This window comes from Rattus norvegicus, chromosome 4 (assembly GCF_021556685.1).
Source record: "Rattus norvegicus strain SHRSP/BbbUtx chromosome 4, alternate assembly SHRSP_T2T, whole genome shotgun sequence".
NCBI lineage: Eukaryota > Metazoa > Chordata > Mammalia > Rodentia > Muridae > Rattus > Rattus norvegicus.
In genome coordinates this window covers 58,709,119-58,947,500 of record NC_141537.1, presented here as the reverse complement: position 1 = coordinate 58,947,500, position 238,382 = coordinate 58,709,119, and the positions used below count along the sequence as shown (strand labels likewise).

Genomic DNA, 238,382 nt, shown 5'->3' with positions numbered 1-238,382 from the left:
CACTTGCCTCCATCTCCCAAGTGCTAGGATTATAGGACCTCCAGCCCAACTAGCATCAACATTGTTGTTATTGTTGTTGCTGTTGTGCTACGGATAGAATGGAGCCTCACATTTGCTAAGCCCAGCCTCCTAACCTCTGACCCTCAACCCCAATTAATATTATTTTTGCATGACAATTTGGTGATGTCGGGATTGTGTTTCTTCTCTTTAAACTAGCAACTTAATTTTGATAGAACTATATAGAATATAGAAATATGCACACACACATTGTGGTAAGGATTAAGTTAAAAGGCTAAAAGATAGGATTCCAAAGGTTTTAAAATCAGCATCTATTTGAGACCAAAGAGAACAATTTTATTAAACTCCAAAGTCAAGGCCTAATCTGACCATTAAAACAAAGGGTAGAATTTAGGAGAAATCATGCATCTAAAACAGCCTGAAGTGTACAGAAATGGGACTGGAGGACTGAGTTGTACTGAATCCTTCCAGAGGATTATTCGATGGTCACAAAGGTGATGCAGATGTTTCTTGGAAAGGAAAGCTAATCCTGAGATCGGGTGACAAGACGCAGGTTACAAATCAGTATGTGTGGGCCAGTGAAATTGCTCTACACACAAAGCCACTTGCTACCCCGCCTGACAGCTTGAGTTTGATCCCTGGAACTCACACTGTGGAAGGAGAGAATCAACTCTTCCAAGTTGACCTCTGACCTCCACACACATACTGTGGTGCCTGCACACTCCCCATAAACCAGTAAGAAAAAAAGAAGAAATTCAAACATATGTGTGGGTTGAATGTCTTGATGAATATCCGTAGTCCATCCAAGCACTTCAGAGATGGAGGCTGAATTATCAGAAGTTCAAGGCCAGAATCAGCTACATAACAAGTTTGAGACCAGCCTGGGCCATGCAAGAATGTTTCAAGAAATATAAAATGGTAAATAAATAAAGTATGGGGGTGGGGGCTGTCCCTTAGTGACAGAATGTGTCATGGCACGAGCAAGGATAGCCTTGATCCCTAGCACAAAGATTTCTTTGGAAAGTTAGCTAGTAGTGGTGGCACATGCTTGTAGTCCCAACATTCAGAGGTACAGGTAAGGGACCACCACAAGTTTAAGGCCATTCTCATACACGTAGTGAGTTCCAGGCCAACCAGGAATATATAGGGAGATCCTATCTCAAAACATAAACATTCTTTTTTTTTTTTTTTTTTTTTTTGGTTCTTTTTTTCGGAGCTGGGGACCGAACCCAGGGCCTTGCGCTTCCTAGGTAAGCGCTCTACCACTGAGCTAAATCCCCAGCCCCAAAACATAAACATTCTTAAATGTGACTAGATTCCCACTTTGCCTGTCGTATACCTACAAACCTTAAACATTATATATTCTGGTGTAAAACTTGGTGTAGGGTCTGTCCAGGCTTAGGGCTTGTTGGACACGGTGGCACATGTCTATAATCTCAGCACTTGGGAGGCTGAGGCAGGAAGATGACACATCAAGCCAGCTTTGACTACACAAGCAAGTCTGGTCAACTGAGCATTATCTAGTGAGACCCCGACTGAAAACCCAGACCAAAACCAAAAGAGGAGTTGGTAACTTCACTTGGAGCATGTGTTATAGTATGTGTAGTGTGTAGTCCTGTGTAACAGTAAATCAAGAACAAGGAATGCTACACGGAGTTACAGGATGGCCTCCCAGAGACCTTCCATCCCCACCTTGCCCTAAGCTACAAGTTAGAAAAGGTGGTCCTGTGTCCCTGAGTCTGGGTGTGGGATCCCCTGAGCACTGTTACTGGCAGGAGATACTGGTGCCCCTCTCCACTCCTGAGGGCTCTTCCCTAGGGAGGGGCTGCCCCCGAAGTCCAGGCAGCACCTTATCCATGGCTTACCTTGAAGATGGTGTTGTCTCCATCCTGGCTGGGACCGTGCCTTGTAGCATGGCGCCAGGGGATATAGAAGAGTTTCTTTTCCCCGTTGACCCACTGGAGCCCTGGGTACTGGCAGCTGTTCACCTGGGCCACCAGCCAGGGCTTCAGCCTCACACGGCGGGGTGGTGTGGGAATCCCTGGGGCTGACTGGTTCATGGCAAAGGGCTCTGTGGGAGAAAGCAAAGCACAGCTCTGCAAATTGATAGCAAGATTCCCCGTGCCCTGGGTGGAGAGGCTGTGTGACCGAGCTCCCCAGTCCATCTAGGTGTCTGAGGTCAAGGCTTCCTCAGTTTCTTGTCACAGTTCACTCAACCTGTGATTTCTGTTAGGGGAGAAGGAAACCTCTGTGCTAATGGATGCTGTGGGCACATTCATACGATGGACCACCCCTTCTTGAACGCAATCAGTACCCAGCTACTGCTTCACTAGAAAAGTGTCCAGGTGTCTTATTGCCTGGGTCAAGCCACCCATCTCTGTGAAGTCAAAGCTAGCTCACCAGGCATGGAGGTGGGCTAGCAGGGGTGACAAGTACTTCTCTGGGGTTGGCTATTCCACCATGCCTTATCTGTTCCTGAATCTGCTCAGTTTTTCCCTCTGCAGCTTAACCAACTGCTTATCCCTGAAACTGCCCTTCCCCCTCCCTAACACATCCTCTAAACTAGACTCCTGTCTCAGGCTTCCAACACAAGCCAGCCTTAGACAGGAGCAGATCGTGTGAGAGGGGCTAGGGATGGGTTCATTTGCAGGACTTAGAGTTTTGGGCCTTTCAATCAATTAGTTCTAGTGTTTCTTCTCAGTTCTCTCAGGAATGAAGCTTTCTTCCCCCATAACCTCTTTATAGAAATCCCACTAATCCAGTGACACCGGGTGCCCAGCTTACATGGTGCCACCCTGAAGCCGGCAATGGCCGTGTGTCTGGTTCCTGCTCCTTCCCTCACATCCATTCAGTGCTCCTGTTTACAGACCTGTGCCACACAGGGTGGCAGGAAGTGCCGACCAAGGTCTAACAGTTTCCTGTTAAGGTTTGGTTTTCTAATGCTAAATACTGACCTGGTTCCCCCCCCCCCCAGAGGGGAGGAGATTCTTATGCTGCTGCCCCAAGTGATGCTATGTAGCCTTGCCCCCCACCGCCCAAGTTGTCCCCGATTGGTGAATAAAGATGCCTACAGTTAGAACTGGGCAGAAGGGAGGTAGGCAGAGTTTTGGCTCCCAGGCTGGGGGTCTGAGAAGGACCACGAGGGAGAAGAGAGAGAAGGTGGAGGGAGGAGAACATGCCAAGGGGTAGGTGAGTCGTGGAAACACGGCCATGAGGGCTGGCCAATTGGAGCAGCCAGGATGGAGCGTGGTGGGGTTCCTGATGGGGAAGTAGACATATATATATATAGACATATATAGACATATGATATATATATATCATGAAGGGTAGATATCTGCCCAGCTCCGGTACATTAAAGATTGTTATAAATTTAAGTTGAGGGTCTTACATCTGGGAACTGAATATTCAAAGGCAAGATCCCCAGCAGCAGTTTCCCATTGGAGGTAAACACGGTGGCAGGCCACAGGCTCTGTCTCACTAGAATTAGGTCCACAGGACCCATGAAATGCTGGTGCCCTTCCCTCTACTTGCTCCTTCTCCTCCTGACAGAACCTACAACAAGACTAGGGCGCCCTCTTCTTCCTTCCCCGGAAGCTCTCTCCTTCCCTTGCCCATGTTCTTGACTTGAACTCTTGGACTGGAGTGGGGGTGGGGGAGTCAGAGACAGAGAAAAGGGAGGCCACTGTGCTAGCAGCTCCGAGGAAGACAGCCTCTCATTCAGCAGGTTAAAGAACAAAACTGAGCATGCTTACTTGGGTTTTGCAGCATGGAGCCTCAGTTTCCCCTGCAATTCCCCACCTAGCATCTTTTAGGTTGTGGCTACTACATGCCACATCCAGGCTAGCAGAGCGTCTACAGACTGCAGAGCAGTGCATACCCCAGCTGCCTGAGACCCACGGAGAGTAGCACCAGCTCTGGACAGAGAGGGTGGAAAGGCTCCCAGCCCTGCCCCCAAGCTTAAGAAGAGGTGGCTTAGTTCCTCTTTCCACACCAGCCTCCACCCTGACCGAAGGGAAATGAAAGTGGCCCTGCTAGGACAACTCAGAAATCTGACTCACTCACGGGGCTGACTTGTGGTCTGATGGAGGGAGGGGCACAGAGAAAACCCAGTCTCACAAACCCACCCCAACCCCATCCTCTACATCACTTGGTCTCCCAAGCCTACTGATGACACCTATGTCGTTAGAGCGCCCAAGCAGCTTTGATCTTAGATTGGAGGGTGGTGTTGACCAGCAGCCAGCAGTTCTGACCATAGGAAGATGGACACAAGGATAGGCAAGTTACCCTGAACACACACTTGGCTGGCTGCGGGCCTGACACACACACACACACACACACACACACACACACACACACACACACACACAGAGAGAGAGAGAGAGAGAGAGAGAGAGAGAGAGTGTGTGTGTGTGTGTGTGTGTGTGTGTGTGTGTGTCAGGCCCGCAGCCAGCCAAGAGTAGCATGGACAGGAAGAGCAGAAAGAAAGCTCACTGCCCTGCTCTGTACTTCAGGGACCAAGAGGGAGTCAAGGACCATTGTCCCTTTCTGTCTCAGCTTGATAATGATGAGTTAAATTCGGAGAAAGGTTTGGAAATTGTTGCTCTGGCCTCAGTGTTACGAAGTGGCAGTCCCTTCCGATGGAGTAGTGACATAGAGAATGGACCCCCACAGCAAGTCAGGCTGCAACCAGGCCGTGCATTCATCTGGAGGCAGAAGGCTCTGCCTGCAGCTGGATCTGCAGAAGCTTCCCCTGAGCAGGACCAAATTCAGCATCCACCTCACAGAAGCTCCCTCCTGCCCAAAGAAAGGCTTAGAGATCTGAGTCAGATCCTAGGCCTGCCAGTTCTCAATTGCAGTGTCTAAACATGGCTGCTCTTTTCTGCATCTAGAGGTTTGGAGTAAGATCAAGCAACACCCAGACTGAGATGTCTGGCTATGAGCCCTATAAAGGAGAAATGAACAGAGCCCCCACCATCTTCCATGTCAAAATGGGCATGGACTGCTAAAGACCTCAGGAAGCATTCCACATGTGAAGAGGCACAGAAGGAACCCTTGAATCCCGGCTGGGATGGAGAATCCCCACCGCTCACCCCAGGGTCAAGAAATCCCAGGAGAGGCTGCCTGGCCAGTCAGATCACTGAGAACTCTGGAGGGCTGGTGTGGAAATGCTGCCTTAATGGAGGTAATAGTAGCAGAGCTTCAACCCACCCTCCACCCCCATTCCTGTCTCTCGGAGTCGTCTGGTTCTAAGCCCTACACCCAGATAAGGCAGCGGCAAAGGGTTACCTGCACTAGGCATGAGCATAAATCCCGCCCTCTCCAGGTGAGCGACACGCCCGGGGCCCTGCCCCTTCGGAGCGCACACAGGCTGAGATTCTGGGGCAGCAGGTGCGGCAGGAAGAACCCTCTCTCGGCTTCCTCCCAGGGGCAGGTTGGGGGAAGGCCAGAGCGCAAGGGAAAGCCCCGAAGGACTTTTAGTTAATAGGAGTAGTCTCCTACCTACCTCTTCCCTAGTCTTTAGCCAGGAGCTTAGGGAGTAGGGACCGATACTATCACAGGTCCTCATGCGAGGGCCTTCATCCAGCCTTGCTCGGCCCGGCCCACATCCTTTCTGGTCCTGTTCACTTATCCCCAATTTGGAGTTCAGGCCAGGCCGATCCCTGCAGACTCCACCCGGGATATAACGCCGGCGGGGATGGTGGCGGTGTAGTAGTGGCATAGTAGTGGTGGCAGCTGGGTCAGCCCCTGGAGTCACCGCAAGGAACTGGCTTAGTATCCGTCCCTGGTCCGCTCCTCTGGCCGGCGACCTGTCCTCCCTGCTATGCCAGGAGGAGGCCAGGAAAACCTCCCACTTACACCCCTGCTACTGGGTACCCGCTCTGGGTCCTCTGGGGGTTCGAGAAACACCTAGGGTCTGGGAGACATCTGTACCGAGGTCGGATGCTAGCCTGGGACATCTCTCCGTCTGCGTCCGGCCAAACTACAAACACTTTCCCTTCACGTACAGATTCTTAGTTGTTTCCTTCTTAAGTTCAGGGGCAGGCCGTCAAGCATTACGCACCCCCTGCCCCGATTCTTCCCGACTGCTAAGAAAATTGGCGTCCCTTTTGAGCCACAAGCCAAGGAGCGTCGCCTCTGTTTGACATCGTCTCCCCTCAAACTCTATTCCCACAGATTCCTGTCCTGTCCTTGGGAGGGATGACTGCTTGAAACCTCAACCTCTTTAGTAGAAAAAGTGAGGTGTGGCCGGGAAGGAGGGACGAGCTGTGCGCCAAAAGGGTCGGGGTCCGATCCTCGCTCCTCACTGGTCCTGTTCAGACTACGACAAGGCACTTCGCATCCTTGACCCCGGCGAGGAGCAGGGAGGATGTCCACTGGGCCCTCGGGACTTTCCCCGCGCATGCGGAACGATGGCGGCCGGAGCGCAGCACTCCGAGCTGGCCCGGCGTGGAGCGCTTTGGAGACGTTCGCGCTGGCCCGGCGCTGCCTGCGACAATCGCCCACCACGGAGAAGTGGGATCCCGACCCCGCCGGCTCTGCTGGCAGGTGCCCCGGGCGCACAGGTCGCCGTGGGTCGGAGCGGTGGCTTGGCAGTAGCCCGGGACGGCTCCCACCGCCCTCGGGGCACGGGGCCCAACACAGCCCACAGCCCCGGGACCTACCTGTCTGCGGTGCGCCCGCGGGGAGCCTGGAGCCCCGGCCTGGCGCTGCGGCCGAGCTGAGCTCTCGCCGAGCTGCGCCGCCTGCGGGTCGCCCGGCCCTCCCCGCACTTCCGCATCGCGCCGCCCCCGCCCCGGGCAGCGCCCCGCCCCGCCTGCCTCGCCCCCTCGCCACCACCCCGCGCCCCCTGCACCGAGCCGTCCACCGCCCATCGCGAGGAGGCCCGGGGCCTCCGCGAGACCGCAGACCGCTCGGGGCCCCTCGTCGGGTTCCTTTGGGAGTCCGGAGATACAGAGTCACCCATCACTCAGTCCCCAGACACCCTGTCCCCACCTAGTCCGTGCCTGCCTGGAGCTGGAAATCCGCTGCGCACCGGCGTCAATGGAGCCACACTCCAGGGCATTTTGAGGCGACCGAGAGCTCCCTTTCATCTTATCTTGGGCCACTCTGTCTCCTCAGCCTTAACACTAGCCCTCCAGATGGTTCCAACTCACCATGTGACTGCCAAGCCCACCTCTTCTTTCACCCCTACCTTCGCCCATGGTTTGGGTTTGCACTTTGAGCGGGTTCCCTCCACCACCACCACTACCATCCCCGGTTCCGTAAACAGGCCTTGCTGTCGATGCTGGCCTCAACCTTCACACATCCTGTTCATGTAGGAACATTATTCACTGATTCCCACTCTGCAACTTTTGGGTCAGCATCAGATTATTTGATAGTCTAAGTGGTTTTTTCAGGAAGGTCTGCTCCTTGAGTCAGCTTCTGGTTTGGTATTATTTGTTGGTTTGGGGCGGGGTGGATATCAAGAGGCAACTTCCAGAGTCTTTCCAACTGACTTCCCCATGTGATTTTAATGTCTAATTCCCACTGAAATTCAGCTTAGTCGGGGGCCTGTCCTGTCTTGCATGGTTCATGATATATAGTGATTCTCATTTTACCTTGCACATGCTAGGCAAGTGCTCCGCCATTAGGTATTTATCTGTTCTGCCCTATCATAATTGTAAAGGGTTATTGTGATTTTTTTTGTTGGATTTTAACTTTTTTTTTTTTTGGATTTTAATTTTTTTTTTTTTTTTTGGTTCTTTTTTTCGGAGCTGGGGACCGAACCCAGGGCCTTGCGCTTCCTAGGCAAGCGCTCTACCACTGAGCTAAATCCCCAGCCCCGGATTTTAACTTTTTTAAGGGAAAAATTGTGTTGCCTGTGCTGGTCTCCAACTATTAGAATCAAACAATTTTCCTGACTCAGATGCCTTGAGTAGCTGAGATTTGCTGTAATATCATAGGCAGCTTAACTAAAGATTATATATATATGTATATATATAATTTTTACCATCTTCATTATTTTTAGTGATTTAATTTTTATGTATATGAGTATTTTGTCTGCATGTATGTGCATCGTGAACATGCAGACCAGAAGAGAGCGTTGGATCCTCTGGAACTGAAGTTCCAGACTGTTGTGAGCAGGACATGTGGCTGCTGAGAACTGAACCCACGTCCTCTGCAAGAACAGCAGGTGCTCTTAACCACTGAGCCATCTCTCCACTCCTAGAGATATTTTTAATAAATAAACATTCTGAATGAATTGCTAAATAAAAATTTTATTATTTATTTTGCGTGTATATCTATGGGTGTACACATGCATGTGTAGGTCAGAGGACAACTTGTAGGAGTCAGTTCTCTCCTTCATATGCCTGGCTCAGGGGTTGAACTGAGGTTGTCAGGCTTGTCAACCATCTTGCTAGCCCCCCATTATTTCACTTTAGATAGTAAGTAAAATATATACATTGTAGATATGCTGTTTACCCTCTGCATTTTATAGCCTTGGGTTGCTATTAATTTAGTTGTATTAATTATAATTTTGCCTTCTTCCTTCACCTCTGCTGCCTTTCTGCTTTCCAGGGATGTTTGGATTAGACGTCAGTGAGTGACAAGGATTCAGCAGGTTTGTTTTGTTTTTCTTTCTCTCTGTATATCTCCCCCTCCTCTCATTGTAGCCTGAATATAAAATGGAAATATATTATTTGTATCTGCTGAGTACATCACCCTCTCACATGTGCTAGGCACTCTACCACTGAGCCTCACCTCCTTCTGTTTCTTTTTTTTTTTTTTTAATTTAAACCATGGGTGGATCCAGTCATGGTGGTGTATGTCTATACCGGGGCAACTGAGGCCTAAGCATGTTATAGGATAAATGGGGCTCTGAAGAGATTCCACTCCATTCGGATCCTGTCTTCCCTGCCAAGGAGCCCCTTAGCCAAGAACTGCCCTGAGCCAGAGACGTGTTTCTGGAGGAAGGGAAGGGTTGGTGCTCATTCAGTGAACAGAACTCCAGCTATTCCAAGAACGAAGGGGTCCTCTAGACTCCTGTGCACTGTCACGAGCAAAGGGGAAGTGAGGCCCCACTCTGATGCTTAAAATTAATCTCAGTTCCCCTTGCTCATTCAGGGCCCCGACAGGGTTTAGAAAGACTCCATAGTCCTAGGAGGCCATCAAGAGGCCCAGTGACTCCCCCACCAGTGACATGACCCTGTCACACATGAGCTTGTGATAAGAAGCACTTTTGTCGGCTTTGGGCAAAGCCGAGGTATGAGTAAAGGCACAGAGGGAGTTAAAGGAAGCCATGCCATCAGGGGGAACTGAAAGAAACCCAGTGTAAATGACAGTGACTTAAGCAGAAGCCAAGCACACTCTAGTCATCTCGAGGCCAGCCCACTTTAGATAGGGCCTGAGAAACTCCAACTGCCTTTGCTGCCCAACCCCGTTGTCTCTGGCCTGGGCTTTGCAGGTTCTCTGGGTTGGCCTGTTTATCTGGGAACTTGTGACACCTCAGGCTGTGAATGGAATCTGGCATCAAATCCCAGGAATTGAGACATACGTGAGCTTTCCCTCAGTGATGTGAGATGGTCCCATCCCTGTCACTTACGGAGGATGTCAGATGCTCATCAAAGCACCCGCCAGGATGGAGGGATAAACAATCTATTCATCCCAAACTCACTGTGCTGGAGCTTCCAGTCTGTAGGATGGGACAATTAGGCTCAACCCCTATCTGGTAGTAGGACTGGGTGAGCTTTGAGGGTCGCCACACAGGCAGCTTTGCCTGAATGTCAGTAGAGAACTCAGGCCTGAGGTAGCTGCACTCCATTCAGATCCAATGTGACTCTCTGGCTTGGAACTTTCCAGTAGCTTTATGACCTGTGCTATGGACACTGCAGTCAGCTTCCTCTCTGTTTCTTACTGCTGCCTCCAACAGCCTTCTGAGGTACGATTTGGAAGTCCCCCACTCAGCTAGGACTGTCACATGGGCTTCTTGGACCTCAGGTCCTCACCTTTGCCAACCCACACTCAGTCTCTCTTCCCACAACCTGGGGCTGAGGAAGCTGAGCAGACACCCATTGCCATCCCGGGCACCGGCTCTCTGCTTCTCTGTCTCACTAAAAAAAGAAAAGCTACTTCCCTTTCTCTTGCTGGTCACCTCTCCTCTCCGTGATGTCCTGAGTGGACTCCATTTTGACTTTATTCCTTTGTTTGGGTCTTGATCAAGCTGGCCCTAAGCCTTCAGAAATGCCCCTCCCCGCAAACCCAAACTCCAGCATTTCCTGACATCTTGTACCTTCTCCCTATTTAAACCCCAGACCTAGGGGTTTCACTAGGGCCTGCCTTTCTGCCTTTCTCATCATTGCCTTCAAACAGCTGAGGTGCAGATGTCTCACTTTCCTTGGGATTCATCTCTATCGCACTGCCTTGGGTCTGCCTTAGTGTTAGCGTCCTCTCCACCTTTGGCCTGGTTAGAAAGGTGGCCGGACTCTGCTGGGTTAGATGGCCACACCTCCCACACTCCCTGAATTTGGGTTTAGAATCTTCTAAACTCAGCAGAAACATTGCCCCAAACAACTTCCCTCCCCATTGCTGGACTCTGTCCTTGAAGGGCCAGGGCCTGCCCGTTGCCACCAGTCTAGCCTAGCACTGTGGCTCACAAAGTGGGCATTTGGCAAGGAGGAAAAGGAAAAAGAAATCTGACTGTAAACTTGGACTTTGGGGATTCTGGCAGTGTTCTTGGGTTGTCCCCACAAGAACCAGCTGAGGGTCTCCTCAGAGTGAAAAAGCAAAGAACCCAGGAGCTAAAGGCCCCGAGGAGGCTCACAGGCCAAGACCCACTCCTTTCTTGCTTACAAGGAAGAGGAGGGTGCCAGGCCTCACTAGAGTGGAGCTAGAGTTGAGTTCTTTGAAGGCCAGTGTCCTGCATCCTCGGTGATTTCTACAGTTCTCCAAGCTAAGACCCTAATGCCCAGCCAATCTGTGGTGTTGGGAACACTGGAGCCATGAAGGAGCTGAAGGGTCCAGAGACTATGGAGACCTTCTGCCCATGTGGCTGCTCCCTGTTTCCCAGGTCTCTCTTCCTCACTGGCACTTCCAAAGCCACAGAGAGGCTAACAGGCCTTGATGCTTGGCCAGGAACCATCTCTTGGTGATGGAGGTACAGGGAGGACGGGAGGAAGAGGCACACGCTCAGGCCTCTTCCAGGAGCTTCTGTATCAGCCCAGAACTCTACAGAGCTTTGCCGTGCTGTAGCAGATTCTAGGAGTGCCCAGGACTAGGCACAGGGACCTGGGCAAGCATCCTGAATCCACTCGGGGTCTTGGCAAGCCTACTCCATCCTGGGTACCTGATGCAGTTCTGAGGTTCAGGGTGAGCAGAGCAACAGCATAGAAGGGAGGACCCTGGCACACAACAGCCACTGAGCCACCCAACGTGGGCGTGATACAGCCGCTCTCCCCCCACCCCCTCACTGGGGGAGGGGCGAGGAGGACCACTGATGTAATCAGATGCTGGGTCATCTGATTGAAGTCAACTGAACCTCCAGTGACATTTTATCACTTTGGAGTCAGACAGATAAAAGATCACACTGAGCTCTCGATATATGCAGACACGTTAAGCACATCTGACATCTTAATGTGTTCACTGCAGTCAGTCACTAGGTGGTGGAGGTTACTTGTGCCCCCACTTACCGAAGAGGTAATCTGAGTTCCTTGCTAATTAACTCCACGAATTTTGACACCCTCCCCAGCTTATGTCTATGTGTAGGGGGTTACATTTTATTTATGTATGTATTTTAAACTAATCTGGTGATCTTTTTGAACCTAACAGTAGATTTTATTTTATTTATTTGAGGGATGGGGATGTCTCATCTGTAGCCAGATCTAGCTATGTAGACCAGATTAACCTCAATTTCACAGAAATTTGCCTCCCTCTACCTCCTGAATGTTGGGATTAAAGGCATGCGCCACTACTCGGATTATTTGTTTGTTTGTTTGTTTGTTTTAGAAAGGGTTTCTCTACATGGCCTTGGCTATCCTGAAACTATTGTAAACCTCACTGGCTTTGAACTCATCATGATCTGCCTGCCTCTGCCTTCTGAGCACTAGGATTAAAGGCGTGCACCTAGCCAGAATTTTAAACTTTATTTACTGTTATTGTGTGTTGAATATGCATATGTGTGTGCGAGTGTGCATATGAGTGTGTGTGCATGTGGGTGTGAATGTGGGTAAATGTGAGTGTGTGTATGTGAATGAGAGTGTGGGTGTATATGAGTGTGTGTATGAGTGTGTTTATGAGTGTGTGCATGTTATGTGTATGTGTATGTGTGTATGTGGGTTTGTGGGTAAGTGTGAGTGTGTATGAGTGTGTGTGTATGTGGGTGTTAGTGTGTGTTGAAGTGTGTGAATGGGGTTGTGAGTGTGTATGAGTGTGTATGTGTGTATGAGTGTGTGTATGAGTGTGTGTGAATGAGGGTGTGAGTGTGTATGAGTGTGTGTATGTGGGTAAGTGTGAGTGTGTGTATGAGTGTGTGTGAATGAGGGTGTGAGTGTTATGAATGTGTGTGAATGAGGGTGCAAGTGTGTATGAGTGTGTCTATGTGGGTGTGAGTATGTGTATGAGTGTGTGTGAATGAGAGTGAATGAGAGTGTGAGTGTGTATGAGTGTGTGTATGTGAGTAAGTGTGAGTGTGTGTATGAGTGTGTGTGAATAAGGGTGTGAGTGTTATGAGTGTGTGTGAATGGGGGTGTGAGTGTGTATGAGTGTGTGTATGTGAGTAAGTGTGAGTATGTGTATGAGTATGTGTGAATGATGATGTGAGTGTGTATGAGTGTGTGTATGAGTGTGTGTGAATGGGGTGTGAGTGTGTATGAGTGTGTGTATGTGAGTGTGTGTGTATGAGTGTGTGTGAATGAGGGTGTGAGTGTGTATGAGTGTGTGTGTGTAATATGTACATGGGAACTATAGGTGTGCTAAGGTACTCTTGTCAGACGACATCTTTTAGGACCTAGCTCTCTTCTTGCAGCATGGAGGATTCCAGGCATCTTACTCAGGTCCCACTCGCTGCACAAGTGTATGCTGGGATTTCTAGCTCAGGTCCTCACGCTTGTGCAGCAAGTATTTTTACCTCCTGATGTCCTTCGATATACTCCCCCCCCCCTTCTTATGGTGTTAGGGACAAAAACCCAGGGCCTATTACTGGCTAGACACCCCTGAGCTCAATCTCCTACCCCACCCTGTGCATTCTCCTTACTGCCCGTGATGACCGCTGCTTGTAGAAATGGTACCCAGACCTCTGTCCTTATCTCCCAATGTCAAGATGTCCTCTCTGAGATCATGCCTCTGAGATCAAGTCTCCCCCTCTAGTATTGTGGATCAAACCCAGAGCCTTATGTGTGATAGGCAAGCACTCTACCACTAAGCTAAACCTTTGGCCCGCAAAGTGTTCCCCTCCATAGTTGTATTAAGGACCCTCCAATGACTTCAACTTAACTAATTACGTGTGCAGTGACCCTCTCTCCAAAGATGGTCACGCTCTGAAGCACTAGAGGTTAGAACTTCAACAGATGAATTTGGGGAACTGGGGCACAAACCAACCTATGACAACATTTCACACATCCTGCTCTCACTGAACCTGAGGCCATATTTCATTCTCATGCACAGAGCAGGTGTCTGCTTTCTCTTCACCTGAACGCTCTGAAAGAGGAGGTAGTTACCGCGGGCGCAGAGCAACCAGGAAATGAAACACTGGGATCTAAAGTCAATGCACTAAAGCCAACACACACTCAGTGTCTTCTGTCACGCAGACGGGTGATGCTCGCTGCTTGGCGTTAGCTTTGGTTCAGTCTCTCTGCATCTCAGAGTTCTCATGCAAAGTGGACGTGATACACTGTCAGCAACAAAACACATTGCTTGGGATGAAGGCTGGCTGGCCCAGGGCCTTGCACGCAGGGCATGTGGCAGGAATAAACACAACTGCACTCACTCCATGGGGCAGGTCCCACGTTCTGTTGGTTCTCAGCTGCTTTAGTGACCACCCATCCTGGCTGTCCTAGTCAGTGTTCTAGTGCAGTAAAGAGACACCATGAGCACTGGGGCTGGCTTACAGTTAAGAGTTTAGTCCACTGTTATCATACCAGAAAGAATGGCAGCGTCCAGGCAGACAGACACGGTGGTGGAGAGGTAGTCGAGAGTTCTACATCTTGACCAGTGTGCAGCAGGAAGGGAGAGACCCTGCATCTAAGACCTCAAAGTCCCTCCCACCCTCAGTGACACATTTCCTCTAAAAGGCCACACCCACTCCAACAAGGCCACACCTACTCCAACACGGCCACACCTACTCCAACAAGGCCACACCTACTCCAACGAGGCCACACCTACTAATAGTGCCCCTCCCTGTGGGCCTATGGGGCCTATTCAAACCACTATGCTGGCCATATGCCCAGAGCAGGTGGAACCCAGAGTGTAGATGCCTCCTGACCCCCAGGACAGACAGGCTGCCCCTGAGATGCCCCCAATTTTTCCTTTCCTTTCCCTTCCCTCAGCCATATGTCTCTCTCTGTGTGTATGTGTAATATATACATGTGTGTGCATATAATATATATATGTATATATACATATATATATATATATATATATGAGAGAGAGAGAGAGTGTGTGAGTGCAGAGTGAGCCAGCTGTGCAGCTTCCTTGCCCACGTTTGGACCCTAATATTCTGTGTGCATCAGAGGTGGCTTCGTGCCCTTGAGATGCTTGAGGCAAGCCAGCTGCCTTAGCTAGAAAGAGACCCTTGAGAAACCAAGGAAGTACAAAGAGTGTGCCAGGGAGCGTGGGCTTGGCTGGTCTCAGAGGCATGGTCAGAAGTGACGGGAGCAGTCCTGTGTCTTCACTGAGATGTTCCTCTTAAACTCTCTCTCTCTCTCTCTCTCTCTCTCTCTCTCTCTCTCTCTCTCTCTCTCAGAACTGTAGTTGAATTTGACTGTAAGTAAACTAAAAATAAAAGTTTCATGTATCCCAGGCTGGCTCAAACCTGTCTGTTTCTGGGTGCTAAGAATGGAGATTGGTATCACCATCCGTGGCTCGGGGCTGGCAAACCCAGGTCTTCATGCGAGTAGGGCAAACGCACAACTGAGCTGGTACAGCCTCATCCCTAAAGATGGAATTGGAAGAAATTTAAGTCAGGCAATATTTAAGTACACACTTGTACTTCCAGCATTTGGGAGATAAAGGCCAAAACCAAAGCCAAGGTTTGGCTGCATGAGACCGTGCCTCAAAAAGAAAAGGAAAAGGAGAAGGAAGAGGAAGGAGGAGGAGGTGGGAAGTTTAAAAAGATGAAAATAATTCTACCTGGCTTCTCTGTATTAGGCCCCAACTTGCCTCCCCATGACTCCCTCCTCCAGGATTCCCAGGACTCTTGAATGCTCAGCTTTAGCCAAGCTGAGGTCTTAGAAGGACATGGGTGACATTGAACAGAGGTTAGCTTTGTAAAGGGGACATCCACAAAGGCATGACCAGGGAAACAAAAGGCATTTTGGAGATGCCACCAGTGTGAGACAGCCCTCCCTCAGAAAGGCTGCCCTCGGGAGCTGGGCTACACCAGGTGTGGGCAGAAGAAAGGATCCCCAAGTGCTCCCTTCTTTTGAGTTCCTAACTCTCGCCAGACCTTGAACCCACAGAGCACCTTGTCATACAGGCCAGGTGATTACCTGTTTTGAGTAAGAGTAAGGCAGGAAAGGTCATAGGGCAGCACAGGAAGGGGTGTCAGATAGAGAAGCTGAAACTACATAGGGAGACCCCCTTAAGACCCATGGCTACCCCAAGTTTCACCCCACCAAAGCCAAAGATGCCAGCTTTTTGCAGGCTAGGAGTCCCTGACTGGATGATAAGGTTGTGAGTGGGTGAAAAGCTGCTGATTGTCGAAGGCTCTAAGAACCAGATGAGTAGTTTCCCAGGATTCCCAGCCTTTCAGGTCATCAGGGACACTTTTCTGAGGACTCACTTCTGGGTCACATATAAATTGTGGACACGAGAAGGGATCAGGGTGGAATGGGGACCAGGACACCTGCATCAGTTGCTTATCTGTTTCTATGACCCAGTATGGGGCGATTCGAAGGCATAGTTGGTCATGGTGGGGAAGGTGTAGCGGTTTCAAGTGACTACGATCTCACTGCATCTGCAGGCAGGGGGCAGAGAGAAATGAATGCCTGTGCGCCCTCATTGCCCGTTTTTATTTAGTCTGGGAACCCAGCACATGGGATGATGCCCCCACATTTGGGGCAGATCTTCCCTCCTTAGTTAAGCCTCTCCGGAAACACCGCCATACAAACATCTGGAGATATGCTTCTAAATCCAATCAATTTAACAATAAAGATGGGCCACCACAGTACCCCTGCTGGACCCTGCGGAACCTGCAAGCCCTTCCTGGACACCTCCCCAAAGGATGGGTCCCTGAGAATTGCCTTCTTCATCTGGGCTACTCAGGGATACAGACTGAGTTTCTGGGACACAGTTGGGTGTCAGCTCCTCAGGAGATGGGAGGGACAGCTGTGTGCAGAACTATTGATCCGTGGTTAGAGTGGTGCGCATGTGCAAGGCAGCGGCTGAATTCCTTCGTGCACGCGCCCCCTGCTGGGAAGAGCTGGGAATGACCAGAAGTATTTTCAGGTTGCCATGGAGACAGAGCTGGTTGGCAGCGCGTCTGACTGAGACTGACTTGTCTCCTGCCCGTGGTGGGATAGAGATGGAACTGGCACAGTGATGGCACCACCACAAGCCCTGGTCTGCTTGTAAGTCACACCTCTAAACCCATCTTCAAGGGTTTGAAACTTTGAGGTCTGAGGGACAACCCTATGACTGAGGAACGGAATGGGAGGCAGAAGGCCTACGTCTGGTCTACTCAAGAGTCTCTCAGACATTGCACCTTTTCCTCTACCTTGACCTGGCGGGTAGCAACTTTGGTTACAAGGTTTAGGATTCCAGGAAGCCAAATACCACTGAAATGAGGGGTAGGGGCTTAGGTGAGGGTTAAAAGACAGAGCTCTGATGAGTAAAGAATTCAGGCCTTCAACAGCCCCTTAATCTCAACGCACAGACCCCGTGGTCTGCCCTACGTTTCGTGGCCCGTCCTCTAGGGGGCCCCAGCTAGATCCTGTATTTTATGCCTTCGCAAAGGAGGAGCTCTGCTCCTACAACCTTATTGGTGCAAAACCCTTAATGGACAGCTCAGGGGCTCTTTCTGGTAGATGTTTCAGTGCAGGATAGCAGGCAGTAGTGGTGGTCACCAGGGGACCCTGACAGCAGCCATGCCACACATATTTCTAAGGGCATTGACTCCTACAGTCTGGAGTGATTGATTAGTGAGTGTGAGGCCCTACCGATCTCATCAAAGCTACAGCCCTGCATTACTAATGTGAGAATCTTAGTGTCTCAGGTCTATTTCCTGAGGACCTTTGGCCCAAGGATAGCTTGCCTAGTGGAGACAAGAAGGACTTAAAGTATACTGTCGTCCCAGGGAAGTCACTGAGAGGATAATGTGACCCAATGCGGGTATGTTTAAGGCTTGGTCTCCAGGTAACGGTGTGAAGAGGTGCCACTTTAAGGACAAGGCCTGAGCTGGAGGAAGTATTAATTGATGGTGTCCTCTAATGAGCACATCTACACCACAGCCCCTTCCACTCGCCAGCCCCGTGGTGCATGACTATAACCCCGTGCTCTGAAGGCAGAGGCAGCAGGCTTGAGGCAAGCCAGAGTCTAGCCCTGCCTCCACAGTGAGGTGAGCTCATCAAGAGAGTCGGAACATCCCGCTTAGATGAGGAAAAGGGCAAGGCTTTCACCACTTCTGTCAGTAGAAGTCTTAGTTAGGGAGGAAAAGATAAAACACTCCTTGTCTGCAGATAATGCAACTGTCTGTATTAAATATGAGACATTAAAAAAAAAACTAGGGGGCTGGAGAGATGGCTCAGCGGTTAAGAGCACCCGACTACTCTTCCAGAGGTCCTGAGTTCAATTCCCAGCAACCACATGGTGGCTCACAACCATCTGTAAAGAGATCCGATGCCCCCTTCTGGTGTATCTGAAGACAGCTACAGTGTACTCATATATAATAAATGAATAAATCTTAAAAAAAAAAAAAAAAACTAGGGCTGGAGAGATGGCTCAGTGGTTAAGAGCACTGATTGCTCTTCCAGAGGTCCTGAGTTCAATTCCCAGCAACCACATGGTGGCTCACAACCATTTGTAATGGGGTCCGATGCCTTCTGGTGTGCATGAAGACAGCTACAGTGTACTCACATACATCTTAAAAAAAAAAAACCCAAAAAACAAAAACTAGAACCGTAACTGCTCACAAGGCAGGATAGAAAGGCCAGGAAAATCATGTGGAAATGAGAGGGGCATGAAGATTCCCACCCCAGGAATCCGAGGAAGCCTTTGCCAGCAGCAGGGGGAAATTCTGATACAATTAGCTACTACTTAAGGCTGTCTCCCTCCCCCAGCCATGAGCCTACCATTTTCTACGAATTTTACCGAAACTTCCCATTTACATGGAAAGGATGTGTTTGAAACCCCTTAAATAACCCTCGTGGCTTCTGGCTTTACCTTATCAGGTCACAGTTCCAGCACGCCATCGCTTGTCTTTTATTCTGTGAGAAAGAGAGGGGAAGATGGTTTAGCTACCTTCTGAGATGTAGCTTGAGAGGGAGTTAATAATGTAGCTTGGGAGGGAGTTAATAACGTAGGTGGCCAATGCTAAGACGGCTAACTATTTTAGTAGTGCATTCAAGTTGCCTTAGAGTTAAAATCTGAACTGTTAGGTGAATATGGCTTTTTATTTTGTCATAATCACAGTGAAAAATGCAATTCTAGATGCACTAGCCTATTCCAGGCACTCCATAGCACCACCCGGTGGTCACTCAGTGGCATAGCCCAGATACAGAACATATCCTCCAACACCAGAAGTCCCACTGAGTCACCCAGTTGGCATTGGAGAGTCGGAAGAGTGGGGCCTGAGGGCTGAGAACCGGAGAGTGGAGGGAAAAGATGAAAGTCGGCAGACAGCCACATTTCCGCCCCTCCAGTCCCCTCCTCTAACCACTTAGCTGCTAACAGATTTAAATTCCAATGAGTCTCTGGTGCCCAGTCCCCAGGAAAAGAAATAGTGAGATGAACCACCAAGTCTGACACCGGAGTTTAATCCCCAGGACCCATGTGATCAAAGGAGAAAACTGATCTCTAAAAGTTCTCTGACCTCCACATGTACAACATGGTGCATACTATCCCCACCAATAAATAAATATTTTAAAAGAGGTGCAAGAGGGCTGGAGAGATTACTCAGTGGTTGAGAGCACTGACTGCTCTTCCAGAGGTCCTGAGTTCAATTCCCAGCAACTACATGGTGGCTCACAACCATCTATAATGGGATCTGATGCCCTCTTCTGGTGTCTGAAGAGAGTGACAGTGTACTCATACAAATAAAAAATAAGTAAATAAACTTAAAAAAAACGGGGAAAAGAAGAGGAAGAGGACAGAAGAGGAAGAAGAGGACAGACAAACATTCAGAGAGACAGACAGGAGACTAGGTGGGCAGTTGCCTGGCTTCCTGGTCTGGTGAAGCTCTCTCCTTTGCTTTTAGAGTGGAAGGCTTGGAGACCACTGCCAGCTCTACAATATGCCCACCCACCAGGGCTGGCTATAATGTAACTTTCAGCAAAACTATATTGTTCTCTCACAGAAACAAGCAAAACAAAACAAGCAAAAACCCCAAACAAACAAACAAACAAACAAACAAAAAATAACTCGGCACACTCCTAAGATCCCAGTAGGTTCTAGGTGACAAAGAAATGCGGTCCTAAATGTATTGTCCTGTGAGCAGTGACTGTCAGGGGCTCAGACTGACTTTCCCACTTCAGCAGACATCCTGACGCTTGACACTGTCCCTGGAGTCCAAGACAGTGGACCTAAAGCTTGCACTGGTTAAGAGAAGCTGGAAGCTCAGCCATAAAGAGAGAGCTCTATGATAAACTCCAGCTGAGCGCCTTGAGTTCTCCAGCTGTTTCTGCGGGATATGCCTGAGTTGATGATGTGTCCTCTCTATTCGAATTTGTTCTTGGAAGCCTCACCCGAGGGGACACTCTGCTCTACCCCAGACCCTTCCTATGAGGAACTCCAGCTGATAGCCTCAACAGGACTCCCCACCCCCACCCCCACCCCCACCCCCATCCCCCATCCCCGCACCCCCATCCCCCCATCCCATCCCCGATGATCTCTTCTGGGTGTTTGTTCTTCTATCTATTGGTCTATCTACGTAGTTACTAAACTTACTCATTCAAAATGGGGAAAAAAAAGGGGCTATTCTAGACCGTTTTCTGGACTGCACAGCACATAATTGGCATAGTTGGTTGGCTCTCTGAGATGCTGTTTCTCATAAAAAAATGAAAGAGGACTTCCAGGATAGTGGTAAGGCAGGTTGTACTGGTGGAGTGATGGTGTCCATGACACCCAGCGTCCAGCGCATCAACTGCTGGGATAACAAGGGAACTGTGTCTTGTGCTTCTGCAACCCTGCAGTGACGGAGTCAACATGTAGAGACTTTGGAATCTCTGTGCACTTTCTTTTTTGCTTTTTCTTGTCTACGAAGGCTGTTCATTGATCAAGGTCACTGCCATCTCCACAGGCTTTTGCTAGAATGTATATACTTCCTCTGTATATGAGACCACAAGGGGAGACAAGAAAACAGGGGAAGGTGCAAAAATCCAAGCCATGAAGAGATTTACCTGAGACCTGCATAAGGGGGGAAATAAAATATACCTATAAGTGCAAATAAACTTTTTTTTTTTAAAAAAAAAGACAAGAGTTCTAAAAGTCAATAAAATCTTCACAATTAACTAACTTTTGGTTGCATTTGTCCCAAAGGGATTAAATCAATGGATCGGAAATGCCCTATAAGGGCACATGAACAATTTAAGGTCTGAATGTCATGCATGCTATATTGGTAAGTTGTAGTGTGTTGTTTGAGCTCTCTGGGATGTTGGCTATGGAAACAGGGTTGTGCCGCTCCCCACAATACCTAGTTTCTAACCCAAGTATGTTTATGTCAAGTGTCTTCCGAGGGTCCTGTCAGAGAATGGGCTGTCCCACCTGTAACTTGATTGGGAGGAAAGAGAAAGCAAAATGCCAGAGTTAAAACACTGTACCTAGGGGTGACCCATTGCCAACAGAGTTTCCTTACCACTGTTTGTCTCATGGCATAGAGGTGCCTGCTCTGGGGACGAGAGCCTGAACATGCAGCTGTGTGAAGTCCATCCATCAAGGCAAGCTTGGTCGGGAACTCCTGATGACTGCCCTGACTTCCCCAGCGGTTTCTGCCGGGTGTTGGTAAGCCTCTGATTGGATGATGCTTCTACTTGTCATTTGTTCTTATGCTTGGAAGCTTCAGGTGGGGGGTGGGGGGGAGAGATGCTCTACCTGCTTGAGACTCTATCAGCTGCTGCCTCAGCAGGGATTGCCCAGTACATTTCTTTTTTCTTTTTTCCTTTTTTTCTTTTCTTTTTTTTCGGAGCTGGGGATCGAACCCAGGGCCTTGCGCTTCCTAGGCAAGCGCTCTACCACTGAGCTAAATCCCTAACCCCGCCCAGTACATTTCTGCCAGATGATTTGAGTACCCGGTTTTATATTTTGCTCTTTCCCTCTAAGTCATGTATTAATATACTTGACACACTTACTTATTCAAAACCGGAAGACTCTATTGTAGATCATTCTCAGGACCACACAGACAGCTACCTTAGACAGATGAGGCACTGACACCAACCAGGGGATGTGTGCTTGTGCTTTCTGCCCTGCTGCTGTGCAGAGATGGTCTGTGTGACTGTACGATCAGTGGCCGGTCTCCACCTCAACCTGTCTGACTCACCGTCCTTGCCTCTTTCGCTCCTTGTATCAGAGACTCTGTTCCCTGGGATCACATTCCGAAATAAATTTGCTTGTAGGACTTTGTCTTAGTCTCTGTCTTCAGAGGACTCCTTCAGAGGGTAAAACAATCCTTGCAAGAGGTTCTTTATTTACTTAAAAACAGACTCAAAACAGCCCTGGTTGGCTTACAAATTGCTGTGGGAACCAGCCTGCCCGAAACTCAGAGATCCACCTATCTCTGCCTTCCAAGTTCTGGGATCAAAGATGCATGTCACCAGTCTAGTTTGACAGAATACTTTTATATTCCCATTTCACAGAGGAGGAACCTGAGAAGAGAAGTTTTAGCATCCAAGGTCACTTGGAAGGTAAGGAGCAGGGGTTCTTCTGTGAGGAAGGGGTCAGGGATGGAGTGCTAGGGACCTGACATCGAATCTTGATTCTGTGGTTTATACGAAATAGGACTTTGAATGGCTTACCCAGGATGTCTCAGATGGTTCATGGGTGAAAGAGGGGCATCGACAGCCCACCCTGCATGGTTGAAGTACAGATTAGAGACCATGAGTAAAGTGACACAGGCCAGGAATCATTAAGATGGCTGCCCCTTCCAGGTGTGTGTGTGTGTGTGTGTGTGTGTGGGTGTGTGTGTGTGTGTATTTGTGGCAGGGTTTCTCTGTGTAGCTCTGGTTGTCTTGGAACTCAGTTTGTAGACCAGGCTGACCTCAAACTCAGAGGTCTGACAGCCTCTGCCTCCAGAGTGCTGAATTAAAGGTATACACCACCACGGCCTGGTTAGGAATAATATCTTCAATCCACACAAAAGTTTCTGAGGAAGGCAATTAGAACTTAGGGCCAAAGATGAGAAATTGGCTATTGTGGGCTGGTGGGATAGGTCAGCCGGGTAAAGTGCTTATGTGAAAAGACTGATGATCTAAGTTAGGTCCGCAGTGGAGGGAGAAAACCGATTCCTGAAATCACCCTCTTAGGTTCACATACATGCTGTAGTACTGTGGCATGCGCATGTCCAAACACCCCCAACCTGCCTCCCACACCTAAGAAATACGTCTCAGAAAGAGACAGAAACCAGTCACTGAAGGTGATGTCCCTTGTCTGAGATCACACAGAATTAAGCAAAAGACCAGACCCAGTATGAGGCCTGGCATCCTTGTTCCTGACTGGTCTGCCACCCTAACCCCATCACTCTTGAACCAGGAGACAGAAACAATTTTCCTACTGGAGATGTGGCTCGGTAGAAAGAGAGCTTCCTTGCATGCATGAAGCCCTGGGTTCCATCTGGAACACAAAATGTAATCTTCATGGTTGTAAGTTTCTGTGATCTTAGCACTCAGGAGGCAGGAGAGTCAGAAGTTCAAGTTTGCCCTTGGCTACGTATGGAGTTTGAGGTCAGCCCAGACTAGACATTTGTCTCGAGGATTTTCTTTCCATTTTTTTTTCTTTCCTTCTCTGTCTCTGTCTCTGTGTCTCTCTGTGTTTCTGTGTCTGTCTCTCTTTCTCTCTCTCTGTCTCTGTCTGTTTCTGTCTCTCTCTCTCTCTCTCTCTCTCTCTCTCTCTCTCTCTCTCTCTCTCTCTCTCTCATTACTTCTGAAGTTGGACAAGAACTGCTAGTTTCTAGTTCTGTTGGCCTCCATTGACTCTGGCTTTTCCTTTGCTGCGTGACCCTAGCTCCAAGTCAGGTCGCAGAGGCAAGGTTTAGTCACAGTCTCCCTTCCCCCTGTTGCAAACTGCTTAGCCCCAGGAGGGGCCCACACATCTGTGAAGAGACCCTGCCCTCTTTTACTCAAGTCTTGACTCCTGAGGGAAACCTTCAGTTCCTGCCCTGCCCCAGCTGGGGGAGGGTGACTTCACATTCCAGGTCTTCAAGGCCAAGGCAGGGACTTCTTTGGCTGGATTTACAGCTCCACCCTCCGTGTCCCTCTGCCTGTGGACATGGGGCCCCATCCTGCCTTCCCAGCTGCACAGAGTTGTTTCCCAGTCCCAGGCTCAGCAGACAGTTTTCTGTATTTCCTCACTTTGGGCTCCTCCCCCTGAAGTAAGCTCAGGGCTTCCTCCTGGGGCTGAGCCCTGAGGTCCCCCTGAGTTCTGACTCCAGGGAAGGAGCTCATCCAGCCAAAGAAGGGAGGCCTAGGAATTTGGCCTGGGTCTGGGGTAGAAGTGGTGTGTGGGCTCCAGAAAAGATATGTAGAAGAGAGGGTACTTTTAATTGACACTGACTTTATTTGTTATTGAGTTCTTACCGTCTGACAACCACTCCTCCGGCGTGTGTGTGTGTGTGTGTGTGTGTGTGTGTGTGTGTGTGTGTGTGTGTGTGTGTGTTTTATTCAGGATCTCACTCATGTATCCCAGGCTGGTCTCAAACCTGCTCTGTAGCCTATGATGATGGCCCTGAATCTTCAGATCTTCTTCAACAGGGAAAGCTGGGACTGTGGGTGTATGCCACCACACCAGTTTACACCCGGGCTTCTTGTATTTCAGCCCCCTAGATTCTTAATTTAGGTGACTTCGCTTGCTGCTGTTCACTGTACTGTTCTAAAGTGGATGCTGGTTTCACTGCTTATAAACAGGAAAACAGAGGCCCCGAGGGAAGTCAGGGGTTATTTATTTATTGGGGGAGGGGAGTAGAAGGGATTAGAGTGGAATAGAGGTTGGAAGGGAAACAGTTATAAGAGCCCAAGAGAGGCCATAAGAGAGAGAGGAGAGTGAGCAGCCACGTGGGTGCTAGGAACGGAACTGGAGTCCTCTACAAAAGTAGCTATTGCTCTTAAGAGCCAAACCGTATCTCCAGCCCTTGTAGAAGGTTTTCAACTCAGCTCAGTCTTATGTTTCCATAACCCTATGAGGTGGAAGAAAAGTCACTGGGACCCCCTAGAGGATGAGCTGCCCAAAAGGGCAGGGGCATGGATGGTCCTGGCCACCCGCCCCCCCCCTCCCACCAACTTCCTGCAGAGCTTAGAACACAACTATGGGTCAGGATCCTCAGGGGCACCGGGGGGGGGGGGGTGAGAAGTCCCAGGTGGGGTAGGGGAGCTGGCACCAAGGGGCGGAGAACCGCCGAGCCCTCCCTGAACAAAGACTGGGTGGGCGGCGGCTTGAGTCTCCGCACCCCGCCTCCCGCAGCGCCTCAGAGCACAGACTTACCGCGAGGCGGGTCGAGCGAGCATGGCGGGGGCTCGGGCGGCGCTGCTACTGCTGCTGCTGCTCCTGCACCTCTGGAACCTGGCGCTGGCCGCGCGGGGTGAGTCGGGGCGTCCTGGGTGTGCCCCAACTTCTCGCTCAGCCCAGCAGACCGTCGGACCGGGCCGGACCAACTTCTCCAGCACCGCCTGGGCTGCGTGTCCCCGGGCGGCCTTGGTGCCCTCTCTTCGTCCTCCCCGTCGGTGGGCGAGCAGGGTGGGGTCAGGGCGGCCAGACAAGGGTTGCTGAACTGGGCCAGGTCCTCCTGCGGTCCCTGCCAAGGAGTCTTGAGCAGCGGTGAAGCAGAGACAATCCTGGCATCTGGGTATCTGAAGTTAATTATTTGTATTGAGGAGAGGGGGAGGGGGAGCGCTGTCTGTGGGAACTGACTTCGTCCTCTCAGGCTCCAAGTCTTGGGGCTTGCACGAATGAATGGTCTTTGCAGGAGCAGGTAGGAGGAGGGTGATGGGGAACCCGAAGACAGTTTCTGGGGAGTAACCAGGTTCGTACCCCTTCCAAGATTTTTTTTTTCCCAGATTTTCCAGGAAAAGGACTGAGCCTGTTTTCAGCTGGGGATCCCAGAGGACACTCCGACCGACTCCTCTGACCCCCTCTGTTGGGCCTGCTTAAGCAAAACCGGAGGAGCTAGTTGGGTGCTGGGGAGTAGGGTAGCTAGAGGAGGTCACACTTGGGTGAGGGGTTTCAGATACTGAGACCCTGTCCACGAGCGTCATCCTTGTGCATGGAAGTTGGGTGGAAGGGCCATGTCAAGAAAAGGCGATTTTTGGGGACAAGGTGAGAACAGGCTGGGTGGGAAGCTGGTGGTGTGAAGGCTAGGACCTGTGGTGGGGAGAGATGGAAATCTGTTGTGACAGATGAAATCTTAACTTGCTGCTCGGCAGCTTGTGCTGTGTGAGAGGAGCAAACTGAAATAGGGGGCTTTCTCTTCAGCTTCTGTGAAGACAGCAGGGGGAGTGGGAGGTTGAGGGTGGGGGGATGGACAGACAACCTAGGGAAACCAGAGATTGGTAAGAACTAAGAGGGATACAGAGTAGTGCTGAGCTGCAGATTTTTGCCTTGAGTAACTGAATTGGGGTGGCATTCACTGAGCCGTGGAAATTGGGCTGGGATGCCCCCCTCTTCGTGATGGCAGTACAAAGGAAAGAGTAGGTGACATCTCCCTGCCTCCAGGCCTAGTGCCCCTGGGAGAAAGACTTTCAGTCACTCCATCTTGTCCTGATTGAGTCGCCACTGTGGGAAAGAAAGGCCAGCCATCTCCTTCAGCCCCTTTCTTGGTCACCACCTCCGGGAAGCCTCCCACTCCCTAGATGTCTGTGGAAAGCGCCCTCACCTCTACCTTCCTGACTTGGGAGTGGACACAGGGGAAGGGGAGGCCCCACCCCAGGCCTAAGCTCAGCGGCACAGGCTTCCTTGATGGACTTAATGGCATCTAGCGCCAGGGACAGGCTGTCTTCACTGAGGCCAGCGCACCACAGCTGGGTTCTGCCTTCCAGAGTCCATTCCATCCAACATGCAGGTTCCTGGCTTCTGCCACATGCCCATAAGCAACGGGGTGGGTGGGACAAGTACCTTTCCCCAAGGCAGTTCCTTTACTGACAGGCATAGATGAGTGGACACGCGTGTCCGTACACACACCAGTTTGCTCCCACATCCTCATCTTCGTATCAGCATGTGCTGTCTCTTGTTTCTAGCATAACATCTCAGGTCTCCGAGCTATCTCTGACCCACAGTGGATGGATGGTCTGAGCACCCCACCTCCATGACTAAAGATCCCCACAGTTAGAGCCAGCTGCAGGGGCGCCTGGGTTGGGATACTGCCATGTCCCCTTTGGGAAATTGGTGTAGGCTACTTCAGTGCTCTCAGGGCTTCTGCCTCCTCTCATTTCTGTGTTGTCATGGTCATGGTATTCCTGCCTTCAGCACCCCTTCATAGACCATGTCTCCTCCCCTGGAGCAGTAGGTGGAGAGGACAGAGCACAGGATGACCCTTGACCCCTGGATGTTTCAGAGGACAGAACCTTACCAGCCTCTGCCTACAGGCCAAGCTGGGTTCTTGTGCCCTTCAGGTGGAGAGGTCTCCAAAGGGCAGCCTAGACTTGCTGATGTCCTTGAGTCTCAGCAGCAGGCCCCCTCCCACTCCTTGGTCCCTTGTGAGACCCAACAGCAGCAGTTATGCCCCCTGGAGGAGAGGCTGGAACGGCTGGAGGCAGACGTGACTTACCTCAGAAAGCAGGTACTGTCGGGACAGGGGTGGGGGAGGGTGGGCTTTGTATATGGGAGAGGTAGAGGGGCTTGAGCTTGGAGGCTCTAAAGACACTAAAATAGAGGTGTTCATTGTTTGTTTTGTTTGAGACAAGGTCTCTCTACATACATAGCCCTGTCTGTCCTGGAATTTACTATGTAGACCAAGCTAGCCTTGAACTCAGAGATCCCCCTACCCCTGTCCCAAGTTCTGGAATTAAAGGCACTGCACCAACCTTCGTTGCTATTTTATTTTTAAGATTTATTTTTCTTTTATGTGTATGGGTGTGTGTGTGTGTGTGTGTGTGTGTGTGTGTGTGTGTGTATGCATAACATGTGTGTGCCCTGCTGCTTTTCGAGGCCAGAAGAGGGTGTTGAGGCTCTTGGAACTGGAGTTGCAGACTGTTACTAACCACCTTGTGGGTGCTGGGAAGGAGACCAGGTCCTCTAAAGGAGCAGTTGAACTCGACCACCAAGCCCTTGTTCTATCTGCTTATTGTTCCAATGGTGCTTGAGAGTGAACCCAGGTCCTCAAATGCTAGGCAAGGACTGTACCACTAAGTATATCTCCCCAGCCCTTAGAATTTTGTTGTGAAAACACAGAGAGGCTCTTATGCAGAGCCTCCAGGTTTACATAGTCTTTCGTGGACTTGGCAAAGAGAATGGAATAGCGCCAAGCATAGGGCACAACTAGGAAAGAGTATGGCCCGGTAATAAACGTATTTAAAAGCCAGGCAGAAGAATGCATGCCTGTAATACCAGCACCTGAAAGACTGAGGCAGGAGGATTGACATGAGTTTAAGATCAGACAAGTAACCAGCAGCCAGGGTTTACTCCCTACTCTAAATTACTCTGTAATTATTGGAGCCTGGAACAAGTCCTGAAATTCTATGGTCAAGGAATAGTCTTATCGTCTCTAAAACATGCTGACCACAGGGCGCCCACCTCTGCTCAGAAACCCTTCTTATCCTGCCTCAGTTTCTGTCTCAATCCATGTGAAAACTGTCCATGAAGGAAGCTGAGCTGAGCCTTCCACCCTGCCCCCCTTGCTTTCCTCAGAACAGGGACCTGCAAGCCAGGCTGCTGCAGCTGGAGTCCTGCAAGTGCTGCTCAACCTCCCCCCAGTGCTGGGGGCCAGGTCACCCCTGTCCTGAAGGAGCTCGCTGGGAGCCTGATGCCTGCACGGCCTGCGTGTGCCGTGATGGGACCACGCACTGTGGCCCCCAGCCCAACCTGCCCCACTGCCGTGGTCAGTATCCTCCCATCCCCCCACCATGCCTATTTGGGGGCCAGGAGAAGGCTCTAGGGTCTCTAGTGACATCACTGTCTCCAACTCAGGCTGCAGCCACAATGGGCAGTCTTATGGTCATGGGGAGACCTTCTCCCCAGATGCTTGTACCACCTGCCGCTGTCTGGTGAGTGCTTGAGACCCACCTGGATATCCTACATCTGCCGCTGTCACCTGTCTGCCTCTTTCTAACCACCTGTCACTGACACGCTGTACTATCTGTGTTGTGGAGTCTATCTGCCCATTCTGCCGAGACTTTTGTCTATGACCTTGGGATTCCAACAGGTTCTATTTTCCGGAGCTCAGTCTCCACAAACTTGTTGGGCTCCAAAGCTTTTTCATGGGATTGTACCAGAAGGAGGGATGCTTAAGAGGCCTCCATGCTCAGGGACAGAGGTGGGAAGACACGAGGCAGGAGTCCATCTAACAAGGCCAGAAGAGACCGGATACTGCAGTCATCAGTCCGGATTTCCTTCTGTAGGCTGTGGGGCTACTGAAGTCCAAAAGAGCTGAAGTGCGGCATGCTTAAAAAAGAGTGTTAGGAACAGCGGCCTGGTATGGAATAGAAACAGAGACCAGTTGGGAGGCTGCTTTAGCTCTTGCCGAAGCACAGGGCCAGAGAGGCAGTGGGGGGCTGCAAGCAGGGTCTGTTTCACAGAACGGGTGATCTACCTGTGGGATCTACTCATCATTCAATCCCGTGGAATAACAATCAGACTAGGGAAGCTGGAAGGCATGGATGTCAGTGACTTGCAGAGAGCTGGGTGAGGGAAGGTGGTGGCTCTGAGAGGGCTTTTTGTTTGAGTCAGAGTCTCATTATCTAGCCCTGGCTGGCCTAGAACTTACTGTGACCTCAAACTCACAGATGTCTTCCTGCCTCTGTCTCCCGAGTTCATTTCTTAGTTAGGTTTTGCAAAATCTGAATTTCAAATAACATGCAATTTTTTAAAAATTTATTAAGTATACCCACATAATAATTGGGACTTTTTTTTTTTATACTATCTCATGCTACTGATACTGGCCTTGAAATTCAGATCCTCCGGTCTCTACCTTCCAAATGCTGGCATCCTAAGTGTCCACCACCTCGGTTTTTTTGTTTGTTTGTTTGTTTTGTTTTGTTTTGTTTTGTTTTGTTTACTTCTTGAGATATGATCTCACACGGTAGCCTGAATCTTACTGGGTAGACGGGTAAGAGAATTAGGGTCTAGCCTCTGCCACTGTTAATGCCCCCGTTGCTCTGCATTACCCAGACCCGGCCATGCCTCTGGTCATCTGGGTCTGGAACCTGCTAGACTTCTAAGGTCTGCAGAATACCCTGCCATGGACGGTAGGGGAGTTCAAGGGAGGGCTTGGTGTCTGCTCTGAAGGCAGGAGCTGTGCAGTGCCAGGGGCCTTCCTGCTCTGAGCTCAACTGTCTGGAGAGCTTCACCCCGCCTGGAGAATGCTGCCCCATCTGCCGGCCAGGTGACCTCCTGTTCTTTCCCCCTTATCTCCTCAGCCTCAGTGGGGCCACATCTACCTGAGGGGATGCATTCCCTGTGCTCTCTCGTGACCCCCTGTCATCCTTCCAGGCTGTGAGTACGAGGGGCAGCTTCACCAGGAAGGGACCAGCTTCCTGTCCACTTCCAACCCATGCCTCCAGTGTTCTTGCCTGGTGAGTTGCTGCAGCCTCTGCCCAGGCCCACTTTCCTGGATCCTCTCTGCCCCATCCTGCCATGTCAGTCAAGGTTAGCCTTCTGAGCCCCGTGCCATTGAGGCTTCTCCCTCCATCCCTACTGGACACCTGCCCACCTTGAACCCACTGGAGGTCACACCCAGGGGTGTTAAGGACATTGTCCATTGTAGAGGAGCCTGGTTCGGTGTGTGCCTGTGAAGTGCCAGCCAAGCCCCTGCCCCAACCCAGTCCTGAGACCTGGACACTGCTGCCCAGTCTGCCAAGGTGAGATCCCACGACCCTTCCATTTCTATGTTCATTGATTTAATGTGTATGGGTTTATATTGCATGCTGGTGCACCGTGTGTTGCCATGCCTGTGGAGCTACGTGCCGAGGATCGAACTCGTGTCCTCTGGAAGAGAAGTCAGTGGTCTTAAACACTGAGTCATCCTTCTAGTCCCAGTGACACTTTTTTTTTTATAGCGTCCCCAGCAGGCTGTCACTATTTCTACTCCAGAGCCCTCCCTTCCAGACTGATGTTTGATTGGTGGGCGAGCAATGCTAGCCCAGCAGCACATTCTGGAGCTACAGAGCCTGAATTCAAAACTCCCCGCTGTCTCATAGTCAGTTCCATGACTCTAGGTCATTGTGCCTTGGTTTCTCCACTTGTAGGGTGCATGGGATATACCTTCAGGTGTTGTACAATCAATGGCTATCATCTGCTCTGGGTGCCCAGACCCAGAACCCTCCCTCAGGGATTACCACTAGATGGTGCCCCTGAGTCACATCCACACTATAAAGGCACAGCCAAGAGGCAGAAGCAGGGACCAGGTACTGCAGAACCTAAGGGGAAGGAGACCAAGTCCTACAGAAGGAAGGCATTCCAGGGAGATCCTGGCTGAAGTGGCACTGGATAAAGAACAGTTAGCTTTGGCGGGGGTGGGGGGCGGCATAAATGAGGCAGGAGTGTTTGGGAAGAGGATTGCATGTTCAAAGACTTGGATTGGCCTGCGGGTCCATGTGTTACGAAGGTCCTATCATAGGTAGGACTGGCCAATGCTTAGTGGGAGAAGTGAGGAGCAGTCACCACAGTGGGGCGAGTGGGTGCTGTGCTGTGTAGGACCGCATGGAAGAACAGGCTGAGGAGCCGTGAGGACCTTACCCTGCCTGGAGCATTGAGGGTCCCTGAGAGTCAGAGGTAGGAGCGTGAGAGGAGCATGAAGAGGAAGGCAAGATGAGGCCCAAGATAATCCCCGTTAGGCCTGCTCTCTATCCCTAGCCTCCGGCTGCACAGAAGGTCACTCTCACAGGGACCATGGCCAAGAGTGGACCACTCCTGGAGACCCCTGCCGCATCTGCCAGTGCCTGGTGAGTCCTGGGGCTGCCGTTAGACTGCCCCTCACCCTGCCCCTGCCACCAGACCTGCTGGATTCTTCATTTCATTCCATGGGCCACATCTGCGGGTACTGAAAGGAGACAGGGATACAGTCGATTGCTTTGTGAGTTCTGTGAGTGCGCAACCTGCCGGGCTCGCCCGTTTGCCCACTCTATTCAGCAGGCTGGTAATCTTGGCTCACAAATTCATGGATTTGTGGAGAGCCAAAAGGACAGGAGACCCTGGGTGACCAGAACTCCAGGGAGTGAGGACTACAGTCAGGCTATCCACTCTCGTAACACTGGATCCCTTAAGATGTGACTGGCCAGAACTGTTATGGGCTACATGTGGTGGCAAATGCCTTTGATCTCAGCATTTAGGAGGCAGAGATAAGAAATTCATGAATTTGTGGCTAGCCTGAGCTGCATAGTAAACCCCCCCCATAAAAAGGTATATTCTGAATGTGGTTATACATGTCTAATGCCAAAGCAGGAAGACCATGAATATGAGGACAGTATGGGTTACAAAGTGAGACCTTGTCACGCCATCTTCCCTCAAAACAAACAAAAGAGGCATTAGGATAAAAAGGAACCAAAAACATCTTACTAATATTCTGTGTCTGTTGCATGTGGAAATAATATTTCATGTGTGATAGATAAATTACAATGCTAAGTTTGAACTTTCTGTTTCCTCTTCCGCTTCAAAAGTTGACCTTGAAAAACATTTACAGGGCTTACGTGTGTTGCAGTAAGATACAAGATACCCCGCAGTGCCATGCGGCCCCATGGGTCCCGGCTCTGGGTGGGATAAAAGGTTTAGGCACAACATGTGTGGCCTGTGTTATCTCATCCTTCAGCAGCCTAGCCGTAGGACTGCCTGCCTGGGGTGGTGTTCACCTAGGCCTTGACGTGTGAGTGCAGAGGGGGACGCAGGGAAGGATATAGGGTAGTGGAACCGGCTTCTGAGATAGACAGCACCCCCTACTCTCAACCTCACAAGCCTATGAGCAGAGGACTGCTATTGCCTTTTGTTTTCAGATAGGTAAACTGAGTCACAGATAGCTAAGTAACATGCTAGGCTGTACCTCTGTGCTAGTTTCCCGAGGCTTCTGTAACTAAGGACCACAGAGTAAGTGGCTTGAAATAATACGAACACAGGCCACGGTTCTGGAAGTCAGAAGTTACCCAAGGGCCGGGAGGTTTGGTTAGCTTAGAGAGAGGCTGTGCCTTCCTGACTACTGGGCATTGTCAGCATTCTTTGACTTCTGTAGCATCCACATATTTTTTTTTTCACATTTTTTAAGGTTTTATTTTCATGTTTTATTTATAGATTTTTTTTTTTTTTGGTTCTTTTTTTCGGAGCTGGGGACCGAACCCAGGGCCTTGCGCTTCCTAGGTAAGCGCTCTACCACTGAGCTAAATCCCCAGCCCCTAGATTTTTTTTTTTTGAAAGACAGAACCTCACTATATATACCAGACTGGTCTTGACCTCACAGAGATCTGCCTGCCTTTGTCTCCCAAGTGTTGGAGTTAAAGCTGTGTGCCACTACGGCTGGCCTCGATTTTCTTATTCTCTTTTTGTAAATGTACTTCTTACATTAAAAAAAAAAAGATTTATTTATTTAATGTGAGTACACCATCGCTGTCTTCAGACGCACCAGAAGAGAGCATCGGATCTCTTTACAGATGGTTGTGAGCCACCATGTGGTTGCTGGGAACTGAACTCAGGGCCTCCGAACCCTGAGCCATCTCTCCAGTGCCTTTCTTTTCTTTTTTAAAATTAGGTAAATATCCGTGTGTCTGAGTGTGGGTTTGTGCATGTGAGTGCATTTCCCGGTGACAACTGGATCTCTGGAGCTGGAGCTCCAGGTGGCTGGGTCTGCCTGCTCCCTCTGCATTAGCAGTAAAGCACTCTTTTTTTTTTTTTTTTTTTTTTTTGGTTCTTTTTTTTTTCCGGAGCTGGGGACGGAACCCAGGGCCCTGCGCTTCCTAGGTAAGCGCTCAACCACTGAGCTAAATCCCCAGCCCCGCAGTAAAGCACTCTTAACTGCAGAGCCATCCCTCTAGCATCGGAATCTGAGTTCATCTTGTGACACTCTCCGTGCGAGTGTGTCTGAACCTGACTTTCTCATAGGAACACTAAGTCATGCTGGATTAGGAGGACAACCTACTCCAGTGATACCCCACTAACCTACTGTATCGTCAACACTGTTTTCAAAAGAGATCACATTCCGAGGCACCAGAGGCAGCCGTTTCAACCTACAAATCTGGAGGGGTGTATTTCATTCCATACAAACACCCAGGGAGTGTATGGCTGGGAGTCTAATGTCATTTCTCTCTCTTGGCTGAACTCTGGGGGTCGGGGGGGTCTCTCCTTTGCCTACCCTTGCCAGGAGGGGCACATCCAGTGCCGCCAGCAGGAGTGTGCCAGTCTTTGTCCATACCCTGCCAGGCCCCTTCCGGGTACCTGCTGCCCAGTGTGTGACGGTGAGTCGGGAGTGGGATAGAGTCTCTAGAGAGGCCCGATGTGCTCGGGGCTGGCAGTGAGTTTCCCCTGATGAGAATCAGAGTACCTTTCTCCAACAGGCTGTTTCCTAAATGGGCGGGAGCACAGCAGTGGGGAGCCCGTGGGCTCCCAGGACCCCTGCTCCAGCTGCCACTGTGCTGTGAGTATGGCTGTCTGGCAGGGAGGGCCTGGCTTCAGGACCTGCCTGCTTCCTGCTGACTGGGCCCTGTTGGCAGAATGGGAGTGTCCAGTGTGAGCCTCTGCCCTGCCCGCCTGCACCCTGCAGATATCCGGGCAGGATCCCCGGGCAATGCTGCCCTGTCTGTGATGGTGAGTGGGGGCAGGGTCACCATTCACCATTCGGGGGCAGGCACCAACTAGGGACAGACTCTGGATGGTGGTGAGCTCTTCTTGCCTTGCGCCCACACCCCTAACCCATAGTTGAGTCCTTACCTAGCCTAGGCACACACATAGATCTCTGTGGTGGCCTAAAGGACATGCCTAAGCGATCTTCCTCAAGATGGGGATATATGGGTCGGCGTGGCAAGATGCTTCCTGCTTAGCCACTAGTCCTGTCCCCCAGTCCCCTGTCCTCCTGTCCAGGCTGTAAATACCAGGGACATGAATATCGGAGCCAGGAGACCTTTACCCTCCAAGAGAATGGCCGCTGCCTTCGGTGCACCTGCCAGGTAAGCGAGCCCACCTTCCGCTCAGCTCTGTGTCACTCCTTAAAGGCTTCTCACTTAGCCTTCTTCCTAGGCTGGTGAAGTATCCTGTGAGGAACAGGACTGCCCGGTCACCCCCTGTGTCCACACTGCCTCCGGCCCCCAGCTCTGCTCAGGTGTGTGTGTCTATGATGGGGAGCAGCTGCTAAGGGTACTCATTTCCATGGGGTGGGGTTCGGGGGAGAGCTCAACTCCAGAAAGGATGGTCTATTAGGCATTTCGGAGTTTGAGTAGAGGCTATGAAGCGGGGCGCCGGTGGGCTGGGAAGGACAAGGATGGATGAAGGTATTTAGGTTGCCATGGTGACAGATCTCCTTGCTGCAGCCTGTGTGCTCAATGGTGAGGAGTTTGCTGAGGGGATCCAGTGGGAGCCAGATGACCAGCCCTGTACTACCTGTTCCTGCCAAGACGGAGTGCCTGTGTGCAGGGCTGCACTTTGCTCTCCAGTACCCTGCCAACATCCTACCCAGCCGCCCGGTGAGCGCCCAGCCAGATCCTGTCTTCTCTGGCTTTGACCAGCCCACCCTGACCAGCCTGCCCCACCTAGGTGCCTGCTGCCCCAGCTGTGAGAGCTGCACCTACCACGGCCTAGTGTATTCTAATGGGCAGAACTTCACAGATGTGGACAGCCCTTGTCAGACCTGCTACTGTGAGGTACGTTCCCAGGCTCACAGCTGCCCCGCAGAGCCCCTCCTGGGCCCTTCCCATAGCCTCTTCCCTGCTCCCAGGATGGGACTGTGAGGTGTTCGGTGATCAACTGTCCTTCCCTGACCTGTGCCAAGCCCCAGAATGGACCAGGCCAGTGCTGCCCCAAGTGCCCAGGTATGCACTTATTGTGTCTGACCGGCCTTGGGGCCCAGACCCTGTTGTCACACAGCCCAGTGGGACCTACAGATATCTTCCAAAGCAATGGCTTTTGTAAGTGTTTTTGGTCCCACACAAATAAAACCCTCTCTGGAACTCACAAGGACATGGGGGGAGGAAAATAAGGATTTGCTTTCCTTTCGTGTTAGGGGACCACCCTTCCCTGTCACCCTACATATCCTCTCAGATGCTCTCACCCATGAACTCAAGTAACACAGGTTGCTGCAATGGGGGGTATGATGGGGCAGTACAGTCCCGGTGGGCATGGTGATGTGTCCTAGGCACTCACGTGTGTAAGCTTTTTTTTCTCAGCACCCTCAGAGACACACATTCACCTCCATCTTTTCCACAGCTGTGAGAGTGATACACACTGCTACACACAGCCCCCTTTCTTTTTTTATCGGTTGGAGACAAACCGGTGGCTCTGGATTCTGGGAGCCTCAGAGAAGCTGCAGGTGACACCTAGCACTGTCAATCTCTGCCTGAACCCCTGTCTCCACTGTTCGCCACCCAGACTGCATCCTGGAGGCACAGATGTTTGTAGATGGGGAGCGCTTTCCTCATCCAAGAGACCCCTGCCAGGAGTGCCTGTGTCAGGAAGGCCAGACTCACTGCCAGCTCCGAGCCTGCCACAGCGCCCCCTGTGGTCACCCTCTGCCAAGCACCTGCTGCAGGAATGACTGCAAAGGTGAGGTGGCTGGGCTGGAACGGGTGTATCTGGCGTGGAGGACTCCCCCACAGGTAGTTACCCCTGGGGACAGCGGCCCATAGCTGCCCCCTCTTCAGGCTGTGCCTTTGGCGGGAAAGAGTACCTCAACGGAGCAGACTTCCCGCATCCCACTGATCCGTGTCGCATGTGTCGCTGTCTGGTGAGTGTGGGACCCGGAGGAAAGGGGAGCCGCATAAGGGGTGGGAGATGGGTATGGGGTGGGGACCACTTCGCACTAACCCCGACTTGGCTTCATTGGTCTGTCCTTTCTCAGAGCGGCAATGTACAATGCCTGGCGCGTCGCTGTCCGCCACTGGCCTGTCCGCAGCCAGTCCTCACTCCGGGAGACTGCTGCCCTCAGTGCCCCGGTAGGCACCGCTCCCTCAGCTACCCCTCCCCTCTGCTCCTCTCGTCTCGCTTGACCTGCCCCATCCTTTTCCTCAGATGCCCCTGCTGGCTGCCCACAGTCAGGGAATACGGTCCTTGTCCGCCACCAGGAGCACTTTTTCCAACCGGGAGACCCCTGCAGCCGCTGCCTCTGCCTGGACGGCTCCGTGTCCTGCCAGCGACTGCCCTGTCCTCCTGCTCCCTGTGCCCACCCGCACCAGGGCGCCTGTTGCCCCTCTTGCGACGGTACCTCCTTTGTGGCACCCTGGGTGGCAATTCCCCTCTTTTTGCCGTCTCCCAGCCTTAATACCCTGCTCCCCACTTACAGATGCGCCTTCCCAGGGGTCCTCCTCTTCTACCTAGTACTTTAGTAAGAACGGAAGAAAAAAGGCCCACTAACACGGTCTGGCCACCAGCCACCATGATGGCTGTCACTCCCCTTCCCCCTAGGCTGCCTGTATCATGGGAAGGAGTTTGCCAATGGAGAACGATTTCCATCACCTAGTGTCACGTGCCACGTGTGCCTCTGCTGGGAAGGCAGCGTCAACTGCGAGCCCAGGGCTTGTGCCCCTGCACAGTGCCCATTTCCCACCAGGGAAGATTGCTGTCCTGCCTGTGATAGTGAGTGGGGAACTGGGGAAAAACACGACTGTGACACACTGCTGGGGCTAGGAGAGGTGCTGATGAGAGAGCCAGGTCAGCCTCCTCTTCAGGGCCCAAAAGTAGATCAAAATAGTAAAATAAGTTTTACAGTAAGAAAAAGGGAGTGGCGGTGACACACACCTTTAATTCTAGCACTCGGGAGGCAGAGACAGGCAGATCTCGGAGTTCAAGCCCAGCCTGGACTGTACCATAGAGACTTCCAGGACAGTCAGGGCTATACAGAGAAACACTGTTTCAAAAAACAAAAACAACAAAATGTCCTGCCCTGATGCCTGAATTTTCTCCTGTCCTCAAATAATTTGGGTGTGTGAACATGGGCAAATTACCGAATCCCATCAGACCTAGCTTTTAGCCCCGTAGAAAAGCTCCCCACTCCGTGTCACTCAGGTATTATCTTAGCCATCTTTATTTTCTGAGACAGGGTCTCATTTAGCCCCTGTTGGCCTCCAACTCGCCATCTAGTGGAGGATGCCATGTGTCCTGTCCTCCTTCCTCTCCTCTCCCAAACGCTGGATCACAGGCTTCTGTCAGCAAACCCAACTTATTTCAGTATCTTCTACCAAATGTAATTTTATTTATTTAGTGACTTTCCTCAAATGAACATGCCAACTTAAATGTATTCAGGGTGGCGATCAGAGGACAACTGTCAGGAATCAGTTCTCTTTGCTACCATGTGTTGCTGGGGATCGAACTCAGATTATCAGACATGTTGGCAATGCCTCTACCCACTGAGCCATCTCATTAGCCCCCTAGGTGGATTAGATGAAAAAAGTTAGACTTGTCAAGAATAGAGGATTACCATTACAGGGAATACAATTAAAGCACAACACTGCTACATTCTACCTGGTTGCAGTGGCCCAGGCCTGCAATTCTAGCATTGGGGCAGTCTAGACAGCAAGATCAAGAGTTCAAGGCCAGTCTCAGTGATATGAGATTCTGCTCCAAAGAAAAATCTAGGGGGCTGGAGAGATGACGTAGTGGCTAACAGCACTGACTGCTGCTCTTCCAGAGGACCCAGGTTTGATTCCCAGCACCACACAGCTATCCATAACTCCAGTATCTGATACCCTCACCTAGACATACATGCAAGCAAAACACCAATGCTCATAAAATAAAAATATGAATAAACTTTAAAAAATATATCTAGTATATCTGTGTATGTGCATTAGATTTTGAACTCTTTAATTTGATGCGCAGGAGTGTTCTTTATGTGTATGCGTGTGTAAAAATCCAAGCACTATCACTCTTTTTCGGGTTTTTTTTGTCTGTTTGTTTTTTGTTTTTGTTTTTGTTTTGTTTTTTTTTTTTTTTGAGACAAAGTCTCTTACCAAACCTGGAGCTAAACTAACAGCCAGCAAGCCCCTGCCACCTTCTGGTCTCTGTTTCCACTAAGCTGGGCTGTAGCTGTGCGGACAGTCCTGTTTGGCTTTTTACTTGGGTATTGGGAGCTGAATTCAGGTCCTAGTGCTTACTGCAAATATATTCTTAGCCACTAAGCTGCCACCTCTCTTACCTCCCGTCCACTGTGTAGCTAAGGCTGGCCTTGAACTCATGATCATCCTGTCTCCATTTCACAAGTGCCGGGATTTTCGGTGTGTGCCATTATACCCTGTTCACCTGGTTGGGTTTTTATTTTGTTGTTGTTATTGTTTGTGTTTTTAGATTTATTATTTTAGTTTGTCTGTATGAGAGTTTTGGCAGCATGTATGTCTGTGCACCATGTGTGGTGCCCAATGCCCTCAGAGGTCAGAATTGGCTATCAGATTCCCTGGAACTTGAGTTTCAGATGCTCCTGAGTCACCATGTTGGTGCTGAGAATTGAACTCTGGGTCACCTGCAAGAGTAACAAGTGCTTTTAACTACTGAGCCACTTTTTTATAAAGGGGACACAAGAGAGTGTCATAGAGGGGTGCAGGGCAGACTAACCCCTTTAATCAACCTGGCTTTGACCGGGAACAGGCTACCTTTGAGCCAGCACCACTGTATTCCTAACTCTAGTCTGGGAGAATTGGTGCCTTCCAGCAGTGGCCCATTGAGCATTTGTGTGGGCAGAGCCTTGTGGATTTTCCCTATAGATGGACACTTGGAACTCTTGCAGGGTAGAGGGGGGAAAAGCCTGCCCTGTGGCCTGTCCAAACCCCAACCCACTAAGTCTCCTTTATTAGAGCCTGGATCCATCTCTAGAGTCTGGATCCATTTACTAGAGCTCTAGACCCCCCCAAGACAAGCCCAGGGAATGACTGCTTTCTTCTCTCCTTTCTGCCCTCCTCTCTGGTTCCTCCTCTAATAGGCTGTGAGTATTTGGGGGTATCCTATCTGAACAGCCAGGAGTTCCCAGACCCCCGGGAAGCCTGCAACCTGTGCACCTGCCTTGGAGGCTTTGTGACTTGCACCCGCCGGCCCTGCGAGCCTCCAGCCTGCAGCCACCCACTCATCTTACCGAAGCACTGCTGTCCAACCTGCCAGGGTAGGAGGGCACTCCCCCTGACCCCCTCACTCCTGCCAGGCTAGACAGCAGTGGGCAGGAAGTTTATATTACCAAGGAGCCCCATCAACTCAACCCTGAGATACACATGCACATGCGTGTGCGCGCGTGTACACACACGCACTCTCTCTCTCTCTCTCTCTCTCTCTCTCTCTCTCTCTCTAACCCACCCCCAGAATTCCTGCTCTGCCCTCTTCTCTGTCCCCGTTGTCCCTGGTTTCACCCCATCCATTGGTCTTTTGCATTCTAAACTTCCTTACTCTTTTTTCTTTTTGGTTCTTTTTTTTTCGGAGCTGGGGACCGAACCCAGGGCCTTGCGCTTCCTAGGTAAGCGCTCTACCACTGAGCTAAATCCCCAGCCTAAACTTCCTTACTCTTAAACTGTCTTTGCTGCCTTCTTAAAATGTCACCCCCCCCCCGAAAACCATCCAGTGGCTCCCGTTACCCTTGAGTCATCTACCAGGAGGGGCAGCTTCTCCTGTCCATCCCTCTCTGACCCCCCATCTGGGTCACAGATCCAGCATGCCTGTGCTGCCCTGTCCTCTCCCATGAAGGCAGGATGTGAAACTTGGCCTTTCACCCCATTTCCCATCCACTGTCTTCCAGCCACTTCCTACATGCAAATCTCTGCAAACTCCTGTAGCCTGGGTGATATTATCCCTCCTGCTCCTCCCCTCCAGTCCTCCTCCTCTGCCATACTATCTCTAGCTAGACTGTGTGGGGTTTTTTGGTGGGGGGAGAAGGGCCTCAACATGGCGTGTGTGTGTGAGTGTGTATGTGTGTGAGTGTGTATGTGTTTATCCAAGTTGCAGGGGAAGGCTCTGGTGATGGTGGTCCTCCCATTGCACTATCCATTTTGCCAGGATGCCTGTACCACGGAATCACCGCTGCCCTCGGAGAGACCCTTCCTGATCCTCTTGACCCCACCTGCTCCCTCTGCACCTGTGAGGTGAGCTGAATCTCTTGGCATCTTCCCACCCTTTTTCTTCCTCTCTGGCCTGGAAAGAGTTGTCTGCACCTAGGCTGCAATGAACACATTTTGCTTGTGACATCTGGTGGGACAAGGTTGTGGTCAGGTCTCTGGCCAGGGGAGAGGGCTGGATAAACTCAGTTGGGTGCCTGCCATGCTGGCAGCACAGCCTGACTTGAAGGTGACTGGGACATCCAAGTAACAGTGTGATCTCTCCCTCAGGAAGGTTCTATGCGCTGTCACAAGAAACCATGTCCTCCGGCTCTCTGCACACACCCTTCTCCAGGCCCCTGTTTCTGCCCTGTGTGTCGCAGTGAGCATGGTTTGCCACTACCTTCTGTGTGCTGGGCACCTGTGCTCTTCCCCTGTCTCCTTCTGCCAGGTCTGAGGTGGGGCAGGGTGGTACAGACTCCCTTCTCACAGGAAATGTGTCTCCCCTAGGCTGCCTCTTTCAGGGCCAGGAGCACCAAGACGGGGAGGAGTTCGAGGGACCTGAGGGCAGCTGTGAGCGCTGCCGCTGTCTGGTATGTAGACGCAAGGCTGGGTAAGGGTGGCCTATGCTTCTGGGTCCGAGTCTCCATGGCAAACCTGACCCTGCATCTCCTGCCTGCAGGCTGGCCAGGTCAGCTGTATGAGGCTCCAGTGCCCGCCTCTGCCCTGCTTGCTTCAGGCCACAGAACCAGGCACCTGTTGTCCTCGATGCACAGGTATACCCAGCCCTGTACTCACACTGAAGCCCCTGGCTCTATAGCCCCCCTGCTGCCTCTCTTGCCTCAGTTCTTGGCTGTCCCCCTAAGCAGCATTCAGCCTTTCCTCCCCCAGAGCAACACACAGTTCGTGGGTTGGCCAGATTCCTCTCCGTGCTGTCTCCCTATTTCCCAGTCATAATCATCATCATTAGTAACAATTATTGAGCACCGTATTAGACAGTGTACTAGACCCTGAGCTAAGCAAAACACACACACACACACACACACACACACACTTTAAGGAGCACCATTATCTTATCTATATATTTTATACTCCAACCTATTTTTATTACATTTATTCATTTATTTTTGTTGGGGAGCACATCACAGCCTGCATGTGGAAATCAGAAGAAAATGGGAGTCCTTTATCTTCCTTCACCACCTGAGTCCCGGGGGGTCCAACTCGGGTGGTCCAGTTTGGTGTCCAGTGCATTTTCAGGCTAAGGTGTCTCTCTGGTCCCCTTCCTCCCATGAGAAAAAGGAGGCAGAGGTGACATAATTTGCCTGGCCCCTCAGGTTGCAGGTATCGGGGTCAAGATGCACATACGTGCTGGCCAGTGACTGGAGAACCTCAGCCTCTCTTGGCCAGCCTGCTGCCTCTCACCACCCTGTGTAGTTAATCCAGAACTGGTTCAGCATCTCTTGCGCTGTAAACAAGGCAGGACAGATATAATTCCCATTAAATACAGGAGAAGCCTGAGGCACACGGTAGTGATAAGACCATTCATTCATTCCACGTCTACCTACTACATGCCTGCTGTGTACCTGTGTTGCATGGTGGGTTCCATAGATACTGTCTGCTGCCTGCAGCCTTGATCAAACACGCAAGTGGCTCCTTACACTTCCACGGACATGAGTTCTGCCCTAGTTCATACCACATCCCTGCAGAGCTCCCTCTTGGTGCCCGCATGTCCATGTGCTGACCACAGGTGGGGTTGGGGATGCAGAAGCTCAGATCTCAAACTCAAAGCTTATACCTGCCTACCTGGGACACAGGCTGTCGCGTTCGTGGGGAGGAGCATCCTGAAGGTAGTAGCTGGGTGCCGGCGGACAGCCCCTGTTCCTCCTGCATGTGTCACAAGGGCATTGTCACTTGTGCCCAAGTCCAGTGTGTCAGCGCCTGCATCTGGCCCCAGCAGGGGCCCAGTGACTGCTGCCCTTCATGCTCTGGTACTAGGAACCTGGGGTCTGGGAGGTGGGGTGGGGGGTGGTGGGTGAGGAGCCCTGGGTGGGGGATGAGCAGCCACACCTTCCTGCCTTTTTGCTGAGCTGGGTGGCAGGGGTGGATGTGAGGGGGCTCCAGGAGAAGTGGCCTTCAGCCTTGTACACTCCTCAGTCCCAGAGTAGGGAGCAGGAGCTGGAGGGGGGAGGAACCCCCCTCCCAGCATTGCTGAGGGCTCTTTGTTCTGTTCTTGTCTTACCTCAAGGCTGTGAGCATGAGGGCAGAAAGTACGAACCCGGGGAGAGCTTCCAACCTGGGGACGACCCATGTGAAGTGTGCATCTGCGAGGTAGGAGAGGGCAGGATGTGGAACTGGAAGTTTGGGTTCCAAACTTCATGGAGCAGGACTGTGGGGTATCAGAATGTGTCTCTGGGCCCAGGACTGAGGCTGAGCTTGGTCAGTGGGAGCAGACCTGGATCTAGACAGAGGACAGGTCTGACTGGGGAGGCTGGGTCTGGACCCCTGGATGGGGATCTGGTGCCAAGGAGCAGCTCGGCTTCCATGACCTTGGACTCACCTCTGCTCGTTCTTGTTGCAGCTGAAGGGCAAGGGGCCTCCCAGCCTGCACTGTCGCCGGCGCCAGTGCCCCAGTCTGGTGGGCTGCCCACCAAGCCAGCTACTTCCTCCTGGCCCCCAGCACTGCTGCCCTGCCTGTGCCCGTGAGTCCCAGGCTGTGGGATAAACCAGGAGGGCGGGGCTGCCCCTCTGAGAAATGCTTGTAGAGTCAGCTAGCCCTCCTCCCACGGCCCTCTCCTGACTCACACAGACAGTTCTGGAAGCTTCTGCCTAAGTTGGCAAAGCTGGGGGTCGGGGGAGCTGGCCTCTGCAGCCCATGCGTGCAGGTCGTGGAACATCCTGGCTGGGAGGTGGCACGGCAAGGTGGCAATTATCTTCTGGCTCTGAGGGAGCTGTGAGGCAAAGGGACATTGGGGGGAGGGGATAGAGAGAGCCCATTCTGTTTCTTTTCTGTGAATAAGAATTTGTAAAGAGGGCTGGAGAGATGGCTCAGTGGTTAAGAGCACTAACTGCTCTTCCAGAGGTCCTGAGTTCAAATCCCAGCAACCACATGGTGGCTCACAACCATCTGTAATGGGATCTGATGCCCTCTTCTGGTGTGTTTGAAGACAGCTACAGTGTATAATAAATAAATCTAAAAAATTTTTTATAAAGATGTAGAGCAGGCTGTAGTGGCGCATGCCTTTAATTCCAGCACTCAGGAGGCAGAGGCAGGTGGATCTTTGAGTTCTAGGCTAGCCTGGACCACACAGAGAAATTACAATTTCTCAAAAAAAATTATAAAAGTATGTAGGGGTAAAGAGAGTTGTATTTTTATTATAAATATTGTAAAATAGCCAACTGTTTCCGTGATTGAAGACTTGGGAGTTTGCTCAACCCAGCCATCCTTCTTCGTGCAGAAGCCAGGTGTTGTCAGTGAAGTCAGTGAAACACAGCTTCCTAGACGTGGTGGCTCACCTTTGCTGGCACACTCACGTGTTCCTCCACACAGGCAGGGTTCTCTGCTGGGGATTGTCTGCCCCTCTGCATTCTTACAGTTCTTACTGTAAAGACATAGTCTGCGATATCCTACAGTTTCACCCCAGCCATGTTTCAGCTAGAGCTCAGGAGTATTCAGTACATTTGTAATGTAAAAACCACCACGGCCCTCCATCAGGACGATCTATCCGATCTATCCTTAGAGCACTTGCTAGAATGAACCGCAAGGGGTAAGAAGACACTTCCGTTATTAAGCACCTACTGCATGCCACATGCTACTTGGTGTGTCTCATCCCATTTTCACAGCGACCCAGTCGGGTGCGCGGTTTACACATGAAAAACGAGACTCCGAGATGTAAATTAATTTGTCCATTGGTGGGTGGGACCATGGCTAGAACCTGGGCTGCTTCGTTACTTCCCCCTTTGGGAGACTCTATGAAGGGAAGTGACAACAGACCAGGCAGCCTGGCGTGCTCCATGATGTGTGAGTGCATGCTGTCTGTTTCCAGCCCCACCTCCCTCAGCATCATAGCCAAGTTCTCCCAAGAGGCTAAAGATGCTGACTTTGGCAGGACATATACTAAAATCGGGCAGTAGAGGACAGATATCTTTGCTATGGAGGTGCAAGAATGACATGCAAATTCATGAGTCATTCACATTGAGCTAACTTTCAAAAATAGTTCCTAAATTTTCAGGTTCTGGGGATGTTTGGCTGTCTAAGACAGAATTCTGAGGACAGAGCTGGGACTGTGGCTCCTGTCCCCTGACCCCCTTACCCCACACTGGGTTCCTGCTTTCACAGAGGCACTGAGTAACTGCACAGAGGACCTGCTGGGGTCTGAGCTGGTGCCACCAGACCCCTGCTACACCTGCCAGTGTCAGGTGAGTCCTCCTGCCATGGCCACCCTCAGAGTCCTCCAGCCCCTTCTCCTGCTCTGTGAGCTGAGGTTGAGCCCCTTCCCCTCAGCAGCTCCTGAGCTCCTGTTCACTGACATTTGTCCTGAGTGTCGTCTCCTGCCTATACCCTAATCCCAACTCTGTCCCCACAACCCCACGAAGTCTGCTGCTCTCTCCATGTTGTGTTCATTACATGGTCACAATAGGATCTGACATGGCTCTGTACTCACCGGGCCTGTCCTGCGCTCAGCTGTCCCCTGTGGGAGCACCACACAACCCCTGGGAGCTGCTGCCCCGTGTGTAAAGGTAAGTGGTCAGACTTGGTCTCCCCATCAGAGAGAAGCCCAGGATGGAGGAGGGAAGGGATTGCATTTGTGGGTGCCCTGAGTTTGTCTGCAGTTAGAATGTTTCTCTTTGTGGAAATAGAGGAGCTATTCACATGGGTGGAGAGAGATCCACGAGGGAGAAGGAATAGGGACCAAGCCCTGCATTCTCAGGCCTGAGGATTTTTCAGGGGCCTTGAAGACCCCAGGCTCACTGTAGACACTGCACTTTGTGGGTGGGAGTCGGCCCAGTGGAGGGGTCGAGGGACTGGCATTTCGGGTCTCTAGGACTCCATAAGCAACCAGCCTGAGTGCAAGGCCTAATACCCACCAGACACCAGGCTTTCTGGATGCTTGCTGAAGAAATTAGCACCCTTGGGTGCTGGTGGAACCAGACAATGGCTTCTAAGTGGGGAGAGTGCTTCAGGAAGGACACCCATTCCTCTTCCACAGACCATGTGGCGGAGGCTCTTGGCAGGAGAGTTGGACATGGAGAGCCCGAAGGACCCCAGCAACATCCATGACCTGCACCTATCATGTAACCCGGGGACAAGTGGGTAGGAAAAGGGAGGTAGGACTAACATCCACCAGCAATGGGGGCCACGTGAGCAGCAGCTGCATTGTGCTGGGCATGGGGTTGAGGCCTGGGCTCCATGCCCACCTGTGCTGTTGGGCGTTCCTATGGGCCAAACGAGCTGTGGAAGAGGCACTGCCTAAGACCCTACTCAGAAGGCCACAGAAATTACAGGTCATGGCCTCTTCTGTCGTAGGGTTTCTTTTGCTGTGAGGAGACAACACCTTGACTGTGGCAACTGTTATAACAGAAAATAATCAGGGCCGGCTTACAGGTTCAGAGGTTTAGGCCATTATCATCGTGGCAGGAAGCACAGGGCCGTGCAGGCAGACATGGTGCTGGAGAAGGAACTGAGAGTTCTGCATCTGAATCCACAGGCAGCAGGGAGAGAGAGAGACACTGGGCCTGGCTTGAGCTTGTAAAAGCTCAAAGCCCCACCCCCCCACCCCGTGGCACACTTCCTCCAGCAAGCCACACCTCTAATAATGCCACTCCCTGTCATTCTGTGGTAGGCCATTTTCACTCAAACTACCACAGCCTGGCTCCTTCGGGAAACCCCTAAACAATGGTATCTGTCTTTAGCAGGGTCGTGGGGAGCTCTCCTGTCCTTATGGTTAAAAGTGCCTAAAGCTGGCACAGGCTTTGAGCAGTGCCAAGTCGAGGGATGGGTTGATGGAGGAAGGGTAACATAGGTAAGTCCCTCTGTCTGCCCCACAAGAACACCCAACAGTGCAGGTGGGAATGAAGCCAGGCCTCCACTCCTTGTCCAGCAGAACAATGTCCCCATCACTCACATGGCCCATATTTGTGGGTGGATGCTAGACCCGCCTTCCTTTGCCCACCGTTCCTCAGATCATGTGTGGCAGGTACAGGTTATGCTAATGTTGCTGGGGTCCCGCCAACCCATCACTCTCCTGCTGAGATCCTCCACCACACAGTCTAAGAAGGAGAACTGGATGTCTGTCCAGAAACACTGCTATGTTTGACAGTGTTTGAGTAGGGCACTGAATCTGTGTCATTTCTCCTCAGACCCTACCGGATCATGCTCGCACCAGGGTCGCTGGGTGGCCTCTGGAGAACACTGGATAGTGGACGCCTGCACCAGCTGTGCCTGTGTGGCTGGTACTGTGCACTGCCAGAGCCAGCGCTGCAGGAACCTCTCATGTGGCCGGGTGAGTGCTTTGGTTCAAGGTGGTAGGACCAAGGCACACAAGCCACTGCTATCCCAGAGTGATGAGAAGGGGCTTGGGCTTCTCTTGCCTTCCATGAACCAGGAAGCCAGGGCTGATGCTGTTCCTGGAGTGACCACCAGGGGGTGAACCTGGGTTTAAGGGATCAGAGAGACCACAGGGGCGAGGGGTGGGGTGAAGTGCTGAGACTTGACGGGAGAGTGTTCTGTGACTGACTGTGTTTGGGTCTGAGGCCAGGATGAGGTCCCTGCCCTGAGTCCCGGCAGCTGCTGTCCCCGCTGTTTGCCCGGGCCGGCTTCCTGCATGGCCTTCGGAGACCCCCATTACCGCACCTTCGATGGCCGCCTGCTGCACTTCCAGGGCAGCTGCAGCTACGTGCTGGCCAAGGACTGCCACAGCGAGGACTTCAGGTATGAACCCCTTTTCCTTCTCCCTGACACCTAAACCTGGCACCTCTGACCTCTGGCACCTGGGCCCTTCCTCCTCATAGTGTGCACGTGACTAATGATGACCGGGGCCGGAGGGGTGTGGCCTGGACCCAAGAGGTAGCGGTGCTGTTGGGAACCGTGGCTGTGAGGCTGCTGCAAGGCAGGACAGTCATGGTGAGCCAAGGACCCAGGGAAGGTCAGTCCTACCCAGTTCACATGTCTGACCCGACATGGTCCCTCCCTCCCCCTATCCCCTCTTTTCCAGGTGGACCAGCACACGGTGACCTTGCCCTTCCTTCGGGAGCCACTGCTGTACATTGAGCTTCGTGGTCACACCGTGATCCTGCATGCCCAGCCTGGGCTTCAGGTGTGGCCAGAGGGCAAAACAGGGTGGTCCTGGAGCCTTAACACTTCTAAGGCTTCCGTAACTTCCAAGTCAGGTGTCTGCTCCTGCCTGGTGGGAGGAGGAGGCAGGAGTGGGAGAGCGTAGGGGACATCCTTAAAAAGAACTCAGCTGGAGAGATGGTTAAGAGCACCCAACTGCTCTTCCAGAGGTCATGAGTTCAATTCCCAGCAACCACATGGTGGCTCACAACCATCTGTAAAGAGATCCGATGCCCTCTTCTGGTGTGTCTGAAGACAGCTACAGTGTACTTATATATAATGATAAATAAATAAATAAATAAATAAATAAATGAATGAATGAAGGAAGGAAGGAAGGAAGAAAGAAAGAAAAAAAGAAAGAAAGAAAGAAAGAAAGAAAGAAAGAAAGAAAGAAAGAAAGAAAGAAAAAAGAACTCGGCAGGGTTGGGGATTTAGCTCAGTGGTAGAGCGCTTGCCTAGCAAGCCCAAGGCCCTGGGTTCGGCCCTCAGCTGGGGGGGGGGGGGGCACGACTCAGCATCAGAGACCTTCGTACTCAGTCATCCATAACCTGAGATTGGGGTCCAAAGTCGGTAGGGATCAGGAGGTAGTCAAGGTGTTCTGGGTGGTCTCTGAGGACCCTCCCGACTCCCATGTGGACAAGTAACAATCTCTTGCTGGCAGCCAGAGCCATAACTTACAAACCCACGCTGTGTGCACTTGATCCAAACTCTAATGGCATTGTACCTTCCTTAAGGCCCCAAGACAGTGGTTCTCAGGAGGTGGGTTTGTTCCACCTGGAGCCCAGTTGAAAGATGCCCAGGAGCAGTGGGCAGCTCTCCCTGCAGCAGTGGGCAGCTCTCCCTGCAGCAGTGGGCAGCTCTCCCTGCAGCAGTGGGCAGCTCTCCCTGCAGCAGTGGGCAGCTCTCCCTGCAGCAGTGGGCAGCTCTCCCTGCAGCAGTGGGCAGCTCTCCGTGCCATCAGTCTTTGGTCAGCTGTGTAGCAGGGTATACAGGGAAGTGGCCCTTCAATGAGCAGTGTGTACCTGTCCATCCCACAGCAGGGGGACTATCAAATTATCGAGTGAACTCTTTTGGGTCTCTGTCCTCCCCCCTCTGCACAGGTGCTGTGGGACGGGCAATCCCAGGTGGAGGTGAGAGTTCCCAGCTCCTACCGGGGCCAGACCTGTGGCCTCTGTGGGAACTTCAATGGCTTTGCCCAGGACGATCTGCAGGGTCCGGATGGGAGGCTCCTGCCCACAGAGGCTGCATTTGGGAACAGCTGGAAGGTGAGTAGCTTGAGAGGAAGAATTTGCAACAGCCTAGAGGACTGGGGACAGGCCCCTGCTACAGGACCCAAGACGGGCTTCTGCATTATCGTAGATGCCAGTGGCTTAAAGCCTCCCTTAATTAATGGAAGAGGCTGGGTGGTAACCATGTCACCTGACTCCCTACAGCATACTCTGTCACTTGCTGGCTGTGGAACCTTGAACAAGTCCTTTATCTGGTCTAGCCTTAGTTTATTTGTAAAGAGAAGACAAGATGAACATAGATGGTTCTTTTCTTTGCTGTCTTACTGGTTTGATTTTGGGAGTCCAGCTAGGAAGCCCATACTGGGCTCCTACCTGATACCTTCTTATCCCAACTTCCCGAGAACCAGGATCACACCTCGATGGGCACTTTTGCTTCTGTTTTGTTTTGAGACAGAGTCTCACATAACCCAGACTGTCCTTTTTTTTTTTCTTTCTTTCTTTTTTAAAAGATTTATTTATTTATTTCATGTATGCGAGTACACTGTAGCTGTCTTCAGACACACCAGAAGAGGGCATCAGATCCCATTACAAATGGGTGTGAGCCACCATGTGGTTGCTGGGAATTGAACTCAGGACCTCTGGAAGAGCAGCCAGTTCTCTTAACCACTGAGCCATCTCACCAGCCCCCAGACTGTCCTTGAATTCTCTATGTAGCCAAGAATAGCATTGAACCCCTAGCCCTCCTGCCTGTCCCCAAGTGCTGAGATTACAGGAGTGCGCCACCATTTCCAGTCTGTCATGCAGGGCAGAGTATCAAACAGAGGCCGGGCTTTGTGCAGTAGACAAGCACTCTTCCAACTGTGCTGCATCCCGCAGCCCAGCCTGTGCTGTCCTTGAAGCGACAGCTTTGATTCCTTTGCTTTTCCTTTTCTGACACAAAGTCTCACCATGTTGTCTAGATATATCTAGCCCAGGATCCTCCTGCCCCAGCCTTCTAATGCTGGGATCATGGTGTACCAGTATGCCTTTGCCCTTAAAATTAGCATATATTATTTATACATAGTAATTTATTTCATTTTGATATTTTTATACATGTATATAATGTATTTTGTTCAAGACCCCCCTAGTCACCTTTTCTTGGTCTCCCCATTAATCCCCTTCCTCTTCTGAGCTGGCCCGCACCTCTACTTCCTGTAGTGGGACTTTGTCTACTGGAGCATGACACGTCCTGATCGAAGGCAGATTTTGCCAGCCATGTTTTCACATCATGGTTGCTCTCTCTGTGTAGGTCCCCAAGGGGCTGGGGCCTGGCCGGCCATGTTCTGCAGGCCGAGAGGTGGACCCCTGCCGGGCAGCAGGCTACCGTGCCAGACGTGAGGCCAATGCCCGGTGCGGGATCCTGAAGTCTTCACCGTTCAGTCGCTGCCATGCTGTGGTGCCACCAGAACCCTTCTTTGCCGCCTGTGTGTATGACCTGTGTGCTTGTGGGCCAGGCTCCTCAGCTGATACCTGTCTCTGTGATGCCCTTGAAGCCTATGCTAGCCACTGTCGCCAGGCTGGGGTGACTCCTGTCTGGAGGGGCCCTACACTCTGTGGTAAGGGGGTGATACCACATTGATGGAGGGCATTGTAGGGAAAGGAGGGGCAGCCCAAAAGACTCAAGTCTGGACAGAGAGGGCACAGGGAAGCTATAAAGTATGGAGTAACAGCTAGAAGGGTGTGGGGGACCTCTGTGACATTGCTTTCCTCTCTGCCTACAGTGGTGGGCTGCCCTGTGGAACGTGGCTTTGTGTTTGATGAGTGTGGACCGCCTTGTCCCCGTACCTGTTTCAACCAGCACATACCCCTAGGGGAGCTGGCAGCCCACTGCGTGAGGCCCTGTGTTCCAGGCTGCCAGTGTCCTGCAGGCCTGGTGGAGCATGAAGGCCATTGCATCTCACCTGAGGCCTGCCCACCAGTCCTGCTTACTGGAGGCTAGCCAGCTCGCATGCTGTCCACTCCCAGTCAGGAGCAGCCTCTGGGTCCACCCTGAGTTAAGAACACCCTCATCGGTTGGGGATTTAGCTCAGTGGTAGAGCGCTTGCCTAGCAAGCACAAGGCCCTGGGTTCACTCCCCAGCTCCGAAAAAAAAAAAAAAAAAAAAAAAAGAACATCCTCATCCAGGACTTATCTGGCCAGAAGTTATCCCTTGGTAAGCAGCAACCTCCAGGCCATAGCTGCTGAGTCTGCTGGGCTCAGGCAATGGGGTCCTAGGTCTGCTCTCCAGCCGTCCACAGTGTCAAAACACAAGAATAAACTACACTTGCCCATGACTTCCTCGTGTGTGTACTTCTTCCTGGCACTCATGTCGGTGGCTGGGCTGCTGAGAATTTGGGGCCCAGAGACTCCTTAACCCATCCTTATGTCTGTATCCCCGGGCTGCCCCAACTGGCCACTTCCTGGTGCTGCCTCAGACTTTGAAATGGAGAGGATAACCCAGGTGCTTTGGTCTCTGCCCTGTGCTCAGTCTGTGTGGTAGGCGTGGCCTGCGACTCTTACCTGAGACCCTTTGTGGATCTGTATGGGACCTTGCAGGGGCTGAAGAGCCACTGAGAAGAAGTATAAATCATGCCCAGCCTTCTTCTTTCTTTCTTCTGGGTTTGTTGACCTGAATGCTTCCATATCTTCTTGGTTACTCTAAGAACTGGTGATGGCACAGGACTGCACGCCTAAACAGAGGCAAGAGAAGTCCAGCTTATGTGCGGCATTTGTACATATGCACCAGAACCCTTAGAGACACATGTGCATACACATCTGTGTACGTTCACAGCCATAGCAGCAGACAGACAGACATACAGACAACGTACCAAGATGTCATTGTGGGGAAAGATTTTTGGAATAGAAAAGGCCCAGATTTTGAGTTTTCTTTGCCATACATGAGCTATGTGGCCTCAAGAGTTTTAGGAATCTTGTTGGGCAGTGGTGGCACACGCCTTTAATCCCAGTACTCCGGAAGCAGAGGCAGGAGGATCTTTGTGTTCAAGGCCAGTCTGGTGTACAGATTGAGTTCCAGGACAGCCCAGAGAAACCCTGTCTTGAAAAACAAACAAACAAACAAAAAAAAATAGAAAAAAGTTTTAGAAATCTTGGTTCTAAGATCAGGGGACTCTATTGTCACTAATGATCCTAATGTAAGGTAAATGAGGGCCTAATTGCCCCAGGAGAGACACCCCTAAGCCCTTCATGACTTACTTAGGCAACAGAGTATTGAATTGAATTGGAGGCCACCCCCCACCCCCCCACTTTCCAGCTCAGCCTTCTTTCAAAGAGAGAGGCCATTTTCATTTGGGGGCCAGAGAATACTGTCTGCACCGCCCTCTCCTGCTGGGGTGCCAGGTACAAGCAGGCCAAGCTGCTCAGGACCAGAGGGAATGGGCCGTGAAGAGTCCAGGGTGTCTTAGCTAGCTCTCCATTGCTTTGATTTAAAAATGAAAATGTTTGAAATGAATTGACTCTCAGTCCTGGAGGCTTCCACCCGAGAGTGGCTTGCCGTGTTGCTTCAGGCCTTTGGTGAGGCAGTGGATGGCACCGGTGGGGATTACTGGCTGGAGCAAACTTCTTACATTATGAACCACGAGACAGAGTCAGGACCGCACAGTCTACTTTGACTGTAACCTAAGGTCTGTCTGTCTCTCTGTCTCTATCTCTGTCTCTCTCTCTTTCTTGTTTTTTTTTTTTTTAATTTTTTAAAGATTTATTTTTTTTATTATATGTCAGTACAGTGTAGCTGTCTTCAGACACACCAGAAGAGGGCATCAGATCCCATTACAGATGGTTGTGAGCCACCATGTGGTTGCTGGGAATTGAACTCAGGACCTCTGGAAGAGTAGTCAGTGCTCTTAACCGCTGAGCCATCTCTCCAGCCCTCTTCCTTGTTTTTGTTTTAGGGTGTTTGTTTTGTGTATTTTCTGTGTAACTCTGGCTTTCCTGGAATTCTGTAGACCAGACTGGCCTCAAAAACACAGAGATCCACCTGCTTCCCAAATGCTGGGGTTAAAGGCATGCGCCACCATCACCCGGAGACCTAAGGATTACTGGAACAGTTCATTCCTTAAAAGATTATGGCATTTCCCAATAGTGTCAGCCTGGGGACCAGGCCTGGGTTTGTGGGGAATAGTTGACATTTCAGCTGTAGAGACTTCCATCTGTTTTGGTTCTTTTCCTTACTACGGTCTGCATATGTACACGAGCAGCAACAGCATACATGCATGTGTACATGAGTGCAGGGGCAGCGGGCATCCTGCATAGAAGGGGAACAGGTAGGACGACCCTGAACAATGTTCAGCAGGTGGGCAGAGACTGTACCACTGCTGGACTCCCACTATTTGCTCCCTCTCGCTGCTTACACCCACCTCGAACCGATTGTCCCTGGACCATGACTTTCCAGAGTGTGTTTGCCATGTCCCTCCAAGTGAGGGGAACAGAAACTCCCTCACGGCGTGCAAATGAGGACGGTCCCAGCGCCTACCACGTGGAGCTGTGAGGAGGAATCCCATGCAGAGAGAGGTGTGCGGGGGCAGACACATGTCATGCTGCCAGGAGCTGCCGCTGTCACCACGACCCATGCAAAGCATACTTGCATGGTGACCATTTAACACAGCTGGAAAATTCTCGTAAGCCAGGATGTATTCATGTGATGGTCAGTTCTAATGCTCAACTTGACACATCTGGGAATCATCTGGGAAGAGCATCCCAGTGAGGCTTGATCAGGGTGCCCTGTGCCATGTCTGTGAGGTATTATCTTGATTGCTTTACTCGGTGTGGGAAGACACAGCAGACCATAGACTGCACTGCTCCCTCAGACTCTATGAAGGTAGAGAAAACTGGGTACTAAGAGCATGTATTTCTTTTCTTTGCTCTTGGCTTCAGAGGTGATAATGACTGTTGTCTTAAGCTCCTGCCACTATGACCTCCCCACACTGATTGCTGTAACCTGGAATTGGGAGCTAAACCAAACACTTTCCCCCCCTAAATTGGTCTTTTACAAAAAAGATGTGTGTGTTTGTGTGTGTGTGTGTGTCTGTGTGTGTGTGTGTGTCTGTGTCTGTGTGTGTGTGTGTCTGTGTGTGTGTGTCTGTATCTCTGTGTGTCTGTGTCTGTGTGTGTGTGTCTGTGTGTGTGTGTGTCTGTGTCTCTGTGTGTGTGTGTCTGTGTGTGTGTCTGTATCTCTGTGTGTGTGTGTCTGTATGTGTGTGTGTCTGTGTGTGTGTGTCTGTGTCTGTCTGTGTGTGTGTGTCTGTTTCTGTATCTGTGTCTGTGTGTGTGTGTCTGTGTGTGTCTGTGTCTATGTCTGTGTCTGTGTGTCTGTGTGTCTCTGTGTGCGTGTGTGTGTCTGTGTGTGTGTGTGTGTGTCTGTGTCTGTATGTGTCTGTGTCTGTGTCTGTGTGTGTGCGTGTCTGTGTGTGTGTGTCTGTGTCTGTGTGTGTGTGTCTGTATGTGTGTGTCTGTGTGTGTGTGTCTGTTTCTGTATCTGTGTCTGTGTCTCTGTGTGTGTGTGTGTGTCTGTGTCTGTGTCTGTGTGTGTGTGTCTGTGTGTGTGTGTTTGTCTCTGTGTGTCTGTGTCTGTGTCTCTCTGTGTGTGTGTGTGTCTGTGTCTGTGTGTCTCTGTGTGTGTGTGTCTGTATCTGTGTCTGTATCTGTGTCTGTGTCTCTGTGTCTGTGTGTCTGTGTCTGTGTCTGTGTCTGTGTCTGTGTCTGTGTGTCTCTGTGTGTCTGTGTCTGTATCTGTGTCTGTGTCTGTGTGTGTGTGTGTCTGCGTCTCTGTGTGTGTGTCTGTGTGTGTGTGTGTCTGTGTCTCTGTGTGTGTGTGTGTGTCTGTGTCTCTGTGTCTGTGTGTGTGTGTGTCTGCGTCTCTGTGTGTGTGTCTGTGTGTGTGTGTGTCTGTGTCTCTGTGTGTGTATATGTGTGTGTGTGTGTCTGCCTGCATACACGTAAGGGCCTGATGAGTGTGCCTGATGCCCACAGAGACTGGAGAGGATGCAGGATCCCTTGGGATTGGTTTTACAGATGGATGTGAGCTTCCATGTGGGGACCTGACCTGTTTCCTCTGAAAAGACAGCAATGGTAGCTGCTGAGTCACCTCCACAGGACCACATTGCTTTTGTCAGGCCATTCTACCACAGCGACATTAATAACACCACGACGATGCCCATGCAAGACAAATACTCATTAGGGTCATAAACAGGAACATACACCGAGGTCGCTGGTGTCCGGCTCTGCCTTCCTCCTCTAGTCCATGAAACCTGTCCCAGAGCAACCCTAGTGTCTCGGGAGGCTCATGCACAGCCCTGCTCAGGTGTCAGGGCCCTGCATTATTGAGATCAGAGCCTTTGTCCCCTGTTCCCGTCCTCTACCTCCCTTGAGGCCTCTGTAGCAGATGCAGATATTGAGGAAGGAGGGGACATCTGACCTGTTCTCTTCTCCATGGCACAGCCAAGCACTCCTGGGCACCCAAGACTCCCCTGCAGCCACAAGCAAGCCTTGACCCTGTACCAACTTCTCTTCCAGCGCCCTGCAGATCTAGACCAGCTCCAAGATGCTTTACAGCAGGTAAGGAAATCCGAGTGCTGCTTCCAGGGCAGCGGACAGGGCCTGACTCCACTCTTGATCCCCACTCCAGGTTCATGAGGGCTGGGACTGTCCCCCAGGGCTGGAGCTACCTATGATCCTGCTGGAGATGGAGGGGAGCCAGTGGGCCCAGGAGAAGGTAGGGGCTGGCACAGAGGGAAGCAGATGCAGAAGGTAGAGTGGATCTCTCATGTTCTCATTTCCCATCCTCCTGCAGCTTCTCTGGGACTTGGAGCTGCTGGCTGGGGTAGGGCTAGGCCTCTTCTGGCCCCCCTTGGCCAGGTTCTGCAGCCAGAGGGACCAGACTCAGTATGCATGGAGCCAGTGCAGCCAGTCCTTGGGCAGGAGTGTGGATGGAGACTTTGAGCAGCTGGTGAGTGGGCCAAGTAGAGAGAGGTTCGGGGTGACACTGAGGAAGTCCTGGAGCGAGAAGTGGAAGGTGCATGGGCCTTAAGGACTTACCGGTTCAAATTTCTGTTTCCTGTGGACTCTATACTTCTGATTGCCTAGATATAAATGTGGGTGATGATAGATCCTTCTAGATTTTTTTTCAAAGGCTTTTGAGAGAACCACTGTACTCACTGGAACAAAAGGGCTTCTACTATACCCAGCAAACACCATGTTTTCCTAACTTAAAGACTGAACAGTTGACAACTAGCTGGTGAAATGAAATGGGGGTCATATGCAAGTCTTCCCATGTGGCTACCCAGAGGGAAGAATGCCACCTGGCAGATTCAGGAGGGCAAAGGCGCTGGTGCCCAGCATAGCCCTGAGCCAGAGATTCAGAGAGGCCTTCGCCATGGACTCCCCTCAAGCTGGACTATCCTTTGGAGAGGTTACTGGTCCCAAAGCAGAACTGTCACTGAGATCAGGACATGTGCTTCTCAGGCTGAGGTATCCTTGGTAGAAACAAAGGTAGGATAGTAGTTAGTACTGTCAGCCTTGAGGAAGAGGTGCCACAGAGGGCATGAATGCCGGGAGGCAGGAAACATGGGGGTCGGCTGGGAGTTTCCTTCCTCACTGGAGCAATGTTACCATGTGGGTCTGAGCTCACTTGATCCTTGCAGAGTTCCAAGTTGTGCCCTTCACCCCAGGCTGGGGAAGCCCACAGTGAGAGCCATCAGCTCCTAAAAGGGTGAGTCTTGTTCCCCAGGGATTCTACATTCTCAATACTGCCTCACAGTGACAGAGAACATACTTCCCATCATGGTCCCCCAGTGTCCCTCCTCCTGCCTCCAATTCCTGGATCTGCTGGGTACCAAGTTAGGGGTGGCTTCCTGGATTCAGAGTTAGGCAGTATGGGGGGACTGGGGAGACTAGTGGAGCTGGCTAGGCTATCTCCCCACTGCGGCTGCTAAACTCCTGCAGGAGGCTGGCTATAGATTCTTCATCCACCTCAGATCTGGATGAAGCTGGGAGTGATGGAGCTCCAAGGCTGGAGGGCCCCATTATACCTGCCAAAAGTGCACCTACTACACCAACAGGAGAGGGGCAAGAAGCCAGTGGAGCAGGGGCTCCTGGAGTCGGTAAGCCAGACGAGACCGGGAGGCGGGGACACCTTCATCCCAGGTCATTCTTCATCTCACAGCTTTTCAGTGGGCGTCAGAGTCAGCCGGCAGCAAATGGGCTTTTAAATACATCCGTGTTTATTTATTTTTATTTTTTGAGACAGGGTCTTTCTGTATAGGTCATCTTTTTTTTTTCTTCTTTTTTTCGGAGCTGGGGACCGAACCCAGGGCCTTGCACTTGCCAGGCAAGCGCTCTACCACTGAGCTAAATCCCCAACCCCTGTATAGGTCATCTTAACCTTGCTGTATAGACCAGCCTGGTCTTGAACTCACAATCCTCCTGCCTCAGCCTCATGAGTACTAGGATTACAGGTGTACCACTATGCTCAACGGAAGTAGGTTTTGTTGCTAATTTCCCTATTGGCATCAGCATGTCCAGTGGGATTCTGGACTGAATTTGATAGGAGCAGCAGGAAGAACCAGCAGGGATATCTGTCCCAAAGAAGCTGCAAGATACCCAAGGAAGAAGAACAGAATAGCAACCATAGACTATCCGTTTGCCACCCTTAGGTTAAGCACAGGGGCTATCCAGACACACTGGAGGGCTGGATCTAGTCTCTAAGATCACAACCTTGTGAGAGGACTAAGACTTGAAGTAGGCTTGGTGGGAAGGATGCTCTGGCCTTCCCTTCCCCCACCTCCTGCCTGCTGCGAAGGGAATTGATTCTCAAATTGTGTTAAACAATGCACTTATCAAAAGCTATATACTTCCAATTGTTTTATCACTTGAATGAAAGAGTGCTAATTGTCCCTTTTTATGATTGGCAGAATTTTTACAAGTATATTGGGTACAAATTACACTTAATTACCTGGCTTGGAGTGGGGGTATTACTCACTAATAAGACCAGGTTCAGCAGGAAGAAGGGAAGAGATTGTTTTCCCACTTTTTGATAATGATTTCGAAAGCCTGAGAATTTTATACAACTCCTTTGTTCAAAAAGCCCCTTGGAAGGTGCATGTATTTCCATAGAAAACAAACCCCTGTGGTTACCGGTGAGAGTATTCCGCCTCTTTTCCCTGCAAGAGAAAGACATGACACTCTGCAAAGGAGCTCGATTTAGGAGCTATGAAACACCACAGGCCCTTCATCCAGCTCTGACTGAAGGATGTGTGTATGTATGATGAAGCAGAGCCGCTCTCCCTTCCACAGCTGCAGGGAGCAGCGGCGGCGATCCCTCTTTTAGATTTCTTTTGTTAATTGTGAAGACTTGGCAGTTTTCAAGCCAGGCTCTGGCTTAAATTTTCATCATGAACTTCTTTGGAGTTTGTCGTCAGAAACAAACAGCTTGGTAGGACTTTCATAACAGAGAGAAAGTAGGGCCCATGCAGGGGGATTCTTCTGTGGTCCTGAACCTCCGTACCGGATAAAGTGTGTGTGTGGGGGGGGATGGGGGGTGTCGTTATGCCATAGGATCTCAGCAAATGGGCCCTTCCTGTGCTGTGCTTGGGGGAGGAAGTGTGCGGGTTCCTTAGAGAGGTCTCTTCGGGCTAAGAAGTCGGGGTTGGCCATTGCAGACACAAGTGACACACAGCATGCAGCACATGGTACGCAGTGCATGCTAAGGTGGTGGGAACGAAGGTGCAGGAATTGTGATAACTTGAAACACAAGCACCTCAGGACTCCCCCTTTAGGGCCCACCCAGGCATCCTCATTTTTATTGTTTTGTTTTGTTGGTTTTGTTTTGTTTTGTTTTGTTTTGTTTTTTGAGACAGGGTTTCTCTGTGTAGCCCTGGCAAGCCTGGAACTCACTCTGTAGACCAGGCTGTCCGAAAACTCACAGAGATCTGCCCGCCTCTGTGCTGGAATTAAAGGTGTGCGCCACCATTGCTCCGTTTCAAGCATCTTTTCCCTAATTTGGGTGTAACGTGTGTACGATGCCGATGCGTAGACATCGGTCATTGTCTTTTCACCCCCAGGTTGCTTACAGCCCACCAGCAACAGTAGCTTCAAGGAGCCAGGAAACTCAGAACTTAAGGTGAAAGGGTCAAAGGATCATGGGCAAGGTCCCTTCAAAGGGGCATCAGGGGTGGAGTCTGTCTGGGAGAGGCAGTGATATGATATGGAACCCACTCGGGAAGAGCGGTCCCGTCACAGGGCTCCCTCACAAAGTTTTTGGGCCCAAAATGTTTTTCCTTCCTAGGACCCAGGCAAGATGGAAAAGAGGAGTCAAGAAGAACCAAACATTCAGAGTTCCTGTGGACAGACACTTGGAAGCACAGTGGAGGGAAAGCTGGGCCAGGAAGCTGGCCTGGCTTCCCTGAAGTTGTCAGCTCTCCAAGACGCCTCCAAGGAGCTAGGCTCTGGCCTGAGCCAGGAGAGAGCACAACCTCAGACACCGCTCACTCCTCAGGATCACCCAGAGAAGACAACACAGGGTCAATGTGGGCAGTCACCTCAGGGTTATAAAGGAGAGTCAGTTCAGGGACAAGACAAAGGGGTTCCTCAGAGTCAATGTGAAAGGAAGCAAGCTCAACAGGGCCAGGAATTAAAAATCCCTCGGTTTGGGGAAGGCACTAATTCAGTAGTATGGGGGGAAGTTCAGGGAGAATCCACAGTATGGCGCCAGGAAGAGGGCAACCTTCAGGGCCGTTCCAGCGACTTCTGCAAACTCCCAGAAAAGCAGATCCCTCAGCCCGTGGAAAAGAGGATAGCAGGTCCCCAGGGTAGTAGCACCCAGCTGACAGAGGCAGCAGCCACCCAGGAAGGGGAGTGGGCTCCTCTCCCTGCGGTACCTTCCAACCCGCCACAGCTCCAAAGCCCAGAAGGCAGGATACTTGCCACCGAGGCTGAGGAGCGCCAGTCAAGGCTTCCCAGTGCTCACAGGGAGCAGAGAGGCCTTAGGAACCCCAAACCCTCCAAGGTCGCGTGGTCCGCACCCCGGAGCAGAGAGGAGGTGCTGGCCAGCCCAGGGCAGGAGGTTCTGCAGCGACTGCTGGAGCTGAACGGCGCGGCCAGGCTGCGGCGGCGCAGGGACCGCGAGCAGCAGCGGCTCCGGGTGCGTCCCAGGGCCCGGCCTGCCAGAAGTGGTGGTGGAGGGGGCGGGAGGGTTGCCCAGGCGGGACCCGGCTGAGTTCTGCCTCCCCAGGTCTTGGAACGACTCCGCATCTTTGCCAACCACCATCGCCGGGTTCACCCGCTGGGGCTCCCTCCCAGAGTGACTCAGATGTCACCACAGGTAAAGCGAGATGGGGTGGGAAGTGGGGAGGCGGCATGGCCACCACGGCTGTGTCCCCTGAGGGGATGAGGAGGACCGCAGACAGCTGCTTCTAGCAGAGCTCAGCCGGAGAGGGGCGGGTGCGGGGCGGCCCCTTTTTGGCCACACCTGCCCGCTCAGAGCTCATGCCACCTAGGAGGATGTAGCAGGACGGCAGCGCATCTTGCGGGAACTGCTAGAACAAGTGCATCGAGGCAGGACTTTGCAGCTGCGGGCACTCGGGGTCAGGTAAGGGGCAGACAGGGAATGGTAGTTGCCCCTTTACCCTGACATTTGACTGACAAGCCACTGTCTTCCTAGGAACACCCAGAACTTCCAGGAGCTACTGTCTCCTGGCACGAAGGAGCCTTCTCCTGGAGAATAGCTTCCATCCTACCCAGCCTGCCCGCTCACTTGCTGGGTCTCCATGGAGATATGAAGCTGATGGTTAAGGAAAAGGCTAAAGGGTGACCTTAAGTGTGAGATAGTTTTAGGAAGGCTCACAGGCTGGAGAGATGGCTCAGCGGTTAAGAGCCCCGACTGCTCTTCCAGAGGTCCTGAGTTCAATTCCCAGCAACCACAGTGGTGGCTCACAACCATTTGTAAAGAGATCTGATGCCCTCTTCTGGTGTACTTATATATAACAAATGAATAAATCTTTAAAAAAAAAAAAAGGCTCAGAGGGAAGCATTAAGGCCAGGGAGAACAAAAATAGACTAGCATACGCGCGCGCACACACACACACACACACACACACACACACACACACGAGTAATGAAGCTCCACCAGGAATCCTCTTATTTCTTCTTTTGGTTCCTAAGTCACTGCCAGGCCCAAGCTCAGAGGGCCAGATCTCGGGGATCCAGGAATGCAAAGGCACCATTCTTACGGAAGAATGACTCAATTCGGCACATCTTGCAGGAAACCATTTCTTGCTTTGCTGGAGGACCTGGGAAAAGATGTCAGATACTAGGAATGGGTTTCTGAGGAGGAGGGCTCAGAGCACAGGACTCTCCCACATAGCCCTAGGACTCTGCCTGTGTCATATCTACCTTGCATAAATAAATTAAAAGGACTTTTTTGAGAAGTGGGGACTACAGGATAATACGTTTGGGTGCTGGATCACTGGGCTCAGCTGTCTGCCATGATCATTCGGTTCTAAGATGTTCCACCAGGCCCTTTGGCATTTAGAAGATGGACCACTGCACTCTCTCTTCAGGGCCACCATGTTTGTCACAGGGACAAACTCTGAAGATATGAGACTTTCCTTCTTCCTCTACCTCACTTCCTCTGGCTTCTGTTGGGAAGCCGGCTCCCCTTACTGTCACCTCAGAGGAAAATGAGGGCGCTGTGTTGCTCCCAACCACCCACCTTTTCTGCACATGCTCAGGCAGTGGGACACACTCCCTACAACTTCTGACTCGTAGGTAGTGAGTAAATGGATACTTTTGAGCCCAGATTACCCAATGACACATTCAGCCTTGTTATTTTTCCCCACACTTTTGAAAAGCCACTGGGCTTCTCCGGCTCTGGGTCCTAGCTGATGACCTAACCTTCAGCCTCACAGAGAAAAACAGGTACTCGCCTTCCTGCTGGTGCCACCCCTACCCTCTGGCCCACCTTCCCACTCTCTTCAGGGAAAATTCCATTCTTAGCTCCGACCTAACTCCTGAAGGCCATGCTTCTACACACAGTGACCTCAGTGACATCGTGAACCTACTATGGCCATCACAGACCTGTCGTCTTCTAATCTTACAAGCAAATCCGTGGGTTGTTATTGCTTGTCCTCCCTGTCACGTTTAAACCAAGAAGTTCCTCCAAGTCTTGTCCAAAACATCCTTGATTTCAGTTCCAATCCTAATCACGTCTTGCCAGATAACACAAATACCTAATTCGCCAGCCTCGAAGCTTCAGTCTCTAATCCATTCTCACTCGCCTGCTTGAATCTTCACTAGCTTCCTCTCAAATTAGGGTAGAACCCTTCCCATACCATTTAGCTCTCAGCCTTAAAAGCCTGAGACAGGCCTTTGCTGACAATGCCCCTGCCTCCCTGACCACCACCACTCCATTTCACAGAGCTTGTCTCTACCAGGTCTATCTCCTTGCCCACAACCTGGCCTTCCCCTAAAATGTCTCCCCTCCAGCACAGGGCAGGAGGAGCTCCATGTTTGTGAGAGGACTCATGTATGGGAGGTTGGGGCTCACCCAGCTGCCAGCCATATGTGAAGTTGGTGGTGATGGGGAACAGGTAACGCGTCTCTGGCAGGTCCAGTTTTCGGGTGTTGAGATACTGGTAGCGCCCCTGCAAGTCATGGGAGATGCCTTCATACAGCAGGGCTTTGGTGTCAGGTGGAACTGGGTACATTTCTGACAGAAAAAGAGGTTCTGGAGTAGGGCTGGGGGCTTTAGACGGGGCTGTTTTGGAGACAGGTGGTAGTGAGACTGGGACCTTAGGCAGCATGGTAGGCAGTTTGAAGGGCAGACGGGATGCAGCCTTAGCCTTCTGCTTGGCCTTCACCAGAGTCCCGTACTTGCGCTGCCATTCGTAACGCAACATCATCTCTTTGAGATACTCTTCCTTCCAGAAGTTTTGCCGCACCGTGTCCATGTTAAGCTGCCTCGACATGGTGGCAAAGGAATGAGCAGTATCAAGGTTTAGCTAGTACTGAGTGGGCATAGCAAGTGGACAGTGGACAGCTGCCCTGGGATGGTCACCAGGCAACCAAGCCTCACCTCACACAGGGCCAGTGTGGTGGTTTGAATATGCTTGGCCCAGGGAGTGGCACTATTAGGAGGTATGGCCTTGTTTGAGTGGGAGATGTGTCACTGTGGGTAGGCTTTGTGACTTTCTTCCTAGCCACATAAGAGACAGTCTGCCCCTGGCTTCCTTTGGACAAAGAGGTAGAACTTGCACTTCCTCCTGTGCCATGCCTGCCCGGACGCTGCCATGCTCCTGCCTGGATGATAATGGACTGAACCTCTGAACCTGTAAGCCAGGTCCAATTAAATGTCCTTATAAGAGTTGCCTTGGTCACGGTGTCTATTCACAGCAATGGAATCCTAAGTAAGACAGTCAGGATTCTGCCTGCCATTGCCTTCAGCAGAGTCCCATGTCACCCTTTCTGAGGAAGCCTAGAAGGGCTCACTAACTAAACATCTTGATTCCCCAGGTACCATCATGATACCCTGTAGGCCCCAGGCTCTATCTAGATCAGTGGTTCTCAACCTTTCCAACACTGAGACCCTTTAATGTAGTTCCTCATGTTGTGGTGAACCCCAACCATAAAATTATTGCTGTTGCTACTTTATGACTGTACTTTTCCTCCTCATCAACTAAATATCTGAGTTCTCTGATGGTCTTAGGGGACCCCCACAGGTTGAGAACGCTGATCTAGAATGACGATCCAATGCAACTGCTTCTGTCCCTTGGATGGGGCCCCTCCCAGCACCATGAAGACTGAGGAGAAGCAGCAAAGGTAGAGAGACTGGGATCGAACTTTGTCCTCCATCCCGGAAGCCAGTCTCTGACCCAGGTGGCCCGTCCTTGAATTACACCCCGACCCCCAATTCTCCTTTACCTTGCTCTTGGTAGCATCTCCATATCTGCAAGTCTAATGTCCCCCAACACTGCAAGCCTCACGTACCCATACCAGCACCCACTCGGAGAGAATATTCCTTTAATGTTAACAATGATACTGCTCAATGGCATAGGTAGTGGAGAGATGGTTGGCCTTTCTTTCCCTACCCAGCCTGGACCTGAACATCAGAACCCCAACAGCTTAGGAACCACTCAGTGAAGAGGAAGGGAGGGGCTGGAAACCAAGGCTTGAAACTTAAATAGAGGGTGGCAAACTGGGAGAGGCCTGGAAGCGAGAGAAGGGTTAAGGGCTGAGCAGCCCTAGCGCAGGTCTTCAGCAGTGAACATGCCCTTGGCCCTGCGCAGGATGGAGTCTTTGGCTGCGTCGTAGGGATGCTCCTTGGACGGGATCTCCAGGACGGCTGGAATGGACCTCTGGTGGGCATCGAGGGCGTGCCGAACCATCTCTGCGATGTACTGGTTGATGAGAATGATGCCGATGTCATCCCTGTTTAGAAACTGCCTGTTGGGGGAGAAGAGCAGGGAATGACAGTGACTGCATGCATAAGGCCTTCAACCTTATCTCTCCTTGGATGAACCAATTGCACTCAGGAGCTCAGAACCACACTGATCAGGGTTGGAGTCCACACATTTGCTCATGGAGGGAACTGGTAATGAAGACCAGGATCCATGTCAGTGTGTTCTATATGCTGCCTCCGTGGAAGAGAGGCAGAGGCGAGGAAATTGGGTATGAGCACCTTTGTATCTGTGTAAGAGTCTAGAAACACAAAAAACCTTAACAAAACGAAACCAAGAGAAAGAAATAAAGGAGGAAGGGAAGGGAAGGGAAGGAAGGAAGGAAGGAAGGAAGGAAGGAAGGAAGGAAGGAAAGACAAAAAAGAAAAAAGACCAAGACCAGCCTAGTCCGCAGAGGTAATTCCAGGAGAGCTGGGGCTACACAAACCCTGTCTCATAAAACAAAACAACAAAACCTTTTTCTTATTATTGATAGTGGTTGAAATCAAGAAAAATGCAAGGATGGAGTAGCAGAGTGATTCCTTAATGTATATCTTTTGATTTTTACTGAATGTTTAGAGCTAGGGTCGAGGAGACCACTGAAGGCCTACAGTTCTATGCTGATTAAGGGGATGGACCAGGAGGACATCTGCTATGAGCCAAAGGCAAGATGGAAAGAGGAAACTCAGCAGTGAACGAATCACTATTTCCAGACAGAGACTGTCATTCTGGCCTTCCTCTCATGTGATCACCTCCACACACAGACATGCATGCCCCTTCAACCATGTATTTACTCATTAGAAATAATTTACTGGGCACCAACTTTGTGCCAAGCATGGAACAGATTTGGTTTTAGGATTCCTTCCTGTTGGAAACATGGTAAATTCTTAGAAGTAAGATCTGTCCTCCAGTGACAACGGAGGTCACACTACTGGTTCCTTAGAGATCAGTCTCCCAGGACACAGCCTGCCACATTCCAGGCTGTGGGAACTAGTCTCAGCCGGCATCCCTGGACTCTGCTATTGAGGGAAAACAGGTGAGGGCAGTTTATTCCTGAGATTTGCATAGTAGTTCTAGAAGAGGAGTGAGAGGAAAAAATAGGGAGTTGGCACCCACAATTCTAGTCAACAGGGCACTTTTTGGCTTAAAAGCAATGCCTGCACCCACTTTTTGAAACTATGACCCAGGGCATGAAGTGAGGAGTTGAAGTAAAAGGTCTTTGTGGAAGGTCATACTTCCCAGAAGTTTTGCCCATTGTCAAAAGACAAATGGAAACCCCAAGGCAGACTGCAAGGAACTGTATACACAGAGTAGGTAATAGCTTAAGAAAGGCACAGGTAAAGGTGTGAGCTATGCAAGCCTGGTTATTTGAGTTCTATCCTCAAAGCCCATGGAAAGAAAACCGACTCCACAAAGTTGTCTTCTGACCTCCATGTGTGCACGCCTACCCACGGACACAAACACAAACTCCATAATTAAAGAGTTGACCTGGGTTCTGCCTTTTATGGCTGGTGTGTCTTCGGGTCTGTGCCCTAACCTATTCGCCCTTTATTTTTTCACTAGTAAGTGGGAATGACCACTACCTTACAGGACAATTGTGAGCCTCTAAAATAAATGAAGCGTACACACACACACACACACACACACACACACACACACACACACACGCCCACTGACTGCCCGGACCTACATTGGAGGTGGGAATGACCACTACCTTACAGGACAATTGTGAGCGTACACACACACACACACACACACACACACACACACACACAGGACAATTGTGAGCGTACACACACACACACACACACACACACACACAGGACAATTGTGAGCGTACACACACACACACACAGGACAATTGTGAGCGTACACACACACACACGCGCGCGCCCACTGACTGCCCGGACCTACATTGGAGGTGGTTTGTTTAGGACACAGTCGAAAAGACTGTAAGGTCCAGAGAATGCGCTACAGGTGAGCGTCAGGGACCCCGGAAGTGGGCTGAGCGTGCCGGTCAGCACTGGTCAGAGGCTCCAGGAGTCCAATTACAGCCGGGGCAGATAACAAGCTCCACTCTCTTCTAAACTGACACACAGTCATGTGATGGGGAGCTCATGGACCTGCCGTAGGCCGGGCCCCACTGGACCCCAGAAGGGAACTTAGACGGCGGAGGCACCTGCTCCTGGAGAGACGACTTCCGGGACCATCCCGATCCTCATCGACCCCTGACACCCAGGTGAACAGGCCATCAATTCTCCCCGTGCAAGCGGAAGAGCCCATTTAGGCCTCACAGGCTACCGTACCTGAAAGTGTCTTCGATTTCATTGATGGTGGTATCCTTCTCCACTACCAGGAAATTAGGGTGGCGGTTCTTGTTAAGCTCCCCTATGCCGCCCAACAGGAAACCAGTCACCGTGTCCTCGTCTCCAATCACTGCGATTAGTTTACCCCTGCCCGCCATCCTGTCGGCCCGGCAGAAGGCTCCCCAAACAGCAGTGATGCCCCGCCCCCGCAGCGGCCCCTCCCTTCAGTCATGCGCAGTCCCCCGCCTCCCGGGCACGCGCATTAGCAGGAACTCGGATCAATCCGCTTACTCCTGCGCCACAGAGACGGGAACCACAGAACTACATCTCCCAGAAGGCTGAGCGTCAAAGGCCACTTGCTAGCATTCTGTCCTATACATACATACATACATACATACATACATACATACATACATACATACATACATACATACATACATACATACATACATACATACATACATACATACATACATACATACATATATTTGGTTATATTTGTGGTTTTGGAGGCGAGTGCAGGATGGCGGTGGAGCGAGCCCAAGTTTGTGAGGTCATAGTATACCCTATGGGAGTCTCCTTGGGGTTTATCTGGTCAACCCAGTGCTTTTTTTAAAATTTATTTTATTATTACTTTTTAAAGAGAGGTCTCACTATTTGCCTCCCAAGTATTAGGATATAAGGCTTGTGCCTGCCACCAAGACAAACTCCCTCCCCCCTTTTCTTGGTTTTATTTTGTAGTTTTTTTTTTTTTGAAATCTTCTATATGTTGCCTTTGCTGGCTGGAACTCAGAATATAGACCAGGTTGGCCTTGAACTTGCAGCAAGTGATCCTACTGCCTCATCCTCCTGAATGCTGCACCAGTATTTCCTGCCCCTTCATTCGTTTGTTCGAACTCTTGCCTTCATCCAGGTTTAGGGACATGGGCTACCGCAAGAAAGGATATTTCCTAGCTGGAAGGTCAAGTTCTGAATCTGAATGATGTACACATGCACGTTAACTATGATGTGGCTAACGATTACTGAATCTATATTTAATTACTAAGGAAATGGAGAGATTAATGACACTGTGCAGTGCTGTAGAGAGCCAAGCAAGGCCTCATGTTAGTTGCTAAATTTGAGAACACATAAAAACAACCCCAGCATTTAGGGGATTTGAAGCAAGAGGATGGCCACAAGCTCAAGGCCAGCTTAGAATATCATCTTAGTTACAGGTAAGAGGGGCACCAGCACATTTGAAGAGATGCCATGACCAGGGTAACTCTTACAAAGGTTACCTTTAATTGGGACTGGCTTACAGTTCAGAGGTTTAATCTATAATGGCAGGAAGCATGGCAGCACGCAGGCAGACATGGTCCTGGAGGAGCCGAGAGGTCTATGTCTTGATTTGAAGGCAGCCAGAAGGAGACTGTCTTCTGCAGGCAGTCAGGACAAGGGTCTGGATCACACTGGCCAGACTTGAGCATATAATGAGACCTCAAAACCCCACCTTCACAGTGACATACTTCCTCTAACAAGACTACACCTCTTCCAATAAGGCCACACTTTCGAATAATGCCCCTTCCCATGGGCCAAACATATTCAGACCACCACAACTATATATTAAGATTATCCTCGAGCTAACATGGTGGCTCAGAGAGTAATGGCACTTCCCACACAGCTAATGTCCTGAGTTAAATCTCTAGAACCTACATGGTGGAAGGAGAGAAGCAAGTTCTGTAAGCTGTCCTCTGATCTCTTTGCATTTGTTTTATGAAACACACACACACACACACACACACACACACGAGAGAGAGAGAGAGAGAGAGAGAGAGAGAGAGAGAGAGAGAGAGAGAGAGACTAAATAACTAAATAAATGCAAACAATTGTTTTTCTTTTCTTTTCTTTTTTTCGGAGCTGGGGACCGAACCCAGGGCCTTGCGTTTGCTAGGCAAGCGCTCTACCACTGAGCCAAATCCCCAACCACAAACAATTGTTTTTTAAAACTCATCTCCAAAAGATAAAAAAAAAAAAAAAAAAAAAACCAGGCTGCAGTGGTTCAATCTTTTAATCCAAGCACTCAGCAGACAGAGGCAGAGGCAGGCAGAGTTTAAAGCCAGCCTGGTCTACAGAGCTAGTTTCAGTATAGCCAGGGCTACATAGAGAGACCCTTTCTCGAAACACACACACACACACACACACACACACACACACACACACACACACACACACACACCACCACCACCACCACCACCACCACCATCACCACCACCACCACTACCACCACCACCAAAAGCAACAACCAAACAAACAATCAAAATTAAAGAATCTAGAAGTTTTCCTGAGGACTATAGGGGTGTTATCACCAGGTTCATCCATTAGAGCTATCCTGGAACTACATTGTGTGCAGAGGCACAGCTGAAGGGGAGAGAAGGAAACAGAGTGGTGGCTACAATGCAGGTCTGACAATAGGGAACGTGGACTAGATGGAGGTGAGAGAGTCTTAGAGCCACAGAACACAAAACTGGTTTTGAGGTTGGATGTGTTTGGGCAGCAAGCAAAGAGACCTGTCATCTAGCCGGTGTATTGGTTGGAAGAATAACATTTCTGACGGTGGTGGTGGTGGAGGTGGTGGTGGTGGTGGTGGTGGTGATGGTGGTGGTGGTGGTGCAGACTTTGAATCTCAGTGCTCTGGAGGCATAGACAAGGGGATCTCTGTGAGTTCAAGGCCAGCCTGCTCTACAGAGCTAATTCCAGAACAGCCAAGGCTACACAGAGAAATCCTGTCTTGAAAAAGACAAAACAAAAAAGTAACATTCCTTAGGGTGTAAACTCTGAAATGACTAGGTTGGAGGGGAAAGGGTCATTGTTTTTCCAACACAGACAGACAGACAGACAGAGTGGGGGAGGGGACCCATGGGTGAGGAGTGCTTGACGTATCCACATGGTCTAGTGTAGTGGTTGTGTGTACGTCTGGCAGTGCATTTGGATTGTCAACTTGACTGAATTGAGAACACTGATCCTAGGGGGCTGATGAGACATACCTTTGGTCTCCTAACAAACACAGCGAATGTGGTTGGTCCCATCACATAGGATGGGGCCCAAGACTGAGTAAAAAGGCTAAAAACGTCAAATGTGGTCTCAGTGTCCTCTGAACTGCCCAGATGTGTTTTCTGTGCCCTGATCCTCCCAGCTCCGTGTAAGCACCCTTGAACTCCTACCAACCTAGTCAAGAGCTTCTTGTTGCTGTGTCTTTCCACCATGATAGACAGACACCCTCCATCCCTTCAGGTGTGTTTCCCGTCAGGTATTTTGTCACCTATGTGGCCTGATCGGCCTGAGATTTGGGGTACACTTCAGTCTCACTTTCTGCTTTGCTGTTCCAAGGTTTCATTTTAGACTTAGCACTAAGTTCTCAGGGCTGGGTAACAGAACTCTTAAAGGATTGAGAGGAGGCCCACAGTTGCTCCACCATGGCTGGGTGAGAGTAGCTGAGCCCACTGTGAGTACTTCAAGCATCAGGGAGGGTGGCAGACCAGCTCGGTTAAGGAGGGATAGGTAGAGAGTAAGGCAGGTGGAAGGCTGTGGGTGGGAGCATTGGCTCCAGCACCTGGCACAAAGGCCTCGACGAGCACAAATGGTCAGATGCTTAAGAGGACAAATCCACCTTTAATGGGCTGGATGAGCGTTTGGAACTGAAGCACGCTGAACGCGTTTCCGCTCCTTGGTTCAACCACCATTCGTCAAATGGGACCAAGATGAGGAACTAGGGATGAAGGATTAATAGAACATGAGTTCTGCTCTCAGGAATGCCCTGCAGGGATAAGGGGAAAGTGAGACACACCCGTGGGAAGAGCAGAGATGCAAGAAAGAAAGGTTCCAGAGGTGCCTTGGGGGAGTGAGTAGAGGAGAGTACTTCTTGTCACCTACAGTGTGACAGGGGCAGGAGACACAGTTCTACACTGTCATCTGCAGCAGTCTGAAAGATTCTTTTCTGAGACTCTCTTAAGGAAAGCTGAGACTCTTTTTTTCTTTTCTCTTTTCTTTTTTTTTTGGAGCTGGGGACTGAACCCAGGGCCTTGCGCTTGCTAGGCAAGCGCTCTACCACTGAGCTAAATCCCCAACCCCGAGACTTTTTTTTTTTTTTATTTCATTGCAGAAAAGAATTTCGGGAGGGGCCAGTACAAAGCTGGGTTCAGATATATTAGAGACTCGTATAGGTTTAGCAGGGTGGTTACCCGAGAGGTGCTTGGGGAAAGGATTGGATGCATTCAAGCATGGGCGTGGCTTCTCAAGAGAGAATGAAGTGTCTCAAGCATAGCCATAAGTATTATTTTGGTGACTTCTGTAGCCACATCTCAGAGGGTTACTAAGGAGATTAAATGAGATCATAGGGTGGTTCCCCATGTGCCCTGGATAGACTTCACAGCTGATAAGTAAAACCCTAAATCTCAAGGGGAGCTTGAGGCCACCACAATGTTTTTATGGTCAACACGGCTTAGTCTTTGTTACTATTTTAACATTTTTGTTTGAAATATCTCTGCATAAAAGGAGTATTGTCTCTATGTTGGCAATCCTCACAGAAAATGTTAGCTGTGCTGGAATCCTTGAGTCTCAGACTTCAGCCAGACTCTAAGAATAAGGAGGCTTCCCTCTTTTCCTTCCTGTGTCCCGTGAGTCTTTCTATTCTGTCCCATTCTTAGGACAGGAAGGGAAAGAGAAAGCCTAAGGAGAGCATGAGGAAGCAGACAGGGCACTGAATGAAGTTTGAGGGCTGGGGTCACATTGTCTTGGGTCTCGTTGGTATCACTATGGAGTGCCAAGGGATGGGTCTATAGTGATGGGACCCACCTAATGAAGGGAGCTTTTGCCCTGCTTCTTGACTTGTTCACAAATCACCCATGCCTGTATTAGAGCTTCGGGGTTGGGGGGCTTAGGCTGGTCGTGGAGGCCATGCATACCTAGCCACAGATCTGGGCAATTACCACAGGCAGAAGTGTGCCCCAGGGAAGTGTGGAAGTTGGTGGTCGTGACTCAGGAAAGGTCAGAGAGGTTCAGGAAAGAGAAAGGGGAGCATGGGAAGGCAAGAGTGTTCTAAGGAGAGACCAGAACTGCAGCCTAGGCACCCAGAAAACCATGGAGGGTGTTGAGGCAGACAGTAAATGAGTGCACTGGCCAATCACATGTGGGGAGATAGGTATCGAGTTCAGGGTTGCATGGAGAAAACCATGTCCTGCAATGGGACTGGAGCCACAAGGGTCCTGGCTCGAAACCAGAGAGGCATGAGGCCATTAATGGGACCCTTCTTAGCTGCGTGGGACATGGAGGGAAGAGATTAGATTAGAAGTTGCTATGACATCCAGGAGACCTTGGTCAAGACTTGAAATGAGGGGGTAGTTGGCCCAGGTCTGAGAGAGGGTTTGGAGTGAGGTTCAGGATTCTCATTTGGTTTCTGGTAAAGAACATTACTGCCTAAGTCAGAGGTCATAGTGTGTGTGTGTGTGTGTGTGTGTGTGTGTGTGTGTGTGTGTGTGTGTGTGTGTGTGTTGAAAAGGGGTCTCTCTACATAGCTCTGGCTGTCCTGGAACTCACTATGTAGACAAGGTTGGCATCAAACTCCTGAATGCTGGGATTAAAGGTGTGCATGCGGCCTTGTAGTCACAGTTCCAAGAACCTAATTTGAAGAATATCCTTCAGGTTGGGCTAAATGTAAGTGGCTTTCTGGCCACCCTTAAGGGTGTCTGCTCCCATTGGTCATCTACCAAGCTTCTAGCTCATGGAAGACTACTACTTCACTAGGTCCACTTTTAGCCAATGTTTCAGAACTCCTGTCTCCCCTAGGCCCTTGCCCTCAGCCAAGGATCACGTCATCTCACCCGTGTGGCCCTGTACTCTGGATCAGGAGGTAACAATGGACAAACACACACACCATGCACTCTCCCTCTCCTTACATATATATATATATATATATATATATATATATATATATATATATATATCACATAAAGAACAGTCAGCCTTCGCAACAGCTATGCTTTATTTGGTGTTTTCCACATGTGCAAAAGTTTCCCAGAGAGTTGGGCCCCACAATGTGTAAAAAAGACCCCCAATGGGGCAGAGCTGTGTAACCATAAAAAAAAAATAGTAAGAGAAATCAGTTTCCCAGGAGGCCTGGCTTGGGTGGAGCATGTCACTCAGGGCCAGTCCGCATGCGGTGTGCTGTTTGTTCTGGAACTGCTTTCTTCTGATTGTTCTTTCTTTTCCAAGCCCCTTACTCTAGGGCTATGGCCACCAGACGGCCTGACAGAGTCCTCAGGCATGGTGGTTTGTGAGGATGACTTCTTTCACACACAGATACCCCAACTCAGTGCTTGCCCACTGGCATCAGCCCCACTATGATCCCCAGGGCTTCCCCCCAACCCGTTTAACCCCTTATATCACAGTCTCGGCCCCCAGCTTCACCAAGTCTTCCCTCAGGACACCTTTGAGGGACACTGAAACAAAACAGATAAAGGCCCGGCCCCCCACCCACCAAGTGGCACAGTGGGGTACGGGGGATTGTATCACCCCGTCACACCTAAGGCAGGTGTTTTAGTGTCTGATTCTGTGAGTGTGGATAGGGGGGTGGCACATCTGTGTGGGTATGACTTTGGCAGGAAGTGGGGGCCTGGGCTGAGGGAGGCGCTTCTGAGATTCAGGGCACATTGACCTTGAAGGGGCTTCCAGGGACACTTTCATCACCCCACTTGACAATGAGGATGTAGTCTCCTTTCTCCTTGACAGTGTAGGTGACATTGTAGACCCGGTTCCCCATGTGCTTCACATATACCTCTTCGCAGGGGGTCTTGGGCCCGTGCACACCCACCATCATCATGTTGGTACCTGGAGAGGGAGGCAGAGAGGAGTGACTCACACCAGGGCCACAAGCAGCCCACACCCCTGGCCCTGGACACCTTCCTGCTTCTTCCCCCCTCCCCCCAGACGAGCCTCTGGGATGGAACATGCCTGCTTTGCTGCAGTCCACGGTGAAGGAGTTCTTCTGACCCACAAAGGCCTGGGACAGGCCGGGGCCCCTTGTCACCACCTTGCTGGCATCTGAGGAGAACTTGGGGATGGAACTGTAGCTGGCGCCGCGGCTCGAGGAGGACTTTGTCACAGTCTCCACCAGAACTGTGGATGTTTCGTGAAGGCTGTGGCCTCCAGACAACCGGGGACCTGAAGGGTAGAGTAGGTGGCCATGGGCCTAGTCAGAGGACTTCCTGCTCTTTTCTAGGACACTGACAGTCCTCTGAGATGGGCACTGGGCAACATTGTGTGTGCTAGGCTCCCTGCTGTCCTCAGCTGCAGTTTTTGAAGAACACTACCTGTCCCCTACAGGCAGCATCTGACCAGCTCCAATCCCTGCTTACCCCTGGGTCATAGCCACTTCTGGTTCTGCCTCTCATCCTTCCAGGCTTCCTCTTGGAAGTCAAGTTAACTGACAGGGTGAGAGTATGACTTTAAAACGGAAGAAAATGGGGATATAGCTCAGTGGTAGAGCACCTCCCTAGCATGAATAAGGCTCTGGGTTCAAACCCCAGTACTGGAAAAAAAAAGATTTTCTTTTCTTTTTTGGTTTTCAAGACAGGGTTTCTCTGTGTAGTCCAGGCTGTCCTGGAACTCACTCTGTGGGGCAGGCTGGTCTCAAACTCACAGATCCACCTGCCTTTGCTCTCCAGTGCTGAGATAAAAGGCAAGCGCTTGGCAATGTATTTTTAAAGATTCATAGAATCTTTACAGAATGGGCCACGGCCTAGCCACGCCCACCTCCATCATGGCAGTCAGCCACGCCCACATCCATCATGGCAGCCGGCCACGCCCACCTCTGCCTCTAGTAGTAACTAGGACCATAACTGAAAGCAGACTACAATCAAATGGGAATGGCCACCGGAGCCAGCCATGCTGCGCTGGACTATGTGGACCTTCTTCAGCCAGGGCACTCACCTGTGACCTTTGCTTTGAAGGGACTGCCCACAATGTGCTGAGGGCCGCCATACTTGATGGCAATGAGGTAGTTGCCAGGAGCCATGGGCGTGTAAGTGACTACATGGCCCTCAGGACACTCCCGACAGTCCAGCTGCACCTTGGAAGGCCCATCGATGGTGACAGACAAGGCCCCCGAGCCTGCATTCTGGGTGTTAACAATGAACTCTGACGATACACCTGGAGGACAGAGGGAGCGAGCTGAAGATAAGGAAGAACGCAGCCCAGGGTAGGGCCCTGGGTTCCTTGGGAAACACCAGGTTAGTACCAACAAGTTCCCAACCTACCAAGGCGTGCCTGATCCCCCCAAATCCAACCCTGCTCCCCTCGGTTCAGATGCTCACCCGTAGTGCCTCCTTCAAGCCCAGGCCCATAAGCTGACACCAAGCCTGGGTCCCCAGCTTGGCTCTGCTCCCCAACGCGGATCTTGAAGGGGCTTCCAGGGATGTGGGCACCGTTGAACTTGACATCAATTGAGTGGACACCGTTCTCATGGGGGATGAAGCGGATGGTATGCTTATCTGTGAAGCAGAAGGTTGGTGAGTGAGCCTCCATGTTTCTTCACCCCTTTGCCAGAGATCCAGGTCTGACAGGAGATGGCAGAGACAGGGCCAGCTTACCACTGTCCAGTTCAGAGACATAGCACTCCTCCACAGCTCCTGAGGGTGTGTGTACCCGGGCATCGATCACGCCACGTGCCCCATTAAGCTGCACCGCAAAAGATGCTGGCTGGTTCACCTTAAGCCCTGTCTCCTGCAAAGACCACAGAGCACAGTCAGAGTCCTGGGAAGCTGAGGCTAGACCAGTCCTCTCTGCAGCTCAATGCTGCTCTTACTGTAGAGCCAGTCCAATGCTCCCACCTCTCCAGCCCGGTCGCTGCCTGCCAGCCCAGATTGCAGGGAAGGGCCGAGATGGCAACGGCTGCTCTGCCATTCTCTGCATCCGCCTGTAGGCACCCTCCTAGCCATGCTGGGTACCACAGTGGGTGAGGAGTGGTGTACCCCTGCCTCAGCTGAGGAAGCAGAGGCCAGACACCGAGGAGTGCAGGCCTAGTAGAGCTTGACAGCGCTGTGTGGGCTGCAGGCCCAGACGAGCTTGGATGTGGCAGGCTGAGTGTAGATTGCCCCAAGAAGGGAGTGACCAAGGGGGAGCACTGGAGAGAGCACCAGAAGGGCTCGGGGGTATGAGGATGGAAGCCTGGGCTAGAGTGGAGGGCTCGCTGTTGGCTGATAGGACTGCACTGAGGGTCAGCTAAAAGAATGGGGCGAGGGGCTGGAGAGATGGCTCAGTGGTTAAGGGCACTGACTGCTCTTCCAGAGGTCCTGAGTTCAAATCCCAGCAACCACACGATGGTTCACAACCATCTGTAATGGGATCCGATGCCCTCTTCTGGTGTGTCTGAAGACAGTGACAGTGTACTCATATATAATAAATAAATCTAAAACAATGAATGTGGGGGTAGCGTTCTCTGTCCTCTCCTCATGCTCTTTGACAGTGTTTCCAGTTGCCAGCGTGGCCTGCTGAAAGCCTGCATGGTGTACATCCCCACATGGCAGAAGGAGAGGGGACCTTTCTAGATGTCACACCAGGAAGAAGTACAGCCCAGTGCAGCGGTAGGAGGGGTATAGCCCAGTCTACATGTGCTTGCTCTGGAGTCCTCTGCAAACTCGCTGACGTTTATTTGGTGTTGATTTCATGTGCTTATTCACTGGGATTCACTGAGATGTGGACATGCTCCCCGAAAGGGCCCTGACCCACACTGCATGTAGTGGGAGAAGGGACTGCAGCCAACTCATCCACCAAGCTGTCACTGGCCATGTGGGCCTGCCCTCCTAGACCCCTGCCTATCTCCCAGGCCAAGTTCCCAACCGTGGCACAGACCTGGAGGCTGGTGACGGTGAGGCGGCGAGCATCATCTGAGAGGGAGGCCACAGGCACCACAAAGGGGCTGTCTGGGATGTGCTCATCATTGAACTTGATGGAGACCTCATAGTCACCTGGGGAAGGAAGCTAGTCAGCACCCTTTCCATGATAAGGGCGGAAGGAACCCCCAGCCCAGCCTCAGGGCTCAGCTCTGAGTGGGTGAAGGAACTTGGGGTGCAAAGGGAGTAGTAACTGGTGGGGGGGAGTCCCAAAGCCCATTGGTCAGCAAGTAGAAACCCTCTCCCCACTCAAGTGTGAGCATTTACCTGGCTCCTGGACAACATAGGAGACACCACAAGAACCATCTTTGCGGTCTTCGAATGCGATCTCTGCCTTGCTGGGACCTTCCACAGCAATGGACAGGCCCCCAGCTCCAGCTTCTCGGGTCCAGATGCTAAACTCAGCTGGACGGCAATAGGGTAGGGGTGGCGTCTTAGTGCTGTTGCCCCTCACATTGGCTGCCCTGGCCCCCAGCTCCCCCTGGCTTCAGCCCCTTACCTGGCACACCAGCTACACCTCGCTCCAGCCCTGTGCCTCCAGCCCGCACCTTGTGGGCACCACCTTCACCTAGCGGACCCACGGTGAACTGAAAAGGGCTTCCAGGCACATGTTGGCCCCGGTACTTGACAGCGACTGTGTGGGGGCCCATCTCCTGGGGCACAAAGCGCACACTGTATGCGCTGTCTTCTCCCTCAACGATCTCTGCGGCTTCTGTCTTGCCAGATGGACTGGTCACCTGGGCTGTCATGTCCTGAGAGCTGGCCTCACCTGAGGGGTTGGAGTGATGTCAGGCCAACAAGAGGCTGTATCTGTTCTCCGTGGTCTCCTCCCTCCTCGGTGAACCCCATTCTCTGCTCAGACCTGTCCTGGCCATCTAGGCCAAGGTGGCCAGGGATGAGGCCATTCTATCTCACAGAACAGGAGGCCCCAGCCTCCCTATGAGGGCCCGGATTCCCAGTGCTCTCTGCTTACCTTCCTGCTGTCGGGTGATGCTTCCAAAGGAGCCCAGGCGTTCCCGGCCGAGAAAATCGCCAAAAACAGCAGGGAAAGGGTCTCCGCCGACCTGAGTGGACTCCTCCACCCGGACTTCACGCTTGGTCTCCCCACCCCGAGTCTTGCTGATCTCTGTCCGCTCCGTGCGGGTGTACGTGTGACTGCTACGCGTGAAGGTGCGAGTCAGGCGCTCCTGGGCGGACACCATCTGAAACCAGTTTCCTATAGAAAGCCCCGTGGTGGGAGTGAGGAGGGAGGCAGCAGGACAGAGGCCCCAGGGTAGGCTCAAGGCGGCAAGGGCATCCCATGGCCACCCCTGCTCCACCCTGGCTCCTCTCTGCCTTTGCAGCATCTACCTGGGATCTTGAGGTTGAGGTCACAGGTGCTACCAATGGTGGCGATGGAAGGCGCCTGTCTGCGCCGGGTGATGCTCTCCTTCATGCGTCCCTCGCCAGTCACCTTCACGGTGAAGGGACTTCCTGTGAGTGAGAGAGAAAAAAGACTCAGGTTCACAGGTCACCTGCCTGGTCACCGGATTTGTCTCCTACTGAGTCCCCGCCCAGAGCCTCACCAGGCACGTGTTTGTCAGCAAACTTAATGTTGATGATGTAGGTGCCAGGTTCAGTTGGACAGTAGGTGACTTTGCAGGTACCGTCTTCCATATCCTCACAGTTAATGTCCACCTTGCTAGGACCTTCGATGCTCAGCCCCAGGCCTCCGTAGCCTAAGGGATGTGAGAAAGATGTCTCCCCTGAGCCCATGATACCTGCACCCACACTGCTCTCCTGTCCCGTGCAGAAGGCTCTGCCTAGGACAGACGTCAAATGAGTGTAGGGACCGCTAAGGAAAATGGCACCATGAGATGTGGAGAGGTGATCCAGTGTTTGTCATCAAGGCTTACTAAAGAGGCCTTCGGGAAAATTCCATACCTTGGACCTCTTGGATTCTAGTGAGTGGAGACTAACAAGCTCAGGACAGCTGAGCTTTCTCTCAGCTGTGACAGAGCTGACTGACGGGGGACATTCGCTTCCCCCCAGTGGGCTCTAGACTGAATCCCAACAGATCCAAGAAGCTCAGGGCAGGAGGGTGTGGCCAGAGGGGGAGGTTATGGGCAGGAAAGGGACAAGAATTTGTGGAGTGCTAATGATATGGGGGGTTCTGTGTCAAGAAGTACCTGCATTGCGAGTGTCCACAATGAACTCTGCCACTTGGAAGGTCTGTCCCTCGGAAAGGCCCTTGCCCCAGACTCGAACTTTGCTGGCATCGCCGATCTCCGAAGGCCCAACCAAAATCTTAAAGGGGCTGTTGGTGACGTGCTTGCCACTCTTGCGTACGCTCACCACATGCTCACCGACCTCCTTGGGGGTAAAGGAGATCCCTGTGGAGAGGGGACAGTAAGCAGAACATCCCCGAGGCCTCCCTGACCCAGGTACACCCAGGAGGCACTGCACTCACCAATGTGCCTGTTGGGCAAGCGCTTCAGCAGGCACGGCTCCTCATTGCCTGAAGGAGCACGGATACTGGCTGTCAGCTGGCTGAGGTCACCCTCTGTGATCTTCAGTGACACATCGGTGGAGGTGCCCACATTAAGCTGGGACGTTCTCATTGAGTCGTCACCTGGGATACAGTTGGGACAGATCAGGATGTCGGCTCCAGACAGACTCTAGCATCCCTGGTCTGCATTCACCTTAACTACTAACAGCCTCAGAGGGACCCAGCATCCCTGTGCACTGTGCCTGTCTCAGTCCTGGGGAGGCTAAGTCTGTCCTTGAACCTTTATGTATTTGGTCCTGAGTCACATGGACCAGATGCTCTCTCTATGGCTCTGATCACAGTGCTAATTTGTCTCTGGGTTTTCTCAAAACAGTGTCAATATTTCAAGAGTAACTTGAAAACTGAAATAATAAAATATTTTTTCTTTTTTGTTGTTTGTTTGTTGTTTTTGGTATTTGGAGACATGGTCTTTCTATGTAGGCTTGGCTGACCTAGAGCTCTCTGTGTAGACTAGGCTGGCCTTGAGCTGACATAGATGATCACGTTTTTCAAAGCATGGACTGGTGGGATGTTCCTTGCCTGTTGTGGAGAACAGCATCCTTACATTTACTCCAGATGTTCTCCTCCCCTCAGCAGCCTCTGTCCAAATGTCCTGGGTGAGCTGACTTGAGTGTGTGTGGGGCAGGGTGCCCATGCCTGAATGTCCGTCTCACCTGTGATCTTGGCCGTGAAGGGGCTCCCTGGGATATGCTTGTCGTCAAAGCGCACAATGATGCTGTAGTCTCCAGGTGCTGTGGGTAGGTAGGACACGGTACAGGTGCCATCTTTGTTGTCCTTGCAGGTGATCTCCGCCTTGGATGGGCCCTCCACAGCCAGTGACAGCCCCCCTGTAAGCGAAAGTGGCTGAGATCAGAGTCTATCCCTGTGCCTACAAACCTGGCAAGTCCCCTCACCTCTTTCGGCAGTTCTCCTCACCTTCCCCAGCGTCTTTGGTGACAATTGTGAAGGTGGCAGGCTTGTTGACCATGCCATGGCTCAGACCTGGCCCATAGGCACTGACATGCCCGCTGTTGATGGCATCCACATAGAACTGCAGAGGGCTCCCTGGGTAGTGACAGGTGGAGCTGGATTAGCATAGGGACAGGGGCTTCCCACAGCCATGTTGGCCCCCAGCATCTTCAACAGCTTTGGATTTTGGAGCCCCGTGCCTCTGCTACATGGACTTAGAAGCCCATTACCATCAAGAAACACATTTCCCAGAACCTTCTTTGGTGCCTGTACATGGCAGTGCTTACATATGTATTTAAAGGAGGCTGGCAGGACCAACATGGTGTTGGCTCCTCTTACCGTGGTCTCACCCTGCTCCCAACTCACCAGGGATATGGTTGCCATCATACTTGATTCCCATCTGGTGCAGGCCTTTCTCTGTAGGTGCGTATCTCACTGTGATGGTACCGTCCTTGTTGTCAGTGATGTTGGGACGTGCTGTTTTACCAGAGGGCATCCGGACCTCCCCTGAAAGGCAGACATACTTACATGTAGGTAGGACACTAGTTTCTCCCAACACATGTCCCTGATGTCCCAGGGCCTGTTCTCAAGTGGCTCTGCTTTCCCCAGAGGCCAGACACTGGGAAGCAGCCCATTCAGGAATAGAAGGACTAGGAGACAGAAGGCTTGAACTTGAGTTCTCATTCTGCCCAACTTGTGAGACGCAACCTAATTTGTTTCCCCTCTCTGGGCCCTAGGTCTCATCCCTGCAATGATCTTAGCTGAAAGGCCAGGAAGCGTTCTCAGTTCTCAACAGAGTCTCACGTGTGGTGCACCCATTACCTGTCAGCTCCCCTTTCTGCACAGTGAATGGGATGACCAAGTTGAAAGGCCTCAGCATGGACTCCAAAGGCTCCACAGGAACCACGGGCTCCTCTGTGGCCTGTAGCAGGTGAGAGGAAAGAGAAGGCTGTAGTCGGTGGAGAACGCCGGGGAGTGTGGCCTGCCTCAAGACTGAAGTCAGAGAGAACGAAGAAAGAACAAGGTTAATAGTGAGACACCAATGGCAGAAGATGCGTCAGCTGCAGGAGAAGGGGTGCCATACTCAGATTTGGGCTCCCTCTGCCCATCCTAATGCCTGCATTCCCCAAGAGGCCCAACCATGGCCCAAGCCTGCAGAACAGAAGGAAGAATGAAGAAAGTAGGGAGAAGGATGACGAGGCCTGTCGTGGGAAGCTCTAGTACCCAGTGTGTGGGGCAGGTGCCAGGCCGAAGTGGGGCATATGGCTGGTGCAGCTGCAGCACTTCCGCAGGCTCCTCCACATGAGGCAGCGGGTCACATGCCTGGGGAATAAGGCACAGGGTGTACAATGTGGGGGGACCTAGATCTCAGAACCAACTCTCAGAATGGCCTAGGACTCAAGTCCTGGGTGGGTATCTCAGGTGTTCTATCCTTGTCCTGCAGGGCCACCCCTGTAGAAACAAGAGCTAAGGACAGTGGCCCAAAGGTCAGAAAAGAACACAGTGAGCTCCTTCAGAGAGGGATGATACCTCTCTGGTCAAAAGCAGAGCTGCACCACCTCCCTGCACATTGGAAGGCTACAGGAAATACAAAGGCTCATTCTAGAGTACTCTGGCTCCAGGATCTGTTTATCAGACATGGGGACAAGTTCTCTGACTCCTTGAGGACAGCTCCTAGGATCCCTTGCAGCTACTGAGAGGCATATTCTGAGTCCTTGAGGACAGCTCCTAGGATCCCTTGCAGCTACTTAGAGGCATATTCTCTGATTCCTTGAGGACAGCTCCTAGGATCCCTTGCAGCGACTAAGAGGTATATTCTCTGATTCCTTGAGGACAGCTCCTAGGATCCCTTGCAGCTACTAAGAGGCATATTCTGCATAACATGCACCATGGCCATGAGCTTACCAGCACATGGAAGGGGCTGTTGGGAATGTGTTCACCCCCAAAGCGGATGGTGATGACATATTTGCCCGGCTCAGGTGCTGTGTAGTAGATATCAAAGGTACCATCGTGGTTCTCAACTACATCCACATCGAGCTCTGCCCCGTCAGGTGTGGATACTGTGCAGGTCACCTTCCCCTTGCCTGCTGCCTTGGCATCCACTGTAATCACAGTCTCCTCTCCAATCTGGATTCTGGGACCCAGGCAGGCACCTACCACATGAAAAAGCCAGATCAGGGGCTGTGGAGGCCATGTCCAGCTCCCCCTTTCCCGGCTGCTCCCACAGCCTCCAGCCCTTAGTAAAGAAAGAAAAAGTTACTCACCCAGTCCATGGCCTCCAATGGATACTGGAAATAGAGAAGAAAGTTAGGTCATTAAGGTTCAAGATGACCTAGAGGTGGTGGGGGCTGGGCTGGGCAAAGAGTATAGACTATTTGCCAGCATGGCCCCAGGACTGGGCTGGGAGACTGAATGCACTCTAAGGGGCTGACGAGAAGGGACTCAGAGTTGGTACTCACCTGTAACAAGGCACTTGCTGGCATCCCCTGTAGGCAGGGCGTGGATACGGAAGGGTGAGTAAGGGATCTCATCGCCGCCATACTTGATGGTGATGGTGTACCGACCACTCATGTCTGGCAGGTAGGACACGGTGTATGTGCCATCCCCATTGTCTCGGATGTTGGCCTTCTTGGGTTTACCCTCGGGATCCTAGAGGAGAAGGAGAGGTCAGGCCTACCTATGTCCACAGAGGATATATATGCTGGGCAGGGGGCTGTGCCTAGACTTACCAGGATCTGGACTGTGAGAAGCCCCTCACCAGCATCACGAGCATCAATGGTGAACTCCACGGGCAGGCTGGCGGGGATGCCGGAGGCATTGAGGCCAGGGCCACTGGCCCGCACTTTGCTGGCATCGTGGGCCGGAAGCACTTTGATCTTGAAAGGGCTTGAGAAACAGAAGGAGCGGACAGTTGTCAGGGAGTTGGAGCTTGAGATATGTGAGCCTTCCCACATGGGCAGAAGGAGTGACTCTGCAGGGCAGCCCTGAAGGCCTGCTTCCCAGGACATCTTGAATCTTGGAGAAGGGTCACTGAAGGACCCATGGAACATAGATAGTGTTTTCTCCAAAGGAAGATGCTGTTAATTGTTTAAAGAGTCTGCACACTTTCTGTGGCTCTTTTCCTTGATGCTTATCTGGTGCTGAAGCTAGTGGGGTGATATTACCTTCTGGGTAGGGAACCTTGGAGTGGGGTAGGATGGGGTAGTCCCTGAAGGAGGTTTAGACAAATAAGGGGGGGGGGGACTCTGCCCAAGTCCTGGCCTTGAAGGTTAGGCCCTAGGAGAAGCTCTAGCTCAGCATGGATTGGTCAAGGCTGGCCCTCACCTGCGTGGCACCTCCTGGTCAGCATACTTGACAGCTACTGTATAGGGTCCGTCAGTGGCAGGCGTGTAGTGGACAGTGTGGGTACCGTCGCCATTGTCACGCACCTCCACAGGCTCAGCCACACCTGGGCAGAGGCAGAGGAGTGTCAACAGGGCCTCCTGGAACCTCCCCTCCCTCCCCTCTTTCACTCCAGACATTCCATACCTGTGGGTCCCAGCACTGCCACCTGTAGAGGGGCCCGGCCAGCTTGACTGCAGTCCACTGTGAAGGTCTGAGGTACCCGAGCCCTGACGCCAGTCCCTAGCCCTGGCCCTGAACACTTCACCTTCCCAGGGTCCACAACATCCTTCACAGGAACTCGGAATGGGCTTCCTGGGAGAGTGAGAACAGAGATGGTGGAGGTCAGCCTCTCCCCACTCCCTGGCACAGTTTGTCTTCCCGCACTGAGGATCTGTGGAGCAGGCAACCTCCCTGCTGCTGAGAGGCCCACTGAGACAGAGCAACATGAGAAGCAGTTTGGAACTTGCTGAGAAATAAAAAAAGAGAGTAAGCGAATTTGACTGCAGAACGAGGCAGGGCAAACCTCACCTTCTTAGACTCAGCCTGGGAAGAAAGCCCTCCTAAATCTTTAAAATGTTAACAATGGAATTAAAAAAAAAAAAACCAGCTTATGTCTTTTGACATTGTAGCTGAAATATGAAGAGGACACAGAATTAAATAAGAGGAAGCAGTGTCTTGTTTTAGCAGACCTCTTCCTACAATAACAGAAGACATGACATACCCTAGCAGTTGGGCTTTGGACAGCAAATCCTGCCAGTGGATCTGTATGAGCAAAGTCTGGTGCAAGGGCCTCTGAGAATGAACTGGAATGTTCTCACATCCACAGCACCTCCTGCCCTGCCTCTTACCCTCTGCAAATCTCCACATCCCTTTCCTCATGACCTCAGCATCCCATCACCCTCTTCCCAGAGCCCATCCCCCACTTTTTGCCCACCTGGGATGGGTTGTCCCCCAAAGGTGATGTTGACATCATAGTCCCCAGGAGTGAAGGGGACGTACTCCACAGTGCAACTGCCATCTTTGTTGTCCTTGCAGGACATCTTAGCTTCTGAGGGGCCCTCGATGGCTAGGCCAAGGCCTCCTGTGCCAGCACCCCTATAAAAGAACACTTCTGTCAGCTGTTCCAGAGCCAATGAGAGGTATGGAAGGGATTGGGGGACAGGGAGGAGAAAAGAGGGCAGGCTGAGTCAAGGTCAAAGCTAGGCAGAGAAAAGGATACCTAGTTTCCACAGTGAAGCGGTTGGCCTTGTTGACCAAGCCACCCTCTAGGCCTGGTCCGAAGGCCCGGACTCGGGTGGGGTCACAGCCCTCCGTCACACCCACTCGGAAGGGGCTCTTGGGCACGGCTACTTCGTCATACAGCACCTCCACCAAATGCACACCTGGAAACCAGTCACTGAGTCAGTCAAGGAGAGCAGAACCCCCATCCCTGCCCACCCGGGAATTCTGTGAGCCATCCCCTCTCCCACGAATTCCCTACCCTCTTCGTAGGCCGTGTACTGCACCCGGTAGGTGCCATCCCCGTTGTCTGTCACATAGGTATCTGTCTTAGCACCCGAGGGGTTGAGCACACGAGCTGTCACGTGGTTGCCACCTGTAGCTGTCAGAGATCTTGCATCCACAGTAAATTCGGTGGTCACCTCCCGCAGGACACCTAGATCCAGAGGACCATGCTTGGTCTCCATGCAGCCCCCTCTTCATCCCTCACTCCACAGCTCTCCCTTCAAGCAGAGCCGAGCCACCTCTCTGCACCCTTGCGGGTCTCAGGCCTTCCCTCCTCCTCCGCCCTCCTCACTATCTGGTGCCATCCGGAGCAGGACTGTGTCTTCCATGCCTGTGCCCAGCTTAGTCCTAGTTGAGTCCGGCTCTCTCGCGAGCAGCACATTCATGTAACTACCTCTGATCCCCGACAGCCCCTAAGACAGCTTAGCCACTGTTTCCCTTGTACACGGTCAGCTTTAGTAGGTCCGAGATGTCTTAAATTGATGAGTTCAAAGGTCTCCCCAGAAAAGTGCCCAGGGGCAGACGCTGTTCCTCACAAGAGCAGAGACTGACCTTCACGCCCCCTTTTGGACCCCCTTGGTCCCTTTCTGGTGTGTTGAGCTCCTGAAACCTCCAGCTGCCCATCCCCCCGATCTCCTCCCTCCTTCCAGGCCTAGCCCCATAACGTGACACTGTGCTGCTCCTCTCTTACCATGTGGTTCCACACCAGGCCCAGAGACCTTGATGCCACTGGTATCAACTGCAGGCTGCACGTGGACACGGGTGGGGAACTTGGGTATGGGGTGGCCGCCATACTTGATGGTGATGGTGTAGGTGCCTGGGAAGGCAGGACTGTAGGTGATGTGGTAGGTGCCATCCGCGTTGTTGTGGATCAGCACCTCCGCTTTGACACCAGCGTCTGACAGGATCTCGATGGTCAGCTCGGCCTCGCCCGCTTCCGAGCAGTCCACAGTGAAGGTGGCTGCCTCTCCGGCCTTGCCACGCTCCAGGCCTGGCCCACTGGCCCTCACCTTGCTTGGGTCGAACACAGGCTGGATGGTGGCCTTGAAGGGTGAGCCAGGGATGTGGGCTTCAGCGAACAGGATATTGATGGTGTACTCGCCTGGCTCTGTGGGCAGGTAGCTAACTGCACAAGATCCATCACCATTGTCTTGGCACTCGATCTTGGCTTCGCAGGGGCCCTCGACAGTCAGCCCCAGGCCTCCTGTGCCGGCCCCCTTGGTGTCAATGGAGAATGGTGCCGGGGTGCCTACTAGCCCACCCTTGAGACCAGGGCCATACGCGCAGACCTAGGAAGATGAACAAGTTTGTTAGTCCTCACCTTGGTTTCTCATAAGCTCCTAGCCTTGGCTGCCACCCAGCTAAGCACCTTGAGCTGTAGCAGCTACTGCATTGTCTTTACAGCTCCAGGAGAGGACACGGAGACAGAGATGAAGTAACAGTGAGATTCAAGCTCAGGTCAGATTACAAGGCCAGCTCTGAACAACTAAGCTGTCTCTACGGCAGCCCTACATAGAGGATGGTCCTGGCTCTGGATGTGCCTGCTCCAGGCACATGTATCCTTCTGGCCTCTGACTAGAATACATCCATCTTTTCTACTACCAGCCCCCAACTCCTGGATCCCACCGGCTTCCATATATTTACCTTGGAGGGGTCAGGGGGCAGGACGCCTTCCACAGCAAAGGGGCTGCCAGGCACTGGGTGACCATCATAGGTGATGTCCACCTTGTAAGGTCCTTCTTCAGGGGGCATGTAGCGGACAGCCTGGGCTTCTGCTCCACTCCCAGGTTCCAGCTTGCAGGGGATAGGCCGTCGGGAGGGTGAGGTCATCCGCACATCTAGTTGGCCCTGACCACCAGCCCCTCTGGTGTTCACCAAGAACGCTTGTTCCTCTCCCACAGCTACCTCTGAGTGGAGGGCAAGGGATATTGTGAGTAGATTCCAGTGGCTCACCAAGCACCCCTGAACCCCAGAGTGGCTCTTCACTTACTGCTGTTCAGGCCTTGGACTTTGACTTTGCTGAGGTCCAGTGGGGGTGCCACATTCACCACGAAGGGACTTTTGGGGACAGGGTCTCCACCGTAGGTCACCGTTACTGCCATGTTGCCCTATTGGGTAAAGGAGAAAGTCAGAATGGCTTAGATAAAATCCAGGGACAACTCCTTAGACGCTGCCATTCACTGACCTAGAGCAAGAGTGGACAGGACATAGGAAGTGGCCAAGGGCCCAGAATGGGTCTGATGAGGCCAAGGAGGTTACATTCAGGTGCCGTCGGCAGCAGAGGGTAAGGGGGAGGGGATGAGACATACCTGCTGGACAGCAGTGTACTTGACAGTATACGAATAGTCATGGTTGTCGATGATTTCAAAGTCTCGCACAGCCTCGCCCTTGGCTGCCCCAGCGAAGTGCACGTCCAGTTTGGCCTTGCCAGCTCCCTTGGTCAGCACAGTGAAGTGAGTTGGCTTTCCGACTTCCACACCTGGACGCCCCCAAGAGATGCCAGTGAGGGTCTGGGGACCAATCAGCCCCAACCCCAACTCATACCAGCTCCATCGTTGTCCAGACAGCTACCTGTGCGGCTCAGCCCAGGGCCCTCAGCCTTGACCTTGCTAGCATCGTGGGACGGGTCCACCTTGATGTGGAAGGGACTGGCAGGGATTTCCTGGATGTGGAAAAGGCTTAGTCAGGTTTCTCAGGGGACATTGTTGAATTAGATGCTCGTCAGGTCATCTACCCAGGTTCTCGGTGAGGGTAAAGTACCATTGTGTTGGCCAAGGCACCCACGAAGGACTCACTCCACAGCCTCTGTGTAATTGTGTTCTGCCCCAGAAGCAACTCATTTCCAACTGCCTTCCCAGACCTTTAGCATGCAAGCCCACAGCTACCAACTGTAGCGGAGGGCTACCGTACCTGGTTGGCAAACAGCACCATGATCGTGTAGTGGCCGGCCCCTGGGGGTGTGTACTTGACTGTGAAGGTGTCATTGTCATTCTTGATGATGTCAAAATCGATGTCAGCTTCCGCGGGCCCCACCACGCCAGGGGCACATTTGATGCCAATGCTCACATCACCTGAGGGGAGGAAGGGCCCCGACTGTGCGTGAGGCCAAGAGCTTCTCCCCGTAGAGGCTCCTAGAACTGTGCCCAGGCAACTGGTCCCAGTGGACCAAGCCCTTCCCGCCCAGAACACACTCCCGAGGGAGTGGCTCACCTTGCCCAGCTTCACTGCAGTCCACTGTGAAATAGGTGGGTTCGTTGGCTTTCAGGCCTGTCTTCTCCACTCCAGGGCCATATACTTTTACCCGCTCAGGATGGCTGCCTTCTCCTACATTCACCTGTGTGGGGGCAGGGGTTTTATGCTCAGGGAGTAGGCACTGCTCAAGGCTAACCCTTCCCAGCAACTCCCCACCCCCAGCCTCAGATGGACCAGTCTTAGTCTCTTTGTGGGGGCCTTGAGGAAGGGAAATACGCAGAGCATCCAGGACAGCCAAAAATCTATTGCACGGGTAGGGCCCACATTGCTTGGGACTCCTGATAGTGTACAAGGAACAGTATTGGAAGACATACCCTGAAGGGGCTCTTGGGCACGTTGACACCTCCCCAAGAGATAATGACGGTATGCTTAATGGGCTTGGTAGGCACGTAGGAGCAGCGGAAGGTGCCATCACCATTGGGGATCACCTTGATGTCGATGGGGCAGCCATCTGCATCCTGTGGGAACCAGCCAAGCAAAGTTCACGGTCAATGTTCAGCAGAGAAGGCCACAGGTCTCTCAGTGCGCCCTCTGCTGGATCGGGCAGACCCTGCACTTCTGTATTCCCAACCAATATCTATACAGGCACTCAAGGTCCAGCCACTGATGTCAGACCATGAGCCTAGCGCCACGTGCTTTGGTGGCCAGTACCTGACTCGGGAGCCAAAAGACTTGGCGTGAAGTCACCTATGTGGCTTGCTTCCCAGATTATGTTTAGCTTATGTGTTAGTAGTCAGGGAGAGGCTAAGTCAATGTTCCTAAAATTGATTAACAAGCTTTTTAAAGAACAACTGTCTCCTTGGAGCTTCAAGACCTTAAGGGGTCAGCGGACACTAATTTGTTAAACTGACTCGAAGCCGACGTCATATATGGTGAAATCATCTTTCAGCTTCAAGTTATTGATTCAAAATGATTTTTTGAAAATGCTTTTAAGTCATCTGTAAGAAAATATGGTTTTAATTTTCCACACTATGACCACGTGAGACTCAATCCTGTCTTTCTGGAATACTACAACCTCCGCTCTGGGGGACCCTCTGTGGGGTAGGGGGGCACAGTGGAGTCAGTGGTGTCCTACCTGGGCATAGAGCTTCAAATCTCCCTTGCCAGCAGCACGGGCATCAATGGTGAACTCCGCAGGCCTGTCTACGATGCAGCCAGTGGGCTCCAGACCAGGTCCGAAGGCTTTCACCTATGTTCAGGACAAGAGAAGGGGCTGGGTTGGGGACAGGAGGAGGGACAGAGCCCCCGAGACCAGTCCAGATAGAGTGTGGGAGCTGGGACCCCACCTTGTCTGGGAAGCAGTCTGGTGGGGCTGGCTGAATGTGGGCGATGAAAGGTGAGTCCCGGATGTCTTCATCGTCACAGATGACGTGCACAGCATACTCCCCGGGCTCCGTGGGCCAGTACCGCACGTCACAGGAGCCATCACCCCTGTCATCACACTCGATCTTGGCTTGCGAGGGCCCCTCAATAGAGAAGCCTGGGGAGGGGTGGGAAGGGTCGGAGAGTGTAAGGTAGAGCCAGGACTCTCAGGCAGGTCCTCCATGTTTCCCTCTGCTCCCAGCCCAGTTTCTCCTATGTCCCCACTCTGTGCTTATTCCGACAGCCTTCCTTCCATGTCTCACTGTCTTCCCCAGCTCCTCCTCACCATCAGTCCTTTGTCACGTGTCTCATGTCACCCAGCCACTTACCCAGCGTCCCCACTTCTGTGCCAATGGCTTCCACCACGAAGTCAGCTGACTTGCCCACCTGGCCAGTCTCCAAACCAGGACCCCATGCCCGTACTTTCTGGGCTCCGGCCTCTGGGCTCACCTGGACCTCAAAAGGACTAGGAATAAAGGAAAGAGGAGGCATCCATGTCAGGAAGTAACCCAGCCAGAGGCAAGCCTCTTCTCTTCCTTCAAATCTCCGGGCTCGTCTTCCTTCCCTTGCTGCAAATAGGATGCAGACGGGGTGGAGGCATCATGTTTACCTGCGGGGGATGGCATAGCCACCCCAAGTGATGGTCACCACATACTTCCCAGGTATCACTGGGTAGTACTCGCACTCGAACACACCGTCTCCAGCCTCCCGAACCTTCACTGGCTCCTCTGTGCCCTCTGAGGAAATGAAGGTCAGGTCAAAGTCTGGGAGTCCCAGGTTCTTTGTCCCCTCTAGGAGTCCTCAGAACCTAGGCCCATCTGAGGAAGGTGCTACGAATGGGCAGAGCTGAAACTTATAGCAGGACCACATGTCATCCCTAAGCACAATGGCCCAGTATAGCACTCAAAGACAACTAGCTCCGGTTTTCAGACTGGGAAACTGAGGCAGAGAGGAGAGTCCATGGATCACCATGTCTCTGGAATCTCCAGATGGGGCTGTGTGCCATGGCTGTCATTGCCCTCAGATTGTCAAGATGACTGTCCAATCCCCCAACCCTGGGCCCTGGCACTCACTTGGACCCTTGACTGTGACCTTGAGTTCCCCGCTGCCAGCACCCTTGGTGAACACCTTGAAGTCAGCCACCTCCTTCACACGCACACCTTTGGGCTGCAGGCCTCGCCCAGAGGCTCTGCAGGCGTTGGGATTACAAGCTGGGGAGAGGAAGAGACAAAAGGTTTGGGCACTGAATGGCCTTGGACAAAGGCCAAGCCCCTCGTCACTGACCACCTCACTGCGTATGGATCTCCTGAGCCCTCCCAGGCACTGGGCACGGCCTCGTGCAACCCTGCCCCATGCTTTCTGTGTGCAGCCCAGAACTGAGTCTGCTGGGAGCAGTGCTGGGTGCTGGGCAGAGATCTGTCTGCAGACCCAGGTCAGAACTTTTCCTTGGAGCCACTTGAGACAAAGACGTGGCAGATTCTGCACTGAGTGGGCTAAGAGACAGAGCACTCTTTATCCATACTTAAGGCTTCCCACTATAGCCCTGGGCCTTCTCAGCACCACCATAGCTGCCTCACACATTGTGGCATGCCACAAAACACCCAGCACCGCCATGGAACAGGGGGTGTTCCAAGTAGCATCAAGCCTTCCACTGCGCATGGGCAATGCATTGGAACCAGCCTGGTACAACACAGAAGTGGCATGGAGCTAACGGGGGCACCACAGAACTGACAGTGACATATAACCTAGGCCGGCCAGAGAACACAGCCAGTGGCACAGAACTCAGACGCTGCCACAGAATCCAGCCCGTGGCTCAGCAGCTGGGGCCAGGCACGCTACGTTGGTAGACAGTGGGACAGAATCTAAAGTTTGTGACGGAGACCACAAGGCGGACAGAGAAACAAAACTGAACCTGCCAGAGAACACATACAATGGCTCGGACGGAACTCCAGCCTGTCACAGAAGGCCACAGAATGGGAGCAATCCACACCGTATGGGCATGCCACAAGCACAGGTGAGGCCAGTCAGCTATGGCCATGCCTGGCCCCACCTCCATTGGCGAGGTACTAACGTGGCGCCACTCTCTTGGCCTGGTGGACGATGGGTACAGAGGGGGTGGGCGGCAGCAGGGGCACTGAGTACAGGGAGAGAACCAGTTGGGAGTAGGTTCACCAATGGAGGGCCTTGCACACGGGGGGGTGGGGGGACAGCACGCCAGTGTGCTCCGCCAGTGTAGCCCTGTGACTCCTCTCCCAACCCTTCCAGGTGGCCCATATTCTGGTCTTTCCCTGTGGTCTCTGAACCTCCTCTTACCCAAACCAGCCTCCTTGGGGTAAAGGGCTGATAAAGGAGATCCCTCCAGAACCCCAGCTGCTTCTGCTGGACTGAAGCCCAGTTAGCTACCACCCCCACCTCCAGCCCTGGGGGTTAAGTGCTGTGTTTCCAGTCAATCCTCAGCCCTGAAGTTTGCTGGCAAGCTTTCCAAGTCTGGCTTTGGTGAGGTGGAGCGCCCTTACCTTCTGCCACATGGACGGGGAAGGGACTCCGGGTGATGGGTGCACCGGCAAAGGCCACATGCACGGTGTGTGGCCCTTCCATCACGGGCCTGTATGTGCATCGGAATGTGTTGTCACCTTTGTCCTCCAGGGCCACCTCTACTGTATCTCGCCGCCCCTGTGGGTCCACGATCACCACGGCAACATCACCAGTGCCAGCCCCTGCAAAGGACAAGGCTGTCATTCCCCCACTCTGGACCAGGGTTCCCTCATCCTGGAACGACCCCACCACCACCTAGGATCTGTCTCAGACCCTCAACCATACACTGTCAGAGGCCACCACTCATCCCATCCTGGGTTAACACTTACCAGCAGTATAGATGTCAAAGTAGGTGGGTTTGTTGGCCACATTACCCACAGGTTCCAGACCAGGGCCACGGGCTGATACCTTGTTGGCATCCCCGAGAGCCATGCCCACATTCACCTCAAAGGGACTACGCTCGATGTTCTGGCCAGCGAAGAGGACCGTCACCTGGGGGGAGGGGGAGAGGAGGGGTGTCAAAGGTTAGCTTCCAGGGGAGAGTAGTTCTGAGGGAGTGGAGAGGCACAGTGAGAGGGCATGGCAAGGGGGGGGGGGTGGGCCATGAGGGACAGCGGTAAAGGTAACAGTCGTGAGTAGTCAGTAGGGCAGGAGGGCCCCTAGGGTTACCTTGTGTAACCCAGCAACCTTGGGCACATAGGAGACTGCGTATGTGCGGTCCTTGTCGTTGTTGGGAACCACTTTGGCCTGTTGGGAAGGAAAAAGATGGTAACCCTTACTGATTCCATAATCCCAGGACTCCTCTGTCCCAAGTGCTCCCTGGTTCCAATCCCCTATTGAACCCTTTCTCTCCAGCACCCCACTCTACCTCCTCAGTGTGACCCTCGGGGTCCTCGATGTAGACCAGCACCTCACCCACACCAGCATCTACTGTCTGCACAGTGAAGTGGGCAGGCTGCAGCACGGTGTTGCCCTGGGGCTCAATGCCTGTGGACAGAAGCAGAGCCCAGGTCACTCAAAGGTCCTCTACCTGCCCAGATGCCTCCCTCGGGAAGGCTCTTAGGACTCCACACATACCGGGCCCGTAGGCAATGGCTTTCTTGGGATTCAGCTGCTTAGAGCGGACAGGGGCACCGGGTTTGAGCTTGGCCTTGGGGAACTGGGACAGGTAGGTCATGACAGAGTGCTCATCCACGTTGGGATCCACGATCTCTTCAGGGGCAATCACCTGCCGTCGGAAGAAATGATAGCTGCACACGGTTCTCCCGGTTCCCACCTGCTCCTTGCCAGGTGTACTTACTGCCCCACACCCCCACGCCCCACTCTGCCACCTGCCAGTGTACCTGGGGCACCCCGAGCCAGTCATCGGCTTGCTGCATGGCTTCTCTGGCATTCTGCACAGGCTGGTTGGGGTCCCAGGCTTCCCAGTCAGGGCAGAGACCTAGAGAGATGGTGGAAGAACGTAACAGTAAACCACGGAGCTAGTGCAGAGCCAATAATCATGGCTTCACATCCTTTCTGGGCAGATCTAGGACCTTCCTCATGCAGGTTCCCGCTATCCAATCACCGTGCTGAGGCACAGCAGTCATTGGCACATTGCTAGCACTGACAATGAGGCCTTTCTCCACCCCCGATGATGCAGCCTGGCACCAGCCCTACCAGCCAGTATCCTGCTTAACCCAAGACCTCGCAGAGACCCCAAGCACCGAACCCCAAGAAAGGACCCCCACATACACGTCATGCCAGCTGCCTTAGGGTTGACGGGGGGTGAGGGCCCTGTCTCCCATAACCCCATGATGCATCTTCACAGGTGCCCAGAAGTCTCACCACTCTAAGCTACTCCACACTGGCCTTAGGGATAACTCTCCCTTCTTAACTGCCTGTTGGGGAAACTGAGGCATCAAATAAGGCGGCATCGGAGCAGAGAGATAGAGTCCTCTGTGGCTATTGAGAGCCTAGCCTCTCCCAGCAGATAGAATGCTGACAGAATTCCAGGTCATCTGGGAAGGGCTGGTGGTAGGGTCAGGGGCAGCTCGGTTCAAGACAGAGAGAGGGGGTGGGGACTGATAACACTAGTGAGGAAGGGGCGGCTCACAGGCTGGAGGCCATGACTGGCTGGGACAGCTGAGCTCACTGCTGGCAGCCATACCAGCTTTGGGCAATGGCTCAGCAGCTGGGAATGCTACCCAGGCTGCACGCCCCGCCTCTCATCCCTGCTCCCCAGCTGACCCCAGGGCGGGGGAGGATTCCCCCAAGGGGCTGAAGCGCCTCTGGCCAACTGCCCCCACTGTGGATGACAGTCAGGAAGGGGTTGGACCTTAGGTGGGGCTCTGGCTTGTGCCATTCCGTCCTCTAAAGGCTGTCATCTGTTCAGGTCTAACCAGGGTGGCCCAGAAGGGCAGGCCAGGGCCACCTGTCACTGGACAACACAATGACACCGTCCTGGCTCTCAACCCTTTCTCAAAACCACCCCAGGGGTTGTACAGAGAGTTGTTTCTGTATAACTAGGGTTTTCTTGCTGTAAGTCCCACCTATTTCCTTTCTTTCCGTGAGAGTAAAAGAATGGTGTCCAAGTGACAAAACAAGCCCCCAGCTCTGGGGTCACTTCTGGAGTGTGTTTTCGGACACATCACTACCCATCTCTGGACTTTTAGGCTTGCCTGGAAAATGCTTGTCTGGAAACCTTTTCTTGCTTCTGCTGAATCTAGCCTAGCAACCAGGAGCAGCTCGGTCCTAGCCCCGATTTCTGGAAGAGGATCAAACCCCCCAGCAATCCCAATCCATTAGGCCCTGGGGCGGGCATCAAGACAAGTAGAGCCTCACTCAGTGTCTCCAGATTCTCTCCCAGTCTCCCTCAGGGCTGAGGGCTCTGCAGCGTGTCCACTGGCCTACTCACCAGGGGCACAGTTGTCCACCAGGGCACCCAGAGCCTTGCCGTCCTGCCAGTCCCTGTTAAAGTTGGTAATGGGCAGCTGGGGCACTTTGTTCTGGATCCAGCCGAGCAGTCGCTGCTTGGGCGTCTGTTTGCGGGCATCCTCATCGTCTTCATCCTCCCACATGGGCATAGAGATGGAGTAGTGAAGGATCAGTGTCCAGATCAGGCCCAGGATTAGCTTCAGGTTCCCATCCACGATGGCCTTGCTGTCTGCAGAGAGAGGGGAACAAGCCCGCTCAGAAGGGCACCTCGAGGTGGCACCCTCTCTCGCCCACACTGCCCCTGGAGCAGCTGTTTGAGCCATAGGGTGGTGAGGTTCCCCCTCTCTCTGGGACCTACCTTCTTCTCTGCCAACCAATTCTTTCACTAATTTCCATGGACCTCGCTGGATGCGAGTGTCCTTCTGTAATGCAGACCTCTGAGGGCCAGACACTGGTTCTGTTTTGAGTCGGGGTCATGTGCAGCCTGAACTGTGTCTCTGAATTCCTGATCCTCTGGCCTCTGCTTCCCGAGTCCTGACATTATAGATATGAGCACTACACCCGTTTGTATAGCACTGGGGTCAAACTCAGAGCCTCCTGTGTGCCGGGTAAGCGCTCTACCAACGAAGCCACATCCAGGGCTTCTTGTTTTGTTTTAGCTGTTTTATTGACACAAGGCTGGGTGTATTAGAGAAGGCAATTTGATGAGCTTGGACAATAGGGCATACCTACAAAACTATCGCCACGAAATAAAAATTGATAAGTATAACTCTAACCCCTCAGATCTTCTCATATACACCCGTCTGTAATCCTCTCTCCTGCCTGTCACGCCATGACCTTCCCAGGCAAAATCATCTGCTTCCCAGATGATCTGCATTTTGTAGTTTTCTATGAGACTCAATTAATAAATTTTTCTTTTCTTTTAGCTTCCTCCACCACTCTTGATCTTGAGTGTGTGTGTGTGTGTGTGTGTGTGTGTGTGTGTGTGTGTGCATGTGTGCGTGTGTGTGCCCAAGAGTGAACCAGACATCGATCGATGTCAGGTATCTTTCTTAATCACTGTCCAACTTACTGTTTTTAGACAAAGTCTCTCACTGAACTTACCCATTTGGCCAGACTTGCTGGCCAGGCATCCCTGGGCATTTCCTATCTCCACCTCCCAGTACTGGGCCTTTGGGTACACCAGCTTTTTACATGGGTGTCTGGGATTGGATCTCAGGTCCTCAGATTAGCATGGCAAGTACTTTACCGACTTAGCCATCTCCCCAGGGTTTTATGTTTCTATGGTGGGGCTCAAACTTCACAGTCTCTATTGGTAAAAGGAGATGCCTATTATGAACGCTTAAGCTAAAATTGGGTAGGGCCGGATCAATCTTGCCTACATTCGGCCCTGAAAGCTAAAAGGCTTTCTAAAACACACAGGGTCTGGGAGGAGAGAAGTTGTACACAGTACTTGTTCAGATAAAGCTTGGAAGTCACGTTGCCTGATGCTGAGGGTCAATGACTCCTCAGGAGGGAGGGGAAACACCACACATGTGGACTCAATTCTCAGGGATACTTTGGACCACAAGTGGTAGACTATAGGTTTTGGAATCCAGCTTATTTGTATAGTGTAATGGAGGTCTGAAATCTATCAGCTTCCCCGAGCCCTGCTTTTAGGAGGCTAGAAGGTGACGAGGCTCTGTGTTGTTTACTGATGTTTCCTGAGAGACAGAGATGGAGAGATTGGAGGCACCCTATTACGCATTGTTTTCTGTTCTCCTTCCCTCAGATCTGAGGGCCTGGGGAGCTTCTGTCATCCTCTGCTCCACCCCCACCTGCCCCCAGGACAGAGGAATCCATGTCTCCCGGGCCTCCCAGCACTGATTCATCCTTCCTTCCCCAGCAGCCCTGCAGCCCGCCCCTTTCCCCTGGCTTCCCCGCTGCACAATGGTTTGGCAGCTCGCAGATTCCATGACACACCACCTCCCAGTGCTTGCTGTTGGTGCTCTCTCTCTCTCAGACACGGGCTCACCGCACTTTCACACAGTCTGGACCCCCGGGGAACCCTCAGCCTCTCTTACAGGCTGCCCAAGCCCAGGCCAGGCTCACAGACTTCTTCAAAAACTGGAGCCAGACCCCTGGGAGGGAGACCTTGAAGCTGCAGTGTTGGGAGGGGATGGAGCTGGGGGGTAGGGGGGTTGTTATTCATAGTTGCTGGAGAGAGAGGTTTCTCCCTAGCAACTGGCCCTGGGCCAAAAAGCAAGTGGTCCCCAGCTTGGAACAGAAGGGGGTTGGGTAGTAGGCCCAGAACTACACCCTGGAAGCTATGACCTTTCTCTCCTTCCACCCTCTTAGGAGGCCAGGCAGGGGAGAGGGTGGTGGAGCTCAACTCAACCCAGGCTTCTTCGCCCACAGCATCCCACCAAGAGTCTGCTTCTCTGCTGGCCTGAGGATCACTCCAAGGGGTAGGAGGGACCATACAGCTAGCTTATGACCCCCACTCCTTGCCTAGAATAGAGGGGAGGAGACAGGGCTGGCCAAGGGAGGGGCTGGGACAGCTGCTGTCCCCTCCAGTCCCTCCCTCAGCTATTGGCTCTAAGAGAAGGAATAGCAACCAGAGAACAGCTGTGGGACAGAGCTGCCTCATAGGCCTCTTTGTTTGGAGGGGCTGAGAGGGTGTGTGGGGGGAGGAGGGTTGCACCCAGTGTTGGGGGGTAAGAGGGGTTACTGAGCTCCTTCAACCCAAGCCAGGCCTACAGCCGTTCCCAGGTAAACTTCTCAGCTGTCAGCAACCTCCAGGCCCCAACTTTCCTTCAAATGAGAAGTGGGGAGTCTCTGAGTACCTGACCCTCAGGTGCCCAGATGTTCATTCAGTCCTGAGACAGTATCTGGTGGGAGACCCCTTCCCACTTCTACTTCGGATGGGGAGCCAGAGTAAGTCCGATGATCCCTCCTTGGTACACTCCGTTTCCATCGCTTAGGGATCTCTGGCTGGCTTGTACCCCTTCCCTCCAGCCCCAGCCCCAGCTCAGTTGCTGAATTGCTGACAGCTTATCTCATCAGCACAGGGAGAGCCACTTGGCCCAAACCGGGTACAATTCCCCTTCCTCTCAGCGGGAACCTTAGAGCTTCCCTCCCGCCCCTAAACCAGCATTGGCTTCTTCCCCCCTCTACTCTGAGCCGGCCCCTTTGCAGCAGAGCCAAGGGGGCTGGAGCCAGGCACCATCATGGGGGGAGGGGAGAGGTGCACGGGGGGAAGGATGAGGCCTGGAGAGGGGCCCACCGCCCCCGCAGCCAGCAGGGAAGAGAGGCTGAGCCATTTCCTATAATGTCTTACAGAGACTGCAGACTTTTCCCTGGAGACCCCACCTGGGGCAGTCAGTACTGCCTTTCAGATCCCAGTGTGAAGGGAAGTGTAGGTGGGAAGCAGCCCCAGGGCTGGCTTATCTTGAGCCCCTCACTCAGCTGTGCACACACCCAACACTCCTAATTTTTAGCTCCACCACGTACACTAGGGCCCCCTCCCCCACCCCTTGTCCTCAGGCTTGCCCTTCTGGAAAGCTCAGAGACATCTGCTGTGTCACGGAGTCAGGGCTATTTCCAGGCCAGGGCAGGAGGGTGGGGTGTGGGGGTGGTGGTGGCGGGGGAGGTAGTACCGGGGCATGAAGAGGTAAGGCCCAGGGAGAAGGCTGAACCGGGCAAAGGGCCCCAGACGGATCTCAGCTGCTAATTCCGGAGGTTTGGAAATGGCCTTGAGGGAGACTAGGGAGAGGACAGACATCTAGTTGAATAGTGAACTCTCTGGGGGCAGCCTGTAGTGGTGGACAACACCTGGCACCATACACAGTTCCCTTCCAGGGCCTTGGGGTGCATCCTTCCAGGGGGGTCCTTCCAGTATATCCTAGAAGGGCTCTAAGAGTAGACCCAAGGTGCGAACTGGAAACCTTGGTCCTAGCAGGCAGGGCTGTGAGGAGTGAGGCAGCTTCTTGCCTCTCAAAACCCACCCTGGGCTTCTGGACTCCTAGGGCTAGTGTGTCGCCCCACCCCCACTCATAACTGACACACCTTCCAAATCTGGTTACACTCAATGACTTCCTCTCTTCCTCAGTCTTCCCCTCCCTCTAGGGCAGCTTGACCCCTTAGCTGTAGCCAATCCCGGGCCAGGCGTGAGTTGGAACAGGGCATGGAAAGGCAGGAGTCCCCCTCCCAGGCGACTGAAGCTACCAGGGCAATCAGGGGTTAAAGCTCCCAGGACGTTGCTCAGCGCCTTTTTAGGTTTCTGAGGCAGGGCTCTGTTTGCCCTAGTCCGGCCAGATCCCCAGATGGGGAGCACATGCCTGCCAACCGCTTCGGTGAAGCTTCGGGCCACTAGTCCTCCTGGCCTCAGGGCCCTGAGAACCCTGAGATAGTTGGGACCTGTCTTAGGTTTGCTTTTGCCCAGCGGCGAAGGGGATGGGAAGCCATTTGCTTTCATGTGGGTGGCGGGATACGCCCCCAACGAATTACACTGGCCACCAGCCCTGTCCTCGCAAGCATGTGCAAGCAAGGGTTGCCCGATGGAAGGAAAAAGAAGGGACATTGAGCAGGTTGGTAGGCGTGTGTGTAGAGAGGCTGAAGCTAATATGTTCGAAAAACTTCAGAAGGGGACTTCTCAGGGGTGCCACCTGTCCCTAGAGGATTATCTGGGCTCCAGCCTGTACTGGTGAAGGAGAAATCAGTACAGGGTCCTCTCGTGGCAAGGGAACCGCCTTCTGCTCTGGCTCTCAGTACCCGCACCTATATGCCCTGTCCCTACCCCCGCTGTGACCGTCCCCTGTGGCCCGTACTGACCGATGGACACGAGCTTGATGTGTTCGCGCTCCAGGAACTCCAGGGCCACAGACACATTTTCCAGCTTCATCTGGCGGAAGTTGGGGCGCGGGTGGAACTTGCGGTACATGCGCTTCTGGCTGAGCACTTCGAGCAGCGCGATGAGGCGCAGCCCGTCGCTGAGGTCTCGCTGCAGGTCGGTCAGCCGCTTGCCCACACACTTGAGATGCTCGTTGCACCACCGCGTGAATGTGTTTTGCTGGATCTTCTTCCACGGCGCGTCCTCCGCTAGGTCCTTCTCGGTGGACGGCATCTCGTCCGCCTCGTCAAGCAGGCCGAGGCCGGAGGCGTCGGAGTAGTTGCTGTTGTTCATCATGGTGGCGCGGCGCGGGGCCGGGGACGTACGGCCTGGGGGTCGGGCTGTGGGCGCTGTCGGGGCGGGACGGCGGGACACTGAGCTCTCTCGGAGACTTCTCTAGCGCTCTGAGTGGCGGGCTCGTGGGCCTCCTGGGCTGTGCTGCTGGGCTGTCCGGCTAGGGCTCTATCTCCCTCTCGGGGCGGAGCGGTGCTCGGGAAGTGCGGGCCTGGCCAGGGCAGGGGGTTTAAGAAGCCCCCGGGCTGCCGACCCCCCCCCCGCCGCGCCCGCAGCCCCGGGGTCCACGTCAGAGCGCCGGCCTCCCAGGAATGCCGCCCGGCCCGCGGGTGGGGGCCGCGCTGAGCCCCACGGCCCCGCCTCCGCCCGCCCCTCCTCCACGCAGTCCGCAGCAGGAGCGGGATGGGGTGGGGGTGCTGGCCCAGCTCTTCCCCACGCACACTGTACACCCCAAATCTAGTCTCAGCCATTTAGGGATGAAGTACACTCCTTTCACACCCAGATTGGGTTAAAGAAATTAATGGGGAAACTGAGGCCGAGGTTAGGGCTAAACAAACTGATCTGGTGTTGACAGAATTTTCTGGAGTTGGTGACAAGGCTGTTGACACAGTCTAGGACTCCTGGCTTCTAGCCTGGTTGTATTGTCCACCTGTGAAGAAGAACTCAGAAAGGAAATTGTGTGTGTGTGTGTGTGTGTGTGTGTGTGTGTGTGTGAGAGAGAGAGAGAGAGAGAGAGAGAGAGAGAGAGAGAGAGAGAGAGAGAGAGAGTGAGAGTGTGCAGGGACACTGACCAGGAGAGACTGAATTCAAGGGAGCGCTCCCAATTTTGCCACTTTACAATAAAAAACATGCTTAAACCCTTATTTGGAATCCAAACCCAGGGCCACAGGGAAACCAAGGCTCCTGACCCCTGACTCAGTGTCTCTGTCACTAGCCCATTTAGACTCAATAGCTCAGAATGAAGCTGAGCTCAGGAAAAGGGTACCCAATGAGTCACTTTGTCACTCTGTGTGCCCCCCCCATCTGACTCAACCAAGTTGGCAAGGTGACACAGAAAGGCTGCCCAGGTATTACCAGGGAGACCCCTGGGCAATGTGCCCACATGAGCCACAGGGCAGATCTTCCCAGGGAAAGTAGAAGTGTCCAAATAGCAGGAAGAGCCCTGGTAGAGCAGCCAGGGGAAATGTGACTGGGGCAAGTGGGCAGGGCCAGGGGCAAAGTGGGCAGGAAGGGAGGCAGGCTAGGAGCCTAGACAGGATTGGGCTGAGGATAAGCCCGCTAAGGGTGAGAGGCACGGGGAATGTTGACCACAGAGAAACTGAGGCAATCCTAGCAACCTGTCACACACAAGGGAAAGAGGTACAAAATGTGTTTACATAGTAAGGGGAGCAGATTGTGGACTCGTTCAGGTTGTGTGTCCTCTGCCTTCTCATCCTTCGAAATTAAATAAGTTTAGCTTTGAAGGAAGACAGTCCTTAATTCAAACCATGTGCTAGCTGAGGCTTGGGTAAATCATTTTACCTTATTTCTCTCCTCCCAGTCATGATGAAAAGAAGGGGACAATAGGCCATCTTTGGGGGCTCTTTCCCCAAGGGCAGCTGAAAGCAGTGCCCTCTATGGACTTTAAAAGCAGTTTAGGGAGGTGGAGCTTATGGTGAAGTTTCCACTAGCCATGTCTTTTTCCTTCTCACCTAAGGAGAAGGTCTGGCTCTCAGGGGGGAGGGGGAGGACAGAAAGGGCCAGAGAGAGAAAGGGGACCTGTAGTGCATGGTGTGTGTAGCAGGGGTGTCTCTAGAGGCCCTGACAGTGACAGGAGAGGTATAAATAGCCAGGCCCCTGCAGCTCATGTTCTGTTGGCTGCCTGTGACGAGGTGCTCAGGAATTCCACTCTCCTGTTGGCAACCCCTCCTCGGCTCCCAAACTGTCACTCTTCCCAAGCCACCTTCATCCCACAGCCAAAACTCCTGTCAGGCACCAGCACTCTCTATTCGAAAAACTCAGTTCCCCTGTGGAGGGGTGCCTAGCTCTGGACACAGAGCTGGATCACACAAGCAAAGTTGTGTGTGTGTGTGTGTGTGTGTGTGTGTGTGTGTGTGTGTGTGTGTGTGTGTGTGTGAAGGCAGACTTTTGACAGCCAACTGAGGAGGCTCTGCAATGTTGTCTTTGTTGAAGAAAACAAAATACAGATCTGAAAAAGAATAGATTACTCTCTGAGCTAGCAGAGGGGAGAAAGGAGGTCTGGTAGAGTGAGTACCAGTCCCTTGTGGCTCTCAGTCACCTGGTGGGTGTTCAGAGGAGATCTATGGAGGGGAGAGAGACCTCCCAAGGATAAGTTTCCTAGTAGTCTTTTCCACTCATTCTCTCAGTCCCGGAGATCTGTGAGATGGGTGTGAGATGGTGCAGGCCCCACGGGTCAGCAGAGCAGGGTACAGAGTGCCAATGGATGATTCCCGGCACCCTCCTCCCCGAAACCTGAGCCTGTTGCTCTCCAGGATAAATCGGGGCCTGACTCAGGCCCCAGCAGCCTGTCACAGTCAGCCTACCCAGGCACAGGCTGGTGACTCAGCCCTCAATATAGCCCATGAGCCCAGGCCTCAGCCTCAGCCATGCAGGCGGAACAGACCGTGCACAATGCTGTCCCAGGGCCTGCCAAGGGAGGCCCCCACCCTGAGAAGAGCTAGTATGTTCCACAGGCCAGGCAGAGGTCCCAGGAGGGGCTTTACAGGTGGTTTCATCAGCTGAGTGAGCGTGAGAAGTGTTGGCTGGGGCCACAGGCTGTTTATAGCCCCCTGAGTATCTGTTGCCCTATCTCAAAAGACCAAGTTGCCTGGCTTGCCTCTCACCTGGGTCTGCCTCTTCCATCAAGGGACACTGCTTATCAGCCACCAAGCATAGCCATTTATAACAAGTTGAAGCCACAGGAGTTTGGGTTTTGGACCCAGGGACATTCCCACAATCACCTGTGATGGTTCCAGGACTCCAGAGCAGGGATTCTGACAGGCAGTGATACTGCGGCCTGGTTTGATATGAGGCAGGGTGGCAGAGGGGTGAGATGCACAGGCTGACTCCCAGTCTTTCCACTTCAAGATCTGTAACCTTCAGTAGGCTACACAACTCTTTATAGTGTCTATCTCCTCATTTGTAAAATGATGTTAATAGCATCCCCAAAGAATGCATAGAAATTCCTTCAGCACAGCAGCATGTTCATAGTCCAGATCTTCTCACCTGTCCATCCATCCTAATACTTAACCTACCAGAACCAGTGGTACTGTGCTCTTTATTTTTTTTTTTCTGTTTTTTTTTCCTTTTCTTTTCTTTTCTTTTTTTTTTTTTTTTTTGGAGCTGGGGACTGAACCCAGGGCCTTGCGCTTGCTAGGCAAGTGCTCTACCACTGAGCTAAATCCCCAACCCCATGTACTGTGCTCTTTAAAGACATCTATCGGGCTGGAGAGATGGCTCAGCAGTTAAGAGCACCCGACTGCTCTTTCAGAGGTCATGAGTTCAATTCCCAGCAACCACATGGTGGCTCACAACCATCTGTAAAGAGATCTGATGCCCTCTTCTGGTGTATCTGAAGACAGCTACAGTGTACTTATATATATATAATAAATAAATAAATCTTTAAAAAAAAAAAAAAGACATCTATCTGTCTTGTCCCCAACAGTAGCTGGTACTTGGCAGAAGCTGCAGGTGTTTGTCTGCATGAGGACTTCAGGCATGCCCGGCCTGTAGGCAGTGGGCAGAAAGCAAGCAGCTATGCCTGCCTGATGGATTATAGGTTTGAAGACACACTTCTCTAGACTTTTATCAGTGCTTTCCTCTGTTCTTCTTAAAGCTAAGTCAGGTGAATGTTTCTTCATATTTTGCAAAAAAGGGACCTGTTTCACGTGCTCTGGGAACACAGGGTCACAGGCCTGAAAGCACCAAGACCAAGCCAAATGAAGAAAGTGATTTTTTTTTTTTTCGGAGCTGGGGACCGAACCCAGGGCTTTGCGCTTCCTAGGTAAGCGCTCTATCACTGAGCTAAATCCCCAGCCCCAAGAAAGTGATTTTTAAGTGTGTGTGTGTGTGTGTGTGTGTGTGTGTGTGTGAGAGAGAGAGAGAGAGAGAGAGAGAGAGAGAGAGAGAGAGAGAAATGGGGTGACTATGGAGGCCAGAAGAGGGAGAAGTGGAGTTATAGGTGGTTGTGAGTTGCCCAAAGTGGGGGCTTGGAATTGAGCAGGAAACTGAGCCTCCCTCCATCCCTGGGTTAAGGTTCTAAAATGAGGAGAGGACAGGTATTCTAAAGGGAACAACTGTTGTTTGTGAGGAAAGGCAAGCCACACTCTGTCATTCAGGCTTTGGGTCCAGGTCTATTGACTAGATGGACTGACTACCAGAACCTACCTTCTCCTAATTCCAAATGATACTGGGGGTCCTCCAAGTCATCTGAGCTTTGATCTACTGTTGCTGCAGCATACGTGGCCACACAGAGTAAAACCAAGCTGCAAAGAAGACTCTCAAAGGAGTGGGGCTTCCAGGAAGACTCAGGTGAGGCATGCTGCAGAGAAGATCTGAGAGCGGCCAAGCTGCCTAAAAGACGTTTGGACCAATTGAGCCACCTGTGAAAGACACTCTCCAGCCCACTGTGCTGCCTGCAGGCTGTGCAGTATGCTCCAGGTTGCCAACGTTGTAAGCTGTCATGCATGCTGGGGTGGGCTTTGATGATGCAGCTCTCTTTTAGTCATTTCTGCTCCTGTACATAGCCCCAATTAAAGCCATTGGTTCACCAAATTTGATTGGTGGTATTCGTTCTGTCATGGGTTCCCTATCTGGCCTATGTGTTGTGAGTAGGTGTGAGTGTTGAGTCTTCCCAGGAAAAGTCTGTCACACAACAGAAGCAGAGAGAGGGGTTTCAAGGGCCATTCTGTTCACTGTAGCTTAAGAAAACAGTTGAGGGGTCTTATGTGTGGAAAAATACTCTTGAGGACAACCAGTCATAGAGGAAGAACTTCACTGGAGTGAAAGTAATTAGGAAGCTGTATAAATGATCCTAACCATGCTGTTATCTCCTTAAAGACACTTTCTCACTCTACTGTCCATTAGGCTCCAGGAGAAAGAGAGAGAGAAAGATCGTACATCACATTGGCATATCTGCTCTCTGGTTCACTGGTAGTTTGGCCAATGAGATGCCATTGGGATACAGGCTGATGGGAGGAAAGGGTACTAAACTTCTCATATCATCGTAGATCTGGTATATCATCATAGACATGCCAGGGTTCCAGCTTTTAAAAAGTATTGTGTGTCAGTGAGTGAAGGACACACATCATGGTGCACATGTGGAGGCGAGAGAACAGCTTTCAAGAATTCTCATTCCACTGTGGATTCAGAGAATTAACCTTAGGTCATCTGGCTTGTTCCGTATCCTAGTTAGCTTCAGCTGTCAACTTGACATGGCCTAAAACCACCTGATGAAGTTTCAACAGAGGATCGCCCCCATAGGATCAGAGTTGCCTATGACCCATGTAAGGAGGTATTGTCTTGATTGACGGATGTGGGAGGGCTCAGCCCACTGTGGATGGTACCATGCCTAGGCAGTTGGGTCTGGTGTACATAAGAAAGATAGTAGCGGGGTTGGGGATTTAGCTCAGTGGTAGAGCGCTTGCCTAGCAAGCGCAAGGCCCTGGGCTCGGTCCCCAGCTCCGAAAAAAGAAAAAAAAAAAAAAAAAAAAAAAAAAAAAAGAAAGAAAGATAGTAGCATGAGCCAGAGAGCAAGTCACCAAACAGCATTCTTCCATTGGTTCTGGTTTGACTTCACGTCCTGTCATCCTTCAATAATGGACTGTGACCTGAGGTATTTAGTCCCTTCTTCCTCCTCCATCCTAGGGTGATGTCTTAGGGTTTACTGCTGTGAAGAGATACCATGACCAAGGCAACTCTTATAAAAGTCAACATTTAACTAGGGATAAATTCAGGTTCAGAAGTTCAGTCCATTATCATCAAGACAGGAAGCACAGCAGCATCCAGGCATGCATGGTGCTGTAGGAGCAGAGAGTTCTACATCTTGATCTGACTGCAGCCAGGAGAGAGAGTCTCCCAAGAATCGAGGAGGAGGGTCTCAAAGCCCACCCCCACAGTGACACACTTCCTCCAATAAGGCAACACCTACTCGAACAAGGCCATGTCTCCCAACAGTGCCACTCACTCCCTGGGCCAAGAATACTCAAACCACTCCTTCCTTCTCCTGTCTTTCACACACAATTGCTTCATGAAATGTTCTTCAGTCCAAGTATTGACTGTCTTGTTTGCTGCCAGGCTCTTGACTAATTAAAATGTCTCCAAAAATGAATCTCCTAAGTTGAGAGGGTAAGCCAGGAAGGTCTTTTGTTTGCCCATTGCCTCTAGCCCCATACACAGAGTACCCAGTTTGCTGTATTTCTTTGTGTTTATAAGAGTTTCTTGAGGGGTTGGGGATTTAGCTCAGTGGTAGAGCGCTTGCCTAGGAAGCGCAAGGCCCTGGGTTCGGTCCCCAGCTCCGAAAAAAAGAACCAAAAAAAAAAAAAAAAAAAAGAGTTTCTTGAGATAGGATTGAATAGGGTCAGATCAATCTCTGTGATTCAGCTGGCAGCAGACTCACAGAGAACCGACAGCAGAGGGAACCAACCTCATTTCTGAAAAATCATATTTAAAACAGACTCTTATGGGATATACTTGGTTGAAGGGTAATTGCTCTGTTCAATGTTATGTGAAACATTTATTGAAGAAAAAAATCACACAACGTCTCATGTAATCAGGCTGACATTTAATTACAAGGAACCCAGGTTCTTACACAAGGCAGGAGATTGAGAGCCAGCAACTCCCATAAGCCTTTTCAGTCTTGAATACTGAGGCAAAGGAGATGGAGAAACACTGATGGGGTGGGGGGTTCTGGCACAGTGTACTCTGCCCAAAGGTGAGGGTGGTAGCCTCTGGGGATCTGCCCTCTGGGCTGGTCCAGGTCTGCCATCAATTCATGTAGAATTCTGGTTCCTGCGGTCGCATATTGGGTAACACATACAGAGCTACTGCTGCAATAGCCAAGAATACCATAGGCTTCCACATCCCAAACATGTTCTGTGGGGACCAAAAAACAACAGTGAGTTCCACGCCTTCTTCCTGAACCCGTCCTTAAGCCAGAAAACACGGCCTACTAGAGGGCATGCCTCAGGAACATTCTTTTTTTTTTTTTTTTTCTTTTCTTTTTTTCGGAGCTGGGGACCGAACCCAGGGCCTTGCGCTTGCTAGGCAAGCGCTCTACCACTGAGCTAAATCCCCAACCCCCTCAGGAACATTCTTATGGCTTAGCCTCTCTCACCTCCAGGGAGATCATGGAGACTCTGTGGTTTCATTCCAGCACACTAGTTTTGTGGCAGGATACTGTATGATTACTTAGGTTATCCCTGTATTTGTGCTTGATTTGTCTCCATGGGATGAGAATATTGGTTCCTATTTGCATAAGCAAGATTCCAGGCCCACCTTCAGGGACTCTTCATGTAGGTGTGTGAGAAGAGGTGGGGTAACCTGGGCCTTTAGAGAGGGTAGGTGTAGCTCACTGACTTTATGGAGAAGTGAGAGCTAAGTTAAGGAGTGTGGGCATGAGAGGAGGCAACAAAATGCATTGCAGAATGAAGTAGAGATCACTGGTGGCCAGAGATTGTGTGCCAGGTGATGTCACTTTGAGGAAATCCAGGGGAACCTGCTGTTGGTCCTGAACAGCAGTGTCATGAGCCAATGAATGCACTCCTCACCCCAGCTCTCCACCTTCAGTCACGGGGCCATGGCCTGACAGCCTGCCGCATGCACTGAGTGCCATCAGGCTTCTAAATGCTCTGGCTGCTGGGAAACCCTGATGCCTCATGGGTAGGAAAACACGCCATAAGAAAACATTCAGGAAACAAGAATTCTTGAACACAAAAATGAGAGAAATAGTTCCTATCTTTACTATTCGCTTTACTGTGTTGCTTAAAGAATCTGGATTTTGAATCAAAAGTTACAGCGTAAGGGGAAGATGTCTTGAGGAAAAAAATGGAGTGGAGTTCATTAAAGCTAACGTATTCGATTAAAGAATAACTGTTCTCAAAGAAAAATTTAAGCTAATTACAAAGAGCATATAATCTCCCAATTTTATAGGAAAAGTTGCTAAGAACAAAAAATATATAAAATGAAAAAATTAATGTTAGAAGTGGACGTAAAACAATCCACAATAGAAATTAGGAAGCAGGAGCACACATGAGTGCTGCTGCCTGGTCTACACGCCAGGCCCTCTCATGACAAACGGATATCTAGAAAAGGCATTTACTCTAGCTCTGGTAGCACACATGTAATCCCAGAACTTTGCTGCATGGCCAGTTTGGAGCCTGTCTGGGCTACATTGGCTCCTGTCCCAAAACCTAAAAAAGAAAAGCCCAGATGTCAGCTGCTAGTGGCTGAGCAGCCACCGATGGCTGAAGGATGCAGGGAAGGGACAGCCATTTGCTGTTGGTGTAGGTGTAGCCACAGTTAAAGGCTCCACAGGCAGCCCACGTCCATGGGCACATAGACAATGCCGGGCTATTTGGGTGTCCCAAAGAGCTTCTGGGCTCCAGGAAATCACAAGCATCTGGATGTGTCACGAACCTGACAGACTACGCAAGGTATCTGACAAGATTTCCTTGAAGTCCTTGCAGACAACAAGCAGAAAGAGTAGGAGGATATCAATGTTGTCTGTTCTGATCATTCCTTAAGAGCCAAACCACTGAGTAAAGAGAACTTGACAAGACAGCCCTAGAGGCTGGGTCCTTCTGTGAGATTGACAAGACAGCCCTAGAGGCTGGGTCCTTCTGTGAGATTGACAAGACAGCCCTAGAAGCTGGGTCCTTCTGTGAGATTGACAAGACAGCCCCTAGAGGCTGGGTCCTTCTGTGAGATTGACAAGACAGCCCTAGAGGCTGGGTCCTTCTGTGAGATTGACAAGACAGCCCTAGAGGCTGGGTCCTTCTGTGAGATTGGCTGAACTCAAAGGTGTTCACCTGAAGATGTGAATGACGTTAGCAGGAAAAAAGAGCATTGTGAAAACATAAAACATAGGGTCAGGGTCAACAATTAATCAAACAAGACTCCACAAAAACTCATCCGCTATGGCAGTGAATTACTGCTAAGAGAGAAAAATGGAAAACTTTGTCACTGAACTCCAAGCAATCAGTGTTAGTACAGAATGAGGAGAGGATACTTAGTGTTCACAATACACAAAAGTCTTAGAAACGAGACACTAATAAATTAATATTAGTCACCAAGAGAGCTACTGAGGTTGGAGGTCCCAGAAACACAACAGGGTAATAGTATAATCTGCTGTATATTGTCTTCCCCATTCCCCAGGGCCAACCAATGAAAGGTGCTCAGAATGAGAAGACACAACACACAAGGGCCGCCGGGATGTAGCTTGGTTGGTTGAATACCTGCCTAGCATGTGTGAAGCCCTGGACTTCATCCCTAGAATCCCTAAACCTCAGTGCGCTAACACGCACATATAATCACAGCAATCCAGAGGAGGCAGCAGGAGGACAGGGAGTGAAAGGTCATCCTCATGTATATTTAACTCCAGGTCAGTATGCGACCCTGAGTAAAACATCACGAAGCAAAGCAGGGGAGGGGCTTAGGGAATAAGGGAGGGAGCAATAAAAGAGCTAAAAACAAGATTTGGTTTTATTTTTTCCTGTGACAGGGACCAGCCCAGGCTGGTCTCAAGCGTCCCATCGTTCTTTCTGCCTCCCTAAGTGAAGTGACAGAATTGCAAGTGTATATTAATATTGACTCCTCATAACTTTCCCCATTCCACCCTCCCCTTCTCCTTTGCGAACGGGGAGTCCTCCCCTTGGTGTTAGCCCTCCTCACTAGCACCCCATTATAACTGTTAACATCACTTCCTTATAGTCATACCCAGAGTTTCCTGCTGTGTTCAGTTGTCTTCAGTTTACTTTTTCATGTATGATGGCATAGTAAGTGCTTACTCTGAGGACTGCTGCAGGGATTAAGTCTGTACATATATGTGGTATGTAGAGTGCCTAGCACAGCACACGCCACTGGAGTGCAGCCTTTCTTTTCTTTTTTCCTTTTCTTTTTTTTTTTTGTACTCACATGGATTTTAAAAATTAATCTATTTTTTATGTTTAAAAATGTCATTACATTATTTATTTAGTCACTGGAAGGAGGCTGTGCATATAGAGGTCAGAGGACAACTTAGAGGAGCAGGCTCTCTGTTTCTACCATGTAGATCCAGAGGAACAAACTCATCCAATTCTCACAGAAACTCTACGAGAAAAAGGCAGGCCCTCGTCATCCTTTATTTACCATTGAAGACGCTGAAGTCTAGTCATGTTTTGTTCCCTGTGACAAAGCTAACAGGAGGTGACAGACTCAGTCAGGCTCTCAGCATTTGTCAATGCCTTGTACCTACAGTGCCTCAAGACCTGGGCACAAGCCACACACTGGGGATCCAGCCAGAGCTCAGGGTACATGAAGATCCCAAGAAAACCCAACTGTAGTGCCTTCCCTGCACTCTGATGGGGATGGTGAAGCCTGGCTATTGTGTCTCATTCCACAGGAGCTCAAGTGACTTCTGGAAGTTCTCAGGGAGGAGCTGGAATAGGGAGAGCTCCCCATCTGAAAGGAACTAAAGACTTGTGGGGAAGGCCTAAAAGAAAGAAAAGAGAAAGGTTGAAGGTTGTAAGAAGACAGAACAGAAAGAGGAGGAAGCTGGGAGGGGAGGCAAGACAGCTCAGCAGGTGGAGTCCCTTGCTGCTAAGCTGATGGCCTGAGTTCTGTCCTGGGACAGACAAGGCAGAAGGAAAACAGCAGACTCTGGGAAGTTGCCTTCTCACCCTTCATAGGCCAGCTCCCCGAATAAATGTAATGTAAAGACATTTTAAAAAGGAAAGTGGTGGGGGTGCCATCAACAAAAGCTGCCTCTCTAAAACTTTGCATTAAGCCAACTGCACCTTATAGGAGACAGAGGCAGTGCGGCTGGAAGAGTCTGAGAAGGAAGTCAAAACACAACTTATAGGTTCCAGGAGGCAGGGAGAACCTCGGGTTCCTACCTTAGACCACCAAACAATCTCATCCTAAACTGGCAATTCTGTCAACAGACCAGATTACATGAACTGGGCCAAGGGAGAGGTGCCCGGAACACATCACTCTTGACCTCCTGAGAATATTTCCAACACCAATCATTGGAAACTTTTCAGCAACATCACACCCTCTCCAGAAGCCAATTACAATGGAATCTGGTCCCCTGGAAGAATACACACAACTGTACATAATTCCCTAGGATTTTGTTGACATTTTTATGGTAACCAGAAGTTCCAAACTTTTGGGAACTTGTAAGGTGAGCAACAGGGATTCAGCTCTACTCCCATTAAGGTGGAAGGGACCAATTTAGGCTGCGCTCATCCAAATGCTCCAGAGAGGATCAGAAGATCACAGCTCTTTTGACCTCTATCACCCTTAAACACAGGGAGTAATTCCTTCTGGGTTGGCTCTGGAGTTTAAGCAAACATCAGCTCATCAGAGGTAGCTGGGCAGCGTTGTCAGTAGCAACAGAGATATGCTTATCCATGTTTTACCCAGTCAAAGACAGAAACTTGACCTGCGCATCTGGTAAGCATTCCAACTACCTGTCCATTACATACATCAATCATGGCATGCTCAAGAAAGCTTGTAGGTTTTGCAGCAAAATAAGAAAAAGCCAGGGCTAAAACTCAGACCTGAGCATCACCTATTGTAAATGGGAGAAGCAGCGGAGAGGGAAGAGAGGAAGCAATACCAGTACCTGGTTAGGACGATGTCTCAGCCCACCAGCACCAGAGCAGAGCTGATATGACCACCAGGCCTACGAGAGGCAAGGAGAATATGGGGGGATCAGGGGCAGGGGATGGCTGCAACACGTCAAATGAGAAGCACAGGAGAGACCGGGAGACGCGTGATTGTATGGAAAGACACACACATACACACAAACCCAACAGATAATGAGGATGAGAGAACAAAGGGAAAGAGAGAAGAATCCAAGGTTAAACACCACACAAGCTGGAGAAGTAGCACTTCTTCTCTGCTCCACAGCCTTGAGGAGAGCAGAGGAATCCCTCATATTGGCAGCCTGGAACAGTTGCAAAACAGAGTCAAGCAGTAGATAGGTCCAAATTAGGCCTCCAGACCAGTTTTCTCTCTAGTCGTGTGCAGCTCCTACCTTGTCAAGCAGAAGTTACCTGCATCTAGATCTTTCTAGAGTCATGCTCTGGGAAAGTGAAGCTTCAGGGAGTACACTGGACTTCCTTACAGGAACTGAGTAGATACTTCCCTGGATCTCTTCAGGAAGAGCCAGTCCTCAGCCAGGTTACATGCCAAGCCTCACTTTACCCACAGAGGTATGCAGAGCTCTGACTTCTACAAGCCCCTAGGACTCTGATACATTGTGAGAGGAATGTACTACAATAAGCTAAGCCTGAAGAAGGTTACTTCTTTGACTACAACAACTTATAGAGAAAAACTGAATTTGTATGCAGTAACATGAATGCCAGTTGAGCGGTCTGCAAAAGATTCAGGACCCACTGGGGCAAAAGGGCATCTACATGTGCAGACATCAACAATGCATCTGTCCATAAGTCAAGCTCAGATTTAGAAAAGCGGTCCCCGAGGTCAAGACGTCTATGCTTTCTGGAGCAGCCTGTGGTAGAATATGGAAAGTTCAGCAGCAACACTGGCCTGGGGAACGGCTATAATCACTCCTGCTTACATCTTAAGTAACAACCCTCCATCTCATGGCTAACAGGAACTGAATTCTGGATCATGAACCAGCAAGTGCAGACTGAACTACAAAATTCCAGCTGTCTATAAAGTGAGTGGGATAGCCCACCACAAGAGACATCTTCTGTACTGTCAATTGGAGACTTAGTAGCCAACTAACCTCAGAGCAGTTCAGCTGCTACATACCAATGAAAATGAATCAGTTTGTTAAAAGATGCAATTACCTCTGTAAACAGCTAACTTACCTATGTAACCTGCATATACCCCAAGACACTTCCTCTCCAATCTTTCATAGATCCAAGAACTAAAGGGTTAGAGCAGTGGTAGACTGGCCAGTGTCCCTGCTGCACTGACTGCCACTTTGAACATCACCCCTGTTCACTCCCAAGGTGTAACTTTTACATCCTATGATGTGAGATGAAAAACTCAGTGTGCCCTAACATGAAGGGTTAACTCTCACAGGGTATCAAGGCAAAACAGGATGAACTGATTTGCTGAGGCTGGCAGAAATGTGCTGAACAAGGGCTTTACACCATCAAGGTCCTTGGTGTTGGGGAGAAGGATGAGAAGACACTGCTGATACAGAGGTGACTGAAGGCTACAGTGTAAGTAAAAGGACATATGACCTGCACCTTGGTTCTGAGAAAAGGTAGTCACTGTGCAATGGCTCCACAGCAAATTAATCTAAGCCTGCCATTTTCTTCAGAAAGACTGTCCTCTCCAACCCCTTCCCCACTCCCTTGTCCAGCAGATGCTCACTGGCCTCTCTTGTACTGGTGCACCCTTGGTGGGGCCACTCCTGAACACCAGAGCACCCGAGCTCCAGGCTTATTCCCACTTGGTGCAGCCTTCAGCTGTGGTTACCTTTTTGCTCTCAGAAAGCTTAAGGGGGTTGCCTTCCTCAGCAGTCTCACAAGACTCATCCTCCCCTTCTGTGTACTCTTCAAAGTTTTCATCTTCACCCTCTGTTGACTCAGGCTCTGCACCAGGGTCTGCGGCCTTCGTAGCTAGTTTACACAGTTCTTTCTTGGCTTGCTTTTCTTTTTCTTTCTTTCTCAACTCGTCCATCTCTTTCTCCTCTTTCGTTAGCTCATCTAATTTCTTCTGGCTGGCCTTGTAGTATAGCATAACCTCCAGATTCTGCAGGATGGAGGCAGGGAGGCAGGGGCTGCTGTTACCTAAATGAATCTTACCCTCCAGACAGGGCTGTGCTACCTCCAGAAAGCTCTACTTGTGCCACATCAGAGACCCATGTGCAAGACTGTCTTTCTGAACTACAAACTAATCTTCCTAAGAATAACAAAGACGGCAGTTACATTGAGTCTGTTAAACTAGCAATCAGGTTTGACCATTAGGCAGATCACCATAATTCAAGATTCTTGGGCTTTGTTCCTCAACTGTTGCTTCCTACCCTTCCTGGTAATTCTTACCACAGCCAATCCTCTAGCATAAATAAACTCCTTTCTCTCCACTTAGTCAGTCTTTGATCATATAATGATGGTCTTCGATCATGTAACCCAGGAACAACAGGGGCCCCAGAGATGAACTCAGGCTAGTGAAAGCAATTGTTGGGCATTCCCCCCCTAGCACCCAGGAAAGTGGCCAAGCTCTTATAAAGTTGGAACTCTTGTACCAAAAGTGTACCTCTTCACAGTGCCTTACTTGGAAGGAATTGTTAGTGGACGTGATGCTTCTTTCCAGGGCCTCCTCCACCCACCTGCCTCTCTGGCTTCTAAGGCTGCAAACTTTTGAGAAACTCACCTTTTCATCCTCAAAATCGTTCTCCAAGTCCTCTGAGCAAGCCTTGCCCACCTGATCTCTAACTCCATTGGCATTCTTGTTCATATTCTTAAGGACATGCTTGCCCCTGGCTTCTGAGCTAAAGGAGGACCTGTTTTCTTTGAGCTGGCGGAGTTCTTCCTGGCAGCACTGCAGCTGTCCTTCCAGCTGCTCCTGCACCGCCAGAAGCCGCCCCTGCTCATCCATGCTAGCCTGGTATTGCAGCTGCAGCTCTCGCAGCTTGGTTTGCAGCTCTTTGATCTGTTGGTAGTGGGATTCCGGTTATCCACAGCAGTCCCCCCCCCAGTCAGCCCAGGTCTTTCTTAGGGAATCACTGTCTCACAGATCTCCCTGGACAGTAAGAAGTTCACATTGGCAATGAAACCTAAGAGGCTTCACAGATAGCTTTCCCCCTAAGTTGAAATACCTGAAGATCTATATTTAGAACAACAAAAATTATCATTAAATTTAAAATAGTATTATGTTTTTTGACCATGACCTGTCTAGGGAATAACTACAAAACTGCCACCACTTCTGAGCCTCAGGCATTTGTGAATTATCTAATTCTCTCCAGGAACTCCTCCTTCCTTCCACCCAGTCCTTCGTTAGTTAATTAGGAAACTGCTGAGAATACCTAGCAGTCTATGTGGCACCTGCAACTCCTTCCTTCCAAGTTAAAACCCTGCCCCCATAATGGCTGCATATGGTCCATTCAGTAAGTACTAATCAGTATAGGTTCATGTGGCCACCACTCTCTGCATCTATTCTATCTCTCTCAAACACACATACAGTGATTCTCCCACTGGACAGGGAACCATGGCTGGTCAGAGCCCTGTCCTCAATGTACATATAGTCTAGCTCTGTGTGTGTGTGTGTGTGTGTGTGTGTGTGTGTGTGTGTATGTGTGGACAATGTACTCAAACTAATCAAAGAAAAAGACAGGATAGAAGCAGCAAAGGGGAGACAAAGCCATGAAGGTAGGCTAGAATTACCAGTATGTCACAGAGCAGTGAGCACTGGAGAGGTCCTTCACCTGAGCAATGCCATCAGATGCAGCAGACTGCCTGGCCTCCTGGAATTTAGTTTCCCTTCCCCCTCACCCCCATGCCTCATTCTCTAAAATGGCTCTAGGGGCTTCCAGGAGGATCTCTGCCAATGGCAACTGTTACCTCACATTTGTCATTCTGGGGAGTTGCCGGCTTTTCAAAGTTCTCCATGCACTCCTTCAACTCCTTCTCACAGTACTCCAGCTCCTCCTTCAGCTCTTTCTGCTTGGCCAGCAGCTTGCTCATCCGCTCCTGCAGCTGGCAGTGCTCTTCCTGGCTCACTTGGTACAGGGCCTTCACTGCCTGCAACTTGGTCAGCACCTTGGCCACTGTTTCCTCAAAGTGCTGCAGAGAGTGGGGGATCGATGACAGCACCCCAAAAAGCACTTGCTTTCTGTCCTACACTTTGCTACACCCTTTCCTGGAGCTGCCTGGGGGTGGGGGGACTTTTTTCCTCCCATAAAGAATATCCTGACTATGTTCAAAGTCCCGAACCCCGGGGTCTTTGTCCAAGTCTGGCCACCTCTGTCAGGAGTAAGAGGAAGCAGGACAATCACTAGCAGAAGTCTTACACACTTCAGGAAGTCTTCCAGGCCAGCTCTGACCCTACTCCTATCTCATTCATATGCCCTTCCCCTGCTACTGCTTCTTTCAATAAGGAACCCATCTTTCCTGCCTGACCAATCACCTGGCAATGGTTACCTCCAAGTCTTCAGGATCAGCTGGTTCCTCATCAGTACTGCTGCTGGCATAACTCTTGTGAAGGGTTTCACAACTACTACCACTGATATAACTCTTCTTATAGGCAACAGTTGTGTTGCTGGAGCAGTAGCTCTTCTGAAAGGCCTCGCTGCAACTCATGTTACTGTCATAGCTCTTGAGGAAGGTCTCCTTGCTGGGTTGGGAGCTCACGTAACTCTTCTGATAGCCTTCACATTCATCAATGGTACTGTCATAACTCCTGTGGAAGCTCTCAGTGCTGAGAGCCGTGCTGCCTGTATTCTTCTTGCAGTAGTCAAAGTTGCCTTTCATGGTGGGGGACTGAGTCTGGAGTAGCTGCATTTCTTCCATGCAGAGCTGTAGCTCAGCCTGCAGCCTCTTCCGCTCCTCCATGAGCCGCCCATGCTCCTGCTGCAGTACCTCCTGTTGCCTCTGACTGGTATCATACAGCACCTGCAGAGCCTGCAGCTGCTCCATGAACACCTTGAACTAGGGGGGAGGCAGGGGGAGCAGGAAGACAGCACCATTACTCTGAGTTATTTCAGTCCTTTAGCTGCCCCTCTCCTAGGGCAGCTGTGAGAGCTTACCTGAGAGAGGGGTACACACCCCTCCATCTCACACGGCCTTTGTCTCTGATTTTGCCTACAGAAGACTGCTGTATGTCAGCTTTCCGCTCCTTTGAAAAAATCTCCCCAGGGCAGATACTAAGTGATTTTAGGGCTCCTGTTTGGCTGGTTTCTGTACTCTGGCATAACTTCCTCCTTGAATCTGTATAGGTGGGTCTCTTGAACACTCTGGCTCCCTACCACACTGGTGATCTTAAGTCGAGTGCACTCACCCTGGCCTTTTGGCTCAGTCCTCTCCACCCCTCGTGGTAAGATCAGCCCAGCTGCAAATATGTAACTATGCAATTCTTTTCTTGCTCCTCACTAGCCCTGCACCTTCTGCCTGGAAGTATTCTTTCCATACCTCAAATACATAGTCAGCATTAGATATAAGCAATCAAGGAATAGTTTATACATGATTCCCCAGTCTCTATATTACCCAGGCTCTCAGCCTGGATATCTGACACCCCTGGAATGATCAAGAAGTCCCAGTTTGGATTCCATTTCCTGATTCTCCTTGTTTGTAGTAATATTAAAACTGGTAGGTTCAGCCTGAACTGAAACTGTCTACCTGCTCTCGCTTTCACTGAGACCAAATTTATTGCCCAACTCTGAACAGATTTGTATAGAAATTCCTGCCCATCTTATCTCACAGGCATGACCACCTGAGAGTGTTTGAGAAACAATGATTTTTCTATTTAGTGCCTGTAACCTGGCTTTGCTAGCATCACCAACATTCAATACAATAGTATATATAGTCAGTACCATAAACCTGTCTGCCGTAACTGTTTTCCTTGAAGATGACTGGGGCTAGATTTGCTCATGGAGACTCAAAAGGTGATAAGCTCTGAAAATGGAGAAGTAGACTTTCTAGCCCATACAGAAAGATGACACATTTAGGGCTGGCCCAAAGGAATCAAAACAAACACTGAGCTGATTCCACATATTGAAAATGCCATGTCGTAGGGATAGAATCCAGTAGTCAGACAGACTTCTGGACTACCTGAACTCTGTTCTAGATGCTACCTTCACTTCAGCTCTTAAAAAAAAAAAAGTCATTCTGTATTTAAACATCAAACCAGAGTGTGTGTCTTTGGGTGAGCTGCTCAAGGTGTCTAAGTACTGAGCCTATGGAGACCCTGGCTTCAGTTCATTCCGTTTCCTATCCTAACAGGCCTTCCTGACCAATGCTTCCACAGGGCCCCTTTCCCTGCCACACAGCTGCACTCACAGGGACCACGCCCCGTCTTCTGCTGTGGTTACCTTATTCTCACAACTGGAGGACTTAGGCCCTTGAGCATCCTGAGGGTTCGCCAACACTTCCTGGAAATTAGACTCTTTGAAACCTCGAAGATGTTTGTGTGCCTCTAACTGCTCCCTTAGTACACACTCCTGGTTCTGTATCAGTTTCCTCTGTTGGTCCTGCATGTTTTGGTAGAGCAGCTGCATTTCACACAGGTCTTGCAACTTTGCAAGCAGCTCCTGACTCTGAGTAGGGAAGAGGAAGAAGTGATGATTAAGGGAGAGTGCCCCCTGTGTATCCCATCCCTGCTGGGGTCTGCTCTCATCTCCACTCTACATGGCCCTCCTGGGGAAGGGCTCTTTCCATGGAACTTTGATAATTGAAAAAAAAAAAAGGTTCCAGTACATGGATATTTGCAGCGCACAAAGTGATTTCAGGTGCACTTCCTCCAGATGGACCAAATATCTAAATATATAATGCTGCACGGATTTCAGAATATAAAATGTATTTTAAAGTTTAAAGCCTTTATGAAGAAAAACCCAAATCAGCTCTGTGGGGAGAACGGTAAGAAAAGAAAAGGTGCTTGGGCAAGAAAGGAAAATGCTCACTTCTCTCCCTTTCATTTTCCCCATGGACAGCTATACCTGGAAGCTTCTCCCCCCATCAGTGGTCTCACCCTGGCAATGAGTACCTTCTGCAAGAGACCGCATTTGGGCTGTGGGAATGTGAGCCTATGTAGCTCCTCCTGCAGCTGGCCCTGCTCCTCCTGCAGCCTCCTCTGATCCTCCAGGAGCTCACACTGCTCCATCTGCAGGTGCCCAATCTCCAGCTGGCTGGCCTTGAACTTCTCCTGCAGTTCTGTCAGTCTGGCCAGCAGTGCATCACACTATGGGTCAGGAGGAGTGTGGGGTTTGGTTACAATGAAAGGTATATTTAGGAGGCTGACAATACCATGTGCTCCCTGCCTCCTGTGACTTTTTAGGCCCCCCCTTCTCATTCAGTCACCCTGAATTGATCACCCTGTGCAGACCCCATCAGGTAGTTTTGAGCGCTCCACCTGTACTCTCGATGTCTATGTTCTAAGCTCATCTGCCATTCTCCCAGAAGGTGGCTTGAGAAGCAGTGACTTCAATGCCCTTCCTTCCCTGCTCTCAGGCCCTTTCCTGTGGCACACTGTCTCCATCTCCCTGCATTGCCAACTCTTTTTAGACTTAATCCATTTACTTCATCAATAAGGACTTGGTTTGGACGTAATTTTTCTTATTTTTGTTTTCTTTACTTTTATCGCTCATACTGGAAATTGAACCTAGGACCTAATGCATGCTAAACCAGTGCTCTACCTCTAAGCTACATCCCCAGTCTTCATTATATTGTAAAACCTTTAGTAAAATAGGAGCCATTGCTGAATTTGGGTTAAAGCTACATCAGCCTCTGATTCTCAGAACCAGGAATTTTAAAGTCAGGTAAAATCTCAGCGGTTGGTACACCAGCATGTCTTTCACTTGTTGTAGGCTACAGCACTGTACAAGGTCTTGAAGCAAATCAGGGATCCAGTGGATCTCTCAACTGAGTGGGAGAGAAGAAAGCCAGCGAAATGCAAGCCCTGCGATGGAACGGCAACCAGACTGTACCCTTCTCAATCTTCTATGTCACAACGGCCTTTCCCAGGGACACAGTCTTCTTTCTACTGGGAGAGGTGGGAGCCAGAGCACCTTTGCAGAATGTGACCTCACCATCTCCCAAGACTCTTAAGCCTCTTCTCCAAAGGGCTCCACTCCTCTCCAGTTCTATCATGATCCAAGGCTGACAGTGCTCAACAGGGGAAATGGCACTGGCTGACACCAATCTAATACACCACAGGAAAAGTGAACAAGCCCTTATGTATCACTGCTGGAACTATTTTCTTAAAGAAAGTGGGACAAAAATATTGTTCTGTACCATGCTGGGTATGGTGGTACATGCCTGTAATCTGAGCAATAAAGGCGGAAGCAGGAGGATTGCCACAAGTTCAAGAGTAACCTAGTCTAAACACTGAGACTCTGTCTCAACACTCCTATCCACCCCCCAACCCCCCCAAAAATAACATTTTGTTTAATTTGAAGCAAAATTCAAGATTTGATAATTTACTTCAAGTCTTACTATATCCTAAAAGACCACTGGTTCTTTTAATACTCAAATCAGCATTCTGGGTACAGACTACAACCTTAAAATCACTTGCAACCTGTTTCAGAAATCTGGCTCTATTCTCTTTAGTTTAAACATGTGTCTGTGCCTCTCTTCAAATGATGAGACTTTGATACAGTTTCAATGCCAAGGTAGAAATACATATATACATGGGGTCATATGAAAAACAGATGTTTATACTGACTGAGATCCAATGTATCGATCAACTAAGCTATGGTTCTTATTCAAGTCAAGCTCAAGATGAACTGTTTTAAGGCCAGTAGACATGGGTCTGTCTTTGTCTTCTGCATTTAGCTGGGTGACCTCATCCCTTGTTTTTGTTTCTCCTCTCTCCCAAGCTGGTGCCAAAAGCACTTAGCACTCTCAAGTACAATTACCTTGTTGGGGCGGTTTCCACTGTCTTCACAAAAGGAATGGCTGGACTTGAGCTCTGTCAGCTCCTGCTGGCAGAGCATGAAGTCCTGCTCCAGCTGGTCATACATGTGCTTCTGCCGTTCCAGCTCATCCCTGCTGCACTGATACAATCCCTTCATCTCCTGTAGCTGGAGGTGTATCCCTGAATTCTGTGTAGGGAAGGCAGAGCCATCACCCATGGGATGTACGACTACTGCCTCACTCTGGACCTTCCCAGCCTACTTTCCAACCCAGACTTCATCCCAGCCAGGGAGAACCACACAGACCTATCCTTAACAGGTTTGACGCCCTGACCTGTGAGGCTTCCTCCTGAAGGAAGCAACAGGATTCCTTTCTGTAGACTGATTTTCTGGTTTAAAATAAAAGGAAACTGAGGATATCTCTATAGCAGCTCTCTCTGCATGTCCTGGGTCCACCTCACAGCAGCTCCTCCACAGAACTCCGACAATCCCACTCTGCTTACCCTCACAGAAGATCCTGCCTGGCTATGTGCTCCTGGCCTGGCCTTCCTTTTACCTTCTCATTTCTCTCTCGCAAGCAGTCCACCATCTCTCGGAGACGATGCATCTCTGACTCATGGCACCGCAGCTTGTCGTGCAGGTGATGCTGGACTTCTAGAAGCTGTTCCTTCTCATTCACACTGCACTGGTGCTGGGCCTGCAGCTTCTGGAGCCGGCACATTAACTCCTGCATGCAGGGGACTTTGGGTAGTGGTGCTGGGTTTTATGACCTTGCTCTTCTCCTGACTCAGCCACTGACCACCTGAGAATCTACCTCCTCCTTTTACTTGCCACTTGTGCCTCCCACCTATGCAGAACTGGAAGAAGACAGTCATCTTTTTGGTTTGTTTATAAACAAATGCAATCTAATCCCATGAAATCCAGTCTATGTAGCTGGCCCTGGCCTTGAACTCCTGATACCTCTGCTTCTATCTTCTCAGTTCTATCTGTCATAACAGATATGCTCTATCACACTAGGTTCAAAAACCAGTTGCCCCCTTTTGATTTGTTTCAGTGCTGGGAGTTGAGCCTAGGACCTCACACATGCTATGCAGGCAGTCTACCAAAAGCCATATCCCCAGCTCTGGAGTTACCATTATTTGTATTCCCCAAGACCTCAGTCAGCACTGCTGGCCCCTCCACTGTCCCTTTACCTTTGGCACTGTTACCTTCTCACTCTGGCTCTCTACAGGTGTACATCTGACGAGTTTGAGCTGCTGGAGCTCAGACTGAAGCTGCATCTGCACCTTCAGAAGCTCACTGTGTTCATCCTGGCTAGTATCATACTTTTGCTGCAGGGCACAGAGCCTGCTCTTCAGTTCCTCATTCTGTAGTGGAGAGGGTGAGTAGAGCAGTTACTCTCAAGAAGTAGCAGGGCCCTATCCAGGCCTCTGTGATAGATAGTTTTCTGAGGCAGAGACCTTGAGAAGAAGCTCTCTGGATCTATGTCTGAGTTTCTTCAGTGATGAAAACACTCAACAATGACACCTTTCCACATGCCATCCTATGCGGCTTCTATATGCAGGGGCTTTGGGTGGTGCTGTTGGGTTCTGGTCATAGGGTACGAGTTGCAGAGTTCAGCCTCACTCCTGAGGTCCAGCCTCCCTGGAGGCTGTGACTCTGAGCCCTGCTGCCCTTCCCCTGGCAGTGTTTACCTGGGTGGTGTGGCAGGTCTGAAACCGGAGCACCTCGTTCTGGGCACACTTGAGCTCCCTCTGCAGCCGCTTCTGCTCCTCCTCACTGGTTCTGCGGTGATGCTGCAGCTCTTCCAATTCACAGCACAAGTTCTTACACTGTGTGGAAAATGGAATGGGGCTGATTTATAGTAGAGCTCACATATTCGCGTGCGCATGCGCGCGCCGAAATGAGAAAATATGTCATTCCTTTGATCAGAATATAGTCAGGTACCACATGATAATGTAGACTCATGCTGAGAAATCTGTCACCACACTACTGAACTATCGTGTAACCATTATAGAGTACACTTACACAAACTTAGATAAGCACGGCACGTGTGTCTGTGACTGTGCTTTACTGCTCCCGGGATGCTAATGTATACCCTGACAGTGAACTAAGCACAAATGGAAAAGATGCCATTAATAGAGGCAACAGATACGAGACATTTGAAGATGCTGTCAGCATAACATGGCATCCTGGTCTTTTTGTTCTTGTCGGTGTTTTCTGAGACAGAATTTCTCTGTGTAGTCCTGGACATCTTGGAACTTCTTCAGGCTGGCCTCAAACTCAGAGATCTGCCTGCCTCTGCCTCTTAAGTGCTAGGATTAAAGGTGTGAGCCACCACTGCCCATGTGGTATCATGTTTTATAATGAACACTTTTACTTTGTTTTTGTTTTAAAGGATAAAGGCTTTTAAAGAAACAGTAAAACACAATGTGGTAGAAACAAACATTAGCACTTTCTTCGAGTCACTGTGATGTCACACAGTGTGTCACACCCTCACACACAGTAGGCTATGTGCACTAGTACCACCACACACATGCTCAACAACATGTGCACTGTAACATCAGAAGGGATGAGAGCTTTCAGCATTCGTGTACTTGTACAGAACCACTACCAATATCTCATCTAGTTTCTGATTGAAATGTCGTCCCGACAGGTGACTATACTTCCATCCATCAGGCAAGACCCCAGGATATCATGTCCTCCTACAGTGCAGGCTCCTCTGTGAGCTCTACCCTACTACAGGCCAGAGAAGGGTAAGCGAGGTGGCAGCAGGCTGCCCCTCCACCCTCTGTCACCCACCTTGTCCTGCATGTCGTGCATCTGTTCCTCAGCTCCCAGCAGCTGCTGGCGCAGAAGCTGCATCACAGGGTCAGGCTCTGGGAAATCCAGTTCTGAAGTCTGAGACTCTGAGGACATCATATTCTTTAGCATGTGAGATTCTAACCATCGTTCTGTTGCTCTTCGTGTCCTGCAATCCAGAACCCAGGGCTATGTTGGGAAGTGCTCGGCCTGATACCACCAGTCAAGCGTGCTCAGGCCCAGTACTCCCAGTTAGGTCAAAATTACTAATGAGCCTTCTATTGTGCTTCCCCTCTCAGATTAACACGTCTAGAAGATTACACAAAACCTCCAGCACTTCGCTGCGTGGGCATTTTAATCTTGGAACATCTTACAATGACTGACCTCACTGGTTTCAAGGCTGGTTCTGATGTCAAGACACATCTAACCTAGAGGCTCTATGCCAGTGGTTCTCAACCTGCAGGCCATGACCCCTTTGAGGACCACATCAGATATCCTGCCTACCAGATATATACATTGTGATCCATAACAGTAGGAAAATTACAGCTATGAAATAGCACTGAAATAATTTTATAGATCACAACAACATGAGGAACTGCATTAAAGGGTCACAGCGTTAGGACCACTGCTCTATGCCACTACATTGAATCACCTACGTGTGGATGACAAAGGGATCTTAGCTGATCTAATATAAAGAAGAGCTAGCTAGGCACGAATGCCAAGAATAGAGGAAAACTGCATTTTACAGCTCACTTCACTCTAGTTCTGACACAGTTTGGTGGCATTCTGAGCCTGCTCCTCCTGGTCTCCATAGCCTTGGAAATACATAGAAAAGACTGCTTTCCAGGAACAGAGAAATGTTCATGATCTTAGCCTGTCTTCTAGGGAAGCCTGAGAGACTGCAGTGCGCCTGTGTCCTGGCTATACCTATCGCTCTCCAACTCAGCGAGCTGCCCTGTGAGGCTGCTGTTGCTTTCCCGCAAGGCCTGGTATTCCTCGTTCAGAAAGTGGTAGCGCTCCCGAAGTTGGTGCAGTTCATCTGCAGAAGGAAAGCAGGGAGAAATGAGATGAGATGAGAGAGATGAGTGCTTCCTCAGTGGACAGAAGCACTGATGACCAACCCCAAGATTTCCTGAATGGAAACTCAACAGCAAAGGGTTACATAGCTTCTCTTATTCTGAGGCATAGAATACACACCCAGTATATTCATCCTTGAAGCCCCAACTGAATATCATCTTGCGTGTTTAGGAGCTCTTGAAGGTTTAAATAAATTGAATTTATTGTATTTAAGTTTCTAGTTAACTATAATCACCTCTCCATTGTCTATCTGCCCATCTGTCTGTCCGTCTGTCCTTCCTTCCTTCCTTCCTTCCTTTCCTTCCTCTTTATGAGACAGGGCCTTGGGTAGCCTAGGTTGGTCTCTGACTTTAAACCTCAGATCTTCCTGCTTCTGCCTTCTGATTGTCTGTCTTTTATACAGTACTGGGGATTTATGCACTGTAGTGTCCTGAGCAAGTCAGGCAAGCACTCTAGTAACTGAGGCACAACTATAGCCCCCATAACACTTTTATTACAGAGCCCTGCCAGACATGAACTGCCACTGTCTACATTCCAGATGTGCCTTGCAGAGACAACCCACTCATGCTCACCATCCTTCCTTTCCTTTATCGTCACACTGAAGACACTGGCCTGGGTACAGATAAATATTCATTGTGGGGTTTCATTCTATTAGTTGTTTATTATTTGTTGGTTGACTGGTTGGTAGGGAGGAATGGTGCTTGGGATAAAACCCAGGGCTTTACCATGCATACCAGCAAGCATACTACCCCCCAAGTCCTATTTATTTTCCTCCCATCTCGATCTAAAATGCTTCTTTTCCTCAAGCATTAGAAGAGAGAAGAGATTGGTTAAAATTCCCCAGCTGCTACAAATACCCACACTTTATCTCTTTATGAATAAGAACCAACAGAGAGATGGCTCAGTCTTTAAGTGAGTTGATGCTTTTCTACAAGAGTGAAATCAGTTTCCAGCACCCACGTTACCTGGCTTATAACCACCCATAATTTTAGCTTCTGGACTCTGCAGTTAAACACACAGATACATATAAATAAAATGAAATAAATATTTCAAGAAAAGAATAGTATTGCTGGGGTTGAGGAAGTGCTTGCCTGAGTAAACACGAGGACTTAAGTTCAGAGTCCCAATATCCCCATAAAAGGCCAGGAATGACACCTTGTACCTGTAACCCCAGCACTGAGGATGGTAGATCCTAGGGGTTCCCCTAGTGAGTCAGTCTAGCCAAGGTGGTAAACTTCAGGTCCAGTAACAGATCCTGTCTCAAAAAAGGTATGGTGGACACTGGTAGAGGTAGATACTCATGTCAAGCCCTGGCTTCTACAATGTGTACAGATCAGTGCTTCCCCTACCCAGCACACACTGGTACACACAGAAAGAGTCACAGCACTTAGAATGCTAATTCTACTAACATTTAAGATGCACCAACTGGCCTTAATGATAATTAACATACAGTACTTTATTTGTAAGAAGATTCAACACCCCTAAACACCACTTTCAATGTTTCTTCTTTAATCCAATCAGAAGTTCTTAGGTACAGGCGTGGTGGGTTTTTGACTCAGGTTAGGTCAACTCTAGCTGCACCCTTTCCCTTGTGCTGCCTCCCTCTCCTAGCACCGCCCAGCCAAAAATGACTCTCTGAAAAGCTTAATACAGCTGGGAAGACTGCAATTCTTTGATTTCCCTGTTGACTGTCTCTGCTTGACCTGGCCAAATATAGGGCCTCCATTATACTCAGACCATAAATCTAGGCTAGAAGAAAGGCAAACCCTCTGATGTCATGAGTCCTAGCAACTAGCTGGGAGTTTGAAACAGGGCTCCAAGCTCTGGAATACCGCATGCATGACTAGGAATAACCTCTCCAGCTGTCTTGTGCTCCGATTTGTTGCCTTCCAAAGTCTCTACTCAGGAGGGCTAAATGAAGCTAAGGATTAGCATTCTGGATCCTAGATGCAGTGCTAGAGGCATAAACAGGTTCGGGCAAAGAGCCATGATGCCACAGCAGCAGGAAGGGTTTGCTACGGTGACAGGTCCTTCTGTATCTACCCCAGACCTGGACCCTTGCCCAGGGAGGACTTTCCCATAATCAAACCAACTAGTGCCCAACAGCTCTCTGTTAAGAACCTCTAGGGTCCATCTCTAATTCTTACACCACCATTGACTGATTATGTAACAGCTGAGTTTTTCTCTCCAGTCTCAAAGTAAACATGGGAGATTTTTTTTCTAGAGGTTTCTAATGCATAATCTAACACTAGTCTTCCACTATCTTCCTATCTAAAATGTCCGCTCCTCTGTTCAACTGTGTGAACAGATGAGAAAGTTTCATACCTTGTATCCCAGAGAAGTCTGAAATACTTAAATCAGATGGTCCAGAAGCCTTCAATTCCATCTCTGCACGGAGTGAGGCAATTTCCATCTCATAATCCCCGCGAATGCGTTCCATGTCATCGAGCTCATTCTGCAACCGGCAGAGGTCGTCCTGCAAGGACGCTATGTCACTCTCATGTTCAGTTGCAGAGTCTGCTGCAGCTTGCCGCAGATTATGGATCTCTGCCTGGGCCAAATGCAACTCCTGCTCTATTTCCTTAAGTTCACTTTCTTTCTCATGCTCTAACAGGGAAATCTCCTCCCGTAGATGTTGCAGCTCACCTGAAAAAAAAAACAAAGGTTGCTGGTCAAGAAGTGAATGGGTAGGAGGCAGAGACAGGTCCCTGGAGCGTTTGGCTTGGCGGTTTGGTTGAGTGAGAGACTGAGGAAGACACCTGACACTGGCTCCTCCCTCGTCCCCACACTCACAGGCACACGTGTGCGTTCACACAGTCACAGAGAGTACATTTAAAAGGCAATTGCTTCAGAGGGGCGGGGCAACATCACAGGTGTTTTCTTCTCCATCTTGTACCAGTGTTGCTTGATTTTCACAAGTTTCTCTTTTCTATATATGGATTGTGCTTACATTTTAATTTGCAAAACAAATGTGTCAGAACCCTGTGGATCATTTGAGGTTGTTTTAGTTTGTTTTGTTTCCTTTCTGGTTTTTCAAATTAGGTTTCACTTGGTAGGTCAGGCTGTCCTGGAACTCCCTCTGTAGACCAGGCTGTCCTAGAACTCAAGAGATCCTCCTGCCGTCCGAGTGCTGGGATTGAAGTCAGAGCCACCACCACGCGGCCCTTCTGTTGTTTTTAAGACAAGGTCTCATTCCGTAGCACAGACTGGTCTCAAACACAGCCTCTCAAGTGAAGAGATTGCAAACGTGAGTCACTGCATCTAGTTTCACATCTCGGATTTCTGGATGCCGGCAACCATGTGGAATGGGTGAAAATAACCCCAAAGCGGTGAGTTAAAGTCATGGATTTCGGGGGCTGGGGATTTAGCTCAGTGGTAGAGCGCTTACCTAGGAAGCGCAAGGCCCTGGGTTCGGTCCCCAGCTCCAAAAAAAAAAAAAAAAAAAAAAAAAAAGTCATGGATTTCAGTGAGAATTCAGAAGTGTAGGCAAGATTAAGGGATGAAAGAGAACTGGACTTCTCGAGGTATGCTGTCCCCATGTCCCATCCCCTGCGTATTCTAGCAAACACTCAGATTTCACCTTTTTCTAACCTTTCCTCCACCTCCTGCAACAGCTAAGAGGAACCCTCAAGGCTTGCTCATACAGCTCCTTGAGCTCTGCAGCACATGTGGCTGTGTTCAGTTCTGTCCTCACTTAGCTATAAATGTCATGAAAACAGGGAACATGCTGGTTTTATTTACTTCCCTTCAAATAGAAAGTCAGGGCATAGGGATGTATAGTTCAGTGCCTAGCACACAAGAGATACTGGGTTCAACCTTTAATAAAGGAATTTAAACCAAAACCCAGCTAAATAAATACTTAAGTGTATTCAGGTAGGAGGGAGGGGTTCATTCATTCGATTTTTACTCTTTCTTCTGTATATGCAAAATTACACGTTAAGAGCACGTGGTTGTCCTACAGGACAAATTTAAGGGCATAGTTGCTCATGTCTGTAGTCTTAGCCCTCTAGAGGCCAAGGCAAGAGAATTGCTTGAGTCTAGGAGTTTGAGATCTGCCTGTGTCAAGCTTTATGGGAGGGAGGAAAGGAGGGAGAAAGCACCCATTTGGATATATGGTCAATATCAAGAAGTGGACAGGGGGCTGGAGAGATGGCTCAGTGGTTAAGAGCACTGACTGCTCTTCCCGAGGTCCTGAGTTCAATTCCCAGCAACCACATGGTGGCTCACAACCATCTGTAATGGGGTTGGGTGTGTCTGAAGACAGCTACAGTGTGCTTATATACATTAAGTAAATAAAATTAAAAAAAAAAAGAAGTGGACAGGGCACCTCAGGAAGAGGTCTGTGCCTTCAGCAAGTATGAGCGCTAGGTTGTGTCACTTCCTGAATTTTGGGTTAAATTCCTTTACTAAAGGTTGAACCCGGGACTGGAGAGATGGCTCAGTGGTTACACTGACAGCTCTTCCAGAGGTCCTGAGTTCAAATCCCAGCAACCACATGGTGGCTCACAACCATCTGTAATGAGATCTGATGCCCTCTTCTGGTGTGTCTGAAGACAGCTACAGTGTTTATATATAATAAATAAACCTTTAAAAAAAAAAAGGTTGAACCCAGCATCTCATGTGTGCCAGGCACTGAACTACATCCCCACACCCTGACTTCCTATTTGAAAGGAAGTAAATAAAACCAGCATGTTCCCTGATTTCATAGAGTTCACGACCAAGAGATCGGGAGACCAACTAACACACCCTACAACACAAATATATTCTACAGTACAAGAGTTTACAAGGTGAGATCTAGATCCTCACCTCAGTTTAGTTGGAGGGAGAGGCATGGGGATCAACTGCTCACTATGAGGAATCCCCAGGCCTGAGCATTCTAGGGGCACAGACTAACCTCCATCTCCCTAGCACACCTTCAAACTTCACTGGGTAGCAGTTTGGGACCTGGCTCTGTAAAGTGTCTTCTCAGATCATGGGAGTTGGGGTAGTGATGGGTGGTGAGGGGCCAGGCCCATCTCGGAGACTGAATAGGTCAGACCAGCCAGGAGTTGGAAAGGCAGGGACCAGGTTCCAAAGAGCTGGCGCCGGTTGACTTCGGGCTGGGGCCTTCGGGGGCTCAGATTCGAGAGTTGGCTTGAGGGACAGAGAAGACAGTTCGCACTTACTGGTTATGGCCTGCATCTCGGCGGCCCCCCACAAGCGGTCTCCTGGGGGGGGGCTCACGCCTCCCGGCCGGTGCCGCCCCGGGGGGCTTTGGCGGCCGGAACCGCCTCTGAACACTAGGTACCTCTGAGGCCGCGAGCGCCCCCACTTGGCGGAAACGGGCAACGCGCGTGCGCACGGACCGTCTCAGGTTCCTTCCGCGGGGCGGGGCTTGAGGTGGGTTTGAAGCCCGCGGGGGCCCCTCACCAGGCTGGGAATCCTTGAACTCTAGCGACAACTGTATTTCCCCCTGCTCTTTAAGATTTTCAGACTTCTCCATGCTAGAAAGAAAAGAATGTTCTTTTCCAAGCAAGACTAATACTTGGCTCGACTCAAGTGGACTTTTTCCTTCATCATAAAAACAAGATCAAGGGTTCCTTGTCTTAAAACAAACAAACAAACAAACAAACAAAAAAACACTTTCCCAAGATCTCACCTCACCTTCCCTTACTTCTCTTTAAAATGGCTATCACCCTGATCTGTATTCAGTTTGTTCTCCGTTTTTCCTCTAATCCCAATCCATTCTGCCGTGTCTCCTGGTTCTCCATCTTGCCAACCCTCGGCAGCCACCTTACTTGCTTTCACAATTTTCCACATAGTGGATAAGCGGTTTTTTTTTTTTTGTTGGTTTTTTTTTTTCTCTTGGCTTTCAGGCCAGAATGGATTTAGGTGTTCCTTCTATCACGTTTCTTTTGCCATTCCTTTTATCTTTGGCATCTAGTTAGGAGAATCTCTATGGACTGTTTCTCTCCCCTCTGGTATCTCTTGGTATGAATGAATGTCCATCTCCCATAGATTATAATGCTGTCTGCATGTTTATAATTACCAACACTCATTTCAAGCTCATTTCTCCCCTGGTTCTAGACCACACATCCAAATGGCTCCTTCACATACTCACTTGGACATTGAACCTATCCAGCCAAAATCTCTTAAAGGGCTTCTCTAGTTCCCAAGCAAATTTCTTACCAAGTTTTCCCATGCCAGCCATTAGATATGGGTATTTACCCAGTTTCCATATGTCTCCAACTGGTTCCATTTCTACTGCCTTAGTTCAACAAAACAGTCAGCTAAATGGACCAACTGGTGTGTTTGACTCCATTTCTTCCTCTGGGGTTCTAAAGTACTCTTTTGAAAAGGTAAAGCAAAGGTTTAGGGATGTTGCTCTGTGGTCAGCACCTGGCAAAGGCCTTGGATTAAACCCCTACCACGGGAGGAAAAAGACAAAGCGCTAACTAGAAATATAAAACATATCAGCCACTCCGGTCATGGAAAATACCTCTTATGGCATCTACAATGGATGCTAGCTCTGTCTGCTAACCTAAAAGGCCTACCTACTCTAACCAGACCTCTGCCCTCTTCTTAGAACTTCCTCCTACAAGGGTCCTTCACATGAACTTTGCAGTGACCTTGGTTCTGCACCCCCTAACACATGAAACTCGTCCTCATCTCTGGAACTTGCTGTTGCTGCTCTTCTGTCTACCAGGTTCTTCCACCTGATTTTGAATGGTTGGACGCTTCCCGTTACACAACTGACGCACCAATGTCTTGAAGACTTTTCATAACCTAGCCAACTCCCACTTCATCCCTATCCATGTATCTGTCCCGGGATAAGGGACTGAGGTGCATATCTTACCTACCAAAGCAGACCTAGCCTCCAGGTTCTCCCAGCATCCCTCAGTCCCAACCTGGCATACCCTGCCCCTAACCCTGAACTTTCCAGCACAGGGGTTGGGCTGCCCTTCCCCGAGAGGCTCCTCCCTATGTATTCCAGACATTTTGGTCTCCCTTTCTCTCTCCTCTTCTTCTCTTCTCTCTTTGCACATACTTTTCCTTTCTTTCTCTTCTTCTTCCCCCGTCTCCCCATGGTGACTGCCCCGGCCTCAGTCCTTGGGGGGTCAGTGAACTTGCCTGAATGTAGCTTCCCAATGAACCTGCATTTAATATAATCTAATCTGGCTTGAGTTGGCTCATTTTACTGGCAGAAAAACAACTTGTCAGTACCACATATGTATCTGAGCGTCATATTCATACCTGTGTTGCCTTTATTACTTGTATTGTTACACTTTCCTTTAGAACTTATTTATTTTTAATGGCACAGGGTCTTATGATAGCCTTGAACTCACTATGTAGCCAAGGCTGGCATCAAATTCCTGATTTTCCCTGCCTCTACTTCCCACATACTGAGATTTCCGGCCTGTGCACCCTACCCAGCTGTGGAATCTACTCTTTAGGAATTTGGACAATTGTGTTCTTTGTTGGTCCTTTAAATACAAAGGATCTCAACAAACAGGTGACAGACAACTGTTTTACAGGGAAGAAATGGAGACTCTGGAGGATAAGTGACCTGCCCAAGATAATGAACTTTGTGCATGGGTAAAGGTAAACCTGGGAGTTTACACACATACACGCACACACGCACACACGCACGCACACGCATACGCACACACACACACACACCGTGCTGTGTCTGCTATTTCTCTTTGCCACATTTCCCCCATCTCCCGTTGCTTGCATGCTGTACCCTTCTCTTCTGCTCCTCCTCATATAGGTTCTGTTCATTCGCTTGCTCTCTCCAGGACGGCTTCCAGACCTTTTCCCCCATCTCCATTTACACTTTGCATTTGGCTTGATCTCAGCTCTCCCTACAGAGTCCCTGCTGTTTTCTAGGGCAGATCCTCAGAACCTTCCGGAAGCCCACAGAAGTAACAAAAGCTCTCTATTTGGTAGTGCAGTGGAATATGGGACGACGCTTGCCTCACTGTTTCCTGAGACAAAAGGACAGGGACTGAAATAGAGGAATTGGGGACCACAGACTCAGGTTCTTATCTGTTTCCTTCAATGACACTGGAATGTCCTCCAGCGGGTCCCTATGGAGACCTTGGAGGAACCAGGATGAGAAATACAGCCTGGAACTCATCCTGGATCATACACCCCTGGCCCTGGGCAGAAGAACAAAGTAAATAGGGATGGGGGGGGGAGGCTGGGAAAGATAGGAAGGCAAGAGAGAGGAGGGCAGGATGGCCATGTAGATAGGTAAAGATGGGAAATTAAGAAAAAAGGAGAACACGGGGCAAGGAGAAGAGAAGGTATACTGGCTGGTTCTGTGTGTCAGCTTGACACAAGCTGGGGTTATCACAGAGAAAGGAGCCTCAGTTGAGGAAATGCCTCCATGAGACCCAGCTGTAAGGCATTTTCTCAACTAGTGATCAAGTGGGGCGGACCCAGCCCATTGTGGGTGGTGCCGTCCCTGGGCTGGTGGTCTTGGGTTCTATCAGAGAGCAACCTGAGCAAACCAGGGGAAGCAAGCCAGTAAGTAACATCCCTCCATGGCCTCTGTATCAGCTCCTGCTTCCTGACCTGCTTAAGTTCCGGTCCTGACTTCCTTTGGTGATGAACAGCAACACAGAAGTGTAAGCTGAATAAACCCTTTCCTCCCCAACTTACTTCTTGGTCCTGATGTTTGTGCAGGACTAGAAACCCTGACTAAGACAGAAGGGGCAAGGAAATAAAGAAAAGGAGAGAGGTAAGGTTCTGAGTTAGGTTTGTTTGACTAGCGTGGCCACTTCCCCTCTGTCTAGACTTGGGGGGCAGTTACCTTGGAGCTGCTGGATCTGTTTGGTGAATACTTCGGCCTGCTGGGCACTGGCCAGCCGCTCATCCTCCAGGAGCCCTGCAGTGAGAGGAACGTCTGGTTTGGAACCGGGGATACACACACCCTTTGGGCCCAAGACCCTGCCCTGTCACGGGTGCTCACCCTGAAGCTCCAGGCAGTCATCCTCATGCTGCCCAGCAAGCTCACGGGTCTCCTCCAGCTCTGCCACCAGCTGGAGCACCTGAGCCCTCAGCTCCTCCAGCTCTGTCTCTGTGAGGCTCAGGCCCCGATGCTTGCCCACTGACAGGGAGCCCAAACTGCCTTCTTTCTGTACTTGATCTTCTTCTTCAACCTCTTCCTCTTCTTCCTCTTCTTCCTCCTCCTCCTCATACAGAGCTGGAAGTAACACCTCCCCTAGGAGAGACAATCATCCCACCACACAGTCAGTACCTGTTCCAGAACCCTGCAAATGGAGTGGTAACCCCAGGCCCTGGACAGCAGAATAGTGCCACCTGGTGTCCCCCCCCCCCCCCGAGGTTCCCTGGGATAGGACCTAACTCATGGTCAGGCTCTGGTGGGTCAAATTTGGATGCACCTTTTCCAGCTTCCTGACACCTAATATTGACTATCTACTGCCTTTACAGCAGCCTCATGCAGGCTCAGCTACAAGAAGCTTGCTTGAGGACACCTAGCACTGGTCGTCTCAACTCTGAGTAGTGGGACAAGGAGTTTAGAAAGGATTCAGACATTCAGACACCAGCTGTTTATTTAGGCCAAATGGAGCAAGCTTGGGAGGAAAAAAAAAATCTAGGTGGCTTGCAAGGTATTAGAGCCTTTTCATAATAAGAAAACACCGGCCTGGCCTGTAGGTAGCAAAGGAAACATTAGGCGGAAATGACTTGGTGGAACCCTTTCAAATGTATGTTATCAAATATCTTCTTGAAATTTTCTACACCCGATGTTTCCGTGTTGGGTGCCACAAGGTTCATCCCTTGCCTGCTGACCAAAGTTGATTTTCAGAGTAAGTGTCAGGCTGAACTCGTGTATGAAAGAAAGTCAGCCATCTTAACACATTCTTCTAAATTACTCATTTATTTATTTAATGCATACAGGTGCCTGTGTGTGTGTCTGTCCCTGCGTGTGTGTCTGTCCATCATGTGAGTGCAGCGCCCTTGCAGGTCAGAAGAGAGTATTAGAGCCTCTAAGACTGGAGTCACAGACAACTGTGGGCTGCGATGTGGGTGCTGGGAACTGGTCAACTGCTAAGCCATCTCTCCACTCCTGCTGACACATTTGAAAAACTGATACTGGTCTTCATGTTCAGGCTCGTGAACACTTTTTTTTTTTTAACTGCAATGCAGTTCCTGTAAATAGCAACATCTTGTCTTGGTAGGGATTGCTTTGTTTTTAAATTCTAGATGTCTGGTCTTCCCTTTTCTAATGCCAACAGCACACAGTTCATCTGAGATCCCTTATGCGATCTAAGTCTCTAGGGAAGGCCTGTGCTGAACTATACAGGGGCCTGGGGACACTTCACAAGAAGACCTGGATACTGGGTTGGTACCACCTGCCCTGCTACACAGGAGTGCTGCTGGGAAATAGGCTTCATCGAGCTCTCTCCTAAGCACTTTCTTACTAAAGCTGCAGAGCTCTGTTCAGAGTTGACAGTGGCGGCATCGAAAAGACAGTTCACATGTCCATGTCCTGGCTTTTAAAATAAGAGACAGCTTGGGATCTGGGTCAACAGGCAGGGAGAAGAACAAGCCCCCTGCCGAAAGCCTGTTTCCAGGCTGGCTTCAGCAGGACCTCTTTCTGTCTGGCGGCTCCCCCAGGACACACAACCTGGTTAGCTGGGTGATTGGAGCCCCAAAGGGATGAGCCCAAACTTCCATCAATGCCTGAACCCAGGGGAGGCTTGGAGCTCAGCCACCAGGAAGGAGGGGCTTGAAATGAAGTAAGGGAAGGGCCCTGTCCTGGCTCAGAGCTCTGGGGTCAGGAAGGAAGGAGGAAGGGAGTTATGGAGTGATGGAAAAGCCTTTTTCAGAAAACTCACCCTCCATAGCTTGCATCCCGCGGCGCTCCAGGGACCCCCAGCGTTGGCCTTTCTTCCTCTCACAACCCTCAGATACCTCATAAGAGCCTAAAGTAGTTACTGTGGGTCCTGTGAGCAGGGAGAAAGTAGGCACTGTAGGTTTCGAGGGGAAAGAAAGGGACCTGCGTTCTTATATGGGAGCCCCGAAATTTGTCATCACACTGGAGAAGCCTGACTCACTCTGCCCAGCTCTGTGATTCTATTCCCTTAGCCACCTCCCATGCTCTGCCTATGGAGAAGACCCCAGCCCGGAGCTACCTAACATCAGCACCCCTGTTCCAGGCTGTTTCCGGCTCCTCTCCCTCGCCCAGACAGAAGAGGGTGAGTGTTTAGCTTGGGGCACAAGGAGAAGAGGGATAGGGTGGGAACTAGGAAAGAAGGTTTTGGGAGGGTCCTTTATAGCAAAGCAGAGTAGGGAGGGGCGGCCGGACCAGGAGAGAAGAGAGGGGGCTCTAAACTAGGCCGTTTCCTCAATCTCTCCCCTCCCCTCCTCTCCCTCACCAGACCTCGCCCACCCCACCCTCTCACGGTAGTCAAGAGCTTTGATGAACTAGAAGGGTGCAGGTTCTAGAGACAATCCCCTCGCCCCCCTCGTGAGCTGGAAGCACTGTTGGGCTGGAGAGACTGGATGGGGAGCGCTTGGGGAGTGACCGCTGGGAAGAGACATCCCAGGTCGAAAGATGGAGAGCAGTATCCGGTATCCGGTGGAGGCCAGGGTGGAGGAAGCCGACTCAGTACCAGGAGAACCTGGGGGTCAGAAGGAAGGAGAGACGTTGGGGGAAAGAGCATAGGGAGCTGAGGGAGAGGCGGCTCTGACCTGGGCCAGGGCAGCTCCAGCCCGCGGCTCCCGCGCCGGCCCCGCCGCCTGCCTCCATGGCCGCTCCCGTCGCTGCCGCCGCCTCCCGAGCAGAAGCCGCAGCCTCCGGGCCGGGGACCGGGAGCCCGGTGCGCAACGAAGAGAGAGGGCGGGCCGAGAGGGCGGGGCCTGGCCTGGCCACCTGACGCGAGTGCCCGCCTGCGGCCGCCCGGAAACCCTCCCCAGTGCCGGCTCCCAGACCCATCGGGGACCTGCAAAAGAGTCTCAGAGCAAGCACCCAAGTGCCCCAGGCTCGCCCGAGGCAGCTTCAGGTCTGCTGCGCCTGCAAAGCAGGCGTGGGCTACTGGATCTTGAAGATGCTCCCAAGGAGTGCTAGGATGGCTTGGTTCTGGCTGCAGAACCCACCCTGGGTCAGCCGTGCGTGGGGACTTCTCTGCGCTGGGGTATCAGGGCCTGGTCTTGCCGGGTGATAGAAGCCGGGGAGTTTTGGGTAGAGGGGTGGGGTGTTGAATAGACTGTTTCATGCAGATGCGCAGACACGCGCGCACACTTCCTTGGTCTCCAGGCTGGGCCAGCATCTCCATCCCGGCAGTCTACAGAGCCCATCCCCTCCGGGTGGCCTCGCGCACCCCAGAGCTATTGCAGAGCTGGCGGGTAGGGAAATTGAGACCTGGATGTGCCAACTACCAGGCGGCACATCACTGCTTTCCCCCGAATTCCCACCAAGCCAGAGGCCAAGGATCCACCCAGACTGTCTCTAAGTGTACCAAGATCGTCCTTTGAGCCACGCCCTCTGTGACCTGTGCCGTGTGAGCACCACTGATGTTCCCTGTAACAGGAGATATGGGAAACCATATCTTTTCATCTTTTCATCTATTTATTCAAGAGGTGAACTTGATCTTGAGGCAGATCTGACATCTCAGGAGGAATGGGCTCCCCGAGTCCTAATCGTGGGGAGATTTCTAAACTGGGTACTCACACCAGTTCTTTCTCTTGTAGTCTCACTCCTAAAGTTTGGACCTGGATTGGCCTTGTTCGAACTCCCCAAGCTGCAAGGCTCTTAAGACTCCATATTCCACAGGAATGAAGCACTTCTTTGCCTGCTGCACATGTCTAGTTTTTCAGTAATTTCAGCCTCGGGTTGAGAGTTACTCTCCAGACACGCCATCCCTTCCTTATTAGACACCCCTGTTATGCTCTTCTGACCCTCTGGGCAGCATCAGAGTACTGGCTGCCGTTAAGATTGGGAAGTACCCTAGCTATCTTTGTATCTTTTTTTTTTTCTTTCCTTCGGAGCTGGGGACCTGGGGACCGAACCCAGGGCCTTGCGCTTCCTAGGCAAGCGCTCTACCACTGAGCTAAATCCCCAACCCCCTTTAAAATGTGTAGCCCAGGCTGGCCTCGAACTCGTGATCCTCCTGCCTCTGCCTCCTTCAGCAAATCCTACCGGTGTGCGCCACCACAACCGGCCATCTTTGTATCTTTATTATCAAAGTATCTGACTCTTGGAATAAATGAGTTGACATGAACCTTCCAACTACATTAATAATGCCTTCCTCATTAATCACAGATTTTAACTCATGGATTTAAACTCATGTTCCTATTAACAATGATGCCTGCCAGGCAGTGACAGTGACGGCACACACTTTAATCCCAGCACCTGGGAGTCAGGGGCAGGCGGAGCTCTATGATTTCGAGACCAGTCTGGTCTACAGAGTGAGTTCTAGGACAGCAAGGGCTACACAGAGAAACCCTGTCTCTAAAAACAAAACAAAACAAAAAAAGTCCAAAAATTAGAAGAAGTCAATAGTAAGTCCCACCCCCACCCCCAGCCTGATGATCAGAGAAATGAATGATTGTTCATTTTCACCAGAGGACAAGACCTATGGCTATAGTGATCCAGCCATAGAGAAGAGCTGCCAAGCAAGCCTATTGTTTTGCAGATCATCCAGCCAGACTTGGATAGCAAGATACAATGTTTAGAGATGATGAAATGGGCTCTCATGGGGGACTAGTTCTGGAAGCTCCGTGGTTCTGCCCCACGCAGCTCCTTCGGTTCTGTCTCAGCAGCAGGGCAGAGTAGCAGTTGGTAGTGGGTGAATGAGAAGAAAGACATTGTCGCTTGTGACAAGGAGAGCTTGGATCTTGAGCATTAGGATTAAGCTCTCCCTGGTTCCTGGATGCAGGTCATCACCATTGATCTCAGGGAATGTTCCAGGGAGACCAGAACCAGTCTGTCAGTAGGAGGCAAACCCCATTCAGAAATGGGGTTGAAAGGAGGGTGGAGTTAGGGGTCAGAAGGAAGGAGCTTAGCAGGTATGGGGGACGGGGCTGTCAGGAATGTCTCTGAAAGGCCAGGCATGCCGGGTGTGTCAGCCAGGTGATCAGCTTAGAGGGATGATCTGTATTAATCCTCATAATCCCAGGGTTTAAGACTCAGCCTTACCCCATCCCACCTCAGGAGATTATCCCTTCTGAGGACTGATGCAGCCATTTATCCCCTGTTATCCTTATTTCTAGATGCTCAGAGTAACCACTAAAGCATTTTTAAAGTGAGCATTTGGCAACATGCAGAAAAGTAAAGTTCAAAGACTAGTGCAACAACACTCCTGTGCACACCAGACTGTTCATATCTTTTTACTCTTCTTGCAGTACTGGGGTTTGAACCTCTGGACCTTTTGCATGGTAGGCAAACGCTCTGTTACCTTGCTACATCCCTAGCCATGTTTAAATTTTACTTTGGAGCAAATTTTATATTTTTATTAATTCTTTCAGAATTTTATAAATGCTTTTGAGTCCCTGCTCCTCCCACATCTACCCTCTTCACCCTCACCTTGCTACCCTACCCCCAGCTTTGAGATGTCGTCTTGTATTTCTTTTCTTTTCTTTTCTTTTCTTTTCTTTTCTTTTTCTTTTTTTTTTTTTTTTTCTCAGAGCTGGGGACCGAACCCAGGGCCTTGCGCTTGCTAGGCAAGCGCTCTACCACTGAGCTAAATCCCCAACCCCTTATTTTATTTTTCAGTGGAGTCCAGTTTGTATTGTCCTCCTACCCCTGGGAGCAGGGTCTGTCCTGGAGTATGGACGACCTACCTGGGGGCTATGATCATTAAAGAAAACTGACTTTCCCTCTCCCAGCAGTAATTTTACTTTCTTACAACCATATATTTTTGAAAATGACATATTTGCACACGCACCAGCATTTTGCCTGTATTTATATCTTTGTACCACATGTGTGAAGTGTGCAAGGAGACTGGAAGAGGGCATTGGGAGTTACAGATGGTTGTGAGTCGCCATGTGAGTTCTGGGAATTGAACCCAGGTCTTCTGGAAGAGCAGCCAGTGCTCTTAACCACTGAGCCATCTCTCCAGGTCAATTGATATCAAGCCAGATTTGCTTCTGAAGTAGGTAAGGACAGGGAGTAGTGTAGCAATTTGGGACCCTGTTTGGGTTTAGTTATGCACATTCCCTCCATGTTGCAGTAATGCTCTTGGCAGCCTAGTTCCTTTACCTGTGTGTACCATGTATACACAACCTTCCTCGACAACACACCCAGCCACCTCGGACCCCTACCTACATCAGGCTGTGTGTACACCACTCTTTGAACCATAGTTTAATGTTTCTTTGTCTCTAACAACTATCACGTTTTTTATTCAAATGTATTCCCAAAGGGTTTGGAGAGATGTTTCAGCTGTTAAAGGCTCGGCTTATGAAAAATAATAATTTTTTTAAAAAGACAAATATGGGGGCTGGAGAGATGGCTCAGTGGTTAAGAGCACTGAATGCTCTTCCAGAGGTCCTGAGTTCAATTCCCAGCAACCACATGGTGGCTCACAACCATCTGTAAAGAGAGCCGATTCCCTCTTCTGGTGTGTCTGAAGACAGCTACAGTGTATTCACATACATAAAATAAATAAATAAATATTTAAAAAAAAAAGACAAATATATTTCCAATACATCTGAGTAGAAAGAATAAAAGGACAGATCCGATCTGAAATGGCTTTTGAGTGTATGCCTACATAAAGGTAAAACTGTCCTTGAGTAAACTTTGAGGGAGAATTCCCTGACTGTCATTATATATATGTGTGTGTGTGTGTGTGTGTGTGTGTGTGTGTGTGTGTGTAATTGGGTGCCTCTATGATTAAGATCAGATGCATTATGGGAAGTGATGTGGGAAATAATTAATTATATGACTTAACCTATTGTTCAACACAGAAAACAACTTTACACACTTTAGTAACCAAACTTCTTTTCTTGAACACCATAAAAGGAAGCCTCAAGTCATAATTGGAGCCTCGAACAGTTTCTCACTCCTGCGGGCTACTGGTCCTTTACCATGTATTTCTTTCTGGTCTATGCTGTTTGCTTTGCTTTGGAATAAAATTTCCTTGCTACTTTACAATTCTGTGCCAGCCTTTATTTGAAGTAGAAGCCTAAAATCTAGAAAAACCCAACCCCGACCACCAGAAACAATCCAAAGGTTTGAAAGTTGTACTTTATGTGTATATAGTCACAAAATATTACATAATTCTGATTTGTGTGATTTCAACATCCGTCTGATGTTACATCACCTACCTTCATTGGTTAACCTTAAAGTTTTAGGTATCCGTGTGGTTTCATGCAGCTCTGTTCATCCTCTAGTGGGCACCTGGGCGTCTTGCAGTTTTCCATAATAAAGTAAATGCTGCAACCGGCAATTCTATATATGCCTTCTCGGCACTTGTGTAACATATTCCAACAAGAAGGGGATTTCTAGGTCGTGGAATAGATGTCTCTAAATTTTACTGGTTGTTGCCAAGTTAGTCTGTAAAGTAGATGTGCCAATTTAAATGCCACTGTTTGTGACTTTATCTTCTTTATTTCCCGTCTGCCACTGGTGCAAAAGCTGCCCATGCTAGTCGTCTAGTACATTCTTCTTCATCCCCCCCCCCTTTGGAGACAGGGTCTCACTGTGTAGCCAAGCAGCTGTGTAGCTCATTGGTTAGTCTAGAGCCCACTATGTGGACCAAGCTGGTTTCAGATTTACAGAACTCTGTTTGACTTTGCCTCCCAAAGCTAGGATTAGAGGCTGGGGCCACCACGGCCCACCCATTTCCTTCAATCTTTAAGTCTGCAGTCACCATGCCTTTCTAGCAAGTAGCAGCCAACATTCTTCTTTCCTGATCCCCCAAACTTCAAGCTGGTGTTTTATCTTCAGCTTGTTTCTAACCCCACTAAGATTCATCACTGCCATCACCACCACCACTACCACCACCATCATCATCCTCTGTGGTCTGCCAGTGCTGCCTTCTGGATACTGTTGGTCCAGAGTCGCTGTTTTCTAGTTCTTTCCTTTTTTCTTTTCTTCCTTCCTTCCTTTTCTCTCTTTCTTCTTCTTCTTCTTCTTCTTCTTCTTCTTCTTCTTCTTCTTCTTCTTCTTCTTCTTCTTCTTCTTCCTCCTCCTCCTCCTCCTCCTCCTCCTTCTTCTTCTTCTTCTTCTTCTTCCTTCTTCTTCTTCTTCTTCTTCTTCTTCTTCTTCTTATTATTATTATTATTATTATTATTATTATTATTATTGAGACAGGTTCTTTTGTAAAACATGCATGCACGCATGCACAGCTACCAACAACTAGGCACTTTTCTTTCTGGGTGATTTTTAAGGTCTTTCTTTCTTCCTCTTTGCTTCTATAGTTTTCCCACCCAAGTAAGCTTAGGATTCTTCAACCTGAGGACTTATGGTTGTTTTTTAAACAGTACATTTCTTTTACTTGTTCAGCCTCTTAGCATGCCTCATTTTCTCCCCTGAGTCTTTTAACTAGTCTCTCATGGTTCTTCAGATTAGTTTTTTATTGTTCACATTTCTGAATGGTCTTTGTTAGTTCTACCTTTGAGTCACTATTTCTCCCTGAGTCTAATCTGTTTGGTGCATCCTTGTTGCAGACCCCCCTGCCCCCTCCCACTCTGCTTCTTATATCTCAGGGTCTTATATCTCAGGTTGCCCTGAAATTCCTTGTGTAGCTGATGATGACCTTGAATGTCTGATCCTTTTCTTTCTTCTCCCTGGTGCTGAGATTACAGATCTGCATCGGCCATGGCTTTGTGCATGCTAGACGAGCTCTCTAACTGTGCTTCTTCGTGTGTGTGTGTGCGTGTGTGCGTGTGTGCGTGTGTGTGTGTGTGTGTGTGTATGAGATTGGACATGTGTGTGTGTGTGTGTGTGTGTGAGATTGGGCGTGTGTATGTGTGTGTGTGTGTGCGCGCTCGCGCGCGCGCGCTTGTATTTTGCCCGAATGTATGTCTGTGCACCATTTGTGTGCCTGGTTCCTATGAAAAGGTGTAGGATCCTCTGGAACTGGGGTTACAGACAGTTGTAAACTGCCATGAGAGTGCTGGGAATCAAACCCAAGTCCTCTAAACACCGACCATCTCTCTAGCCCCCTGTTTTTCATTTCTTTCTTTTTTTTTTTTTTTTGGTTCTTTTTTTGGAGCTGGGGACCGAACCCAGGGCCTTGCGCTTCCTAGGTAAGCGCTCTACCGCTGAGCTAAATCCCCAACCCCTGTTTTTCATTTCTTAATGTTTTATTTTACCCTCTCAACAATCTCTTTGTGCTTACTGTGCCATATTTCCATCCAAGGTTCACTTTCCTGCCTTAATCTTTACTATTTGAAGTGTGCTTATTATAGCACTTTTCATGTCACTTTGCTTCAGCTCTCGAAGCGTTCTTGTTTGCTCTGTTCTAACTATTCTCCCTAGGAGGGCTTACCTCATGGAGTGGGAGTCAGCCTGATGGGGATGGGATACTCTTAGTCGGGGCATGTAAATGATGGACCAGTGGGATGGTTGTTTTCTTTTAAAAAAAAAAAGATTTATTTATTTTTATGTATATGAGTACATTGTAGCTGTCCTCAGACACACCAGAAGAGGGCATCAGATTCCATTACAGATGGCTGTGAGCCACCATGTGGCTGCTGGGAATTGAACTCAGGACCTTTAGAAGGGCAGTCAATGTTTCTAACCACTGAGCCATCTCTCCAGCCCCATAGTTGTTGTTCTCAAGACAGGGTATTTCTGTGTAGCTCTGACTGTCCCCGAACTCACTCTGTAGATTAGGCTATCCTCGAACTCAGAGATCCAGCATCCTCTGTCTCCAAAGTGCTGGATTAAAGGCGTGCACTGCCACCACCACCCAGCCTTTTACTTTCCCAGCAGGGATCCTAAGGAAAGCAGCTCTCCTTGGCAGACCATAAATCCAAAGCAGTAATTAGGGGGACACACGTGCAAAATAGGCTGCGGAATGTGACTTGGGTATGGCCACAGTAAGGGGGTGGGGCACAGAGTTTATGGCTTAAGAAATGGCTGCAGATAAGAAATGGCTTTTCCATTATATTTTTAATTTATTAACAATTCATACATCTATCCAATATGTCCTCATCATATCTACTCCCCACTCCTCACGGCCTCTACCCCAGCATGTCCCCACCTCTGTCTTTTTTAAAAATAACTCACTGAGTTGCATTAGTGTTGCTAGTGTGTGCATGGGTGTGTGGCCCTGCACTGGAGCATGGGCAGTCCACCAAGGGCTCCCAGGCAGAACACGACTGATTCTTCTGTCCCCAGCAGCTACCAACTGCTAATAACTCCTCAGCTAGGTGTGGGGCCAGGTCAGCAGCAGTGTTCCCAGCAAGCACCTGAACACTCATATCCATGCCTGGGATGCTTGGATCTGTAGGAGAAACACACGGTTGGTCACGCGTCCCAGAGTTAACAATGCATCTTGTACTTCCTGCCTAGAATCAGAAGGAGGAGCTGGGAAATCCTACCCAAACCATAGTATTTTGTTGATTCTTCAGTAGATCTCTCTCTCGTGTTCACTCTCTCCACCCCCTCTCTCTTTCTCCCTCTTTCCTTTTTCATCTTTTTTTTTCTTTCATAGTTTCTTCCTTTCTATGGTGAAGTTCCCCCACATACCCTGGTTTATGGAAACCTCACTGTAAGACTCTTTCTTGCATTTGTGTAGTTATGTGTAATTTGTAGGAATTTCAATGTTTAGGAACTTCATGTGCTTTTGCAAGGCTCCAACATTCTGTAGATGACCCAAAGTCGACTATTTCCCTCACTCAAGAAGCCCAGAGGATGCTTTAAAACAATGCTTGTCCTGTTTGACCATGTGGAAATACACACACACACACACACACACACACACACACACACACACACACACACAGACTCCGATGTGACTGACAGCTGGCCATCAAGATCCTTTAACCAGAGCTCTGGCAAGAGCAGGCTGTGTATATGGAAGTCAGCCAAGGGCAGAGCGGGAAAGGATAAAACAGGGCTCGTCCGGGATTTGAACCCGGGACCTCTCGCACCCTAAGCGAGAATCATACCCCTAGACCAACGAGCCACTGGCAATTACTCTGGCCAGATGTGTCCTCTCTACCACATCATCATCATTAGCAGCAGCAGTTGCGGTTCCTAGGAACAGTTTCTCTGCTACTCCTTTCAAGCTGGCTCGGAGCCCAGGCAGGCGATGCTCCAGCAAGTCTTGCTCCTGGGCTGGTTCCTGCTCTCCTCCCTCCACCACACAGCCACTCCTCTGCCTAGGACTTCACACGGCTCATACTTCCAAATGGACTGTTGGAAGAAGGGAAGAGAGGCCCAGGCAGGCCCCAGCAGATACTTTTTTCTCTTAGGAGTTCAAAGCTACTCTTCTTTCTTAGCTTCTGGTCAGATCACCAGGAAAAGATTCTTCACACCTGGTAAACTCCGGGGTGCCAGCCCAGAAGCCAGACCCAGGGCACCCTGGTCTAGGCCACCCTGGCAAACCTATCATTTCTCTTTCCTCCTGCTAGAAAAGGCAGCACTTGCTGCCTACCTTAAGGGTGATGGTGAGGACTAGGTGATGGAGTGTATAAAATGTTCTACAATAGAAATGGGTTATTGGGGCTGGAGAGATGTCTCAGCGGTTAAGAGCACTGACTGCTCTTCCAGAGGTCCCGAGTTCAAATCCCAGCAACCACATGGTGGCTCACAACCATCTGTAATGGGATCTGATGCCCTCTTCTGGTGTGTCTGAAGACAGCTACAGTGAAAATAAATAAATAAATCGTGTGGAAAAAAAAAAAAAGAAAGAAAAAAGAAATGGTGGGGGTTGGGGATTTAGCTCAGTGGTAGAGCTCTTGCCTAGCAAGCGCAAGGCCCTGGGTTCGGTCCCCAGCTCCGAAAAAAAAAAAAAAAAAAAAAAAAAGAAATGGTTTATTGTGGTAACCTGAGATGGAGGTCGGAGGTTGAGGTAGAGGAATACCTCACAGAAGAGGCACTTACTGCCTGCTGTGGGCCGGGCATGCGCTTTGTGCTTTACCGATAACTTTGGGACACCCTGTAAGACTGCCCTTACCATGTGCCCGCCTGTGAGCAGAGCACTTCCTCTTGCTGCCATCTGCATCCGAAGCTGCTTTCAATGCAGGACGCACAGCTTCGCAGACCTTCTAGAAAACTGGAGACAGGAATACATCCTCGCATGCCTCCACTGCTCTCTCCCCACACCAGCCAGTCCCTGCTAGTGGTCCAGGGAAGCTACCAAATGTCAACGCAAAAAACAGTTCTCACTTTGGAGACGTCGGGAGAAGGTTTCTGAGGCCAGGCTGCTGCACAGCCTTTCAACCGAGGCTCGGGAGGCCGATGCCAGCTCGGATTACACAGTACATTTCAGGCCACCCAGGGCTGCATGGTGAGACCCTGTCTCAAGAAGAGGAGGAGGAGGAGGAGGAGGAGGAAGAGGAGGAGGAGGAAGAGGAGGAGGAAGAGGAGGAGGAGGAGGAGGAGGAGGAGGAGGAGGAGGAGGAGGAGGAGGAGGAGGAGGAGGAGGAGGAGGAGGAGGAGACGACAGTTTATTTCAGAGCCAATACGAGTGACCATGACCATCAGGTTGCCTCAAATATCATTTTCCAGAGCGGTGGCAGTTTCACGAAGTTTTTATAGTTACAGAACAAGAATGTGATAAACCCGAGTCCTTGTGGGATGCACCTGTGGGAACATAGGGCAGGTGGGTTAGAACAGAGTGGGAGTCTCTGCCGGGGCTAAGTTTCCCAATGGTGGAAGCTAGTGGTCTGCTAATGCACTTCGAATGTTTCGAAAGGATACTAGGTCAGACACGGAGGTGGGCAATGATCGGCTATTAATGTGAATCAAGACGGCCCGTGATAATTAGCTCCAGATCTGCGACATTCCAGTGTTCCACAGTTATTAAATTCTCCAGTCCAATGTCCTGCCAACGGAGCTGCCTCGGCAGCTAACACAGTCATGAAATTCTAATCAGTCGGTCTGTCCCACAGAACCTTTAACATAGGCATCGTTTGTTTCTGAGAACTTCCGTTCACAGCGGGATAATCTACCCACCGCCTACAGGTGGTGTACGTGGGGTTAGCCTGACAGGTGGGAAGGATCCCCCAAAGAGGTGAGGTTGCAGCTCAGATTCGAGGGCCCTGTAGGAGAAGTGGTGGTCTCAGCCAGGCCTATTTTACACCTAACACATATGGAACCCTTGCTTGCTTTTGGCAGAGCCTCCTATGAGCGGGGAGCTCTTGGGGCCAGAGATCTGTTTTAGCAGTCCAAGAGTCTAACCCTGTGCCTGGCCTTTGGCAAGCCTGATGGTGCCAGTGGCTTTCAGCAGATCTCAGCCTGCTCTGCTTAAGTTCGTGACAGGATCGACCTTACTGAATTCTCCATGTTAACTGTATCTGCAGTTGCCACTTAACTGAGGCCTTTTTTCTTTTTTCATGAACATAGAAAGTTGTTTATTAACTGAGGTCTTATGGGAGGAATAAACAAATGAATGAATGAAACTCCCAGGCATGTGCACACACCAAGGAGCTTACAAATGGAAACAGATGTTCAGAGGAGTCCTGAGTAGAAAGAACCCCACCCTGTGAAGTAATGCTAGAGTACCGGCCTCACTTCTGTGGGTGGACTAGCCAGCTTCCCTTTGCTCCCAGCCTGTAAAGTTTCATTACTGCCACTGGAGAGTTTCCATACCTTATAGGCAACTCTGCTCACTAGCCATGGTGGGGAGGGGCAGGGGAGAGGCTTTTTCCTGTAGCTGTTCCAGCGGCTTCAACTGGCTTATAAAAAAAACTCCACTCAACATATCATCCCATGACCTCAGCGCACATTCTCGAAGTTGTTCTCCTCCGTGGGTGAGGGGACTTTCTGAAACTCCACCTAGAACCCGGGCAGTGCTTTAGGGTGGGGGAGGGCTCTGAGTCTGGGGCAGGCTTGCTCTTCTCTGTGTGGCCTTTCTGGAGTACCATACTGCTCACTGAACGCTGGCTGTCTCATCTTTGCAGTTTCCCATGCTTTCGAATGCTTCCTGCACAGTAGGAAGGGCAGCAGAGCTTGGAGAGAGTGCCCTGGTGGGACTCCATCAGCACCTGCCTTCAGTTTAGTGCCAGACTAGAATGGCTGTGCCCTGGATCCATGCTGTAGGATTCCAGGCCCATCATTGCTTCTGCAGCCAAAAAAAAAAAAAAAAAAAAAAAAAAAAAAAAAAAAAATAGCTACAGATAGAATTTTCTAGAGAGGCTCCTGGCTGTCCCTCTGGAGCTCCCTCATTGTCTTCCAAGCATGAGGATGGCTTTCAGACGGGTGAATCCTTGGGGGACCCCCACCCCCTCATATCCAGTAAAGTCAGACTTTCCTGTCTCCAACCACGACGTGTCTGGAGAATTATTGCTAGCTGGCTGGTAAGATGGCCCAGGCTGTGAGGGTGACAACTCCCTCAAGTTGTCCTCTGACCTCCACAGGTGTCATAGGGCACAAGCTAATCCTAGTTGTCTCTGATAGGGGTAACTGAATAGGTGGAGCCTGTATATTCTTTTGGTGATTTTTGAATTTTATGAATACGGAGCAGAGAAGAAAAACGATTAGGACAAGAAAAACGCATCTCAGGCCTCCAGATGCTAGGCTTTCCGCAGACCAGAGGAGCCCCGTGGGTTTCCGGAATTCTGCCTCATCCGGTGCTTCAGGCTTATGTGCTGTGAGTCCGTCTTGGGAGTCAGTGATATAGTGATGACTTCTTGAGTCTGCTGTCGAGGACAGTGTGTATTGTGTCCCACCGATGTGAAGTCCCACGGGCACTCTTACCTGTCGTGACTCTGAGAACGGGAAGCTTGCATTGCTATACATCAACTCCTGCACAGACTCTCCCGCTCGTCATGGCGTAAAGGCGTAGCTTCCCCATGTGTGAGGCTAAGCCTGTGGCTCTGGGCGATCACACTTCATTTTCAGATTTGTAACTCCTTGGCACCGCTTTCCTTCCGGTCCTGTGGATTTACGTGTTCCTCCGAGTCTCCTGTAACCTATTCAGGAGTAAGTCTGTGAACCCTGGATATGAACAGGAGAAAAACCCTTGAAATGGTTAAGAAAACATCCCCCCACCCCCGGCCCAGGATGAAGAATGTGTATAATGTGCAGCTAAATCAATTGTTCACAAATGGAGGGGCTTCTCCTCTTCAGGGAGGAGTAGCTGGCGGTGAAGGTCAGAGAAACTGAGGAAAGTCAGACCGTCAGGAGGAGTATACTTAGAAATAGAAATGAAGGCAGCGGGGCTGGGGATTTAGCTCAGTGGTAGAGCGCTTACCTAGGAAGCGCAAGGCCCTGGGTTCGGTCCCCAGCTCCGAAAAAATGAACCAAAAAAAAAAAAAAAAAGAAGTGAAGGCAGCATCTTAAGAATGGAAAAGTAGGGACTTTTTTAGAGTTTGCTGCTCTGGTAAAGGACGAGGCCACCCCCAAGCCCCTACACTGGGCAGCACACAGCCAGTTCTCTGTAGCCCCACTGCAAGGGAATCTGACACACTCTTCTGGCCTCTGCTCACACCCACATGCGCATGTGCATGCCTATACATGCATACACACTTACAACATTTTTTTTTTAAAGAAAGGGAAAGCATCCCCAAGAACGAGAGTGGACCAGTGAGCCAAGGAAGGAGCCAAAGACAGCACCTTCGATTCAGTCTCATGGTCCTTCCTCCTTTGCCTCATGCCCTATTCTCAGATCCTCCATGTGTCCCTTATTACGTGGCTTCAAGGTCTCTAGAGAGGTGAGCCCCTGCCTGGGGTTGGTGAGAATGTGTGCTTCGGTGATACTCTTTGGCTTAAACCTCACTGGGTCGTTTGTCACATCTTAACTGGGTCTGGGCTCCTTCCAATTCATGACTATTCTTCCCTCCCAACCCCTCTGAGGGGAGGGGACTGTCTGAGCAGGTATCTGGGTATCAGTGAGGCTAAGGAAGTGTCTACCACTCAGCTTTACATTATGAGTGACAGAGCCCAGGGTGCCTTGAATCCATGGCAGTCGGAAACTACATGAAATGCTGAGGCTGACTTGCACAAAGCTGGTTGAGTTGACACATGGCATGTGGCTCTGTCCTCAGGACCTGCCCAGGTGGTTTCTGGACCCTTAGATGGATGTTTTTTAGTAATCTCTACAGGATTCCACCTGTCGGGGAACATTTGTGTTGGGTAATGTGTGTATGTGTGTGCATACGCACACATGGGAATGTCAGTCTTTTCAAAATGGCTGACCAGTGTCCATCTACTGCTTTTGACTTAGGATTCAAGAGACTGCAACAAATAAGGCTAAGTTTTGGCTTTTGTTTGTTTGTTTTTAGATTTATTTATTCTATTTATATGCGTACACTGTAGCTGTCTTCAGACACATCAGAAGAGGGCATCAGATCCCATGACAGATGGTCGTGAGCCACTGTGTGGTTGCTGGGGATTGAACTCAGGACCTCTGGAAGAGCAGTCAGTGCTCTTAACTGCTGAGCCATCTCTTATTTTATGCATTGGTGTTTTGCCTGTATTATGTCTGTGTGAGGGTGTTGGATGCCCTGGAGCTGGAGTTACAGACAGTAGTAACCTGCCATGTGGGTGCTGGGAATCAAACCCGGGTCCTCTGGAAGAGTAGACGGTGATCTTAACTCCTGAGCCATCTCTTCATCCTTTGGGTTTCGTTTTTTTGTTTAAAGAGTTTTTTAAATGTATTTTTGCTATTTTAATTGTATTTAGGGCTGTGGTGTGTGTGTGTGTGTGTGTGTGTGTGTGTGTGTGTGTGTGTGTGTACATGAGAGTACAAGTATCTGCAGAGGCCAGAAGAGGGCACTGAGTCTCCTAAAGATGGAGTTAATTACTCTTTTTTTTTTTTTTTTTTTTTTTTTTTGGTTCTTTTTTTCGGAGCTGGGGACCGAACCCAGGGCCTTGCGCTTCCTAGGTAAGTGCTCTACCACTGAGCTAAATCCCCAGCCCCGGAGTTAATTACTCTTAACCACTCAGCCATCTCTCCAGCTCTGGCTTAACACACACACACACACACACACACACACACACACACACACACACAGAGATAGAGATAGAGAGAGAGAGAGAGAGAGAGAGAGAGAGAGAGAGAGAGAAAGAGAGAGAGAGAGAGTGTCAGGCCTGTGAGAGCCAACTCACACAAGTTTGCTTACTGGGTGGGACACACGCGTCCACTTTTAGACTTCCCTAAGTATAAGTAAAGGGAAAGGTGGCTGAGAAGATGGCACAGTGAGGTAACTCTGCTGTACAAGCACAAGGGTCTGAATTCAGAGTCCCAGGACCCACCCTCCTCTCCCACAACCCCACCTTCAGGGGACATTCCTTTTCAGTTTTTGTAACCCACTGAGTCCTGTTACTGCTGCCTGCTGGGTGCTGATGATCTCATTGGCTTGATCCTGTGCAGGTAACCATGGCAGCAGCGAGCTCATGGCCAGGTCATGGCCAGAAGATGCATTTCACAGCACTTCCCTTGATCCTCTGACTTCTACTGTTCTCTCTACTGTGATGGTCCCTGAGCTTTGCTTTGCCGTGTGTGTGTGTGTGTGTGTGTGTGTGTGTGTGTGTGTGTGTGTGTGTGAGAGAGAGAGAGAGAGAGTGAGAGAGAGAGAAGGAGAGAGACAGAGACAGAGACAGAGAGAGAGAGACAGAGAGAGACACAGACAGAGACGGACACAGAGAGACAGAGACAGAGACAGAGAGAGGCAGAGACAGACAGAGACAGATACAGACACAGACACAGAGAGACAGAGACAGAGTTCATAGAGAAGCCCCGTTTGGAGTAGAACACTTAATAGTCCCTTCTTCTCAGCCCACCTGAGCAGATCAGCCTCTTCATTGCCCGCTGCCCACTGCAGAAAGCAGCTTCTTAGGCTAAGGTTGAGGGGGCACTACTCTACGCACATAAGTGTGAATATTTAAAATACAGTTTGACAGCGTGTACAATTTAGTAAAACAACAGTCATTTGACTACAGCCCATGATCTCCCCAAGATATGGGCTTTTTAAAAACCATCTTGTAAGAAGATTTACAGTACCAGGTATGGGTCCCCCTCCTGTGGACTGGCCTAAAGCAGGAAGTTACCCCTATAACCTCTATGTCATTGTTGGACTAGTGGACACATCTTACCTGGCACATGGATATTCTAGCTTTTAGGGTTCACTATTGGGTAAAATGGACTTTTCTCTGCCCCCCCCAACCTCCACCACAGCCTGTAGGGCATCTGCTGGCACTGTAAAAGCCAGCCTGCAGAAAAGCATTCAGGTGAGTTCCAGCTTGATGTCCCTTACACCAGTGTTCAGCAATAAGGACTGACTGTCTAGTTATGGTGGGCAAGCAGGAACAGTGGCAATAGCTTGTGTTGTTGCCAGGACCCCTGGGACCTCCCTGGCCAGTACCTTGTATGGAGGCATCTCATGCCTGGTACTGAGATGTTCACTTAATAACCCATAAAGTCTGGGAGAAGTAGTGTTCATTGTGCAGGGTTATCTGTGTCCAAACAACTTCTAAAAATCATTTTTTAAAGATTTATTTATTTATTATATATAAGTACACTGTAGCTGTCTTCAGATACACCAGAAGAGGGCATCGGATCTCTTTACAGATGGTTGTGAGCCACCATGTGGTTGCTGGGAATTGAACTCATGACCTCTGAAAGAGCAGTTGGGTGCTCTTAACCGCTGAGCCATCTCTCCAGCCCCCTAAAAATCATTTTAACTTCTTTTAAAAAATTATGTGTATGAGTGTTTTGCCCATGTGTATTATGAACACGGTGTGGATGTCTGGTGCCTGTGAAGATCCGAAAATTATGCTGGAATTAGAGTTAGTCAATTGTAAGCTGCCACCACGTGGGTGCTGGGAGCCAAACTTGGGTCCTATATGCAAGAGCAGCGAGTGTTCTTAATCACTGAGCCATCTTTCCGGCCCTCATATTTTAGTTTGCTGTGATGATTTGAATGAGAAATGGCCCCTGTCTCAGTCAGGGTTCCTATTTCTGCTCAAACATCATGACCAAGAAGCAGGTTGGAGAGGAAAGGGTTTATTCAGCTTATTTCCATGCTGTTCATCACTAAGGAAAGTCAGGACAGGAACTCAAGCAGGGCAGGAAGCAGGAGCTGCTGCAGAGGCCATGGAGGGATGTTTCTTACTGGCTTGCTTCCCCTGGCTCGCTCAGCTGCTCTCTTATAGCCCAAGACTACCAGCCTAGGGATGGCACCTCCCACAATGGGCTGGGTCCTCCCAACTTGATCACTAGTTGAGAAAATGCCTTACAGCTGGGTCTCATGAAGGCATTTCTTCAACTGAGGCTCCTTTGTCTGTGATAACTCCAACTTGTGTCAAGTTGACACATAAAACTAGACAGTACAACCCCAACCCCCATAGGCTTCTGTATATAAGCACTTGGTCCACCGTTGATGGGCGGTAATGGAGCTTTTAGGACATAGAACATTGCTGAAGGAAGTCACTAGGGGCAGACTTTAAGAGCTTATAGCCTTACCCACATCCACTCCTCTCTGCTTTCTATCTGAGGCTGGTGTCAAGGAGACTTAACTCTTGGTGTCCTTACCTAACAGTGAACCTGGTTTATTCAGAAGAGTTTCGTTCTCTTCTGTTCTAATGTCAAAGCTGCCTAGTCTAAGAAGTAGCCTAACCTGGCTGGCTGCAGGTCTACATAGGAAGACCGCACTGCAGAGGTCCAACATCGTTGTGGCTCAGGCATAGCCCAGGACGCAAGCAGGTGCAGTTGTTTCTGTACTGCCCTACCATGGCTATCACAGATGCTCCCGAGGGGGCTCGCCACTCATCCTCTTCCTGTGTCCTGAGGCTGATTCCCAGCTCTCAGGATAGGGACACTGAGGTGAGCACTTTTCACAAAGGGCCAGGCGAGGTGCGGAGGAGCCTGAAGCCAAAGGCAGAGGCAGGGGTGAGTATGGCAGCATCTCCAAAGGAATATAGGTCAGCATCGTCCTGGCCACAGAAACCAATACTGGCCCCAAAGCACCCAGCCTTGCTGTCCAGGTTTCTGACCTCAATCTCTTATCCTCTAAGAACACAGTCAGCTTTGGGCTCATGAAAGGTTTAGATGAGAACTAAGAGATCTCTAATCCCGGACTTTGCTGTTGGGAGGCTTAGGATAGTTGAGAGTCTCAAGTGTATCTTTAAAGGAGGGTGTTGTGGGGAGGGGTGATCGCAGAAGAGTCCATAAGAGAGACCAGAGGTGGTGGTGAGGCCATCCCAAGCGCAAGATGTCGGGAGAGGACGAGTTTTACCTGTTTCAGAATATCTCCTCAGTGGGGCCCTGGGATGGGCCTCAGTACCACATTGCTCCCGTCTGGGCCTTCCACCTCCAGGCAGCCTTCATGGGATTTGTCTTCTTTGCAGGGACCCCACTCAATGCCACAGTGTTGGTGGCCACACTGCACTACAAAAAGTTGCGGCAGCCCCTCAACTACATTCTGGTCAATGTATCCCTCGGAGGCTTCCTCTTCTGCATCTTCTCTGTCTTCACAGTCTTCATCGCCAGCTGTCATGGATACTTCCTCTTTGGTCGCCACGTTTGTGCTCTGGAGGCCTTCTTGGGCTCTGTAGCAGGTACTGAAGGCCACCGGGGCTAGAGAGAGGGCCCTGAGCAGCTTGACCTCTAACAGTGGGCTGTGTGAGCACTAAATTCCATTCCAATCCTCTGGACTTGCTCAGTTACACCTATATTCCAGTCCAAGCTTAGGGAGTCCGTCTACCCCATTCTTTTCATGTTTGCTGCAGGTCTAGTGACAGGATGGTCCTTGGCTTTCCTGGCCTTTGAGCGCTACCTTGTCATCTGTAAACCCTTTGGCAACATCCGCTTCAACTCCAAGCACGCACTGACGGTGGTTCTGATTACTTGGACCATTGGCATCGGGGTGTCCATCCCGCCCTTCTTTGGCTGGAGCAGGTGAGAGTACAGGGCAGTGCTCTGATGTGGGACGAGAGGTTGGGTGTTACCTTTATATTCTTTGACCTGAGTTGGTGGTGGAGTAAGGGAGGAAATAGGGGCAGCTCTTGACATCAATGTTTACTCTGCTGTTTAATTACTGTAGTCCCTTCTGGCATTCTCCCAACTGGAGAAGCCAATCCTAAAGCTAACCCCATGGGCTCTTCCATTTCTCAGGGAGAGCCCAGAATGAATGCTTGATCCTTTTCAGGTTCATCCCTGAGGGCCTGCAGTGCTCCTGTGGCCCGGACTGGTACACCGTGGGCACCAAGTATCGAAGCGAGCACTATACCTGGTTTCTGTTCATCTTCTGTTTCATCATTCCTCTTTCCCTCATCTGTTTCTCCTACTTCCAGTTGCTGAGGACTCTCAGAGCTGTGAGTGGTTTTTGAGAGGGGCAGGTAGGAGTAACTCAGGAGGTTCCAGGAGAGACAGTGCATATCGGCCTCAGGACATGTCTAGAATATCCATGGTCAGATAGGAGTATCAGAAGGAAGCAAGAGTGGGGAAGAGGGAATGAAACTTCAGAGTTACGACCCATTGGTAGAGCACTTACACAGCAGGTGTGAGATGCTGGGTTCCATCCCCTGCACAAGAGGCAGTGGGCAAGGGAGTAAAAGATCAGAGAGAGGAGGGGGGCAAGGATGGGACCTCTTCTAGTGTCAGAGCTGAGAATTCCCTCCATGACTCCTCCCTCAAGGGAAAGCCAAACTCAGCCAGGAGAGAGGGATTTGACCCTGGTGCTCAATTCCAGGTGGCGGCCCAGCAGCAAGAGTCAGCTACAACTCAAAAGGCTGAACGGGAGGTGAGCCATATGGTGGTGGTGATGGTGGGATCCTTCTGTCTCTGCTACGTGCCCTATGCTGCCCTGGCCATGTACATGGTCAACAATCGTAACCACGGGCTGGACTTACGGCTTGTCACCATCCCCGCCTTCTTTTCCAAGAGTTCATGTGTCTACAACCCCATCATCTACTGCTTCATGAATAAGCAGGTAACGCTGTCTATCTCCATTCCCATGAGGCCCTGGCCCATCAGACCCTGGTTCTTCCCCTATTGACAATGTTATGACTTAGCACCATGGCCTCCACACAGGGCTTAGAGATGAGGAAAGCCACAGAATAGTCCAAGCAGGCCAGGATGCTCTCAGTAGACACATGAACAGAGTGTGTCTGTTCCAATACAGAGAGTTCCTCCAATACGGGAACAAGGGGAGGCTAGACCTTGTGCCAGAAAAATCACATTGTTTAAGAGTGGGAAGGGATAGGTACTGCCCCCACACACTTCATTCAGCAATGCTGGAGATGAACACAGGGCCTTTCACATGCTAGGCAAATACCCTTATCGTTGAGTTACCCATCATCCCTACTCTTTCTGTCTTGGTGAAAAAAAATAACATCAACAGCATTAGATATCTAGCTTTGTGGTTTGATTTTTTGTTTTTTAAAGATAGGGTCAAACTGTGTAGCCCTAGCTGTTCTGGAACTCCTATGGACACCAGGCTGTCCTTGAACTCAAGAGATCATCCTGCCTCTCCCCACCAGTGCTGGAGTTAAGATGTATACCACCATGTAAATCCAGCCTTCTGCAGATTCTTAATCCAGCAGAATTCTTAATTCTTTTATTAAAGTCTAGCCTGCAGGAACAAGTAGTTAAAGGTAGAGTTTGGTCGTTTTCAGGATAACAAACACTTCTCTTTCTAGTTCCGGGCCTGCATCCTGGAGATGGTGTGCAGGAAGCCCATGACAGACGAATCTGACATGTCTGGCTCTCAGAAAACAGAAGTTTCTACTGTTTCTTCCAGCAAAGTTGGCCCTCACTAAGGACCCTCAGTTGGCCTGCTGGCAGCAACCATGGGGCCACATTGAATTATCTACATCTCCATTAGAATTCAAACCATTAACAATGTAGGGAACAGACAGGAGCAGTGGCATCTGGCCGGTCAGTTTCATTTTCCTGTTACTCTCTCCCTGTCAGCAGGGCCACACGGGCCATTTCAACAGTCACAGTTTCTAAGTGATACCTTCATCTCTGGAGAACTGTGAGAGAAGGGCCGTGCCTCTGGTGTATGGGTAACACCTGGTTGTTCTTTTATTCCGTGCTGGGATCTGAGTTGATATATCCTGTTAGAATAAGCTTGGCATGGGGCAGTGTGAAGAAAAAGCAGCAGACACCAAACACCTGCAGTGAGCTGAAGCTTTCCTATGCGGCCTCTCCCAGTTGCTGCCGTCTGGGCTATGGCTGCCCTGCCCAGAACTGCCCCTCCTCACTCATCTGACAGTTATTCTAAGTCTTCTCCCCTCCATTTGGCTAAATGTATCCATTTAAAGCTGTGTGTTGATTAAAGTTAGTGTCTTAATCTCTTGACGACCTCAAAATGAATTTGCATGTCTCAGTACCATTTATAAATCAAACCCAAGTGCTAAAAGCATTTTACCTTACACTCCCCTTATACCTGCTGTCCTGGAAAATGAACCCCTTGAAATGAAGACCAAGGGAAGTGTGTGTTATCACAAGGAATGCTGGGTGTTGATATCAGGTACTGGAAAGCGGGAAGGCCATAGCTGTGTGAGGGAACTAGAAACCTTAGGAATAGAAGAGGACTAAGTGTGGGGGAGAAATGGAAGAAATAAAGACTGTGCAGATGTATATTTACCTTAGTAACCTGAGGGATAAAGACTTGGAATACAGTAATTCTTAAGAGGCCCATCAGTAAGAGACCAAAGATGGGTAAATGGAGTTGGAGAAATTCCTTTTGACATTTTATAACAGAACTCTAAGCTACAATTCCATTTCTTCCTTTTTCTTTCTTTTTCTTTCTTTTTACTGATTTATTTTTATTTCATGTGCATCAGTGCTTTGCCTGCATGTGTAACCGTGTGAAGGTGTTGGATCTCTTGGAAGCGAGTTACAGACAGTTGTGAGCTGCTATGTAGGCGCTGGAAAGTAACCTGGGCCCTGCGGGAGAGTAAACAGTGCTTATAGCTGCCGAGCCACCTCCCCAGCCCCTTCTTGGTTTCTGGAGACAGGGTCTCTCTACGCAGCCTTGGCTGACCTGGAATAGAATCACATTTCCAAGAGAAAGAAAGACACACATGCCCTTGATGAATGTAAACAGTTTTATTCAGAAACAGACAGGTACCTGTTTGCATTACAGAATATAAAACTTGGTTTACACTCTATAAAAAAAGAACAAATACTCAAATTCAAGAGAGCTTAGCATTCACAGGGCACACTCTATAGACATGAGACCACTGCTCACTGCCTCAAACTTGATTTCAACCAGAAACCCAAACCCAAACCCCAACACTATGTGGAGCTTATGGACCTGAGAGCACAGTTCCCGATGCTGAGCACCCTGTCCAGACTACGCCACCCTCGCAGACTCACTTGCTGGCTAAGTACATGATTTTCACGCCAGCGTTAGGCTCTGTAATGCCCTCTTGCCACACAGTGTATGACGTACCCTTTCTAAGCCAGGGTTGGTGGCATTAATTATCTCTGGTCTCCTTAACAATGGAGAGTTGAGGATCTGGAAGGCAGTGAGGGATGTTCATTACACCTCTACTGGGGCTAAAACCTTAGAGTGTATCTGCTATCAAGAGCTTGATGCAATCGCCAAGGTAAAGTTACACCACGACTGGGCTTTTTACCACACCAAGCAGCCCACCTCAACAGGATTGTGGAAGACCAACGGGGAGGTCTAGGTTCAGATATGACCATCACCCAGCACCAGCTGAATGTATTACTCAGAGATACAGGAAGTAATAAAGACTGTGCAGATGTATATTTACCTTAGTAACCTGAGGGTTAAAGACTTGGAATACAATAATTCTTAAGAGGCCCATCAGTAAGAGACCAAAGATGGGTAAATGGGGTTGGCAACAGATGATTTTGTTTTTTAATAAGAATAATCCACGACCCTCCCACCTACCCCACCTTTGTGTGTCAGAGAGAAAGGGAGATGATAAAATGGGGTGTGACAGGTTAATGACAGGAAGGGTGAGCAGTGGTCCTCAAACCAAAGAGCCCCTCTGTACAGCCTTCTATCCTTGAGGCAAAGCTCAAGCTCTGGTAAACAGAGGCCCGGTAGAAGAGTGGTTTGCATCTGAGGTATGAGGATCCCTGGTCAAATCAGCAGCATGAGGTTTTAGAAACCAGCCCACAAGATAAGAACACTGCAACCAAGCTTTAACTAATACTGCTATTTAGTTCCTGTTCACAAGAGAAAAAGCGGGGAGGGGATCCCCTCTGTATCAGGAGGTTCAATGCTTTCACGTAAGGTGCCCAAATCGTTTATCTTAGTCCAATTCTCATTCGGTGACCATTTTTCCTGTTAAAGGCACTTTCAATGTCATGATTGGAAAAGAATCAATTTTAACTGCAGTAAAACCAAGGTTAAGACTTAGAAAGGGGCTGGATGGGTCCTTGTAGTGATTTCACTAAGAATGAGATGCATGCCCTGCATACACTTTGTTCTTTTTGTTTTCCAGCTGTTTCTGGTTAGAAACAGCTCTAGAAAGAGCTAGAAATAGCCCTGTGAAGACATCATACACACTACTTGGTTGATTTTTCAAGACACTGGGCCCTAATTCTTCCTACCACAGCTGTGCTTGACAAAATTAGCAAACAGCTAGTCCTGAGGGGAAGAGTGAAGTGGAGCTGCGTGACGCTGTCTTACAGCGGAGGACTCTGTCCTTGCCCAGACAATGGCAGGCTCCGTGGCTGGGCCTGTGACAACTGAACAGCTACTCATGAAATGAGACTTCTCAACAAGCAAGATGAAGCATTCTCTCTCTGAACGTAAATCACGAAGTACATGCTTTCCTTCTGCTTTTTCTCTCCTGAACATTTCTTATTGATCTTAGGCTTTAAAAAATTAGTTAAGTGAGAATTATTAAAAAAAAAATGTGGTAAGGGATTGAGAAAGTGTAAATGGCTAATGTATGCCTACAAGTGTGGGTTGAGGATCTCCATCCTTCATATTATACTCCCAACTAGAGAACAATACAAAAATAAACACACCATGTTATACATTATACAAAGTGTAAACCTACAGACACAAGTGTACTAATCAGAGTTGTTCCTCAGAAGCATGGGTTCCTTCCAGCCCCTCAGAGGGAGGAGGAATGGGGACGGGTGATTTCACTATCTCGATATGCCTTTTCACGTCTTAAAAAGTTTGTAATAACAGTCTCAGTAGCGCAAACAATTTTATGTGAAACCAGACCTGTAAAAATAAATTACTTTTGAAGAAATGTAGGCTCCTCTGTTTGCAGCTTAGAACTCATCGTGTCGTACTAAGGCCTCCCCGAAATCTGTGGCCTGGCTGCCCACAAATAAATCATACTTGTCGACAATCTCCTCCTTGGTGAGCTTGCCATCCTGAAATCAGAGTGAACAGTGAGTTGAGGCTGTATATACTTGCCATTCCAAATTCAGGATGATATGAAATAATAACTTGAGACTGTAATAATTTAAGGTCGTAGCTCCCCTATCCGTTCTACACACACACACACACACACACACACACACACACACACACACACTTCCATGGTAAAATGTTTGCCTTGCAAGACTGAGGTCCTGGATTTGACTCCTGTACTTGGAAAGCCAGACAGAGTTGTTCAAAACCAGCTGGGCTACAGAGGTAGATTTTATCTCAAAGGAAAAACATGTCAAAATGAAATAACAGGCCAAACATACTCAACTCCAGGACAGAGCTGCAGATTTGCTCCCTTGGTATGGGTGGGAAATGGACACTGGCATTGAGCTGATACTGCAGGGAGCATCATACCAAGGTCTAAGGGGAACACTGAATTCTCCCGGGCCACGAGTACCTCACCTCCACCCTAACAAGATGAGCCATGCCCAAAGAAGGCTCAGTCACTCATCTCAATCAGCACCAAGGCTCCTCAAAGAAGACTCCTCCTCCTCCTCCTCCTCCTCCTCCTCCTCTTCCTCCTCCTCCTCCTCCTCCTCCTCTTCCTCCTCCTCCTCCTCCTCTTCCTCCTCCTCCTCCTCCTCCTCCTCCTCCTCCTCCTCCTCCTCCTCCTCCTCCTCCTCACAACTCAGGGTCTGACAGCTGGCTGCTGAAAGGATGCTGAGCTGACCCACTCTTAAAAAGGGTCCTAAGAAACAGCACCTGAAGCTTAAAGAACATGCAAACCAACGAAGGCTCCGGTCTCTAATACACAGCTCTGAAAAGGTGACAGGGCTTAGTGAAAATCTGACTGCCTAGCAGGGTTCAGAGAAAAGCCGGCTTACAACCCCATGTGCAGGGCTTACACTTTAAGAGTTTGTCAGATGCTGGGAGTGGTGGACACACCTTTAATCCCAGCACTGGAGGGACAAAGGCAAGTGTGTCTCTGTGAGCTGGAGGTTAGGCTAGTCCACACTGTAGTTTCAGGCCAGCCAGCAATAATGAGTCTCAGTCAGTCAGGCAGTCTGTCTGTCTGTCTTTCTCTCTCTCTTGTTCTCAAAAATTACATGTATGTGTGTGTATGTATTTGATATAAGATGGCAATAAAGAATGAGCCTGTAGTAGGTAAAAGAATGCAGGAAATAACAATTTTTTTTCTTTTCTTTTTTTCGGAGCTGGGGACCGAACCCAGGGCCTTGCGCTTGCTAGGCAAGTGCTCTACTACTGAGCTAAATCCCCAACCCTGGAAATAACAATTTTTAAGAAAGAAAATCTCCTGGAGATTCCACAGTTAGAGGTGATGCACACTGGGCCAGGCTTTTTATACCAATGTTTTTAAAGTCTGGGCTTCTCCAACACTATGAGCACAGAACAAGCAATTTCCAAAATGAGACCAGACAGTCAGCACTACCTGTAGATTTCTGGTCATTAAATATTAGGTCCTGGCAAACTTATAGTAATTAAGACCCTAGAATACTCAGTGTATTTTGATGAAATCTGTTTAGACAAGCCCTAGAAAGGACTTTGGACACTGCTATGGCCGGCTTGGGTCTGGAACGACGCACCTTGTCTTGGTCGGACTCATAGACGAGATGCCTGGCTTCGGCCTCTGCATGGTCATAGTCTGAAGGGAGGATCCAGTCTTTGGTCTCTTCCTTGTCCATCTTTCCATCCCGGTTCTTATCTCGAAACTCAACGAACTGCTCCCGCTCTGTCTTCACCCACTCTGGTTCATCAGCATTCCCATCATGACTGTACATGTCACCTGTGTGCACAGACACACATGACAGAGGAGTCGGTCTGTCCCAGTGGCAGTCACAGTTTTCTTAGTTCAGGGAGACTTTAGAAAGCAAGTTTCCTGTAGCATAACTGTTCACTTTCAACAAGATATTTCCAGTTACTGACTGGGTGACAGGAACGCAGTCTGCAGCTCTGTCTCTGTGTCTCTTTTTAAAGAGCAGAGATAAGGCCACCGCTGAGCATGGTGGTGCAGGTTGTTAAACCCAGAATTCTGACAGGCTGAGCCAGGGGTTCAAAGCTAGCTTGGGCTACATGAGAACTTGTCTCAAAATAACTTGATGAGAACTTGTCTCAAAATAACTTGTCGTTCGACTGCTGGTTGAAGGAGGTAAAGTTCTAAATTTTCGAGGAAACTCCACTTACTAACCAACACCTACATAAGTGCGCTATGCCAGTGGTCTTCAATCAGGACAGGCAAAGAGCACCCCCCAAAGAGTGCACAGAGAAGGGACAATCGTCAAAGAATCAGATCCCCATACTCAACTCCACATATATAATTTTTTCATACAGTGTGGCCTGGCTCTTAAGGCTTCTACTTGGTTTCCCCTCTTAGATTTTCCTTGTTTTTCACTTGTAACGAAACTTTAGAGTATAAGAAGCTCTAGAGAGGATTAAAAACATTGGTGTTGGTCTTTAGGAAGCAGACAGCCAGGAAAATTGTTAACAAATACTTTCACATGACAAGAGGCTTCTAATTTTTTTGTGTGTACATAAAACAAAAACAGACAGTCTAAATTTTAGCTATGAGATCATTAAAAACAATTTTGATGAAGAATTACATCACAAATTTTGGCATATAACTAAAGAAGTTGGAAGAACAAAGCACGGCTGCCACACATCTCCACAGACAGGGAGGGCTTCTGTGGCTTCTCTTCTTTTAAGAGTGTGTGTGTGTGTGTGTGTGTGTGTGTGTGTGTGTGTGTGTGTGTGTGTGTGTGTGTGTGTGTGTGTGTGTGTGTGCAGAAGCCTACACAGTTCAGAAGGCAGCGTCTGAACCCCTGGAGCTAGAGTTTCGGTGGCAGTGTGGTAGAGAGCTATCTGAAGTGGGCGCTGGGAACCAGATTTGGATCCTCTGTAAGCAGCTTTAAAACCTTAGCCATCTCTTCAAGGTAACTGTCATTTACAAACAGAAAGCTCTCTGGAGAAAAGTTAACAGATAAAGTTTTGTTATTCTGGTGGTAACATACATAAGTGCTATTTTGTTCCACTGGTTTTGAGGCAGGGTTTAAGTGTAGATAGACCTCAACCTGGAGACGTTTCTCCTGCCTCAACCTTCCAAGGACTGTGACTGACGGCAGGTGCCTCCTGTCCTGCTACTCAGCTCTGCATTAATTTAAGAGTAATTTAATCTGGAAGACATTTAAAACACTAAGCTTTACTCTGGAAAACAATATTCTAATTTAAATACATAATACACTTGCAAATAATTATGTCAGGACAATTAAGGCTTCCTAGATAAAACTAATCAAGAAAAAAACACAAACATGTTTTTATTTTCTCAAGACAACACTATTTCCTGTCCATTTTGTGACTGGTGATGAACAGCCCTACAAAAATGAAAATCAGCTGTAATCAAGGACAGTTAAGTGTTGGCAACCAAATGTTGGCATTTGAAATTATACAGGGCTGGAATAGGGCTGGTGGAGAGTCTGCCTAACATGCCAAAGCCCTGCCTAACATGTGTGTGTACCAAACACAAACAAACACATCAACAAAAACAAATGTTTCTAGTTTGGTAAAGGAAATATGTGTATATTTTACATATTTACAGCCTCTATGCATCTTATATAACTCAAAGCACCTTTAACAACCAATGAACATGAGAGTAACAGCTAGATGTGATGGCGCATGCATCAGAGGGCAGGGCAGGGCAGGGGCAGGGGCAGGGGCAGGGGCAGGGGCAGGGGCAGGGGCAGGGGCAGGGGCAGGGGTAGGTAGGGCTCTCAGTTTGAGGCCACTCTGGTCTACATAGTGAGTCTCAGGACAGCCGGGCGACGTAGTGATACCCTGCCTCAGAAGCGGCCATCATCACTTATGGCGTGCTCCCATATTCAGGCATCAAGACCAGCATCCTTCTCACCACTTGTGTTTCATTATAAAAACTTTCAAACATAGATAGAAGGGCAAAAGAAAGTTCACAGACCCACCCTTTAGCCATCAACTCAATAGCTGCCAGTTTCTGCCATATGTTCATGGAGGATACCACCTCCCCAATGAATTATTTTAGGGCAAATACTAGGTACTATTTATCCCTATGTCCTTTGAATATAGCTTTAGAAATGAAGGACATTTCTTACATAGCCACAATGCTATTACTACAGTTTATAAAGTCAATCCTGTGTACCATCTAAGATCCATTCTATGTTTAAACTTCTGAATTACTTTTTTTTAAAAGAGGTGGTGTATTTCAACCTCACAAAATCCTCCTGCCTCAGCCTAAGTGCTGAGATAACAGGCAACCCACTTTATATATATTTATTTATTGTGTACGAGTACACTGTAGCTGTCTGCAGACACACCAGAAAAGGGCATCAGATCCCATTACAGGTGTGAAGCACCATGTGGTTTGAACTCAGGACCTCTGGAAGAGCAGTCAGTGCTTTTAACCATTGAGTCATTTCTCCAGCCCCATTTCATGTAAGCAAATGGTGTTTGCTGAGATTTCTTTCAGGTGTGGGATGGTAGTGCTGTCCCAATGTCCCAAGAATAAAAACAAAACCAGAAGCTAATCTATACCACATAAGTACATTTTAAAGGTACATGAGTAAAGATGACAAAACATACTTTAGCTTATTTTAAAGGTATTCAATCATCAGACAAGACTAGGGAATTACTTTTTTGGTTCTGACTATCTTTAAAAAGTTAAATATAAGCACACCATGGAGATACATAATGCAATGCTTACGGATGACAGGAAGACGACTAGGATCTGGGCTGAACAAGAAGGGAGTAAAGGGGGCTGGACAGATGAGCTGCCACCTTTTCTTTATGACCTCTTTCCTAACAGTCAGAAACTGATGCATGTGTACAAACTGGAAGATACTGCTGGGAAGAAAATAGGAGGTCTGTAAACCCCAGTACCTGCTGCACAAGCTTGCAGTAGTTACTGACTTGCAGAGGAAAGTGACACTCTTGACTGTTCTCAGCCTCAAAATGTAATTCCTCTGCCCTGAGTCTGGAGGATGAAGGCGACGTGTATCTGCTTGGAAAGTAATGTTACTTAACTGTGATAAGCCTGAACTTCTCTGCTTTAGAAGTTTTAATTGGAGAACTCACTTTTTACCTTAGCAACAAGATGCCAAAGCCAAGAATAAAAAGATCAAGTACTTAAAAGTGGAAAATGTGGTAAGCATCAACTTGAGTTAAGAACACAAGACCCTCTCTCGAAAAGGCCCCGTCATTTCATAGCTCTCACTGTCCATCCTGCTTCCTCCAGCAGGGACAGTGCGAGGACCTAGGAGTGACACTGCTCAGCACTCACCACAGTCACCTCTTTGGGCTCAATAGTTGATACCTGAGAGGATGAGCAGAGAGTGAAAAACAGAAGCAGAAAGTTCATTAGAGAAGACACTGCACCAGTGTAGAGTACAATAGAACCAAGAATCTAGAAATATATATATACATACACATCTGTAGCCACAAGATTTTCGGTAAAGAAAGGATAACCACCTCGGCAAATGGTATTTGGACAACTGGGTCTCCATGTCTAGAAGACTGAATAAATCAGACATAAACACAAAAGCCTAAACTGTAAGGACAGTAGAGGAACACAAAGCGTGCTGTCAACACAGGCAAGGGTGGATATTGTGTCTAGATGCCAAAACACAGACAGCAGTATAGGCAGATACATGTAGTCATACAGATACGGAGTCTGCTTGGTAAAGGAAGCCATCATTAGAGGCAAGACACAACCAGCAGGACGGGAGCAGTAGCCACAAGCTACTCATTTGATAAGGAGTTAATAGGAACACACGCAGAACAATTCAAATGGTTAGGGATGCATGGCTAGCCTGAACAATACTGTAAGACCCTGTTCTCAATATACCAAAAGATGTGTATTAGAAAAAAAATATGTTTCAAAACAGAGTGCCACTTGTGACAAAATAATTATAAAGCAATTTTAATTAAGGGGAATAAAAACCAGCTTCACAGGGAACGAGGGAGTAGATATGATTATGATTTGCAGAGATAGAATTTCAAAGAATAAAAAACCTATTTTCAATCTCTTCTCAAGTTTCATTTGTAGCCCCACCTCCTGCTCCCTTATAGGGACAACTAAAATGGAAAATGGCCAAAATAAGTGTTGCTATAAAATGATAAGAGATGACACTCGTCCTAGTTCCTGTGAGTTTCCACTCCTGAGGTGCGCTCTAGCTGTTTCTGTTACTGCTTTCACACACTGTCCCCTTGGTGGTCGTTACCACGCCTGACTCAGTGTTCCACAGGCCATGCTAGCATGGCCCCACACCATGCCAGCCCCAAGCACTGTATAGACTAGCATGGCTTCCTGCTCACACTCCCAACAACCCAGTGAAATCATGACTCAACAAACTGTAACCCAACAACCTGATTTATGTGTTAAATGCCCAAGGTACAATACATCCACACAATTAACTTACAACCAATTGATAAGGATATAAACCGCCCACCTAGACACCCTGTACACATCCATCCCTTAACATTCCTAACAACCTGTAAAGGTACAGAGAGGATTCTTAACATCAGCCTCCAAGTTCTCTCCGCTGCTTCTCCTGCCTCTCTCCAGTCTCCTCCTCTCTCTCTAAAACTTTTCTCCCGCCCATCTTTCCTTCTCATCCAATGACAGGCACTCATTCTCTGTACCTGCCTTCACCTGTATCACATCCTACAGTAAGTATCCTAATAAAATGGAAACTTCTCAGAGGATGAGACAGAAAATGTATACAACACAGTGAGTGAGCGGCTGGCTGGATCCATCCTCTAGGCCTTTCTGTTCCCTGTAGTCCAGTGGCCTGACTCCTCCTCCTCTTGCAGTTCCTGCCCAATGCATCAGCATGCACTTGGCTATCCTGTCAGTCTATCTACAGACTTTCTTTTTAAATGATTTAAACTATGTATGTGTCTGCGCGTCCTTGTGAAGGTGTGTGCATGTATGAGTGCAGGGGCTATGGAGGGCAGAAGGCGGCATCAGATTCTCTGGAGGGGGAGTTATAGGCAGTCATGAGACACCCAGTGTGGGTGCCGACAATCAAACTCAGGACCTCTGGTTAAAACTGAGGCGTACTAATCTCTCCAGCTCAAGTTATACAATTCCTCACATGGGTCAGGCTGAACCATCTGTTAAAGTTGAGCCATGAGGTAAACCATTTCTATTGATGATTACAACTTCCAAAGCATTTCTGTATTTAAGGACCCTAGAAACAGGAGACTTACCAATATACTCTTCTAGATCAATAAAACCATCAGCATTCTTGTCTATATCCTCCATGGTTTCCTAAATAGAAAAGAGTAAGAAGATTGCTAGTTTCTAATTGAATTGCCTGGAAGACAGCATGGTGTGTTAAAATCAGAAAAGACAACAAACATCTGTAGTCCAGATTCTCGGATGTCAGACAGGAGGGCCAGAGAATCCGTGCTCATTCCCAAGTTGCAGGTAAAACCAGCCCACATGGCAACCAAAAATGCACACAAAAACAAAACCCAAACAAAACAATAAACAAAGAAAGGAAGGGAGGGACAGAGACCCATATTCTTCTAGTTAGAAAACAGTTAAGTATTAGCGGTTTCTTACACTTCTCCCTGTAATAACTGAGTCCTTTGGAGGACTCTACCGAATGACAGAGACTGTAGTCCTTGTCACGCTGAACTCTTGTCAACTAGGGAGATGTTCCTGCAGTCAGTAAACCGCCTTCAGCGAGAGCTCCCGCACCGCGTCATTACCTGGCTTCTGAACACCGACCATAGGATATTTAAGATTTCCTCTATTTTTAACTTTATGACATAGCAATGAAATGGAAAAACACATTATTTGATGGACAGTTTTATGATAAGCCTAAGGCACTGAAGAAAAACAGAGTGCTCCTTAGCTTCTGCATGTAGCTGCCCTACCCACCTGCACGACTATGTCTTTCATGTAGTCATATTCCTCAGGGTGCAGAAAAGCGGTAAACTCCTCCTTTGTGGCAATTAGGTCTCCATCTTTGTCTGCCATTTTGAACCTCCGCTCATCTCTAACCATCATCTGTTTATAATTAAATCCATCATCAGGGTCTGGATCATCTAGAAAACAAAAATTTAGGTAAAATCTTAAAAGGCTTACAGAGAACACAAAAAAGTAAAGGAAACAGACAGATTTCAAAAAAGATAAACCAAACAATGAATATCCAGGTGAAGTTAAACCAAGCGTGAAAACAATGATTTTTGATTTCAGAAGGAGCAGTTGGAAGACACTTTGTTTTGAACAAAGCTTTGGTGATCACACCTCCCAATCAGGTCCCAGCGGAAGGTAAAGGGCTGCCATTCACCGTGGAGCTAGCTCCTGATTACCTAACTCAGTCCGTGCTGGTTCATCACTACTGGGGTTAAGGTTAGTCGAAGACTTCAACGTCTTGGGGCTATCTGCAGGCAGGGAGGCTCTAAGTTGTATTATCTGGGTGAGTTAGCACCTCTAGTCGTGTGGCCTTGGGCAGGGACATTTTTCTTTTTCTTCTTCCCTTACTTCATGTGTATGAGTGTTTTGCCTGCTCCTCACACATCAGGAAGGACACCAGAGCTCCTTTCCTAAGTGCTTTAGGCTTATGATCTGGAGTTACAGATGGTTGTGAGCCACCCATGGTTGCTGGGAATTGATCCCAGGTCCTCTGCAGGAGCAACGAGTGCTCTTAACCACCCAGCCAACTCTCCAGCTCTTGGGTAAGAAACTTAACTGTACCTCAGCCTCCTCGTCTGTGACATGGGATCTCACCTGCCTTACTGGTGGTTATAAAATGTTTACATAAAAACAAACAAAAGGCTGCTGCTGCTGCTGGTGGCAGCAGTGGTGCAGGCCTTCGGCCCCAGCCCCCATGAGATCACTGAGGTGGAGGCCAACCTTAGTCTACAGAGTGAGTTCCAGGACAATCAGGGCTACACAGAGAAACCCTGTCTCTTTAAAAAAAAAAAAAAAAAAAAAGAAGAAGAAGAAGAAGAAGAAGAAGAAGAAGAAGAAGAAGAAGAAGGAGGAGGAGGAGGAGGAGGAGGGAAGGAAGGAAAGACACCAAACTAAAGGCTTGACCAACATCTGGTGTCTAGATAGACAGCTGACACCCAATAACTATCAGCTATTGCCATTTTTATCAAGTGTTAAATTTCCATCTAGACTCCAGGTGTCAAAGGTCCTTTGTCCCATTTCAGTTTAAGGACATTTAGACTTAAGCAAAAAGAACATCACCATTTTGAATGGTCTGACTAACACCACCCCTATGAAAATCTACTGGAAATTACAAGTGAAGATGGATACTGAGCCAGAGCCATAGAAAGTAGGTCAGTGGTGTATGAGGAACACAGGCGAAAGGAAGACACAAGGGATTTTTGGGAAGTGATAAATACATTCTAGATGTCAATTATACTTTGATCAAGTTTTTATTAGAAAATAAATATTAAAATATGAAACGAGATATGGCTCAGTGGTTAAGAGCACTTGTTGCTTTCCCAGAGGACCTGGGTTCAATTCCCAGCATCCACATGGCAGCTCATAACTATCTGTAACACCAATTCCAGGGGATCCAACACCCTCTTCTGGCCTCCTCTGGCACAGAAACACATAAACATACTTAAAATAAAATCTTTTTTAAAAAAATCAAAATATAACCAAGTGGAACATAGAGTAATCTGTTATGATGCCAAGTTGTATAAGCAACAGTTGATTTCACAGGAGTATCTAGGAGACCAAAATTTAATTTCTGTAAACTGGAAAAGTATAATGGAGCTAACAGCAAAAAAGAAGGAAACTGGGCTGCTGTGTGGAACAAAAGATCCCAAAGGTGTGAAGATACTTTGGGAAGTAGAGAATGCCATCTTACAGGTAAGAAGTTACTGTTCCTGAAACACTAAATAAAAAGGCAAGGTACTACTTATCAAAAAGCTCACTGGTCCCTTTTAACAATAACACCACACTGTTGACTTGTGGTATGAGGCCACTCTTTCTGTATTTTAAGCACACTGAAACAAGGAAACAAGCAAGCAAGCAAACAAACAAACAAAAGGCATTGTGACTCAAGCCTTTTACCCTAGCATTCCAGAAGCAAAAAAGGCAGGCAGATCTCTGAGTTCGAGGCCAGCCTGGTCTATATAGTAAGCTCCAGGCCATCTAAGGCTGCACAGTGAGATCCTGTCTCAAAACACAACAAATACCCAAGACACTAAGAAACAACAACAAAACCCAAATAAGAAAACTGCCTTATCCTGAACACTAACTAGCTTCAAGTTTCTTTGTTGATTAATCATCAAAAACTTAGTAAACAGCACTAGTATATCCCATAAGGCTGTGGGACTCTATATAGGTAAACTCAAAACCGTAACAGGTTAGGGATGGAGGACGGAAAGAAAACAGCATCCTTCTCAAATGCTAAGCTGTAGTTTTAAAATGAATACCAAGTTTCAGTAAAATTATGTTATGTAAGTCAACATGGATTCAGACTATACTCTCAAGAGCCCTGTCTCCTTTCCTACAGTAAACCTTGGAGACTAGAATCAAGTACCCTGACAGCAGCAGGCCCTATAAAGAACAGAAGAAAAGGAAGGCACACTACTTTTAAGTCTACAGTCCCTGCTGGCCTTGCTGACAGCCTCTGGCTCTGCTCTAGGCAGGGCCAATCTTGGTATCTTTTATTTTACTTATTAGAGAGACAGTACATACAGTACAAATGTTCCTTTTGTGGAAAGTAGAATCACTGGGTAGCCTTTAAATGCTGAGATGATTTATACACAAACTCCAACTGAATCACTAACACATTCTCACAAAACTCCTCAGCGCTTCTCTAAAGCCAGCTTGTTATCCCGAGGGCTAATCACCCACAGTCCTCCTGGGAAAGGCCTTATAAAGACATTACTTCTTCAGCCAGTGCTTTGCCTTGTGCTCTGTCTCAGGCTGTAGAAATACCCACTACATTGAATCATCAGCCCTGGGGTGCAAGAAAGCTCTCAACAGATTTTTTATGCACATAATTATACATAGTTGAAGCAGAATTCTGGACAGCAAGGGACTACCTAAGCCGGAGCAGAGATTTATTAGCAAACCATTTTGTTGAGATCACAGATAGTCTCGTCTGTCCTTTGCTTCATATTTATAATTACTTCTGATTGACTCAGAAGGGTGTTGGGTTTCAGCCAGGCAGCAAGAAACATGGAATGCTCTCCATCTGTGCTGGGTTCTTAATACACATGTTCTTAATTGGGTGGGTATGTTTGGTTCTTGGCTAGATGTCAAGCCCTGAGAGACTGCCACTTTAGTCGTAGGGATGAGAATGGGCCCAGTACAGAAATAAGTCTCTTCACCAGAAATGAGCGCGGCCCTGTAATTCACATAGACAGCTGGTTATTTGGTGGGGAAACGGACCTTCACACACTCCTTGTGAGTCAGTTAGGTTTCTGTAATTCTAATTTGCCTGATTCTAGAATTAAAGTACAAAAGTACCGTCTATACTTTCACGTCTCAGGTTGAAACTATTTACTCTTAATAAAAGTGCCCTGCTCTTCAGCTCAGTAAAGACTGCCACCTGGAGTTCAGCAGCAGGCAAGCAGAAAAGCAAGAAAGCCAAAGAAAGAATTATTAACCAGTGGCCCCAATAACAAAAGGCTACCAAACCAGTAACAAAGCAATCAAAGCAGCATTTGCCCTGAGGCGTTTGCAAAGCAGGCTCATATAAACTCAAGTGCCAGAGAAAACAAATGGGAAATTTTCACTTCGAAACTTCAGTAAGCATGACATACTGACAGCTATCTTATTTGAATTTTATTTCATTCATTACCAAGTTTCCTGTTACCCTCACCAGTTACAAAAGAATCTAATTTCATTTAAATTTCAGGCCTAAAATTTGAACAGTACCATGGTAAGGGACCTCAAAGCAAGGCCTCTTGCTCTGCACTGCTAGAATAGTATTTTTACATGAAACTTACTCTAAAGAGGTATATATATATACCAGATACATAAATGCCAAAATACATTTGCAGTGCTCAAGACGTACATGTCAGACTTCAGAGGACCAAAATTACAATTTACAGTTACAATTTAAAACATAATATACAAATTTCAAAATAATGAAACAAAGGGAAGTCAACTCAGAGTCAAACTGTCCAGGTCAAGCACAGTCTCCCTGTCTTTCCTGTCTGACCCATTTGTTTCTTTGGCTCAGGACCAGAGTCTCGGCCAGCCTGACATCTCGCCCCTTACCCAGGTAAGTGCCATAAGTCACGTTTCTGTACTCATCCCAGGAGATTAAGCCGTCTTGATTCATATCAAACTCCTGCCACTGGTTTTCAACATTGTCATATATGTATTTCTTCTGGGCGTGCTTAATCCAGGACTTCAGCTCCCCCTTCGTCACAAACCCATCTTTATCGGTGTCTATTTTATCTACAATCATTCTACAAGACAAAACAGTTGGGTTTCAAGGGCCAGGTCCACAAAGCTTTCCCCCAGACAGTAGGGACCTACCTAAAACGTAGCTGTAGGTGGCATTTTTATACTCCTCCCAGGAAACGAGGCCATCCTCATTGAGGTCGTGCCCCTTCCACTGCCGCTCTACATCCTCGTGAATCCAGCGCTTTTGTGCAAACTTAATCCAGCCTTTGAGTTCATCCACAGTGACAAACCCATCCTTGTCGCCATCTATTTTATTTACAATCTTTCTGTAGAAAACGCAGAGAAATCCAGCAAGAGGTTAAAAAAAAAAAACACAAGTCTCTGGACATTGCCAGGAGTGTGCTGTGACCACAGAGGCGTTGCTCAGGTCTAACACAAGGAAATTAAAAAAAAAAAAAAAGTTTCCAAAATGGACAGTGGAATATTTTGTACTTTGTTGGCCTGTTCCTGGCTTGTAACAAAGCCATCTGGAAAAGGTGAAGAGATCATGGCCGGTGACCTAGCCAGTCTCTTTATAGTTCGGACAGTCTAATCTGAACACTTAGTCCACTTGGGTTCTCGCTTTTGCATCAAACACGTTGTAAATCTTTATATTTCTCTTTACTGTGTTTATAAGAGCAGGTATACCTCTTGGTGAATAATCACAAGCACTAATAACGACTCCCTTAGAATTTCAGCCACCTAAATCAGACTTTTAAAAGTTAGTTGCTTTTAAAAAAGAGCTGTACTCTTTATTAAAACATATAGATATCTTTTTAAAAAAAAAAAAAAGCTCTCCGGTAAAACCTTGTCTCAAAAAAATTCACAGATCACATATATTTTATGGCATGATAACTGTGAAAAAATGAATATAGAGGCATTAATCTTCAAAATGCCAGTAACTTTTATGAAATTATATCAACTTGTGTGTGTGTGTATCCATGAAAACACTACTTGAGGAGGAAATGATATGAAAGAATATATATTCCTGGTTACAAGACTGTTAATAAGCAGAGAGGGTTATTAGTAAGCAGATTGTAAGGCAAACCAGCAAAGCTAAATAAAGTACAGATCTACTTCCTTTATAATATACCCTTCTTTCTTCTATATATGTCATTTTAATTAAGGATTTAAAAATAAGTCAAATTTAGAGTACGGTTCAGGAGCAGAGTGCTTGCCTGTCATCTGTGAAGACCTGAGCTTGACCTCTAGCACCACTAAGTAAATGCTCATGATATAAAAACACAAAGATGTAACTTCTATTTATAGAGGGCTCAGATGGTCTGTGTAGGGCCACACAATAAGCAGCCCAGTTTAACATGGGAACTCTGTATCAAAGCTTTCAGAAGCCAACAACCAGCCCACTCCAGTGCTTGATGGAAAACCATACATGTTGGTAGCAATGCACTTTCTTAGGTTCTTGTTTGTCTCATGACTAGAGCATGAAGAAGCGATTACAAATCTAAGTTCTGCCTAATAAGACTATGACAGACTCAATGACACAGCCTTAGCTCTTACCTAACTCTAGACTCTAGCACTTTCCCGCAGAGAATGTTCACTTTTCTAACCTCAGCCCTACAACACTGATAGAAAATGGAACACTCCAAGAGGCCATCTCTTCAACACTCCCCCACCTGTATGGACACGGGAAATTTTATAAGAGAATTTTAATAACATCAGCAGATTAAGAAAACTTCTGCATTCTCTATAACTAAGGAAAAAAAAAAACAGGCAAAGTATCAGAACCCCTCCCAAGCCCAGAAGGTATTTTTAAATTATTATAAATAAATATGCTGAAGGATCGCCCAGATAAAATAGGCATATGACTGTTCAAGATGCGCTTCTCTTAACAAAGGTTCAGGCTCAACAGTATTCTAGTCCATTTAAACACACCAAATGGATTAATCTAGGGGTCGGCGAACTCTTTCTGGTAAGAGTTAGTAAATATTTTTACTTCACAAGCCACATATAGCCTGTTGTATGTTTACACATAACCTTCTGAAAGAAATTAAGGGCTGAAGAGATGGCTCAAAGGTTAAGAGCAGAGGACATAGGCTCAGTTCCCAAACCACACGTCATGCCTCAGAGCCATCTATAACTCCAGTTCCAGGGATCTAGTGCTTTCTTCTGACTTGGGCAGGCACCAGGCATGCCTGTGGGGCACATACATAAGTGCAGGCAAGACACTGATACATAAAGTAAGAGAGATCTGAAGGGACTGCAGCTCAGTTGGTACAGAGCTCACCTAGCATGCATGAAGACCACACAGCATGTATGGAGCTCTGGGTTCAAACCCCAGCACCACATAAACCCAATGTAGTGGCACATGACTATATTTCCAGCACTGAGGAGGGAGAGGCAGGAGTACCAGAAATTCAAGTAGTTTCTCGGCTATATAGTATGTTCAAGGCCAGCCTGAGATGGTCAAAACCCTATCACATAATACCCCTTACCCTTTTAAATAAAACAAAGAAGAAAAAAAGGAGACATAATAGCACATGCCTGAAAATTCTAGCACTGAGCTAAGCATGGTGGAACATGCCTTTAAACTCAGGGTGGCAGAGACACGTCAATATGTGAGTTCCAGACTAGACAGGGCTATACAGTAAGACTCTGTCTCAAAAAACAAAAACAAAGAAAAGGGAAGAAAAAAATTCTAGCACCCAGGAGTTATGCCTGTAATCTTAGCACCAGGAGGCAAATAAACCCAAGAAGGAGGCCATCTTGTTCCATGCAGGGAGATTCCATCTCAAAAGGCCAAAAAACCCAAGCCAACACAAGCCAAAGAAGTTCTACTTGTCAACACTAAGAGAAAAAGACACTGAAAATTATGTATTAAACTTGTCCTGAAAATGCTTACTAAAGATTTCAAAAATAGTTTTAATTTTTGTAACAATATACAAAATGATTTTCTCCTTAATAATTGCTATTATAGAGTGACAGGGGAAAAGGAGTGGCTCTGTGATTTACAAATTTAATGAACAGTTAGCTACCAAATCAATGTTTTAAAATGCTACAGTAGAAGAATCTGGGATTCTTCTCTCTTGTGGGAAGAGAATCTCACTATGCAATCCAGGCTTAAACTAGCAATCCTTTTCCTCAGCCTCCCCACGTACTGGTGTGTGCTGTCCTGGCTTCACCTAAGATTCTGGCTTCCAAGGAAGTCACTGCATTAATGAAGGATGTCTGTCATTATCCCTAAAATTTGGAAAAAACAAACTTCATTTATAAATTTACTTCACTCATTTCCTTCATTTATAAACTGTAGTAAAAACATGGCTTCATCAGGTCTTCTACTAGAATATAGCCTTATCAATGTGCAGAACTTTTGATATTTACTGGTTATAAAAATGAACACTTTTTCTCTACTGAAAACTGCTAGCAAAGTTACTCTACTACCTGCAAAACCAGAGGAGGCTCACCAGAGTCCTATATCCCCTAAGTGACCCCAACCTAACGGTCATCCATTGTTGAGTGATTCCACAGAGACTCACTCAGACCTCAGTGTAGGCTGGACAGATAGAATATTAATAGGTATTAATAGGTATGACGTATAGGACTGAGAGCACCCTCATCTACTGCTCTGTTCAGCCTAAAATGTTAGCACAGTTAGAAGCTTAAAGCTAAAAGCAAGCACGGTTTCTCAGAGACAGAGAAGAACCTAACAGAAAATCGGCTTTCTTATGTATGTCAAAGGCTGAGGTGTAGTTCATTCTACAGAGCAAAATCTTTTTCTCCTATGTCAGTGCTGAAGAATAAAACAGTGTACACTTTACTCACCAGCTAACACAAAGAATACATTAATATTTAAGTTTCCATCAAAATAAACTCTTGAATAACATCTTATAATCATAGAATTGCACACAATGGCAAAAGACTTGCAGTGCAGTACCACTTGCCACACGAATCTCTTGAAAACAGTCTATAAAGCCAACCAATGGTACTCATTCAGGAGAGTATTTTCACAGAGCTGACCTGCATTTTTTAAAAATCAGAGTTTCGAAAGAGCTAAAAAAACACAGGCTTAGAACTCCAGAAACATGAGTTAGGATTCTACTAAGTGTAGATTTAAAAAAAACAGAGAAAAAGTTATGTGTGAATGTGTTTCACCTGCAGGTGATATCTGTGCACCACACGTGTGCAGCACCCATGGGGGCCAGAAGAGGGCATGGCTGGAACCCCTGGAACTCAGATGGTTCCAAGCTGTAACAGGAACGCTGGGAACTGAGTCCAGGTCCTCTAGAAGAGCAGTGTTCTTACCCACTGAGCAATCTCCCCGCCCCTCTAGTGAGTCTTCAGGTTAAGAAGCTGCTTAGGACCACAAAACTCAACTAGAACAGCATCAGCGAAAGCCATTCCTATCCTGAAAAGGTCATTATTTGGTCAGTCCATTTTGTCTTTACTCATTATTGTTTTGTCTTCTTAGATACTGGGGATCAGGTACAGGACCCTGAATAGACAGGAGGGTGCTCTTCCATTAAGCTACCCTCCCAATCCTGGTTTTGTTGTAGATGACAAAATCATATCACAATGTCAAAAGGCGGGACATCCCTGTTAAAATGGTTGGTTTGACTTTTATTAAAGAACACCAACTTTACAGAAATAGGGAATCCAGTTTCTAGTTTATTAGGTACGTAAACATTACTCGGCCTGGGCTCAATGAATGAATTACAGGAGGTTTTTCAAAGTTAAAAGCAGCAGAACTAAGAACTCCCATATAATGTTCTGGAATTAAGATAATAAGGGTAAGCTGGATATAGTACTACTGGTACTTTAGGGAAAATAGAGTATTATTATTTTAAAATTATGTATGCATGTGCCTGTGTTGCCACCTGCACATGAGTACAGATGTCCTGGGAGTCTAGAAGGCACCAGATGAGCCTGTAAAACTAAACTCTTGTTACAGAGAGATGGGTAACTCTTGACATGAGTGTTAGCCTATGAACAAGCAGTATGTGTTCTTAGACATCTTAGAGCCCTACTGGGTACTTTTTTTTTTCTTCGGAGTTGGGGACCGAACCCAGGGCCTTAAGCGCTCTACCACTGAGCTAAATCCCCAACCCCTTCCTACTGGGTACTTTTATGAAGATGATTTTGCTTTGTAGAAGAATGAGGTGCAATTGTTATTCAGTGGAAAAGTATATGAAAGCAGGAATTTTAATAGATTTTAGTGTAGCAATTCTGTTGTTAGTACTCAGAAGACAGAGCTTGGCACAGGTTTATTAGTGACTCAATCAGAAAAGGAAAAGAAAAACAAAACAAAAGACTGCTGGTGTTTCTCAACCTAGTACCCTCTGGACCCCTTCTGTGGCCAAGAACAGACATCTTACCCAAGCCTTTCCTTGCTCTCTTCTGGTGTCAGCTGATCAAAACTCTTTGCCTCTTCTGCTCCCAAGAAGGCATCATGGTCATAGTCAAAATTCTGAGCATCGTTGTGAACTTTGTCGCTGAGCTGAGGTTCATGGTGTACTCGGTCCTTCTTTTCTGTAGGCTTGCTCAAAGCAAAGGCCGTGCACAGGGACAGGCACATAAGAAACTGACGCAGGTCCATGGTGACTGACCTGAAAGGAAAAGGAAAGGTAGTTGACACAGATAGCAGCATGCTCGATAACAAGCAAGAAGTCAAAATGTGTCTCAACTGAATTATTAGTTTGATGTGTCCATAGACCTGTCTTTTATATTACCCAACATTATTGCTTAATTCATAAAATAAGTACTGTAGGTTATCAGACTCCAGTTACTGTACTGTAGGAGGACTGTTTCCCTTTGTGACTGTAGGAGAATTAGGAATCTATAGTTCAAATAACAACTTTATAGTTTTTCTTCAAAGAACACCAAAAAGTTTTACCTTTTTGTTCAAAATGCTAACAAAACTGAAAAGACAAGACTTGCTTTTTGTACCTTTTTCCATGATCTAGTCTTCAAACATAGCTGAATATTAGAATATTACCTAGAAGAGTTAAGTACCCCACCTCTTTGAATCTCTCAAGTTGAATCCAGGCTTTGGTGGCTTTCAAAGCTTCTCTGGTGACTGAGAATCACTGGAGCAGGAATCACTCACATACTCAGTGGCTCCCTTGCCCCATAACACAGGTCTTCCATATAGCCTTGAAGTCATCAACCCATCTGGATGTCCATTCACAAGTAACAATGTTATCTATCTGCACAGCTGCATTCCCCAACTCGCTCAGGCACAAAGTCCCCAGGTACTATTCACAGTTCAGATTATCGAGCTCTGTGCACACAGACCTCCCCTCCCAACCCTGCCTCTCAGGTCATAGTCACAGGTGAATCTAATGAGCACAAGGCTAGAACACTGCTGAAAATTGGGACACACATCCCAGAGACACTATCACTTAAAAACTGACAGTGTTAACAGTTAAAAATCTGTTTCTTGCCAGGCATGGTGGCAAATGCTTTTAACCTAGCACTTGGGAGGCAGAGGCTGATGGATCTATGTGAGTTGAGGCCAACCTGGTCTACAGAGTAAGGGCTGTTACAGAGAAACCCTGTCTTGAAAACCAAAACAAAAATACAAAAGTCAATTTCATACACTTTACAAACAACTTATACTATTACTAGAGAGGCTAAAGTTTCAAGGAACAACAACAAAACCTTAACATTAAACAAAGGGAACAGTTTTCCTGGGCTTTCATATTTTTTTACATTATACATCTAACACATGCATTGGTATTTGGCTTGCATGCATGTCTGTGTGTGGGTGTGGGGTTCCCTGGAACTGGAGTGAGTGTGAGCCACCATGCGGTTGCTGGGATTTGAACTCAGGACCTCTGGAAGAACAGTCAGGGCTCTTAACCACTGAGACATCTCTCCAGCCCTGGGCTTTCATATTTTAATTAATTTTTTCATTGTGGAACATGAATGCTAAATGTCTATGCCCCATTCTACCCATGAAAATAAGTTTGAAAATAAGTTTTTCAGCAATTTCACAATACTTTTTATTCTTCCTCTATTATGCCCAATCCATGGTATCTCTGAATGTGCCTTTATTTGGAAATACAGCGCTTGTACATGTAATCAAGTTAAAATGAAGTCATAGTCGTTTAGTGTGGGTCCAAAGACTGGTGTCCTTCTACAAAAAAGGAAATTTGGACACAGAATTAGAAGACTGTGCTATGACAGGCAGAGGTTGAAGTGATACACACAGAAGTCAGGGACTGCCAAAGACTGTTGACAGCTACCAAAGGGGAGAAGAGAAAAGGAAGACCTTTCAAAGAAAGGTTATAAATTTCAGTTTTAAAAAACCAGTCAGGGGGCTGGGGATTTAGCTCAGTGGTAGAGCACTTGCCTAGCAACCACAAGGCCCTGGGTTTGGTCCCCAGCTCCGAAAAAAAAAAAAACAGTCAGGGACAGGTAAGATGGCTCAGGGGTAAAGTGCCTCTTACATAAGCCTGGAATCTGATCTCCAGAACCCACATAAAGGTAAGAGAAAGAACCGACCCCACAGGAAACTCTTCTGACCTCCACAAGTACACACCCATGTTACTCACACAAGTAGTAATGAAAACAGAGCCAACTACCACTTGGTTTGTTGCAATCTGTTACTACATCCGCAAGAGAAATGGATACAGTTACAGTAGTCAGGGACACGCTAAATCTTCTGAAGGCTAAATGTATCATTCTGCCCTAACCTAAGATCAAACCTCAGCAACAAATGATTTTCCTTTCCTAGAGACATCACTCAGGAAACTAACTAGTCTAAGTACTCACATGTATATGCAAATACTTATCCCATCAGAAAATTCTCCCAGCAAAGCATCTAACTTAGAAGCTGTTCATCCAATTGCACCCCAAAACACCTTTATCTGGTTCTGCTTCAAAGTTTTGGGAAGTAGAACAAAGGAAGAGAGCTGTGTTAGAGAATATGGAAATTAAATATATCAATGCATTATACACCCTTCACTATGTCCATTTTTCCCCTACCCTCAAATAGTGGCTTAATGATTTTTTTTAATATGTCTGCTTTCACCATATTTTTTAAAGGATTGGTTTTATTTTATTTTATGAATACTCTGTCACTCTCTTCAGACACACCAGAAGAGGGCATTGGATCCCATTACAGATGGTTGTGAGCCACCATGTGGTTGCTGGGATTTGAACTCAGGACCTCTGGAAGAACAGTCAGTATCCTTAACCACTGAGCGATCTCTCCAGTCCGGCTTAATGAATTTAAACCATTAATTTAGCTTTATAGAGCTCTCTGGATTACAAAAACTAAGAAAATGCTTAGCACAGTCAATGGTGACCATGCTTATATAAAAACAAAAGAAGTGGCCAGGTGTCCTGCATATGCTTTAAATCCTAGCGCTGGGGAAGCAGAGGGAAGAGGATCTCTGTGAGTTTGAGGCTAGCCTGGTCTACATAGTGAATTCCAAGATAGCCAGAGCTACCCAGTCTCAAAAAAACAAAAACAAAAAACAAAAAACAAACAAAACCAACCAACAAAACAAAACAAAAACCGAAAACACAAAACAAAACCATCTAAAACCAAAAGCAAATAAACAAAAACCCAAACTAATGAAGACCCCAAACCAACCAAACAAGAAAGAACAAGGAGAGGCTGGAGAGAAGATCACCAGTTAAGAGCACTTGCTGCTCTTCTAGAGGAGGGCTTGACTTCCCCCACCACACAAGCCAGCCTTTCCCAGACAGCCATTACTCCAAGCTTATCTTCACTCGCACTATACATACTGCTGCCTGATTCTGCTTCCCCGTCATCTCCAGTCGCTTTGAAATCTGGTTTTCTATCTTATCACTGAATAAAGTGCCTAACCAGAATGGGAGAACTGGCAAAGTCAGGGGCCCTACCCAGTCCTCTTTTCTGCAATAGCCAATAAGAAACTTGTACTCTGAATAAAGTTTGTTTGTTTCTTTAAAGTTCTGTAAGGAAGATGGCTCAGCCGGTAAGGGTGCTTGCTGGGCCAGCAAGTAGACCTGAGCTAAAAACCTCTGACACCCCAAAAGCCCAGCATTGTGTGAAGTTAAGACAAGAAGATGAGGGGGCTTCTGCAGGAGCCTGTTTCAAAAGGAGGAAGGAGGTGGAAAGTGACTCAAACAGACACACACAGAGTTACATAAACAAAACCACAGTAAGCCATACACTCTAGGCAAGCCTAGGCTACAGCTGAGATTAAGTCTCTAAACAGAAGTAAAACATTTAGCTAGTATGGTGACCACTAGCCACATGGACTAACAAACATTTAAAATGTGGTTAATGGAAACTAAGACATGATTAGAAGTGCTACATTTTATATAAATGACTATATGCACCCTGTTTTAAAAAAAAATAAAAGTTTCCTTATAAGTTCAACTTCTAGCGCGAGCCTCACCCATCCTTTCTGGAAACTTAGATGTCTTTATTAAATTCATTCCTTCAGAAATATTAATTCTAAGAGATCCCACAGTTATTCTGGTTGGCCAAAGACCCATTGCTCAATGCTTGCAAGTGGGAGAAATGGGTGTGGTGGGAAATTCCAGTTTTCTTTGTTGGGATACCCAGCAGAAAGGCACTTCTCCACCTTGGAGCAGAGGACTCAGTGCTTAAGGGTTTACTTTATTTAATGGCAATCAAGGGTAACAACTTGGCATGATGACAAGCCATTTTGCACTTGTCTAGTGCAGTCAATTTATACTAGTTTACCAACACATTCTAATAAATCAAATGGAAGAAATACAAGAAGGTTGAGTATCATCAGCTCTACACACAAAACAGTCAAGCACAAACTGAAATTCTCTGTCCAAACGATCACTTACTTATGGGGCTGGAGAGATGGTTCATGTTTAGGTGTACTGACTGCTCTTCCAGAGGATCTGGCTTTGATTCCTGTACCCACAAGGTGGCTAACTGTCTGTAATTCTAGTTCCAGAGGAACGCATGCCCTCTTCTGTCCTCTTTAGGAACTGCACATACACGGTGCACAGACATATGCAGACAAAGTACCCATAAATATAAAATAAAAGCAAACCTCAAACAACACCACTTCAAGGAGAACAAAAAACTTACTATAAGAAAAAGGATCTAAAAATTGTGTGTGGGGGATTCTCTAGGATGGACTTTTAATATAGGATTCGCTGGCCAATTTATTCTAGCAAAACATCAGATAAAAAAGCTTTGGTGTCTAGCACTGGATTCTGCTGTATATTTATGTTTAATATGCCTAAGAGAATGTGTAGTTATTTTAGCCCAATCTTCCTTCAATGTCAGAAGCCTAAATAATTTTAGATCTTTTAGATGGGGGGAAAAAACGAACAAGATCTTAGATAAAAAGATCTAACTAGCCTGGTTGATCACTCCAGTTGGAAGAAGGCTGCACTGATTATCTTGAAACTCATTTGTATTACACCACGATAATGCCCACAAGCTATACCGTCTTATTTATGTGTGTGTGTGTGTGTGTGTGTGTGTGTGTGTGTGTGTGCGTGCGCGCGCGCGCGCGCGCGCACATGTGGGCACATGTGGCTCAGGTCAGAGGACAACTCTCACCTTGCACTGTCTATGTCCGAATCTGACTCAGGCTGTCAGACTTGGCAGCAAACAGCTTCAGTGACCCAGCCATCTCGCTTTCACCAATTTGTGCAGGTTGGGGTGGAGTCGAGGTAGAGGGTCTCTCTGAGTCTCATACTGGCCCAGAACTCAGTGTTGCTCAGCGTGACCTCTGGCTTGAGGTAGTTCTCCCGCTGAGGCTTTCTAAATGCTAGGATTCCAGACATGAGCCACCACACCACCAGACTGGGCAGTTTTGAAACTGCTACATTAAGTTAAAATAAATGATCTCTCTATAGCTCCTAACGTAAGGTCTTGTACTTTTTAGAAACCAATACATTTTACTGGATCAATTGGGTGACATTTGGCAGCAATTTGGCTTTGATGGGCTTTCCAACTTCCAATTTCACTACTGGATCTGGCCGAAAGTAAGGAATAGGCAAATACGTGATTTTCGGGACTTGCAAAATAGTTTAGCCAGTAAAGGCATTTGTCAACAAACTCAACAACTTGAGTTGGACTCAAGAATCTACATGGTGATATAGATTAATATCCCCTGTCCCCATAAATAAATGTGATTTTAGATAATGTCATGTTATTTCATCTGTGACAGCTTAATGGCACTTATATTTACAAGTTCATGGAAAAGCTGGGTGTGGTTGTGCACTCCTTTAATCTTCTCAGTATGCAGGAGGTAGAAATTGGCTGATCTCCAGTGAGTTCTGGGCCAGCCAAGGCTACAACCATGAGACTTTCTCACACACAAAACAACACCAAAGCCACAGACAGAAAAAAAAAAAAAAGTTTAGGGCTGGAGAGATGGCTCAGCGGTTAAGAGCACTGACTGCTCTTCCAGAGGTCCTGAGTTCAAATCCCAGCAACCACATGGTGTCTCACAACCATCTGTAATGGGATCTGATGCCCTCTTCTGGTGACAGCTACAGTGTACTCACATACATGAAATAAATCTTAAAAAAATTTTTTTTGAGCTAACACTAACATACTAGTCTCCTGTACTGAGGTAATGATATAAAAAACATCATTTAACACATCACTATATGAATGGCACTCAACAATGACTGAGAATGACACTAAGAAGAATACTATCCACTCACACGCAATAATTTTGTAAGCTCATGATTTCTTTTTGACTCTGCAAAATATCCTGTTGGAAACCCCTGAAACACTGCCAAACTCAGATCAGGACTAGACAGATGTGCCTCTTACACAAATAGTAATAGGTTATCTCTAGTCCCACATTTGGACACAAGGACATAAGTTCTTCAGCGGTGACTTTCGCTTGATACTTAAATCTAACTGAATGAGGTCAAATATATATATTTGTCCTGGGTCAGCTTTCAGGTATAGCAAAGAATAATTTATCAGTCATTCCAGGTTTCTTTTCCTTCAAGTTCAATTAAATAAACCGGTGCCCTATTATTCCCAATTTATTAATGCTGACTTGATGGTTCGTGATAGGAAGTGAATGCAATTCTCAAAAAAGTCCTGTTCCATGGTTTTGAACGCTTAGGAATTTCGATCAAAGAACCAAAAGTTTTAGCAGAAACCCACTGAATTTTCCCACTCATGCAAAAGAAACTTTACAAAATGCAAACCACTCAATTACAGCAACTATCTGGAATTAAAATTAAGTTCACTTCTGCATACAGCATGTCAAAAGTCAGAACACTTGGGAATGACAAGCAAAAAACTGTGATTACTTAAAGGAAATTAACATGTGAAAACTGTTTCCATTAATGATAATTTTTAGCCAAACATAGACAACTGCGGCATTCCTTTCTAACTAACATTTAGTTTTAAAAATAATGACATTGTATTTTCATTCGTTTTGTTCTCCACGTTCCTACACCCTATAAGACAGCTAACTTTTTTTTTTTTTTTTTTTGGCGCTTACAACTCATTCTCGGGATGTGGCCTTGGGGCGGGGTGGCAGCTCCCAAGAGTCGTGAGAGGTGGCAGGGAGCGGATACTACTCTCTACCCAATTCTCTCCGACCTTCGGGAAACAAACAAAAGTGACCCTCTAGTCCCAGGGCCACTATGAGTGGAGGGACCCGGGAAAAAGAACAAGGACGTGCGAAACCAGGCACAAAAGGGTATCCAGGAGGGCGCAGGGCCCGGGAGCTAGTGTTTGCCGGGCTACAACCCTTTCCGCAGAGCTGCGGGACAGCGAGTCGGGTACCGTACACTGGGGGCCAGAGTGGAACCTCGGGCCCATCCGGGTCACTGAGACCGGACTGAGGAAGACCCACTACGAATAGAGAACAAGGCCGACAGCCAGAGTAAGAGCAAACGAGGACCCACCGTGCACCACAGAACTTACTTTTCCCCGGAGCTCCACGCCGCAGGATTCCGTGGCCACGGCTCACCCAGGGAGTCAGCTCCCGCGCACAAGCACCGCCCAACCGGAAGTGGTTTTTAGCCACTCCCCCATCCGATTGTCGGCGGTCTTTACACCAATCACCAGCATGATCACTGCTGACGCGTTCCTTCTCCGTGCGACTATTGGTTCCACAATTGAATGACCCGGATTGGCTGGAAATCGCCACGTCCCCGCGAGCGCGCCGGGCTGCGTGGACCGGATTCCCGCCCAGCTCGGGTAACCCATCCTGTGGGGGACGCTGAATCCTAGCTCCTTGCTCTTGGGCGAGTGGGCGCGGCTCACTGACCGTGGCCCACTGACCGCCACGTCCTCATTTACGGAACGCAACCCTGATTCCCAAGGCTTCAAGTGCCATTCTGATAGCTTTCTTCCTGTCTCCAAGGCCCTGGGGCCGGAATAATCCCGCTGTAACGTCTCCACCCACCATGGAACGAGCCCAATTTCTGACTCTAGACCCATCTACTGCAGCAGCTCTCTGCCCGCCAATTTGTACCTTTCGATTTCCACCCACGTTGGTCTTTCACACTTCTGCATAAACCATCACGATCCTGGCCTTCCCTAACAGCCTTACCATTTCACAACCATGTGGTCTTTGTTCCCAAAGCAGCTTCCTCTGCCTGAAGGATGTTTTCTCGATTTTTTTTTTTTAGCTACTGAAAGCTATCAGTCATGAAACAGGTCGCCATCCTATGTTAATGGAAGCTGTAGTGAAATTGCCAGTGCAGTTAAGGTGTTAGTTCTAGGAATCTTTCCTGGTTAGTAAACAGATAATGTGTATTTGCTTTCCTAGCAGTTTGTATTTTCAGTATAGAGCCAGATATTGTTAAATAACGGTGCTTATCCTGTCTTCTATTAGACGAAGTACCAAAATAGGATCTGTCTGACTTATGCCATCACGCCATCAGGAGCTCCCAGCTTACAGCCCAGGTCCAAGTAAATTCTCAGCAATACTAAGTGAACCGAGTAGAAGAAACCTGTTGCATCGAAGGCCCTTGATTTAAAGGATACATAGGAAATTAGCAATTTGTTTTAGGGGATGGGGCAGGGAGAGTTTGAACCCAGATTCTGCGTAGGGTTTACCACTTAACTATAACCTCAGCCCCATCAACTACTCAATGCCATGGAATTAAAGCATGTATGCATTTGAGAGCTACTAGATTTTCAGCAAATATGGAATGAACAGCTCACAAAACCTCTAGAGTTTAAGTCTAGTAAAAACAAACACTAAGCTCATGAAAGACAAAACAGAGTAGCTTGTCTTAAGACGAGGAAAGGGTGGCAGCTACTGTTTGGCACATTCAAACTACCAACTCAAAATACAACTTTCATCTCAAAGAGAGTTTATTCTGGAGCCAAATGTGAGTGCCCAGATGTCACTGTAGTAACAGTTTGATGAAGTTTTTATAGTACTAGAACAAAGAAAATTACTTTTCAAATACAATAGTGGAAACATCAGAGAATGGGTTACAGCAAGTAGAACCTTCCTGATAACTGTCAGATATTATCTGATGATGCGCTTAGCTTAGTTGTGAAAGCTAGTGGTCTGCTAAGCCATACATTCCAAAGGAAATGTTGTGCTATATATTAAAAGTAACACAAAAAAAAGTAAAATAATTAAGAATATTGTCCCAGTGGCATAAAAGTAACCAGTGAAGGAAATGGGCATTTAAACAATCAAAACAACAAAACAACAAAACAACAACAACAACAACAACAACAACAACAACAACAACAGCAACACACCTCAGAGACAAAGACAGACACTACCTCAGAGTGAAAGGCTGGAAAACAACTTTCCAAGCAAATGGTCAGAAGAAGCAAGCTGGAGTAGCCATTCTAATATCAAATAAAATCAATTTTCAACTAAAAGTCATCAAAAAAGATAAGGAAGGACACTTCATATTCATCAAAGGAAAAATCCACCAAGATGAACTCTCAATCCTCATCTTCGGTTGGTTTATATACAAGTGTGCAATTTCTAGGCTTGAAAGTAAAATGATGCTATCTGGTGCTGGATAGAGGAGCCTTATTTTTTATTATGGCAGCTTGCTATTTTTGTAACATGGTGATTTGGTTGAATACAATAAAGTACAGTAGTAACTGAAAAAAAAAGAATAAATTTAGAAAAAAAAACCAACAACAACAGCAACAACAACACCCCTGGATTGACTGCATATTTACCCCTGTGTTTACAGATACTTTTTTCTGTGAACCATTACTTATTACCTTTTAATTCTAGTGAGGTTTTGTTTTTTTTTTTTTTTGTTTTTTGTTTTTTTTTTTGTTTTTTTTTTTTGGTTCTGCCAGCTTGCTTTCATAGCTATAATCTTGGTTATATAGAGTGGCTCACCCTAACCCTAGGAAAGACTGATCATCAACATTCAAGTTATCAGAGCTCTTGTCTGTTGGCTACTGGCCAGATCTGTTCTATTGTCTTGGTATTAAGCTAGATTTAGCTGGGGAAAGTAAATAGAAAGCCACGTTGTAAAATAAATTAGATAACAATACAATATTCCTGTAGATTTCCTCTTAACAAGATTATCTGTTTTATGTACAAGACATTAATAACGATGATAGAAGCAAGAGATTAGACTTGTTAGAAATCACAATTTTAATCGGAGGGTGTAGCACAGTAGTAAAATGCTTGCCTAGCATGCATGAAGGCCCTGGGTTCAATCTTAACTCCCATCGCCCAGAAAGAAGTCAAAATGTTAAAATCCTGGTAGCCATAACTGGATCTTACATTTAATTTTGATGACAGAAATGGAAATAGGATCCTACAAGGAGTCTGTGCAGTTCTATTTCCTTTTTATTAGCAAACTATAAATATCATTTCATTTAAAAAGCCCAGCTTATTGTAATGTAGAATACCGTAAGTACTCATTTAGTGAAGAGACTTCAGCACCTAAGGCATAGAACTTCAGGGATGTTGTAGTTATTAGAGGTGGAGGTCTTCTGTATAAATAAATGAAAAGTTAACCAAATCTTCAAGTGCCTCTAGCACTTGAAAACAAACTTTAAAAATTAGATCAGGAAAAGCCAACAGAGGTAAAGTTACTTTCTGTTCGACGTCTGAACATATCACAGGGCATTTTTCAGTGTTTAATTGGTTGGACTCAGTTAATTTTCTGCCTGAAGAAATGCTCTTAACTGCCAAGCCAGCTCTCCAGTCCCACGCTTGAATTTTTTTTTTAAACATGAAAACTAGTTTTGCGTAAGGTAGGGATTCAACCAAACATGTACAAGAAGATGAATGACTTTGAAAGTTCACGAAACCCAAAATTAACACTATTTAATATTTAGTTATAGACCAAGCGAAATGCTAAATGACATGGACAATTTCTTAAAATGCCTAATTATAAGAGGATTTAAGAAACAAGAAAGAGAAAAGTTACTTGAGATAGACACTCGGTTGTCAGTAGCCTGAAGACGAGTATTATCCAGCATTTCTGAAGCCAGATGTGTTCTCCAATGAAGTTTAACATGTTTCATCTTAGAAGTGTGAGCAAATAGTCATGCCTTTTAGTCTTGTTGTTAAGGCTACAGAGGTGCCTGGATACAGGTTTTCTCCTCCCAGCAGAATGAAGTCTTTGCTGTGATGTCTTTTGAATTCTGTCAGTTGAGGAATCATCTTGTTTCCTTTTTCACTGAGGAAGACTCTGTAACTAATTTTGAATTTTTGGTTACCATAGTTAAAGGTTATTTATAGTAGCACATGCTTTTCTTTACTAGAGATGGTTCAGATACTCTTTACTTAATCTCTTAAATAGACTGCCAAGTACTTTAAACACTTTCCACTAGTTTTTTGAGAGTTCTGTCCATGTTTTGATCATGTTCAACCTCTACCCCTAACTCTTCCCAAACCCCCTCCTTGCTCGCCCACTGGAATTTGAATTCTTTTCTTTTAGACCCTCTCAAGACCAATTTGTGTGGCCTAAATATTTTGAATGTGTACTCTTCACTGGTTCATGGTTGACTTACCAGGGGCTCCCTGTAGCTAACAGTTGCCAATCACTGAACAGCTAGAAGCGTATCGCGTGCACAAATCCCTCTCCATGTTAGGAGTTAGCCTGGATTGAGTTTGCACGGGTCGTGTGCCTGTTACTGCAACCTCTCTGTTCATATATGCAGCTTCTTTGGTGTGTCCAGAAGAGACACTGTTTCCTTGTAGTTACCCACTGCCTGTAGCTTTTACACTCCACCCTGTTCTCAAATGATTCCTGAACTGTGGAAGTGGGTGGGGTGATATATATATATATATATATATATATATATATATATATATATTCTCTTTAGGGCTGAGAATTTGTCAGTCTCTTATTCTTGGCACCCTGGCCAGCTGTGGGTCTCTATTTATCAGCATCTACTGCAAATAGAAGCTTCTCAGAGGAGTGCTGAAAGATGCACTAATTTCTAAGTGTGTTCCAAGTGAAACACACATATCTAAAACTCCAAGGCTAACGTCCACAATTAGAAAAAGGCATGTCTTGATCTTTAAGAGTCCTTCGGTATGGGGCTGGGGATTTAGCTCAGTGGTAGAGCGCTTACCTAGGAAGCGCAAAGCCCTGGGTTCGGTCCCCAGCTCCAAAAAAAAGAACCAAAAAAAAAAAAAAGAGTCCTTCGGTATAAATCATAAAGTTTTAAGACACACCTATTTCCTAAGAACACTACTAAGGCTGTTTAATGTTGCTTGTATGTGTATTTTTAGGGACGACCACTTGGCATTGGTTTATCCTTTTGGTAGCTAAGTCCTGGGGAAGACTAATTCTTCTTCTCATGGCAATTGTCAATTGCTGGTAGTTCTTCATCTAGGGATGGAGCCCCAGGAGATTTTCCAAATCCATGTTGGCATGTAAATTGGTGTTACTGTTCAGATCTTATCTAGACAGCCATTTTGTTGAAACCAAACACTCACTTTATAAGAAATAGAATGTTTTCTAAAATGGGTAAATCTTAGGAGAAAGTCAAAACTATAGTTAATTTTTTGACAATTTATTGGTGCTATTTTTAATCTAATAGGCCATGCTTTATAAATAAATTTAAATATCTATTTATTAAAATGACTTCCATGACCATGAGGTAATTTAGTAGGAGTGCCCCCAAATAACTGTTAAGGTAATGGCTATCTAACAAGCAGAGGCTTTATCCAGTAGAAAAACAAAACACACAAAAGTAAGATCTAATCACGGGTTCTGAATGCCTCATTAGTAAAAGGATAAAAACATAGTCCTTGCTTTTCGAAACTATTTTTTTTTTCAAATGTTCATTTATTATATATGAGTACACTGTAGCTGTCTTCAGATACACCAGAAGAGGGCATCAAATCTCTTTACAGATGGTTGTGAGCCACCATGTGGTTGCTGGGAATTGAACTCAGGACCTCTGGAAGAGTAGTCGGGTGCTCTTAACCGCTGAGCCATCTCTCCAGCCCTCGAAACTATTTTTAAATAAACATTAGTAAGATTACATCAATACTTACAGAAACCTGACTGTTGCAAAAAGAATCCAGCATTAATTTATCTCAGGTCATTGAATTTTGACCTTATAAATTTTAATAAACTTTACATTATAGTCAACTTAGTTATAGTCATACACTTCAAGTTTTACTTTCACAATATTTCTACAATATAATTCAGCCTTCTAAAATTATTCTCCTTCATTTCCTTTTTGGGACAATCTTTATCTTACCATACAAAGTCTTTTCTCAACCAAAATATTAAAAAAGAAAAACCCCTTGGATCAAAAGTATATCATCTCACACCTATAACCGTTATATGTCCTTTTCTCATTTAATATTTTTGGACTCACCCCATTATTTTTTATATTTTAATAAATAAAATTTAAAGAACAATTTAAAGTCAGATACTTTAAATAAAAACGCAGAAGGCTGTATCTAAAATACAGAAAGCGTATACATGGTGTCTTAGCTTCAGCTATCAACCTGACACAACCCAGAGTCACTTGGGAACAAGAAACATGAGATATTGCCTCCATCAAACTGGCCTTTGGGAATGTCTGTAGGATTTTTTTTTAAGTTGGCAGTTGATGTAGGAGGGCTCAGGCACCCCTAGGCAGGTCCCTGAGCAGTTTCAGAAAAAGAAGCTGAACAAGCTTGTAAGCAGTGTTCCTCCATGTCTCTGCTTCAGTTCCTGCCTCCAGGTTCCTGCCTTGAGTTCCTGACTTGACTTCATTCAATGGTAGACTATAACCTATAGTCAAATAAGCTCCTTTCTCCCCCAAATTGGTCTGGTCAGTATTTATCGTAGCAACAGGTAATCCAGGATAGATTTAATTGGATAGAAATTGGTCCAATTAAAGCGGGCTGCCCATTCATTATCTCCTGTTGCCTAGGTCTTTGGTTTTGTATGCAAAAATACATTTATAATTTTAAATGTTTCTCATGGAGAGAACTGTAAAACTAAGTTATTGTTGGTTACATTTTCCCTAACACTTGGTAGATGAAAGTTTGTAATTATCACACATAAAGTTGGCTGCAGTGTTGGATGGTGGGTGAACGTCTAAGTGCTTCCTACTTTTTGGAAATATTGTTTCTCCTGAAAAAATTCCAAACCTCACTGTGCGATCTCCGGGATGTGCGTTTTTGGATTAGGGTTATGTTCTGCTTTGGGGATTGATTTTCTCCGATTTTACGCTGAGACTCTCTTTTCCCTCTGTGGCTCAAAGTTACCCTAGATTATCTCACTGTTCACAGAAGTGGGTGTGTGCTCAAGACATGAAATCCTTACATGCGTCATTCTGGACACTCCAAATACATTTCCTCTTTCCTATTCAGGAACAGGGGATGTTTGTTGAACAAATTGGAAAATCTCTGTTGTAGGCCTCAGATGCTGTCTGATGATGAGTTCAGCTTTTGTGTTATGAAAGCCAGAGGTCTGCTAAGTTAATATATTCCAAAGGAAACCAGTGCTGTTTCTACAGTCCATAGACTTTACCGAATGACCAGGAAGCCATTAGGTTGGGTACACAGGAGAACAGCAAACCACCACTAAAGGAATGGCTATTAAAAGGGCTAAAATTGGCCCAAAATAACTTGTTTCTGGACTTGCAATTATACTTGATGTTCTAATGAGCTAATCACCTGTGTAGAAGGTTCAGCATGAAGGGGCAGCTTCCTTCTAGGAAGTTTTGATGACAAAATGAAAGGGTATTTGCCATCACTGATGGAGAGCTTTCTGGGGTGAGACGTGGGCTGGACTAAGAGAAGCAAGCAATAGAAGAATCTCAGTGTGGGGCAGAGCAGAAGGTACATGTCAAGGCCAAGCAGGGAACGAAAAACAAGTTTACATGGGGAAAGGATGGCTGACAAGTTTAGATGAAGAATGGGAAGTCTTAACCTGAGGAATCTGAGCTGAAGGTATTGGGAAGTGTGCCTACATGAAAGGTAGCTCGAAATGTAAAGGAACACATTTTCTCAAGCCTACCATAGGAAGTGTTATTTCAACATCTTAAAATGCCTTCTTAGCAGGGTTTCTATTCCTGCACAAACATCATGACCAAGAAGCAAGTTAGGGAGGAAAGGGTTTATTCAGCTTACACTTCCCCGCATTGCTGTTCATCACCAAAGGAAGTCAGGACTGGAACTCAAACAAGTCAGGGAGCAGGAGCTGCTGCAGAGGCCATGGAGGGATGTTACTTACTGGCTTGCTTCCTCTGGCTTGCTCAGCTTGCTCTCTGATAGAACCCAGGACTACCAGCCCAGGGATGGCACCACCCACAATGGGCTGGGTCCTCCCGCCTTGATCTAATTGAGAAAATGCCTTATAGTTGGGTCTCATGGTGGCATTTACACAACTGAGGCTGCTTTCTCTGTGTTATCTCCAGTTTGTCAAGGTGACACACAAAACTAGCCAGTACACGCCTTTTTGAGGTGAGGCACAGTATGAGGCACTGGCAAACCCTTAATGAGTAGGACATCACTCCATACTCAAGGAACTTCAGCCCAGAGTGAAGATGTGCTGTGGCACTCTGTCTTCTGGACATACCAGAAGCCAGAATAGCTGTTATTCTCCCGGAAGACCCTCACATGTTGGGTTCACAAACATTCCCTTGCAGAAAAGAGGGCTCACGTTCCAGTGTGATGGTTTGTATATGCTTAGCCCAGGGAGTGGCACTGTTGAGAGGAGTGGCCTTGTGGGAATAGGTGTGACCTTGTGAGTGTGGGCTTTAATACTCTTGTCCTAGCTGCCTGGGGGGAGACTTCTGCTAGTAGCCTTCAGATGAAGATGTGGAACTCTCAGCTTCTCCTGCACCATACCTGCCTGGATGCTGCCATGTTCCTGCTGTGATGATAATGGACTGAACCTCTGAACCTGTAAGCCAGCCCCAATTAAATGTTGTCCTTATAAGAATTGCCTTGGTCATGGCGTCTCTTCACAGTAGAACCCTATCTAAGACACCCAGATACAAAGTTAACACTTCGTGGGGGTTGGAGACTCCTTTGTGGTGTGCTCTCTAGTATTAGTGATCTATGTTGTGGTAACCCCTCACTCATGTTCCTGTGAGAAACCTCAAAGAACCCATTGGTTCACCAAGCTAGACTTGGGTGGACCCAATTCTTTGCTGTGTTGTTGCCCTACCTGGGGTGAATGGAAAGACTTCCGGGGATGGGGGAATCATACTCTGGCAGTATGTCTGTGAAAGCTGGAGATTCCCTGTAAATAATGTAAATAATGGCCTGACCTAGGAAGAGAAAGAGAATGAAAACCAATCTTGTATAGGAGAGAGGTTTAAAAATAAGAACAGGAAGGAGATGCCACTAAGTCAACAGAGCACGTCAGGCACACACAAAACCCTGGTTTCATGCCCCAGCACCATACGTATTAGGTGTGATGGCACACGCCTGTGTGTAGAAGCAGGAGGCTCAGAAATCAAGATCGTTCTCTGCTACATAGCAAGTTTGAAGCCAATCTGAGATACATAAAACCCTTTCTCAAAAACAAATAATAAAAAGGTATAACACAGTCTGTGTATCTCACTTAAAACTGTATACATATGTACAAGTTCATATATAATTTTTTTAAAAAAAATAGAGGGCTGGCAGGATGGTTCCATGTGTAGAGGTATTTCCTGTCAAGCCTGATGACTGTAGTTAATCCCTGGAATTCCCATAATGGGAGAAGAAAAAGTGTCTGCAAGTCCTCTACTTATGTGCAGTGACAAGCACAAATACGCGTAGGTACGTATGTACACACACACACACACACGCACACACAGAGAGAGAGAGAGAGAGAGAGAGAGAGAGAGAGAGAGAGAGAGAGAGAGAGCGCAAATAAAACAATTAAAATAAGTTTTAGAGTTAGAGATGAAAAAAATTAAGGCGACATTCAAAGATTAAATGTTTGGCCGTGGCTGTATGTAGCGCAACGGTGGAGTGCTTGGCTAGCACACACGAGGCCACGAGGCCACGATTCAGTACAGCAAAATGAAATCTCCAAATGATCCTGGTGCACGAGGATGAGGGAGCGTACGTGGAGCGAGCGTGGCGTGGTGAGTGAAGGCAACAGAAAGAACTCAGGCTGGAGAAGAAACTCAGGACTCTTGGTCCAGGAGGCAGTTGATGGAGACAGAAGTGCATTCTGGGAGAGAAGCAAAGCAGGCCCAACAAGGACCTCAGAATCAGAAAGTAGCCCGTAGAAGGAAAGGATTTAGGAGTGACACGCTTAAGAAATGACACTCCCGACTATACTCAGGGCAAACCAGTCCATTCTGCCTCTGAAAACAGTCCTAGGGTCTGCTGCGGCAGGCATGGGGCTCTGAACTGAAAGGCTGATGCATCCTTACTCTGGTATGCACTCATGGTATGATTGCACCCTCCACAAATAGATGAAGTGTTACCTGTGTGCCCGGGACTGCTCTGGGCACCGTGAGTGCCGCAGTAAACAAGGGGATTAAATTCTGTCACGGCGCTTATATTTGGATCAGATTTAAAAAGCAAGGAGGAGTAGAATTCAGTGTTTTACTGTAGCGAGGATTGTGGAGGTGACCATGAGTTTGACGCGGACTGGCTAATTTATGAGTACATCACCCAGGCATGTCCGTGTTTCAGGGGCTACCAACCCAAAAGGTTGTACCAGTGTTTTTAAGACAGAGACAGTCGCAAACCTAGTTAGTTTGGACAACAAAAGGAAAAGTCACCCTACCTTAACACTTCAGCTTCCGGATTTCTACAGTAATTGTTCTTAAGCGGAGCTGGTGATTTGACTCGGTAGAGTGCCCAGCATGTATGAGGGAGGCCCTGCAATTGGTCCCCAGCACCACATAAACTGGGAGTGGTTGAAAATGCCAGTAATCCCAGCATCCGTGAGATGGGATATGTGAGCCCCTATCTCAAACCCCAAACAAGGGATTGTCCCTCAGCTTCCAACCCAGGGCGAGCTTGAACAGCCTGAACTGGGAACAGGAAGTTGTTCCAGAGCAATGTGAGCAGAGAGGAAACCACGCTTCTCTCCTCGGTTTATGGCTTTACTTTTTAAATTAGATAAATAGACGCTTGGCGGGGCATCTCTCAGAGATGTGCTTCCGGTCTAGTTCTCTTCAGCTTTTCTCCCAGGTCTCTTCTGTTTCCTTGTGTTACTTCTTTTCTTTCTGCCTCTCTTCTCCGACTCCCTCCCACCAGCTTCCATGTCCCTGCTTCTCCGGAGTTGCTTTCCCTCGAATCGCTCTTCTCCAGGTTCCAGACTTTTGGACAGTGCATCCCAATCTACGTGATCGCCCTAGACCACAGGGTACAAGTTGCTGTATTCTGAGGTGGTAGTGAGAACACACGGAGACGCTGACAGGATGAGGAGGCGCTCTTGTCAGTGCTGCTGAGATAACTCTGGTTTGCTCCTACTGGCAACTTCCTCCTCCCCTTTGTCCAGATACAGCACCCTGAAACTGAATGCTGAAGAGAAGTGCTGGTGCAGGCCACAGAAACTCTCCCCAAGGGGAAAGGAAGCGTCATATAGAGTTTCCTGTGAGTGCCGGAGAGAAAAAGTGGTCAATATCATATAGGTTACCTGAAATCTCTTTTGTGAACGCATAAGACAAAATAATGGCCCTTTTGTCTGGGGCTTTGTCTCCCAACCAGGGGCTTTTAGAGACTGCAGACAACTCCAAACCATGTAGATGTCATGTCTTCTGATATAGAATTACATAAAGTTTAATTCATAGGCATGGTATGATATTATCAACATGCCTACGTGTATTAAAGCAAACAATTGTGTTCTAACAAAAGTTATGTGGCTGTGGTTTCTCTCTCAAATAGTGAATCTCCATTTAATTTCTGGACTGTATTTGGCTGTGGCTAACCGAAGCCTTAGAGAAACCACAGGAGGGGGTGTTTGTGCTTATTGACATTTTAACTTTTAATTCATTTAATTGTGTGTGTGTGTGTGTGTGTGTGTGTGTGCGTTTGTGTTGTATGTAGATCATGAAAGCAGGAAAGGGATCATGGGAAGGCAGGAAGGCATCCTGAGAGAAAAGATAGAGCAATGGAATGCAGGGCCAGGACAGCAGAATAGAGCCTATTTGGGAAAGAGAAGGGGACCATCAAGAAGGGGCATGGAAGTAGGGCAATGGGGGCGGGGTACAGGAGAACAAAGTATAGTGACGTCTACCTGTGAAGTGGCCTAGTGACTGCTTGCACAGTTACTAACGGAAAACCAGAAAAAAATATGCCATAATGAAACCATCACTTTGTACATTCATTTAAAAATTACTTTAAAAATCAAGGTGTTTTTTCTACCAATACAATAAATACATATTTTTATTTTTATGAATTAGAAAAACATAAATGATCCCACCTTCTTCAGGACTCTGTTAGACACAGTGAATAGAAGGTACTTCACAATGCTTGCTGAGTGAATGTAGGATAGGGAGCCTTGGGGCATGGAAAGAGAAAGGCTGGGACCTCAGGAAGTTTGCCCTCACCCAGTCCTGCTAGCTAGCTCCTTCTCCCTCTTGGTACTCTCCACCACCATCAGTTAGAAAGACACCAAGAGCTATAGGGAAGGAGAAGGGCGGGGAGGACCACGGGAACGACTGAACTCTAGGAGGAGCCCCCATCCCTCCCCACACAGCAAGAGAAGGCTCCAGTTCCAAGATCACCCATTTAACAGTCTGTCCTTCGGTGCCACTTGTGGGGACTCTGCAGTTCTTAGAGAAACCACACTGCAGAGATTCACTCAGTATCATTGGATGCAAAGACAAGGAGATAGGTAGGGCTGAGGTCATTGTGGCCAGTGACCCATCCCCTGCCCGTAGCATTTGGAATCAATGCTAGGACCCTTAGGACAGGGTTCTGATTCTAAACCTGAGCTACAGCCTGTCTCAGGAAGGCCACCAGATCAACCCCATCACTACCATACCTCCAATTAGGGACAGCCGTGGCCTGCTGGAGGCAGCCAGGGTACTGAGGAGCGAGAGGGGCTGTGGCCCAGAGGGGTTCTCTCTTTCCCACTCTCCGAACATGAACGCATCCCTCCAATTGAGATCGCAGGTACAGGGGATACTGTCTTCACAGGGAGTAGCTTTCTCTAGTTAAGAAAAGGAACGTATTTGCACTCTCGCTCACAGAACACTCTGGAAGCTAATAGCCAACAGTTCTAGGCAGAGAAAGCCATTGTATGTCAGGTTCTTTTTATCATTGCTGACAACTATCCCGCAATCCCCATTTTTACAGAGAAGGACTCTGAGGTCCACAGAGGCTGGTGAACTTACTAATGGCCACATTATGGTGAGGCAGACAGAGTCAGTATGCTAAGCCAACCAACCTGGCTCTGGAGCCCATGTTCTTGATCGCAACACAACATCGTGTTGAACAAAATAGCCTCAGGAGATGGAGAAACGACATAGTTGGGACAGGTTACCTGAATAAATCTCCCTAAGGATATTCGGTCAACTAGACGGACAATGGCCTTGAAACCAGAAGAGCAAAGCCACAGACTGTTCTTAGACCCTCTGCCCCTCACTATTCAAAATGTAACCCAAACCTTGGCACCAGTTGGGATCATGTTAGAAATGAATGGGTAAGGCCTATGTGCCCAGGTCTAATGAATTAGAAGCAACATTTTTAACAAGACCAAGGGTCAAGCTTGTGTGCCTGCTAATGGGGGCACATGGGTGAGTTTTGGGACTCTGGTTGTCTAGACTGAATGCACACACACACACACGCGCACACACACGCACACACGCACACACACACACACACACACCATCCCCATCCCCAGGCTGGTTCTGAGCTCTTGCACAGTCAAGGTTGATCTTGAGCTGTTGATTCCTCCTGTCTTTGACTCCTAGGGACATGCACTATAATGTCTAGCTGTGAGAGCCTGAGTATATGTGTATGTGTCTATGCCTGTGTGAATGGAAGTTCTCCTCAGAGACCAGTTCCACTCTCTCTGGAGCTGGGAATACAGGTAGTTGTGAGCTACCCCAAGCGGATGTTGGGGACCAGACAGACCCTCTGGATATGATTCCTAACCACTGAGACAATCTCTTCAGCCCATAGGTTCTGGAGATCAAACTCAGTTCCTCATTCTTCCAAGGCAAGTACTTTACTGAGTTATCTCCCCCTTCCTCTCCCCTCCCCTCTTTTCCATCCAGAAGTTCCAATAGAGTTCAGTAGGAGAGAGCAAGAGTTCCAAGAGCCTGGCATGTTACTTCCCTTTGCAACCAAGTACTTGATCCAGGAAGAAAACGGGCTCCAGAAACACCCCAGTATGGCTCATTAAAATTAACCTAAGAACATCCCAACATCAGATATCCCGAAATTCTTTTTGGGGTTATGGATCTTACTATGCAGACCAGGCTATCTTGTAACTTGCTATATAGACCAAGCTGGCCTCAAACTTGAGGCATTTCTCCCAAGTCAGCTCTCCGAGTACTCAGAATGACAGGTATGCACACCTGAGTGGCTATCCTGAAATTCTAAAGCTTTTCTCTCCAGTCCCAGCAATCATTAGAAATATTCTTGAGTATTCTGTTCTCCTCACCCCTAACCTCACAGAATAGTTTAAAGCATGTGCATTTATGACTGTGCTCGAATGTTACATAAATACAGAAAATGTAATTGACAGCGTGTCAAAGGTCAAGGCCTGTTAAGAAATTCGAAGATCTGGAGAAAGTGATCAGTGTATATTTAAAAATTCAGATTTTGGGTGACTCTTGAAAATAGAAATCAAGGGCAACAATAGCAGGCTCTGTGCCTAACATTAATCAAAGCCTTCACTAAAATACTCACTGTCTTTGTTGTCCTGATTGTCTTCTTAATGTTGAAAACGGGGGGTCAGTTGCAAGCAGATTTTTAGATTTTCTTACTGTATTTTATGTGTATGACTATTTTGCCCACATGTGGTTCTGTGTACCACATGCTTGCGTGGTGCTCCTGGAGGCCAGAAGAAGGCATCAGATGCCCCAGGACTGGAGTCACATTCATTTGTCAGCTGTCATGTGAGCTGGGAGTCGAACCCAGGTCCTCTGCAAAAGCAATGAGTGTTCCTAACCGGTGAACCATCTGTCCAACCCAGCTATCGGAGTCAACCACTCTTGCCCATGTTCCCTCAGACCCTTGTCCATTTATTCCTCCTATAAATGTAGGAGTTTATAAAAAAAACCAAAACAAACAAACAACTCCCCCAAAACAACAACAGCAACAAAACCCTTCTGATTTGGATCCTAATTCTCTTAGGATCTCTACGATTCTAAATATATCACCATGTGGCTCTCTCCTGAGCCAGTATGGAGAATGAACTTGTCGATGGTCTTAGATCCAACAATTTAACATTCATTAAGAAATAAACCTTAAACCTATAAGAGATCCAAAGAATTGTGTGAGAGGTCACGGGGACAGCTCGGTCTTGGCAGGAGCATGTGGTCTAGGATATAGGACAGAGGGGGCTTAGAGGGGCTCCTCAGGGGAAGGAAGTGAGTGGGAGATGACGAAGGTATGAGGAAGCATGGGTGAAATCTGACTGCGCCAGACATGGCCGGAATAGAGATGAGTCGGAGAGCATGTGGTCAGGTGAGACGGCAAACATGGGGAAGCTGATCGAAGGATCACATCTGGGGGACCTGGGCTGGACTAGAATTTGGCAACAGAGAACCAGTTGCTCCTTCTGGAATGTCACGTTTTCTCACAGGGCCTCATCTGCTCCATCTGCCCTGATCCTATCATAGATGGTTCTATGATGCTAACCTCTTAGCGACTCTCAGACACTGACCTTCTTGAGCCAACGCCCTGGAAGGACTGAAGGACCTCCATATGCCTCTGTCACCCCAGCTTGAACTTTGGATGTGGGCTAGAAAGGAGTTTCTATAAGTTTGCTCTGTACCCACAAGACCATCCCTTTAAGAGACGGTGGTACCCATGACAACCACTCGGAGAGCCTCTAGTAATTGCTTTTGAATAGGTCAGTGAACCCACACATGGACCCCGCAGATGTAAGAAGGAACTGGAAATGGAGAACATAAATAAATAAATAAATAAATAAATAAATAAATAAATAAATAAATGGTTGGGACTTGGTGCCAAATTGCCTTTGGTGGTCAAAAAGCCCAGAGAGGTGCCAACTGTGATATGGAGATACTGTGGTACTCCTGAGTAGGCATCGTGGGAAATCCGAGTGCTGTATCTACACAGCAGCTATCTCTCCCAGCATGCAACGCTGCATCCTTCCTTACCTGAGCTGGTCTTGTTGATTTGCACCTTTTCACTCCTGCTGGAACTCCAGTCATTTCACGGTCAAGGAAACGAAGATCAAAAGTTAAGGAAAAAAAAAAAACCAAAACAAAACATTGAACTCAGTTTGTTGTTGCTACTGTTATTTTGTGTATCTTGATTTTTGGAGCTATGGTCTCATGGATCTGAGGCTGGCCTCAAACTCACACTATAGCCAAGGATGACTCTAAACTTCTCCCCCTCCTCTCTCCTGAGCGTTGGAATTACAGCATGCACCACCATGCCCGGTTTAGGCAGTGCTGCAGATTTGTGTATGCTAGGACCAGGGTTCTGCCCACTGAGCTACACGTTCAGCTCTGAAGTCATATTTCAAAGCCAATCCCTAGTTAAGACCTCCCCTGGGGGCTGGAGAGATGGCTCAATGGTTGAGAGCACTGAATGTTCTTCCAGAGGTCCTGAGTTCAATTCCCAGCAACCACATGGTAGCTCACACCTGCCATGGGATCCGATGTCCTCTTCTGCTGTGTCTGAGGACAGCGGCAGTGTACTCGGATACATAAAATGAATAGTTTTTTAAAGAGACTTTTTCTAATGCAGGAGATTTAGAGACAGATACAAATATGAAAGAAGCCAGCTCTGGCTGCCATGGTTGGGTGTGATGCACATTATGTTTCCAGAGGAGAGAAGGGAAAGAGGAAAGGGATGGGTAGGGGACAGAGCCCAAGGTGCTGACTTGCTGGAGGAGGGGTGTGGCCCTGTCTCAGATCTTGGATCTCAGCCATGAGTGCTGTGTACTACTGTTCAGTGGCGTGAGGCCGCTAATGAGAGAACCTGCCGACTGCAACCATCCTGGAAAGGGCCTGAATGAAAATATCATCACATGGGGGTTGTTTGTGCTGGGAAACCGAGAACGCTACATGTCTGTGCAAAGCAGCCACTCGGGGAACAGGGAAGTCAAGGAATGCTCTCTTTAACTCTAACCTCCCTGACTCATTATGCAGCTCATGCTCTGGTCCAGACCAGTTTAGCTGCTTATCTGGTCTTTCTGAGTCTCTGCTGCTACCCTTCCAATGAACTGTCATGGCCACAGCTGGAGTGACTTTTCCAAATGGAAATTGGATCACAGCACCTTCATAGGCAAGATGCAAATGAGGCTCCTCTCCACAGAATTTAAAAACCCTCCATGCGGCTTCTCAGGCTCTGCCTGGCCTGGCCTCTGCCTGCTTTTCTCTTAGCCAATGGCCTTCTGGCCCCTTCCCTAAGTGTCCTCCTCTGGACAAAGCCTCAGTCGTTTGTTTTTCTCTAACTGCCTGGCTCTCCTACCCTGCTCTTTCTGGCTAGAGCCTGTTTCTCTAGTGGGGCCTAACTCCCTCTAACCTCCCAGAATTAAAAGCCAGATATTGGTGGCAGACCCCCAGTAACCCTGCTCCCCCTTTACTCTGGGGATAGAGCAACTAATTTTGTGGAGGTATTCTTGTTTTGAGACAAGTTAGCCTAGATTGGCTTCAAACTCATAGGAATCCTCCTGCACCAACCTCCAGAGTGCTGGGTACAGGCATGTACCACTACCTCAGACTGAGGACACTTTTGTCTGGGTTTATGTCTAAAGCAGAGTATGGTTCTCAGCTGGTTTTGGCCATGGGACTGAGTTGCAGCGAGTAACTCAGCACGAGATATATCCAAAAGGGTCTGTGGTGGTTTGAATGAGAAGTATGTGTGTGCGCACACACACTTGTACACAAGTATCTGAACACTCAGTCCCTGGTTGGTGGCCCTGTTTGGAGAGGTTTAAGTGGTGCAGCCTTGTAGGAGGAAGTGTGTCACAGTGGGCAGGCTTTGGGATCAAAAGTCCTGCGCTACTTCAGTTAGATTCTGCTTTGTCTTTACGTTTGGAAATGTAAACTGTTCCTGCCACTAGCTGCTATCCTTGTCTCCCACTCATGATGGGCTCTTATCCCTTTGCAGCCATAAGCTCAAATAAACATCATTTGATAAGGACTGTCCTGGTCACCGCTTTTCATCATAATGATAAACGTAGCTAATACAGTGTCCTTCGCTTAGGACGTCAGCTGTGGATTATGGTTATGTCTCAGGCAGGGAGATGCTGGATTCTGAGCCAGCATTGCCAACATAGTGAGACCCTGTTTCAAAAACAAACAAGGGCTGGAGCGATGGCTCAGCGGTTAAGAGCACTGACTGCTCTTCCATAGGTCCTGAGTTCAATCCCCAGCAACCACATGGTGGCTCACACCCATCTCTAATGGGATCTGAAGACAGCCACAGTGTATTTATATACAGTAAATAAATAAATCTTTAAAACAAATAAGCAAAGAGGCCAGGTACTGTGCCATAGCTTGTAGTTCTAGCATTTGGGGGGATCAGGAGTTCAAGGTCATCTCTCTAGCTACTTAAGTTTCAGACCAGCTTGCACTACAAAGCCAGTGATCTGTTTGAAACACTTAAAAACGTGTTTCAATATACCTTTGTTCTGTTAGAATTCAGCACCAGTCCAGAATGTGACATTCTACATAAACATTTCTTTTTTTTTTTTTTCTTTTTTTCGGAGCTGGGGCCTGAACCCAGGGCCTTGCTCTTGCTAGGCAAGCGCTCTACCACTGAGCTAAATCCCCAACCCCTACATAAACATTTCTTAATTGCAGTTTTCGTTGTTATTATTATACAGTGATGATCTTTGGCACAAGCTGTTAAACCTTTCCTGAAACAGTTAGTAATGCACACTAATATCTGTTGAGATCCCATTCATATCTGACAAAAAGCTTGCTGAGCACGTGTTCAGTCCTGACAGTATCTGGGTGAGGCTGATATTATTATCTTTTAAATATTGTAGAACTGGAAGACAAGGCATTGGTCTTTGAGCCTTCAACCACTCTGAGAGTGCCTCTGAACTCTCTCGGTTTTCATCTTACTACCCCAGCATTATTCAGTTTGCCCCTGAGCTGTTCTAACTGGTTCCTGCTCTAACTGGTTATGACAAAAAAACTGCTCCTGTAGGGTTGAACTATAGCTGAGTGTAGAGAGCCCTTGCGTAGGAAGCTTGAGGCTCTAAATTCAATCCCCAGTAAGCTGGGGTGGAGGTCGGGAGCTATCCCATCCATAGCCTGGAATGGTAGCACAGATTTTCTTATATTTCCTGTACTTGTGAGGTAGAGGCAGGAGGATCAGGAGTTCAAGATCATTCTTAACTACATAGGGACTTTGATGTTAGCCTGGGCTACGTGAGACCTATCTTAAAACAAAGACACTTCTTTTTGTCGCTTCATTTTTCTCTCCTGGTGATATTTACTAATTTATTTTTGGTTTTCCTTCTCTGTCTGTAGCCCAAGCTGGTGTGGAACTCACTCTGCAGCCTGGGCTACCCTCGGCTTTGAAACAATCTGCTTGTCTCAGACTCTTCAGCGCTGGAATGACAGACGTGAGTCACCACACCTGGCTTCCCATCTCTCATATCACAACGCATCATCAAATGCACAGGATGTTTCTTCAGGAATGGAAAGACAGGCCTGAACCCTTGAGCACCCCAGGGGACTATACTTTAGGAACAACCTCAGGATCTCTATAACATCCAGACAGAGGCCCAGTCAGAGGAAATGAAACCAATATACAGTGGGGTTTAAAACCGTGGTTATGTGGTTATGTGGTTATGTGGTTAGGTGGTTAGGTGGTTATGTGGTTAGGTGGTTATGTGGTTAGGTGGTTAAGTGGTTAAGTGGTTAGGTGGTTAGGTGGATAAGTGGTTAGGTGGTTACTGTGGTTTTGCCTCTATAGAATCAGCTACTGGATTAGTAGTTAGCTTTCATTCTTCCATGATTGCTACCCATTTTCATTGCTGAAGAAGTATTTTTCTTTCTATGTAACGCCTCTGGAGTCAGGCCTGCCTCACTTGCTGTGTGGAGACAGAGACTATTGTAACGACACCAGGCACTCACTGTGTGACAGTATATCACATCCCTAACTGTGCTCCTTCATGGAAGGTCTTACCTTTGGGACCTCCTGGGCAACAGAAAAGGGTAATACGGGCTAACCTGATTTAAATCATGTACCTGTACTGTTTCTGCTGATGCAAGTCGGAAAAGATCTGGGAGAGGGCCTCGCTCTCCCCCTGGGCCATCAGATGTGTGAGGCTCTCGCTGGGCTGGAGGCCTTTAGAATTCTTCTGCACTAACTACATGGAGAAAGAACAAACAAACATAACAGGAGGTTAAGCCTTGGGCTCTCTGAATTTTCCTAACACCAAGCTCTTCTATCTGAACTCTAAAACATCGGGACCCAAACTCTCCCAATAGGCAGGTAGCCATACAAGTCACTCATGGAAGCAGTTCTCTTGGTTGGTATTTGGTATAAATGTACTTTGGTGCCTTGGAGGTGAGGCCCTTGTCGCACACTTGCCAATGTAGATTTAGAATAGTTAATTTGTTAATAGGAATTTTAACAGCTAATGATACTTGGTTCTTATGCTTAAATGTATACATTATGAGAAGCTAATGTTTAAAACACCAATTCCTCTGAGAAAAGCCCTATATGCAGTCACTTTGTGGATGTGTAGCATTTATAGCTTTGTAGCTATTTATGTGTAAGTGTGTATAGGTGCACATGCACACACGTGAAAACACATGTAGAGGCTACAGGTTGACAGTTTTCCTCTATCACTTTCTACTTCATACTTTAAGACACGCTGCCCCCTGAACCTGGTTCTCATTGACTCTGCAGGGCAGCGAGTTCCGGGGATCTTCCCCAACGGGGTCTATGAATCCCCTGACCAGGAATCCATCTGTCAGGAAATCTGATTTACCTGAAGGTATATTACATTAAGGTGCTCAGAAGAGTAATTATCCCACTAATAATGTACTTTTACAGCCTAGACAGACAGACAGTTGCTTGAAGAACTTCACTGTTGAACTCACTCCTCCATAGTCTACCTCAGAAAGTGTAACCTTTCCTTTTCCTGTTTATCTGGTTTTTGTTTTTTGTTTGTTTTGTTCTGTATACCAAAAGACTATGCACAAGGCCCAACACTCTGGACTTTCTCATGGTTTCTCTGAAGACTCTACCCACCGCCCCCAACCTTAAACTGTTTGCCAATCTTCATTGTTGAACACAGCTGATTGGACCATAACTCAAAAGGCACAAATAAATGATACCCTGTCTCAAACAAAACACCTTCACAGTTCCAAAGCCACGCACAGCAGTATGCGTCTATAATCTAGCCGTTTGGAGGCTAAGGCAGGAGGATCTAGAATTTTGGCCATCGTGGATTCTAGAGTAAGATCCTGTTTCTACTCCTACATTTAACAACAATGGGTTATGTAGAAGTACATTTAACAAAAGGATGTTAGTGAATAAAGAGCTCAGTGTCCTAGAAACCATGTAGAATCTGATGCAGTCGCTCATGTATGAAATCCCAGAGCTTCTGTGGTGAGATGGGACCAGAGACAGGAGAATTCCCCACAAAGAGCCTGGGGTGCACAGAAGACAGTAATGGATGCTGTCTCAAACGGATGGTAGAAGATGAGAATCAAGGCTTGAGGCTGACCGCTGACCTCTACATTCGTGTCAAAGCATGTATGCACTTACACACACACACACACACACACACACACACACACACACACACACACAGGGGTGGGCAGGCCATTCTTACAAAAACAACAACGAACAAAGATGATATGTTGGGGATTTAGCTCAGTGGTAGAGCGCTTGCCTAGCAAGCGCAAGGCCCTGGGTTCGGTCCCCAGCTCCGTAAAAAAAAAAAAAAAAAAAATGAAATGTCTAAGATGACTTTATAGAGACAGAAGAGAGGTAGGAAAGAAAATGAAAAAAACTTGGGGCTGGGGATTTAGCTAGTGGTAGAGCGCTTGCCTAGCAAGCACAAGACCCTGGGTTCGGTCCCCAGCTCCGAAAAAAAAAACCAAAAACCAAAAAACAAACAAACAAAAAAAAAACCAAACAAAAAAAAAAAAAAAACTAGAACTCTCCCTCATGGGTAGGGAGATGGCTCGGCGGGTAACCGTGCTTGTTAAAGAGTAAGGACCTGAGTTCAGATCCGTAGCATCCATACAGAGAGCTGTCACTGCCGGACATACCTCTAACCCTAGCACTGGGCTGGATGTGGGTGAGCAGACAGGAGGATTGCTGGGGCTTGCTGGCCAACAGCCTGGTAAAAATCCCCAAAGCTCCAGGTTCGGTGAAATACTCTAGCTCAAGAGGAATAAGGCAAAGAGCAAAGGAGGAAGATACACGAAGTCTTCTGCTAGCCTCTGCATGTTCCTCACATTGCAAACAACCACTACAGGCATGCATGCACACATGCACGCACTCCGGAAGTTTCTTTTGGCCTGGTTTGATACCTGTCTGTAGTCCTAGTAGCTGGGCGCTAGAAAAAGGAGGCTCACGATTTCAAGGCCAGCTTTGGCTACTTAACGAGTTTGAGGCCAGCTTGGACTGAAACCCTATCTCAAGAAGCCAAACAAATGGAAAATAAGCAAAAATAGAACCCTTCTCTCTTGTCCATTTTCATTGTGGTCACAGCTGATGGTTGCACAATTGCGTATGTTGGCTGAAGCATGTGTACTTAGAAAAGGTTGTTCCGTGCTTATAAGGGCTACCATGTCTGGAGAGAGTTAAAGCTTAGGGCACCTACACGGGACACTCAGCAGCAGCTGTACAAAGGTGGCCCTTCTCCAAATTTGATCTTGTCTGAAGACTAGCAATGGAGGTTTCTTACCTCAGACTTCCCACCTGGGCTGCAAAGGCTCTTGGGTACCAGGCAGTGAGTGACGAGGATGGTAGGGTCCTTGGTGGTGATGGACAGACCCTTATGCAGAATTTGAACCAGGCGGATCCAAAAGCGGAAGACAGTCTCAGGATGGTCAGGGTGGAGCTTTAGGAAGTAGATTTTCTCGGTGACGGTCCTCAACCGTAGGATGCGTTCATGGTGGTCCCAGATCTGGAGCTCCACAAACTTCAAAGGGAGAATGCTAAAGGCATAGAAGACGATACCCAGATCACCCTGCCACTTTTGATATGTCTCTTCAAGGATAGGGAACTTTTAGGGGTAGGAAAAGAGTTCTTGGCTAGTGGTGCTCAAACTCTGAGGAAAGGAGATTTCCCTGGGGTACTTAATTGATGCAGAGCCTCCAACAACCCCAAGTATTTAGAGTCACTAGATCTAGGCTGCAGCCCTGGGACCTGGTTCATACCTGGCTGTGATTTCCAGGCCAGCGTCCAGGGATTCTGTGCCACGGATGTAGCTTAAGAGTAAGGTGGTCAGAGACATGGGTTTTGCCATTTCCTTCTTGAAAATCCCACCCGCATAGCTTGTTCATTCCTTAACCTCTATGAACCCAAGACTGCTCAAACGAGTCAGCTCAGGACCTGGCTTAGACCTAGTATTAGTGGGCAGTGGGCAGCATTTGTGGTCATCACAGTGCAGAGCTCTGGCAGGAGGTAGCTTGGAGGAGTAAAGGGTATTCCTAGACCTCTAGTGACATCTAGAGATTCTTGACATGGTTTGCAGATTGTGTAAGGGGGCCTTTGGTGGCTTGAATATCAAATGTCTTCAGAGGCTTATTCATTTGAACACACGGTCCCTAGCTAATAGTGCTGTTTGGGAAGGTTATGGAACCTTTAGAAGTCGATGCCTTGCTGGAGAAAGTACTTTACTGGGGAGAGGGGAAGAGCTTTGAGGTTTAAGGCATCACTTCCTGTTCTCTGTTTCCTGTTTAGATGCAATGTGATCAGTCAGCTTCCTGCTCTTGCTACTATGTCTCCCCTTCCCTGCCGTGATGGACTCTAGACACCACGCCCCCCCACCCCAACTGTAAGCCCAAATAAACCTTTTCTTCCCTAACCTGCTTTTTGGCTGGGGCATTTTATCACAGCAACAGAAAGGAGACTGAAATGAGGCCCAAGAATCAAGAAGGGCAGTTCTATCACAAACATCACGCTACTATATGCTATAGCCTTAAGTAGGACTTAGTCCATGTGTTTTATAGAGGAAAGCTGCAGCCAATGACTTGTGATACAAAAATCGAGTCTAGTTAGCCCAGGACAGAAGAGAGCACGTCCCTCCAAAGCGGCTCTTCCTCAGCCAGGTCTCCCTGGCACACCACTGCTTCAACAAAGCCTCAGAGGTTTCCTGCTAAATCAGAAGTGCAAGGCAAGACGGCAAATGTGCTTGGAGACAGGCCTCCATCACTGCCCACGTAAAGCTTCCCTTTGTACCAAATTGTGTGTGTTATATGCATGAATGCTTGCCCATACATGTGTTTATGTGTGGAAGCAGAGGGTCAGCGTCATGGTCTTCCTCTATTGCTGTCCATAATTTTAAAAAATGTTTTTATTTTTGTTTGTTTTGAGACAATGTCCCTCTAGAGAGCTCTGACTAACCTGGAATCACTAGGTAGACCAGGCTGGCCTTGAACACACAGAGATCCCGCCTTTACCTCCTGAGTACTGGGACTAAAGGCGTGTGCCACTGTGTCCAGTTTAAAATATTATGAAGAGTCTGTACCTGCATGGGAATTCTGTGTGCATGTATGTGTGTGTACCACGTGTATGCAGTATCCACGGAATCCAGAAAAGAATGCCTGATCCCCTGAGACTGGAGTTACATACAGTTGTTAACTGCCACCACGAGGAAACTGTGACTTTAACTACTGAGCCATCTCTCTCCAGCCCCCACAGTATTTTATAGGGACAGTTTCTTTTTTTTTTTGGTTCTTTTTTTCGGAGCTGGGGACCGAACCCAGGGCCTTGCGCTTCCTAGGTAAGCGCTCTACCACTGAGCTAAATTCCCAGCCCCTAGGGACAGTTTCTTAAGAAAGAAAAAGAGTACTTGTTGCTCTTGCAGAGGACCTGGCAATCACACGGCGAGTCATAACCATCTGTAACTCCATTACCAGCAGATTTGACACGTGGTACACTGCTGTACACGCAGGCAAGGCAGTCACGTGCATAAAATAAAATTACCGAATTGTTTAAAAATATGAAAAATTAAAGAGAAAGGCACCCCTGAGGAAGCAAGTAGGCTAGAGTTGAGGAGTCAGTCACTCAAAAACCTCCACCAGAAAGAAAAATTAGGCATTTCTCACTGACACTCATGGTCTTTCTCCTGTCTAGACTGGCTGGTACTTGCTAGTCTCTAGGATCCGCCACTCTTCCTCTACCCTGGGGTCATAGGCACACACTGTATCCTGCCTTCTGCATGGCTGCTGAAGTCCCAAACTCGGATGTCAGGTGCATCATGTCATTTTCCCATGAGATGTCTACCCACCCCCACCCGACTGTGTGTACATATGTTTGGGGAGATGTGTATACACATGCCTGTGGAGGTCAGAGGTTAATCCCAAGTGTTGTTTCTAATCTTCCTTGTCTTTTTAAGTGAGTCTGTCTCTAAGCCTGGGGCTTATTACATTAGTCAGGCTAGTCTGGGTGGCCTACAACCCCCAAGGATCCACTCATTCTCCCTCCCCAGTGCTGGGGTTACACATGTGCACCACTGTACCCATCCTTTTTTAAACATGGGTTCTGGAGATGGAGCTCCTGTTTGCACAGCATGTGCTTTACTGATTGATCTCCCCAGCCCCCCCACCTATCTCAGGTTACTGCAGTCTAGAGCAGTCAGTAGCTGGGCATGATAGTGCATATGTGGAATCCAAACACTCAGAATGGGGAGGCAGCTGGGTCGAGAGTTCAAGGCCAGCCTTGACTGCATAGTGGGTTCATGGCCAGCCTGAGCAATAGATGAGAGATTGTGTTCTTTCAAAAAAAAAGAAAAAAAAAAGGAAAACAAAAACCAACCAACCAACAAACAAACAAATCCCAATTAATGTCACTGTGGGAAGACTTCCCAGTTTCCCCCTGTCTTAAATTTAATTACCAGGTAGCCTCCCCTGGGTCCACCCTTTACCCACCTCTCCCCCATTCCCCTGTGTTGGTTACCTCTTCAGGTTGATGCTTGGCACTGTGGACGGTCTGTTCCATGTCTGGCTCTGCCCCTGATGCCATATGACTCTGGCCATAAGGAGGATGTTCGGAAGGGGAAGGCAAGGTACGGAGGAGGTCACCCCAAGGGCCATGGTGTTGGAAGCCTTATAGATTTCTTTCCAGTCTCTGCTCCTTCTGACCTGCAATGCAGCCCCCAGGCCCAGCCTGAACATTTGGCCACAGCAGCAAGATGCTTCAGCCCTGCTTCTTCACTCAGCACTAATCCACCTCTGCCTGGTGCTCACTATGTATACCTGGACCAGAGAGATCCGCCTGCCTCTGCCTCCCGGGCGTTGGGATTAAAGGCATGTGCCACCCTACGGTGATAGCCACCTAGTTTCCTCGTGGGAGGAGGGCTATGCTGTACTGTGGCGTGCTCAGCAGTGTCCTTTGCCTGTCTCCTAGATGCTTATAGTAAACTCCCACCCAAATTCTGACAACCGAAAATGTCTTCAGATATTGGCTGCCAAATGTCACTTGGAAACGAGGGATACCGCTGCGTTTTGTCAAATGTTTTAGCCTGTCTTGGTTTAAAAACTTTAGTAGGGTCTATGAGTGATATTATTATTATTACTATTATTATTATTATCATTATTATTTAATTTATTTAAACAAAAAAAGGGTCTTACTCTATAGCCCAGATTAGTCTCATTTACTAGGACATCCTCCTGCCTCAGCCTCCTGAGTGCTGGCATTATAGGCTCGAGCCACCAATGTGTATTTCTCCAAAGGGACTTAAAGGGCTCACTATTAATACAAGAACAAGAGCAATAATCCAGGAGTTCCTTAGCATCCACTTTGTGTCTATGGACTCCCCTTGACAGCTTCCTGGCTTTGCTTAGAAAACATTTATCCCCATGGTCCTTCTATTTATTCTAGGTTCCATCTGACCGCAGGGGAGCCTAGGAGACAAAAACACACCAGGCACCCACTAGACCATGCACTTTGCTTGCTGTGTTTACACAGATTTGTACAAGTTCCATGCACAATGGCACCTCCCCACCAGTGAGCAGAGCCTGGACTCTCAGCTCAACTTTTGCTGGGCCCCTAGGTCCTATTCATTGCCAATCAATACTTCTGATCCTAATCCTCAAAGGCCATCTCCTTTGACTGCCTTAACTTGGTCTCAGGCGACAGACCTGAAAATGACATAAGTTGGGAGTTCCAGGCGATGCTTAACTCCCCACTCAGCAAAGAATGCCTGACTTCTCTCACTGAGTGTACATTTACAGAAGAAGCCCTGGTCAGCCTTGTGTCTCAGGCCCACTAGCTTTCCTGCCTCAGTTTACCCTGCACTGCAGTTCTAGGGGTAACTCTTCTGGTCACATCTTGGGGACGGGTTTAGAAGAATCAAGGAGTGCTCTTCTGAATCACACGCAAGAGTACCTGGACAAAGTTGCTTTCAAACACCACAGAGTTAGGAAACAGATTGAATTCTGGAGAATGAACCATCTGGCAGAGTAGTCCTTCTTCCACACCCAGGCCCACTCCAGGGTTCGTTTCCCCATCCACAGGCAAGAGGCCCCTGAATTTTTCCCAGGCATTCAAGGAAGGGAAGGTTGAATAAGATCTTCTCACTTTTACTGTCTTCTTCGATTTCCACCAAGTCTTTCTAGGTGGAACTGATGTCATCATGTCTGCACATGCTCAGGGGCCCTCTGCACAGTTGTCCTGGGATCTGTCTCTTCCCTTCTGATCATGGGCACCTGGCCAAGGCCTGAGGGGCAGCCAGTCAGCTCACAATGATGAATGGATGACATCATGAAAAACCAAAGCAGGCCTGCAAGAAAGGGAAATGAGGAGGAGCCTCCCATTTCCTTCTGGACCAATGATGCTCATGGATGCACTGACTGACATCCCATATCGTTATCGGGGACCCACTCGGACCATTCACGGAACTTGCTGGGAAATCCCTAGGCAAGCGGGAAGCAAGGACTGTTGGGACGCTCTGCTACTGCCCAGAAGAAAGACCCTTCCTGTCTCTGTCTCTCCTGTCTCGAGTTCATGTGTGCAGCATGTAGTTCAAGCCCCCCTCTTTACATTTGGTTGACTGATTGGTGTGTGTGTGTGTGTGTGTGTGTGTGTGTGTGTGTGAGCGTGTGCGTGCGTGTGCGTGTCTGAATGGGTGAGAGTGTGCCACAGCACATGTGAAAGTCAGAGGACAACTTATGGAAATTCATTCCCTCCTTCCACCATACAGGGTCTGAGGATCAAAATCAGACCATCAGGCTTGGTGGTAAGTATATGCCTTTATCTGTTAATACATCTCACCACTGAGCCATCTTGCTGGTCCCCTCCCTTACTCTCTTAGTGTAAACTATTCTAAACAGTATGAAGAGCTGACGTCTATTCAAAACTAATTTCCAGAGCCTCGCATGATATGATCCCCCCCAACACACACACACACATACCCTGGCTTAGCATGTGAGCCTCCTCTAGCCCCCACCCCCCAACCCCCAACCCCCAACCCCCCACCCCCCACCCCCTGGCTTACGTGCAAGAACCATTTCTGCTTCCAGGAGGGCTACTGGCGCCTGCTCTTTGGCTGCTATGGTTGACTGGTTGCAGCTGCAGTTTTCTCCCTTCGGAGGTCAAAACTGAAAGAACAGGAGCAGTAATTAGTTTCTTATGACAAGGCTGACTGTGGCAGGATCCCAGCTAGGAGGGACAGCATTACACTCATCTCAGTGATAATGGATCTCCCCAAGAGACAGAGGAATTAAAAAAAAAATCCAAATTCCTGGGCGTGGAGTGGGTCAAAGAACCAAGCAGACTGATCACCATTCAGAGTCAATTTAAGGAGAAATAGTATTCTAACTGGAACACAGTTCTAGGATTTGTTAATATGTTACCATCAAGGTCAGATGTAATAAATTTAGAAACGTGGTTTAGAAAAAAGGTATATAGAGCTGGGTATTATTCCTGTATTTCATCATAAAGTCAGAGAGAAGCAGAGGGTCACAGGTTTTCTCAGTCTGGTTCCACTAGCCACATGCCACACCCATCCCGACCCCATACAACTCCCAGAGTAGCAGTGAAGTGTCTAACTCATGTTCCTCATATTCTTTTGCTTATTATGTGGGGGAAAATGTCTCCCACGGTAAGATTCTCTAAGGATAGCATCATAAACCACACCCTGTGGTTTACATGCCTGTGGAAACTGAAACTCGGTACAAAAAAAAAAAAATAGCCATTAAAAAGCTGTGCTCCTTTTTGCAGTTAGCACCGAACCCCAACATAACCTACTGGTTTAGATACAGAGCTGGGAAAATTTAACCCCAGAGTTAACTGGAAAGTTAACCTTGCCCTTTCCCATGTAGTCCACTCCAGGTGTCCCCATCCTTCCGTGGAAGGAGGTTTCAGCACCTGATCTAGGTTAATTGTGACAATGCTTTTGGCTCTAAAGATGTGGCATAATTGTATGAATGGTTGCTCAAGGTGTCCATCTTTTCCTCTGTGTTCTCACTAGCCTTCTGACAGAAGTGCTTTGAAGAATTTTTAATAACCATATAACAGATGCCTACAAACCCTAATACTTCTCCACCTTTTCTGTTAAGCACAGTATTGTTTACAATTATGGAAAGGAGGAGGAAAACAAAGACCAAAAAAAAAAAATAACCTCAATATTAAAAGCTTTTTTCTTAGCCGAGCAGTGGTGGCACATGCCTTTAATCCCAGCACTTGGGAGGCAGAGGCAGGAGCATCTCTGTAAGTTCAAGGCCAGCCTAGTCTAAAGAGCAAGTTCCGGGATAGCCAAGGGTACACAGAGAAACCAAACCATGTCTTGAAACAAAACAAAACAAAAATGCTTCTAGACATACATAATATATCCATGTGATGTCCATTTCTTTAGTGTAGAATTAGGGACATTTACTTGGGCATAGACCATCTGGAATAGAGTATGTTGCGTGGCTTCCCTTGCAGCTAGGTAAGGCCATGTGCCTAGTCTATTAAAGCTATAAGCTCAAGTGAAATTTCTGGGCAGAACTATTGTAAGGAGAAGGCACACTCTCTTCCATGACCACCTCCCTCCCTAGCCCCACCCTCCCCCTCCCAGAATAAAACTTTCATTCCAATCCCGATTTGTGAATTTTTATGAAAAAAATAGGGATATTTTTACATGTACTTATTAGATTGTATGTAGGTGTAAACATGGGGTGCTGCTGTTGCCCGTGAGTGGAAGGCGAGGAAAACCTCTCTTCTGCTACCATGTGAGGCCCGGGGATTGAGCCTCTGCAGCAAGCACCTTTCTCTACCTGCTGAACCATCCCCACAACCCAAATCTGGATACTTAACATTAGATGGAGTCCAACCTAAGTCAGGCTGGAGCTCCTAACAAAACTCCTGCTCACTCTTCAGGGATAATTTTACAGCACACGACAACACTACTTCCCAATAGTTCTAGACAATAAGGAAATAAAGTTAATTTATAGGATAGCTGCACCTCAGCATGACAAACGTATGGCTTCTGGGGAATGGAAGTGTGCACTCAAACACTGGAAAACGCTGCCTTGTGTTCCTCGTGCATTATATGGCACTAGGATTACTGTACTCACCACTCTTTGCATATTTGATGATGCTGTGGTGACTTCTAGGGGGACATGTTCTGACACTTGCTCGAAGTAACCAGAATATCTGGGCGTCCAGTTGGTTCTGGGTCCAGACTTTGTGCCACTTAAGAAATGTTATTTTTTTTTTTCGGAGCTGGGGACCGAACCCAAGGCCTTGCGTTTGCTAGGCAAGCGCTCTACCACTGAGCTAAATCCCCAACCCCAAGAAATGTTATTTTAAGACTTCCCTTCCTCTCATCTAACCTTCCTTCCACCTTTCCTTCCTCTTTTTCTTCCTTCCTTTTCTATCTTCTGTTTTTCTTTTCTTCTGTTTTTTTTTCAAGACAGGGTCTCACTATGTAGCCTTGACTGTCCTGAAACTCAACTCTGTAGACCAGGGTGTTCCCAAACTCACAAAGATCTGCCTGCCTCTGCCTTCCAAGTGCTAGGATTAAAGGTAAATATCACCAAGCCCTGATAGAATATGCTTTAAAGGTCAGAAGAGAACATGAAGTTCTTGTTTTATAGGTACAGAATTTCTGTTTAGGAATATGAGGTTATCCAGAGACTGCCCCACCTAGGGATCCATCCCATCTACAGACACCAACCTCCCACACTATTGCTGATGCCAAGAAGCACTTGCTGACAGGAGCCTGGTATGGCTGTTCCCTGAGAGGCTCTGCCAGCATTTGACCTAATACAGATGCAGATATTCACAGCCAACCATTGGACTGAGCCCAGGGACTGCAATGGAAGAGCTAGGGGAAGAAATGGAGGAGCTGAAGGGGACTGCAACTCCATAGGAGGAACTATATCAACTAACTGGGACACCCAGAGCTCCCAGAGACTGAATCACTAACCAAAGAGTACACATGGAGAGATCCAAGGCTCCAGCTGCATATATAGCAGATGATGGCTTTGTGTGACATCAGTGGGAGGGGAGGCCCTTGGTCCTGTGGAGGCTTGATGCCCCAGCATAGGGGAAGGCTAGAGTGGTGAGGCAGGAGTGGGTGAGTGTGTGGAGGAGCACCCTCATAGAGGCAAAGGGGAAGGGGGAAAGAGGAGATGGGATGAGGGGTTTGTGGAGGGATAACTGGAAAGGGGGATAGTATTTGAAATTTAAATAAATAAAATGATTAATAAAAATAAATAAAATGCAAAAAAAAGAAGACGAAAAGGAATGAGTCAGTGCTGGAGGGGGATGGCGGTGGTGGCCACACCACAGTGAGTATGAGTAATGTCACTGCACTGTGCCGGGAAGCCAAAATAGTATCTTTTATGGTGTTATTTTAACTACAGGAAAGATACCTGTCCTAAGGGACAGAGTAAAAGTCCCACAATGGTATGACACAGAATCATGCCAGGGTGGGTATGACTCACAGCAAAGCACTGTCCTAGAAAGTGTGAGGCCGTGGGTTTCATTTTCAGTACACAGAAAAATTATTAAAAAATTATTTAGAGGGTTGGGGATTTAGCTCAGTGGTAGAGCGCTTGCCTAGCAAGCACAAGGCCCTGGGTTCGGTCCCCAGCTCTGAAAAATAAAAAAGAAAAAGAAAAAGAAAAAAAAGAAGAAGAAGAAAAGAAAAAAAAGAAAAAATCATTTAGAGACAGGATCACACTCTAGCTCAGGATGCTCTGGAGCTCACCATGTAGCCAACAGCGCTTGCACACTTGACAGTCCCCCTGCCTCTATCTCCCAAGTTCTGAGCTTACTGGAGTAAGCTACCAAGCTTAGCTCTAAAATAGATGCATTTCTAAATTTCTAGAGGCCCCAGGGTGAATAAAGAATCTTTTTTTTTTTTTGGTTCTTTTTTTCGGAGCTGGGGACCGAACCCAGGGCCTTGCGCTTCCTAGGTAAGCGCTCTACCACTGAGCTAAATCCCCAGCCCTGAATAAAGAATCTTAAGCTTAAGTATTACTATCTTTGGGGTCAACCTGTTCCCTTTAACCCTATTACACAGTAAAACATCCTTTGTTTCACAAACAGTACATAGTCTCTGAGAATATTAGAAAGTGCAAAGCTCTGAGTGTGTATGTGTGTATGTACATGTGTGCATACTTGTGTGTGTGTACACATGTGTGTATGCTTATGTGTGTACATGTGTGTGTCTGTGCATGTGTGTGCACACATGTGTATACTTGTGTGTGTTCGTGTGTGTACATGCGTGTATACATGTGTACATAGTTATGTGTATGTGCACATGTGTATGTCTGTGCATGCTTGTATGTGTACACATGTGTGTATGCTTGTGTGTGTGCACACGTGTGTATGCTTGTGCATTTGTGCATGGTACTGGGGATTGAACTCAGAGCCTTGCAAATACAAGGAAGTGCTTTAGCACTAGCACCTCCAGCCCTTAGACACTTAAAAAAAAAAAGGCAGCATACTCCTACTTTTTGGAGAACATTGTATGTGTGAGTACAGGTGTGTATAAGACCAAAATACTGTATTGTGGTTTTAGTTTTGGTTTGGTTTTGAAGTCTCAGGTATCCAGGTTGGCTTGAACCCACTGTGTGGTTGAGGATGACAGATGACTTTGAACTTTTCATTTTCTGCCTCTAGTTCCTGCATATTGGGATCAACAGGGGCATCCGCAGTAACTGGTCTCGGGCTCTATTGCTTCCCCAGGCTTTTTTAATCGATGTTTTGTTTAGTCAGTGCTATGTTTTGTTCATGCATTCTCATCTTATCTCACCTAAGGATACATTACAATTTCCCTAAGTAACTAAAGTTATTTTGTCTGGCTTATCAAAATCAACATCCACCCCAACAGCTCATCTTCCCCTTCGTTTATTCATGTCCAGTAAAGTCTCCTCCTTAATATACTGTGGTAAAAGCATTACTGAGCTGTCCTGAAAGTCATTTGGTTTGCTTTGTTAGTTCCTTGTTATTTAGGTCAGTTCTCTAGCCACTAACGTTACGAAATACAAGTTACAGCTAATTTTTTTAAAAATTCAAGATAGATATTTCTTTTAAAATTTAGTTATCAGTTTTTTTAAGTAAAGCTCTACCACGAGATCTATACAAGGAACTGCTCTCTCCCTCAAGTAGTGCCAAGGAAAATACACAAATTGGGATTCTCTATCACAAGAGAAACGAGTCCAGAAAACAGGATAAAGTACTTGACAGGTGTCTGCCCTGTACTTTGGTAGGAATTAAATACAATTTGGAAAAGGGAGTAATGGAGCCAGAATAAGACAGGAGGAAAAAATGGAGAAACAGAAGTTTCCTAAATTCTTGAAGTCACATGAGGTGCTATAGTTGATGTGGTGGAAAAATGTGTCAGCGATGTGGAAGACAGACTTGGGGACATCCCATGGACGGCCACAGAGGGGCAAAGAGACACACCTACTGGAGGGACTTCAACCAGTGTGTCATGTCCCCAGCATGGCTAGAGCTCCCTTTGAAGAGAAAAATGAATGGAACTGAGCAAGAAGTACACAAAAATAAGAATAAAGAAAGCTATTTCCGAAAGAAAACAAAACCCACTCACCATGCTGTGAGAGGCAGGGGTGGTTTTGAAGAAACTCCTGTTACTGGGATAAAACGAGAAGCATCCCACTGCAAAGATCCAGAGAGAGGAAGATGACAGACTACTGAGCAAAGAAGGCAGGGCAGCCTCGGGCTTCTCAGCACTTTTAGATGTCACAAGACAATGGAACCATGTAGAAAGAATGTTGAGGAGGAAAGAACGTGGCTCCAGAATTCTATAGACAGCCTGAGGTTCACTCAATTGTCATGGTAGCAAAAATAATCTTAAGACATTAAGCACACAAAAGTAAATGAACATATGAGCAAATAGAAAGAAATTCATTGATCAACTTGCTGACATTGTGGTTTTAGCTTGTGGACATAAGGCAGGCAGTGGTGCACACGCCTTTAATCCCAGCACTCAGTGAGCCAGGGAGATCTCCAAGGTCAAGGCCAGCCTGGTATACAGAGCGAGTTCCAGGACTACACAGAGAAACCCTGTCTCAAAAAAAAAATCTGGATATAAAATATAAAATTATAAATAAAGATATAAATAAGTACCAATAAAGAGGAATAAGGTAGTGACAATATTATTTAGGTTATAGCCAAAGCTTCTCCTACATCTAGTGATTAAACAAAGCACAATTTTAAGTTTTCTCTCACAAGGGTAGGCAGTTCAAAGATGTCCCATGGTCTCTGTCATGAGGCTTTCACCTCTGAGCCTCAAGGTGGCTGCACTGGCTCCTGGTATCACACTTGCATTCTGATCAGCGAGAAAAGGATAGGATGTTCGCACACAGTCCTTTTACAAGGGTGATCTAGAAATCATTTTTGCTCACGTTCTATTGGTCAGAATTCAGACACACACCCACACCCACGTACAAGGAGGCCAGGAAATGGAGCTGTTAGCCAGGTGACTAGGAGACCCCTAGGACCAGGGATATAATTTAGGATAAAAAATAGGGTGGGCGATTAGCTTTTGTGAAACAGGTATGTCACTGAATGACACCTAACACATACATTGAAAACATGATAATTTTTAGTTTTGTTTACGTGAGACAGGATCTCATTATGTAGCCTCAGCTGGCCTTGAACCTGAGACCTGCTTGCTACAGTCTCACAGATGTTAGGATTATAGATGCACACCATCTTCAAAGGTGCATCGTAATTTGTACGTGTGTGCCTGTGTGAACCTGTGTGAATTTATGTACGCCATGTGCATGCAGACAGACGCCCATGGATGACAGAAAGCATTGGATCCCTGGGAGCTTGAGTTACCGGCAGTTTTGAGCTGCCTGCTACGGGTGCTAGGACCAGACTCAGGTCTTCTGCAAGAGCTCTTAAACTTTGATCCATCTCCTCAGCCCGTGTTTTATTTAATCTAGTGTTTTTTTTTTCATTTTTTAAAAAATACACAAGGCCCCAAAGAATTTAAAAATCTGCACCATTGGGTACATAAGCCAAAAAATTTAAATGCAAAATCTGAAACTGCAGCTATGGATACTCTACTTTGCAAATGTGAAGTGCCAAGACAGTTTTCTTAGTACAACTGCTCTTCCTACTAAAATTCAGTTAGGGACAATAGTACATCAACTAGTGAATTGTGGTTTTCTTATCTGTCTGTGTATGTATGTATGTATGTATGTATGTATGTATGTATGTATGTATGTATATATGTATCTATCCATCCATCTATGTATCTATCTATGTATCTATCTATGTATCTATCTATGTATCTATGTATCTATGTATCTATCTATCATCTATCTATCTATCTATCTATCTATCTATCTATCTATCTATCCATCCATCTATGTATCTATCTATGTATCTATGTATCTATGTATCTATGTATCTATCTATCTATCTATCTATCCATCCATCTATGTATCTATGTATCTATGTATCTATGTATCTATGTATCTATCTATCTATCCATCCATCTATGTATCTATCTATGTATCTATGTATCTATGTATCTATGTATCTATCTATCTATCTATCTATCTATCTATCTATCTATCTATCTATCTTTTATCTTTTATGTGCATTGGTGTTTTGCTTGCATGCATTTCTGTGTGAGGGTGTCTGTTCCCCTGAAACTGGAGTTACAGACAGTTGTGAGCCATCCTAAGGTGTTGAGAATTGAACCCTGGTCCTATGGATGAACACTCAGTGCCCTTAACATCTGAGCTGTCTCTTCATTCCAGAATCGTGGTTTTCTTAATGTCTGTGACATTAAACAAATTAGCAGAAAACATAAAGCTCTTCCTTGGCAGAACTGTTCATGTCTGTGACCAACACTAAACTCCACGGACAGCCACTATATTCTAAATTACAAAGTAAAATATGGGGTTTGGGATTTAGCTCAGTGGTAGAGCGCTTGCCTAGCAAGCGCAAGGCCCTGGGTTCGATCCCCAGCTCCGAAAAAAAGAAAAAACAAAGTAAAATATATGTTTCATAAACTTGACTTCAAAACAAAAGGATCTGCTTTCCAGAAGAAGAAATAAGCAGATCCATAATTCACAAATTTATTATTTGGTGGGTTTTTTTGAGACAGGTTTGTATATAGCCAAGGTTGGCTTCAAACCTGAAATGTAGCTGTAATAGTTTAACTAAGTATGTCCCCCATAGGCTCAAGTATTTGAACTCTTGATTCTCAGTTAATGGCTTAGGGAAAAGAGGTCTGGTGGGAGGAAGTATGTTCTTGGGGAGAATTTTGAGGACTTGCATCATTTTTAGTGCATCCTCTCCACTTCCTGTGTGTGGCCGAGGATGTGTACTCTCAGCCTCTGCCTGTCTCACCATGCATCCTGCATGCCTGCTGTCATGAGGGAGTCTTATGCCTCTGCAACCATAAGTTAAAATAAAGTGCTTCTTCCATAAATTGCCACAACCATGATGTCTTCTCATAGCAACAGAAAAGCAAGCAACACAGAAGCTGAGGATGGCCCTGAACTCCACCTGGTTCATGAGGTGCTAGGAATCAACCCCATGGCCTTGTGCAGGCTACTCAAACACCCTACCAACTAGACAAGCACTCTACCAACGTTCCCAACTCAGGTTGCTTTCTGCACGGTCACACATTTCCTTATGGGGAACCAGCTTTCATTGAAGAAATGGAAGATTCCAAATAAGGTCAGAAAAAGTACAAGGGAAGACTAGAACATTCTGAATGCCAGAAAGGGAAAGAGGGGGCCAGGCGTGGGGGTTTATGCCTTTAATCCCAGCACTAGCCTGATCTACAGAGTGAGTTTCAGGCTAGCCAGCCTGGAGGTGCTGCCACTGTCCAGGTCTGGGACAGTTTGAGCATCAAAGCAGGTAATGGTAGGAATGAGGTGCAAACCCTTGACTGAAACTGGAACCTGTGAGCCATGCTGCTGCTGATGGGTGGACGGGCAGGTGACAGATAAAACTACACAACTTCTCGAGATAAGCCCCGGCTATTAGTAAAAGGGGTAACAAAATAGAAATGTATTACCCGTGCCACCTGAGCAGTGGTTGGTCCAGGGAGCAAGTTTCACTATGCCTGAGACTAGTGAGTAGAGGAAATTTGCTGATGAACTGGGTGTCCGTGCAACTGAGAATATCTTCCAGAAATTCCTCTTGACTTTCAAAAGGATAAGGAATACTGTGATGGAAAAATCTGGCAGACAATAGAATCAGATCCCCCGACGTGAGGCCCTGAGAACAGTACTAGTTCCAAAGTATTCCTGCCCAGAAAACATGACCCCAGGATCCAAGGCTCATCCTGAAGAAACATTGTAGTGCCAGGAAAATGTTAGTGATGCCCCCCCCAAGACCTTGTCACTCATAGCAAGGTCTTTATTCTATTTGAGCTAGCTTGCACCTCCTCCCACGCACCACTGTCACGTAGGACGGTTTTGGTGGTGGTGGTGGGAACCTTGAATGTCTATCGGGGCAAGGCTTTATAGTAAGCAGCAAGCAGGGAGTATGTGTGCAAGCATCTAATTGGAAAGCTACTGTGGTCTTTAACGTAGATGGCTGGTGCTGTGAGTCACATCATAAACAATTTTTGCTCCCCTCTGCATTGGTGGTCGTTAGGCAGGAGGTGGGCTTGTAACCTGAGGGTGCAGGTTTGTTGGAGGAATAACCCAGAGACGCTGGTTTTGTTGGGGATTAGCCTAGAGACTGGAACTAGGCTCACGTTTTGTTGGGGTGTGAAGCTAGCATTTGTTGGAAACTAATGCTAGGTACCGGCCTGTTAGTTTACTTGAGTTCAAACTTAGGTCAGGTTCTCTAAACTGGAGTCTGAATTTACAAGATTCGGCCTCACAACACCAGACAGAGCCATGGCTCTACGAATGTAGAGCCTAAGCAGCCTAACCCTGTTGAGTATGTGGAAGCCAAGGAAAAATGAAAACATGGCTCCAAGTTGGTGGCACTTAGGGCAGGGTGAAAGTGGGATTGTAAAGACCAACTTCTGAAGTGGAAACTTAAGGGTTCATTGGAAATTCATTTGGACGGTGTTTTGCTGGGGTAAACACGTGAAGGTACGTTTAGCTGAAGTGGACACAGGCAAAAGGCTAAGGCAGACTCATAAAGGAACATTTGGCTGAAGCAGACACAGGAGAGAGGATGTTCTGCTAAAGCAAGCACGTGAAGGAACACGTGATGAAGGATTCTTTGCTAAAGACACACATGTATTGGTCCGCCTTACACTGCATAGCAGAACTGCATTTGTCAAGACTCCATAGAGAGAAACACCAAAAAAACTCTCTGGTGGTGTGCTACAATTTCTTAGAACTCATGCTGATTGGCAGAGTGATGTCAACTGAGACAGACCCACGTGCTGAGACCCTTGCTGAGATAAGACCTGTGGAAGGCACGTGATGTTTGAAGGGAGCATAAAAAAACTTGATTGACAGAGACAGACGCTGAGCTAGGCTGGCTTATAGAACTAACTGTACACAGCTTGTTAGTCTCCCAGCCTCTCTGATCTTTGCTTTGCTGAGAGAGGCACAGCAGACATCTTCTTCTGGCGTTCCTGTTGGCCTTGGTGTGTAGCAGTAAATAATATAAAAAGATGGTGAGACTCCGTGTCACAATAGCACCAGCACCAGCTGGCCCCATGGCACTAGTGGGGTGTTTCCATCTTGGCCGACTCTCTGGTCCAGAGTTCTCAAAATATCTCCACCTGGCTTGCTAAGTTCTCAATTTCCACCCCATGCTGCCACTGGCTACTCTCTGTCCCCTGTGGTGATCTCGCCACCATGGCTAGCCCCAGAAGTGTCGGCCCTTCTAGTTCCCACGGCTTGGGGCGCCGCCACGCCAGCCCCATTCAGCCATCCACCCTCTGTGGTTATTAGTCACAATTTTCAGTAACCCATTAAAAGCAAAACTCTAGAGGCTTATAATTTATCAATCAGATTTATATCAGTAAATTCTCACCCACAAAATGTCTACACAATAAACTCAGAACCAATTGACATTGATATAAACTGCCCACCTAGATAGGACAATTTGTCCTGTAAAATATTCATTGCTACCTGTGGCCGTTTAAAGCCACACAGATCTGGGTCGTCCTTCTCTGCCTCCATCTTGGTTCTTCTCCTTTCCTCCTCTCTCTTTCCTCTCTCCAAAACTCTGTACCCGCCTTACTTTTTCACTGTCCAATCACGGGCCTTACCTTATCTTGTGCTTGCCCTCACCTGCGTATAGACTTCAATCCACATTGGTCCCTCCTGCTGACTTATGCTAAGGCCGAAGCCTGACTGTCTCTGCTAGGTAGTACCACTGCTCCCAATTCCTCTACTAAACTGGACTGCTATTGTATTGGTGAATAGTTTACGAGTGAATGGAACTGCCACTACTAACCTGTAAACTAAACTGCCCGTTTTCTGACAACACAGAAGGGAGTTGCTCCAAAAAACCTTTCTAAACAGGTCCACTTTCCCCATATCCTTTCTTTTCCACTACCTCTGATGGGTGTTGGACTATAAGGGTGGTTAAAGAGTTTAAAAACCATCATAAAAAGTAAGGCTTTAAAAGTCACAAACTTCCACAAATATTTATGAATGGAAATGTTTGTAGCAACTTTAGCACCTGAATTGGAAACAGCCCAGATGTCTTTGAACAGATGAAGCAGTAAACAGACTGTTTCATCCACAATGAATCCCATTCTGAAACAAATAGGAACATAGTTGTTGATTTGGGCGACAGGTGAAAGGAAAGAAGACAGAAAGCTCCGTGTACAGAACTGCCCCTTCTTTGTGCAATAGGGAAAGTTGTTCACAATTTGTGAACATTTTATCCTTGTTGAAATCTAATATAAAGGAGTCCCAGAATTGCTTGCCCAAACCCTATGAGAAACCAATTATCAACTAAAAAAAAAAGTTTCCAGATATTTCTTTTGGTAGCTACCAGTCAGTACACTGTTTCCCAAAGTCACTCAGGTTGGCTTTCTTCTTCTCCATCTTCCTTGGCGTCATTTATTTATCAAAGTCCCACCTCACCCTGGCTCACCTCATAATCCATTGACAATTTTTTTCCCCTTTATATACAGTGAAACTCACTCTTTGTGGGATAGAATACATTCTTTTTGAACATTTATTTATTTTTGTGTACGCACATATGTGTGCATATGCCACAGTGAATGTATGTAGGTCAGTGGGTAGCCTTTGGAAATTGGTTCTCTCCGTCCACCATTAGGTCCTGGGGATTGAACTCGGGTTGGCAGAGTAGGTGGCAGTGTCTTTACTCACTCTTATTGATTACTTTCCTGTAACTGTGATAAAATACCAAGACCAAAACAACTTAAGGAACCAGGAGGTTTATTTAACCTATAGTTCTTGAGGGATAAAGCTCACTGTGGCAGGGAAGGCATAACATGATGGAGCGGGAAGCTGGCTAATCACAATTTTATCCTCACACACAAAGCAGAGGCAGGGAGCATGTCTTAGGTAGGGTTTTATGGCTTTGAACAGACACCATGACCAATGCAAGTTTTATAAAGGACAGCATTTAATTGAGGCTGGCTTACAGGTTCAGAGGTTCAGTCCATTATCATCAAGGCAGGAGCAGGGCAGCCTCCAGGCAGGAGGAACAGAGAGTTCTACATCTTCATCCAAAGGAAGCCAGGGACAGGCTGAGCGTTCTCAGGCAGCTAGGAGGAGGGTTTCCAAGCCCACCCCCGAGTGACACACTTCCTCCGACAAGGCCACACTTTCTAATAGTGCCACTCCCTGAGCCATGCACCTCCTAAAATATTCCACAGACTTCCCCCAAAGAGCTCCACTAACCAGGGACCAAGTGCTCAAATACATAGCCTCTGGGGAATGTTTCTCATCCAAACCCATGAGCTACTGAGCTGTCTCACAGGAAATCTTTGTTACTGGTGTCTAGTTCATTTTGTTGTTGTCTAATTATATATTTGATGTGATTCCCCCCCCCCTTTTTTTCTTCTTAAGAAGCTGAGGTTAGGTCGGTAGACTGCTCTGTGGGTAAAAGCTCTTGCCACCAAATCCAATGACTCATGCTCAATCTGCAGAGCTCACATGCTAGAGGGAGAGAACTGACCCTAAAGAAGCTTCCTATGACCTCAACATATTCACTGTATGCACTTACAGCCCCCTTAAAAAGACTAATATGTATTTAAAAGCTGAGGTTTCTTTAGTAGACCAAAGACTAAATAAATGAGCATTCCTTTGCCCTTATATACTGTTTTTTGATAGAGTGTCCTATAAATGTCAGTTGGTCTGGTTGGTTGATATCGTAATTAAGAATTTCCATATTCTTACTATTTTTTTAATCGGCTCATGATGGGTTGTATCATCTCCCTGATGTAACCACCCCTTCTTCTCTTAAGATCCTACTTATTAGCAACTGTCTTACCAACGAGTGGTTGGACCAAGAGGGCTTTGACCTAATAAAAAGTTTATTCCATTGATGGATTCATAATTTGATGGCAGTATTGGAAAGTAGTAAAAACTAGGAAGTGGGGCCTATTAGAGCAAGTAGGTCATAGTATGAGGAGGGAAGGGAGAGTACCCTGAAAGAGTATCCCTCCTCAGTAATCCTGCTTTGGTATACTTTGTCTCAGTCACCCTCTTGTACTCTTGGCCTGCTTTTTGTTTGAATACTTTGTAACAGTGATGGAAGGCTAACAGGACGTTTACAATTTTTACAGAAAGCAGAGGTCTAGAAAGGTTGCTTAGTGGTTAAAGCACCGGCTGATCTTGTAGAGCACTCCAGTTCAATTCCCAGTACCCACAGGGCAGCTCACAGCTATCCACAATTCCAGCTCCAGAGAATCAACTGCCCTCTTCTGGCCTCCCTGGGCACTGCACTCACAGGGTGAGCATAACACAGGCAAAACATCCATTAGCATAAAATAAAATTTAAAAGTGCGTTAAAATTTAAAAAAGAAACCACAAAAACATCAGAATGATCTTTTGGGTTTAACTCAGTTGGCATGGTGGGTAGCGGTGTGGAGTGAAGGATGCCCAGGCGAACTTGACCTGGTTGCTCTGGAGTGTTGCAGTAGGAAGTAAAGAAACAAAGACTTTGGTAGCAGCATCCTTTAGAAGACGTCTACCATTGTAGAAAACAGCCTTCATTGTGCCTTGCTGTAGGAGAGTAAGCTACAGAAGGTGAGAAGAAGGCATAGGTCATATAGATGACAGGCTGGCCCCAAGCAGTTCCAGGAGCTCATCTGAGGGGAGCTACACAACTACTTAACAAAGCAGCACTGGACACTGACCCCACTGATGGCAGAGGAGCCCCCTCATCTGCAGTGAGGCCCAGAAGAGACTTTAGATGGAGACCAAGCTAGACTGAGTAGATAAGGACAGAACCTGAGAGGCTCGGAGGAAGCTATACAGAATGGCTGGGTTTGTTCTCAGGAGAAAATGAAGCCAATTCAGTCTTGTCGGCCCAAGAGCCCAGAACAAGGTCTGAGAAGAGTTGAGCTAAGGGGCCAGAGGAACGGCTCCAGTGGGAAGGAGGGAGGAGTAGTAGGAGGTGGAGCTGGTGACCAAGTGAACAGAGGACCAGTAAAGAGCAGGTCAGTCACCAGTATGCTGGCTTTCGATCTTGTTCCACCAAATCTTGTGTTTATAACCATCACTTTGTCATACCCTCTCACAGGGATCAGAACCTACTTGTATGCATACATTAAAGCACACTGCTCCAACTGTAATATAAAAGGAAACCCACAAGATGTCAGTCAATACGTTAATGTCCCAAGTTACTCGATTGGAAGTCATGAAATAGAATTGGAAGCGAGCCTAGAAGGAAGAAATTACGAAGGCAGACCTGCAAGGTTGGATCGTGGTTCAGTTGATGGAGTGCTTGCTTAACTTGCTGATGCCCCATGCTGTGCAGACCAGGCACAGTGGTGCACCCTGGGCTGGAATCCCAGAATTCCAGAGGTAGAGTACATGGATGAAAAGTTCAAGGTCATTCTCAGTACATAAGGAATTTGACGTTAGCCTGAGCTATATGAGACCCTGTTTTGTTTTGCTTAAAAGACTGAATGTGTGAGGTGAGGGAAGTTTCTGCTGCTGAACTTTGGGGGCAGATTTCTGGGGCCTGCTGGGGACAGGACTTCTTTTAAAAAAAAAATAAATAGGGGCTGGGGATTTAGCTCAGTGGTAGAGCGCTTACCTAGGAAGCGCAAGGCCCTGGGTTCGGTCCCCAGCTCCAAAAAAAAGAACCAAATAAATAAATAAATAAATAAATAAATAAATAAATAAAAGCAAGTATGTCTGGAAGGCTGAGGTGCATGGTGCATGGTGCATGGTGCATGGCCATTTTTGCTGGCTACAAACGAGGTTTCCTGAACCCTAGAAAGCACACAGCTCTTCTTAAAATTGAAGGTGCTTCTGTCCGAAACGAAACTGAGTTCTACTTAGGCAAGACAAGTACGTATGTGTGTAAAGGGAAAAAAAAATACCAACTCATAGAGGCAAACCAAACAAAAGCAGAGTGATCTGGGGAAAGGTAAGTCGGGCCCATGGCATGGTTCGTGCCAAATTCCAAAGTGACCTGCCTGCAAAGGCCACTGGACACAGAATCCGTGTGACACTGTACCTGTCCCGAATTTAAACTAATGGAAGTAAATAAGAAGAAATAGATCAAATGTGCTCTCCAAAACCAATGAAATTCCATTTCAGATTGATAACTCAAAATAGTCAGAATGGAGTGTCGATGTCTTACTTGGTTGTTACTATTGCTGGGGTGAAACACCATGACCAAAGCACCGTGGGGAGGATAGGGCTTATTTCACTCCCAGTTCCGTATAACAGTTCATTATCAAAGGAAGTCAGGACAGGAACTCAAGCAGGGCAAGAACCTAGAGGCAGGAGCTGATGCAGAGGCCACGGAAGTGTGCTGTTTACTGGCTTGATCCTCATAGTTTGCTCAGCCTGCTTTCTTATAGAACCCAGGACCACCAGCCCAGGGATGGCAACACCCACAGTGGACGGGCCCTCCCACATAAATCACTAATTAAGAAAATGCCCTAAAGGCTTGCCTAGAGTCCTATTTTATGGAAGCATTTTCTTAATTGGGGCTCTGTCTTCCTTGCTGACTCTAGCTTGTGTCAAGTTGACACAAAACTAGACAGCACAGTCATTATTGTTAAGTTAATAAGGTAGTTGGGGTTGGCAGGCTCCACTGAGGGACCTCCATGCCACGGTGTTACGCCACCTAGTGGCGTCTTTGGTCTGCTTTAGGTGAGCTTGTATAGGATGGGTTTGCGATGGACAGGAAGAGTTAGCCGTCCCAGTAATCTCCTTCTGCTTGGTTCCTATTCCCTGGGGCTGATCTGGGAAGATGAGCAGGGAGAGGGGGAACTCGGGAGGAGGGTGGCCTCAGCTGTTCAGGGAGGCTCTGGGGGGGGGGGGGGACATCAGGGCTGACTGTGCTACAGTAAGAGCCTGGCTGAAACACAGGTAGGTAGAAGCTGGGTTACCAGGTTAAGGGGAGAGATGATCAGGATCCCTGTCCCCATCTGTCCTGACTCAGCTCAGTCTGACCTGCTATACCCGATGCCCATGGTATGCCTCTCTCTTGGGTGCATTAACCCAGTAGAGGCCATTGTCCCTACTGTCTACTGGTCTTGGAGACTCACCGGCTGCCCACAGCTCCGTCCTCACTGGGATCTGTACTTACTAATTGCGCACACTGTGCTGGGCTTTGCACTTTTCACTTGTTGCACACGTATAGTTACTAGTATAACGATAGCACACCACTATAAGACTCTTGTTGGTAGACGTGGAGTCACTTTCAAAAAACGCCAAGTGCAGGGCCGGTGAAATGACTCAGCAAAAGCACTTGTCACACAAGCGTGACAACCTGAGTTCCACCCCCAAACTCGCAAAGTGGAAGGAGACAACCGATTCCTGCAAGTTGTCCTCTGACCCCTAATACATGCGCTGTGACATCTGTACACACACACACACACACACGCATGCACACACACACGCAAACACACGCACATGCACACACGCATGCACACACGCATGCACACACACGCATGCACACACACGCATGCACACACACGCATGCACACACACGCATGCACACACACACGCAAACACACGCACATGCACAGGCATGCACACACATGCATATGCACACACACTCACATTGGGTGATGGCACATGCCTTTCATCCCAGCACTTTGTAGGTAGAGGCAGGCAGATATCTGTGAGTTCAATGTCAGCCTAGCCTACATAGCAAGTTCCCGGTTCCCCAGAGCTACAGACAAAAACTAAACATACACAACAAATACACATTTAAAAAGAATGACAAGCAGTTTGCAATTGCGATGTCATGAGCATGTGTGTGCAAGAATCCCATGACACTAAGCACGACATTCTTAGTGCATCTGGCCCTTGAATGGCAGCCAGGATGGGTGGGGTGAAAGTTCCTTTTATTCTTTGTCCAGGGCGATGTGCATGAACACTTTAAGGAGGGAATCAAGCCCCGTTTAGAGTAAACTGTCTGTGTCACCCTCTGTACCTCATTAGAAGATAGGGCACATTCAGATACTCTGACAAGTATTAACATCTCAGAGCCATATTTTGTTTAAGCATAGTTGGAAATTTAATTTTAGTGACATTTAACAAAAGTCAGTATCTGTGACAAGACAAAGAAGTGAACTTATTTATTCTAAGTTAGCTGGGAACCAAAGACAGTGGAAACTAGGACAGTCCTCTCTGAGGTTATCGCTGGATTTCTTTCTTTCTTTCTTTCTTTCTTTCTTTCTTTCTTTTTTTATTTATTTTTTATTAACTTGAGTATTTATTTACATTTCGAGTGTTATTCCCTTTCCCGGTTTCCGGGCAAACATCCCCCTAATCCCTCCCCCTCCCCTTCTTTATGGGTGTTCCCCTCCCCATCCTCCCCCCCGTTGCCGCCCTCCCCCCAACAATCACGTTCACTGGGGGTTCAGTCTTATTGCTGGATTTCTTCATTCGTGGTTGTTTTCATTTGAGTAATCACACTGTAAGTTAGTGGTCTTAGCCCTAATAATCCTAAATGCCCATTTCTGTGTGTGTGTGTGTGTGTGTAGTGTGTGTGTTTGTGTGTGTGTGTAGTGTGTGTGTTTGTGTGTGTGTGGTGTGTGTGTGTTTGTGTGTGTTGTAGTGTGTTTGTGTAGTGTGTGTGTGTAGTGTGTGTGTGTAGTGTGTGTAGTGTGTGTGTGTGGTGTGTGTGTGTAGTGTGTGTGTAGTGTGTGTGTAGTGTGCGTGTGTAGTGTGTGTGTGTGTAGTGTGTGTGTGTAGTGTGTGTGTGTAGTGTGTGTGTGTGTTTGTGTGTGTGGTGTGTGTAGTGTGTGTGTAGTGTGTGTGTGTAGTGTGTGTTTGTGTAGTGTGTGTGTGTAGTGTGTGTGTAGTGTGTGTGGTGTGTGTGTTTGTGTGTGTGGTGTGTGTGTGTAGTGTGTGTGTATAGTGTTTGTGTTTGTGTGTGTATAGTGTGTGTGTGTAGTGTGTGTGTGTAGTGTGTGTGTAGTGTGTGTGGTGTGTGTGTTTGTGTGTGTGGTGTGTGTGTGTAGTGTGTGTAGTATGTGTGTGTAGTATGTGTGTGTAGTGTGTGTGTGTAGTGTGTGTGTATAGTGTTTGTGTTTGTGTGTGTTGTAGTGTGTTTGTGTGTGTGTTGTAGTGTGGGTGTGTTTGTGTAGTGTGTGTGTAGTGTGTGTGTGTAGTGTGTGTGTGTAGTGTGTGTGTAGTGTGTGTGTGTTTGTGTGTGTGTGTTTGTGTGTGTGTTTGTGTGTGTAGTGTGTGTGTAGTATGTGTGTGTAGTGTGTGTGTGTAGTGTGTGTGTGTAGTGTGTGTGGTGTGTGTGTTTGTGTGTGTGTGTTTGTGTGTATGGTGTGTGTGTGTAGTGTGTGGGTAGTGTGTGTGTAGTATGTGTGTGTAGTGTGTGTGTGTGTAGTGTGTGTGTGTAGTGTGTGTGTGTAGTGTGTGTGTGTAGTGTGTGTGTGTGTGTGTGTGTGTGTGTGTGTGTATCGAGGTGTGCATGCAGAGGTCAGAAGACAACTTGTCACGCCAGTTCTCTCCTTCTACCATGTCCCAGGGATTAAATTTAGGCTGTCAGGCAAGTACCTTTACCCACTGAGCCATCTCTACAGCCGTTAAACATTTACATTAAATGATGAAGCCTTACCACTCAATGTTGTTGTTTCCGGCTTTGTAAATCCTGGTTTTGGATTTTTCCAGCCTGGCCCCTCATAGTCTATTTCTGCAAGTCAGTGGCCCAAGTGGTCACTTGAGAGTCGTAGGTAGTGGGAGGCCTGGATCAAAACGGTTTTTATTTCTCTGCATTTGGCCTTACACGATGCCTGCTCCACTCTCTGCTTGTCTCATCAGCACCAGGGGAGTAACTCTCTTCTATATTTCTAGAGATTTCCAAGGATGAGTGTGAAGTTTTAATCTAATTTCTGTCGTAGAGTGTAAGTGGAGTTATCTTGATGTTCTCCTTCAAGGCATTTCCCCTTCTCTGAATTCTACCTTGGAACCTTCTGAGACATCTTTATTTTGTTCTGGAGACTGTTGCAGATGCCACCTCTTGGGGGCCGTGAGTCGGCTTCTAGATGACAATGTTTTGCTACTTTTCTCTTTCCGATGCTGTGTTTAACGGCCTTTAAATGCTTTACTAATCCCCTGTGTAGTGTTCTTTTCATCTAAGAAACAGTTTCTGGGAAACCAATTTCTAGGAGAAGCCAGGACTGAAGGTTTCCCTCGTTCTCAGGAAGGCAGTGTTGGGGACAGCCAGAGCTGGTAATGGCAGAAATGCACCTTTAATTGGGTTTTTGGTTGGAACCAGAGGATATGCACATGAATAAGCCACAAATGGCTGGCGTATGAATGCCTACACAGCATCCCTTGCCTGGGAACAGAATATCTTCAATTAGACTATTCAGCTATAGGCACAGGAAGGGACAAGGCCAACCTAAGTTAGAGGGGGTTTGTTGGAAAGCGGCAAGGGGGCTCTCAATCCCAACTGAAGGTTAAAGAATCTAAGAGAAGAGAATGGGGGAGCAATTAGCTGAAGAGGAAAGATGACTGTGAGGATGTAACGTTCGTTACATTATCTATTTGATTATCTATCTGATATCAATTATCTAATTGATAACACTCCTTCTGATGTAAATTCAGAAAGGGAGCATTCCGGGTAGCCAAGTGGTTTCTGGAGCAGGGATGGAGGAGGTGGAAACCTCCTAGAGCAGTCTTATATGAGCACAGGAACAGACGTGACTCCTTCTCCACTCCTGCTGGTCTCCTACCCGGCTTTATTGCTGGACAAACTACTTGGAAACCAGAGGTAAAGAGCCCTCCTGTAGTCTACACAGATCTGCCAGGAACAGGTAGAAAGTTCTGGAGTCCAGATCTTCCATCTATGGGAAGTGGTTTTAACTCCGCCCCCTTCCTTCTTTTCCCCACACACTGCCTTTCACTGACCCTCCAAGCAGATCTTGGCACTGTTGGTTAAATCTTCATACATTGTTTGCAGTATTTTACAAATACCTGCAAATACAGCAAACCATGGCTTATATTTCCTCTCTTTCTTCTTCTAGTTTTCTCTGTTTGCTTTTAATCCTGATTTTCGACACATCCCTGAGTTTCACCAGGTACAAATTCCCCTCAGCTCCTTCAGTCAAGAGCCCTCTCGTGAGTGCTCTGCTGGTGTCTGAGCTCTTTCTCCAGTATCCTGGCTGTTCCTTCACAGTTTCTACATGGAGCTCCTTAGTCACAGTCACACCATTTTGTAAAACTCCTTTATTTTGGCTGAACAGTGACAATTACCAAAATCACAGTAGTTTGGTTTTTAGAACAAAAGTAACTTGTTTTTCTGCATTCTTGTTCTCCTCACCCTGCACTGCCACATCAGAGACACCCTGACCACAAACACACACCACAGACTACTCCTCAATCCTGACACAGAGCCTGTCTCCTGCCTCTGAACCTTACAGGAAAGGACTTCTGCTCTGCCTTATGGGCGGGAACTCCCCTCAGAAACACCTAACTGCTGTCTATGTGTAAATGCCTCTCCTCCTACTCACTGTCCCCGATTCCAAACCTAAAACCTTCCAGAGCCCAGCCCTCTCCTGAGTTTGTTTCCTCTTTCCTGCCTCCTCTTTCACTTCCTCCCCAACCCCTCTTCTTCCTTCTCTGTTTGGGATGGACACGTATGCACGTGTCTAGACCAGTTCTCTACCACTGGGCTAGCTCAGTCCTTTTCCACCTTCCTCTTCCTGCTCTTTTACATTTCATTTGTTTAGTGATGCTGGGTCTTGAACACAAGACCTCACTCATGATAAATAAGGGCTGTGTCACTGACCTATATCCCCAGCCTCCTTTCTTCATTTTAAGTTGACTGTCTCAGATCTTTTGTCACAACAGAAAGCCATAAATTTCACTTTTATTTGATGGAGGGATGAGAGCCACACCTACATGGTTTGGGCTGAGCCCAGAGCATTTCTTTTTCTGTTCTGACTATCCCTAGGCCTAGGCCCAGAAGCTTCTAGCATCCATACAATGTAATCTTCCAAGCCGACTGATTCGATTCTGCTTCTCTCAGCTTCTGCCTGAATTGTTCTTCTTGACCTCGTACTAATTTTGGCAATCTGTTCTAATCTTCTGGTTCCTTCTCATTCTCTGGCTCCTTCTGTCTTCAACTGTGTCTTGTTCTCTCTGCAACCCCTCTGTAAAACTATCCTGCTAAAACTCTCTCTCTCTCTCTCTCTCTCTCTCTCTCTCTCTCTCTCTCTCACACACACACACACACACACACACACACACACACACACAAACCCCACGCCTCTCTCCCTGCACTGCTCTAAAGTAGCCTTTCCTTCCTATGCTATTCTCTTGAGAGTTGGGCATATCCTATGTCTGACTCATTCTGTCGAATCTTTCTCTGACTCATAACTTTGTCTGCCCCTCAATTAGACATCACTTTCAAACATGACTTTTTTCCTTCTACAAACTAACCTTCTCTTCATTGTTAGGGATTAAGTGTGTTCTAAGGGTGTGTCTGCACTCCAGCCAGATCATATTATAATCCAGGGAATGTCTTCACTTCTGGAGGGATCATCTAGACTCAGAAGGAATGTGATTGCTTGCCAGAGCAGCCATGTTGCTGGATTAAAATTCCTCTACAGAAAGCAGACTACCACAGTTATATGAAATTTTTCTATTACTTGCAGATCTGAAGTTGAGCGGTACGGGTGGTAGTGATTCACCTGAAGGAGGTGGGAATCCACTGGAAGAGCATTAAAGGCCAGCCTTGACTATAGAGACTGTGTCTCAAAGCAACTACAACAAACAAACGAACGAACAGGAAAACCAAAGCCGGAGGCCTGAGGCCGATGTTTGTTTTGATATCTTACTCTAAAGCAGCTGTTTTCAACCTGTGGGTCAGGACCCCTCTGGGGGTATCAAACGGCCCTTTTACAGGGGTCAGCTTAGACCCTGGGTAAACACAGACATTTACCTTACGATGCTTAGCAGGAGCAAAATTACAGCCATGAAGTAGCAATAAAAATAGTTTTATGGTCGGGGGGGGGGGGGTCACCACAACTTGAGAAACTGTGTTAAACAGTACCAGTCGATCATGAAGGTTGAGAGTCACTGTCCTAGAGGAATGTGGTACTTCTGGTCAGGTGTTTGGATTGGATGACCTTCACCGGTGAGCCAAGCGTGCCTTCCACACAGTCGAGGGCAGAGAGCAGTGGCACCCACATGAAATGGAGCCCTTATGTATCACCCAAGCAAAAGCATCAGGGATTTGGGAATTGGTTAAAAGGCCTTCCTATAGAAAACTTTAACAAGGCACTGATCTCCTTGCAACCTTTTAAAAGAGTTGTTTGTTTTGTTTTATGTGTGTGAATGCTTTGTCTGAATGGATGTATGTACACCACGTATGAGGCTGGTACCTGAGAAGGTCAGATCCCCTCGAATCGGGTTACAGATGTTGTGAGCCACCGTATGGATCCTGGGAACTGAACCCTGATCCTTGAACAAAACCTCAGGTGTGCTTAAAGGTTGAACCATTTCTCCAGGCCCTCTGACTGAGTTAGGGTTTCATCTCATCTCTGAAGAGACACCATGACTGAGACAACTCATTTAATTGGGGCTGGCTTACAGCTTCAGTGGTTCAGTCCATTATCAACATGGTGAGAACATGGCAGGTTCCAGGCAGACACCGTGTTGGAGGAGGCGAGAGTTCCACATCTTGATCCAGAGATAGCAGAAGGAGACTGTGTTCCACACTGGGTAGAGCTTGAGCAGACTCACGACCCATCCCACAGTTCCTCCAACCAGTGTGACCTAGTAGTGTGACCTATTAGCCACTCCTCGTGGCCAAGTATTCAAATACATGAGTCCATGGGGGCCAGACGTATTCAAACCACCACACCCTCCTTTCGTCGTCGTTTTAAATTATGTATATAGAAACAAATACAGGTTGAATATTATCTGAAACTCATGAGATCAGAAGTGCTACAAATTCTGAAACACTCTAGGTTGCAGGTACAGCTCAGTCGGTAGGGTAATTACTTGGAATGTACAAATCCCTGGGTTTGATCCCTAGACCAGCACACATGGTATGGTGACTCATTCCTGAAACCCCAGCACTTGGGAGGATGAAGCAGAACGATTGCTGTGAATTCGAGGTCACATAGTGAGTGCTAGGCCACTGTGGTTTTCAGAGAGACCCTATCTAAAAATGACAGCAGTGTATCGTTTTGAAATGTAGGCATTATGTAAGAGATCATTTCACTGTTGTAAATGGTGAATAAAGAGTCTGAATGGCTTTGGATGTTGTAGAATATAGGTAGCAGGGGATAGCACAGAGTAACTACACTTGAAAGTGATGATCTAGTGGAGAAGCAGGCTGACCTCCCATAATTCCCTCGGTACCTGTCAATTACTTTCATGACACTATGCCAGATAGTTTAGGAGAAGAAAGAAGGGTTATTTAAGAATCTCATACCATCACGGGGGAGGGTGTGTTTGGAATAAGAGGAGGCACGAGTGTGTGGCGAAGCTTTGCCCACCACTGCACATAGAGAAGCAGGAAGGATACTGGCACCAGGACCCTGGTATA

General features: G+C 48.2%; 9 protein-coding genes, 1 long non-coding RNA gene and 1 other non-coding gene across 52 annotated transcripts in view; 3 read left to right on the top strand and 8 right to left on the bottom strand.

Annotated features, from left to right (window-relative positions):
- The window catches only part of Irf5 (interferon regulatory factor 5), a 13,294-nt gene extending 5,929 nt beyond the window's left edge, over positions 1 to 7,365 (bottom strand). For 2 of the 5 annotated variants that reach the window (NM_001439921.1, NM_001106586.2), the window contains 2 exon segments: positions 1,884 to 2,089; positions 6,681 to 6,756. In NM_001439921.1, the coding sequence (NP_001426850.1) occupies positions 1,884 to 2,078 (195 nt within the window). In that variant the 5' untranslated portion in view covers positions 2,079 to 2,089; positions 6,681 to 6,756. 5 annotated transcript variants of the gene reach the window in all.
- Positions 7,366 to 25,029: 17,664 nt separating this feature from the next.
- Positions 25,030 to 61,497, top strand: Kcp (kielin cysteine rich BMP regulator). Of its 4 annotated transcripts, XM_087656508.1 has the most exons (47): positions 25,041 to 25,147; positions 27,174 to 27,340; positions 28,408 to 28,597; positions 28,687 to 28,763; positions 30,004 to 30,100; positions 30,208 to 30,290; positions 30,482 to 30,575; positions 31,570 to 31,658; positions 34,058 to 34,151; positions 34,251 to 34,330; positions 34,407 to 34,500; positions 34,774 to 34,859; positions 34,930 to 35,011; positions 35,220 to 35,372; positions 35,443 to 35,549; positions 35,624 to 35,717; positions 36,274 to 36,447; positions 36,546 to 36,628; positions 36,743 to 36,836; positions 36,913 to 37,101; positions 37,306 to 37,476; positions 39,809 to 39,985; positions 40,867 to 40,952; positions 41,196 to 41,286; positions 41,415 to 41,497; positions 41,587 to 41,680; positions 42,719 to 42,892; positions 43,150 to 43,232; positions 43,483 to 43,603; positions 45,241 to 45,320; positions 45,542 to 45,641; positions 47,262 to 47,404; positions 47,660 to 47,832; positions 47,913 to 48,024; positions 48,116 to 48,217; positions 49,335 to 49,499; positions 50,752 to 51,058; positions 55,935 to 56,051; positions 56,150 to 56,208; positions 56,287 to 56,442; positions 57,137 to 57,204; positions 57,438 to 57,595; positions 59,555 to 59,613; positions 59,779 to 60,633; positions 60,724 to 60,813; positions 60,989 to 61,080; positions 61,153 to 61,497. In XM_087656508.1, the coding sequence occupies exons 1-47, from the start codon at positions 25,072 to 25,074 to the stop codon at positions 61,214 to 61,216; spliced, it is 6,183 nt and encodes a 2,060-aa protein (XP_087512634.1). In that variant the 5' UTR covers positions 25,041 to 25,071; the 3' UTR covers positions 61,217 to 61,497.
- Positions 61,498 to 61,623: 126 nt separating this feature from the next.
- Spmip1 (sperm microtubule inner protein 1) lies at positions 61,624 to 63,546 on the bottom strand. The gene is made up of 2 exons (NM_001401268.1): positions 63,037 to 63,546; positions 61,624 to 61,780 (listed from the first exon to the last, which is right to left on the bottom strand). Exons 1-2 carry the CDS (start codon positions 63,455 to 63,457, stop codon positions 61,671 to 61,673), a joined length of 531 nt encoding a protein of 176 aa, NP_001388197.1. The 5' UTR covers positions 63,458 to 63,546; the 3' UTR covers positions 61,624 to 61,670.
- A 945-nt stretch (positions 63,547 to 64,491) lies between these two features.
- Atp6v1f (ATPase H+ transporting V1 subunit F) lies at positions 64,492 to 67,432 on the bottom strand. Of its 2 annotated transcripts, none has more exon segments than NM_053884.2 (2): positions 64,492 to 64,931; positions 67,231 to 67,432. In NM_053884.2, coding segments are annotated over 2 exon segments (360 nt in total). In that variant the 5' UTR covers positions 67,389 to 67,432; the 3' UTR covers positions 64,492 to 64,729.
- Positions 67,433 to 73,224: 5,792 nt separating this feature from the next.
- Flnc (filamin C) lies at positions 73,225 to 100,970 on the bottom strand. 2 transcript variants are annotated; one of them, NM_001191862.1, is given in 48 exon segments: positions 73,225 to 74,091; positions 74,215 to 74,424; positions 75,193 to 75,411; positions 75,576 to 75,752; positions 75,852 to 75,984; positions 77,113 to 77,228; positions 77,421 to 77,558; positions 77,653 to 77,922; positions 78,127 to 78,369; positions 78,504 to 78,626; positions 78,719 to 78,871; positions 79,322 to 79,525; positions 79,603 to 79,764; positions 80,355 to 80,528; positions 80,617 to 80,745; positions 81,016 to 81,156; positions 81,472 to 81,571; positions 81,874 to 81,972; positions 82,555 to 82,802; positions 82,914 to 82,937; positions 83,109 to 83,298; positions 83,379 to 83,535; positions 83,974 to 84,097; positions 84,178 to 84,345; positions 84,968 to 85,128; positions 85,253 to 85,415; positions 85,514 to 85,687; positions 86,228 to 86,825; positions 87,181 to 87,443; positions 87,527 to 87,644; positions 87,846 to 88,015; positions 88,108 to 88,198; positions 88,447 to 88,607; positions 88,747 to 88,870; positions 89,103 to 89,246; positions 89,864 to 89,977; positions 90,075 to 90,268; positions 90,480 to 90,616; positions 90,761 to 90,887; positions 91,224 to 91,361; positions 92,667 to 92,867; positions 93,015 to 93,177; positions 93,355 to 93,432; positions 93,554 to 93,672; positions 93,763 to 93,913; positions 94,029 to 94,126; positions 95,582 to 95,830; positions 100,414 to 100,957. In NM_001191862.1, coding segments are annotated over 48 exon segments (8,181 nt in total). In that variant the 5' UTR covers positions 100,769 to 100,957; the 3' UTR covers positions 73,225 to 73,903.
- On the top strand, positions 99,887 to 105,538 carry LOC134486566 (uncharacterized). The gene is made up of 2 exons (XR_015686405.1): positions 99,887 to 100,169; positions 105,221 to 105,538. It is a non-coding gene; the product is annotated as an uncharacterized LOC134486566 (long non-coding RNA).
- Positions 105,539 to 107,526: 1,988 nt separating this feature from the next.
- On the bottom strand, positions 107,527 to 137,245 carry Ccdc136 (coiled-coil domain containing 136). 11 transcript variants are annotated; one of them, XM_087658005.1, is made up of 19 exons: positions 137,091 to 137,227; positions 136,235 to 136,342; positions 134,344 to 134,595; positions 134,185 to 134,259; positions 127,713 to 128,033; positions 125,238 to 125,349; positions 124,311 to 124,479; positions 123,203 to 123,340; positions 122,717 to 122,875; positions 122,065 to 122,235; positions 121,512 to 121,697; positions 119,642 to 119,836; positions 118,971 to 119,195; positions 117,085 to 117,591; positions 116,506 to 116,727; positions 115,319 to 115,597; positions 114,422 to 114,697; positions 112,587 to 112,692; positions 107,527 to 107,857 (listed from the first exon to the last, which is right to left on the bottom strand). In XM_087658005.1, the coding sequence occupies exons 1-18, from the start codon at positions 137,146 to 137,148 to the stop codon at positions 112,591 to 112,593; spliced, it is 3,555 nt and encodes a 1,184-aa protein (XP_087514131.1). In that variant the 5' UTR covers positions 137,149 to 137,227; the 3' UTR covers positions 107,527 to 107,857; positions 112,587 to 112,590.
- Positions 137,246 to 145,402: 8,157 nt separating this feature from the next.
- On the bottom strand, positions 145,403 to 145,474 carry Trnap-agg6 (transfer RNA proline (anticodon AGG) 6). Its single transcript has one exon. It is a non-coding gene; the product is annotated as a tRNA-Pro (tRNA).
- Positions 145,475 to 154,629: 9,155 nt separating this feature from the next.
- Positions 154,630 to 157,770, top strand: Opn1sw (opsin 1, short wave sensitive). Its single transcript, NM_031015.2, has 5 exons — positions 154,630 to 155,013; positions 155,185 to 155,353; positions 155,604 to 155,769; positions 156,147 to 156,386; positions 157,096 to 157,770. Exons 1-5 carry the CDS (start codon positions 154,668 to 154,670, stop codon positions 157,213 to 157,215), a joined length of 1,041 nt encoding a protein of 346 aa, NP_112277.2. The 5' UTR covers positions 154,630 to 154,667; the 3' UTR covers positions 157,216 to 157,770.
- A 727-nt stretch (positions 157,771 to 158,497) lies between these two features.
- Calu (calumenin) lies at positions 158,498 to 186,109 on the bottom strand. Of its 3 annotated transcripts, none has more exons than XM_087659167.1 (7): positions 186,041 to 186,109; positions 178,524 to 178,754; positions 173,023 to 173,480; positions 168,706 to 168,872; positions 168,027 to 168,087; positions 162,380 to 162,579; positions 158,498 to 160,777 (listed from the first exon to the last, which is right to left on the bottom strand). In XM_087659167.1, exons 3-7 carry the CDS (start codon positions 173,213 to 173,215, stop codon positions 160,673 to 160,675), a joined length of 726 nt encoding a protein of 241 aa, XP_087515293.1. In that variant the 5' UTR covers positions 173,216 to 173,480; positions 178,524 to 178,754; positions 186,041 to 186,109; the 3' UTR covers positions 158,498 to 160,672. The 3 variants fall into 3 exon arrangements, with proteins under 3 accessions (XP_087515293.1, NP_071980.2, NP_001029070.1); NM_022535.2 differs by having other exon boundaries at positions 173,287 to 173,480; positions 186,041 to 186,074; NM_001033898.1 differs by having other exon boundaries at positions 173,023 to 173,216; positions 186,041 to 186,074.
- Positions 186,110 to 196,564: 10,455 nt separating this feature from the next.
- Positions 196,565 to 219,989, bottom strand: Garin1b (golgi associated RAB2 interactor 1B). Of its 21 annotated transcripts, none has more exons than XR_015685745.1 (10): positions 219,829 to 219,979; positions 214,279 to 214,381; positions 213,171 to 213,564; positions 211,740 to 211,924; positions 208,522 to 208,774; positions 205,841 to 205,962; positions 201,782 to 201,825; positions 200,343 to 200,578; positions 198,469 to 198,636; positions 196,569 to 197,073 (listed from the first exon to the last, which is right to left on the bottom strand). XR_015685745.1 is itself a non-coding variant. In NM_001024324.2 (9 exons), exons 3-9 carry the CDS (start codon positions 213,417 to 213,419, stop codon positions 197,060 to 197,062), a joined length of 1,035 nt encoding a protein of 344 aa, NP_001019495.2. In that variant the 5' UTR covers positions 213,420 to 213,564; positions 214,279 to 214,381; positions 219,829 to 219,933; the 3' UTR covers positions 196,565 to 197,059. The 21 variants fall into 21 exon arrangements, 16 of the variants coding, with proteins under 16 accessions (NP_001019495.2, NP_001433435.1, NP_001433436.1 ...); XR_015685746.1 differs by having other exon boundaries at positions 201,782 to 201,819; XR_015685747.1 differs by having other exon boundaries at positions 201,782 to 201,816.
- Between the last annotated feature and the right edge of the window lie 18,393 nt (positions 219,990 to 238,382).

Coding starts and splice junctions, on each gene's coding strand:
- Spmip1 (NM_001401268.1), bottom strand. CDS start 63,457: ATGTCGAGGCAGCTTAACATGGACACGGTGCGGCAAAACTTCTGGAAG. Junction 61,781..63,036: donor CACATATGGCTGGCAGCTGG/GTGAGCCCCAAC, acceptor ATCTTTTCCCAG/GTCCTCCAGCAAAGCAAGAA.
- Kcp (XM_087656508.1), top strand. CDS start 25,072: ATGGCGGGGGCTCGGGCGGCGCTGCTACTGCTGCTGCTGCTCCTGCAC. Junction 48,025..48,115: donor TGCAAGGCAGGACAGTCATG/GTGAGCCAAGGA, acceptor CCTCTTTTCCAG/GTGGACCAGCACACGGTGAC. Junction 61,081..61,152: donor CTGCGGGCACTCGGGGTCAG/GTAAGGGGCAGA, acceptor CTGTCTTCCTAG/GAACACCCAGAACTTCCAGG.
- Opn1sw (NM_031015.2), top strand. CDS start 154,668: ATGTCGGGAGAGGACGAGTTTTACCTGTTTCAGAATATCTCCTCAGTG. Junction 155,014..155,184: donor CTTCTTGGGCTCTGTAGCAG/GTACTGAAGGCC, acceptor TGTTTGCTGCAG/GTCTAGTGACAGGATGGTCC. Junction 155,354..155,603: donor CCCTTCTTTGGCTGGAGCAG/GTGAGAGTACAG, acceptor GATCCTTTTCAG/GTTCATCCCTGAGGGCCTGC.
- Atp6v1f (XM_087655639.1), bottom strand. CDS start 67,207: ATGGGCTCTTCCGCTTGCACGGGGAGAATTGATGGCCTGTTCACCTGG. Junction 64,932..67,103: donor AGTCGTCTCTCCAGGAGCAG/GTGCCTCCGCCG, acceptor CTCCCCCAACAG/GCAGTTTCTAAACAGGGATG.
- Ccdc136 (XM_087658005.1), bottom strand. CDS start 137,148: ATGGAGGCAGGCGGCGGGGCCGGCGCGGGAGCCGCGGGCTGGAGCTGC. Junction 124,480..125,237: donor GCTGAGTTGGAGAGCGATAG/GTATAGCCAGGA, acceptor TCTGGATTGCAG/GACACGAAGAGCAACAGAAC. Junction 112,693..114,421: donor AGCTTTCTGAGAGCAAAAAG/GTAACCACAGCT, acceptor GACGTGTTGCAG/CCATCCCCTGCCCCTGATCC.
- Calu (NM_022535.2), bottom strand. CDS start 178,744: ATGGACCTGCGTCAGTTTCTTATGTGCCTGTCCCTGTGCACGGCCTTT. Junction 168,873..173,286: donor CACCTACAGCTACGTTTTAG/GTAGGTCCCTAC, acceptor TTTGTTTTCTAG/ATGATCCAGACCCTGATGAT. Junction 168,088..168,705: donor TGAAAGACATAGTCGTGCAG/GTGGGTAGGGCA, acceptor TTTTCTATTTAG/GAAACCATGGAGGATATAGA.
- Flnc (XM_087658015.1), bottom strand. CDS start 100,768: ATGATGAACAACAGCAACTACTCCGACGCCTCCGGCCTCGGCCTGCTT. Junction 90,617..90,760: donor GGCTATGCCATCCCCCGCAG/GTAAACATGATG, acceptor CTTTATTCCTAG/TCCTTTTGAGGTCCAGGTGA. Junction 74,092..74,214: donor CGTGGACTGCAGCAAAGCAG/GCATGTTCCATC, acceptor CTCCCTCTCCAG/GTACCAACATGATGATGGTG.
- Garin1b (NM_001024324.2), bottom strand. CDS start 213,419: ATGATGACATCAGTTCCACCTAGAAAGACTTGGTGGAAATCGAAGAAG. Junction 201,826..205,840: donor CATCAGCAGAAACAGTACAG/GTACATGATTTA, acceptor AAATGACTGGAG/TTCCAGCAGGAGTGAAAAGG. Junction 198,637..201,781: donor AATCAACAAGACCAGCTCAG/GTAAGGAAGGAT, acceptor TTTCTTAACTAG/AGAAAGCTACTCCCTGTGAA.